This window comes from Orbicella franksi, chromosome 2 (assembly GCF_964199315.1).
Source record: "Orbicella franksi chromosome 2, jaOrbFran1.1, whole genome shotgun sequence".
NCBI classification, from domain to species: Eukaryota; Metazoa; Cnidaria; class Anthozoa; order Scleractinia; family Merulinidae; genus Orbicella; species Orbicella franksi.
In genome coordinates, this window is record NC_138146.1 from 18,596,144 (window position 1) to 18,839,936 (window position 243,793).

At 38.5% G+C, this 243,793-nt stretch overlaps 13 protein-coding genes, 5 long non-coding RNA genes, 1 other non-coding gene and 2 pseudogenes across 27 annotated transcripts; 11 read left to right on the top strand and 10 right to left on the bottom strand.

Annotated features, from left to right (window-relative positions):
- The first annotated feature begins 2,478 nt into the window (after window positions 1-2,478).
- LOC145471401 (fibroblast growth factor receptor-like 1) lies at window positions 2,479-9,728 on the top strand (annotated as a pseudogene).
- Window positions 9,729-12,241: 2,513 nt separating this feature from the next.
- LOC145478414 (melatonin receptor type 1B-B-like) lies at window positions 12,242-15,162 on the top strand. Its single transcript, XM_081456441.1, has one exon. The coding sequence runs from the start codon at window positions 12,242-12,244 to the stop codon at window positions 13,244-13,246; it is 1,005 nt and encodes a 334-aa protein (XP_081312567.1). The 3' UTR covers window positions 13,247-15,162.
- Window positions 15,163-15,458: 296 nt separating this feature from the next.
- On the bottom strand, window positions 15,459-32,519 carry LOC145478392 (uncharacterized). The gene is made up of 7 exons (XM_081456408.1): window positions 31,612-32,519; window positions 29,919-30,609; window positions 23,907-24,658; window positions 22,716-22,861; window positions 21,392-22,073; window positions 18,280-20,693; window positions 15,459-16,248 (listed from the first exon to the last, which is right to left on the bottom strand). Exons 1-7 carry the CDS (start codon window positions 32,498-32,500, stop codon window positions 15,973-15,975), a joined length of 5,850 nt encoding a protein of 1,949 aa, XP_081312534.1. The 5' UTR covers window positions 32,501-32,519; the 3' UTR covers window positions 15,459-15,972.
- On the top strand, window positions 32,520-39,092 carry LOC145478415 (succinate--CoA ligase [ADP/GDP-forming] subunit alpha, mitochondrial-like). Its single transcript, XM_081456442.1, has 11 exons — window positions 32,520-32,595; window positions 35,485-35,594; window positions 36,032-36,148; window positions 36,225-36,437; window positions 36,562-36,619; window positions 36,797-36,880; window positions 37,052-37,129; window positions 37,541-37,681; window positions 37,871-37,920; window positions 38,032-38,103; window positions 38,509-39,092. Exons 1-11 carry the CDS (start codon window positions 32,565-32,567, stop codon window positions 38,542-38,544), a joined length of 990 nt encoding a protein of 329 aa, XP_081312568.1. The 5' UTR covers window positions 32,520-32,564; the 3' UTR covers window positions 38,545-39,092.
- Window positions 39,093-43,299: 4,207 nt separating this feature from the next.
- LOC145478401 (vacuolar protein sorting-associated protein 51 homolog) lies at window positions 43,300-60,106 on the bottom strand. 2 transcript variants are annotated; one of them, XR_014048251.1, is made up of 24 exons: window positions 60,045-60,106; window positions 56,353-56,568; window positions 55,595-55,680; window positions 55,288-55,443; window positions 55,054-55,127; window positions 54,795-54,927; window positions 54,178-54,266; window positions 53,383-53,471; window positions 53,006-53,061; window positions 52,231-52,334; window positions 51,636-51,750; window positions 51,205-51,305; window positions 50,854-50,933; window positions 50,347-50,480; window positions 49,530-49,652; window positions 48,869-48,961; window positions 47,989-48,093; window positions 47,434-47,481; window positions 46,764-46,920; window positions 46,410-46,476; window positions 45,713-45,839; window positions 45,293-45,405; window positions 44,640-44,964; window positions 43,300-44,322 (listed from the first exon to the last, which is right to left on the bottom strand). XR_014048251.1 is itself a non-coding variant. In XM_081456420.1 (24 exons), the coding sequence occupies exons 1-24, from the start codon at window positions 60,067-60,069 to the stop codon at window positions 44,111-44,113; spliced, it is 2,400 nt and encodes a 799-aa protein (XP_081312546.1). In that variant the 5' UTR covers window positions 60,070-60,106; the 3' UTR covers window positions 43,300-44,110. The 2 variants fall into 2 exon arrangements, 1 of the variants encoding a protein (XP_081312546.1); XM_081456420.1 differs by having other exon boundaries at window positions 43,300-44,140; window positions 44,886-44,964.
- Window positions 60,107-60,186: 80 nt separating this feature from the next.
- On the top strand, window positions 60,187-65,209 carry LOC145478434 (uncharacterized). Its single transcript, XR_014048260.1, has 3 exons — window positions 60,187-60,340; window positions 63,570-63,683; window positions 65,128-65,209. It is a non-coding gene; the product is annotated as an uncharacterized LOC145478434 (long non-coding RNA).
- Window positions 63,682-69,854, bottom strand: LOC145478426 (uncharacterized). Its single transcript, XM_081456454.1, has 5 exons — window positions 67,066-69,854; window positions 66,636-66,791; window positions 65,568-65,669; window positions 65,223-65,442; window positions 63,682-64,795 (listed from the first exon to the last, which is right to left on the bottom strand). The coding sequence occupies exons 1-5, from the start codon at window positions 67,147-67,149 to the stop codon at window positions 64,662-64,664; spliced, it is 696 nt and encodes a 231-aa protein (XP_081312580.1). The 5' UTR covers window positions 67,150-69,854; the 3' UTR covers window positions 63,682-64,661.
- A 1,034-nt stretch (window positions 69,855-70,888) lies between these two features.
- On the top strand, window positions 70,889-105,646 carry LOC145478395 (dynactin subunit 1-like). The gene is made up of 36 exons (XM_081456411.1): window positions 70,889-71,205; window positions 75,062-75,243; window positions 76,965-77,192; window positions 84,180-84,302; window positions 85,471-85,542; window positions 86,250-86,357; window positions 86,898-86,994; window positions 87,583-87,661; window positions 88,357-88,480; window positions 88,596-88,631; window positions 88,939-89,043; window positions 89,562-89,663; window positions 90,197-90,286; window positions 90,704-90,826; window positions 91,297-91,396; window positions 91,984-92,069; window positions 92,502-92,629; window positions 92,782-92,896; window positions 93,795-93,848; window positions 94,984-95,115; window positions 95,349-95,432; window positions 95,799-95,852; window positions 96,098-96,200; window positions 97,488-97,587; window positions 97,832-97,925; window positions 98,193-98,321; window positions 98,874-98,945; window positions 99,579-99,649; window positions 100,378-100,541; window positions 100,889-100,998; window positions 101,772-101,843; window positions 102,217-102,381; window positions 102,585-102,642; window positions 103,452-103,543; window positions 103,977-104,072; window positions 104,395-105,646. Exons 1-36 carry the CDS (start codon window positions 71,052-71,054, stop codon window positions 104,530-104,532), a joined length of 3,840 nt encoding a protein of 1,279 aa, XP_081312537.1. The 5' UTR covers window positions 70,889-71,051; the 3' UTR covers window positions 104,533-105,646.
- A 13,672-nt stretch (window positions 105,647-119,318) lies between these two features.
- Window positions 119,319-124,057, top strand: LOC145478435 (uncharacterized). 2 transcript variants are annotated; one of them, XR_014048261.1, is made up of 5 exons: window positions 119,319-119,600; window positions 120,951-121,012; window positions 121,262-121,349; window positions 121,451-121,529; window positions 122,676-124,057. It is a non-coding gene; the product is annotated as an uncharacterized LOC145478435 (long non-coding RNA). The 2 variants fall into 2 exon arrangements; XR_014048262.1 differs by lacking the exon at window positions 119,319-119,600 and adding an exon at window positions 120,162-120,253.
- On the bottom strand, window positions 120,783-120,855 carry Trnai-gau (transfer RNA isoleucine (anticodon GAU)). Its single transcript has one exon. It is a non-coding gene; the product is annotated as a tRNA-Ile (tRNA).
- A 57-nt stretch (window positions 124,058-124,114) lies between the features above and the next one.
- On the bottom strand, window positions 124,115-131,889 carry LOC145478436 (uncharacterized). The gene is made up of 5 exons (XR_014048263.1): window positions 130,463-131,889; window positions 129,778-129,854; window positions 129,532-129,650; window positions 128,347-128,408; window positions 124,115-124,707 (listed from the first exon to the last, which is right to left on the bottom strand). It is a non-coding gene; the product is annotated as an uncharacterized LOC145478436 (long non-coding RNA).
- Window positions 131,890-132,875: 986 nt separating this feature from the next.
- LOC145471408 (putative alpha-ketoglutarate-dependent hypophosphite dioxygenase) lies at window positions 132,876-145,449 on the top strand (annotated as a pseudogene). Its single transcript, XR_014042944.1, has 4 exons — window positions 132,876-133,587; window positions 142,215-142,374; window positions 142,675-142,840; window positions 145,007-145,449. The product of XR_014042944.1 is annotated as a putative alpha-ketoglutarate-dependent hypophosphite dioxygenase (transcript).
- On the top strand, window positions 138,339-139,165 carry LOC145468543 (uncharacterized). The gene has a single exon (XM_081452283.1). The coding sequence runs from the start codon at window positions 138,392-138,394 to the stop codon at window positions 139,163-139,165; it is 774 nt and encodes a 257-aa protein (XP_081308409.1). The 5' UTR covers window positions 138,339-138,391.
- LOC145478437 (protein FRA10AC1-like) lies at window positions 143,353-161,794 on the bottom strand. 2 transcript variants are annotated; one of them, XM_081456461.1, is made up of 15 exons: window positions 161,680-161,762; window positions 161,529-161,584; window positions 160,801-160,902; window positions 160,663-160,708; window positions 158,463-158,539; window positions 157,424-157,468; window positions 156,456-156,494; window positions 156,038-156,122; window positions 154,889-154,934; window positions 154,495-154,553; window positions 153,614-153,668; window positions 153,352-153,394; window positions 150,643-150,806; window positions 149,968-150,073; window positions 143,353-145,624 (listed from the first exon to the last, which is right to left on the bottom strand). In XM_081456461.1, exons 1-15 carry the CDS (start codon window positions 161,707-161,709, stop codon window positions 145,582-145,584), a joined length of 996 nt encoding a protein of 331 aa, XP_081312587.1. In that variant the 5' UTR covers window positions 161,710-161,762; the 3' UTR covers window positions 143,353-145,581. The 2 variants fall into 2 exon arrangements, with proteins under 2 accessions (XP_081312587.1, XP_081312588.1); XM_081456462.1 differs by lacking the exons at window positions 143,353-145,624; window positions 149,968-150,073 and adding an exon at window positions 150,128-150,285 and having other exon boundaries at window positions 161,680-161,794.
- A 10-nt stretch (window positions 161,795-161,804) lies between these two features.
- On the top strand, window positions 161,805-164,587 carry LOC145478438 (uncharacterized). The gene is made up of 2 exons (XM_081456463.1): window positions 161,805-162,278; window positions 164,150-164,587. The coding sequence occupies exons 1-2, from the start codon at window positions 161,936-161,938 to the stop codon at window positions 164,494-164,496; spliced, it is 690 nt and encodes a 229-aa protein (XP_081312589.1). The 5' UTR covers window positions 161,805-161,935; the 3' UTR covers window positions 164,497-164,587.
- Window positions 164,588-165,556: 969 nt separating this feature from the next.
- On the bottom strand, window positions 165,557-195,325 carry LOC145478439 (cytosolic purine 5'-nucleotidase-like). 2 transcript variants are annotated; one of them, XM_081456465.1, is made up of 27 exons: window positions 194,693-195,323; window positions 193,006-193,074; window positions 192,040-192,167; window positions 190,737-190,810; window positions 187,845-187,921; window positions 187,305-187,345; window positions 187,152-187,191; window positions 186,599-186,654; window positions 186,009-186,048; window positions 185,621-185,669; window positions 184,422-184,479; window positions 184,122-184,218; window positions 182,960-183,013; window positions 182,457-182,482; window positions 182,252-182,312; window positions 182,097-182,132; window positions 181,795-181,876; window positions 177,142-177,167; window positions 176,609-176,675; window positions 176,137-176,180; window positions 175,395-175,462; window positions 175,107-175,165; window positions 174,433-174,484; window positions 173,968-174,028; window positions 173,606-173,663; window positions 167,923-168,041; window positions 165,557-167,441 (listed from the first exon to the last, which is right to left on the bottom strand). In XM_081456465.1, exons 3-27 carry the CDS (start codon window positions 192,126-192,128, stop codon window positions 167,154-167,156), a joined length of 1,722 nt encoding a protein of 573 aa, XP_081312591.1. In that variant the 5' UTR covers window positions 192,129-192,167; window positions 193,006-193,074; window positions 194,693-195,323; the 3' UTR covers window positions 165,557-167,153. The 2 variants fall into 2 exon arrangements, with proteins under 2 accessions (XP_081312591.1, XP_081312590.1); XM_081456464.1 differs by lacking the exon at window positions 193,006-193,074 and having other exon boundaries at window positions 194,693-195,325.
- LOC145478440 (uncharacterized) lies at window positions 168,049-173,599 on the bottom strand. Its single transcript, XM_081456466.1, has one exon. It carries the CDS (start codon window positions 171,539-171,541, stop codon window positions 170,654-170,656), a length of 888 nt encoding a protein of 295 aa, XP_081312592.1. The 5' UTR covers window positions 171,542-173,599; the 3' UTR covers window positions 168,049-170,653.
- A 1,413-nt stretch (window positions 195,326-196,738) lies between the features above and the next one.
- LOC145478470 (uncharacterized) lies at window positions 196,739-210,696 on the top strand. Its single transcript, XR_014048266.1, has 3 exons — window positions 196,739-198,922; window positions 199,045-199,126; window positions 210,489-210,696. It is a non-coding gene; the product is annotated as an uncharacterized LOC145478470 (long non-coding RNA).
- LOC145478457 (fibroblast growth factor receptor 1-like) lies at window positions 202,443-218,732 on the bottom strand. The gene is made up of 14 exons (XM_081456496.1): window positions 216,206-218,732; window positions 215,918-215,998; window positions 212,701-213,087; window positions 211,518-211,880; window positions 210,706-210,873; window positions 210,131-210,241; window positions 208,842-209,023; window positions 208,048-208,170; window positions 207,439-207,509; window positions 206,886-206,926; window positions 205,683-205,779; window positions 205,297-205,402; window positions 204,626-204,785; window positions 202,443-204,582 (listed from the first exon to the last, which is right to left on the bottom strand). Exons 1-13 carry the CDS (start codon window positions 216,273-216,275, stop codon window positions 204,660-204,662), a joined length of 1,926 nt encoding a protein of 641 aa, XP_081312622.1. The 5' UTR covers window positions 216,276-218,732; the 3' UTR covers window positions 202,443-204,582; window positions 204,626-204,659.
- A 3,777-nt stretch (window positions 218,733-222,509) lies between these two features.
- On the bottom strand, window positions 222,510-239,057 carry LOC145478452 (fibroblast growth factor receptor 2-like). Of its 4 annotated transcripts, XM_081456482.1 has the most exons (16): window positions 236,500-239,057; window positions 235,315-235,469; window positions 231,947-232,294; window positions 231,406-231,480; window positions 230,997-231,029; window positions 230,466-230,753; window positions 229,892-230,269; window positions 228,879-229,346; window positions 228,408-228,578; window positions 227,848-227,958; window positions 227,311-227,495; window positions 225,907-226,029; window positions 225,670-225,781; window positions 225,030-225,126; window positions 224,002-224,107; window positions 222,510-223,167 (listed from the first exon to the last, which is right to left on the bottom strand). In XM_081456482.1, the coding sequence occupies exons 2-16, from the start codon at window positions 235,382-235,384 to the stop codon at window positions 223,054-223,056; spliced, it is 2,679 nt and encodes an 892-aa protein (XP_081312608.1). In that variant the 5' UTR covers window positions 235,385-235,469; window positions 236,500-239,057; the 3' UTR covers window positions 222,510-223,053. The 4 variants fall into 4 exon arrangements, with proteins under 4 accessions (XP_081312608.1, XP_081312607.1, XP_081312610.1 ...); XM_081456481.1 differs by lacking the exon at window positions 236,500-239,057 and having other exon boundaries at window positions 235,315-236,487; XM_081456484.1 differs by lacking the exon at window positions 236,500-239,057 and having other exon boundaries at window positions 232,010-232,294; window positions 235,315-236,486.
- On the top strand, window positions 226,377-226,748 carry LOC145478473 (uncharacterized). The gene is made up of 2 exons (XR_014048269.1): window positions 226,377-226,633; window positions 226,672-226,748. It is a non-coding gene; the product is annotated as an uncharacterized LOC145478473 (long non-coding RNA).
- Window positions 239,058-243,793: the final 4,736 nt, after the last annotated feature.

Here is a 243,793-nt window from a genome sequence, read left to right on the forward strand (position 1 = left end):
TTTTTTTTTTTTTCATTTCTTTGTTTTTTTTTTCTGCTTTAGCTATGACAGCAGCTTGTAAATCTTACCTAGCATGAAATGTAGGAACTCCTTGCCGCATGTTTCATTTATTTAGGTATTTTTTTCATTATTTATCGACCCCCCCCCCCCCCTTTTTCAATTTGCGTTAAGTTTAGCCCAGGCTACACTCGTCTGAATTCAGTTCGCGCGGTGACTCTGACAAGGAGCGACCGACTAGCGTTCTGTATTTGCTGTCTAAAGGAAGTCTGCCCGAGGACATCATTAAGTCCAATGAAGGCCCAAGTCTAACGCTTTGCTAGTAAGCGTCGTCCATTATCGTACCTGAGGCGGGCCTGAGGACATGTGTAAACTGTACGGGTCACATTTAGTCCCGTAACAGAAGGCCGTTTGCCCTGTGGCGATAATGTTGTGCTTGCTTTAGACAGCAAAAATCTTTCGCCACATCAATTTAGGGCTTAGACGTGCAATGGACTAGACATTTCTAGCTGCTGTTGGCGTCATTTGCTTTGAACTTTGATGTAGCTAAAGACTTAGAAAAAAAATCTGTTGAAATCTGGATGTGCCATTCCGCGCTCGACAAAATTGAAGGACATCCGGGACATTGCTATTTGCGAGCAAAACATGGCCACGAGGAGAGAGAAGAACATGAGTTCAAGCGCTGATCGTGAGTAGAATTTCCTTGTTTTATCAATTTTAGGCGTTCTCGGCTTAGCTAAGTATCAGAACTGTCTGTGATTCGCTAGCGCGGAAGAAATTTATTTGCGTGGCTTCCGGGCGATAATTGACGTAACGACAACATGTTGAGTGTTCGCTTACTGCTAACTATGGCCTAGTTTGTCTGAAGTTCAATCGATTCTCGATGTAGGAAGCTCTTGTTCAGTCCATTTAGGACGATGCAGGCCTTTAGAAAGCGATAGATTAGCTCTCCGCCGCGGTTTTGATATCTGTACGTTCGTGTTGATTTAGACTCCAATTTCATGTTAAAAGCACTCTTAATTAAATTGTACAATTCATGATTCAACGAAAAGACGGTGAATTTAGTCTTCCTGGCCTCAAAAGGCATACAGGAGAGTTATTTGCTGCTATTTGAGCTACGATAAGCCTCGTGGAAAGCTAGCTCTAGGACAGAATTGTAGCAAGTTAGATTATCAGTGACAAGTCAAATTCTATGGCTATGTTTTTGCGAATCCGGTCAGATATTGAAATGAAATGTCACGTAACGGCTACTTTTTGGCTGAAATATAGAGGTAAATAACCGATTCCACTGCTTACCATGCTCTTGTTAGCGTGACTGGCTAATTTAACCCACAGTAAAGACCTAGTGAGGTCATTTAGGTGAAATCGCAGAGGTTAAGCCTGTCTAAATTAGTGCCGCGGCGAACCAAATGATCAATTTAAGCTCTAATTTAGTTTTGTTTGGCTCGTTCGACTCATTTGCAGCGACTTTAAAGGCTTGTATAGGCATGGTATGGACTCTATTAAGAGTACACGAGGTAGATAGCACTCTCGGTGCGACATGGCCATATTTATGTACATTTTCTAACCGTTTGTTCAAAAACATGCCCGCTATTTTGGTGCAAAGTCTTTAACACGGTTTTCATAAATTCAGACATACATAGATATATATATATATTGCAATATATATATTGCAGTTTACTTTTATTAAAAAATATATATATATACATATATATATATAACTAACTGCAGACAGTACTGTTTCGGCCTTCTGGGCCTCATCAGTGCAGTGCTGAAAACTGGGATGGAGGCTAAGCTTAAAAAGCCGCCCCAAAAACTACACATGTGGTAGTATCTAAGCCATATATATATATATATATATATATATATATATATATATATATATATATATATATATATATATATATATATTTAATAAAAGTAAACTGCAAGTTCAATCTCGAAAATAATTTTGACATTTATTTTTTATTTCTTCTTTTTTGCCAATTACCGGAAATAGACAAGGGTCATAGACACGTTTTAGCGGCAAAATTTTACATTACAACATGGACATTGACTTTGACGAAATGATTCGCAGATTTGCAAGGCTTCATCCAAGGAGAATGGAACTGGCAAATGTATTGTCTAACTGACCCAAAAAGCCAGGAAAGGGTACTTTAGGTAGTTAAAATTAAAAAAAAAATTTCCCGGAGGACCATGCCCCCAGACCCCCCCCCTAGGACCTTGCGCCTTCGGCGCTCGTTTTGCAGTAAATCGGTCAACATTTTTCCTAGATCCGCGCCCGGGTTTGAAAAAAGTTATGATTTGTGGTTGTCCCTTCGTGAGTTGTCCCTTTCCGGGGTTACCATGCCATTCGTAGATCCCTGACTCGTCCCCAGTCGATAAAGAGGTAAGAAGACAACTGGGAACGAGTCAACGAATCACATGCCGCAAATGGAATCGGTAGTTTTAAATAAACGGCACGTAATGCGTGCGAAAAAGATGACGTTTGGCAATGCCTTGGCTATCCTGGACATTACTAAACGAACGGGTGTATTAGGAAAACAAAAGTAAGTAAAATCAGAGTAGAATATGTGTGGACTGAGAAGAACTGGAAAGATTTTTGATTGAAATCAAACCTTTTTTTCTCTCTCTCTCTCTCTCCTGTTTCTCAGCTACCCGGATGAAAAATAAAGGTAAGTGCGCTGACTTTAACTTTTAGAAAATCCCTCTCTACAGAAAATTTTCGTATAACATGTTTCCTTGAAGTTTATAGTCCATTAACCTCTTTGGTTTTGCATGTCATTGCACAGTGTAGAAATAAAAAACCAAAGCAATATCGGTTTTCTTCCGATGTTCAGTTCAAATCGAGTATACTCTCCGTAATCCATTGACAACTTTCGCAATTCCTGATTGCTAAGGAAACTAGACGTCTAACGCTTCTAATTTGAATATCTGTACAATCAATCAAAACTTTCTCATATTTCTTCTTTTCCCACAAGGTTATTACATTTCATTTTCAAAACAGGCAATATCACATGAAGAGTGGTCATAACCCGCATTAATCAATGACTTTTCCTTAATAAATAAGGTAAATACTTGCAAACTATTAACCACCAGTTTTCCTTTGGCATTCCAATGAATTTGAATTATAACGAAAATTAAGCTTTTGCGCCACCTGTGCAACTGGCCATGTCTACAAGATTGTAGAAGTAGAGTCAAGCTACAAATCATACTTATTGGTCTTAATTATTTTGTTTCTGTGTCCTTTGTTTAGGAGCACCAACCTTTTCTGATCCAAATATATTAAAAAGAGCATTTCGAGCATGGCCAGCATCACACTCGATCAGATTGAAGTGTAAAGCGACTGGTGCGCCACCTCTCAAATACACATGGTTAAAGGACGGAACGAAAATGCCCAGGCGAAGGATGGACCCACACCTTAACACTTCCATTTGGTACCTAAAACTGACAAATCTAGTACCCTACGACTCGGGGAAATACACTTGCATAGTGTCCAATCCATATGGCAGTATAAATCACACTTACACGCTTCAGGTTGTTGGTGAGTTTAGCAAAACAAAAATGTAGTCATGCACGTCTACTTCTAAAAAAAAACTGCAATGGAAAAGTAAGGCGATTTTGTTTATAAAGTAAAACATGACTTAATTTGCCGAGTTTCCGCACCATGCACCACAGACACTTTTGGTATTGTAACTGCTTGAAATTAAAAATACATTTCCATCATCTTCTCAACAGCTAAGCCACGATCGCGGCCCATCTTACAGACAAGCCTTCCAAGGAACACAACCGTGCAGATTGGAGATAATGCAACGATGACATGCATTGTGCTCGTTAGTGGAACACTTCCAGTTTTCAGATGGCTGAAATGGGACAAATCCGTCTTATCAATAAAGAAAATTGGTGACGACTTTGAGAACGGATCATACCGCCTTATAGATCCACATTATTACAAGACTATCCTAGTCAAGGACCATTACGGCGTTGAGTTGAGAATAACTAATGTTACCGAGGATGATTTTGGACTCTACACGTGCTTTGTAAGCAATCATATCGGCAACGATTACAACAGTGCTTTCCTTAGTAAATATGCGAAACCCACCGCCTACGTTAAAGGTCAGTTATTCTCATTATTATGCAAATAAATCTTATATAGCAAAAAATGTGTCTGCAATATGCCCAGCTATAAGGTAAAGACGGTAAAGAGCATAGATCACCAATATTGTGTGTATAATCGAGAAATGTTATACTCGTCGGAAATCTATAAATGCCTGTCTCCATCAAACTTGGAAAAGATCAGAAAATGATGGCAAATGTTCGAATTACCTTCAAAACACTGCGCTGTCAATGCTGTAGTGCTAGGCAAAGAATGGGGAAAGTGAGAGGGGAATCACAGGTGCAACCCTCACGTGGCATAGATTTTTGACCAATCAGAACGCGTGCATCGCGGCGTATCGCGATTGCGCAGCTTCGGCGAGGGTAAATGAAAGCGAAGCTTTCGCTTGTAATGTGCGTTGTACTTGTTTGTTACAGCTATTATATAATCGTAAAGCAGAGTGCACAATGTCTATAATGAAACATTTTCCTGTGGAGTTTGATTAGATCTGAGTTTGGATGTGTTACGTGATACTGCTGTAGCTCCCATAAATAAACTCATAATCAATGATAATGTTAATAATTGCGCTCAACCTGAGCTCATGGAAATCATTTTCACTTTCATGCTTTCGATGTCTGCCATTTGAAAGCCATCCAACGATTTGAAAGTTTCACCATATACGTTTGAAGTACCGGACGTGTTGGAATGTTGAATTCTTGAATATTCATTATGATTAAAACGCGTGTAAAGGTCAGCACTCATGATCAAATCGCTACCACAAGTCCTTGCAACAGGGTTACGGGACTACACTACCCCTGTGTTCAAACAAGGCTAGAGGCAGAGACCAAGTCTTGTACCATCAATTCAAACAGGTTTCAGGATCTATGGATTTATGAAAACGGTGTTAAAGACTGAATCAGGTGTTTTTTGATTTTTTTTTTTTTCATTTCTTTGTTTTTTTTTTCTGCTTTAGCTATGACAGCAGCTTGTAAATCTTACCTAGCATGAAATGTAGGAACTCCTTGCCGCATGTTTCATTTATTTAGGTATTTTTTTCATTATTTATCGACCCCCCCCCCCCCTTTTTCAATTTGCGTTAAGTTTAGCCCAGGCTACACTCGTCTGAATTCAGTTCGCGCGGTGACTCTGACAAGGAGCGACCGACTAGCGTTCTGTATTTGCTGTCTAAAGGAAGTCTGCCCGAGGACATCATTAAGTCCAATGAAGGCCCAAGTCTAACGCTTTGCTAGTAAGCGTCGTCCATTATCGTACCTGAGGCGGGCCTGAGGACATGTGTAAACTGTACGGGTCACATTTAGTCCCGTAACAGAAGGCCGTTTGCCCTGTGGCGATAATGTTGTGCTTGCTTTAGACAGCAAAAATCTTTCGCCACATCAATTTAGGGCTTAGACGTGCAATGGACTAGACATTTCTAGCTGCTGTTGGCGTCATTTGCTTTGAACTTTGATGTAGCTAAAGACTTAGAAAAAAAATCTGTTGAAATCTGGATGTGCCATTCCGCGCTCGACAAAATTGAAGGACATCCGGGACATTGCTATTTGCGAGCAAAACATGGCCACGAGGAGAGAGAAGAACATGAGTTCAAGCGCTGATCGTGAGTAGAATTTCCTTGTTTTATCAATTTTAGGCGTTCTCGGCTTAGCTAAGTATCAGAACTGTCTGTGATTCGCTAGCGCGGAAGAAATTTATTTGCGTGGCTTCCGGGCGATAATTGACGTAACGACAACATGTTGAGTGTTCGCTTACTGCTAACTATGGCCTAGTTTGTCTGAAGTTCAATCGATTCTCGATGTAGGAAGCTCTTGTTCAGTCCATTTAGGACGATGCAGGCCTTTAGAAAGCGATAGATTAGCTCTCCGCCGCGGTTTTGATATCTGTACGTTCGTGTTGATTTAGACTCCAATTTCATGTTAAAAGCACTCTTAATTAAATTGTACAATTCATGATTCAACGAAAAGACGGTGAATTTAGTCTTCCTGGCCTCAAAAGGCATACAGGAGAGTTATTTGCTGCTATTTGAGCTACGATAAGCCTCGTGGAAAGCTAGCTCTAGGACAGAATTGTAGCAAGTTAGATTATCAGTGACAAGTCAAATTCTATGGCTATGTTTTTGCGAATCCGGTCAGATATTGAAATGAAATGTCACGTAACGGCTACTTTTTGGCTGAAATATAGAGGTAAATAACCGATTCCACTGCTTACCATGCTCTTGTTAGCGTGACTGGCTAATTTAACCCACAGTAAAGACCTAGTGAGGTCATTTAGGTGAAATCGCAGAGGTTAAGCCTGTCTAAATTAGTGCCGCGGCGAACCAAATGATCAATTTAAGCTCTAATTTAGTTTTGTTTGGCTCGTTCGACTCATTTGCAGCGACTTTAAAGGCTTGTATAGGCATGGTATGGACTCTATTAAGAGTACACGAGGTAGATAGCACTCTCGGTGCGACATGGCCATATTTATGTACATTTTCTAACCGTTTGTTCAAAAACATGCCCGCTATTTTGGTGCAAAGTCTTTAACACGGTTTTCATAAATTCAGACATACATAGATATATATATATATTGCAATATATATATTGCAGTTTACTTTTATTAAAAAATATATATATATACATATATATATATAACTAACTGCAGACAGTACTGTTTCGGCCTTCTGGGCCTCATCAGTGCAGTGCTGAAAACTGGGATGGAGGCTAAGCTTAAAAAGCCGCCCCAAAAACTACACATGTGGTAGTATCTAAGCCATATATATATATATATATATATATATATATATATATATATATATATATATATATATATATATATATTTTAATAAAAGTAAACTGCAAGTTCAATCTCGAAAATAATTTTGACATTTATTTTTTATTTCTTCTTTTTTGCCAATTACCGGAAATAGACAAGGGTCATAGACACGTTTTAGCGGCAAAATTTTACATTACAACATGGACATTGACTTTGACGAAATGATTCGCAGATTTGCAAGGCTTCATCCAAGGAGAATGGAACTGGCAAATGTATTGTCTAACTGACCCAAAAAGCCAGGAAAGGGTACTTTAGGTAGTTAAAATTAAAAAAAAAATTTCCCGGAGGACCATGCCCCCAGACCCCCCCCCTAGGACCTTGCGCCTTCGGCGCTCGTTTTGCAGTAAATCGGTCAACATTTTTCCTAGATCCGCGCCCGGGTTTGAAAAAAGTTATGATTTGTGGTTGTCCCTTCGTGAGTTGTCCCTTTCCGGGGTTACCATGCCATTCGTAGATCCCTGACTCGTCCCCAGTCGATAAAGAGGTAAGAAGACAACTGGGAACGAGTCAACGAATCACATGCCGCAAATGGAATCGGTAGTTTTAAATAAACGGCACGTAATGCGTGCGAAAAAGATGACGTTTGGCAATGCCTTGGCTATCCTGGACATTACTAAACGAACGGGTGTATTAGGAAAACAAAAGTAAGTAAAATCAGAGTAGAATATGTGTGGACTGAGAAGAACTGGAAAGATTTTTGATTGAAATCAAACCTTTTTTTCTCTCTCTCTCTCTCTCTCCTGTTTCTCAGCTACCCGGATGAAAAATAAAGGTAAGTGCGCTGACTTTAACTTTTAGAAAATCCCTCTCTACAGAAAATTTTCGTATAACATGTTTCCTTGAAGTTTATAGTCCATTAACCTCTTTGGTTTTGCATGTCATTGCACAGTGTAGAAATAAAAAACCAAAGCAATATCGGTTTTCTTCCGATGTTCAGTTCAAAACGAGTATACTCTCCGTAATCCATTGACAACTTTCGCAATTCCTGATTGCTAAGGAAACTAGACGTCTAACGCTTCTAATTTGAATATCTGTACAATCAATCAAAACTTTCTCATATTTCTTCTTTTCCCACAAGGTTATTACATTTCATTTTCAAAACAGGCAATATCACATGAAGAGTGGTCATAACCCGCATTAATCAATGACTATTCCTTAATAAATAAGGTAAATACTTGCAAACTATTAACCACCGGTTTTGCTTTGGCATTCCAATGAATTTGAATTATAACGAAAATTAAGCTTTTGCGCCACCTGTGCAACTGGCCATGTCTACAAGATTGTAGAAGTAGAGTCAAGCTACAAATCATACTTATTGGTCTTAATTATTTTGTTTCTGTGTCCTTTGTTTAGGAGCACCAACCTTTTCTGATCCAAATATGTTAAAAAGAGCATTTCGAGCATGGCCAGCATCACACTCGATCAGATTGAAGTGTAAAGCGACTGGAGCGCCACCTCTCGAATACACATGGTTAAAGGACGGAACGAAAATGCCCAGGCGAAGGATGGACCCACATCTTAACACTTCCATTTGGTACCTAAAACTGACAAATCTAGTACCCTACGACTCGGGGAAATACACTTGCATAGTGTCCAATCCATATGGCAGTATAAATCACACTTACACGCTTCAGGTTGTTGGTGAGTTTAGCAAAACAAAAATGTAGTCATGCACGTCTACTTCTAAAAAAAAACTGCAATGGAAAAGTAAGGCGATTTTGTTTATAAAGTAAAACATGACTTAATTTGCCGAGTTTCCGCACCATGCACCACAGACACTTTTGGTATTGTAACTGCTTGAAATTAAAAATACATTTCCATCATCTTCTCAACAGCTAAGCCACGATCGCGGCCCATCTTACAGACAAGCCTTCCAAGGAACACAACCGTGCAGATTGGAGATAATGCAACGATGACATGCATTGTGCTCGTTAGTGGAACACTTCCAGTTTTCAGATGGCTGAAATGGGACAAATCCGTCTTATCAATAAAGAAAATTGGTGACGACTTTGAGAACGGATCATACCGCCTTATAGATCCACATTATTACAAGACTATCCTAGTCAAGGACCATTACGGCGCTGAGTTGAGAATAACTAATGTTACCGAGGATGATTTTGGACTCTACACGTGCTTTGTAAGCAATCATATCGGCAACGATTACAACAGTGCTTTCCTTAGTAAATATGCGAAACCCACCGCCTACGTTAAAGGTCAGTTATTCTCATTATTATGCAAATAAATCTTATATAGCAAAAAATGTGTCTGCAATATGCCCAGCTATAAGGTAAAGACGGTAAAGAGCATAGATCACCAATATTGTGTGTATAATCGAGAAATGTTATGCTCGTCGGAAATCTATAAATGCCTGTCTCCATCAAACTTGGAAAAGATCAGAAAATGATGGCAAATGTTCGAATTACCTTCAAAACACTGCGCTGTCAATGCTGTAGTGCTAGGCAAAGAATGGGGAAAGTGAGAGGGGAATCACAGGTGCAACCCTCACGTGGCATAGATTTTTGACCAATCAGAACGCGTGCATCGCGGCGTATCGTTAATGATGGCGTTTCACGATTATTCTTAAACTGGAAACATTTAAAATATATTTACAGTGACGATACCAAGAATTGTAAAGAAAACTGGGGACGGCATTGCAGGAACGGCTTCAACTGAAGGTGAGCGGTTAAAATGCAGTCAGTGCGCACAAGATCAGTTATTTCATCAAGTGGAGATCTATCGCCACTTTTCTTGCACGACGGGTAAAAGAAAGGGTAGCAGAATGAGTGGTTATCGTTTCCTGTAATAAATATCTTGAAAATTGCAAATACTGTAAGCTAGAGTTGGTAAAACGAGTTTATGTCTGACTGTCTCAGTGTCTGTACGTTTGTCTGTCTGTCTGTCCGTCTGTCCTGTCTCTCTGTTTGTGTGTCTGTGTGTCGTTCTGTCTGTGTATGTGTCTGTCTGTCTGTGTGTCTGTCTTCTGTTTTTCCTTCCCTTTCAATTATCTCTGTATTTCTCTCTGGCCAGGATTTCAAGCAAGAAAAGAGCCTTAGTCAAATTCTGTTCGCCCCTATGTTTTGATTTCTGTGGCAATACTGTTATGTGGAGCTCTTGTTATTTCAGTGGTCATCGCGTGGTATTTTTGGCAAAAACGAAAACTCAAGAAGAGTACGCCACCAAGAGCCCTAATAATGGACTCGATTGAACGATCAGGATCCTCAACAAAACCACGTAACGAGTACGTCTTTCTCCCCCAGTTCTGAGAGGTCTGCTTGGTTACTGACCATGCTTGAGCCGTCTCGCGGTTTACATCTTATAATGCAAAGGACCTATATTAAACAATTAAGAGTGTTATTTGTAGGACGGGTTGACGTAAAGATACCCAACAGCAGAATTAAGTCAGATATAAGACATCGTATGTACCCCTATAGAGAATACAGCCAATCAGAGGACTAGAAAGTGGTTGCCTCTTCCAATATTCATCTCGGTGTGGCAAACTTGGCGTGAACTGTAAGTTTAAATGAATGTTTATTGTCATTTGTCTTCTTAAAGAAAGCTTATAAAAGCCACAAAAACTAATGCAGCGTCCATACTACACCGGAGAAATTTGAGAAGACCGGCTTTTCGTTTTCGTGTGAACGGAAAACATTTTGAAAACGGAGCTTTTTGAAAACGATGACCTCACCGAGTTTTCCTTTAACACAAATCCAAAATGACCGTTGATTGTAGCGTTTTTAAATTCCTTCGGCGTAGTGTGGACGGAAAACGTTTGAAGCGTTTTAGAGTGAAAACTTCCATTTTCAAAGGAGACCAACAGAGAGAAAAATACTTAAACATAATATAAACACCTTTCACCTACCTCAATAAGAATTAAATGAATACAGGAATGAAAAATTTTAGACTGTACTGAAATTGTAACTTTCAGTGTATTTCTCTCCTGAAAAGGAGGCTTACGGAAGTTGCTCAGCGATGCAATGTGAACCTGACGACAAGAAAGCACACCTTTATTGTTATTGATCACTGAGCTTTAGAAACAACTTCATTTCCAGTCCACATTTTCAAGAATCTTTCAGTGACGACACAATTCCCGCTAGAGGCGATGCCTTTCGCAAATTATTTAGTCAGTTTTTTCATATCAACATTTTGGTATTCAACAACGGTCAACAACTAATCAGACGTTAACGATTTATTAAATAGAACTATTACACACTCCTGATAAAGACGTTAAACTAAGTGAATTCTACTAGAACTCTCGACACTAAAATTTCATCTTCTTTATTTTGACATTTTCTATCAATCTGATGTTTTTTCGTCGACCCATTAACTAAAAGCAGGAGCTAAAAGCCATTGGCATTTGTTACAGCATACGTGCTCTCCGCCGTCTCTTTGTTGTGAGGTCTTGTGAATTAATCTACGACTAATTTATTGCCGGTCGGAGACAAAGTAGCGAACTAGGCGGCTTGGCACATAAGAATTCATTGCCCTTTCATCGTTTGCGTTTCTGTTTGTTCCCTGCAAGTTGCAAACATACCAGTTTACAGCGCTAAGTTATTTATCATTAGTTTCCAATAAACTGTGATGAGATCGAAGACCAATGTTTAGCATTCTTCAGACCTCCCCCAATAAAGATATTCCATCAGCTCGCGCGCGTTAGAATGATTTTTGATCATGACGGCATGTGATTGGCGGGAAATTATCCACCAGATCTCGAAGATCATAGATGTTATTGAACTTTGAACTACTACTTATCAGTGAAGTGCATCTCAATCGGTCGAGTTCACGAAATTAATAGCGCCTTGGCAGTGGCAGTTTCTTTGTTCTGACGAACGAGCATTCTATTTGCCATGGTTACCCACAAAATCATCGACAGTAGTTGATAGTTCTCTAGGGCCTGAGTATCACCACTTTCCACGATACTGGGGAAATTTTGATTTGCTACTCCTTCATCAGTGCAAATGACAATTTTCTTTTACATCAGAAGAACTTTTTTACAGGACTTTTCTAAAAGTGAAATCGGATACAGCTGTTAGTATTTTTCAATTTCCCTCATGATCAGTTCTTGTGATTTCCGTGATATTTTTCCAGAAAGTCAGTCAGAAAGACTGCTGTTCGTGTTGATCTATACGACCTGTTTACTAAGCTTTTGAAATTTTTAATAGTTGGTGGGTTTTGCCTCGTGACAGACAGCTACCCAATGATTGCACAGAGCAATGCGGGCGGAGACTGATCGGAAGGAAAGTTATGAATTGAGCCGTAAACGGGTCTTCATTTACTTACTTAGCTAAACGGATTGCGTCAAGACAGCCTCTCATCTCTAAGATGTCCAACGTAACGTCTTTGTCTTCTACCAGGCTCGCAAATGCCCTTTCTTCCCGCAGTACCACTTTACAAGTGATAGAATCTACAGCTGTACTTCTTATAAACGTGTTTGCACTCGCCGGTAATGCCCTCCTTTACTTAGCTATCAGAAGGAACCCCCGCCTTCGACGGAACACCACCAATCTATTCATATTGTCCCTGGCCTTTTCCGACATCCTCATGGCCTTGCTGTGCATGCCGTTCTCGGCTGGAGTCTTCATTCAAGGACGGTGGGTTTACGGTCAGTTCGTCTGCCAGATTCAGGGGGTCGCTTTTTTCGTGTTGGCCTTCGTTTCCCTAGAAACTATGGCAGTAGTTGCAGTTAACCGCTTCGTCAATGTCACAAGACCAGCCGTTTATCGCCGGATTTTCACACGCAGAAGATCGCTCAAAATGATTATCTTCTTATGGCTTCTTTGTGTAGTTTACGTCGCCCTATTTGCTGGTTTAAAATGGCCAGCTTTTGTCTTCGACCCAGGGAAAACAATTTGTCATATCAAGATATCGGACCGCGCTTACAGAACAGCCTGGAATGTTATAACCATAGTTATTTTCGCGCTCCTACCAATGGCTACCCTGTTTCTTTGTTATTGGAGAGTTCTGAGGTCCGTTCGCCGGCATAACGCGGACACCCTCCGCTCGCTTCGCGCGTGCAGTCTACATGGTAACGCCCGTGTACTGGAAGACATTAAGATAAGTAAACTTATCTTAGGCTTAATAGCTGGCTTTGCCTGCTGTTGGATTCCGTCATACGGAATCGCCTACACTAAACTGGCGTACCCTCCTATCGCTGAGCAGCGCCTACCTCAAACTCTGTGGGTGTTTTTGGTATTCAGCTCTAGCGCGATAAATTCCGTCATTTACGGAATTCTAAACCGAACTTTCCGTGCTGAGATTCTCAAGATGATTACTTGTCGCAGACGAGGAGACATCGCTACTGAAGACAAAGAAATGATTCATTTGTGAAGAAACGAAACAGTACCGTAGTTATTGTTGTTAGTTGTGAGCTGTATGCAGCTGTTCAGCTCGTTAGGTTAGTTTCCCTTAATGTAAATGCGAGACTTCGCGAGAAGGCGAGACTAGCGCTCTTCTTTGCGAGCCCGAGATATTTTGACTTCTTCAATTGCCAGACCGAGACCTCTAAGTGTTTTAACTTTCAGGTTCTAAGACGTTTAGACGTCATAAAAAAAGAAACAAATTAAAATCGGTACTTCGAGACTTTCTCAGCCTTGCAAAAAATAAAATCGAGACTTCGAGTTAGCCTTGTGAAAAAATCGAGACCTCGAGACATACACTGAACTGCTAAAAAACCGAGACTGCGAGACCCGTCAAATTAGACGAAAATTTTGCGAGAGCGATGGTTTTGAAAGGATCATTCGCCACCCCTCTCAATGAATAACAACATAATCCCACAAAGTACAAGATGTTTTCATTCTGTCCTGTTCTACTGAGAGAGAATAAAAGCCATACCAACTAAAATATCGCACACGAAATAGTGAATTTCCGATCGACCGATCGAGGAAAGCAGACAAACTAACATACCAGATTTTTATCTATACGTCAAGTTGGGTTGTTAGCTGCAATATTGTTTCTTTCAAGAACGTTCAACAATTCTGTTCAATTTACCAATGTAGGTCTTAGGTAACTTTCGCTTATTACAGATTCACGAGTTTACATGGATGTTATTTTGGCATCGCCCAGTCCGTTGGCAATGTATATGGCAAGCCTATTTTAACCCGGTTATCGGTAACAGACGGGGAAAAAGCTACAATTTTCTGATGACGCAAGGAGTGAAATAATAATAATAATAATAGTAATAATAATAAAATGTTCCAAGCCATTCAGCTGTCTTAAAGATTGATGCTATCCCCAACCTGTCTGCGAAATACAAACATGAAGCAATCTTATCTTGAAAAGGAAATGAAAATACTATTTCTATTTCCGTTAATTAGAACTTTTCAATTATATCAAAGTCAACATGGCGTCAATTTGTGCGTCACCCCTGATGCCATGTTGTGTCCGTTATTGCGCCTCGAAGTCTTAATTAGGTTAAGGAACTCTATTCATTTTAATTGCTTTGGATTCAAAGAGATGTTTTAGCGTTGTTGTCGTTCCCGTTTGAACAATCTATAGAAAAACGCTAGCAAAAACTTAATTTGCAATAAGCATGTTAACTAACGTTAGGACACCTCAGAGTTACCTTCGAAAGAAATCGGTAATGTTCGGTTTTGTTCGGGAATTCTCCGGCGGTGAAATTCAGAAATTGTCGGATATCTTCGGAACGTTTTCAGTGTCTTCGATCGGAAGAGGCTGATAAACTTATGAGTCTTTTTTCAGTTCTCGCTGACCGTTAGCTAACCGGGCGAGGCCAGAGGTAGGGGAAGAAACTTAGTATACGGGTGTTCTTGTAGTCAGTCGCTATGTGTTCTTGGGCCATTTTGGGAGTGAAGATTGGATACGAGAGCGGTCACAGCGCAGGGAGTCATTGGTTGGAACACGACCAGATAAGGGACGCCAAAGTTATCTTGTGCCTCTGTTTCAAAACGAGTCCTTCTACAAAACCTTTCATATGAAAATGAGTTTGATTTGCATGAAAATGAACCTGTTGGAGGAACACATTTTCATGTGAACGGAATCGCAAAAAGAGGCAATAGGCAACTCGGAAATGGCCGCATTTTGCATTCTTTCCCAGAACGCCCCTCTTGCCATCCATACCACTCTCGAATCCAATCCTCTCTCACAGAAATAATAAAAATACTGCGGTTATAAATATGACAAAACAACGTGTGGACTATTCAATTAAAATATATTTTATGATTTCTTCTTCTAATGTATTTACAACATCTTATTTTGTTTCATCACGCGACCCGTGAGGTCCTTTAAATTACATTACAATTCCATAAAAACATCAAGAACAGCCGATATGATAAAGCACTTACTGACTGAGTATGGAGAGTATGACTAAATTATAAAGACTCATGGCTGTAACAGTATCCAGTCCATGCATCACACGGTTGCGCGCCAAAAATATTCCCGTTAAGACCTCCCTCTCAGTCAATACGTACCCGATATATATTTCAGTGTTGAAAAACTTCCAATCTGTGCTAATCAAAATAAATAATGTGATAAAAATTCAATAAAACTATTAGTAACTTGTTTTCATAAAACAACAGGCAAATTAAAACTACTAAATATACACTATTTCTAAAATTATTACATATCAAATCATAATCAATATTTTTAAAAATAATTTGGTCATAGTTTATTACAAATCCAGCCATGTGATTGACGCTTACATGGTGATTTCATCTCTGATCACGTGGGTTGACAAAAAAAGTAAAATTACAGTGAACTAGTTTTGGAGAACTTAACTTTTGTAAGACATGACCACGGCGTATTTCTAAAATTAAAACAATGCTGTCAAAGAAACTGGATAAAATTTAAGATTTAATTTTGTGTTTCTGTGATCACTTAAAACTATTATCAATAAAGATTTTTCACACGACAGGTCTGCTACTTGTCGTACATTCCTAATTCTTCGATATGGTCACGCATTCTGAGTTCTTACGACATGACCGCGTAGTCTCTTGGATATTGTCACGCATTCCCAGGTGACATGGCTTTATCTTTTAAATGCTGTAACATTTCCCAGTTTCTAAGACTCAGTCACGCACTGCCAGTTCTTTTCATGGTCACGCACTCTTGTAACGGTAATCATATTTTGCATGGCCATCGAATGGAACCTGGCGACCGTTAATAAGTGACTGTAAAAGCCACTCCAGTGAGACGATAGGAATCCCCAGACTCACAGCGTGTTTGACGCTTTCAGGAAGCTTGTTATCCTCGCAGATAACAACATCGCAATGATAATCAACGCGGCTTGGAATTTTGGTGACCATCTTACATCCCGCAGCAAGCAAAACGCTGGACCAAGTGTCTTTAAACTGCTGACTCCCGTGAAGATGAACCTTATTGATAGCAAAACAAAAAGTAAAATAAATATATGGCAAATTATTCTCCACACTGCATTTTCCTGTGGACTCAAAACTCTCATAAGCGTAGATTTAGTTATGGTCCCGGCTACGTATGAACAGCACAGTTTTCCTCCTTTAGTGGGCACCTTTTCTGGTGGCTGTTTACTCATGGCAGGTACCGAAAGAAGAGGAAAATTTGACAGTTCGTGCCTCGTTCCCAGAGCCAGATGACTTCCAGCTACCGCTACAGGGGAATCCTTGTTTACAATATTTGCTTCATTAGCATAAGCAATTCAGTTTCTGATGGAACTACAAATAACTCAGTTCTGAATATTGAAAGGTCATAGTACGATTAACTCTGCCAATGAATATGAGCCTGATGTATTGAATACTTTTTGTGCAACACGCGTTTAAAAACTCAAAATTTTACAAAGAATGTATGAGCTCATTAGCGCTTTTGCCACCCAGAAATTTTGTAGTTTTTGAAAGACAATATCTCCTTGAATATTACACCCAAAGAGCTAAAATTTCACCATGTATTAAGTTTCACTAGCTCTTTAGCTGCCTGGAGTCAATTCATATCTAACATGTTTCCTTCTGTAAGCAAAGTCGTATGCAAATGAGCAAAAATGTAAACAATGACATCAGCATGTATTCCCCTATGCGTGTTGGAGAAACAAGTGCAAATCCTGGCGAGTGGGAGTACCAGAGTGCACTCTAGAAAGTTGGCGCCACTGATGATCGTAGGAAGGGCTCAGCTTTCAGCGGTAGGACGTCTACTTCTTTGTTCCCAAGGTCTCCCTTATTTTCTTTCCCCTTTCCGCTCTCAAGAGTGGCGGGGAGAAATGCAACCATGGGAACGAGGTTGAAAAAACAAAAGCGCGCAACGCAACAACAAAACCATTTTCACACAAAACTATGTACGTGTGAGCTGAACTGTTTACTCAAGTAGCTTAAGGCCCGTCCACACTACACCGGAGAAATTTGAAAACGGAGGTTTCACTCTGAAAACGCATCAAATGCTTTCCCACCACACTGCGCCGGAGAAATTTGAAAACGCAACAATTACCGGACACTTTGGATTTGTCTTTCAGGAAAACTCGGGCAGAGAAATCTCACGATTATCGTGACGTCATCGTTTTCGAAAAACTCCTTTTTCAAAATGTTTTCCTTCAGCACTAAAACGCAAAGCCGGCGTATTCAAATTCCGCCGGTTTGAAGCACGTTTCCGAGAAGTTCTGTTTTCCTGAGATGACCCATGGGAGGTTGCCATGGTTACCCCCTTTATTTGCAGTTTTCCCACACTCGCTTGCCCATTGCCTGCTTTGCTGTCAATTGGCACCTACACTTTATTTGAATATTGCTTATCGACAAGTTAACTGACTGGTTAGTGTGGACGGTGGGCCTAACCATAGAAATAAAGCTGCGTTTTCAAATTCTTGCGACGTAGTGTGGACAAGGCCTTAGATATCGCATTGGTTAGTGCTATGCTATGCTTTAGGTCCGAACACACGGTGAAACAACGCGGTTGCTCGCCATCATTGCTGCCTGTAACGTCACGTGAAAACAACAGGCCCTTTGCACGATCCGGTCACATGGTGCAAAATCACATATGCTGGGACGAAAGTTGCACAGTGGGACTTCCAAAACAAAGCAACTCGTACCAGTCCACCTTGACTCGCCTTTGTTTTGGAAGTCCCACGGTGCAACTTGCGTCCCAGCATGTGTGATTTTGTACCATGTGACCGGATCTTTCAAAGGGCTTATTACCTGAAAGAGTTGGTGTAACTTAGAAATAGACCCTTTGCACGATCCGGTCACATGGTGCAAAGAACGCAAGTTGCACAGTGGGACTTCCAAAACAAAGGCGGGTCAAGGTGGACTGGTACGAGTTGTAGTCCCACTATGCAACTTGCGTCCCGGCATGTGTGATTTTGTACGATGTGACCGGATCGTGCAAAGGGCCTATTATTCGCAATGTTGCCGCGTGTCCGCGAGTTTAATTATTAACGGAAATCCACTCACCCGCATATCGCGTAAGATGTTTCTGCGTGGCCGACACTCCACTATTCCGCCTTCCTCTAAGCTTTCCCCTGCAGGAAGTAGATATCTCTTGTAGTCCAGACGACGATCACACGTGCAAGAGTCATTAATCCACATGTGCGACACACAAGGAATTCCAGAGGCCAGGGACTGGAAATACTTTTGAGTCCGCTGGTGTGTGTGCGAGATGAGGAAGCACTCCGTGCTAGAGATCTGGGATTGAGAAAATGACGACAGCACGACGCCGCCTCCGGCCTCGATCTGGCGTTTGAGATGGTCGCGATTGAACTCGATTCTCTCTGATTCGCTATCCGATTCCTCGGGTTCGTTTTTGTCCCTACCTACACCAGTCACTAGAAAAGCTAACCCCGCAAATATGTTTCTGTTGCCAGGCAGACAAGGTGATTCAACGGTGTCTTCTTTTCCGCTCATCTGTTTACGAGGCGAACGTCGCGTCGGAGCGGCGAACGGTTCATTGACTGTCGGCTTTGCAGGTGATTTTGCGCTGTACGACGACGACAGCCCTCTTTTAACTGGTCGTGTTTTGCTCGCAGCGGCAGCGCGTTGCTCATCAGAACTCGATTCACTTTCAGCAATCCTATGTCCCGCTCGTCTCGCTTGTGCTTTGACCTTATGCGATGACTTGTGTGTAGACTTGGGCGTTATGTCAGTGCTCGCAGTCGCAGCTTTTGTTAGTCTAGGACTCTCGTGCGTTGAGGCACGAGCGGCATTCTTTCCCCGAGCCCTCTCCTCACTTGAAGTGTCACTTGTGTCTTTAGAGCTTGTACTACCCGACTTCGTGATGTTGTGCATACTTGCCCCACTACTTGCAGCGCTTCCCTCCTTCCTCCTCAAGCTATGAGCACCAATACTGATGCTTGAGCCACTCGTAACATTAACGGAACTCTCGCTCGACAGAATGACCGCAGCTTGCGGTTCTGATAAAATAACTCTACTTCGAGGATACCGACTAATTGCGCCACTCTGGGTTTGTATCTCGTAACCGCGTGAATTTCCTTCTCGATAATGGCCGACGATGACTCCTTCCTCGTAAAAGTCATCCTCATCATTCCCTTGAGCCATGACACTTTGCCCCGCAGGAAGTAAATCTTTGATGATGAGGTTTTCCCTCGGTATCCTTCGTTTATCACCGTCATCAAATCTGACCAAGTACCGGCCGTTCTTGTACTGCTTTGTAGTGATTACTCCTGGATAGAAGTAACTGTCCAGCCACTTGGCCAACACGCGGGTTCCAGGTGTCAGAGATAAATCACTTGATGAGCTGCGTTTGAGATCTGCTTCCTCTTCCACAACGGGCATGGTGGCCTGTCTAGTAACCGCAGGGGTTTCTTCAACTGTGGGCTCATCCCTTCTCTGATGATCTTCGCCTATTCCATTTCCTGAATCATCCGAGCCTCTATCAGAACCACTCTTCTCAGATGTTGTCATGGCTAGTTGCTTGGTTGATGTCCTTCCAACTGATTTAGACGCAGACCTGGTGGTAACTAGCGATTTACCATTCTTAATTCGAGGAGAGCTTCTGCTTTGCTGTTGGTGCTCTTGCTGTTTTGGTGACTTTGAAGACAGCGTCAGACGCGAGCCATCGACAAGATCATGTACCTGTTCCTCCTCTTCCTCCTTGTTTTCGATTTGTGGTGCCAAGTCTTCTTCCCAGGTTAAGACCTCGACCACTTCGCCGGACTCCTTACCGACGACGCTGACTGTAACCACTCGTTGGACTTGAGTCGTTACTGTGGTAATAGTACGCATGTGAGTGATTTGCTTGTATTGCTTCGGTTCTTCCTCCTCCTTTCGCGCCCGTTTTGACCGTTCTACTGGTAGGTCGCTCTCAGACGATTCACCGCTTTCTTGACGCCCACGTTTGCCGCCAACTCCTTCTTGCAAAGAAGTAGGTTTTGATGTTCCTTCTTCCTCTCTGCGATCCTCAACTGATTGGTCGTTGGACAAGCTTGGGCCCTCAACAATTCTGTAAGTTGATGCATCACGAGTTTTAGTATTGCTATCGTCCTCCTCTCTTGACCTAATCTCTTTTCCTCGCGTCCCTCGAGGAGATCCCCTTCTTGGCTTTTTTCTTACTGGTTCAGGCGCCTCATCTTCGGCGGTAAACGCAAACGGATCGTTGTCTTTTTCCACGTGTACTTCTCTTTTCTTACTTTTTGCGATGGCCTCTCGAGCGTGACTGAATATTGATCGCGAGGGCTCAGAGGCACTGGGCTGGAGAAGGCCTGATCTGCCCGGCGTCGTGGAAATCGGAAGGGCAGGCTCGAAGTGAAAGACTGGTTCTGAACTTTCTGAGTCACTAAATGGGGAACCGTGACGCGGCATAGACACTGTGAGGGACTGGGGCCTAATCTGATCCAAAGAACCTGATGGAGCTACAAAGAAAATAAATCTGCGTAAACGAGTGGTATAAAACTCAAAAAATTATAAAACCTGTGCGTTATGCCATTTTAGGCGATTATGTTACATACAAAAGTGGTCTAATGGGGTGTTGTCTTGAATTTAGCACGAAACAAGTTTAGATCTCAAATTTGTTTCACAAAAAAGTCGGGCAAACTTTTGTCAAATTCTGTTCTTCTCTTGAAAAAAATACGTTGATAATTCATTACAATTTGTCGCAAATTCCAATAGCACCTCTTAAAAATCAAATGAAACTTCTAAAATGGAAGTTGAAACTATAGAAGAACAAAAAATTGATTGAAAGCCAATGAGATTCACAGATGGTAAAGTCAAGTTGGAGAATTTGACCATCTGCCAATAACGTCTCTAAGAGGGTATAATTATCAACCATTGGAAGGCAAGCTCGAGGTTCCTATTAACGTAGAAACCTAGAGTGGACTGTCTAAAGACCGACCTATCTATAAACCCCCCAAAATATATTCTTTTAAGAAACTCCACAAAAACATGAAACCACTTTTAAACCTGACAAGCTCCCGGTGCCGTCTGTCGATAATAGATGGCCCGTTTGTCGCCAAATAAGATAGCAAATTCACCTGATACATAACGATTCTGTGGGTTACGCTAAATGAAGAAAGGGGAGCGCTTGGTCTAAAACTAAAAGTCCAAATTATACCTTGACTGGACATGCCCGGCGTCTCTGTTACCACAGGCAGAACTACATCCGGGATAGTACTGCGTCTACTGCTCCTCTCCTCTGAGTCCGGAGTGTCGTAACGAACGGGTCTTATGGGGGGTGGGGTGGCAGACATTAACGGTTTCAGCGGCTCTTTTGGTAAAGAAAAATGAAACCCAGTGGCAGATTCGCTCGAGGTTTCGGAAAATATTGCCACTGGAAGCCGCGGTTTTGTCGGTCTCCTTGCGGGAATGTCTTTTTCAGGTGTACTTAACTGTTCTTTTTCAAGTTCGACGCGCCCACTTTCCTCGCTGGGAGCACCTCCCCCAGAATTTTCAGCCAAGAGGAGATTTTCAGGAGTTGTTACGACAGGATCAGTGGAAGGGTGGGAATCTTCCCCTATGGGAACTTTGTTGAAGGACATACCATCTCTGTCTGCAAGATTTTCAGGTAAGTCGCCAGACATCTCCACATTCTGCTTTTCTGGATTTAGCTTTCTATTTCCATCCTCTGGAGCATGAAACACTTTAGACTGTGGCTGCACCAACGGAGCCAAGATCGACTGACTGCTTGAGTCTTGTTTCGTCAGTGACGCCACCTCTTCCTTTTGAATTAGTTCAGCAGGCTTGTCCTCTCTGGCGTCATCTGCCGGCTCAACAACAATCACCTCCTGGTGCAATTCCTGTGAAAGTAAGCCTACATGTCCACCAAAAGAGGTTGCACATTCGAGAGTTGAATGACAAGCTGTGCATACATTTTAGTACATCATGATGAAGAAGATCTACTGGGCAACTCTTTTTTAAACTTAAAACAATCTGTTGGTCAGTCCTTGGCGTTTCAGTAGCAAGGAGTGACTTACAGTGTTTTTAATTTCCACTGGATGGGATCCTAGCCCATCATAGGGTTACCACCAGCATTAAATTTCTCTTTGCAATTCTTACATTTTCAACATGCAGTTGACTCCCGATAACTCGAACCCTCGCCAACTCGAACCTCCCGCTAATCGAAGTAATTTTCATTTCCCTTCAGGCCATTTTCTATGTAAATTTACCCTCAATAACTCGAACTTCCGATAACTCGAACCTTTTACTGTTTCCCCTGAAGGTTCGAGTTGTCGGGAGTCGACTGTACTTTCATTTTCAGCATCCTGAAGAATTGCCGAGCCCAAAACGTCTTGTTTATGCTATTAAACTATTGGACATTTTTAAGAGCTTTTTCAGTCTTATTTGTAGTAAACTGTCCTTAGACCAGATACATATGGGTTAAGACTTCACTACATGAGTAAAGTGGACTCAGGATACAGTTTTAATTAGCTCAGGATTACCTCATCAATCACCTCCATTGCAGTTGGTACCTGGTTGTCCGTGTCTGTTTGTGACTGGGTCAGGTGTAGAGAGAATGGCACCACTATGTCCTGAGAATCTTCAGCCATGTTTTCTTCTTCTACCATTGGCTGATCAGCTGATTTATCTGTTACAACATTACAAAGCTATTACTACCGCTCACTCTTGCCAGACCCAGAACTGACAACTTTTGATTCTCCTCCATAAGTACAATAAGACACTATCCCTAGTTGACGATTTTCTTTTTACTTTGTAAACAGTATGCTGACTGCCACCCACCCACCCCTCTCCAAAGAGGAGGTACTTTGCTGCATTCAGTAGGAGAGCAGGAATGGTCATCTAGATCTCGGACCTACATGCATGATCACCTTCCTCCACTCAGATTTAAATCATCTTATTACATAGCATTTTTGAAACGACTAAATACAGTGAAACCCTGTTAATCCAGTCACCAACAGGCCACAAAAATATGGCAGTATTAACGGGGTACCCTATTTAAGGAGTTCTTTGAATGAGAAAATGACTGACTGAGCTTTTGATTGGGCTAAAATAAAGTGGCCGTAATAATGAGGTGGCCATATTAATGGCATGACTGCAAGACAGGGCTGCCCTGTTCTGGTGTTGGATGGGCGATATTTTGTGACACTTCTTTTTGAGAGCTTTCACAGGATTTGTAGAACCTAGGTCACATGATATTTGCAACTTCATGATACAGACCAAAGATTCCAGACAAAAAAGTTACAACAACCAAAAAAAAATGTGGCTAAATGTAATTTAGGCTAAGTTAAACATGAGACAATGCTGGCCAGCAGTATCTCCCAGGGTTTTGGTGTGGGGTGGCCGGGGGTTTCGTGCAGGGGCACCACATGGTTTACAGTTAAGCTTCAGATGTCAAGTCATTCCGTGTTTGTTATCGCTATCGGGTAGTTCTCACGGTGCTTTTATTCCCGGCTCATCCCTCCCTCTAGTCATGGTAATTATGTGGGAAGTATCTGTGTTTCCACTGTTTTTTAGTGTGACGGTGCCGGTTGGGTGGTTGCCGCTCACAGGGTTGTCATGGCTACCCTATGGGTTCGGTTCGGTGGCACTCATGGCTTCACCCTCCTTTTAGGCACCACTCCCCAAGCTCATCTATTGTGGATGAGTGTAATACATAAGAATACATAAAAAACCTGAAATATCCTGCTGTTCTTGTGTAACAACTGGACAGAACATATCTTCACTCAACACGGGTTGTGTGGGACCTGGGATTAACACAGGACTTTCCTCTGTTCCTTTACCATTTCCATCATCTGGTTTAAAGGGATCTATTGCAAGAGATGATGGAGAAAGTGACAACTGGTTCCCTTGTGGTGCTTCCTTGGGACATTCTGCCTTGGAGATAAGAGGCACAGCTTCACTATTCTCGAAAAAACTCACATCCACTACTTGTACAGATTGTTGTTTGTTGGAATTAGATGCCTGCATCACAGCTTCTGCCTTTGTGCCTTGGGAACCTGAACTGCTGGAAACAAGTGCACTAACAACTGACTGCCACTGCTGCACCTGAGGTTGTGGCTCACCCCTAAATTGATCATCCCCTGATGACCCTTGTGATGAACTGGTACTCGATGATGACTTCTTTTCGTCGGTACCACCGCCTTGCTGGTGAACTTCTTGCTGTTGTTTTTGTTGCCATTGAGGTAACACCACTACCTCATCATCTGATGTCTCCTTGAATTTGAGGGGTGCAGGCCTCTCAAAATGTTTCTCTTGGTTCTCTGACAAATCAAATGACTGTACTAATTCTGCTGCGGCTCTTGATATCTCTGATGGTTCCCGATCAGCACTCAGTCTCTTACCCCCTGATTGAGCTACCTCATGACCCTCTTCAGTCTGCCTTTGAGAAGAACCCTTCTCAGTGTTGTTCTCTTTCCCACAAGAACTAAATAAATTGAAAATAAAATTACTCATATTTGCAAACATTAAATGCAGTTCAACCCCTATATCTACAGCCAACCTTGGGAAAATGGATAGTGGTCACTTAAAGGGGGCTGACCACTTAATAGAGGCTAAAACAATAGGAAATCCCTCATTGGGACTTTGAATACTGGTCGCCTAGTAGGGGTGGCCATTTAATAGGTGGCCGCTAAATAGGGGTTTGACTGTATTTATTAAATGCATTAACTATTTAGTACAATTTACACATCACTTTCCTTTTATTTTCCTTTGTCTTGCACTCATTATCAAACAGGTTTGAAAAATCGCAAATTAAACAAAATTGTTATGTTAAATTTAACATTGTGTAGTTCCAGAAAATATCCATACCTCCTGCATGGAAGGGATTTTTCCTAACACCTCCCCACCCCTCTGGAAATTCCAGTTAAGCTTCATACATTTCTTTAAATTTCTTGGTCTCATAGAACCCCCCATCCCCCAGGAAATTCCAATCCCTTCTATGGGGGGGAGTATGGATATTTTCTGGAACCGCACAATACAGCCACCCTTTAGGAAATGGATAGTGGACACTTAAAGGGGGCAAACAATAGGAAATCCCTCATTGGAACTTTGAGTACTAGTTGCCTAATAGGGGAGGCCATTCAATAGGTGACTGCTTACCAGTAATAGGGGTTTGACTGTATTTATTAAATCCATTAACCATTTATTACAATTTACACATCACTTTCCTTTTATTTTCCTTTGTCTTGCACTCATTATCAAACAGGTTCGAAAATCATAAATTAAACAAACTTGTTATGTTAAATTTAACACAATAATGTTTAACGATAAAATTTATTTTTCTTGTATAAAAATGTTTTCCACTGCTTATGTTTTGTGTAGTCTGAGATTATTCCCACTCAAAACAGAAGGCCAAACAAAGTTACAAAACTCAAATCAAAATTCTTGCTTATCCTGGGTTAGCTTAATCAGGTTTGAACAACCTGGGCCAGGAGCTCCGCTTTGAGGCTTGGCTAAATCTATTTATTAGTGTGAAGTTTATAGTGAAGTCTGAATTAACTATTAAGATGTTAAAGAACTTTAATTGTAATGCATGCTTGAAAAAGACGGTTGAATTTCAGCCACCTCTTCTGTAAATGAAATGAGGCAGCTGAAATCTCTCAGTCCATTTCACTAACAAAATAGCCGATTAACCTTATAATTTTCATGTACTCCTTCATTACTTCAAAAGCACTGGCTATTACAGAACCACACCCAGTTTGCTATTAACAAGCATGGTTGAGAAGTTGAAATCAGGTCTATGGCAAATCAAGTCCAGGTAGCTTGTGGATACATGTAGAGCTTGACTTGAATCCATGACCTATGGATTTCATGTCCACTCTGCCACGCTGCCTCTTCCTCTTGCATACATGTAACTGTGTGTTTTTTGTCTTCTCCAGTAAATTGCCCAGTTTTGGTATAATTTATAACTAGCCATCTGAAAATAACCTTGGGCTCATGCATGTTTATTGAAATGAGGTGGCAGCCCCCATCACCCTGGTGGTTTTTCTAGAGGTCTCCTTGTCCTGTCTAAGTTAGAGCAGTTTTTAATGGACCTTTTCAGCAATACAGCAGCCAGTTAGAGTTCTATTGTCTCAAATAGCTATTATGGGATGCTTAAGGGGCAAATACATATTAATTTACCCCCTAAGCATCCCACAATAATTATTGGAAACAAAAAAATTCAAAATGGCCGTCTTACCCCCTGAAAAGGTCCATTCAGTGTCTTATAACCAAAACCAAACCAATTACTTACCAATTGAAGGGGTGAGTGCAAAACCATGCTAAGTGACGATTTGGGTGAAAAAAAAATTTTCGTGAAAGGGCTTGAATTTTTGCATGCAGTCTTCAATGTAATAGAAAAACGTGGTCCTGTATTTTTGTCACTGGTTTTTACTTCGTTTATAAAGATGCCGCTAGGAAAACTGAGTGGTTTTTCTGCATACACAATATCTCGAAAACGAAGCGAAGCTTAGCGGAAAAACTACGGGACATTGTTAAACATACCTACACAAAACTGTATGGGAAATTTGGAGCGTTTTCGAGAAAGTTCACTTTTGATTAAAATACCTAGCGCCCTTTTCCCGCCGAGGTCTTCAAATAAACGAAGCCGGGCCTTTGTTATGATAAACAGAGCCGACCCTTTGTTATAATAGCCAAGCCAAGCCTTTGTTATAAGTCGAAGTCTCGCCTCGGTTTATTATAACAAAGGATCGGCCCGCCACGACCGCGAGGACTTTGATTTTACTTAGAAACCAGCAAAATGTCAATTTCACGCAACTTATATAAGCTCAAATTTATTGATTTCAGGTCAAAAGTGGTTAAAACATTGACTCATGTTAACGCGCGACGGCAAGGATGTTGATTTCTCTTAGAGAGCAGCAAAATGTCAATTTCACGCAACGTAAAAGCTCAAAAATGTCGATTTCAGGTCAAAAAAGGTTTAAATATTGATTTCATGTTAACCCGTGACGGAAAGGTTGTTGATTTCACTTAGAAAACAGCAAAATGTTGATTTCACGCAACGTATAAGCTCAAAAATGTTGATTTCAGGTCTAAATAGGTAAAAATGCTGATTTCACGTTAACGCGTGATGGCAAGGATGTTGATTTCACTTAGAAAACAGCAAAATGTTAATTTCACGCAGCGTATAAGCTCAAAAATGTTGATTTCAGGTCTAAATAGGTAAAAATGCTGATTTCACGGTAGCGCTTGACGGCAAGGATGTTGATTTCACTTAGAAAACAGCAAAATGTTGATTTAACGCAGCGTATAAGCTCAAAAATATTGATTTCAGGTCTAAATAGGTAAAAATGCTGATTTCACGTTAACGCATGACGGCAAGGATGTTGATTTCACTTAGAAAACAGCAAAATGTTAATTTCACGCAGCGTATAAGCTCAAAAATGTTGATTTCAGGTCTAAATAGGTAAAAATGCTGATTTCACGGTAGCGCTTGATGGCAAGGATGTTGATTTCACTTAGAAAACAGCAAAAGTTGATTTAACGCAGCGTATAAGCTCAAAAATGTCGATTTCAGCTCTAAATAGGTCAAAATGCTGATTTCACGTTAACGCGTGACGGCAAGGATGTTGATTTCACTTACAAAACAGCACAATGTTAATTTCACGCAACGTATAAGCTCAAAAATGTTGATTTCAGGTTTAAATAGGTAAAATATGGCGGCCGGAAAATAGTGTTAACATCTGGAACTTACTTTGGTTATCTGGGACAACGACTATCTGCACTGAACAAATAAACATCAAATTAGCACTTTTCCAAATACAGCAACGTCTTAAATGGCTAAAAATCACGAGATAAATACATATTTTTCGACAAACGCGATCGTAGCTTTATGTCACGCACCGCCTAACAGTTTAACAAATTAACCCTTCTGCGCAACGTATGGGTCTCCATACATCTGCATGTCCGCTGATCCCAGAAGTTCAAAACACTACAAATCATGCCGATATGAAATAAAATCAAAGCAACCTGGATCACAGATCTATGTTACAATCGATCGCTACTTGTTGGCCATTATTATCTTTAAATGAAAAAAGCCGAAACAATCTAGTTACCAGTTCGAGAAACGTGAGCAGAACGTGATCGCAATGCATGCCGGGAAGGGTCTTTACACCTCGTGCGCGGGAAAACATGGCGGTCGATACAAGACAAATTTTATAAGTCAAAAACCAGTTCTGGCTTTCCAAACTTTGACACTAGCAACGCTTGGCAAATGGGCCACAACTCATGAGAGGGTATTTTTCTTGGGCAAGAACTGCTCTTGGACTTTGCTGCCTGGCTCGATCTGACTTCGAACGCCGATAACACCATTACGGTATATCAGCTACCTTCGAAGTTTCAGAACACATTTTGATTCTTTAAAACGTGCTGATGACTTACGGGTTTATCGAGGCTTTATGATGCCTCTCAACCACCAGGCAGGCACACAAGGTACTTTAACACAATGCTTAAGATATTAGTTGACAGAGGTCTAATGCGGCACATCTCTTTTTAGTTCGATGGTATTTCGTTTGCCACTCGATCGATTCACGTGTTGTGCTCACGTCACAATAGCCGATGTAAACAATCTGTTCCCAGATTTCCGCTCTATATATGCTGTGAGATTTGATTTTGACTTCATACACTATAAACAGTCTGCCTGTTTGCTGTTCAACAAATAAACTCCTAAAGACATGGCTAGGAAAAGCCAAGTATTTTTGCATACGTTATAACTCGAAAACGAAGCAAAAACCAGCGACAAAAATACAGGGCCACATTTTTCTATTACATTGAAGACCACATGCAAAAATTCAAGCCCTTTCGCGAAAATTTTTTTTTTCACCCAAATCGTCACTTAGCATGGTTTTGCACTCACCCCTTCAATTAGATTTGTCAGCCAATCTCAAACCATAATAACACCAAACCAAAGTAATTGCCTGATTTCTTTTGACACTCAATTGAAAATTGATATAATGGAATAATAAATACTCTTAATAGCGGAGCTCCGGCAGCCCGAAGGGCCGCCAAGCGGAGCCCCATACTCATATAGGAGAGAAAAGGAAACCCATGAGTTGATTTTCTCATGGTCATCATGGCTAGCGGTATTGCTCGTGGGCGCGTACGCACGACGGCGACGACGACGGAGTCGCGCAACATGGCCACCATACTCCAAATAATAGGTTGACAGAGACATGCAGCCTTGGTTTACCGTGTACTTCTTTGATATTGGACATCCATGTTATGATCAATTGACACCTGTCAAAACAAGGTATCCGCTGACCAGTATCACGTGACCATATCGCGGGCTCAAGTTTACAGCTTATCGAGGTCGCGTGTTTTTTTGAAGTTGACCGCTGACCAAGTGCTGGTTTTCGATTGGATTGTGGGCTCATCTCAGGTTAACTTGTTGAAAACAGGGCAGGATTGTTCAGAAGCCGGTTAACGCTACCAAGGATTAAAAGTTAACCAAATTATAACTTTTTTTTCTATACAAATGTTTTTTGGCTGCTTTGTTTTGTATATACAGTGATTATTAAAGCTCAAAACAGAAGGCCAAACAATATACAGAGAACCGCGCCGCAAAGCTACAAAACTGAAATCAAAATTCTACCTTTCTCCTGGGTTATTTGACTCTGAACAACGCGGCCCAGGAGCTACGCTTTTAGGCTGGCCTAAATCTATATATTAGCCCTTTCTTTCATTACCTGCTGGTTTTCTCTTCTGCTTGCTCCTCCTCACTAGCAGTGGGAGAAGATGGATCCAAAGCTGGAATTGAGTTGTACACTTCTGGTGAAGGTGACACCTTGTCAGATGATGAGGATGATGTCTCTCTGACACTTGGCTCTCCAGAGAACTGCAAGCTCTTAAATGCAATATTGTCAATTGGTGTCCCCTGGGAGGGAGGGGTATAAAGAAAGTGACCACCTTCCACGGGTGTTGACGTCCGCTGCTTAGTGGTAAGGACTTTCTTGTAGAGTGATTTCTCATGGGGATTTTCCTGAGATCTGCTTTGTCCATCCACTGGAGTCGATCGGAGTTGTGGAGAAAAGTTCAAGTGAGATAAATCTGATGTCTTGCCTCTTTCCTGGTGGCCTTGAGAAGAAGCGAACAAGTCTTCTTGTGAAGAACATACTTCAGATTCTTCCTTATCACTTTGTTCCTCCTGCACACTAACCAACTTGTAGCCAGTGACTTTGCTGTGTATTTTCTCCTGATCTTTACTGCCAGCACTGGTGCTGCTGCTATCGCTTGTTGACTGCGTCCGAAGCATTGGATGAAGTGGAAGGTGTTTACGTACTTCTGGGGATACAGGGAAGCTGCTTCCACTTGATAGACTTGATAGATCTCCATGGTAACTACTACTGCTGATAGTTGATCCTTGTTCAGATTTATGTCCTATGCATTAAAGACATCAGAGTTCAGAGGTAAATGATGTACCAAAACATACTAAATGTATAATGAACTACATGTCGTTTAGCTCAACTGACATGTGGATATGGTAGGCCCCGGGCTTATTCTTGTTCAAAAGCCTTTGTCGATCACTTATATTTGCGACTGAAAACTTTTTTTTCGCCAAGTTGCCAGCCAGGCAAGTATGTCATCAAGTAAGTCAGATGACATACTTGCCCTGGCAAATTTTTACGTGCCCTTTCAATAGGAAAGAACGGGGACTGAACAACATGTCAAATGGAAAGTTTACTTTTTTATCATTTTCATGTGACCAGTCTCCCAGAACATCATGTCCGTAGTTGTGGCTGTCAGTGGACACAGAAAATCAGTGGTTGACAAAATGAAAATTGAGCCTGCAATGATTTCATCCCTGGAGAATACCACATTATCCAATATGACTGGGACCAAAATCACGATGATTTTATCATGAAAGAAAGCTGCAAATCTTTCTCTGTTTTCTAAAAGTCCAAATGGAAGCAGAATGCAGGGAACTCATAAGAAACTTTAAGAAATGTTTTTTTTTTCTGGTAGAGTCAAACTAAACTCTATAGTTGTCATATTGTTTGGTCATCCTTATTATTTTTCAGTCATCTCAGACTACCAGATGACTGCAAACATGGATCCCTGATATAAGACTACTCTGTGTTAACACTCAGTACCCCTCAGTAGCACTGAGATGTAACTGAACCATCAAATGCGTAATGACATCAAAAACAAAGCAAGTTCAACAATCATAGCTAAATCATCGAATGAACAACAAAAGTTTTAAATTAACTGCAAAAAAAACAAAACAAAAAAAACAATTTGTCTACTTCTAAGAGGTGATAGTTGAATTAGCTTTCACAGCCTGATCACCTTTAAATAGGAAACGATGAGAGGAGAAATTTGAATTCTTGATTTCCAGTAGCTAAGTGCCTATGAAGGTTGGGTGATTAACACAAGTCTTACCTATACTAGAAGAGCTTGTTGACTTTCTCTCTTCTTCCATCAGGGCTGTGGATGCTTCACTTACATCAGCACCAACATCTCTCCCTTCCCCCACAATACCAGTTGATGCTTGGCTATAGTTATCACTAGATTCATGCATGCTACCTCCACTGCCATGACTGGTGTCTGCACCCGACAGTGGTGCATCTTGCACAACCTGCACCACAAACTTCTGTCCTTTCCACTGGTCATTATTAGTGACAACAGCTTCAGGGCGAATCAACCTTGGAATAGTATCACTTGATGATGATGAAGATGGTTCCTCTGAATGAGGCGATTCTTCTTCATTTGTACTGGGATCCTGGCCATTGTTCTCATTATCATCTTCATCATCACCACCACCCCCATCACCTCCACCACCACCACCACCCCCACCATTATCACCACCACCACCCCCACCATTATCCCCACCACCACCATCACCTCTGTCGTCATCACCGCCACTACCATGACCTCCCTCCCCCGGCTGGTCCCCATGCCCCTGTTCCCGACTTGGATCCCCTTCTTCCTTTCCATAACCCTCTCCGCCAGCCGTAGGACAACTTAGAGCAACAGGATGTCGAGGAACAGACGAATCATTCCTCGAATTACAAGCTGAAGAGTCAGTTCTGTTCGACAATCGAAAGATCGGCAGCTGCTTTATGATCGATAAATGCTGATCGCTGTCAGATCGGCCCAGTTGCTGCGATTCATCGGCCTGGGAATTCTCAACCAAAAAGCAAGGAGGGCTAACATCAAATTCTTCCGGACTGAAATCCATTCTACGTTCACGAACATAACAATAACAATGAAAACAATTTCTTCGTAGAATCAAACCGAACCGCGCTTCATTTGCCTGGGCTCGTAACATCCCATGGCTCCTTGCAAACTCAATCCTCAGCTCGCGAAGACTTTTGGGAAGGCCGCTTTCCAAGATGGCGTTTCGTGTGGCACTTAGGAGATTTGGTGAGCAATAATGTTATATTGCCGTTACTGCAATTGGTTATCCTTTAGATGTAATCATTTGCCACGTTATCAGCCATAGTAGGAAATTCATTTGTTGTTCAACTGGTTAGCTATTAGTGTAATTTTCTTGCAAAATACATGTACAGTATGGGGCCCAGTTCTCGGCCACAAAAAACGTAAACTTGTATTTGTTACCTTGGAATAGCCGTAAGGACTTAACATTCCACGCATAACTAGCTTCAGCATTCAGTTTACACATGTAGAGCTATCGAATGCTCAACGCTGTTTTCTCCCGAGTAATAACGAAAATGGAGGTTTCGTTCGTGGGCCCAGTTATCGCCCAGCGGGCCCAGCTCTCGGCCACAAAAGAGTGCACGCGATTCCTCAGAATGAACAACGCTTTATTACCATTTTTTGTTGTTAAATCACTTATAAGGCTTGTGTTTTGATATTTCGATCACAAATTATCCTTAAAGAGCTTTGTTTCATGTTAGAAAAGGAAGTTTTTTGCACACCTAGTTTTTCTCTTAAGTGCAGTCAAGCGACGCTAAAAAAGAGTTGGGTATTTAAAACGGGGTTAAGTCAGAGCTCATAGTTTTCAGCATGCCACCCCATTACAGCTTTACTTTTACAACTGACTTGACACGAATACTCCACACAAAACTATGAGCGCTTTTAGTGTTGAAGGCGAGCAGGGTGGCCCAGAATAGGCAAATACGCAAAAGTACTAAGGAAATATTGAGGAGTGAATTTAGGTCAAAGAATTAAACAGGCCAGGAAAAGTTTATATTTAACAGATAGCTTTATCACCCTACATCCTTTATGCAAAGAATTGGCTCATTTGGGCTTTCTAGACAGACAAAATATAAACTTGAATTAAACCATGTAATTTGAGTAGCTGTAAACAAACACGTTTTCGGGGAAACCAAATTCACCTACCTTCGCGTCACTTCAACGTGCTCACAGAAAAACTTGGCAGAATGGAAGACAAGGAATCAAGCTGCCTCTGGAAACAATTGCTTTTTATTCAGATTTGTGGCGCAAAAAATAAACGCTGAACAAAAAGTGGCTGAGAACTGGGCGTGGCCAAGAACTGGGCCCCACACTGTACATGTCTGCACTGACTGGATTCTGGACATAGGCCTATAAACCTCCAGTTTCCAGATCGATAGTATACTCAAAGAAGATATTTACCTTTGGAGACTGTACCTTATAGCTAGAAGTATATATACACTAGGGCTTTTGTCCATTATGTTTTGGTTGGCTAATTTAATGTATTACCTTTACTGGTAAATGAAAGCACTAGTTTCCAAAAGCCATTGAACAAAATGAATTATTTTGCTATTTCTGCCACAGTTACAGCAATAATGAAACAATGTTATAGCTTATGCAGTTGTAGTTTCCTGCACAGATGGTTCGAATTATAAACTCTTAATCACTCACATTCTACCAACACTCATAACTCGAGGATTTAATGGCAGACAGCATGTTCTCTCCAGATTCCCTTTCACATGCACTAATGGGTAAACGCTACAACTGTGTAACAGCGGGAGACCGGGTAGCCTGCAACAGCGCTTTCATTAGAAGCCGGCTACTGCTGGAGCTCTGGCAGTTGTGAGTCATTGAGTCACCAGCTACTTGGCTGTGTTTGTTGACAAAAACTTCAAAAATATAACTCTTGTAATATTTACTGCCTACCTATTTCTCAGTTCAAATAAACTGATAAAATATTTCTTACATTTGCCTTGAATGTTCATGTATATAAAAGCGTACACATCCATCAAATGCAAATGCAAATTGCAAAACAGTCAGCCATTTTTAGCAGTATCGTAATAAAACTTAACCTTGCTTTTAAACTATTACCATGTGGTTGGTCGAGAAAAGATGGCAGCAAAGTGCACACCCATATACAGTCTGGACAGACTGATTTGTTTACGTTCTTTTGAAAGCAAAACAGGTACTTTGAATAAATTTCTTTGACTTCTGAATTGTTCTTTTATAAACCTATTGTGTTCTTCTTTGCTTACGGATGAATATCAATTGCACAAAACGAAATGCTTCATTCCAATGATGAAATTTCGCCAGTCAACCCAACTGATTCCAAAACTATACGGTCTGAAGTCGCAGATAAGGCCTCGCCATCTTTGCAATTTTTGGAAAGTCGTGAGCCACACAAAGGGCCATCAATTGAAGTAATGAAAGACTTTATTTGTTCATCGTTTGGAAATTCATTCCACAAGCCTGTTCACAGTTTTTACACTTGCAGAAATTTGTGAAGGAAGCCGATGCACTTCGATAACCCAGACAGAGATAAATCATTTACGGGCAGTGAGCGAAAAAGATTGGTTCCAGCATATATTCATCATTGACTTTACTAACTTTGATGCCCAGAAAGCTGGAAATCTTAATTCCAAGAGTTTAAACTTCAAAATTTTCTGGGGAAACATGCCCCCAGACCCCCCCCCCCCCCCCCCCCAAGCAAAGGTTATATATCCTGAGCCTCCTACCTTTATACTGGCAGACATCTACTTCAAATGTTACTGAAAGCACTGTGCAAGCCAATCTACACTCCGCAACTTTGCCACTCAGCTTGTAATTGCCTAATGTAACTTTTAGTGTAACACCCCATGCACTGTTTTGTCCAGCTTGTCTCATAATGGTACAGCAAAACTGCAAAACAAGAAACACAGACATTGCTTGTTGTAACAGCACCTTATAGATCCAGTAAATGTTTTTGACCTTCTCATCTTCATGTTGATCGATCAGCAACTGGCTAACTTCAGCCCACCAATCACTCAGTGCTTCTCAGAAATGACCTGTTTGGTACATGTACATTTTAAAAGGCAGGGGCTAATGAATTGTCTGCTCACATTCTTATTATTCCTGAAGGACTCAGCTTAGAGCAAGTGGGAATTCGTCACAACTATACTGGTACCAGGAAAAATCTTTTGATTGACAAAAATACTAAGCTTATTTGTCAGGGATTTACTGGGAAACAGGTGAGAAGTAGTTTACATAGAGGACAAAATACCAGCTCTTCCATTTGTTACATAGCACAATTTACCTGAAGACAAGAATTGAATCTCATGTTCAGCAGTGTAGAACTGATGATCCACCTTAGTGTTCACAATATAGATTCCTGGATATTGTATCCAGAACATTTTTGTACACTGATTTGTATCAAATATTTTTACTAACAAAAATAATTTGGTTTAATATATTATACAAGGTTAAATTTAATCCAAGCAGTTAATGACTAAATCTTTTTAAAGTTACATGTACAATTTTTGTTCTGAATGAGGTTTCTTGTGCATTTCTTTCTGAGTTTTGAATAGTATTTTGCAAGGTTTTTATGTTGTAGTTTTCTTTGTGCAGACTGTTATTTAGCTGTGACATTGTTATGTTGATTTTCTAATGTGTGCTTTATTTTAACTAGGGGACTTTTCACAGTGAACAATCCATTGCTTATGGAACACAGATGGTTGGAGGTGTGTCACCAGGGAAAGGTGGCCAGACACACTTGGGGCTTCCAGTATTTGACAGTGTAAAAGAGGTAATAAAAATATTCATCATAGCTTAGCGCTTTACATGCAACGTGAATGATGAATGTTGAACACTTGTCTCTTCAGGCTAAGGATGCTACTGGTGCTGATGCTACAGTGGTGTATGTGCCACCCCCATATGCTGCCGCTGCTGTTTTAGAAGCAATTGACGCTGAAATTGGTTTAATTGTATGCATAACAGAGGGAATACCCCAACAAGATATGGTCAAAATCAAACACACATTAGAACGACAGGAAAAAAGCAGAATGGTTGGTCCCAATTGTCCTGGAATTATCAAGGTTGGTAGACAAACAATTCATAAGAATAAGTTTACTGTTTATTAAGTAATGTTTAAATTATTCAATATTGCAGGTAATTTCTTGCCATTTTTGGGTTCTAATTTGTAAATTTGTTGCCTTGCAGCCAGGACAGTGTAAAATTGGTATTATGCCTGGGCACATTCACAAACTGGGAAAAATAGGTTGGTATATAACCAATGAAACTGAATTAAATTGTGTTTCTATTTCTTCCAGCACTTACCTAATTAGGTCCTCCTTATTTTGCTACTCTGCCTGGCTTAGAATAATCAAGAAAGTACGAGTTACAGGTGTGTTTTTGTTGCTAAAGCAAGTGAGACTTTTTTGTTTGTCTGTTAAAGGTATTGTTTCAAGATCAGGAACTCTAACATACGAAGCTGTTCATCAAACGACAGAGGTTGGGCTTGGACAATCTCTTTGTATAGGTAAGAAGCAAAGTTCAAAATAGATCCTATTTTGCAATCTTCATTTTTCTTTACATTTTCATGGTGGAGTTTGAATTCTAAACAAAATGTAAACAACAATAATGTTGAGTATCAGTTTTGCAGCAATTGTCCAACACTTCCAACAGCACCATTTATACATCTTACCTGCAGGTATTGGTGGAGACCCGTTCAATGGTACAAACTTCATGGATTGTTTAGACGTTTTCTTACAAGATCCAGAGACGGAAGGTTTGATTTGTGTTACACAATCATTATGCTCTGTCTTCTCATTGACTGCCATGTTCCCTGTAAAATCTGGACCCACTTTACTCTTACTGGCAATTTAATTATTGTTTGTAAGTGATATTTCCAAAGAATGATCTGATTAACACTTTCATTTCTTGTTACATTATCAATACAGGGCTGTCATTATGTTTTGATTCACCTGCAGCCTTGATCTTCACACCCGTAACAAATTTGTAACTTAATGGTTGAATTGTATCAACTACAGGCAAGTTCACCCATAACATTTAGAGCCCAGTCAGCCGTCACAGATCTTATGGGTCATGGCCCTTATTAACAGCCCTGCAGCAAGTACAAATTATGAAAAAAACAGTCAGTACAGAGAGCTTGACTCTGATATGTTTTGTTTCACTGTAGGCATCATCCTGATTGGTGAGATTGGAGGTGGCGCTGAGGAAAGAGCAGCAGAGTATCTTCAACTGCATAACACAGGCGAGAATGCCAAGCCTGTGGTATCATTCATTGCTGGAGTCACGGCACCTCCTGGAAGGAGAATGGGTCAGGATTACAAGATATTTTGGTTGTTTATTTTTAGTCACTTTTTAAAATCATTTTTTATTTATAGGTATCCAATGTGTACAGACGGCTTGGCAGAGATAGTCTTGTGCACATATTGTGGTATTGTGCAATGTGTATTTAAAAATCAGTTCGTAATGAAATTAACAGTATTGTGTTATACCACTGTAGGTCATGCTGGTGCAATTATTGCTGCTGGTAGAGGAACTGCTGAACATAAGGTAGTCAAAGGAAAAATGGAACTCGTACATGTCCTGTGTGTTGCATGTTTTATGCCTCATGGGTGTAGGCTTATCTACATTACAACTATAATGATGAACTTTTTGTTTCAGATTAAAGCTTTAAGAGATGCAGGTGTCAGGGTGACTTCATCTCCAGCTCAAATGGGTTCCACACTGAAAAAGGTAATGTTGTAATGCTGACATGTACATTGTTAATAAAGTGGCAAACAGAAAAAGGAAAACTTGAAAAGATCAATGTGAAAAACATCTTTCTCAAGTAGAATTTACACGACTGTAAGTTGGTTTGGGGTAATTTAGAACCTGTGTCCATTTTACACATGTTCAGACCACCTGTGTTAAAAGGTTGTATGCACAGCTGACTGTATTTTTCAAAATGCTAACAAATTTGCATGCAGTTTTTCAGCAGAGCAGGACAATTTTAAAGAGCTCATTGCATGGTGAAATGTTTATTTTGCCGAGAGCTACGACAGGTTGAATCGCCTAAAATAGCCTGGATCATGAACCTTACGACAAAAAAATTGAAAATTGTTGTAAATGTCTTTGTAAAATAAATATTCTTCTTTTCAGGTTTTTGAAGAGCGACACAATGCTGAGAAGATGTAATAAGTGATTCATTCCTCTTTTTAATCATATCTTTGCTCAAAAGACTTGCTTTTATTGATTCGACGCGTTTGTGATTTCTTTGTGTGACACACTGCATAGACTTGTTTACAGGTGTCATGCATGGTGTTTAAGTCACATAACCGTCGAGGAATGTGTTACTATTGTATCATCAAGACGACAGACTGAAAACAAATTTTTTATGAGCTCTATTGCTTAACACTTGATATATTGAAGACGGGAGTGAAAATGAATTTAAAGGTGCTTTTTTATTGAGGAAGGACACCTTTTCTGTTATTACCTAATATCAAAGGAGTATCTGGTGTTATCTGTTCTGGTTTACAAAACTACCTTCTGTATCAAAAGTAATTGTCTGTCCGTCAATTCCGCTGGGCGAATCAATTATTTCTTTGTATGCATCCAATTCATTTAAAGAATTGGTTGCTCTAAGTGTACAGTTATGTCTTGTATTCAGGAACTGCTAATTCTTTAACAGTACAGACTCCAGTCAGTTAGAGAGGAAGCTGACCAATAAACCTATATGTACTGTTTTAGCTTTGTTTTGCCACGTACTGTACGGTTATCAATACATGCACATCCCTCCTCAATCCTTCTCGGCAGAATACACACATTTCACGAGTAACGCTACGGCACACTCTTACCTTACTTCTTACTCCCACTTTGTGGAGATTGCAGAATAGCATTTCTCAGTGAAACAAAAGAGCTCTAATTCAAGGGTATGCCGGCTGTGTTCTCACAAGAGCTTCAACAAAGCTTGCTATGGCTGGCAGGTAGGTATTTCCTTCACAGGTTTAAAGTTTCTTCTCTATAGCGGCTTATATTGAGCCATTTTGTGTTCTGTCGTAACGTAACTCGCGCGGAAAAGGGAAAAATTAGTGCTAGTTTGTATGGGATAAATCGAGTCGATAGATCAGGATAGATGACATCTTTCCCTGGCTGGCAGTGTTCTTCAACAGAACACGTGCTATATGAACGTTCAAGGGGAAGAAGAAAAAAAACGAATCAGTCGAAAACCTTAGCTACGTTTGTATAATTACTGCACAAAAAAAGGAGTCGAAACCTTAGCTACGTTTGTGTAAGTTCGAGACGGTCGGTGGACTTACATGCCCACTATAATATATACCTGGCGCTAGGAGTTCAACTTTTTTGTGTCTAAACAAATCTCAGTTCAGACAGTGCAGTATTTATACATGACCAGTCATTATGTAACGTCTTTTTGGGCCAGAGGATATTGAACTGAAACAAGGTTGCAACATTGGATCGCCATTGATGCAACCGCTCTGTTTTCATGGATCCCCGCGAGACACGAAGATTCTAAGTGGACTCCCTCCTCGCCCTCAGCTACTCGAATACAAGTCTCACATTAAACAAAATTAAACACATGTATGGAAAACTGAAAACAACTCTCAAGTTCAATAAATTTCTCGACGTGACGTTTTTATTTTAATAATCCGTAAATATTGTGCTATGGTTGCCCCTGAGCTGGTTGTCTAATGATAGATAACGCTTTTAACAGGACCAATCACTATCCAATAGATAGCGCTCTGTTAGTGCAAATCGTTATCCTCTCTTTCGACAACCAGGGTCTGGGGCCCATTTCTCGATCGTCCCGAAAAGTTTTCGCGCCCGGAAAGCCGTAGCAAAATCTCAAACCTTATAATTGTGGAGCTGTTCTATTCAAATATTCTTAATATGGAGAGAGGTTCCTTTCATACAAGAAGTTTCAGGAGTATACACCTCTCTCTTTTTAGTTACAGATTAACTAAAAATGGCTTTGTGGACCCGAAAAGTATTCGGGTCTTTCGAGAAACGGGCCCCGGGGCCTGATCCGAAGTTGCGGAAAAAGCGCGATATAGCAGAGGCCTGGTACCGTAACTAGGCCTTGGCAGATTGTGCTAGCATAATTTTTGGCATAATTGGAGCAAAAAAGCATAATTTTTTAAACGAGCACTGCCACGGCATAATTGACAAATTTTAGCCCTTTTTGGAGCATAAATTCATAAAATTTAGTAAATATGGTGTATTTTCTACAGAAATAAATTAAATTTAGGTAGCATGTTCTTGCAATGCGTGTTTTAGTAACGCTAATAGTAGTATTGACTTTGTTCTGACAGGCTTAGTTACTAGGCAGCTAATTTGGACAGCTGACGGCCGAGACAAACTGCTATAAAACACAAATAAATTTACAACAACAGTTTATTTGAAAAGCATAATTTGGTGTCGTTATTGCGCGCCTCTATGTACAGAATCTACGTCATTTTGTGAGCATAATTTAGGAATTCTGGCATAATTTTGGCATAATTTGGCAAAATTTCGAGCACTGCTAGTAGCATAATATGCCACTTTTAGGAGCACAATCCGTCAAGGCCTAACCGTAACGTTAATAAATACCGAAAGTAGCGACCCCCCGCTGAAAGCCCTCCGAAAGCAGCGAGCCCAACCCCCACCCTCCCTCCCTCCCACCGAAAATAGCGAGACCAAGGTTCAGTATTATATTTACTTTTCCAATCAATAGTCGGGTTTCACCAAGTAACAGGAATGTACTAACAAGAACGTCTTTTTAAATTAAAATGGACAACTATCATTTTCAACAGGAGCGTATTAAGGTCTATTAAAAGAAACGTTTCTTCGAGCTTAAATTGAAAACTCGACCAACACACTAATATAGCAGTGCATCATAAACGAGTAGAAACAGTTTACGATGTCGGACTAACTTTCCTGACAACACGGTCTTAATTTGAAGTTTCACCCATTGACACCTAGAGATTTTTGGACATTTTTAGCATGGATAGCGGTTACATTAGCTCCAATCTACCCAAAAAGGCATTTGCAACATGACAGCACGTCTCTCTTTCCACTAGCATCGCGTTTTATAACATTTTTGCTTTGGCATTCCTTTCCTTTCTCTCCTTTTCTTATCTTTTTGCTGCAGTTGTTGACCTTCTATTGGGCTTATTTCCAGTTGAAGAATTCCGAGAAAGCATCATCGAGACGGGAAATTCTTACCACGGAGCGGCACAGGTGTAAATGGGTTAAAGTGCCCATAATGTCAAAAAAAATTTTCCCTTATCTAATTCTACATTTCACGTAATGAACTTCTGCGAAAAAGTTTTTCGATTTGGATAAAACGCAATTTTTTTAATAAGTTTTTAAAGACGTTCAAATTTGCCGCCATTTTGGTTCACCATTCGCACCAGTCTTCCTCGGTTTGAAGTGAGTCGTGACATAGGTTCAGGAACACGTGATTAGGGTCGTGACTGATCTGACTTGAAAACAAGTTGAAATTTTGCTTCAGAGTTGTCTACATTTAGTTTAAAATGCCGGAAAGGTGCGTTGCCGCTCTTTGTAACAACGTTAATGATACAGAAAACAACAGCAGCAGTCTTCATCGTAGGTTCCTGAACCTACGTCACAGGCACCAGTCACGTAGCCATTTTGAGCACGTTATTCTTGTGATCAAGGGCAGGGGTCGACCGCAAGAAAAAGATTCGTAAAAAAATTGCGTTTTATTAAAGTCGAAATTTTTTTCGCAGGTCATTAGGTAAAATGTAGAATTAGATGAGCGAAAATTTTTTTTGACATTATGGGCACTTTAAAGAACTGTTTTTACGAATTTCCGTCTTTTATTTCGTAAAAAAGAGCTCACTTGTACTAACTTCATATAACGTTTTTGCTCCCCGAAAGTAACGACCCCTCGAAAGTAACGAGCCCCAAAGGCTGCTAATTCCGAAAGTAACGAGGTTCGTTACTTTTGGAAGTTTACGGTATGATCTTACACATGCTGTAGTAAACCGGAGACCGAAAAGGCATCAAAAACTGCATTTAAATAACTATGGTTATCGATATCCCACACGAAACTCTTCTTACTACGTAAAATAAATGAATTCAAATTGACGTGCCTTCCCGTCTGTCTGACGCGCCGTCCACACTCCGTCGGAGGAATTTGAGAACGCGGTTAGGCCTACCGTCCACACTAATCCTTGCCGAAAACGCTCTTTAGACCGGAGGTGTTTCAAAATGCTGGCTTTGCGTTTTAGTGTGGACGGAAAACATTTTGAAAACGGACCTTTTCGAAAACGATGGCATCACGATAATAATGTGACTTTCCTGCCCGAGTTTTCCTCAAACACAAATCCAAAGTGACCGATTAATGTTGCGTTTTCAAATTCCTCCAGCGTAATGTGGACGGAAAACATTTGGTGCTTTTCCAGAGTGAAAGCTCCGTTTTCAAATTTCTCTGGTTTAGTGTGGACGGGACCTTAGATGACCTGTGTGTTCCCCCCAGGGGAATCCCTGACGACAACTCTGACCGTTCCCATGCCAGACTTAGCACAAACTGGGCAATCATTCTCATTTTCAATGATTACACATCCCACAAGACATCTGAATTAAGAGAAAGGCAGTTGATATTGCTTATTATTATATATTGAACTCACTATCTCTTTTCCGATTGCGTACGTAGTGACTTTTCGAAATCAGCGCCTGTGACGTCATGCGGTGCAGATTATACAATAATCATGTCAAGGACACTCATGGTCACGGGTAATCATGTAATGTACGACCGCGGTGAATGATTTCTAAGGGTAATCATGTCAAGTTCGCGCGCTTTGTTGCTTTCCGTCAGTGAAAAAGCACAAAATGCATAATAAAACAATTATTAGATTCGGTTTTTGTGATAACCAGAATAATCAAGGTAGAGGTAGGGTTTATCAGCCGAAGCCGAAGGTTGAGACTGATAACCCTTACCGAGACCTTGATTATTCTGGATATCACAAAAACCTCACCCAATAATTGTTTCAAATTGCTCGATCAAGTTATGCAACTGTTAGGGAAATGTAGTAATCTGCACTTTTCTATTAATGGGCTGTTGGAAAGTGTGAGAGCGTACTTGAATGAAAGTTTCAAATCTTGCATCAAAAAACGACAGGTGACTTGACTGTCTTTAAAACTGTTTGCTTTATTTCACGTTGACATTTTTAGGGTAACTCTTCGTCGATACAAGCCACTTTTTTCAGTTCAGCATATATTTTTTTTATCACATTCAAATCTATTATTTCGTTATTCGACTGTGAAAAAACGCACTATTATTTATTTATTCAACGTAATGGTGACGCCTCCATTAGTAGAATCAGAAAACTAGAGGCTCTTAAACAATCTTTAATTTTGGTTTGTTGGTGCGTATGCCAATGTCTTTTCGCCTGTCAGTCCAGCAAAGAGAAATTGTACCCGTTTGTGAAAGTGGACGCTTGTCCAAACTTTGTATCTACCACTGTTACTTCAAAGGAAGCCCTGGGAACGAGGCTGCGTTTCTCCATGTAAAAATTGCCGCAGTGAAAATCTAGATGCCAAAGTGATCTGTTAGTGAAGTAGTAACTCCTCATAAATGACCGTTGCCTGAAACGTTCGGTTACTATTAAATAGTCTTGGCATCTTCATTTTAAACGTATGACGATCTATGACGGTATAATTCTGCTCATGCGCAGTCTCAATAAAGATAAATTGCTGTAGAGAACGCAAGCGATTTTCATTCATCCTCCCTTCTGACATCCTAGCCTCTTTCGCATATCACTTCAATCACCTGTGGAGTTAAATTTAACGTTTTCAGTTCACAATCCAAAGACAAAGAAGAGTCAAGCCAAGTGTAGTTTTGTTTTTCTGCACTGTTTTTTTTAAAGCTCATCAATAACTATTTATTCCAAACGGTCACAAATGCCTGATACATTCTTGCACCCAGAGCCTCTCCCTCTTAGCTGGCGGGGCCTAGGCACGAGGAAAATGTGGCTCTGGAGACTCATGATTTGATTGGCTAGATCCTTGGAGTTGTTTTCCTTCCCTTAAATATTCCTGGTTGATTTCTAACTAAAACCATTCGATCACCATCTACAAAAGATCTTAGGGAAGTTTAAAAGTGGCTTAAGGGGAGAATTTTCCATGAATTCTGTTTTCCCCTTGTTTGGTATTGGTTAGGGTCTGTAGGTACTGCGTCCAAAGGGTTTTAGTATATACTCTATCTACAGAGCCACATTTTCCTTGTGTCTAGTCCCCGCCAGCTAAGAGGGACAGGCGGCTCTGGGGACGTGCTCGTGCCAAATATAGAAAATGGACCAAAACCATATTGATGTTATAACTCACGGACCTATTCAACAAATCATATGGTCACGATTTTTACGGTTCCTAGTCGAGTCCTGTTTAAGAGAAAGAACCATAGCCTATCTCTCAGAACATTCTCCTATTTTCAAACAACTCAACGCTTCCGTCTATTGGAAAGTTATTCCTTGTCACACATGGAATAACACAAAAACAAGTGATTACTGTCTACTCACACTGGGTTCCATAAGTTCTGGCGAGAGGCATCTGTTGACAGTACTGTTAACAACTTCTTCCAACATAAAGTGAACCAAACTAGCACGAAAGATAGCGAACAAGTTAAAAAACAAACAGAAACAAACGACAGCATTTTGTAGGGGTCAGATGGGCACTGTAAGTGAGAGGTTGGCTAATAATTTAAGTGCTAGCTGAGTTGTTTTTGTTGTGTCCTTGGGCACGATAGAAGGGTAAAATGGTACCAATGTCCCAAAAAGCCTCCAATGGGTTACCATTCTATACTGGGTGAGCAGTAGGTTCCCAAAGGGCTTAAAGGGACTCTAAAAAGGTATGGACACAACACAAGGAATGGTCCGAGGAATAACGCTAAACCCTACTTAATGGTGGAAAGAAAATCTGTCCTTACTTCTCGTCAGAAACGAATCTCCATAAGTACATCTGTAGGTAGTGTGTGTCCACTTGGATCTGTTGCAAACCGTATTTTCCAAACGTCCTAAGTCGTACACACTCTAGAAGAGTCTAGAACGAAAAGAAAAAAGGAAACAAAAAGAAATTGTTACCCTCAAAAAATCGACCTAAAACATCAAATCAATCAAGATTAAGTTCTTGAATTAAGGCCGAATACAGGGTTTAAATTTAGGGGTTTTTTTCAGAAAAAAGGAGAAAAACCGAAAAATATTCCATACTTTTCTTTATTACGTTCGGCTAATTTGAAACTAATACTTAACGCTCCTTTCGGAACAAGAGGATTGATATGGGTTGTTGGGCCAACATTGATTTGTCTCAAGTTTGGCCTGCTCACGTATCCTTGAGATCTTCAACATACCTTTAATCCTATTTTGACAATCCCCGTTAACACGGACACCTTGGAGAATTCCACTGAGCTGAAGATTTCGATTCTTTCCGAGAACAACTTCTGAATGTTACTGAGTAGACTAGAGTCGAACGCCGTGCTGAGTGAAACAGAAAAGAGCAGATGAACTCCTCAAAGAGAGATCAACTCCTAGTTTCTCCTTACGATATACAATGTATTGTTAAATAGTCAGGTGAGGATAATAAAGAAAATCATCATCTACGATATATTGCCTTAATGCACAGGCACAGTAAGAGGAATGGATGGATTCAGTTAAAATGTGGTGTAAAGGTTGGTAGACTATTCGCCTTGAGGTCACTCAAAACTAGACATTAAAGCACATCTCAAATGAAAGATCTCGGTTCATATACAGCCCTGGACCAGGGTTAGGCAACTTTGGCGTTCCTTAGTAGCGGTTGCAGGTGTTATCTTCTATATAAACGATCATTAGGATTGTCACGCAATCTCATCTTGCTAAAGACAAAATACTGCGTGATGAGACGGTGTTATCTTCCTTAAACACTGCGTGATTCTTCCCTCGTCAGTCATAAGACTGGAAAGATTGCATGACAAGCCTGAGCAATGTCATCCTAATAACGAGTCACGCCAGAAGATCACAATTCAGGCAGGCCACGAGAAAAAGATAGTAACGTCAGTCTCTATTAGTTACCTTGCAGTGTAACTCCACTGGTTCCGGCTTGGTTTGGATGGATAAGTGTACGTGAATTTACTAGAGTCTGCAATACAAAAAAAGACAGTATTGTACCCTCAGCTGGGATATACTGGCATCTCAGTTAATGTTATGAACGTGACAAAAAAAAAAAAAAAAACGGATTTTGCGTGACAAATCATTTTTTCGCCATAAAAGCGTGGCCATTTGGGTGTTCCCGCTACTTTTTCATTGGCTAAAAACAATCGGAAACTCTTCGGGTGTTTCAGAGAAGATTTGCCTAGACGTGTACTCGTTCGTTGACTGAGTACATCTTCCTCATAAACACGGACAGTCGGTTTTTTGAGGACAAACCTGAACTGTGAGCTTTGCGCACTCCCTCCTCGTACAACCGACCAACTTCTGTATCAATGGCTGTCACGTCTTCCACGATGCGTTTCATAACAGCGCGGACATTCCTCGGTTCAATGGTGTTCAGCCAGTCTCGTGTTTCCACGCTCTTGCGGATCATCTGTGTCAAGAAAGAAGATAACAAACGAAGTAAGTGAGCCAAATGAGCCTCTATACAACGGATGCTTTCCATTTACCAAAAAGACTGGAAATTTTGGACGGAAGTCAAATGGAAACGCCCGTTTCGATTTGTTCCGACAGGAATATTTGGGACCACTCCTGAAGGTGGCCCACTTTGATCGGTCAGACCGGTCGGAACGAAATATGCCTCTCCATTATAACAAACCGGTTCGTTGCCCTACTTTTCTTCAGTATATTTTCACTCGTGTGTGGGACTGGAGAAAGGAATAGAAAATGGCAAGAGCAATTCCTCTCGGTTGGCCCGGTTTGATCGGAAAATGTCGTTCCATTTTTCCTTCGTTAGTTCCACTGGTCTCTGGTCGGTCGGTCTGGAAAGCACCCAACATTTCCGAGTGTTGTGCTGGAACGGATGAGATCTGGGCTAACGCTCGAAAACGTCAACTGATTAAATCTAATGCATAAAAGTTCCTAGAAAGGTAAATCTAATACATACCTGGGAAATGGTCAGTCCTTGCAACCGAACGTAATGATTCAATAAGCACTGTTGAAAAGGACAACGAAGAGACTTCAATATGACTTGATATCGACAATAATCAACCCTCTGTGTAGTCTGTCCATGGACCCTCTATGTTGTCTTGAGTTCGTCGAGATCGCAAGATTAGATATTAACCCGGCGCGTGGGATATGAACGAGCCAAAACGCAAGTGGGTGAGGCTGGGGAAAGACATCGCTCGCGGGCTCGAAGAAAAATAATTCGTAGCAAAAAAAAAAAAATAAACGTCTGTGGACAGACTATCCTATTTGTGGGAAGTATAGAATGATAAAGGCCTCTGGACTCTTCCAGTGAAAATGTGTTCTTGGGAGTAGCAGAAAGTGTGCCGCCACTTACTCCCTACAATGCTGCTTAATATTTTCATAAGGAGCCCTGTTTTGATACAATGATGAATAAATTCATCCAGAAACCAGAATTTTAAAACCATATTAATCAAGACTGAACTTTGGAGAGAAAGGTTTACAAAATATCTCACACATAAGTACACATAGTTACCTGCGATATTTGTCGGGCCTCAGTGGCGAGATCTGACACGGACGTTGTCAGGCTTCCTCGTCCCAGCTCCTCGTCGACCGGAAATTGTTCGTCAGTAAGACTTAACTGGGCGGAAAGGAAAGAGAAAAAAAAGCTGTGAGTGGCTACAGAATCACGAAACTAACAAGGGCACACTGCTACGCTACACACTAGCTATCACAGAATAGATAGTGAGTAGCGTAGCCAATCAGAGAACGACAGTCGTGATAGAACGCTAGCAGATTTATACTAAAACAGGATAGATAGTCAGTAGCGTAGCCAATCAGTGAACGTCGTTCGTGAGAGAACGCTAGTACACTTGAAGATAAATCCTGGTTCACGGTAAAAACATTTGCATTCCGTCAGTTATCACTACAGGAAATTGGCTGTGAAGTGAGGATAGGAGCTAATCCTGCTGGCTTGATGTATTTTGAGTATTTTAGGGTATGTTCAGCCATCAGTATCTTTTAAAGCTTGACCCAATTATCAATTCTGCAGTGCAGGATAGATGAAGGAGATTCCACTGAAGATAAAGATAGTAATTACGGAAGAAACGCAATAAGAATAGACCCAAAGCCCCGTTGACGCAAGAATCTTATTTCGCAGCCATGTTGTTTTTGGAGATCAACTAGACAGTGATGGCAGCCGATATTTTCTCTTAGGGTCACTTAGACGAGTGTATAGCGATCGGCGAACGCGAAAGGGCAGTATGGACGAGTAGAGGGGTCTCGTCTCGCCTCATTCCCCGCTGAATTTCGAGAGAAAAACAGATTGCCAGCAGTCAAGAGATCAACAAGACTCATGATTAATGTTCTTAATTTTGTGAGCCATAAGAAGATGTCAGTAGTAAGCCAGTACATACCACATAAGAGATGGTTGACTCTTGAAAATCAAGGCATAACCTCGATAACAAAAGAATGAGAGCGGGTGGAGCTGTTCCAGAATCACAAAACTCCTGAGAAAGAAAACAGAAAGTAAATCAGTCTTCTACTGAGCCACACGATACAATGTGTAGTAAAAAAAGAGACATTCTGAACAGTGTTCGAAGTGAACTCGTTAGATTATGAAGTCATACGGTATAGTAGGCCGTGGGTAATAAGAGAATTAGAATTATACGTAATGTTTATTTAACAAATAAAGAAGCCTAAGCCGTGTATTACACTGTGATAAAACACGGCGGGCATTTGAGAACACGAGAGAAATGTAGAAAACACTCGCCTGCGGCTCGTGTTTTCTACATTTATCGAGTGTTCTCAAATGTCCGGAGTGTTTTATCACAATGTAATACACGGCTTAGGCTTCTTCATTTCCTTTATGATATAGAGGTAGTGTGGCAAAAAACATTCAAACAGGCTTTTTCTATGTTTCATACTGTGATAAAACATGGGTTTTTGACCAATCAGAGCGCGCGCAGGGTCCTATCTATATTATAAATGGAGTTGCTAATAAAAGCGATACATGTACAGTGTTCTACACGTTCAGTCACATGACGCGATGAGTGCTCTCATTCGCTCGACACTGACCTTAGCCGATTGCAGTACGTGACGTATAAACTCCACGACCAGGCCCTCTCGGACATCATCGGAACAGAAAGGTCCTCGGAAGTATGGTTTGACAGCAAATGTGATGTCAGATCCAATGAAAGTCTGGAACAAAGTCGACATAGAGAATGGTGTGATTATGTAATGTGATTGGATTTCTGGCTAATCAGTTCCTGGATATTTTCAGCCTCAGTTTTCAAGCCTGCTGTTGAATGGTTACCTTACCTGTCTGATTTATGTTTCGGCTCGAATTTACATGTATATACCACTCGTCATCTTTACCAGCGCATCGAAGAGCACAGAGCCTCTGCTATTGGCAACTGAGCACTTAACACAAGACCCCGGTCTCAAGTCCCCTGACCTGTCTAACATGTTTTCCGTGTTTAAAAAAGTCCCAAGGAAAACTGGACCGGTGTTTAACTCACGAAATGCTTTTCATTCGTGAAAGAAAACCAACACTCAAACATTAGGCGGACTCAACTCGTGCGAAAGTATTCATCCAGTAAGTTTATTCGGCACGTTTAACTACTGACACCTAAGAACTCTTAATTGGACTGTGTTACACTTCAATATAATTCTTTCACCTTTACCGCTATAAAATGACATCTCGACCGTTATTTTCTTTTCTCTACTTGATAATGGAGTCAAGTAATAATGCAGTTATTAGTATACTTTTTGTAATCAATTGTATTTCGAAATGTTTTGTTATCGAATGGGATATCCTTGCCTATGCTTACACTCGCAGTTTTAGTTTGTATAAGTAAAGGGCTGCAGACACTAAATAACCAACTGCACTAACCTTCAGGCTGTTCAGAATCAACTTCAGCTGGTTAGTAAGAGAGTTGGTCATTGTAGACAACAGCTCAGACAGGGAAGGTGGCTTCTCATTTCCTGACGGGGTTGCGAGGGACTGTCTGATATCTGTTAAACAGACTAAATACACAGGAACGTCACTCAGCTGGTTTAAAAGCTGTTATTTATGCTATAATGGAAACCAAATTCTCAACCCATCTCAGTCGCATCTTTCCTGGAAATTGTACATCAGATTGGATTACACAAATATACCATAAATTGGACAAATTTGTTGTGAGACATCATGGTGTTGTCGCGAACTTTACAGTAGAACCGTTGCATCACTAGCTTGCCGGTGCAATGTTCCTGGCAGCTTATCCCAACTTCGAGTAGTAAGTTCCAACACAATGAAAATGTTCCAACACAGCCCAACTCAACTCCGCTCGCGTTCATTGCTAAGGGCTTCCAAGCCTTACCATAGACTGTAACAGAATACTGATTGGAGATTACTTACCAGCAAAGTGCTGTCGAAGATTCTTAGCGTAAACATTCACTCTGTTATGCGCGGACCGGGCCACAATGTTGGCTCCCGAACTAGCAAAAGATAAATTACGTTTAACTTTTTAAAAAATAAAAGAAATCAGAAACGCTGTTACGTTATTGATGTGATCGAGGGAACGAAGATTCTGACAATCTCAGGAAAAACGTCGTTGATCAGGAGTCAATTTTTCTAAAGGTAACTTAAGAAAAACGTGGCGTTTGAAAAATATATTACGTGGAACTTCAATGGAGAGCTGCGTATATGCGCTAGTGAAAACCAGTCTTCACTTACAAATATACTTGTACCAAAAAAGAGGCAACCTACCGTCCCACGCCAATCCCTGGCAAAAGTTTCTGAACTGCTTGAAGTCTGCGGTGAAAGCGGTCCAGTGCTCGTACCAAAAGAACGTTATCACCAGTATCAGACTAAAGAGGCAGAAGACCATTATTGTGAGTGCTAGCCTCGTTCCCGGTACCTTTCTAAGGCCCGCTCATTTACAATAAGTTTTTCCAAACTGTACAAGTTAACTTGACCAACATGGGTTGGTGCGAGGCCAAAAGAGCGGCTCAAGACCAACAGAAGTTGAAGGCAAAAGTGAACGCCCTATGGCGCCCCCCCCCCCCCCGCCCCAACCGTCACCTCATGGGACAAAGACGACTAGATGGTGATGACAGCTAACTTACAAGGGTCAGAGCCTGTTTACTTTCCGTATTTTGGAGTATTTCACAATGATTCTCGACTGGCAGACTACACACCTCTAGTTCAATCCTGGCTTCTATTAGTTTAAAATATTCATTCATCAAGGATAGAATAAAAGTGGACAGTTTCTCAGTCACAATCTTGTCCAGTTCTTGTTGATCTTGACCATGCCTTGCAGGAGATGAAGAGGGAAGTTACAAAAATATAGCTACACAATGAGTTATTAACATCAACTTACAGCAAGTCTTAGCTTACTCATGCTACCGGAGTTAAAAAAGAGAAATGAAAAGATATTAATAATAAATAAATAACCTTTATTTACCCTCGGCAGAGTTTATAGCACAAAGGCTAGTGGGGCTGAGCAAACAAGTGAAACAGATAATTCAAATTGAACATAACATTGTTAAGAATCCCAACTGGTCGGAGGCAAACCAGTTGGCTATTTACAAGCATGGCTGAGGATCTGAACTTGGGTCTACTGTGATACAAATCCACGTCGTGGTCAGAGCAGAACTCAAACCACTGGATTGCGAGTCCCACGTGCTGACCACATGGCCACTCTGCCTCCACAGTTCAAACTGTGACTATAGAAGCACTCAACCGCAGACTTTGCTGTATAGCTGAGAAAGTACATTCAAATTTCATTCTTACTCAGCCATCTGGCGTTGAATAAACTGCTCCTTGTAGGACGCAATCACCAGGCAGATTGTACTGAGGAAACCATTGCAGCCACAGTCAATGAACTCCAACAAGTCCTTTACATATCAAACAAAACGAAAACACCATTTCTAACTATTTTAATTTAATTTCATGTATAAATACACACACATACACTGTATTATGTCAACTCAGATATCAAATACAATTTATGCAGACAGCTGAAGATGCAGCAATACCCAACAAAAACTATTTTATTGATAGCCTGTGGCTCCAAACTACTGAACGATGTGTAAATGAGTTATCTCCTCAGAGCTTTATTATCTAGCTCTCTGCACGCACTGCAGGCCTATGATGCTCCCCCATCATAGGCCTGCAGTGCGTGCAGAGAGCTAGATAATAAAGCTCTGAGGAGATAATTATTGTCGTGTACAATTCTTCATTGTAATTCTACATGTAGCTGATACCATAATAATTTGAGAGGCATGTTTTTTTGGTATATATGAGTAAGGGACTAGACTGTGAGCAGTTTATCTTTTGCTCAAAATTCTGTGGGGAAGGACACAAGGAAGAACGCAACACAAATGAGCGGTCCTATGCTCGCACGCTCAGTCGTTGTGCATTCTTCCCCACAGATTTCCGAGCAGAAGAGAGACTATTCACAGTCTGGTGAGGCACTTGCATGATGGGTGCTGCTATTGTTTCTTTTCAAAATAGTGGGATCAAAATATCAACTGTACCATTATAACAAAAAATCATATCATCTCACCATTGGCCTCAATGGTTTTGCACTTTTATCTTGTTCTTGAACTTGATTGTCTTCCTCTATTTACAGAAAAGTTAACATTTAAACCATGTGCTATTCAGAGCACCGTTTAATAATTGTCATAGAAGTCCCACTATTTCTCAGACAGTTTAAACAACAATAGCCAAAGAAACTAAACTGAAAGGTTGTTTTCTCAAGTGATATTAGGAAAACAGATGGTCGAGACTTTTAATCAGAAGCTCTAGCCAAATGATTAGAACAGTTGTTTATAAAACACATTTAAAGTATTATAATTACTACAGGCAAATTCACAAAAAGCTGATGGGTGCTTAATGATCATAATATAATAATAATCCATGGAAGTAAAGTAACTTGATAACCTTCTAAAGTGACTGATGCATCTCCTGATAACTTCAATTCCACTTGCACCTTGAGTGTCTTCAGATTTTCATCCAGTCGCTCTTGAGCACTAGAAGTCAGGATAATGAATGAGAATTTGCAACAAGATTCAGTGGATAATTTTGTCACGTAAAAAAGTCCAATGCTTGCTTTTTATACCACTAATTAGTACAACATTGCATTACTGTACAGTGGAACCCTGCCTCACGGCCACCCCATTAATATGGCCACCCTGTTATTATGACCACCTTATACCGACCCAAACAAAAGCTCAGTCAGTAATTTTCTTCATGGCCCATTGGTGACCTGATTATTGGGGCTCCACTGTACTCTAAACAGCTTAAAAAAACTTGGTTACAGATCCCCTTTACAATCTACTGCAATACATGTACTACAGGAACAATCTTGGTTACCATACTTAAAACAACCCTAAAAAGTCCACATTGCACAAGCTACACCTTGGGTTTAACAAACACACTTGTAATCATGTAAGCCTCTAGCTACATGTATTTAGTGGCTGATACTTATGATTGCACAGATTTCCAGACCTGGATGAAATCTGAACTGTATTTTATCACTTTCTTCATGGCATGACCCCTGAATCACAAATATATTTGAGAAAGAACTTTTGGGACTTGCTGCTTTTTTTATCACTGGCTGTACTGCTGAAAACACCACAGCAACGTGGATGCAGCTATTTTATCAGAGAAAATGTAAGCCTGTGGGAAGCTTTGAATATCAGTACAAATTTACTGTAAAGGACTTGTAAATCTTACTGTGCTAAGAATTCATCACACAGCTCATCAGCAGGTTCCCTTAGTTGAAGCAGTAGATCTACACATTCTGCCAACTGCTTGGGTGTTGACTATAGAAAGGAAATGAAAAAATTGAATTTTTGTAACAGCTTCCAAGGCAATACTATTGTTCAATCAGGAACTTCCTTTTAAAATTTTACACATGTTCATGTATTCGAGTTATACATACATAATGCTACGTAATCTTGTAAAAAGACACTACCTTGGATATAATAACTTGTACCATTTTCCAAGGAGGTGTGGTGTACTTATGTATGTAGGCTACCCCAGTTTCAAGTTTAGGCGAATTACGGTCACCTTGCTACCAATAAATACAAATACCATGGCTAATTCTCCTTGACTACTTTACTCTACTTTTATTATCTCCTTGTTGGTGGTTGGTGGTGAGTAGTCACTTTGCTTGGTGGTGAGTTCATTGGTGGTGAGGTTGTTTAAGCGTGGCAAGATCATTGGTGGCAACACTTCCTGGTGGTGAGGTGACCAGACACCGGTTTAGGAATATCTGACGACATTTTATGTATTTTATGCTTAGTTCAAAAAGGCATATATAGAGACTAAAACACTGAGTAATTTGTAACCTTTGGATTCCTGAGTTGTTCCCTCAGTTGAACTATCAGCTGTTTAACAATCTCATCACAGTCTTGATGAATGCCATGAAATGAAGGCATGTGGCTATAATGGTGAAGAACATCTCTTGCTTTTGTATAATACCTGCAATTATGAACAAATAACCACAAAAGGCAAATACAATATACATACACTACATATACAATGGCTTTTATCACTAATGAATTATTATCATTATTATATTATTTACTGTAAATTTCCAAAATTTACCTGACAGCCAGTCCATATTGCTTCATTTCAACACACTTGTTTAGTCTTGATGGCAACTCAAAGAGAAACTGAAGCTGTTACAAGGAAACAAAATTGTAAATATTGGAAATGTTTTGTCCCTTGCAAACTACCTGACTATGACACTGATTAAATGTAACTATAATGTTTTTTCAAATATTTTTTTAAACACACTAACTTGTAAATGTTTGAAAACCAAACAGAAAAACAAAGTACCTTTTTCAGGAGTGCATGAACGCCTGATAACTTAGTGATCTGCTGTCTTTTTCCTTGAAGGGTTCCGGTTATCTTCTCACTGAACTCTGTGATTGTCGACATGTTTGCCGCCAGCTTATCCATCTCTTCCTCCATTTTCTTGAAATCATGTTTCATCTTTTGTAAATAACAAATATGTGAAATTAACCAATTTAATGGTCAGTATCCAAATTCTCATTACTTTTCTTCATACTCTTTGAAAACGAATCTCCTGAGACAGCTGGGGATTCATTTTCACAAATTCACAACTATTTTGTGTATCAGTTACCTTCCTTATGGTGTCAGTAGCACTGATAAACTTGTTATAGTTTTCATACACCAAGGTCTGCATCTCACTGTCTAACGATCTGATTTCTACAAAAAAGGAGAATTTTTTTATAAAGTTATGGCACACACTTATATTTATATCCAGTTTATTTGGTGTGGGAGGCATGGTGGTTTAATGGTTAGCAAATAGGACAACAGATCGAGCAGTCTTGATTCAAACCCAGGCCAGGGTCGTCATGTTGTCTTCTTGGGTAAGACACTTCTATTAGCTATTCTCTCACAGAGACTCTGTCCACCCAGGTGTATAATAGGGTGCTAATTAATTGCTGAAGCAACCTGACAAAAGGCTGAGGACTAACCAAGACTTGAAAAACACTTAAATTCCAAATTGCCCTTGGGACAAGTAGCTCTAAAATTTTGCTTGCCCTGGGCAAGTCAGATTGCTCTTAATGATATACTTGGCAGACAACTTGCCTAATCCCTTGCCCATCGGGCAAGTAAGAGTGAAAAGTTACTTGCCCAGAAGGAGATTCTACTTGTCCCAGACGACCAGATGGCACTTTTTTCTAGCCCTGCCAACCTGTGATGGACTAGCACCCCATCCAGGGGAGGTAGGAATGTCAAGTTAAGTGCCAAGACCTTTGAGCCAGCAGGGCTTGAGAGACTTTACTTTTCCTTTTTCATTTCATTGGTGGCTACAATTAGGAAAAAAATCTGAATAATCAAATATTCAACAGTACATGTATTGAACATCCTTACGTTTGGAAATCTCTGTTTCTTTATCATGAAGCTCATTTAGTGATTTCTCTTTGAAAAGCTTCTCCAAAAATGCCTCAGGCTTGAAATGTGCACCATTAATGTCACAGGAATCAATAACAGCTGACTTTCCAGACTCTTCACCAACTCCATAATACATCTTGAGCATTCCACGACGCTGGCGATGCTTCATACGGGCCATGTCTCCCTCTTCCTCTGCTACTTAACAAATAAAAAAGCCTTGACTACTAAAAAAATTCTACTTAAAAATACATAATAGAGAATAAAAATTAATAAAAATACATTTAAAAAAGGGAATTTTTTCCTCGACCTATGACTTTAATACCAATATCCTATTCAAAACTGTGGTGGTTAAAAAATCCTAAACAGATTCCTTAATAGTGAAAAGTCTGTATATTAACTCTTAACTTTCCATCATCTGCTAAACTTTATTTTTCGTTGTTGTTGTTTTTTTTTCAACTTCATAGTCAGTTTATTCTTTCATTTGTAAATCCATTTTTTTTTCCATGCCCAAAGGTTACTTCATAACGGTTACCCTGTTACTAAGACAGACTGCTCAAATATCTGGTGGTATTTAGGGTGAATTTTATACTTTGCGATTGTGTTCAATCAAGTTCTATTGGGTTTAATTACTTCAGAAATCAAAGAAGATCGAACCCCCTCACTCAAATTTCTTAGCTTTCTCCGGTTCGACTGTGTTTAATTAATGAACTAATCACATCTATAACAAATTCTCCATCGTGATTAGTTCTCCGCCCACCTATTTTTCACGTAATCAGTGCACGACCACATGGGTGTCCAATTACAGGTATCCAATTTAAACTTTTTGTAATTGGATACCTGTAATGAATTGGATACCCAAGGCATGTGATTTGCACGTCAATAACTAAGCGTGCTTTAATGGTTTCCTATAGTTTGCAAAACTTATGAAAAGCGCTAGAGACATTTTCGCTCAAAAGAAGTTCTCAAAAGACCTTTCAAAATTTGTTATATAGATACGATTAATTAGTAATTCAATGGACCTCGTGTAGTACAATTCAGGGAGTAATTGTGCTTGTAATTTCAAGTCAACCTCACGCTTTGCATTCATCTGATTTTGAAATTACTCACCTGATTACTCCCTGAATTGTACTCTACTAGGTCCAATTACTATTACTAATGATACCCAATTGTTCGATTAAGTTTGATTAGGTTCGATTAAGTTCGATTACCGAACAGTTCAATTAGTAATGTAGAGTATGAGGGCTCTGGGTATTCCGCTTTGGAAGAGCTACATAACAGCTAAATGTCTATCACAGAAGCCTATAGATGAATATGAATATTATTTTCTTTCCCAATTTCTTATCAGCACAATAATGACAAAAGAATCAGAGAGAAGGACCGACTTGTGCTTTTGGGTTGGCTCTGAATTAGAAGAGCCATTTTGAATGGCTCCATGAAGAAATTTTTCTTTTATAAGTTTTTGATTTTACTAGATCAGGTAGGCTGTTGATCCAGTTCACAGAATATGCGAGGTTTCAAAACAACTATTTTTGGAACTATAACTTACAGTTTTATTAGACAAATTGGGAAAGTTTTTGTTTTAAGCTTAACGATAACTGAAATTATATTTGAGTGCATTCAATTTGTATCCCGATTTCAACACACAAGTATTCAGGCATTGGGTAATTCTTTTTCGGACAAGAATGTTACTGTCACACACCCACTAAGTCCTGTTTTCAGCCTGGGGTACTCACTCGATAAAATTGATAATCGATAATATTTGATAAAAATTGATAAAACTCAGTCAATGATATCGAAAATTGATTAAAATCGATACCAGGATTTGTTGTAAGTAATCGATAATAATCATATAATAATAATATTATAGATTACTTATCGTTGCAGGATTTGTCCGAGCTAAAAATCGATAAATTCAATATTAATCCATAAAATCAGAAGCGCTAAGTGAAAAATCAATAATTATTATCAATTTTTCACTTAGTGCTTTTGATTTTATTGATAAATATTGAATTTATCAATTTTAGCTTGGACAAATCCTGCAACGATAAGTGCGGCCAGGAAGAGCTCATAGCTCTTAAGCATGGTTAGTTATTTTATATTCTATGCTTTAATAATACACGCAAGAAGGATAAAACCAGGCAATCCAGACAAATATCTACAAATTGACCCAAAAGTGGGTAAAGAGCAGTTTATGTCCATTTCAGGTCATCAAAGCCTAAATGGGACTTATCTCATTGCTAGGAAAGTGAAAGTCAGACAATGATGCAGGACCAAGCAATAAAACATCGGCAAAGAAAAGAGTGCTGTTTAAAGAGTATCAGTTGACAGAGCTGAAGTAAGCGTATGAAGGAACAAATGACCATGCCAGCGCGGAGCTGATCATTAGATTAGCCGAAACTCTGGACCTAGAACCTCGACAAGTAAGAACAACAAGGTTTAGAAATTCCTGGTAACAACTTGATTCACAGTCCTCCTGAATTAATGTACGTAAAATGTTTTTACCTTATTCCCTATATTTTTATTTTTAGTTTAAAACTTGGTTTCAAAACCAACGATACAACTTGAAGAGGAATGACACAGTGTAGTTATCAAAAGTTTTTTACTGTTAGTACTGAAATCACAAATAAAATTGAATATTAAATACAATATGTGACCTCTCGTAAATTTACTTTCCCCCTGCAAGTGAACTCCCGCCAGATTCCCAGGCTTTGAATGTGTACAACTGTGACTTCGAAATCAGTACTGATCAATCTTAATTCCATTGTAGTGTAAATCTACAAAATCCACAATTACATGTAAAAAGTCACAATCAAACGCGGTATCAATGGATACAGGTTTTTTAAACCCAGGATATCTAATCGAATAGTTCGGTAATCGAACCCAATCGAACACCACTCGTTCAATTGCCGAACTCAATCAAACATGATTGAACTCACAATAAAATTTTGCCAATCGAACACAATCAAAAGTTTGATTAACAAACGATCGGTAATCGTGAAGGTTCGATTACCGAACTCTTGCTCGATAGGACATGAGTAACAGTCGTTGACTTTGTTTTGTTTCATTTTGTTTTGTTTGAACATTGACATTCAGTATGAAGTTATTTCTCTCTATTCCCATTCAAAAAAGGCTGACTATAACCTACGTGTTTTACTAGTTTCCAGCGTCAAGAGATACTGTCCAAACAAAATTGCATCGGATTGGTTCGATTTTGTTCGATTTTGTTTGATTGGTTCGAAAATCGAACTCGCAGCAAAATAGATGTTCGATTTGTTCGATTGCCGAACCCAATCGAACACCAATCGTTCGATTGAGTTCAATTGGATTTTTGTTCGATTTTGTTCGATTAGATACCCCGGATTTTAAAGCGTAAACTAACGAAGAAAGTCGATAAAATCGATAATTTTGAACCTAGCCAGCGTGTGAGTATCGAGTTTTATCGGGCGACCGATATCATCGAGTTATCGAGTGGTTTTCCGATATGGATTTTTATCGAGTGACTACCCCGGGTTTTCAGTCATTTCGACGAAAAATATATGACCTAAGCGACACCTGCCACACTCATTTTCCCTACACCGACTAGCACAGATATAATGGTTGATAATCTAGAGTCAGTGAACAAATCAGAGAGTTAGAAGTGCATTCTCCGGAGTTCAAAGTTGAATGCTTACCTTCAGCTTCAGCTCTTGCCTCCATCTTGAAATTTACTGTATTTTGAGGCCTGGCTGCAATGGAGAAATGACCTATGTCATGTAAGAACCAGCGTAAAGTACTACGATACGTGGTTTTCATAAAATGTAACACTTCGCGACAACTTACATGACGTAAATTTAATTTCATGTTAACCGCCATTATGGGTGCGAAGCTTCTATGTGCTTCGTTATTTCTGTTATTTATTGGATGAAACAACTTTGTGGCTGTATAAATCAGGGAAATTTTTGGACAAAAGAATTAAAAATACCACAAGGTAAGCTGTTTGTGAAGAAAGATATTGATTCTAGATTTTATCGATTCTAGATATTGATTCTAAAATATCGTATTTTAGCATTTTATTGTAAATAATATATTTTTAGCATTCTGATTATTTTAAGCTGAGGGCCCCAAGTTTATCAGTAACTTAAGTTACTGTCACGGGTCACCCTCATTAAATAAAGTCTTTCACTTCACTTCACAATTCGCCTTCCATCGCGTGAGGCTCTCAAACATTGGGATGCTGAGATTGCCTTGTGAAGACTTAATAAAAAGCCTCAAAATAGTTTCCAGTACTTTCCAAGACTTAGATTTTGATGGTTCATTATAACCACTCTTTATCAGTTGATGCTACAATCATGGTATCAAAAAACTGCCCAGTCATTGGTGAATTTCGTGACACAATAGATATAGGTTATGCACCTATCAATGTTAAGCCGCTGGTGAGGGGGTGGGGAGGGGGGGCGGGCAAAGGCGGGGGATTTGAACTCCGATCATCTTTTCAGTTCAAATGCCTGACCCCAGGGAAATTAACCTTGGTCAAAATAGTGCAAATTCCCTATCCCAGGGATATTAGTGTTGTTCAAAAGAATGCAAATTCTCCACCTCTATCTAGAAAAAGGTATAGGTCTGTCAAAAAAAAGACTTAAACATCAAAAAGTTGTAAATAAAAGGCTACAAAGCAACAACTTCAAAATGCAACATCTGTTTAATATAGAAATGTCACCTAATTTATATTAATTTAATTGTGATGACTGCCTAAACTTATACAACTAAACAAGACTGAAAACATGGAAATTCTTATCACGACTAGTGTCCAACACCATTGTAACATTTTAGTTACTTACATTTTAAACAGAAACGATGGAAATAAAATGTTAACCTCTATCTGTAGTACAGAAATATGAAAAAGCCCCATAAGAGGACTACAGATCTTAGATGTATTCGCTAATTCATAATAATACACTGCACATGGTAGGCTCATAAAGATTCAATGAATGTATGAAGGTGAATACAGAACACTATCCTGTAAAATGTTTCATAACTTCAATTCCTTTGAGCTTAAATTAAAAACAGTCTTACGTTATGTAGGATTTGGAAATTTGTTTCCATGCACAGCTTTCAAAATACAAATCAATGATGTGTAGCAATGGAGTTAACCTTTAACTAAGGAAAAGCTAATATCTGTAACAAAGGCCTTGTTTACAGAATGTCTACAACAATGTTCAGTTCAACACCAAACTTCTGAGCATCTCATGCACAGCCAGCAATCTGGAACATTGTTTTCTTCCAATTCTGTACAGTTTGTTTCCAGTCATTCTCTGTCATCCAAGATGGCGGATGTTGCGGATATCCAAGATGGCGTCGGTAGGGCTCAGTCTACTAACGGTTGAAGTCAAAAGTTCCAACCCCCCGGATTCGGCGAATGATCAAAAGTCCCAACCACAGGCAGACTTGTTACGTCAAAACCCCTGCCTATGCCCGGCCTCCCCCCCCCCCCCCCCCCCCAGCGGCTTAACATTGATAGGTGCATTACCATAGCGATAGAATGACCAGCTAAAAGCTCCGTTAATTTTAGCATTAACTACATTTATTTCAAAAACGGCATGATGAAACCCTTTCTTTATTATCAAATTTTGATTAGCAGGATAAGATCCAACTTGTGGCAAATATTTATGGCTCTGTCAATTCCAAGCCCGCCCAACCCCACCCCACCGCCACTTCGGGCTTTGGACAAGAATTTGACCTTTTCTTTCCATAAGGTGGCAAATGCCCCATTGTGGGGTAGCTGGTCCATACAAAATCCCCATGGTGGGCCAGTGAGAATAGTGCAAATGCCCTGTATTAAAAGCTAAAGCTCAATATTTGCCGTTCTTTCATTCTTCACTTCAGCTTATATAGCAGCATCGCTGTGTACTCATGACCGCTAATGCGAAAAAGTATCTTCTTTTAATTGGTATTAAAATCTTGTTATAGTTTGATTATGACTATTATTTATGTGTAATCAACTTTTTTTATCTAAAGTGTGTTGAAATTGATTGATTTCAAGCATGGTCAAAAGTAGTGCACACCAATCTCCGCAACTTAGACAAAGATAAACTTGCACAGACAATATACTTTTGCAGAGAAAACTCATTGAAAGAAGGCTCATCCCTGTTTGCTTTATATATTAATTAACAAATGATAAACGCCATAGCGTGAACTATTGAGTTATGGATGCACGCGGGAGGTTGCTAAGCACAAAAGAAGCGTAAGAGTCGCACGAGGCGATAGCCGAGTGCGACTCTAACTTCTTGAGTGCTTAGCAAACCTCCCAAGTGCATCCATAACTCAATAGTGCACGCTATGGCGTTTACCATTTGTTTTATAACATAACATTGAGACATTGGAACAACAGAAGTCCTTTTATTGCACTACATCACAAAAAAGTGTTCGTGTAGTCTTACATGACAAGAGAAAACAAGCACGCAAAAATTCATTCATGACAACCGACTGCACACCAGTAACTCGATAAAGTTTCATCTTCAGACAACTGTGAAGACAGTTTCGCATTTCTGGCAGAAGGACGTCGGCCATTACTTTGGAAACAATGTCTGTCAAAAGATTTGCTTTGTAAACATTAGCACACACGTCAGCAGCGTACACCCATGGGCAAATAGCAGACGCTAAATTAACCAATCAGAGTGCGCGCTTTGCTTTAGTTATGTTATAAGCTTATATATAAGGTTACATATGATTGCCATATGCATCCCTCATGTTCGCCATCACCTCTCAACTTGATTTTCTTGCACATGGAAGACCAACATGAATTTTTGGGGGTGGGAGTAGGGTACGAGCTAGTTTCCAGTGGGCTAAATGTCAGGTAAAGAATTTACAATTACGTTCTTGACATAGGGTTAATCGCTTTGATGTTTAATAAAGTAGGCTTATGTACTGATGTATAAATCTTTGGCTTTGTCTTAATTGTTGAATGCCCCACCCCCGGGCAACCTTTTGCAAGTAAATGCCCCTTGGTGGGGACTGGCAACCTGTCAAATGCCTATCCAATGTCGGAGGGGGACGGGCAGAAGAGCCCTTTTGGAATTGACAGAGCCATTAAAAAATTTATATACTTGGGGTCCAGGGCCTTAAATTTTCAAAATGAGAGGTGATCATTACGTAGCAGTGAGGTATGATCTGTGGTAAGTGCTTATCCCACAAATATTCTCATTTATCATATCTGCTAGGATCTCAATTCTGAAAATGGTTAAATACTGCAACAGTGGACAGCCTTGTGTGACTCCTCTAAACAAGGAGAAAAACTCCATAGTGAAGCTGTTATCTGCCATTTAGTGTAGAAGGTAATGACCCATTGTTGAATACTTTCCCCAAAATGAATAGCTTCAGCATCTGGTTAATGAAAGACCACTCAATCGTATTGAAAGCATTTTTAAAACATAGTAAATTATACAAAATCCCAAGAGCATCTCTATTTATTCTGATCAAGAATATCAGATAGTGAGTGAATGTTCTGACTGAGCTAACAGTCAGATTAAATAAATTTACTTTGGTCTCGGTGAATTAACTTTGGAAACACATTTTCAATTCTCTTTCCAATGACCTTCAAGGCATTTTTCTAGTCAACGTTCAATTATATAATCGGGTGCCATTTGATAGAGTGGTTTTCAATTGAGTGTCGTAAACCAAAACCAAAGTTATCACTCTAACCAATCACAGAGAACACAGACAATATAATGAACCAATCAAAACTGGAAGCAATTACATGTAGCTGACGTAAAGAACGGGAAAACACCTGCGAGGTAGTCACGATTGGTTTTGATTTTACTTCTGGTTGGATGAAAAAGAGGCACAAGTTTTTTAAGCCAATCATTCGGCGTAGTAAATGCAAAACCAATTACTTTTTGACACTCAACTGAAAACCACTTTAACAGCAATAAATTGAAACCAATCCTCTCCAGGTATTAAGGAGATACACGAAGGTCATGAGATTTGTTCAGGCATGCTTGTACCAGATTTGATGTCATGGCTTTTGTTAGCTACTGGCTTAGCAAGTGAAACTGAGTATTGAATCAAAAAACAACACATAGGCATCAAGTTGTGCTGTTGACCAAGTGGCTTTATTTCCTTTTGCTTAGCTTGTGGCGTACTTTAAAATGTTTACAGCTAAATCCCCAGTTAACCAGCCAGTAAAATTCCTGTCATTTACAAGACAATAGAAAAACTGACTTGAACCCCAAACTTAAAAAATAGTAAACTAAAATTACAAAGCTTTGTGTTAATAGTGCCACATTGGTGGGTAAATGCAGGAACATTCTGCTTTACCCAAAAATCCAAGAGCACACTTTACGGCACACAGGCTTACACACTGGATAGCAAACCCAGCCACTGCACTTCGTCCAGCATATCAAGGAACAGATAGTTTTACACACGTGTTTCCAAATACGTTTTGCATCTGAAAAAAATGAAGTAGTTCAGAGTGATAACATAACAGAAGTCAAATATATTTTAAGGTGTCTTTTTAGATAGTCTACATGGGACTGACTAAGGTTTTGTTTGTGATTTTTTTTGTAAAATTACAGGCCATAATGTCTCTAGTCTTGAAGATTTATTTGTTTAAAAAGAAAGATAGAAATAAAATAGTTGTAGAAAATCACTAATTTTTTTTATATTTTCTTCTTATCAATTATTTGATATATGTTCTTGACTTTGATTTTTGTAAGGTTTCAAGTTATGGTATTTGCTGTAAAAAAAAAAAAATCCTGATATGTTACATTTTTGCCTCAGAATTCTTGCAGCCAAATCTTCAAGCTTGGTGGCTTCACAAAAAGAATACAGCTTACAGTCAGGTAATTCACAAATATTAGATTCTGATTACTTACGTTTTGCAGGCAACTGGGCCTCATCAGCATTTTCCACTGCATCATTTGTTTGATTCATGTTCTGTGGGTTTGAATTATCCTCGGTGACTTGGTAGATTGTAAGCTTTGCGCAAAGATTCACCATCTCCCTGCTCAGTTGAGAACGGTCTGTAAGTGTACCATGAACCTTCAACTTCACTTCAGTTTGAGGAGTTATTTTCAAATCACCTTTGCCATTCAGCTGATGAAAAAAATAACAAAAAAAGCTATGACCCAAAACTTTAACAGATCCACAAAGTTATTTACACACAGAGTTAAGAAAGACACATGCTTGGTCCTTTGTGACCCATAAAATATTACACTTACCAGTTTGAGAAGTTGCAGCAAGTTAGCTGGACTGGGAATATTTTTGGTTGATTCACTCAGAAAGCAGGCCCTTGCTTCTGGGACTCGGATCATTGTCAAATTCTGCAGATTTAAAAGACAATTTGCTTGATTACAGAGCTAGACTCTTTGCCAGTTACATGTACAAGACATTTGGAGTAAAAAGAACAGCTGTGAAATAATTGTGACAGGATAACGCCACGTGGCCAGTCAAGGGAATTGATTTCATTAAAAATGTTTCACTCCAATTAGCCATGTAAACACAATCAACACTTGCTGCAGCACTACCAACTAGTTGAGAGAATTTTCGTAAAGATCAATCGAACAAGTTTTCTAAGTGACTCAAGAATAGTATACCCAAGGAAGGGGATTATTCAAGTGTGCTGATTAGTCATAGGGAAGTGTGAATGAAGCCATTGTTATTGCAAAAAAAGCTTAATGGCTCAGAACTACTCAAGAAAGTCTCAATTCTTTGACTCAAAAGAAGAATAGTGAGGCACGGTCTTTTTTGACAATAGTGACCCCCAAGGAACCTTTGCCAAAGTCTATGTTCCACAAATGAATGCACAAAATTTCTAATCCCAAAAAATTCAAGCCCCACAAAGTGCTTTACCCATCTTTCTCGCTATTGTATCTGAGCACCCGTACCTGGGACGGTTTGTCTTATTTAACATATAGTATTAATCGTATTAACAAGGGTCTGATTATCCTACATCCCGTTAATTTTTGGCCCAAATATCCCGTATCCCGAAAACTCCTAAGAGGGCCTCGTTAATGAATCGCACAGAAAAAAAACAGAAAAACTGAATTCAAACATATATTAAATTATGTTGATATTATTCAGGTAATTAGACCCTCAGATCCAACTTGAATGACAGTTGATTTGAAAAAAAAAAGTTGATTCGAATTGCAATAACGCACAGGAACATTATTAACTCTTGTTTTCATTTGATCGCAGCTTAATTTTTGATGACTGGCGTGATTGTGCTCATTCAAATCTCAGGTTCTACCAGCACAGAAGGTGACGCAGAAAGTTAACATAATAATTACCCTTTTTAAGTCGTAGATGATATCTCCAGCATCTTTGCCAGATGAGGCTTCACGAAGGTGAAAAGTCTCGGTTCCATCCCTTATGTTGGCCGAAACGTCTTCATCATAATCTTTCCCATCCTTGGAGACTTTCAGTGCGTAGCTGGGCGATGAACTCTTCAGAAGTAAAGAGAGTTTTAGAAATGTTTACGACTAGTATTAACAGAATTATTGTTTTGTATCCATTTTTAAGGACTGATTGACCGGGTTGGCATTTTCTACCGATTTTTGGAACAGCTCGGAAATAATTGGTACCCCGTGTTCACTTAACCATGCTTGGACCATGCAGACAGGTGAATTGTTACGGTGTTCTCGTTCCCAGCGTACCAAATCACACTCTGGTTCCAAACAATTCTCAAAGCACCAGTTTGAACCAAAAATTGTTACTTACTTTTTGAGAAGTTCCTGCCCTGGAAGCAAAAGTCATCGAGGCGACTACAAAAAGAAGCAACATCTGCAACATCAAGCGAGCCATAGTTGTCCGGCCGTCTTCTGTTTAATACACCAACACCAAGTTTAGAGAATCACAACTAAGTCACTCTTCGACACACTGACAAAGTGTAGAAGGAAGCAACCAGCTTTAAACAAGTCTGCCTATTCACTGCCTATTGTTCAGAAAAAACCTGAAATGTCCCGCACGAGTTATTTATAACTCTGTTTCCGTTGTCTTGAACGTTCAAGCTACATGAAGTTTTGCGCATTGGCCACCAACGTGGTCTATTCGTGTAAATATAGATTTTCCAACTAACCTCTGTTCTTGCTAAATTTGAAATAAAAAAAGATTGAACAGTTTTAAAAAGATCGATGAAATCAGCTGAGATCGCCACAAACTCTAGAAAATCCAAAAAAAGAAACACGAAATTTAAATTCACGCCAACATTCCGGCACCGAAAAAAGAAATCGCGAAAGCTGGAATCCGCTCACATGTGAAGACATATGATAATCTTTAGGGCACACACTAAAGACTGGTCCGGAAGTCTGTGTTAGTTGAAAGAGCTGTCAGTATAAGTGGTTATCATACGTAAAAAGTCTAAGGATACTCTTGAAAAATTCCTGTTTAGGAACCTGATATCCTGCCCCTAACAGTTCTAGCAACTCGTTCTTTTTTACATCCGAAGGAATAAATCGAAATGCGATGAAGGTACTCAGTTGTTTCCATTGAGTTCTGACCCATTCCTTTCATAACTGTTAGTCAATAAAACTGCTCCATTGTCAGGGGACTTGTCACGGCAAATAAACACGGTTATGGTAATATAGTAACGCTGAATTGCGTAAATAAAGAAAGAAAAACTTTTCTATATTTATCGATCTTGTTAGCCTTACATTACCTAGTAGTAACTATACGCAGTGACCATGCGCCGGACAGCCGGTAACGGGACTGATAAATGCCCAGCCGTCAGAAATTTTTTCAGATTTGGATGGAAAGTCTTATTCAACCCTTCGACAGGGATGGAAATAACCGCCGGTCATCGGACAATGGGACGGGCCTAATTGTGGATTTTTGACTGGTAAAAGCCTTCGTCTCACCTGTCTTGATAGCTTATGATGACCGGTCACATTCAATCATATTGAAATAAACTAAAGTTTCCGTGCTGACGTTTTATTGTTAGCATATTTGAGGAACTTTGATCTAAAATGCACAAAATGATATACTGTAAACAAGAACTCCAGGAACTCGTTCGTTGACAATTCGCGTCTTGAAATGTTCCGGTCTCAAGTTAAAAATATGTCCCCTTAACTTTGCCTGGGTGCAAATATGTTCCAGAATTTTAGCATATTTAGATCTGCTTCATCTGGCAATGTTTACGACGGAAAGAGTTTTTTAAATTTTTAAACCTCCTAAAAGAGTATCCTACGTTTATTTAGGAATGCGAAGAGATTCAAAAACTATTTTGGTCTTGTGTTCGTAGTGGACGAATCTTGCTCGCTTGGGCATAATAAGTCATTAAAAATCGCATGCCTTCTTTCGGTTCTATAATAGACTCACGGGTGCAAAATGGAGTTTATATATTCTCGGCAGTCAGTGAACTGACCAAAAGTCCTACTCAAACCGTCCTAGTTGGAATCGCTAAACATGCATTTCAGAACAAAAATGGAAAATTTTGAAGGGATTTTTAAAATGGCGTTTCTAAATAAACATTGAGTTCTCTGAGGAAGTTTGATTTGAATAAGTCTTCCCGTCGATATTTTGTTATATTTTTTGAGTGTTGAGAACATGGAGATGGTACATGACGCTCAAGCTCGAGAAATTCGTCAACCAGTACTGTAGATACTTCGCAGGGGCACCTAACGTATCGTTTCCCTTGTTCTTTTCAGATTGATAAATATGTATGTCGTTTTGGGTACCGAAAAAGAGATCAGCGATGATTTTCAGAAAGGCAATAAGACCTAAGGTTTTTGAGAAACGGACAAAAGAATCCGTAATAAATTCGCATTTGAGAGAAAACTGTTGTTGGTGCCCCTGTAAACTGGTACGGTCTCAAATCAGCACGGTTCGACAGAACCACTTGTTTGCCCTTGAAAGCTTTCCATGTTTCTTTAGAAACGCGTAGCGAATCTAAAAACCGTTTTGGTTTCGCAGTGTACGAATTGCCCGAGTTTAAGCGTAACAGAAAATTGTTGGCCTTTCAATCGATTTCATTGTTGAAACTCCCGGCCGGCAGGTAGCGTCAGAGAATTGTGAGAAAAAGGTCAGACTGAAGGTTCGTCTATTTTTCTATCGAGAATGGCTCTTCAAAATTAATATAGAATGCTCTCTTGTAGAAACTTTTCTGCTGAAATTCTTACACAATTTCTTAAAAAATTATCCCGAGGTAAGCGCGGTGAAAATCTAGTTCATGTACACGTGTCAATCTACGACCAGTTGGTCAACTGATCCTCGAAACCCTTCACTTTTCCCGTCTTTTATCTAGCGTGTTTCCCGCACAAACAAAAACTGCGAAATTAATGGTTCGCGAAAAAAAAAACGTAGCGAAATTTACCAACGCGAAATTTAATATTCACCATAATAAATTTTAAAAATCAAACAATTGCATGAATAAGTGTTATTTCGTTTCCACAGTTTGCTAGCCATCTCAGTTTCTTCATCGAGTACTTTCATAACGTCTGCTTAATTTAAAAAAAAAATCACATTTTCTTGTGTGGGTCAAATCTGATTTCAGCATATCGCTATTGTGGAAAAAGAACAGAGAAAGTTTGTCAGTTGAGAAATTCCTTCGAACAGTATGATTTATTACCTTGTAAAGTTTATGGAAACAACCTGCTTTCGCGACATTTAATGCTCCTTTTTCATTTTGTCTCCTTGAAATCGCGAAATTAAAATCTCCCGAAATATTGCATGGCAAAAATCGCGAAATTAAGTTCGAATAAACTACATTGCTCGTAAATTATTCAACGACAACGTATCAATGCAAGTTTGCATAATTAAACCAAACATGAGGAGTGAAGAGATTTGTGAAAGACTGAATACGAGAACATTCGATTGGAGGATGCCTTGATTTTTAATAGTAGATTTTTCCTGTTTTTAGTTCATATTAGGTTTCCCAATTTCTCAGGGTTGGTCTCGGAAGACAGGCCGGTCTCCCTCGCTCGTTCCTTTTCCTGTCTCCAGCAAGGTTGCCACTTGTTTCCTTGGCAAACTGACTTTTCTTAACAGAGTCTTGTTCTATTTGTTTATTTTAAAACATTATTTTCGTATAACACTTATTTTAAAACAAAAAGAAAAAGAACAGCAGTTTTTGCACACCGCGTGAGTCATCCTGCGCCGGCTGATGTAAGCTCACTAATCACAACACAAGCCGGCATGGGTGCTAGGAGGTACCAGCTGCCAGAACTCAAATTTATACAATATAGTGTCGTCCTCAAAACTGACACATGAAAGCTATTAAACCACAGAAAATCGGAGTGGAACTAACCCCAAGCAAACTGGAACGTCTCACTCCTCTTAGGCCAGCCGTACTGCTATAAATTAACGATAAGAATTACTTATGAGCTCGACATTTCTATGTGGTGATAGTAACTATCTCTTCATAGAAATCGAGAGCAAATAATTTAATTGTTTAAGAAGCATTCTGACTGAGATTTCTTTCAAATAACGATTTCTAATCATGTTGAAGCGATATGATCTCCGCAGAAGATTTCTCTTCGGGTACCTTCGGGGGTCCTCTTCGCTCTAAAGCTTTAGAAACTCTATTGTGTAAACATCACTGAAGTGTCAAAGTGGCAACTGGGTACACTTCAGCCGCCATTTTGAAAAGGAGTGCTCAAAGCGAGAAATGTAACACATTTCTTCCCTAAATAGTTCACTCTGATGATAGGAAAGTTTCTTCTTTTTATGGGAAAGAAATATTTGCTGCTATATCTATAATTGAGAACAAAATGTCGGGGCCAAACGCGAAAACTGGAATGCGAGTGGAGGTTGTTGGTAAAGGACTGGTGGGAACTGTGGCCTATGTTGGGGCGACCATGTTTGCATCTGGCAAGTGGATCGGAGTTATTTTGGATGAACCGAAGGGAAAAAATGACGGAACAGGTATGTGATATAACGAAATTGTTTTACATAATTTCAATAAGCAGGAAATCGAACATGCCTCAGTTAAAAATTGACTTAAATCTAGTCAATAAATTTATGACCTTTATACAATCAGATCTTGCTACGATAGCCAACGATCAAAATTCAGTCAATTTAAGGGTAAGTGATTTATGAAAATTACCAGTTGATCGGCTCATTATGGTCAATGTCTTTAGAGATACATTTAAGAAAGTTGAAGTGAAGGCAATGAAAGTCGGGAATGAAGAAGTTTTTAAGCGAGGAATGAATGTTTGATTTAATTTTTTTTTTTTTTCGATTGTTGTTACATGATTATTTATGTAGATTAGCTACATGGTGATCTGTCTTGCATGGAGTGTTCCACTCTTTCACAGATTATCCTTATGGCTTTGCCTGTTTGTGTATGCCTTTAGACTTAGATTTAATTGCCATTAAAGTGTAATAAATAAATAAATAAATAAATAAACAAATAAATAGATAAATAAATAAAGAAAGAAAGTACTGTAGACCTATGCATGGCTGTGTGGATGGGAAATTTGAAGGTTTTTTGAACGTAGCTGCGAGATTCGTGTGATTCACTTAAAATGTTGGGTATTTTGTAACATATTATCGGACAAAACCTATGACAACTGAGAAAAAGATTCTGAAGTGAACGTGTTGGGGTGGGGATAACTTTTATACCAATGTGAGTTCATCCTGATTGCCTCTGTATAATTTGTTTACATGATACCTCCCCAAACCACTCCTCCCCCCTGAAAAAATAAACTTGTCAAGCCAACTCTACTCAGGGGGTGGCAAAGGATTTTTGTGTGACATGTAATTACCCCAAATTGGCAACGTGACATGTGATTGAGACCATATCAGCTGCATGACGTGGGACAGGACATAATAACAGATGAAGAAGCTAGTCATAAAAGGGGATAAGTGACGATTTTGGTTGCTTTTCTTTTTTTTTGCTCCAAATTAGCTGAATTTTTGCATGTGGTCTTCAATGTAATAGAAAAACGTGGTTCTGTATTTTTGTCGCTGGTTTTTGCTTTGTTTTCGAGTTAAAACGTAGGCAAAAAACTTGGCTTTTCATAGCCATGTCTTTAGGAGTTTATTTGTTGAACAGGAAACAGGCAGACTGTTTATAGTGTATGAAGTCAAAACCAAATCCCACAGCATATAGAGCGGAAATCTGGGAACAGATTGTTTACATCGGCTATTGTAACGTGAACACAACACGTGAATCGATCGAGTGTCAAACGAAATGCCATCAAGCAAAAAAGAGATGTGCCACATTAGAGCTCTGTCAACTAATATCTTAAGCATTGTTTTAAAGTACTTTGTATGCCTGCCTGGTGGTTGAGAGGCATCATAAAGCCTCGATAAACCCGTAAGTCATCAGCACGTTTTAAAGAATCAAAACGTGTTTTGAAACTTCGAAGGCAGCTGATATACTGTAATTGTGTTATCGGCGTTCGAAGTCAGATCGAGCCAGGTAGCAAAGTCCAAGAGCAGTTCTTGCCCAAGAAAAATACCCTCTGGTGAGTTGTGGCCCATTTGCCAAGCGTTGCTAGCGTCAAAGTTTGGAAAGCGAGAACTGGTTTTAGACTTATAAAATTTGTCTTGTATCGACCGCCATGTTTATTTCAAATCGACATGATTTGTAGTGTTTTGAGCTTCTGGGATCAGCGGACATGCAGATGTATGGAGACCCATACATTGCGCAGAAGGGTTAATCTGTTAATCTGTCAGCCCTATTTATAGAGCGTTTTCACGTGGAGTCATCAAATTCTTAAATCCAAAACTAAACAGCCACCAAAGTTGTTATCCTCATCAGGCATAAGAGGTACCAGCGCATTTTGAACTTGCAAGTTTAATGACGGTGCGTGACATAAAGCTACGATTGCGTTTGTCGAAAACTATGTTTTATCTCGTGATTTTTTTAGCCATTTAAGACGTTGCTGTATTTGGAAAAGTGCTCATTGAAATGTTTATTTGTTTTATTTTATTTTTATTTACACATTTTTTGACCTGAAATCAACATTTTTGAGCTTACACGTTGCGTGAAATTACCATTTTCAGGAGCCCATCATAGGCTCCTACCATTTTGCTGTTTTCTAAGTGAAACCAACATCCTTGCCGTAACGCGTTAGCGTCAAATCAACATTTTAACCTATTTAGACTTGAAATCAACATCATCGAGCTTATGCGCTGCGTGAAATTACCATTTTGCTGTTTTCTAAGTGAAATTAACATCCTCGCCGTCAAGCGTTAACGTGAAATCAACATTTTAACCTATTTAGACCTAGAATCAACATCATTGAGCTTATGCACTGCGTGAAATTGACATTTTGCTGGTTTCTAAGTGAAACCAACATCCTTGCCGTCACGCGTTAACGTGAAATCAACATTTTGACCTATTTAGACCTGAAATCAACATCATTGAGCTTATGCGCTGCGTGAAATTACCATTTTGCTGTTTTCTAAGTGAAATTGACATCCTTGCCGTCAAGCGTTAATGTGAAATCAACATTTTAACCTATTTAGACCTGAAATCAACATCATTGAGCTTATGCGCTGCTTGAAATTACCATTTTGCTGGTTTGTAAGTGAAACCAACATCCTTGCCGTCACCTGTTAACATGAAATCAACATTTTAACCTATTTAGACCTGAAATCAACATCATTGAGCTTATGCGCTGCGTGAAATTACCATTTTGCTGGTTTCTAAGTGAAACCAACATCCTTGCCGTCACGCTTTAACGTGAAATCAACATTTTAACTTATTTAGACCTGAAGTCAACATCATTGAGCTTATGCGCTGCATGAAATTGACATTTTGCTGGTTTGTAAGTGAAACCAACATCCTTGCCGTGACCTGTGAACGTGAAATCAACATTTTAACCTATTTAGACCTGAAATCAACATCATTGAGCTTATGCGTTGCGTGAAATTGACATTTTGCTGGTTTCTAAGTGAAATCAACCTCCTTGCCATCACATGTTAACATAAAATCAACATTTAAACCTTGTTTGACCTAAAATCAACATTTTTGAGCTTATACGTTGCATGAAATTGACATTTTGCTGCTTTCTAAGTGAAATCAAAGTCCTTGCAGACGCGGCAGGCCGATCCTTTGTTATGATAAACCGAGGCGAGACTTCGACTTATAACAAAGGCTTGGCTTGGCTATTATAACAAAGGATCGGCTCTGTTTATCATAACAAAGGCCAGGCTTCATTTATTTGAAGACCTCGGCGGGAAAAAGGCGCTAGGTATTTTAATTAAAAGTGAACTTTGTCGAAAACGCTCCAAATTTCGCATGCAGTTTTGTTTAGGTATGTTTAACAATGTCCCGTAGTTTTTCCACTAAGCTTCGCTTCGTTTTCGAGATATTGCGTACGCAGAAAAACCACTTGGTTTTCCTAGCGGCGTCTTTATAAACGAAGCAAAAACCAGCAACAAAAATACAGGACCACGTTTTTCTATTACATTGAAGACCACATGCAAGAATTCAAGCCCTTTCGCGAAATCGTCACTTAGCATGGTTTTGCACTCACCCCTTCAATTAATACATGCTTTGGACCCTTCAGAGGGTTGTGACTTTTTACATAGTAGACAATGCAGAAAAGATGATATACAGAGCAAGTGCTGTAATTCTTGGTGCACAAAATATCATAATTATCTGAAAGATTTTGAAAAAAATATGTTTTCTGTTTAATAGTTGCTCCCAGGCTGTTGAAAAAAATTCCTGTGAACTGAACATTTGCACAATCCTCCAAACATTTTTTAGTCTCCAGACCTTTACAGGTGCAATTATTGTTGTATAATGCTATTTAAATCATTTTAGTTCAGGGTAAAGAATATTTCAAGTGTGCCGAGAACCATGGAATCTTTGTGCGTCAGTCTCAAATAACAGTGCTTGAAGAAGCACCAACATCACCTTTACCATCCAGGGGTTCAGTAACACGCAGTAGTCTTGGTGGAGGCACCTCCATTCCACTCCCAGCATCAATAAAAAAAAGAGAAAAGGTACGAGTTCCTGTTCATATATTATTCCTTCTGTACTTTTGTAGTTTTCCTGGTCCTCTTCCTTTCCTGTTTCCATGGATACATCAAGGAAGATGATTATTGCCTTGACTGAAACTGTTGTTTATAGAGGAGGGTCAAGTTTTTCTTATACATGTAGTTATATAGCTATAGATTTATTGAATTTGTGTCTGGCTCAATTCGTCGTATTCTGCACGGTGTATTAGTCTCTTGCTAAACACATCTCCTGTCAAGAGAGGTACAGCAAGGATGTCCCAAGTGATATAAGGATCATGTTCCCTTAAGGCTACGTCCCACCTTCGCAGACCTGTATCCTTTGGAAAAAATTTGTACATGTGCCAGTCTCAATAAAACCACAACAAACTATATATCTATGTAGTTTACAATAAAAGTACAATTTAAGCGAGTTTTTCTTTTAGGATTATTGGCTGCTGACACTTCCACTTGGGCAAAATGGCTGCACAGTCTTATCCACAAGGAATCAATCAACAAAATTTTGTTGGGCTTTTTCAATATTCTGATTGGTTGTCTAGATGTCTGCATCTAAAGTCGGAGTAGCTAAAAATATGCAAGACATGTTGTGTAAATGGATGCCACAGAAAAAATAAGTTCAAGATCCAAATTTCCCGATACACTTTCATTTGTCATTATCCCTGAAATGTTCTGGTAAAATTTCACGAAAATCCATCAAATCCTCATACCCTATAAATTCACTCAAAGTGGATTCTATTCCTCCCAAAATCAAATGCGAGATTTTAGCTTGTAAAGGTTCGTAAACAACTCACGCCAACCCAGGAGATTATCTCGCCTATGGAACTGCAACCCAATGGAACAACAGGACCTCCCAGCGTCAATGACAATGGATCAGGATTTCCAGGGAAAAGCATCGCATTGCAACACATTTTCTTTCTTGCTGTTGCATTGAAGAGAAAGACACTAACACGGGCAAAGCAGTCAAAGGCAAAAGAACAAATGCACGATATAAACAATACCAGATAACATGAAATACGAGCTCCAAGATGATCGTGAACCACGAAAATTCCCCTGGCAGTTTTGTCCATTTAAGCGATTATGACACCTTCCCAGTTTATTACCTTTATTTGAAAATATGTTTTTTTTAAATAACTTTGCCGCTTTTTGAGATTTTTGATGTTTTTCTTATGTAAACTGAAGATAAAATGACTGATTTAAATTTTGTCAAATAAAAGAAGCAACAATTTTTTGTGCCCGGAAGGTGGGAAGTAACCTTAAATCCAAGGCTAGGTTGGGCTGGTTTTGGAGTCAGTGGATAAGTTTGTATTTCTCTCCAGGAAGGTGAGAAATGTATGAAGTACAGATACATGATTGTTGGTACCAACACATAGTAATTATAGTAATAATTTAATTAACGTTGTGACACAGGGAGTGGTTACCCATATTTCTTTTGAGTCGGGAGCTCACAATAAAAGTGCTCAACAAAAAAAATACTAAAAGTACAATTTAAAATGATATGAATAATTATATTTTACAATAATAACGAACAACTTTAATATCACTTTGCATAACTATAAAAAAAAATAAAAAATATGTAAATAAAAGAGTATACTTTTGTCTAATGTTGCTGACCACAACTATTCAATTTCCTTGTAAAATAATACACTGTAATAAAGACGTGCATATATTTAGTAATACATGTATTTATCATATTACATCGCAATTTTCAGTCTTTTGGGTCTAGAGGTTCTCTGGAGAATGTTGGCAATAGATCTTCCCCTCCTTCCTCCAAGTCTACAACGCCGAAATCCAGCACAGCTACCTTACCAGAACTTGCATCAGATAGTCCCCCAAGCAAGTCTCCTGCTGCAGCTGCCTCTCCCTTGCTATCGGGCCAAAGGAAGATGTCTTCAGGACCATCTATATCTGCTGATGAATACATGGCACTTCAAAAGAAGGTATATTTATATGGAATGTTGAATTTTGATTGTTTTTCACAAAATATGCTGTGGTAAAGGTGTAGGTATGAAGATTTCAAATACATGTACATGTATGGTACATGCAATGTGTTTGAGGGACTTCTCTGGCACTTTTAAAGGGAAATGTCACAAAGAACAACCTTGCCAAATTTGATACATGTAAAATCTGAATTACAGTATTTACAGCCTGAAAACCTGAGGTATAAGTAAATTTAATTTGAGTATACATGTAGCTGAAATCATTTTAATTTACACCTGGGTGCATGTTGTTAATAAGAGTAGTAATGTGAGAGTATAGTTTTCCCAAGAATACGTATGGCTTTATGTCCAACATATTAATCATTAGGCCACAGTCCATACTTTATTTAAAAGTAGGTCTGCAATGTGAATTTGTGTGTGATTTCAGTCAAATAAGAGTTGATGCGCTATGGATAAATCAGAGAAATTGCAGCAGTGAATATTTATACATTTTGTTGTTTTGTAGTGATGAACGTCGAGTAAAGATACTGTAGAGTCCTGGTTATAAGATCCCAGGCTGCAGACGAAAAAACAGTTACATGAGAAACATGTTTGGACTTAAGTTTCCAGGAAATTCGCTCCCTTAGGGTTCGGTTACACGGAACTCTTTACTGTGGTAAATGACCCTTTTACCACGCGAAACTGCATTTAGTGAGTATGACCAATATTTCCGGAGGTAAATTTTTCCCGTGAATACATCAAAAAGATCACATGCAGCACCCTTGACATTTAATGTAGTAAGCTGCATTGGTGTTTTGATGTCTAAGGTATTACGAGCAAATCACATTTCTCCATTTGTCATTAATATGTAACCGAAAAGGAAAAATGGTTTTCCTCCATGTGCCATTTTTGTTACCTTGGCAAAATCCCATGTAACCGTTGTTTCACAACGTATACTAAAACCCAGCAAAAAAACAAACAAACAAACAAACAAAAACAAAAACAAAAACAAAAACAAAAACAAAAAAAACAAAAACAAAAGTCAGCAGACATATATATAACCCCAAGTTATTAGGGAGGGGGGTCATTGAAAGAGTCATTAAAGTAAACACATTTTGCAGGTTAGGCTTGTTTTTTGCAGCAGGGGCGAAAACAAATGACATCATCGAAAAGCAAGTGCACACAAGAAGGTTTAGTTTTTGGTTGTGATTCTGGACCATGCAATCAACAATAATGTGGCCTGTTTTGTCGGGATGCCAGATGATGTGCTACATAACTGGGACAATTAATGTTCATGAACACAACTTTTGAATCGCGTTGGCTTGGGGATGTTAACTGTGGGAACAGCTTTATTTCATGGGCTACAATTGTCCTGGGATGTGTTGATTAGTTCCAGTGGAGCCAAATAGTTCAGTTAGCCTCAGCTCTTACACAGACACTCCCACCCCCCCCCCCCCCTGCCCCCCTCAATGTACATGGAATGGCATCAGAAATGTTGTTTACTTTTATTTGTCAATGGAAATATTAGACTCGGTTGCTGGTTGCATGGAGTTTGTTTATGATAAATCAGCTCCAATTACAAATGTCAGCTAATATTCGTGCTTCCAGCTGAGAAAAGTGTAGTCTACGTAAATTATACTTTTAGGAATTAGCTTTTGTGCTTAAACATGACCAGAAAAATGTTTAGCATGAAGTTTGAAGGCAAATGCAAATATTTAGTCCTTTAAAACTTGTGAGTCTAAGGAAACTGCACCATCACGCAACGTATCAAGAAATCATGGTTTATCAGTCGAGAGGACCTCAACTTGTTAACTATAAATGACCATGCGCATGGTGTTGGTGTACAGTCGCTAATCATTGACAAATGTCCAACTTCTACTCGAATATTTTTCGTTATGGACTGAATGTGAACAAAAATAATCGTAGTCATAGATTCTCTGTTATATCAGCTTGTGGTGTTGTTGTTTGAATCTCCTCTCTTTTGCCGGGTTAGCGAGTAACAAGCAGAAAACTTCACACGACTCACTGAAATTCTCTGCCACGGCGTTACATTTCCAATCCCAAACGGTGCAGAGTTTGCAGCATTTACAGTGTTTGCAGCATTTACAACGTGTCTAATGTTCGTTTGGTTTCCGGTGTTAAATGGTGTCAAATGTTCCGTTTCTATCGTTTCTATCATTCGTTTCGCTTCGAGCATTTAGTTGCACACCTCAAGTTTATTTATTCGAAGACCTACTTGATCAGTTGACATTGTGAGGGATTTCCAGGGACCCTTCATGCGAAAAACTGGGTTGGTAAACAAAACGATCATCTGTTTGTTGCAACCAATTTTGTAGTGTTTTGAAATGTTGAATAACCTTCTAACGGGTTGTTTCGTGCAGACAAGAAAATGCATGTCAAAATGGAAAGATCTTATCTTCCGCTGAAGTTAAGATCAATTGCTCGATTACCTAAAAATAATGTCACAAAAATCAAGATATATCAACTGATAAAGGTGCTAAATAATAAAAAAAAGGATAAATCAGTGGTAAACCTTTCTGCTTCATTCAACCTGGAATTTTACTAGCCGTGGGAACCAACGATTCAGATTGGCCAGCCTGTAATATTGTATTTTATGAAAAGTCAACAGAAAGAGTCAACACAATCGTGTTGTCTGGGATCCGTCTAGGTTTTTTACGAAGGTACAGGAGCTTTCGTTTGTAGTTTAAAACAAGTTGTCATGTTAAACATGCCTTAATGTTACAGAAATTGGCATGACAAAGTCATGAGTAATTTAATGCTGCCACTGAAAGCCACAAAACTTTCAGCTGATCCCAAGTTCACTGAGTTCAAACCTCTCATAACATTGGCTCGTCACACAACAATGTTGATGAACATTTTAAATGATCTGCGCATTATAAGATTTATGAACTATGTAAAATTGCATTTGTTGTGCCTAAACTGTGCCTGCCTGTGCCTGAACTGTGCATCAATTGAAGCTGAAGTCGAGATTCATGTGCCAGTGGCAAGTCACCAAGTAACAGACGCAAGAACAACGACGCCAAAGATAGTTCAAAACCTGGGTTCTAAACGATACTCAAGAGAGAAATCAAACGAATGATAGAAACGATACGAATGTACAATAAAAACATAACGCACTATAGAAACATTGCAAACGATAGAAACGATCCAAATGATGGAAACGAAATGAACCAAACGAATGATGCAAACATTTTCACAAGCTGGACAAAATGCTTATGTTTAACGTTGAAATTCAAACCAAAGCTTTGGTTCAAAAATATGAATGTAACGCTAGAAAATCACTTTATCTTTGATTGTGTTGACTTTCTGTGAAAAATACCTATTCGACTTGAATCTGCAACTCATTTGCACCTCGATTTTCAAGACTTTTGTCTCAAAATTTTAATGACAATGAAAAGGACGTCAAAAATTTCAAACTTGTTCACTCCTGTTTTTATTGTCAATTTCCTGTATGGTGTTTTCATTTTGTTTTCAAGTGAAAGTAAGTAGATATTCTGGGATTTTCTCATTAGGAGATAAATGCACATGTAATTTACTTTCATTTGATGTCGTCAGATTATTATAGCTGTCCTTAAATTTTATACTCCACCATGTTTTTTAGTGTTACATATTTTGTAACGGCTCTGTACACCAACACCGTGCGCATGGCCAAATACACAGGAAAACACTGGGCTTTGTCATTATGTTATATCTGTCAGTAAAACTTTGGTTGTTGATATAAAAATGCTGATTTTAGCAGTAGATGGGAGTTGAAAGTAATGAAATCAATCAAGTGTAAATTTTCTTCCGACAGTTGCAGACTGCGCGGTGCGACATGCACAATGTTTACTAGCCGACATATGACTAGAATTTCATTTCCGCAGAAATTGTCGGGATTTTCATCTGATCGAAGGAATTTTAATGTGACATAATTTAAATATGTAATTGCAGAAAGTTCTGTCCGAGAACTGGAACTTCGTATGATTGTTGTATGATTGACTGATTGTTCCTTATTCATCCAAGAATTTCACGCATATACAGAAAGCGAATGTTTACCCACCTTATAATAAATGGCGCGTATCAACAATAAATACGGCAGCGAGTGTCTGAAAAACACTAAGACCTAAGGCCTAAGACTCCCTCCGAATCTCAAAAACAAGTCAATATTTGCCAAAAAACAACACCCGCTAAGAGTAATCACACTAATGGCCGCCGCACAAAAACACCTTTTGCCAGTGGAACCCAGTCTACATGCCAGGTAGAAACCACGTGACAAATGCTTTGCTCTCATGGACAAATAAATAAATAAATATCGCTGGCGTTGACAAAGTGTGGGAAATCCCACCCAAAAATAAAATGGCAGTTAACTGCTGATATTATTACATGTAGATCTTTAAGTATAGGAGGCACTGCCTTGTTAATGCTGTAGGTTTGAGCTCTGGCCTGGATATTTTCACATGTGATCAAGCATTCTTTTCTTTTCATAGCAGTTGAAGAGAATAAAAAAGAAATGCCTGATACATTTTATTTCATGAGTCATCTTTGAAAAGTCCAGAATGTGGGCTTTTTTGATCGGTTATAAGTGAAACAAATATATAAAATGTAAATATCGTTTGGTGAGTTAATAGTTTAGTTGCTTTGTATTCGCCTATGTTCGATGTGGCGATGGGCAGTTACGATGGCGCAGAGGTGTGTGAGTTGGTAGGTCTGTACATTCTGCACAAGCTTACATCTGCTTACCCCAGTGGAAACATCGGCCTGTACAGGGATGATGGCCTAGCAGTGTTTAAGAATCTGAGCGCAAGATCTCTTGACAGGATGAGGAAAGTTTTTTCAAAAATACTTGGAGAACTAGGCCTTCAAATAACAGCCCAATCGAATTTGAAAATTGTCAACTACCTGGACGTGACATTGGATCTCTCCCCCGGGAAGTTTTGCTAATGCAAAGTGCAACCACCCACCTTCCATAATCACCATCTACCAGCAACGATTAGTACCAGAATCTCAGGCTTATCTTGCGACCCTGACGAATTCAACAAGGCCTTGCATGTTTACAATGTTGCTCTCAAAACCAGTGGCTATCGTGAGAGTCTGCAAAATGTGAGGGATGATAACCAGACGGATCACAGATGCAGGAACAGACCAAGAAACATCATTTGGTTCAACCCGCCGTACAGTGAGAATGTCCAGACAAATATTGCAAGATCGTTCCTCCACTTAGTTGATAAACATTTCCCTAGGTCACACATATTGCACAAGGTATTTAATAGGAATAATGTGAAGATCAGCTACAGCTGCACTAACAACATGGCAAACATCATCAAGAGCCACAACTCAAAACCTCTCGCTAAGGACGGCACTCACGTCGAGTCCAATAAGTCGTGCAACTGCAGAAATGAAGACCTTTGCCCTCTTGATGGTGGATGCCTTGCCAACAATGTCGTCTACAAAGCAACTGTCGCTACAACACCTGGCGAAACGAAGGTTTACATTGGCATGACTGAGCATAATTTCAAATCTAGGTACAATAACCATAAGCTTTCTTTCAAACATCACAAGCATTCACACGACACTGTACTATCAAAGTACATCTGGGACGTGAAAGGCAATAACACTGACTTTTCGATCAAGTGGTCCATTATCACGCGAGCAAGCTCTTACAGGGGAAACCCGTCATCCTGCAATTTTTGTCTGACGGAAAAGCTCTGCATACTATCAGCTGACAGATCTACTCTCTTGAACAAAAGATCTGAACTTGTTACCAAGTGCAGACACGAAAACAAGTTTTATGCGGCCAATCAAAAACAGGATCACTCCAACCGTCCTCCATGAGCTTAGTTTAAATTGTATTCCACCCACCTCTAACGGCACAGTCTGATGATCGCTTCGTGTGTGAAACTCGAGAATCTGTCAGTATGGTCTCTATCTTTAATTATAGTATAATAGAATTATAGATGCGTGCATGATGTTTGGAGAGCACAAGAGAAGTGTAAGAGTTGCTTGAGGTGCAGCTGAGAGCAACTCTTGACTTTTTGTGCTCTCCAAACTTCCCAAGTGCATCCATAACTTGGTAAATGCACAGCTAAAACACACAGCGAAGAAACCAAATGGCTTTATTCTACTCTTCCAAATAATACAGCATATAGGGCAAAATGAAAGCCAAAGGAAGCAAATAATATTGAAGAGAACAGCTAGCAAGTGTACAAATATTTTGAACCATAGGAGATGCGTAGCCTTGTCAACCCCATCCCTTGCACTATTGCATTTATTTCAAGCGGGTCCATTTTTCTTTCTGCCAGATACATGAATGCCATCGTTGAAGGCATGCAATAAGGAGTGGAAAGCAATAATTGGCACTCATCTTATGGCATCAACCCTTCTTTGAAAAGGGGTTTGCAAGAGGACTTTTTCACAAATTGTTGATATTTGGGCAGGGGTTTCAATCCTCCAGATGGTCAAAGCAGCCAGGCAGAATTATCCTCATAGCCTGTCAATCTGCCTGGTGCCTGGCCCTTGGTGAAACCCATGCTAGTGTTGACAGACTTAAATCTGGAGTTTGTAGATGACTCATCATGATCAGATAAATGAATCAGGCATTCTCTCTCATTTTCTTTTGCCACTGTGAAAAATAAATTTTAAAAAATCTTATCGTAACTAACACGACTTGTAAGATGTTTGGGTTGGGTTTACGCAAGGTGCTTTACTCTCACATTGCTTCTCTATTGGACCATGATCCAGGAGTATACATGTAGATGTTGGAAAAACTGTGAGGGGCATACTGACAAAATACTCAAGGGTAATCCGTGATGGATAAGAATCTTATTCAGGGGGAATGGCAATACTCTGAGGCTCATCTCATTACAGAAACTGGAGCACAACACAATCAAGTTTAAGTGATAATTACTTTTCTGTATTGTCTGTGGGAATTGAATTTCAATAAGATCTCATGTGTACATGTAATAGTAACTCACATAAGTGGTTTTGTCCGCATATGTTTCTTGTTTATAGGTGATTGAAAAGGAAAAAGCTGTTGTGGATTTAGAGGAGAAACTAGAGACCCTGAAGAGCAAACGACAAGAAGACAAAGCTAAAATGAAGGAATTGGAGAAATCAAGGATGCAGCTAGAGCAGGTTTGTTTAATTGCTGGATCAATACAGATCAATAGTTTAATTCTATGTTCATCCACCCCTCCCCCCCAATTACTCTTTACATGCTGACTTCGTGTTTATATTTTGGTGTTAATTTGTTTTCAGCTCCAAATGATTAAACCAGTGTGATTTTCATTTTCCTTTGGTCAAGATTATGATAAATGAATATGAGACAAAATAAATTTGAACTACAGCATGTACAATTTATTGCAGTTGTCTAGTATGTGTAATATGTGGGCCCCTGTAACTAGGCAGCATCATCAGCAGTAGTAAATTTATAATCTGGAAGAGACACACTGACAAGTTTGACTCAGGATGCCTCAATTCTTGAAACCTCTGGATTAGATATCTCAGTAAGAAATTCAACATGTGTTCCTTTGTGCAACATTTCTTATCACAACCTGAAACAAAGGAAAATAGAATCGAACTGGTTTTAACCATTTTTGACCAAAAACAAATTTAACCCACAACAAATTGGTGTAAAGTGTTCAAGAATTGATTCAATTTGCCACTGTCAATCCAGCGTGGATCCATTTGTTTGTTTTATATGTATCTTAGTTGATAAATTATGCATGCATCAAATTTGTCTTTATCCAAAGAGTTACCTAGTAACTGTTATGTTTACCCAATCATTTGGCTTAAGATATCATTGCTTTCTTTTTTATATCAATAACTTTCTTGTGGTCTTTGAGACATTGTCATTTAAATCTAGCAACAAGCAAGTTTCTGGTCTAAAAAAAGCATCTGCTTAACAAGCTTATGTGTCATTTAAGTTAACAAATGGCATCTGCTTAACAAGCTTATGTGTCATTTAAGTCAACAAGTGGTGATGTGTTATTGGATTTAATGTCAGTGCCAGCTGTTCTTCTGCCAACAAACTATAGGTCAAGTCATTTTAATATCTGTGACAATGACACATTGCAGTTTTAGTCAACAAAAACTCCAGTTTCACCAAGTCTTAAGCAGGAAATATTCTGGCTGTCTTACTGAGTTCCTTTTTTGAAACCTTTCGAATGTCTAAGATAAACTTTATTTTACTAATTAATGCAGCCCTCATGAATATCATTTTATTAGTTGCCCTTTGCTGCCACTGGGTGCTATAACAACTGATTTGAATGTGTTGTGTTGTGGTCATGTTTTGTTGGTGTAGATGCAAGAATATAAGGCTAGATGGCAAGAGGCACAGAGAGATTTACAAGCTCAGCTTAATGCAACAAAAAAGGTTAGTCTTTTTGAATTATTTTAGTATTTGAATTTTTTTTGTAGGTCTCACGACATGGATAATTTCTGTGTTAACTGTTAGTGGCATTTTAGGTACTATATGTGCAATTCAAGTACTTTTTAGCCACAATTTTGATTAAAAATTCAGGTTCTCTTTTAAAACCACAGAGCCATGTCACATTTTCTATTGGGACCACTTTAAAAGAACTAATTGGAAATATTTCTAAAATTTAGCTTGTACTACTTGTGAAGAGTAACTTCTTATTCGGTAATTGAGGCTGTAAGCTGCACAGGTGAAATATAATTTCTAACTAGTGACGCTAGTGTTACATGTACATGTAACTATGAGCTCTGGAATTACAATAACCCAGAACAATCTCCACTAATAAATAACATACCAGTGGTATTACCGTGAAATTCTCTTTTAGTTAATTTTTGTTTTGCAGCTTGATGGTTCCAGGACTGGTAATAATAACAAATAATTGAAGCACATGTAGACCAACTGCATAAATGGCTGCCAGTTAGAATAAAAAATAAGTTATTAAACAAATAATCATAGCCTTATGCTTGTGTACCAATTGAAAGATTTCTCACACAAACATGAAGGCTAAGGTTTTCTAGCAAATTGATGTTCAAATTCAGGACAATTTATGCAGTCAAAATTCATGTAATGAAATAAATGTTTTAATCTTATAATCCTTTTAATAGGAGCTAAAAGAGATTACTGAAAATCGTCAAGAACACAGTGAAGAGTTGACAGAGCTACAAGAAGCTGTGGAAATGGCAACACTGGATAAGGAAATGGCTGAAGAAAGGGTATTCACTTTAATTAATTTACCCCACTGCATGTTTGTTACTCTATACAGTTGTCCCAAACAGCATACCTATCCTTTTGTCTTACTCAAACCTAACAGTACAAGTCAATGTTTACAGTAATAATTTATTGTTGCATTCATGTTGTGTGTGTGTGTTTGTAAATTGCCTTGAAATTAAATGGCCCTTCTGTGTAAACATGTCACATGCAGTAGTCATTATGGAATTTCAACTATACTGTCTGAATCAGCTCTTGTGGTGCAGTGTACATCTTTTGTTCACTGTTTGACCAAAGATGACAAAAAGCCTCAGTAAGTAGCTGTCAAGTGGCTTAAAAATAATGTTGTAAAGATTAGACGACAGTCTCTGAATTTGTGTGCCAATTCCCTTTTGGCTTTAGCACTGTTGTATTTTATAATTCACTGAAAAATTGAAATCCGGGACATTTTTTTTTCAGTTTTCCTGCAATGTTCTTGGGAGTGAAAGTACATGCTCTATAAAAATATTGTCACTTACATGTATTTGAATTTTTGGTGTTTGTAGCTGGAGTCCATTCAGCTGGAAAATGAACAACTGAAAGACAAGCTGGAAGAAGTTACTCTTGACTTGGAAATTCTTAAGAATGAAGTCAGTGAAGGAGGTGCGACATATGCCCATGGAATATTTATATATCAAACATAAATTACAGCAGCTTTAATGTACAGAATACCTGCTGCAAACACAGCAATTTTCAGATAAAAGCTGTCTGTAGTCTGTTGGCCAACTGTTAACCTGCTATTAAAGAAATGTGAAATATGACAGCTTATCAACAATTAAACAAGGCACATGTATTAGGAAAAAGTGTAGGTTCTTAATATTTACATTTTAATATTTACAGTACATTGTAGGAGCTATTGTTGGTGCATGTAATGCCAGGCATGGCTTAGAGGACTACATGTAAAACTCTGCAACATTCAGTTTACAAGTGGGAACTGGGTTTGCCAAGTACTTTTATAATTTCTCCAAACTCCCTTGAATTTCTGCATCAAGATTTGCAAACAAAAGATGGTAGTCTTCTTGTTCATTTATGACAAAAATTAACAGAAATGATATTATGTCATGATTGTCATGGAAATAAATAACTGTGATTGACAACTTGATTCAGTGATTACTACATGTAGTAACTTGCCTGGTTAATGGCTTCTTATCAATCTAACTGATGAAAATTTTTGACATCATCTCTGTAAAGGGATTGAAGGTGCTGCAGCAAATGCCCAAGTCAAACAACTTGAGCAGCAAAACAGCAGACTTAAGGAAGCAATAATGAGGTGAGAAACGTCACGAAAACAACTCAAATGTCACTTCTGTAACATGTTGTGTTTCAATTTTTGTCTCTGCTGTAAATTTTCAAACCAGTTTTAATTTGTATTTTTTTCTCTTTCTGGGGCTTATTAAATAAAATCACATGCAGTTCTTGATTTTTTTCCTTTTAATTTCAGATTCTCCTTCAAATCACCCACACTCTCAGTCCCTTACTCTACCCTACCCCCACTAGAATGCCATATCAAATTCCCACCCACCCCCAACATTTACCATACTACTACAGGTGTCTTTTTTTTTGTCATTTTGTACTCAACTAGATTCAAAAACTGAACCTCTGACTTTGTAGTCCACCTTCATCTCCCCTAGGTCATGCAAGCAATTGTTACAAATTTTCCCATATATGTTGGTCTAACAAGTTATTGGTCCCAGACTCCCCTTCCCCTTCCCATTCTTCTTTGATGTAAATCAAACTAGTCTGAAAGAAAAATGTTAGAAACTGGTTTCAAACAATTTAAACCAGGGCTAAAACTGAACCATTTTAATAGGACCTGGTGCATGTTGCAAATAATATTGACATTGACTAGTAAATAAGATCCAGTAGGGCAACATTGTCAAAAGTGATGTAAGCCAAATGTATTGATATAGTATTTTGATATGAACAAGTGATTATGGTAACTCTGCTATTATTTTATAATTTCAGGCTTAAAGAGGTCCAAGCAAGTGACAAATCAGAGATGCAGGCATTGCAGAAACAGGTCAAAGACCTGCAGAGTGGAAACACATTGCTACAAAATGAAAGAGACAGGCTCTCTGAAGCTCTACAGGTTATTACTAGTTAAAATGTGCTCAAAAAGATTTTGAAAACTCAACCAGTACAGGTCTAAATTATAGAGTTCATTACTTAGAGGTTTACTAATATTTCAAGTAATTCCTTTTCAGGAAGCTGAAAGTTCTTTGGCTGAACTCAAAGAACAGGTGTGTCCATTCACATTGCGATTTTCTTTTCTCATTCACATGTTGTGCCAGAAAAACCAAAATTTGCTGTTTGGTATGTCACTCTGTATCACCATGGCTATAGCCGTACAAAATTATGACTGAGGCAGTGTCCATGGTTAAAATTTAATTCTCTTCCTAGGTATTTAGGGTGTTTATGACAACTATAAACAACAAAAACAAAAAAAAAAAACGACTGAGGCAAGTGTCTCAGTTATTCTGTTATTAGATACAGCCCTGATCACAGACAGAGGAATGTCTTTCTCATATTAGTTGTTACTAATGCTAGGTTGACACTGCATTGGGAGCTGAGGAGATGGTGGAAACTCTCACTGATAGTAATTTAACATTGGAGGAGGAAATCAGGACTCTTAGAGAGAATGTTGCTGACTTGGTGAGTTTTGCCACTGATGTCATAAACTACCTACATAGTAGCAATGTTTGTAACAAGTAAGTAGATGCCACTCTTCACAGGCTTGTGCTCAATTTCTTCTCCACTTGAGAGAAGTCGAGGTTATCTTCAACAGAAAGAATTCTGTGCTGATGGCATATCCATATTAATTTTATTTACTAACTCTAGGAGAGAGTGTTGCATGCAATTCCAGTTTTTCCTGAAATATCGCTTGTGCACAAAAGTTATTCCAAATTGAAGTTCATTACAACCAATCAAAGTCATTGACAGGGATCTCTGTAAAGCTGTCATAAGAATGGAATTTCTTACATTGATCAAATCCTACACTTGAATCCTTTGAATATGAGAATAGTTTAATAAGTGGATGAAAGGAGGTACTCACACTATTATATTTCATTGAACGTGTTTTAAAATTTTGTTGCACATGCCACAAGTGGCAGGAAACAGCTACAAACATGATTAATGTCATGAAAAACAATTCAATTCCTTCTACTCAATAGGAAGCTCTTAGAGATCTGAATGAGGAACTAGAAGAGAATCATATTCAAACAGAACATGACTTGAGGGAAGAACTGGAGATGAATAACAATAAACTTCGTGAGGTAATCCTCTTTGTTCGTGGTCAGCTCTCTACAGACAAACCACAATCATCAATTTGAATTTTAACCACTTGGTGTGGTCAAAAGCTATGTGGTTAATTAGCTAAAAAATTTGTTTGGAAGACTTAATAACTCTTATGGAAACTATATTATTCTTATTATCTATTTTTTTTTTTTCTTTTATGTTTTTTGAGTGAACAATGGGTTGCTTTTGTGTTAAACACAAAACTCGACCTTTGGAAAAATTTGGATTGCAATGTAGTTTTGTACATGCATCAGATGTTGGAAGAAATAAGGTACATATTTTTGAACAAAATTGTTGACATTGTAATCAAAATTTGCTACAGCTATCGGGTTACAAAAATCAAACGGGTGAAATTTGCAAGGATTTCACCCCAGTCAGTGGGGTTTCAGTTTGAATTTGCCTACAATAGAATGAGTCACAATTTACATAGAGTTAACATCATTCCTCTTTGGGCTTACAGTCTTGACTGTAGGTTTGGTTTGTGCATTGTATTTTTTTTATTCTTTTTTAGATGGAACGTAAACTGGAGGCAGCACAGGAAAGTATAGGAGATCACCAGCAAACAATTGTTAAATTCAGGGACTTGGTGGCAAAATTGCAGGTGAGGGCCATTTAAATTATGGGTGCAAAGTTAAATCTTAAGGCAGTTTCAATCTAGCATGTCACGTGTTGCCAGTAACTGATAAATTCATGAAGTGGTAGGGAGTATTTCTATTCCCCTGGCTGAAATGCTAGTTCATCACAGGGTTACCCTCCACTCCTTCCCAGCTTGTATTATCTTTGTCAGGTTCACACTTAACAGTTTACCAGTCTATTTGAAACAAACTGACTTTTTGTGAAATACAGATACAGTATTAAAGTAGTGCAAAATGTTACTGATAGAATACGATATTCATTCTATCAAACTGCTTGATCATAATCATGTAACATGTCAGAGAGGCAAAATTTAGATGTAGCATTCTAAGTAAAACATTGATATGTTTGTTTGTTTGTTTGTTTGTTTGTTTGTTTTCTGTAGGAAAACAACAGAGTTATGCAGGTACAGCAAGAAGACACAGAGAAACAAAAGATCATTGACATCCCTTCACCTGAAATGATTGACTTCAAGGTCAAGGCTGCTGAATTGAAAACTTTTACAAAGGTAATTAACTGTCAAAAACATTACTACACTTTATGGTAATGACATAGGTACAACCTTACTGTTGTATTTTGATCTCATGCTAGGTTTTTTTTTGCTTCTTTTTTCGAACTAGTTAATTGTTTAAACTGGTCATTTCTTTTCCTATTTATTAGTTTTTTATAATTAAGACATAATATTATCTGTTTATTTGGGTTGGGACAAGAATACACCTCTGGGCACCTGTTTCAGTCTTGCCATGATGTTTTTCTTAAAACAACTACAAAACATAAATACATGAATGCTGCTTAGTACTGATGCACAACATGAGACCCAAATTTTTCTCAAAATTAGGATGTAAGAATAGGTTTCCCAGTATTTAACATTTTGAGGATTGTTGTTTGGATATCTGTGTTTTACTGGTGTTGGTCTTGCCATAAATTTGAAACTCTCTCCATGTTAGATTTAAATTCTTATTCACCTTTTTATTACAGACAATAGAGAATGAGTTAAGAAAGTTTGAAATTCGGCAGGCAAATGAACAGGTTAAAATGCTTCACTCATTTATGCCTGAGTCATTCTTAAGGAGAGGAGGTGAGGGAAAATGAACAAGTATTCTGTGTTAAAAATAAATGTTTGGTTTATGGAATCCATTCAGTTTGTGTCACAATGATAATAACCATAATAATTAGGGGATATTACACAGCCACGCAGAGATATGAAATTTCTCTTCTCATGTTGAAGAATATTTCATGAGCGAGTACAGCAAACAAGCGAAATACTTTTCAACATGAGAACAGTAATTTTGTATCTCCAAACAGCCATGTAATGTTCTATTTATTATATCAACACCAATGAAATAACGAACCATTTAATGTTCACTACAAAAGGTGCAATTGATTATATTACCATGGTAACAGCAATCTTTTCACATGTGAAGATATCATGTTTTTATGCGAAAGCTCACGTGATATTTCATTTGTGTTTATATAATAAAACACATTTTTATAGCACCAAATTTCAATGCCTGACTTTATAAATAATATGGTCTTGATGTCAAAGTACTTATAGCTAACAAAGACATAAAAAGAAAGGACACTCTGATTTCTTGATTATTTATTTATCTGAAAATGCTAATGTGCATTTTGAAATTTGATGAAAGCTATGTTGCTGTTATTCAGGTGACAATGAAAGTGTCTTGCTGCTGTTACTTATTCCGCGGCTGAGTTTTAAGACTGACTTGCTTCAATCACAACTTAAACAAAAGGTAAAAAAACCTATCCTTGTGGTAATAAAAGTAACCATGGATCAATAAGGTTAACTTTATGTAATGTTATGTATGTACTCTGTATGATTTCAAGTGATTTGCCATCATGAATACTTAAATTTTTGTGTCTATTATGGATAAAGCTTTTGGTACTAGTGAACAATGGCTACCATTTTCGGCTGTCAGTAACCTGTTAGCCAACTGTCAGCGGACATGTCACGGACACATTACTAACAGTCAGCCAACAGTGTTAAGTAGGCCAACAACTGACCCAAAAAAATAGACATCTGTTGATCTTACTGTTGGTACTTATTTACTTGATCCTGTTTAACCCATCTCCAGACACTACTTTCTTCACTTTCCCCAAGTTTTTTTTACAGGATTTGTGTTCACAACTCAGTCATTCATTGAATGTCCTCATTTTTTATACAGTATGAGATAGCAGAATGCCTTGAAGAGACTGTTAAGATTCATGGTGAAGCTGGGGAAGGACTTAGTTTTGCTGCAGGACTCATTTATCAACTTGCTACTCTACAGGCAGTTGTCAGAAATATTGAAAGGTAAAAAAAATCACGGGGTTGTTTTGCACTTTGTAAATTTGCTATGGCACTTAGTCTACTTTTATCATCTTCAAGTTGGAAGCTGGATCATACTGAATGCAGTGAAGCCCGAGTTATTGATTTGTATGTCATGTTAATTTGTTCATTTGCAGGGCTCTTGATAGCTGTGATTCTGGTCTCTTCAATAAACTGGTTGGAATATACCCAGAACTAGCAGCTCATGAAAGAGCTGTGGATGTACTGATTGACTTGTTCAAGAAAGACCAGGTAAATGACAAACCTAAAATCAATGACTGCATTCCCTCCTTCCTCTTTCTGGCGAAAGAAATTTGTCACCAGCCAAATATTAATTACAGACTTTATTTGTGGCTGTATATTTTAATCTCCAAATAAATTTGGCATAAATTTGTTTTTAAATGAATTCTGCCAAACCTGTAAATACATGACTGTATGAAAAAAATGCAATATCTTGTTAGGTCGAGTTCACACCAGTGACATAATGACATTATGACAAAACAACATAATCGCTTATATCGGTTAAGTGAACATCGGCATAAAAACATGCTCAGTCATGCTGTTATGTTGCCATTACATGTTAATATGTCGGGATGTTCACACTATAAACATAACAGCATCCTCCTTATGTTGTTATGGCGTTGCGTTGCTGTTCTGAACTAGGCCTTACAGATATTAAATTACTGTATGGCAAGATTTGTCACACACCTACATGCACAGCTGTAAAAGCAGCAGTGAATACATCATCTGAAGAAGCATTTAAACTGTTTATTTTCAAACTTGATACCATAACGAAATTCTGCTCACTCTTCCTGTTTTAATTGGGTTAATTTCTAAATGGGAGATGTAAAAAGTACATGTACTGTCACATCAGCAAAGATTGCTCCGTAACTGTTAAACATGGCTCCAACTTTAAGCTGTTGGTAAGCTGTCAACTGACTGTCAGTAGACACATAATACCAACGTGTTACCAACTGTCGGCTGACAGTAAACCAACTTTTACCAATTGCTCTATAGTGATGGTGTTTGACTGTTCAGGACTGATGTTACAAGCTTAGTATCACCTCTTTTTATCAGTTGTTTTAAATACAGGATAGTAAGTATATCATTGCAGTAGTTTCAGTGAAATTGTTCTTGTTTGTTATGATAGTTGGATGATACAGTTGCCATGGAACCTTTGGAGAAGGCAATTCATTATTACACCGTAAGTATCCAAATTCAATGCTCAATCAAAACTATAACAAAATTCTCGAACGTGATTGGCTATCAGCAGCCCGATTTGAGCATTAATTGGACAGTATATACGCGTCATGCTTGTAATTGGACAGTACGCGTCATTTTGCGCGCGCTGTTGCGGTGCACTTTGTTGAGTAAACTGCTGTGTTTTTCAGCATTCATAACGACGTTTAATCGTTCAGCGCTCAATCGATGGTTTGTTCGTTTCTCGAATTTTGTCATAGTTTTGATTAATTGGTAGCAGGACGTCGTGTTGTCCAATTCGGTCTGTAATCATACTCGTGATTAACAAATCAGACTCCCGCTTTGCGGTCGTCCGATTTTGTTAATCACTCGTATGATTACAGACCGGACTCCACTCAGTCCTCGTACCATTATTAATCGTATGTGACTTTTGAGCTGCTCTTACATGAAAAAGGAAATAGATGGCCTCAATATAATGGTTTGACACAATGGGAAAATATTAGAAAACTGCCACAAAGCTGCCACAAAGTATGGATGGTCAACAATGTTTAGGATCTAAACAGGTTGCAGTGACTTATACTTTATCCGTGAGGGCAATCAATCCAGTTTAGGTTAATTGCCTTTGCAGTGTGGTGCATCATTATCAAATCAATTTTTTAAAACAATTTTTGTACAATGTTCACACTACTTGTGACATGCACCGCATTGTTTTAATTCACCCCAATTAACCTATGGAGCACTTTTTCTGTGTTTGCATAGCCCCATCCAAACTCAAGGAGGGTTTGGGGAATTCGAGACAGTTATGCAAACCTGAGATGTATTTAAGGTTTTGCATAACTTTTAAGGATTCTCCCAACCCCCCAAGTGTTTAGATGAGGCTAACACGGAAAAAGTACTCTACTGCTTTTATGAAATATTTCTCAAAAAACACGCGAATCTAAAACGTCACAACCGTGTTTACATAATCTCATCTCAACACACCTATTAACCAATGAGAGCGCGCGTAGTATCTCATATTTTATAATGAAACTATCTATACCAGAGCTACCAGAATGGTACTTTTCATTGCACTGGTCTTCAATCCTTTACAGCTTTCCTATGCCCACCCCTTGATGTGTGTCAACCGATTTGTTTTTCAGACTATGGTTCGCTTCCACCTGGCTGGTAACCCTGTGTCACATTCTGAGTTCTTAGCAGATGAACTGAGGATCTTTACAGCTGGCACAGAAGGTGCAACCATAGAGATCGAGAGACTGAAACAGTTTACTAAGGTGTGTTTCTTAGGATTAATCCGAGTTACCAAACTTTCAAAGAAGAACGAGACGTGTAGTAATTAATTTGTGTGTTTAATAGGACTACATGCTGTCCAATTTGAATATAATTGGACGAAAAAGAATTGCAAATTTTATGAATTGAACTGTTTCCAAATTTGACTAGGATGTTGTCTAAGATGTTGAGTAGGATATTGCCAAGATCTTAGTTACTTTATGAGTTATTCTTTTAGAATTGTGATGAAGGAAGTGCTTTTGGCGAACTTGTCCAAGATATGGAACTGAGAAATGTTGAAATCCAGCAGTTATGTAGAAAGGTAGGTTGAAAATTTGAAAAACTTGTAAAATAATTTATTACAAGCTGGTATCAAATTGAAACGCATTAACTTTGCACTCACAGTTCTTCTCTTCACCAACGAGTATGAATGGGTACTCCCCTGGGGCACTCCCACTGAACCACGCTAACAATGGTTTCCCTTAGGGGCTTAATTCAAATTTTCAGACAAGCACGCCCACCCCTTTGACATGTGAATCCCCTAGAGGGTACTAACGCATTGTTTTGCCAACCTGACAAAATGCTGGAGGCTTCTTACTATAGACTAGCATCCCGTTTTTATGAACTATAGCTTAAGTGCGCTCATGGCCTATGACTTCTTAAATCTAATCTTAACTTTGTCTTACAGATCAAAATTAGAATGCCAGAGGATCAGAGCAGTACCCTGTCGTTTTCTGATAAGGTTTGTATCAATGCGTACTTTGGTGTGCATGATTACCTGGCTGTACCCTTGATTTATTTTGTTACTCTGGAATTACTCTGACTCCTGTTAGTTTCAGATAAAGTTTATATATACTAAAGCATGGCTTTCAACCAGTCAATACGCACGCTTTCCAAAGTGTCTTCTCCTGTTATTGTTTATCAGTAATTTCAAGCAGCTATTGTGTTGTATTGTGTTTGAGACGTGCGTGTTTTTGTATTTTCCAGGTCCAAGAGTCACTGATTGATTGCGCCAAGCAACAAAACCTGGAACTGAGGTTTTGCCAGGAGCTAGCTGCGGCCGTGGCACAGAAGGCTTCTAGTTTAGCTGGTAAGAAAGTTCTGCTGACTTGCTAGGCATCTATTTCATCAGATATACTTCAGATATACAAAAGTTAATCAAAATATTAATTTTTCTTTTACAAAAATGTTTTTCACAGTTTATGTTTTGTGTAGTTTGAGGTTACTCTAGCTCAAAACCGGAGGACAAACAATATAAACGGAAAACCTCACCGAAAAATTTAAAACTGAAATTCTAATTTGGCAAATCCTGGGTTAGCTTAATCGGGTTTTGAACAAGCCTGGCTAGGGATCAATATTGCAATATTGTAAAATAAAAATAAAGTATGCAATTGGTCATGTTTGAGTTACCAAATAGAACATCGTGTTCCATGTTCTCTAAGAAAATAATGCACGCTTGAGGTCTAAAACAACTGCTAAGGTAAGGTAAGGTAACTTTATTTTAAGTCGTAAACGTAGGGAGTGGTTGCCCGATCTCCCGAGCCAGGGGCTCATGACAAATTCGCACGACTATCTACAACAACATTGCTACTTACAACTACTATATTCGCTAAGATAAATCCGGAATTAAAACATAAAATATTCCTACAAGCAACTTGTCCTAATATTAAAAATTTGAGTTAGAAAATACAGTTCATGCACTGGCACCCTGCAAACTCCACACCATTCAAACGAGAACGAAATTGTGCCAAAGTGGTCGAGGATTTGGTGATAGCTGGTAACTGGTTCCACATGTGGGCAATCTTATACTGCTGGTGGATACACAAGTGAAACGTGATTGCGTTCAGCAGTTTTTTGGACCTCAAAAGTGCATTAGTTTCTTGGAAAACATAGGAACTATTTTATTGTGCTATAAATATAAGCATGAAAAAGCAAAATATTTACATCTGACAAGGGGCGGTGGTTGCTCTGCAACACGACATCTGAGACATATATCCGTGCTCTATAATTCCCAGCCGTGCAACTATAGAAAAAATAATGCACGCTCAGCTCCAAAAGCGGGTATACAGGAGCTGTATGTTTAACTTACATAATGCACCTACAACTGCACCATTAGAGAGGAACGCCATCAGCCACATCTGCTATTCATATAGGCCCCATAGGTTACAATCGAGTTAGGGTAGTTGTGGAGGGAAGAACACTGGACAAGCAAACAGCAAACCCAACTCACATACCAAGACAACCGGAAATCAAACCCAAGCCGCACTGATCAGAGGGGAGTATTAGCTAACTGCACCCAACCTTTCTTCCTATGGTACGGTTTAGTAGCTTAGTATGTCGGGTAAATTAGATGTTGATCAGTTACTGGCTTCTACAGACAATGAAAACCTGCTCAGTGGTCAGCTTGATGAGATGGCCAGTGATGTTGCAGTGTTGGTGTTTGAGACAGATGAAGTTCCATGTAGGGATATTGTTAGGTCAGTTGAATTCTGCTGTTATTAATTGACGACTTTAAGTGCTTAGTAAAATGTTAGCGACTTCAAAAGCTTTTATCGTTGTTAAGAGAAGAGTGAACTGACGCTTACAAGGTGAACCAAGTAAAATTGATACAAAGCGGTTAACAATAACACTGCAATATGAAGTTTGGTGTGAACTCAAGCACTGTACTCTATGAAGAAGTTCATTGTGACGGATATCAATTTTCCTTTCTTCTTCCTCCAGTCAAACTTTCCATGAAGTCATCTCTTTCCTGTACTCGTTTGTGACCAAAATGCAAGAAGGTGATTATGATGCTGAACCTAAGGAGGAATCAAAGGTATGATACGTACACGATACGACTGTTAATCGCTGTTGTGTAACATGAATCTCTTGCAGTCATGTCACACTACATTAGACTATTGATAACCGGAAGTAACTAGTCTTCCTCGCAGCCGGTAGTTAGGTCTTGGCGTCCTGTGACCACACACACAGTGGATAACAAACACGCCTTTGGTTGAAACTAACTCTTGATTGCGTTGCCCATTGTAGCGTGCGAGCATGCTAAACCTGTTGTAACTAACCAGATGACATGTCTGTGATTTAGATGGACCCGCCTTATCTTCAGCGAGCAAAGGCCTTCAAGTCAGAACTGTTTGACTCAGCCGGTGTGGAGGAGAAGCTTCTTCAGAAAGAAAACGAGTTCATGGATCTCAAGAAAAATATGAAGCTTAAGGTATGACAGTGAAAGGAGTAATTGGGAAAGTGTCCTTAGTGCTCGGGCCCCAGTTGTAATAAATCGAGTGGATAAATCGCTATTCACTCGATAAGTGTCAACAAAACAAACTACGCTATCCACTGGATAGTGATTTATCCGGTGGATAGCGTCATCCACCTTTCGAACAACCCAGGCCTGAAGATTTGTTTGTTTGTTGTTTTTTGCAAAATGACGTGATCTTGTAGTTTCCGCCGGTGATGGGCCTCTTTACTTGAGAGGACACAAGTAGTCTTCAAGCAAACACTGGAGAGAATTAAAAAAAATGTCAACTGGGCAGTTTGGGATATCGTCTTGATGTATCGACTAATTCTCAGACTAAGAAATACATAGCAATCAGTGCTGACAAGGCTTATGATTTGTTATAGTACACGCATCCACAAGCTACAAGCTTTTAATTTTAATCTATTATGATAAACTTTATCAAATCGACGTGTCAAGCTTGCAACTGAGGTGGATGACGTGATGCGAGTGCTTGTCTAAGTATTGCTCTTTTTTCCTTTCTGTTGTCAGAATGAAGAACTGAGTCAGGCGAATATTAGAATTGGACTGCTGGAGAAGCGTCTTGAGAATATCAACAAAGAGGTTAGAATGAAAACCTGCTTTATAATTACTCTGTGATTCTAGTGATAACCTACGACCCAGCTCTTATGAGGGAAACAATTATTTTAAGTGTTTGTAAAGTTCTTTTATAGGTAACTGAGGCAACTGAGAGGTCAGTAGGGCACAGTAAAATTACAACCTGTTTTGATTTTGACACATTTAACGAACTTTCAGTCTTCATAATGATGTTGGATACATCGAAATCTGAATGTTGATTAACATCACTTTTAATATTTCTTGTTAAATGCCTTCACAAGCAACTGATCGGGCGATCGGTTTTGATTTTGTTTCAGTAATTGGCAGTTCTTCTGTTATTGGCTTTTTTTAACCAGACGTCCGTAAATATTATATTACCTAGCATTGTAAACATTGGCTATGTAGCCGTGGCCATTTGCACGCATTGCAGATCTATAATGGTAGTTGATTTTCTGACTAGAGGAAGTTGGGTCAATTTTTCCCAACCAATTAGAGAACTCGAAAAACGCCACCTCAAAGCAACGAGCGACTACAGCGACTACAGCGACTACAGCGACTTTGTACAGTGTGTATGGGCTGAAAAAGAAAGATGTATGAAGACGAACATGAGCTGACAGGCAGTATATATTATCTCTACAGGCTGACGCACGAGTGGAATCAGCAAATCGTAAAATGGAACAAGCTACTGAGGACCTACAAAGAAAGGAAAAGTAAGTGTGGACTGTAATATAGCTTCGTGTCTTTTGAACCTTATCGGAGCCAACCTAGAATATATATTCTCCACACTGTGATTGCCGCACAGTTGGGTTAATGCGAGTTCTGTGAGGATAGGAAGAATGGCAGGGATTAAGGCGGGGGTACACATGAATTTAAGTGAAATTTTAGAAAGGTTAAAGAGGGATTAAAAGGGAAAAAAGGGGTTTGGAACACCACCAGACAGTTGATTGCCCCCAAAAGTGCTCCCCGGGTTGGTGGGCAACTGTTTGGTGTACGTCTACCAATTTCTAACTTCAAATTCTAATTTTAAAACACCATCAAATCTTCAAAATTTCATATTTCCGTAAATTTTACTAATCCTTTGAGAAAAACTATTTATCCCCTATATACCCAAAAATCACCAAAAAATTTACAAAGCAGCCCAAAACGTAGCTACGTGAAATGAGCAGAGAGATTTTTCACTGCTGGAAACGTGAACGAGATATTTGCATTCAAAGCATAATACCCAGCAAAACTACGGACTTTATTTTAACTCCCGCCTTAAGAGAAAATAATGTCCGAGTTCAAGATCAATCTTCATATGAAAGGGAGTGGGGTGTTGGTTACTCGAACATGGTGAGTGCATTGGGCATCAAGCGATGTTATTGCACACCTAGCTAATATCTTTTTGTCAGTAAATCTTTCAATTGTAATACATCTCGGGGGCTCGCTCTCTTTTCAGAGAATTTGAAGAAACGATGGATGCACTTCAAAACGACATCGACAACCTGGAGCGAGAGAAAGTTGACATGAAAAAACGTTTAGACGCGTATTCAAAGAAGTCCCTCTTGGCTGACCTCGCCCGCCATGCTTCTTCGTCGTCCAGTATCGCGGCTGTTGTAGCAGGTACAGAGATTCATTCAGATTTACTCAGTTGAGAGAGCTGCTGACCTTTGCGCGGAAGGTCATGCCTCCGACTCCTGTTTTGAGAACTAGGAATTTTTTCAAATGACTTGTCTCACTAACTGTATCCTCTTTGTGCAACTACTTTGGAAAGTTTTTTAATTTACCACAGGGTAGTAAAATTGTTTTATGAGATTTTCTGAATTGGACCACTGTGTACTTTTGAAATGCTGGGTTGTTGTTCGCGGTATAGATTTTTCAGAACTATATAGTTGACTTATCCTTAAGAAATTGCCAGCTCCCTTTTCCTTGCTATGCGTAACTGTTGTGCTCCTCTCTTTCCCTATCAGGCGCAGCTGCTGTTAAGAGCGGTGGAAGTTCTCCCCTGCGAGGTGGCCCAGGGACGGGTCAACAGCCTGTACAAGTGGTGATCAAGGACTCACCAATAATACTCGCTCAGGTAATTTAATTCACTTAGTATCGCATCTCCTGTAGCCTGCGAACGCAGACGTATTTCCGGCTTTCGCTTGTCTCCGCCGAAAATAACTTCTGCGAACCCGAGCCAGGAAACGATTTCTGTGACGTAATGACTTTTGTTTTCTCTTTGGCCAATCAGATTCCATGATAGAATTAAACACGAGTGCTCCTCGCAGCGAATACCTCGCGCGGTAGTTCTGGAGCTATTTGAGCTAAGCTCTGATTGGCTTAGAATTCCTACGTCACGGAAATCGTTTCCTGGCTCGGGTTCGCAGACGTTATTTTTCGGCGGAGACTAGCGACAGCCGAAATACGTCTGCGTTCGCAGGATACATCTCCTGTTATTCACATGTGGCTCTTGCGTCGGCGGAACCAGCCCCCCTTATTGCCGCAATCACTCGTAACTTCCTTTTTATGAAGATAAGAAGCGTTAAAAAGAAGAGCTCAGCTAGGTATGGGTCAGTGAGAAGAAATGAAAGGCAAATCAACGTTGATGATGGAACAAGTGAAACTGCAAATTGAGTTCTTTATGGACTTAAGTACGGTTTGGACCGAGAACAGAGCTACTTCTTGCGTTTCTAGACATAATTTTGTGTTTTGTTTTGGATTTTCGTTTGCAGCGCTAGTAATAAACTCAGACAGGTAAACATTTCTCATACAAAACAGAGGTAAGGCCAATCAGGTTGACAACAAAACTCATCGTAATTGAGCTTGCTGTATTTTTTCAGCGCTATTTGTTTGATGACTGTTTTGCAGGTGGATTCACTGAAGATCGCTTTGAAACATCTGAGGAACGAAAATATACGCCTTAAGAGTCAGCAGTTGAAGGTACGATGTCAAATGAAAAAAAAAATTTTCTGGCTCGCCATCCGTCAAACGGCACAATGCGATAATAATTCTTCGTGACATTCTACGTGTGCGAAATTTTGAGAGAAGTTACGTAAAATACGCTTTATCTAAACAGCGAAGGACTAAACTTTTTTTGCGTCGTCGCGATCATCTCCCTTGTCATTGGCGTGTCTCGTTCTTTGTCCCTTGAGCAAGATAACTGGCAACACTCACAGCATTACCTTTCTTTAATGGGTACTGGCAAATTGTTAGGGACCGGAGGTAGTCACTTCGCCCCGATTCAAAGGCTTGGTTTAGCTTTAACGTTGCTTTTCCTTTGGTCTCACTCGTATTCTATTTCTTGTGATCATAGGAACAGCTGGATGATTTACCAAAAATATACGTACCACCCAGGATTCAGCCACGCTCTGAAACGTCCGAGGGGCAGCAAATCGACCAATCAGCTAGCGAGGAGAAGATGAAAGACTCGGTACCAAGCCTCAACTCGGTCACAAGAGAAACCAACAAATTGCTTGAGGTGAGAGCTGTCGGAAATGTCACTGTCGTTTGTGATGACATGTTGGTATTTTTTTTATTTTCAACTTTCTTAGTAATGAATGACACGAACTAAGAACCTTAATAATAACAAGAGCTACAAACTCCCAGAAGTGAACTGAAAACAGTATAAGTTCTATTTCAAAGTATTAACTTTAATGTCACTTGTTTGTTCTCCGTTACCAGAACCTGCAAAAGATGAGTGCCTTTCCAAAAGTGGTTGACATTTCTAACAGAAAACCTGGTGAGTACATTAACTAGCGATTGCAAATAACTGTACATTTCTTTTGTCAGTATAGAGCGGTTTTCACCCGAGTGTCGAATAGTACTTTGTTTTGCATTAAAACGTTACACGATTGGCTTAATGAACTCGCACCACTTTTTCATCCAATCTGAAGTCAAACCAAAACCAATCGTGACTCGCTCACGAACGTTTTCTCAGGCTTTACATCAGCTACATGTAATTACTTCGAGTTTTGATTGGTTCACTGGATTGTCTGTGTCCTTTACGATTGACCAGAGTGATTACTTTGGTTGTAGGTTTACGATACTTCATTGAGAGCGGTTTTCAATTGATTGTCGAAAGTAATCAGGCAATTACTTTGGTTTTGGTTTTGGTTTTGGTTTTGGTTTTTCTAAGATTGAGATTGGCTGAGTTATCTAATTGGTAAGTAACTTGTTTGGTTTTGGTTTTACGACGCTCAATTGAAAATCGCTTGAAAACCGCTCTATGCGCTTTTCCAATCCAGTTATAGTGAATTGAATCCTGTTCAGAGTTATCTTTGTATTGACAAGGTGATAATATAAAGTCGCTAACAAATAAGGGAGTTAAAGATTTGAGCCGGCCGACTAAAAACCGTCCTCACACAGATGCGCCAATCGTGGCCTGTATTTCGAGAACCAGCTGCAAGCCGTTTTAAGGGTGGAGAGGTAAACGCAATGTCCAGAAGTAATTAACATCATCGTGGTTATGGATACTACCTGTTTGCAAGTTTCTGTAGTCTCACAGTAGTTCTAAACGTTTGTAACTTTTCATGGTTTCCTTTCAAACAGGGTCAGTTCCTGCGCTCAGTAAATTGACACCAGCTAATCATCTGGTGGAGCGAGCGGCTATTTTACGCGATCTTAAACGACAGAAAGAAGAGGTGAGCCTCGCGTGAACTCCATGTTGGTTATAAATCACGTGTGTTGTGAAACCGAAGAAAACGAGATAGTTTTTCAGCGCTTATTTTATTCGTTTGTGGATGGTTGGTAGGTTGGTAAGGGTGAACAATAAATGTATTTTTAAAAACGTTCCAGGTACTGCTCAAAGAAAGTCCGTGTCCTTGGGGAAAAAAAATTTAAGAGACCAAATTTTGTTGTTGTAACTGTTGCTATTTACCCTATTAGTAAAGGGCTTTTGTTCGTCTATTTCATATCTGACACGTTGATGAAGGTGATGTTATCTGCGCATGAAAGTTCATCAACTGGTCAGACAAGGGATGTCCTAGATTACGAATGAAATTAAGCGAATTAGTTAAAAATTAAAGTCTGCCGTCTTACTGATTTTAAAACTGACCTCTTTATTGTTCCTTCCAGCTCCAAGGCAAAATACAAAAGTTGATAGCAGCGGAGTATCCAGGAGGAACGTCCCACAGTTCCTTTTCGTCATTCCTATCGCCAACCTTTTCTAAGGTAATCATTTTGGTGTTGCTATTAGCCTTAACTTTCCTTTAATTATCGTTCTTTGTTTGACGAGGTTATCATATAGTCTGTCGTTTGAACGTTACTTCCTTTGATCACTAATTCATTGTCTGTCATTCGTTCGTTCGTTTGCTCATTCGTTTTTTCATTTGATCACCAACTCATTCTGCCATTCATTCGTTCGTTTGAACAGTTGGTCGGTCTTTCTCTTAAAAATTCTGATTGTCACTGCTGCGATTTTTTTCTAGTTTAATGAACGAACTTTGCTTTAAAATTGTATTTTATTTATAATATTGTTTTTTCTTTAATACAGGTTCTGCAAGAGAAGGCTCAGGCTCCTCAGCTGGGACGAGTCACAATTCCTATGCCATCTCAAACCAAATCCAACAAATACTGTGTCACCTTGAAACCGCAAGAATTCAGAACACTTCACACTGTATTTGTCAGCTAGACACTGAGGATGTATAGATAAATTATTCATTTAGGAAAATAATGTTATGTAACAGCGGGAGTTAAAAAAACAAGCATTCTATCGGGTGTCCACAGCATTGTTTGTATAAGATCTTACAATTCACTGGAAAAATAGGTACAACAAGTGTACTGGTACTGTGCGTTGCAGAATGTGTAAAGTTGAACGAATTTCGTCTATTTTAATGGCTTCCTTTGGGAAAATTGAGATCCCGTCAAAACGTTGTCTTTGTAATGTAGTGGAATCTGGTGACTATGACTTCTTTGCTTTCTGGCCTGAAAAAAAGGGGTGCTTTCTGAAGGAAAATAAGCCAAAAGGAGGAGGGAAGGTGGTAATTCCAATAAGACACACTTGATGTTTGTTGTTACTCTGCAGACTAAATTTCAAGCTTTACAGTAGGCCATTGTCAGTTAAACTAAGTTTTCAGTTCGAGCTGTAACATATCACATTTAAAAATTAGGAGAGCTGAGGATTTGGAGAATAAAGTATAGAAAGAACTATTGAGGGAAAGAGTATTGTGTATTTTATAATTTGAACTATTTCTTCCATCTCCGAGAATTCTAGTATTCCTCATTTCTGATGCCGTGCTTTAGAAAGCGATTTTAGCACGCTGTGCCCTTTTTCTGTTGTTTGATCACTACTTGCAAAGATAAGCTGCGATAAGGCATTCTTTTTCCCCGGTGGGGCAAGAAAGGAAACATTTCGCAAAAAAAAAAAAAAAAACGCACAGTCGCAGTGGTAGACTATGTTCACATGATTCAGCGCGCAAAGATCCCGAAATAGCACTTCCTAGGTTTCGTGCAACTACTGGGTAGACCCTATTCGAGGATGCCTTCAGTTCCAGTCGCACTAATTAACCCGCGAACTCGAAAGAACAAGAGACCCTGACAGAAACAATGAGAGACTGTCACGCTGTTGCCCTCTCCCTAATCCCCTCTCCTTTATCCTGCTGCGCGCATGTCCACAAATTTACATCGCCCTGTGGCCTCACCCTGTTGCTCTCATCGAAGAGCCTGCGCTTTTTCGGTCAGCAGTGAACAAACGCGCTAGCATACAGACTACTATCCTACTATCGCTCAAACAGACATTCAATTTTCTTTTGCAACATTGGACGAGTTGCCCATACAGTCGCTTTATTGATGTTTGTGTTTATTGCTTTCTAGATCACTTATTCTCCATTGATTTGTGGAACATTTTGCCAAACGCTGATCAGCAGTTCTAATCTTCTGATGTCATGTTTGTTTATTTTATGACTTGAGGAGACGTGGACGTGGTCATATATCATGCTGCAACATTTTTTTGGTCATTAGGGACCGTTCATTTTTTATAAGGTAGGGGGGGCTGGTGGGATTTGGGGGGGGCCATGCGAAAAAAAATGGCTTTCGAGGGGGGGCCATCCCAAAAAAATAAGGAAAAAAGGGGGGGTCACGTGAAATATTTTAGTAAAACTTTAAAATGGCATAATGTTTGAATATCAAAAAAATTGCTATAGAATAAACATAGAAGGTAGGATACAAATTTATTACAAACTTTCCATCCGCTTTAAAAAAACGTTTGGCGACAAAAAGCATTTGTAGCTACTGAAAAGAAGTATTTAACACTGTTATTTTCGAATGCAACTTTCACTGGCACTCATCTTCATCTTCGCTGTCGTCGAGTTCTTCGTCGCCGCTTGTGCTGCTATGGGAGTCTCTTTCACCGATGCTGCAAGAAGAACCAATGCTTTCCGTCAGAGTGTACTCTTCAGGGTACATGAAGGTGTAAACATAATCTCTGACTTCCTGCTCAAGGTTGGTGGTGATGCTGTTTCTTGCAGCATTGGTGAAATAATTCCCTTCCAAGAGCTGTGCGATGTATGGCCCATCTCTTCTAAATAACGACGTGGCAACATCCTCAACTTTAATACACTCTTCCGGGACGGCCGTTCTAGGAGGGTACACAAGGCATTGTGGAAGATCATTTCCTAGCGGGTTTCCAACACAGATTCCATAAACTCGTTGGACGTTGTTTTCAGTCCGCTTCCTCTTTCTTTCATTTGACTTTCTGCGGTTTTCTTTTTTCCTTCTCATTTTGTTGATGTGCTGTTTGAGTATGCCCTTGAATATGCTGTTATAATTGCTCTTATTTTCTAGTGCTTCCATGTCCTGCGTGACCTTCGTCAACTTAGCTTCTATACATTTGATCTGTTTTACATTAAAACTGTGGGCGTTCATCAATTCAGATGAGGAGGATGCCAATGAGAGGCCAAATGCCACACGCTCAGGGCGAGCCATAACTAGGAGATCCGAAATTGACTTCTCTTTCTTTTGATTTGTTTTTCAAACAACAGCTCTCTGTAGTATAGGGATTGTAAATATTGTCTTCACAGTGAGCACAAAACGTGAAGTAGGGGGATAATAGAGAAATATTAAAAAAGTTGAAATCTAAATATTGTTTGTTCAATTTTTTTTTTTTTGGGGGGGGGTCATCCCAAAAAATGACCGCTATAAGGGGGGGCATGTGAAAAAAATTGGTAAGCTGAGGGGGGGTCATGCGATTTTTAAATGGTGCTTCCCAAATCCCACCAGCCCCCCCTCCCTCATAAAAAATGAACGGTCCCTTACACGAGTTGTTTTCGTTCTTCATAGATTTTTCCATGTTTCACTGTATTATAGAGTCGTTGCATTCTTTTCTGTAATACATCAAACACGAGAGTGTTTCATCATGATACCCAAACATCGAGGAGAGAGTTGAAAATACGACGCGCAGCTAAGTATTTTTGACGACATTCGAGGTGTTTGGTAATTAACACGTATTTTGGTGGGAAACTGTTATAAAAAACGCTGCAAATTTTAACATATAATTAGTCATAACATATAACAGAGCAAATAAAGATTATCGGATGGATTCAGATGGTGCGTTTTACTGAAAATGAATGACTACTATTTTATGATCAATGAAAATCAATATTAATCAATGATAATCAACATGAGATCGAAAAAAAAATCCCGTATTGTTTTACTTTTCTTCACCGCCCTTTAGTCCTTTAGACATCTGAAAACGTGAAATTTCACTTCCGATCGAGTTAGCAAAATCGCGGACGGCGGGGCAGTGAGCAAGGTGTACTGGAACTACTCAAAAAGGAACTTAGTTCCATAAGTGTTGACCTCGAATTGAAACTACGCGAGACTGTCTAATTCTTCGTATATTTCTCTTTCATTTTTCTTTTCCATTTCTTTGGTTCAAGAGATATGTTGGCCAACAAAAATTTATTCTGATACTTTTAACCCTTTGAATACCAAACTTTCGCCAAAAAATACCGCTTTTAACCGTTTAGTCAGGTTTTTTAGCCGCCATTACGTTAAATCAGCCTAAGTTTTGCAAAGAAAGCTATTTTTGTACTAAAAGGATAGATTTTTCGAGGATGAAGTACAAAATTGAGCAAAATTTCAATTCCGGGCATGCGCATAAGCCAAATTTTTTTTCCCATTAACCGTTCTCAATTTTGTTTCTTGCCCCATTCTTTTCCGCTTTTCTCGGCCCTTTAACACTAGCTACCTTTTGCGTTGTATGTTCTTTCTGGCTGCCGTAAAAAGTTCGATGTTAATTACGGGCAAAGCCTGGAAATGGACCTTGATCAATCATAGCACATTTTCCAAGGATAGATTAGGCTGTCAATACAACTACATTGCATGTGCATATAGGTACCGTTAAATTTCCCAAGCACGTCATGGTTTCCCCCTGTAGCCCTGTGGTTACATTTCCGAGCTTCGGTTCGGAAGGGCCGGCGTTCAGCGCCCGCAGGGGGACCCTTTTGTTTCTTTTCGTATTTGGCTAGGACCGAATAGTGTTCTTTTTCGTACAATTTTCTGTTTTTTCCCCTTTGAACTAAGTTAGCGTTAAAAATTATTTTAAAAGAAAGACACCCTGAACCTGGCTAATCGTAAAATACCCATCTAGCCATGCCTTTATTTGCTTTAAGCCCTCTTTCTTAGCCTCTTGCCAATAGGTGAAGACCTTAAAAAGCAGGCGTCACATTCGGAACTTCAATTTTTTTCGGTTTGGAAAAGATGTAATAATGGATTTCAAAATACTCTATAAACTGATGCAAAGCTATTTAAAAAGCTTAAGGGTTTAGTTTGAATGCTTTTGGGCTCCGCCCAGGAATAAACCTTATAAGCTATTGAAGCTTTCCTCGGGTAACTTATGGCCTGAATTGTTAAATAAAGGCCAACTACTATTGTTAGAAGGAAGACAATGGTTAGAGAGGCTGCAAATTACATAGAGGTTAGTCTCCATTAGGTCTGTCATTTCTTTTATAGCACATTTTCCACAGATAGATTAGGCTGTCAATACAACTACATTGCATGTGCATATAGGTACCGTTAAATTTCCCAAGCACGTCATGGTTTCCCCCTGTAGCCCAGTGGTTACATTTCCGAGCTTCGGTTCGGAAGGGCCGGCGTTCAGCGCCCGCAGGGGGACCCTTTTGTTTCTTTTCGTATTTGGCTAGGGCTGAATAGTGTTCTTTTTCGTACAATTTTCTGTTTTTTCCCCTTTGAACTAAGTTAGCGTTAAAAATTATTTTAAAAGAAAGACATCCTGAACCTGGCTAATCGTAAAATACCCATCTAGCCATGCCTTTATTTGCTTTAAGCCCTCTTTCTTAGCCCTTTGCCAATAGGTGAAGACCTTAAAAAGCAGGCATCTCATTTGGAACTTCATTTTTTTTCGGTTTGGAAAAGATGTAATAATGGATTTCAAAATACCCTATAAACTGATGCAAAGCTATTTAAAAAGCTCAAGGGTTTAGTTTGAATGCCTTTGAGCTCAGCCCAGAAATAAACCTTATAAGCTATTGAAGCTTTCCTCGGGTAACTTATGGCCTGAATTGTTAAATAAAGGCCAACTACTATCGTTAGAAGGAAGACAATGGTTAGAGATGCTGCAAATTACATAGAGGTTAGTCTCCATTAGGTCTGTCATTTCTTTTATAGCACATTTTCCACAGATAGATTAGGCTGTCAATACAACTACATTGCATGTGCATATAGGTACCGTTAAATTTCCCAAGCACGTCATGGTTTCCCCCTGTAGCCCAGTGGTTACATTTCCGAGCTTCGGTTCGGAAGGGCCGGCGTTCAGCGCCCGCAGGGGGACCCTTTTGTTTCTTTTCGTATTTGGCTAGGGCTGAATAGTGTTCTTTTTCGTACAATTTTCTGTTTTTTTCCCTTTGAACTAAGTTAGCGTTAAAAATTATTTTAAAAGAAAGACACCCTGAACCTGGCTAATCGTAAAATACCCATCTAGCCATGCCTTTATTTGCTTTAAGCCCTCTTTCTTAGCCCTTTGCCAATAGGTGAAGACCTTAAAAAGCAGGCATCTCATTTGGAACTTCATTTTTTTTTCGGTTTGGAAAAGATGTAATAATGGATTTCAAAATACTCTATAAACTGATGCAAAGCTATTTAAAAAGCTCAAGGGTTTAGTTTGAATGCCTTTGAGCTCAGCCCAGAAATAAACCTTATAAGCTATTGAAGCTTTCCTCGGGTAACTTATGGCCTGAATTGTTAAATAAAGGCCAACTACTATCGTTAGAAGGAAGACAATGGTTAGAGATGCTGCAAATTACATAGAGGTTAGTCTCCATTAGGTCTGTCATTTCTTTTATAGCACATTTTCCACAGATAGATTAGGCTGTCAATACAACTACATTGCATGTGCATATAGGTACCGTTAAATTTCCCAAGCACGTCATGGTTTCCCCCTGTAGCCCAGTGGTTACATTTCCGAGCTTCGGTTCGGAAGGGCCGGCGTTCAGCGCCCGCAGGGGGACCCTTTTGTTTCTTTTCGTATTTGGCTAGGACCGAATAGTGTTCTTTTTCGTACAATTCTCTGTTTTTTTCCCTTTGAACTAAGTTAGCGTTAAAAATTATTTTAAAAGAAAGACACCCTGAACCTGGCTAATCGTAAAATACCCATCTAGCCATGCCTTTATTTGCTTTAAGCCCTCTTTCTTATCCTCCTGCCAATAGCGGGTGAAGACCTTAAAAAGCAGGCGTCACATTCGGAACTTCAATTTTTTTCGGTTTGGAAAAGATGTAGTAATGGATTTCAAAATACTCTATAAACTGATGCAAAGCTATTTAAAAAGCTTAAGGGTTTAGTTTGAATGCTTTTGGGCTCAGCGCAGGAATAAACCTTATAAGCTATTGAAGCTTTCCTCGGGTAACTTATGGCCTGAATTGTTAAATAAAGACCAACTACTATTGTTAGAAGGAAGACAATGGTTAGAGAGGCTGCAAATTACATAGAGGTTAGTCTCCATTAGGTCTGTCATTTCTTTTATAGCACGTTTTCCAAAGATAGATTGGGCTGTCAATACAACTACATTGCATGTGCATATAGGTACCGTTAAATTTCCCAAGCACGTCATGGTTTCCCCCTGTAGCCCAGTGGTTACATTTCCGAGCTTCGGTTCGGAAGGGCCGGCGTTCAGCGCCCGCAGGGGGACCCTTTTGTTTCTTTTCGTATTTGGCTAGGACCGAATAGTGTTCTTTTTCGTACAATTTTCTGTTTTTTTCCCTTTGAACTAAGTTAGCGTTAAAAATTATTTTAAAAGAAAGACATCCTGAACCTGGCTAATCGTAAAATACCCATCTAGCCATGCCTTTATTTGCTTTAAGCCCTCCTTCTTAGCCCTTTGCCAATAGGTGAAGACCTTAAAAAGCATGCAGGCATCTCATTTGGAACTTCAATTTTTTTTCGGTTTGGAAAACATGTAATGGATTTCAAAATACTCTATAAACTGATGCAAAGCTATTTAAAAAGCTTAAGGGTTTAGTTTGAATGCCTTTGGGCTCCGCCCAGGAATAAACCTTATAAGCTATTGAAGCTTTCCTCGGGTAACTTATGGCCTGAATTGTTAAATAAAGGCCAACTACTATTGTTAGAAGGAAGACAATGGTTAGAGAGGCTGCAAATTACATAGAGGTTAGTCTCCATTAGGTCTGTCATTTCTTTTATAGCACGTTTTCCAAAGATAGATTGGGCTGTCAATACAACTACATTGCATGTGCATATAGGTACCGTTAAATTTCCCAAGCACGTCATGGTTTCCCCCTGTAGCCCAGTGGTTACATTTCCGAGCTTCGGTTCGGAAGGGCCGGCGTTCAGCGCCCGCAGGGGGACCCTTTTGTTTCTTTTCGTATTTGGCTAGGACCGAATAGTGTTCTTTTTCGTACAATTTTCTGTTTTTTTCCCTTTGAACTAAGTTAGCGTTAAAAATTATTTTAAAAGAAAGACATCCTGAACCTGGCTAATCGTAAAATACCCATCTAGCCATGCCTTTATTTGCTTTAAGCCCTCTTTCTTAGCCCTTTGCCAATAGGTGAAGACCTTAAAAAGCATGCAGGCATCTCATTTGGAACTTCAATTTTTTTTCGGTTTGGAAAACATGTAATGGATTTCAAAGTACTCTATAAACTGATGCAAAGCTATTTAAAAAGCTTAAGGGTTTAGTTTGAATGCTTTTGGTTTCCGCCCAGAGATAAACCTTATAAGCTATTGAAGCTTTCCTCGGGTAACTTATGGCCTGAATTGTTAAATAAAGGCCAACTACTATCGTTAGAAGGAAGACAATGGTTAGAGATGCTGCAAATTACATAGAGGTTAGTCTCCATTAGGTCTGTCATTTCTTTTATAGCACGTTTTCCAAAGATAGATTGGGCTGTCAATACAACTACATTGCATGTGCATATAGGTACCGTTAAATTTCCCAAGCACGTCATGGTTTCCCCCTGTAGCCCAGTGGTTACATTTCCGAGCTTCGGTTCGGAAGGGCCGGCGTTCAGCGCCCGCAGGGGGACCCTTTTGTTTCTTTTCGTATTTGGCTAGGACCGAATAGTGTTCTTTTTCGTACAATTCTCTGTTTTTTTCCCTTTGAACTAAGTTAGCGTTAAAAATTATTTTAAAAGAAAGACACCCTGAACCTGGCTAATCGTAAAATACCCATCTAGCCATGCCTTTATTTGCTTTAAGCCCTCTTTCTTAGCCCTTTGCCAATAGGTGAAGACCTTAAAAAGCAGGCATCTCATTTGGAATTTCAATTTTTTTTCGGTTTGGAAAAGATGTAATAATGGATTTCAAAATACTCTATAAACTGATGCAAAGCTATTTAAAAAGCTCAAGGGTTTAGTTTGAATGCCTTTGAGCTCAGCCCAGAAATAAACCTTATAAGCTATTGAAGCTTTCCTCGGGCAACTTATGGCCTGAATTGTTAAATAAAGGCCAACTACTATTGTTAGAAGGAAGACAATGGTTAGAGAGGCTGCAAATTACATAGAGGTTAGTCTCCATTAGGTCTGTCATTTCTTTTATAGCACGTTTTCCAAAGATAGATTAGGCTGTCAATACAACTACATTGCATGTGCATATAGGTACCGTTAAATTTCCCAAGCACGTCATGGTTTCCCCCTGTAGCCCAGTGGTTACATTTCCGAAAGACACCCTGAACCTGGCTAATCGTAAAATACCCATCTAGCCATGCCTTTATTTGCTTTAAGCCCTCTTTCTCATCCTCCTGCCAATAGCGGGTGAAGACCTTAAAAAGCAGGCGTCACATTCGGAACTTCAATTTTTTTCGGTTTGGAAAAGATGTAATAATGGATTTCAAAATACTCTATAAACTGATGCAAAGCTATTTAAAAAGCTTAAGGGTTTAGTTTGAATGCTTTTGGGCTCCGCCCAGGAATAAACCTTATAAGCTATTGAAGCTTTCCTCGGGTAACTTATGGCCTGAATTGTTAAATAAAGGCCAACTACTATTGTTAGAAGGAAGACAATGGTTAGAGAGGCTGCAAATTACATAGAGGTTAGTCTCCATTAGGTCTGTCATTTCTTTTATAGCACGTTTTCCAAAGATAGATTGGGCTGTCAATACAACTACATTGCATGTGCATATAGGTACCGTTAAATTTCCCAAGCACGTCATGGTTTCCCCCTGTAGCCCAGTGGTTACATTTCCGAGCTTCGGTTCGGAAGGGCCGGCGTTCAGCGCCCACAGGGGGACCCTTTTGTTTCTTTTCGTATTTGGCTAGGACCGAATAGTGTTCTTTTTCGTACAATTTTCTGTTTTTTTCCCTTTGAACTAAGTTAGCGTTAAAAATTATTTTAAAAGAAAGACATCCTGAACCTGGCTAATCGTAAAATACCCATCTAGCCATGCCTTTATTTGCTTTAAGCCCTCTTTCTTAGCCCTTTGCCAATAGGTGAAGACCTTAAAAAGCATGCAGGCATCTCATTTGGAACTTCAATTTTTTTTCGGTTTGGAAAACATGTAATGGATTTCAAAGTACTCTATAAACTGATGCAAAGCTATTTAAAAAGCTTAAGGGTTTAGTTTGAATGCTTTTGGTTTCCGCCCAGAGATAAACCTTATAAGCTATTGAAGCTTTCCTCGGGTAACTTATGGCCTGAATTGTTAAATAAAGGCCAACTACTATCGTTAGAAGGAAGACAATGGTTAGAGAGGCTGCAAATTACATAGAGGTTAGTCTCCATTAGGTCTGTCATTTCTTTTATAGCACGTTTTCCAAAGATAGATTAGGCTGTCAATACAACTACATTGCATGTGCATATAGGTACCGTTAAATTTCCCAAGCACGTCATGGTTTCCCCCTGTAGCCCAGTGGTTACATTTCCGAGCTTCGGTTCGGAAGGGCCGGCGTTCAGCGCCCGCAGGGGGACCCTTTTGTTTCTTTTCGTATTTGGCTAGGGCTGAATAGTGTTCTTTTTCGTACAATTTTCTGTTTTTTCCCCTTTGAACTAAGTTAGCGTTAAAAATTATTTTAAAAGAAAGACACCCTGAACCTGGCTAATCGTAAAATACCCATCTAGCCATGCCTTTATTTGCTTTAAGCCCTCTTTCTTAGCCCTTTGCCAATAGGTGAAGACCTTAAAAAGCAGGCATCTCATTTGGAACTTCATTTTTTTTTCGGTTTGGAAAAGATGTAATAATGGATTTCAAAATACTCTATAAACTGATGCAAAGCTATTTAAAAAGCTCAAGGGTTTAGTTTGAATGCCTTTGAGCTCAGCCCAGAAATAAACCTTATAAGCTATTGAAGCTTTCCTCGGGTAACTTATGGCCTGAATTGTTAAATAAAGGCCAACTACTATCGTTAGAAGGAAGACAATGGTTAGAGAGGCTGCAAATTACATAGAGGTTAGTCTCCATTAGGTCTGTCATTTCTTTTATAGCACATTTTCCACAGATAGATTAGGCTGTCAATACAACTACATTGCATGTGCATATAGGTACCGTTAAATTTCCCAAGCACGTCATGGTTTCCCCCTGTAGCCCAGTGGTTACATTTCCGAGCTTCGGTTCGGAAGGGCCGGCGTTCAGCGCCCGCAGGGGGACCCTTTTGTTTCTTTTCGTATTTGGCTAGGACCGAATAGTGTTCTTTTTCGTACAATTCTCTGTTTTTTTCCCTTTGAACTAAGTTAGCGTTAAAAATTATTTTAAAAGAAAGACACCCTGAACCTGGCTAATCGTAAAATACCCATCTAGCCATGCCTTTATTTGCTTTAAGCCCTCTTTCTTATCCTCCTGCCAATAGCGGGTGAAGACCTTAAAAAGCAGGCGTCACATTCGGAACTTCAATTTTTTTCGGTTTGGAAAAGATGTAGTAATGGATTTCAAAATACTCTATAAACTGATGCAAAGCTATTTAAAAAGCTTAAGGGTTTAGTTTGAATGATTTTGGGCTCAGCGCAGGAATAAACCTTATAAGCTATTGAAGCTTTCCTCGGGTAACTTATGGCCTGAATTGTTAAATAAAGGCCAACTACTATTGTTAGAAGGAAGACAATGGTTAGAGAGGCTGCAAATTACATAGAGGTTAGTCTCCATTAGGTCTGTCATTTCTTTTATAGCACGTTTTCCAAAGATAGATTGGGCTGTCAATACAACTACATTGCATGTGCATATAGGTACCGTTAAATTTCCCAAGCACGTCATGGTTTCCCCCTGTAGCCCAGTGGTTACATTTCCGAGCTTCGGTTCGGAAGGGCCGGCGTTCAGCGCCCGCAGGGGGACCCTTTTGTTTCTTTTCGTATTTGGCTAGGACCGAATAGTGTTCTTTTTCGTACAATTTTCTGTTTTTTTCCCTTTGAACTAAGTTAGCGTTAAAAATTATTTTAAAAGAAAGACATCCTGAACCTGGCTAATCGTAAAATACCCATCTAGCCATGCCTTTATTTGCTTTAAGCCCTCTTTCTTAGCCCTTTGCCAATAGGTGAAGACCTTAAAAAGCATGCAGGCATCTCATTTGGAACTTCAATTTTTTTTCGGTTTGGAAAACATGTAATGGATTTCAAAGTACTCTATAAACTGATGCAAAGCTATTTAAAAAGCTTAAGGGTTTAGTTTGAATGCTTTTGGTTTCCGCCCAGAGATAAACCTTATAAGCTATTGAAGCTTTCCTCGGGTAACTTATGGCCTGAATTGTTAAATAAAGGCCAACTACTATCGTTAGAAGGAAGACAATGGTTAGAGAGGCTGCAAATTACATAGAGGTTAGTCTCCATTAGGTCTGTCATTTCTTTTATAGCACGTTTTCCAAAGATAGATTGGGCTGTCAATACAACTACATTGCATGTGCATATAGGTACCGTTAAATTTCCCAAGCACGTCATGGTTTCCCCCTGTAGCCCAGTGGTTACATTTCCGAGCTTCGGTTCGGAAGGGCCGACGTTCAGCGCCCGCAGGGGGACCCTTTTGTTTCTTTTCGTATTTGGCTAGGACCGAATAGTGTTCTTTTTCGTACAATTCTCTGTTTTTTTCCCTTTGAACTAAGTTAGCGTTAAAAATTATTTTAAAAGAAAGACATCCTGAACCTGGCTAATCGTAAAATACCCATCTAGCCATGCCTTTATTTGCTTTAAGCCCTCTTTCTTAGCCCTTTGCCAATAGGTGAAGACCTTAAAAAGCAGGCATCTCATTTGGAACTTCATTTTTTTTTCGGTTTGGAAAAGATGTAATAATGGATTTCAAAATACTCTATAAACTGATGCAAAGCTATTTAAAAAGCTCAAGGGTTTAGTTTGAATGCCTTTGAGCTCAGCCCAGAAATAAACCTTATAAGCTATTGAAGCTTTCCTCGGGTAACTTATGGCCTGAATTGTTAAATAAAGGCCAACTACTATCGTTAGAAGGAAGACAATGGTTAGAGAGGCTGCAAATTACATAGAGGTTAGTCTCCATTAGGTCTGTCATTTCTTTTATAGCACGTTTTCCAAAGATAGATTAGGCTGTCAATACAACTACATTGCATGTGCATATAGGTACCGTTAAATTTCCCAAGCACGTCATGGTTTCCCCCTGTAGCCCAGTGGTTACATTTCCGAAAGACACCCTGAACCTGGCTAATCGTAAAATACCCATCTAGCCATGCCTTTATTTGCTTTAAGCCCTCTTTCTTATCCTCCTGCCAATAGCGGGTGAAGACCTTAAAAAGCAGGCGTCACATTCGGAACTTCAATTTTTTTCGGTTTGGAAAAGATGTAATAATGGATTTCAAAATACTCTATAAACTGATGCAAAGCTATTTAAAAAGCTTAAGGGTTTAGTTTGAATGCTTTTGGGCTCCGCCCAGGAATAAACCTTATAAGCTATTGAAGCTTTCCTCGGGTAACTTATGGCCTGAATTGTTAAATAAAGGCCAACTACTATTGTTAGAAGGAAGACAATGGTTAGAGAGGCTGCAAATTACATAGAGGTTAGTCTCCATTAGGTCTGTCATTTCTTTTATAGCACGTTTTCCAAAGATAGATTGGGCTGTCAATACAACTACATTGCATGTGCATATAGGTACCGTTAAATTTCCCAAGCACGTCATGGTTTCCCCCTGTAGCCCAGTGGTTACATTTCCGAGCTTCGGTTCGGAAGGGCCGGCGTTCAGCGCCCGCAGGGGGACCCTTTTGTTTCTTTTCGTATTTGGCTAGGACCGAATAGTGTTCTTTTTCGTACAATTTTCTGTTTTTTTCCCTTTGAACTAAGTTAGCGTTAAAAATTATTTTAAAAGAAAGACATCCTGAACCTGGCTAATCGTAAAATACCCATCTAGCCATGCCTTTATTTGCTTTAAGCCCTCTTTCTTAGCCCTTTGCCAATAGGTGAAGACCTTAAAAAGCATGCAGGCATCTCATTTGGAACTTCAATTTTTTTTCGGTTTGGAAAACATGTAATGGATTTCAAAGTACTCTATAAACTGATGCAAAGCTATTTAAAAAGCTTAAGGGTTTAGTTTGAATGCTTTTGGTTTCCGCCCAGAGATAAACCTTATAAGCTATTGAAGCTTTCCTCGGGTAACTTATGGCCTGAATTGTTAAATAAAGGCCAACTACTATCGTTAGAAGGAAGACAATGGTTAGAGAGGCTGCAAATTACATAGAGGTTAGTCTCCATTAGGTCTGTCATTTCTTTTATAGCACGTTTTCCAAAGATAGATTAGGCTGTCAATACAACTACATTGCATGTGCATATAGGTACCGTTAAATTTCCCAAGCACGTCATGGTTTCCCCCTGTAGCCCAGTGGTTACATTTCCGAGCTTCGGTTCGGAAGGGCCGGCGTTCAGCGCCCGCAGGGGGACCCTTTTGTTTCTTTTCGTATTTGGCTAGGACTGAATAGTGTTCTTTTTCGTACAATTTTCTGTTTTTTTCCCTTTGAACTAAGTTAGCGTTAAAAATTATTTTAAAAGAAAGACATCCTGAACCTGGCTAATCGTAAAATACCCATCTAGCCATGCCTTTATTTGCTTTAAGCCCTCTTTCTTAGCCCTTTGCCAATAGGTGAAGACCTTAAAAAGCAGGCATCTCATTTGGAACTTCAATTGTTTTTCGGTTTGGAAGACATGTAATGGATTTCAAAATACTCTATAAGCTGATGCAAAGCTATTTAAGAAGCTTAAGTGTTTAGTTTGAATGCCTTTGGGCTCAGCCCAGAAATAAACCTTATAAGCTATTGAAGGTTTTCTCGGGAAACATTTGGCCTGAAGTGGTTGCATTCGGAGCTTTGGTTTGGAAGGGCGGGCGTTCAGCTCTCTCAGCGCGAGTCCGTTTTTTACTTTTGTATTTTCTAGGAGTAAGTAGTTGCAGGTCAGTATGAGTCCTCCGTGGCCCAGTGGATTAAGGATCTTACTTTAGTTCGGGAGCTTTAGGGCCTGCGTTCGACTCTTAGCGGGGGACTCTATCGAGCTGAATATTTTTTATGGCGTATTATTTTTATTTTTTTGTTTAAACTGAGAAAGGAGTGGTTCAAATCTAGATTACCTTTAAATGCCGTTGAGCGTCTAATGTTTGAGCAATAGAACACTTTTTCCGTGTCGGAGAAATCCAGGCAGTTATACAGACCCGAACCGTAGTCGAGGGTTTGCATAACTTTCGAGAATTATTCTCCCAAATATGGAGTGCAACGCAATCCTTTGTGGGGAAAAAATATGGCGGCTCTACATTTTACCAAAATACCATGCGAACTTGACAGAGCTCAAAAACAACAACAACATTTCTTCTTACAAACTAATTAAAATTAATTAAAAGGTGTAATTATTAATAAGGGTACTGGCAAACTTAAATAAACAGTGGGTTAAAAATGCCAGATTGCCAGTTTGCTAACCGACTGTGCATACTATAGGTATAGATTGCAAGAAAAGCCTTTTTTTTAACAATATTTATCCCTGTGCTAACGGAATGGTGTATGCTAGGTTTAAAGTTGTTAGAACTTTTCTGAACGCTTTTATGAGGGTTGTTAAAGTTTTCGTACGCTGAGAATTATGGGTAAACGTATCAGTCGCCATTTTTTCCCACGGAGGATTTGAATTCGTAACGGACGCCGGATAAACCTGAAGAGGAACGCAAGCCCAATACCATGTAACGCAAGAGGAAACTGGCGGAAGGTGGAATTCAAAGTGGCGAACTCACTAGTCAAAGGACCAGGGGAGGCATGACTAAAGCCACATGAAGGTTTACCCACTCACAATGCAATAAGAAATGCAAGAGATACACGGTGTAAGTCCCAAGAACACGAGCAGAAACAGCAGTATGAAATACGGGTTAGAGAGAAGAGGAAATGTAGTGTGCCGAATTAACGGGTTAACAAACTAGGGAAAGCCCACCCATAATTCAGAAGGCAACGGAACGTGACTGGAAGCGTGTTCGGGAACGGACAATAGAGAAATAGTATAACCTTCAAGAAAATGGGCGGGATGAAGTATACGAAATTTATTTCTATGCTGAATTATTTTCCAGAAATCAGTGAAAAGCCTGTTTTAATATTCAAATACCCCGCCTTAATTGCGACGAGAAAATCGTCCAATTGAATAATAGCAACGAACTATGCATTTGTTGTGTGCCGTTGCAAACGTTTGAAATTTAAATTGCAAATTACTCATACGATGAAACATTTGTCACGTAGTGTTCGTCGGTCGTACACTTGGCCATCCACGTTCAGAACTTCAGCAAACAAAATGTACTTTTCCTTCACTCGTTGCTGCAAAACCACCAGCATTGAGCTTAGGATATGGCTCTACATTTCGAACTTCCATGTAAAAACAAATACAACAAGAACGTTACTTCAAGCAAACTTTACAAGACGTAGTCCGTAAACCAATATGCAAAAGCCGCCTTCTCAGGACATTGCATGGTTGTGAATCCTTCTCAAGGTAACAAATTTACGTGAAAGTAATTCTGTGTTTTCCAAAGATAAATTAGCATTTTTTTTCTCTTGAAAAGAGCTGTAGAAAACCTTTCTGGCGGTTTTTAAAGTCAACAACTTTCACTTGCGAAGTAGTGTTGGTGATTCCTTGTCCACTCATAGTTATTCCTTTTCCTTGACATAATATTCATGCTTATCAGAGGTAGCTATAGATTTTCTGGTAGAAAAATGACACGGATCTGTTCTTGGCACCGACGGCTATAAACAGAGAATTTGGTCACGTCGTCACTTCAGCCAGTTTAATTCGCTGCCAATCTTTTTGCAACTGAACTCCACATTTCACACGACTCAATAAAACACTAATCTCGAGTCGCTTGCACCAAAGATCTTTTGAAGGATTTTTTATGGAAGAAATGTATTTTTTTAATCATAAGGAAATGGTTGTGAATATGGTAAGCCTAAATGAAAGTGAAGAATGATCATCGCAGTTAATTTTCCAATTTAAGCACTTGGAAAGAAGAAGCCTGAAAAAATCAGGGCTTCAACGGGATTCGAACCCGTGACCTCCGCGATATCGGTGCGATGCTCTACCAACTGAGCTATGAAGCCACATATTGGGAGCGAGGTCAATTAATTGAATCCATATCTTCGAAGCCTAAGTCGCTCAAATATTAATTATTTGCTGTTCTGGACTTTCCTTTCAGAAAAGAGGTAACTGCAACACTGACAACTCATGAGGGCACGGCCAATTACAAGATTAGTTCTGGTTAGTTGATCTTTTCAGTTGCAAGCGTGTTCATGAAATGTTAATTCACTTTACATTGCTTTAACCAGTTATGAAATTTTGGTGTTACATCAAAGCAATCGTGATAATGAACCAGAACTTGATGAGGGCCAACGTTTCGAAACGTTATTTCAGGAAAAGATAAAAATCAAATGATTTGTTCAAATAATGACTTTAGAGTATTAATGTTGCCTTTAAGAACTTTGACACTTATGTTGTTTTCTTAACCAGCTCATTTTAGGTTGGAATTTCTATACTGAGGCGCCTTGTGATCTAAACGCGACATTGGAAAATGTCCTGCTCAGCTTATTCAACTATGGTAAGTTCATGCATGATTGTCCAGAATGAAACTTTAGAGTGTGGTTGTTTTCTTCAGTTAAAACGTTAGAAACTTACGTAGTTTTCTAAACCTCATTTTAGATTGGAATTACTATACTGAGGCACCCGATGAACAAAACATGATCGTCGGACAAAGCCCTGCTCAGATATATCAGCTATGGTGGGTTCATTGTCATCTTATTATCTCGTTTATGTTCTATTAATCACACACAATGCACAGTGAGGGAATCAGATGTCGATTTGGCCAATTTTCGTTGAAACATTCGAAAAGTTTCGGAGGTTTTAATTTTTTATCCAATCAGTACAAAGCGCAACCATTCGAGAGAATTTTGTCGTTGCTTAGCTTGGAGGTCGAAATTTCGACCCTAGACTGTGCAGAACTCGATAGCTGAGAAACCACGTTCACACACGCAACCCATCATGCAGAGCCTCCGTGCGTGCTATAACTTAACTATTTTTAGAACTGTAATTAGCACAGGGGCCTCTTGGTTTCCCACGAAATATCTTGTTTCTGCAAAAAAGGAAGCAAAACATTGGCCAAAGGGAATCCCAGTCTTTGTGGTGACAAAAAATGGTCTTAGCTCCTCGGGTATCATTGGCTATTTAAAGGGGTCGTGTGAAAACTCCCACTAGAGCTTTTTCTAAAAATAGAAAGATACGGGAAAGTGTTGACTGGCAGGGTTAGTATACGAGATGGAGACTCCAGTTAATGGGTTCCTGGCGTGATTTAATTCAGTGATAAGAGAGGACATTATAGGGAATCCGAGAGTGAATTTGGCAATAGAATTTGTAAATACTTGTGTTTCAAAACCATCATAACGACAGGCTTTTGTGAAAACCTGATGCAGAAAACTCTCATTTGCAATTTCGTTGATTTGAACCATAGTTTTTATAAGCCCCACTTGATGTGGGTGACCTTGAATGACCTTTAGTGTCATGAATTCAAGTTAGCTGCTATTTTGGTTTATATTATGATGCAAATTAATCACGTGATTAGCAAGCAGCTTCCAATGAGATTTCGACCAAATTCATAATATTATTTCGTGCTTCCCGAATGAAATGTGCTTAATTTTACCACTTGCGAAGAGCTTGGACAAAAGAAAAATGTTTTAAGCTGCTGACTTTCAACTCTCCTAACCTACCAGTTATACTACTTCATCTATTTTCGCGAGGATAAAATGTAGATTGTTCCTGCTACTTTCAGCTTTCGACTAGTGTACGCGCTTGAACCTTTAGATGTATGTTTTTTTTTTGGTATAATTCTTGATAAACATAGTTGACCTAGACGCGTTGTATTTTTCCACAGTGTGACCCCATGCTCGGCATTGTCGCGGGAAACAGGCACTGATTATCATGGATACATTGGCTCTCGTGGATTCTTACAGAGGCCAGCTGCAGATGCCTAGGGACAAGAACAAGGGTCTGAATAACTTGATGTGGTTTCCGTTGTATGTGGCTCGTTAGGTAAAGAACAATGATTACACCGAAAATTGTTTCCAAGAACAATTAGGACATCGAATCAGCTGACGAGATTGAAGCAAGGAAATATTGTCTCGATGCATAATCAAATTCTCACAAGTAATAAAAGAATTGTGTGCTATTCAGTAAGGAGAGTTAAGAATTCGGACCCATGCTTTGAAATCAGACCTAAAGTTAGTGTTGGACATACAACTTCAGTTTAATTTTTTTTAAAGTCGTTTCGTCTTCTATTGTACGGTGCAATTGATTGTGAATGTTTCTAAAACCTCGCCGTACTTTTTTCTACAAGAAACCTAAATTTAGTTTCGGTCACGCAACTTAATTTAGAATTTTTGAAGAGATTTCGTCTTTATCGTACGGCACAATTGTTTGAAAATGTTCCTAAAAATCTAGCCGTACTTTTTTCTCTCTAGAGATCAAAATTTATTGTGAGAAATGCAAATTTGTTTAAATATTTTGAAGTCATTTCAAATCCTATTTCACGTTAGTAAAAAGGCTCACCGTGCTTTTTGAATTCTAGATTTTACAGCAAACTACACCAGTGAAGTAATTCACGAAATATTCTGGAGATAACTAAAATTTTGAACTCTTGCCATTTTACAAATAGGAAAATCGAATTATCTCTGAAGCGAACACTGAATTTCTGACCAAATGTATTCGACTTACTCTTTCATTTTCGTTTGGTCTCCTTGCATGGGTCCGCGTTTATTTATATTCAATGCATTGAAAACTTAAGAATATTGTCAGTTGGCAAAGAATATTTGAAAATCAGGTCTAATTTTTTTACAGAAATTCCTTTTGAGGGACAAAGAGTCTGTTGTTTAAAAATTTCCGGCAATTATATTTTCTACATATATATTATAAACACCGTTTGTACAATCAAGCCCGTTTTCATTGAATCTGTAATTTCAGTTTTGAATTAAATTCTTGTAGATATTTTTTTATTTCCCTTCATTGCTGTAATTACTAGTTAGAAATTGTTCAGACTTTGTTACAATTGTAAACTGTTTTGATTAATTACTTTGGTCGATAGATACAGAGAAATTTTACGACTCGTAAAATTACTCTGCATCTATTGACCTCAGTAGTTAGTTAAACAGTTTTTATACTTGTAAATATATACTCAGTGAAGATCACAACCTATAAATCAGTTCTCACTTTTAATACTTTATTGAATTGAAATAAAGAAACAATATTGTAATCAACAAATGAGTCTTGTGTCACTAAATAAAAAAATGCGCGCTTTTAAAGGGGCCTGGAAACTAGTCGAAATGTAGGCTATCTCTTTTACTATTTTTTGACTATGTAGGGTCGCCGATGCGGAAAAACGTTCTGCACTTTTAAACAGAGTCTAGTAACTAGTCAAAATAAAGGTAGACTTTCGATGGGCAAAATCTGATTATAAACTGCACAGATTTTTTCCCGCCAAAAGACTTAGTTTATTTTTGACAAATTTCAAGACTTCATTTAATAGCGCAGACTTTTTTCCCGCCAAAAGACTTAAATTATTTTTGAGAATTTTAGACACAGAGTTTTTTCCCGCCAAAAGACTTATTTTTTTTTCTGAAATAATTCCAGGCACCGTTTAAAAGCGCATACTACTTTCAGGCCAAAGGACGAAGAATTAACAAATAACCTATAAAAACGTAATTCTTTTCGTTCCAAAATATTATGTTTTCTTGCTTCGATGCATTTAAATCTGACTAAATTAAATGTTTAGCGAGTTTTCGCGTTCTTTATTAAATATATTTGTGCATATTCACCAAAGGAAAAAAAAAACACTACACGATGAGAGCTTGCGGCTATCTTATGTAGCATCGGTCTCCAATTGCAATTGGTGCGATTAACTTCTTTCAATTCTGCAAAATATGAGAGAGAAATGAGAAATTAGAAATATAGAAACACAAAAAGACAACGATAATTTCATTGTTTAATAGAACACATTAAAATTCTGTGCGAAGGCGCGCACATATTTCTCTAAACATTTAATTCCTTTAAAACAAAAAAACACTGAGCTCTCGTAAAAATATGTACGGGTGAGACTCCTATTAAAATTTTGTGTTACCCCATAATTTCTTGTGCCTTTCATGTTTGGGATTTTGTAAGCCAATTTCTCACCTCGTTATCTCCACTGTGTCGAAAATATCCTGCATTTTGGGTCCAGCAGAGTATGAAAATAATGCTCATTTTCTCTCCTTATTCTGTAGATATTTTTACATCCTAACAACTCGATCGATAAGCCAATGTAATGATTGTTGTTGCCAACGCAAAACAGCCTTAATTTAGCGTTCTGATTCACTAGAGGAGTAGCTGAAAGGTCCCTATCAACTAAATTATTTTTGTCTTTTATTCTTCGAGCGCGTTATGCTAATATTCCCTAACACGCTTACTACGACGTGCATAAAAATTACCGCGAGTGCAAGTCTCACTGGGCCTTGAAGGAGCGGACATTACAAATGACGTTTCCACAGAAACTAACATCGCGTGAAATCTTAAAAACTCCGTTTCTCAGACTTTCGTTGAAATTTAAATGACACCTGGCTAAGTATCACATGAAAGGCACAATGGTAATAACAGATAAACTTTCAAGTTTTGGAGTTGGTCTGAAAATGTAAATGCACTCTGGTATTGTAGAAAATTTTAATTAACTTACACAAGAGTGTATTAAAACTCAAATCCTTGTTTGTGTTGATTATTGTTTCCTCACTTCCAAAAATTCATTTATTATTTTATTAAGCGTCACTAAAATTCCACGTCTGGAGTTTATAATATTTTAACCCCCAAAACAAAGTGATTAAAATATTGCAAAAGCCGCTGATTTTGTTCATAGGAAATTAGGAATAAAAATTAAAACAAACATACCAAACGTCCTGTTAACTCAAAGAAGTTTCGAAGAATATTTGAACAACACATGAAAATATTAGCGTATTCCATAGTAATGGAATATTATGGTTGCATTCGCATCTATCAATATGTCTATATTGGCGTATGTCTAGTTATTGTGTCGAGTTATCCCGAAAGAAAGGCCTCACAAGCGCTAGCTAGTATTAAGATACTAAACAATTAAAATAAAAACAATGCCTCTGGATTAGAAAAGGAAAAATAGGTGAACGAGAGTTCAGATAAAAAAAAAAAGATTAGAATCATTGCAAAGCAGATTTTTTGACTTCTATCTCCGAGAAGACCGGAGCAGAATTGTGTAAGAATTATGAATCAATATAATCAAAAGGAAAAAGCTGAATATTTTTCTAAATATTTCACTTATTCACAACCAACTTAGGTTGAATCTAATATTTTTTGACACAAACTTTGACGAGTTAATTGATGTAATACAGCTTTTGATTTGTTAGACTTTTGTTGTTGCCATGAAGACATGGACATTAGTTGAGCGTTTCAGTAACATAACCGTAAGGTGTGATGTGATGCAAAAGCAATCATTCTTAAGAAAATCTTTGCATCTATACTTTTTACAATGATTTCTAAATCAATTGGCCTTATTCAGTCATGATGGCCATCGTGATCTTTGCATTTCATATAACATGCAAATTGGCTATGTGGTTTTCCAGGGACCAGTCACCATTCTTACCGCAATTTTTGACTGTCAGATAGACAACTACAGCATGACGGAAGAGTTATTGGTTTGGAATAATTTCTTGGTATTCTGACAACACAAGTCGGTTATCTTTAAGAAAAGCTCAAAAATAGCCTCAAGTGCATTAGTTACTACAAAGCCATAGACATGCAATACATGTGAACACAAGATTAATTTGCATTATGGTAGAAAAAAATTGCTACTGAAGTTATTTAGTGTTAAATTCTTTCTTAAAGAAGAAAACAGAATATACTAATGAATCAGTAATACGCAAAGAAAACACGCATCAGGAAACAATGGACTTTTCAGTTAAAACAAAAATAGCCATGTGCACCCTGGTAGCCATACAGGGGGTCAATTGAGATATCTCTCGTGACGTAAATTTGACACCAATCAAAGTGAAATGATGAAGAACCTGGCTAAAAACTTTGAAAAACACACAATCATTTCCTCCTGTAATCATGTTTTCTCATTTGTTACAACAGCATTTCGTATAAATTCACTTCTTCCCCTCCCATGCTCCTTTGTTGATAACTAATGAAGTTACAGTCCCTTAATGTTGAGGTTCAGAATGAAAATGGAAAAATTTGCAACTGCATGAACTAGCTTGGAAAGTTTTATTTTCTATTAAATTTTCTGTAGCGGTATTGTTTAGATGCTTCTACATTGTTGGTACATTCTCAAAATAGATGGACATACTCTGTCCTCAAATACGGTTTTCATTGGCCAATTTTCTTCCATCGAGTCATCTGATTCAATTAGCTGTACTAGAACTATTTGCAGATACTTTTCCACCTTTTTGTCTTTAATTTTTATCAAACACTTCATTTCACACATGTTTCTACCAAAGTCAAAGTGCCAGAAAAACTTGAACTGGTTGGTGTATTGTCGCAAAACCAACCTAATGGAGGTTTTCAGTAGTTCATTTTGGAAATTGTATCCCTTTAAATTTGTCAAATTTATCATGTTAATCATTCCTTAAAAGAAATAAACAATTCCAGGAAAAAACAAAATAAGAGAGATTGGAAAATGGTGTAACACTAAGACCCTAAATTGACATAAAATCGTAAATAAATGTTCACTAAATGCACATGTTCTCAATAACACGCAAGACAGTTTACAAAAGAGTGTAATCAACAAAGAAACAACAACAACAAAAATCATTGCATTTTGAAAAGCTAAGGGAAAAAATGTCTGTATTAAATAATCTGTCTATATTGTTGTTTTCATGAAAAAAAATCCTTTACACATTTAAGGTAGCGAATATAAAAACTAAGGACTGATTTTACTATTACTTTATTATTTTGATGAGGCGATTTTTAAAGCCATCAAATTCCTGCTCCAGAAGATAAATTCTCAGGACAAAGTGTATTGAGGATTGTAAACACGATGATGATTACACGTATTTGTTTAAAAAACATGTACATTACTGTGCAAAAAAAAAAAAAAAAAAAAGAATGAAGGCGAATTTGCCAAAATTTGGCTATTGTTCACACGAAACATGGCAAAATTTTTGAGCGAAAAAAATGTGATTTTTTAGCAGAGATTTCAAAGAAATTTCCTTGAGCCACACGGAAGTTTGAACACATGCACGAAATGTAGGTGGTAAAAATGATCAATAAATTGTGCAAGTGAAGTAGTCTCAAACTGAACATTGCAAATGCAAAAACAGACCAAATACAACATTGTAAATCACAAAAGCCCAAGGAGACCCTTATAGCAAATAGAATTAATGTAGGGGAACACATGCATGCCTACATTGCCATTCTATCGTTTCTCATTTTGTATCTGATTGGTTTCTTTCAATCTAAAATCGAATGCAATGTCGAATTACTTTTCACACTCAATTCAAAAATGGTTCTAATCTAATAAGTGAATAAGAAAATTCATAGGTTTGTCAACTTACCAACATGAAATCTCCTCGTTATTTAATGTAGCATAGTAAAGGATCAGAGTTACAGCATTGAACTGTAAAAAGAAAAAAAAAAACAGTCAAAAAGATAAAGTACATGTACCAATACATTCAGTATTGATACGTCTATTACTGTTTGATAAGTAGGCAACACTGAGTTGACGGGCACATCATTAAATTTTTAATTATTTCAGAACAGTTTGTTTACCTACAACTGGCCTGGGACTTGTGAACAATGTGCTAGATAGCCTAGACCTTTTTTTGAGCAGTTATATGTACTCAAATTAAGTTAATTTTTGTGTAGCATAATGTATGTATTAGATTCGACACGGCAGAAATCCGACGTTTGATATCGGTGTCGCATTTCTGTCGGACAATGCGACAAGAACAGTCGGACGTGCGGCAGAAATGCGGCAGCAGATTCAGACGTCGAATTACTGTGGAATTTAATTTGTTGAATTGAATTCGACGCGGCAGAAATGCGACGTATGAACCGGGCCTTAGTCAGTCAGTGACGCGATCAGCCAGTCGTGCGATCAGTCAGCAAGTCACATTTAATACACATTAAATCTGATCCTTGAACTGTTTAAACGTTTTGTCTCCTATCATCTCAGTCAGTGAGTGAGTGAGTCAGTGAGTGAGTCAGTGAGTCAGTGAGTCAGTCAGTCGTCAGTCAGTCAGTCAGTCAGTCAGTCAGTCAGTCAAGTCAGTCAGTCAGTCAGTCAGTCAGTCAGTCAGTAAGTCAGCCTATATTTTCGCAATTTATGAAAAAGGCCAGTCAAACTCACCGAAACGTCGTCGATTAGATAAATTTTAACCTGGGAAATGAGGAATCCCGGAAAACAGAGAGCAACTTTTAGTTCTAATTTCTGTTGCATAAAGTAAATGTTTTTTTGTAAATGTTTTGTGGAGTTTAAGATTAGTCGAAGTCAAAACTGATGGATGATAGATAATTCTTGCTTATCCTGGATTATCTCATATCGTGTTTTGAACAAACGGACCCAGGTTTTCTTTTGTTATATACATACATACATACATACATACAACATTTGATCGACGTAGATCCTTTATTTTGAGAAGGTTAAATTAAAGGCAGCACTAGACTGTTACGTTGACGAAAAACAGATAGAAGTTCGGGAAGTAAACATGTATCGTTAAATGCCATATAACAGCTCGTACATGATACGTATCCTCTAAATGACGTGTTGAAGTCAGCCCCGGTGAGACGTAAAGTAATTTTCGTTCATCGGCAAGTCTTTGCAGCGTTTGTCTTGCCTTGTTTTTCCTAAACCCTAACCCTAAAGGAACAAAACCAGAAGATGATTGAGTCAGATGACTTACAGACATTTACTAGAGTTCTATTTTGATTGCAATCAACAGACGAAGTCAAAAACAGTAATTGACGGTCTACAAATTGATTCTTACCTCTGGTTTGGATCTGCAGGGCGAATCAACGATACATGACTGAGTTACGGCATGTAAGCCCGTCTTGATTCTTGTCCCTTCACCAAAAGTAAACCTAAAATGAAGAAAAGATTTGAGACTTCAACCCTCAAGGCAACTGTGAACCCTCAAAAGTAACGAAAGTTTGCTGTGAACTTACCATTAAAGTGAAAATCATTGAAATCACAAGCTGGCTTCGATTCATTGTTTGAACTCTAACAACAAGAAAGAAAAAACAAACTGAAAAAAAAAATCAGACAAGAACACCCTGAATATCAACAATAAACAAAGTAGAAGAATGACAATACAAAATAAAACAATGTAAACCAGAAATACTGAAATACGCATTTACAGGCCTGATTATAAGATTTTTTAAATCACTTCATGTTTAATCACGAGATTTTAAAGCTAAGATAACAGAGATTGTGCATCATTTGCAGGCGATGCCCACTGGAAATCAACCTATGTTTTCATATTACCCAAAGAAGTAAATAGGTGTGTCTCTCAACGGTATTTCATTCAGTTAGCGAGTAAGATAGTATTCACTACTAAAACCTTACATATTTTACCTCATGAGTGGAAACTGTGCACACACTGTTGGAGATGGCAAAAGTTTCAAAAACTATATAGCAACTGATTCAATAGAGGTTTGCATAGTTCTACCAACCTGATAAATATCATCCAAAGACGTAGCAGCTACATTCAAGCTCGACTGAACCTCCAGGATTAAGCACGCGTACCTGTCTTCACGTCAAATAGATCGTTGTTTTGGTCCAATAATCGTTATCTGGCTATGGAGCAACTCTCTCTTTTTGTAGTAACATCATGACCATCAGATTAACAAGCTTAAATTCTCTTTTTTTCGTAGAAATGAGGACAGAACAAGAACCAACGACGGAGTTGGCGAATAACTGAACACGAGATGAATAATTATCAGCATCAGCACGTGCACTTTGAATAATTTGCAATGGAAATCATTGACCGAGAGTAGTTTGGCGCAACACAGTACATTTCGAAAGTTTGTTATTTCTTTAACAGTCGTCAGAAACCGAAATACTTAAGGAAAAGTTTGGTTGCCGAGATGATGATAAAAAATATTTTTATACGGCCATAGCAAAGAAGATATATCATAGATTGAAATCAAAGACTTGATAAAATTGGCCAATAGTTTCAACTTTTTATAATTTGTAATCGGCAACTCCCTCTCTTGATGGAAACTAAATTACACGGGGAGCTAAGAAGAAACCCACCGGTTAATTACCGTAAACGTCCGAAAGCAACGATCCCCGAAAGTAACGTCATAAAATTGTGGTCGCTAATAAATCCCGAGAGTAGCGACCTTCCCGAAAGTAACCAGTCTACTCAGTCCCCACCCCACCGAAAACAGTCAGGTGAAAGTTACCGTACGGTCGCTTGATTTAAGGCACTCTAGCTTTACAACAAGAGAAGGTATCGCTTATGCCACGAAGCGTTGTAAATGTCAAGTCATGCTTCGTGAGTTCATGTTGCGCTGTGTTAAAACAAAACCAGTAGAATCTTCATCAAGTAGCAGGAACGTACTAACATGAACTCTTTTTAAAATTAAAATTGAAAACTCGGTATCATTTTCAACAGGAGCGTATTGAGAGGAACGTTTCTTCAAATTTATATTGAAAACTCGGCCAACGCACTGAGATATTGTTAAAGCAGAGTAGCATAGCAGTGCGTCACTAAGTAGAAACAATTTACGGTATCTTGCTAGCTTTCCTGATGACCACTGGGAAAACGTACATCTAGGCAGGAAGAGCCAACCCATGTGGCAGCAACATAGATTTAAACTGGAACGAGGAATTTAATCTGATGTTTAAGGAACTCTTTTTACGAATTTCCGTCTTTTACATAACGTTTTTTGCTCCCCGAAAGTAACGACACCTCGATACTAACGACCCCCCCGAAAACAACGAGTCCCAAAAGCTGTTAATTCCGAATGTAACGAAGGTAGTTGTCCTTCGGAAGTTTACGGTAGGCTCTCCAGTTCGAGCTTTATTTTAATACAGATAGAAACACTTTTTGGGTTTGTGCCATTTCTAAATAACTAAATGTATAATTAATGATCAACTGAATAATATGAACGGGCTTAATCAGGAAACCTGAAAATAACAGTTTAATCAGATAGAAAAACACTAAAGAGATAATGATAAACGATGAAGGAACAAGGATGACTAAGGATGGAGAAGATTAACACAGATTACAAACGACGAATTTGAAAAATTTAGTCTAAACGTTTCAATATGCGCAAACCGTGACTGAGCTCCTTTACCATATCATAATAATAATAATAATAATAATAATAATAATAAATAAATATTTATATAGCGCCTATCCATGCCTGCTCTAGGCGCTGTACAATTCGCCAAAATGAGCTGTACTAATCTTAATAATTAAAAATGTGCATTTAAGAAAGTAATAGAAAGTAAAAATCGCTAAGAATAATAAGTTTTCTTAAAAAGATGAGTTTTGAGTTTAGATTTAAAAGAACTTAGATTGTCACATGAGCGGATAGAAACAGGTAGACTGTTCCAGAGTTCAGGAGCGGAAACAGCAAAAGCTCGAGAACCATACGTCTTCAGGTGAAAATTCGTGGGGTTAAGAAGTAATAATTTAATACATTATCAAATTTATCAAATTTAATACATTATCCTTCATAACCACCATAATACACCTTCACTTTCCGTCATACACCTCAATACGCAGAGCAAAAACTGCTAAGAAAACAATTCGTGTAAGGAGACTCATGGGAAAATATACAGCAAGTGCTCTCTACTATCATAAATCAAAACTGTACCAAAATTCTCGAACGTGATTGGCTATCAGCAGCTCGATTTGAGCATTAATTGGACAGTGTACGCGTCCGTGCTTGTAATTGGACCGTACGCGTCATTTTGCACCCGCTGTTGCGGTGCACTCTGTTGAGTAAACTGCTGTGTTTTTCAGCATTCACAACGACGTTTAATCGTTCAGCACTCAATCGATGGTTTGTTCCTTTCTCGAATTTTGTCATAGTTTTGATTAAAAAATATAATTAATATTGGTAACAGGGCTTCGCGTCGTCCAGTCTGTAATCATTCTCGTAATTAACAAATCGAACTCCCGCTTCGCCGTCGTCCGATTTTGTTGATCGTTCGTATGATTACAGACAGAATTGGACTCCACTCAGTCCTATTACCATTATTAATTAAATTTTTTTAATTCTTGCCCAACAAAAAAATTATGCACAACCTGGACCTTGGTGACTAGCCTGTCCCGTACTGAAAGACCGTCGCCCGTTAAATTGGAGAGCAAAAATTTGACGAAGCAGGGGGTGGTGGGGTGGTGATGTGGTTGGATGGTGTCACCCCACTAGCCCCTGCTCCGTCGAATGTTTGCTCTCGCTTAAATTTACGCGCGGTCAACATGACTTTAGCCCAGGGCGCTTATGGCCTTTTTCCGCCCTGCTTTAGCCTGTGTACAGCCGCCCCTCGACGACAAAAAAATTTCGCCTCCCCCCCAAATAAATTGCCCAACCCTACCAACCCCCTCGAAAAAATCTGGATCCTTCCCTAATTATAATAGAGCGCTTGGTATCGTATGCCGGAAGCGAGAATGTTGCAATTGCGTTGTACTTGGAAGCCTATCTGTAGCAGAAGCCTTTTGGGGGTGAAAAACATATCACCTTTGGTTTTAAAACGAACCTTTCTCACCAGTCCAGTTACTTCTAGTGATGATGAAGCTAAAAGCAGCCTGCAAGTGCTCACCGAAGAGCAGAAACAACAGGTGAGTGACATTCGTTACCCCAATGCACTGAGATTTTTGTGAAACTTTGCCTATTGATTGTTTATATTATAGGAACTTAAATTTTGAAATAAAAATGACGGGTCCCCATGTTCGTTTAGGAGCAACAGCACCTTGTTTATACCCAATAAATCCTTATGACAGCACCATGATTGTAGTCACGATTGCTTGCTAAATTCACGTTTCCGACGATTGCTTTTTGTTCTACACTGAGAATTGGTCCATATTTATTTTACCCAGAGAAATTTATTACTCAATTCAAAAAATGATAGGTCACCACACTCGTTTGCGAGAAAATGACGATTTACCTCTATGGTGAGGTCCAGACGTAAAGAAAGAGCCGCCATTTGTTAATGCGCGCGCGCTAATCTCGCGTTAAATTATGCGTAGTAGGGATGCGCAATACAATACTGGGGAATGACCTTTTAAAATAATGGCTGGTTTGCACTGTCACGCCATCAAAAATAAAAATCATAACCATTCAATAAATTAAGTCAAGAAGCTGGGATATGAAAGATGATTGATATATAAACAACCTCGCCGAGATTTAGGTCTGTGCAGTTTTTCATTCTCCCGTTATTCGGAGAAGTGTTTCACTCAAATTTATAGAGCTTTGTATGAAGTCGCCATGTTTGTGACCCTTGAGCCGTAAAGTAACAGAAATATCTGTCATCGAGTTTTGCCATTGAAAGGAAAGTTATTACTCTAGAGCTCCGACATATTGAAATTAACTCGGAGTAACTGCAGAATACCCTGCCATTTCAAAGCTGCTTCCTTGAAGACTGCGGATACGTGGATACGTGGTGGCGAACACCACCCCTCCCCTAAATATAATCCAAGTGTATATGGAAGTGGATACGCGGATACGTGTATACGTGGTGGCGAAGACCACCCCTCCCCTAGAAATGATCCAAGTGTATATTGAAGTGGATACGCGGATACGTGGATACGTGGTTGGGAAGAGCACCCCTCCCCTAGAAATAATCCAAGTGTATATTGAAGTGGATACGCGGATACGTGGATACGTGGTGGCGAACACCAGCCCTCCCTTAGAAATAATCCAAGATTCGAAGTATTAATGGACGAAGATACTTTGATCCATGAAGTGTAAAATGTTTTAATATTTAAAACCATTTTGACTGTAGCACGCCAATCTGAAATGTAATAATCACATTAACTAATGAAAACTTTTTCGAAAACTATATGTGAAAATATTTTACATAGTTTATATTGATTGGAAAATGTTCTTAACCGATGGAACCAGAATATCATTTACGACAAAAATTAGTTCAAAAAGATATGGGAATGTGTTGTACATAGTTCGTATGATCGTCGTTAATCACTGAAAAAGCCTGAGGGTACATGGCCTCTTGATTCTAACCCTCTCTTGATGGCAGGAGTGACACTGCGATGCGTTGGTAACTGGTATCTTTGCCGAAACTCTGTTTGTGAGCACAGATCACTCGGCCATGTTATTGAATCTGGGTTATTCTTCACAAAAACTGTGACAGGGTTTGTGGTTCGCGGGATCCTGAAGGAAAATATTTTTCCCATTCCAGAGTTTTCCAAACTGACTATGGCATCTCGAAATTCTGCTTCCGCAATCCCACGCAACTTTCGAGTGGCGCTCTGCTTGAATGCCCTGAAGGTGAAGACAGGTCCGGAGAATAGGATGCAGGCGGTCTTCACTGCTAATGCTGTCGGCTGCGGTTTTTCGTCGTCCAGTGTTGGTGTTATCAACTCGCCCAGGAACTAAAAATATCACATAAAAAAGGGGGACATGTTTGTTTTTGTGGTCAAAAAAATACAGATGTGCGCTATTATACTCGTATGAATTGGAAAGCGTGGTTGTTGTTTTAAAGAACGAATGATTTGTATTCACATTTTTTATTGCTAGGCGCGCTCTTAGGTTCTTCGCTGTGTGATCTTAGGGTAATTTTTTTCGAAGCACAAAATCGGTTGGAAATTCTTTGTGAAATGTGCTATTTTAGCTTATTTTACGTAAACTATCATTTTTAAAACGGAAAACATACATTCTGTTTAGCTCTGTTGGGCTCTGACTCTTAAAAGAACGTAGAATGTACTCTCCATGTTACGGGTTATTATTTTCCCTTGGTAAAGTAGTCGTTAAAAGACAACACTGCGTACGGTGTAGCAAGCACAATGCATAGGTACGCCATTGTGACATTATTTAAAATTACGTGCATTTCAAATTAGTTACCGACTGGGTACGGCGTAAGCGGTCTCGCGGAAATTCGTGTGTATGGCAGGGTATGTACGTGGGGGAGAAATTGCAGAATACCCGGCCACTCGAACTATAAACAAATCTTTAAGCCTTGCTACGCGACTACACAGTTTGTGTATTACTTTCTTTTTTCACGTTTTTAGAACGAGAAATTGACACTTCGCTACTTACGTGACTATGGCTATTAGGCTGCGCGTTTTTGGATGTTATCACGTTGTATTATAAAGGAAGACCTGTGTTTTGTTTACATGTTTTGTATCTCAGAGAGATAGGATGAGGGGAAGTGAAATACTATGTACAATGCTTACCTCAACAAATATTTCTTTCTGTGATTCGGCCCAAGTAACGTAATCAATGGCACTGAGGAGTGTTGATCTTTCAATCTTGTCTGCTGGCGGTGTGGGTTGTGTATGCTCGAGAAGTTGCGAAGCGACATGGTTGAAGATATGGAGTGCGGCAGCTACGCGCAGAATTACGTCGATCTTTTTTGTCTTTGGCGGGGTCCTGCCTTCTGTAATGGCTTCATTGACTTCTGCAATGAACTCTTCATTGAGACCGTTGACAGTGTCATTTGCCTCTTGCGTCAGTGTGTAGCTTGAGCGCGATGTATGCAATCTAGCGATTTCTATGAATATATCTTCACAATTTGAAAGGGCACTTTCCTTTAATGCTTCCACTGCTTGGTTCGTTTCTTGTGGGGATGGCCTGAGGCATTTTGGAAATGTTATTAAAAATCGGTCAATAAGACCGTGTCCCTGGTCTAATAGCGTGACAAGGCGCGCGGCAAACGGAACTTGTGTAGCACCAAGTATGGAAAAAGGCGTGTTTGATGCAATCTCGCGCGTTCTTTCTGTGGCGTACCTGTATGAAGCTTCCTCTCCAGAAAATAGCTGACACAGAACTTGCACGTCTCCAGTGGCGTTCTCTTCGTCGGACTTCAGTAATTTAAATTTAAAGACATCGTAAATCTCACCGGACAAGAGGAATCCCTTTTTGTTGTCAGCGATTGTCTTTATAAGTCCTGAGGATGTGCACTTTTGAATTACTGGAGATGAGGAATCTGTTTTCCTGACCACTGCAACCATCGGAGAAACAGCACATTCTTTAATGGCTTGTGATTTCCCTGTCGTCGGTGGACCAACGAAGATTGAATAGATGTTTAGAGGCATCTCTTGTGTGCCAGTGACAAGTGTACTTGCTGATCCAGCAATGAAAGTTGTCGTGGTGATAAGACTTGTGGATACGTATCCTGGATTAGTGCTCAAGGAATGAGACTTGTTGACGATGAAGTTCCAAACATTAGGCAGAAAAAGTTTTTCGAACGGATCCGGGAGCGCGATTAAACGTTTTTGAAGTAGTGCCCAGGTGCTGTCTGGTTGTTTTCGCAACTTCGCAAGACGAGAAGAAGACATCTTTACAAGATCAAGTAGTTGTTAGTATTGCCAGTGCAGCTTGACTATGGGCGAGAGAACGTTGTGTAGGATTTATTTGTCGGCGTGTTAGCGTATCATTTGCTTTGTTGTTTCTATTGTTGAAACGCTATAGGGGCTTATTGTGTCATAAATGTGCGAAACATGTCATTTTTTTTTTTTGACACCAAAAATGAAAAATTGTTGATAATTACAGATAATGAATTTGAAAACATAAAGAGGAATTAGAGTAAAAAGGTATGGAAACAAGGTCATATCTATATGTTTTATTTGTTGGAGGTTTCCGTGCTATTGAATTACCGAGGTGCGATAAAGTTAAAGAGAAAGTTGAATTGTATAAGAACGTACGTTTAATAATATTACCGTGAGTTCGTGTGGGGGTAAATGAATATAACAAAGGAAAGCTATCTAAACCATAAAATATTGTCTTTGGTTGTTTGACTGGGCTGATTTCAATTATTGTTACAGCGCAAAGTTATTGTTTGGGTTTTGCCTGTGCCCAGTGGGATTGGTGGTATTGTTTGTTGATGAAGAATAATAGAAGCTGTAACAAATGTCTTCTCTTATGACAAAGCGTGCGAAGATATTGTAGGTGTAATAAACAGAAAGCGGAAGGAATATTATTGATCATTTGTTGTAAATTTTGCATATGAAAAATAGGATAAGGACATCTTTTAATGCGCTATACGTTTATCAGATGTCTTATAACAAAGCGTGTGAAGTTATTGTCGGTGTAAGAAACAGAAAGCGAATGGAAATATTAATGGTCATTTGTTGTCAATTTGCATTCGGAAAACAGGATAAGGACATTTTGTAATGCGTTGCACGTTTATCAGAAGCGTAAAGAGAAAATTGGAAGAAAATGTACTCTGTGACTCATAAAAGAAAAATAGGAATACAAGTTGGGTGCGCGGCCGTTGAGCGTAAAGAAATAGGTGTACAATGTTCACATTCTATAGGAAGTTATGGAAGGCGTAATAACGAAACTGGTTTCTTGACGTATGATGAACTGCTTCGAAATCACCTTTGGACGAAAGACTACACCATGGAATGGTTAAAAAAAGAAAAGCTTCTTGCGACAAATCGTATATGTGACATTTGCTGTTCCGAAATGAAGCTTCGAGAGTGCAGTGACCGTTCTGATGGTTATGTTTGGGAATGCAGGAGGCAAATTGGACGAAAAAGGCACAGAACAGAAAAGAGCATCAGAGAAGGAAGCTGGTTTGAACAGTCCAACCTGTCCATAGAAGAGGTTATAAAATTTACGTACTGGTGGAGCCAAGGATTAGAGCAATGGCAAATTAAACAGCAACTTGGCCTTGGCTCCCACACTGCAGTGGACTGGGACATGTTTTGTCGCGAACTTTGTGAAGTGACACTGTTTGAAAACCGAGAGAAACTTGGAGGACCTGGAAAAGTTGTACAAATAGACGAATGGAAGATTGGAAAGAGAAAGTATCATCGCGGGCATGTAGTGGAGGGACAGTGGGTTTTCGGCGGAATCGAAGAGGAATCGAGAAAGTGCTTCATTGTATGCGTGGAAGACAGGACTGAAGGGACATTATTGAAGCATGTACAAGAATGGATTGAACCAGGCACCACCATAGTGAGCGACTGCTGGAAAGCGTATGTGAACCTAGATAAGTACGGATACATTCACAAAACTGTAAACCACTCTGTAGAGTTCGTTAGTCCTGAGGGTTATGACACAAATAAACAGGAAGGACACTGGAGGCAGATGAAAGTGAACCTTCCTACGCATGGAAGGAAGAAAGAACATTATTCGTCATATCTGGCCGAATTTATTTGGCGGTATGTTAACCGTGGAAAAGATTTGTTTATCGTATTTCTGAAGGATGTTGCACGTGTTTACAAATTAGAATAGTTGGACAGGAAAGTTTGCTTTGAACTAGTATTTCTGATAGTATTTCTGACTAAACGATAAGTGGAATGGTAAAATTGTATTTCTGACAGAACGATCAGAGTAATCCTTTGTTTTATAACCGTTGAACTAGAATTTGTGACTAAAGGATAAGTGTAATGGTAAAATAGTATTTCCGACAGAACTATTAGAGTAGTGTTCTGTTTTTTAATCCGCGAAGTTCATATCCGCGTATCCGCGTATCCGCGTATCCACTCCTATTGCTCATACCTTCGTCCCCAGGGTCTCTCTTCTTTCCATCCTCGTATCCGCGTATCCGCGTATCCGCGTATCCAGTCAATTTTGGGGGTTAGCTTTGAAGTGGCAGGGTATTCTGCAGTTAAGCCATTAACTCTTTTTATAGAGCAACAAATAGCTTAGTTAGCAAAAACTTGTCCAATAACTCACCTTTTGACCTACTCGAGAGCATAATCGGGCCGCCATTTTAATGTCACACAACGCATAAACTTGGAAATTCAAGCGTGCCCTATTTCAAAATGAGGAACCCTGTCGAGCTTAAACGCTGCAAAATGTCAAGTTTTTAGAGGGTCTTTCATCTGATGAAACTAAAACTTCAGAAGGATTGGTAATTTCTTATTTTAGAAAATGATGACGTCACATGAAAAGCAGCAATTAGAATCACCTGTTCTGACGCTTGTGTTCCCACAGCTTTAGTTTGTTCAGGCTTCATCAAGTTATCAGACCATTTTCTTAGGTCCCATTCTGGAATCCCTGATCACTGTTACGGAATACAAAATTAAATCAAAACCATCCAGTGGTCGAAGTCAAAAATTGCGATATCATGGAAGATAAATAAAGACGACACCACTTTAAGTCTTACATCTGTGCGCTATTCCAAACTTCAGATGTTCGTTGAAATGCTGTTGTACTTTGCTAAAGCCCAGTATGCAAATGGACACTACAGTACACCAATAAGGCAGCAGTAAACGTAGTGTAAACATCTGGATCTAGGTGACTGGCTATCTGTAATGATCAAACAGACATTTACTTTCCTAGTCTTCCTAATACTTTCTCTTCACAAAGGCTAAAAATCACAAGACAAATACTGTGTTTATTTTTTGACAAATATGATCGTACCCCGGGGCGGTGCTCCCTTATATGGGCTATATGGGTATGTGCGGTCCCAAAAGGGTATGGTTTTTCAGCCGTTTTGGTCATAAATATGGTATCGATTTTGGCCATTTTCGTGAGAAATTGGGTATGGTTTTAGCACTCTAGTCTTGAATTGGGTATGTTTCTTAGAACAAGGTACGTTTTCATCATTATCAATAAGACCGTCAACAAAAGCCCTTCATAACTTATGTTTAGGGCAACTGTGTCAGCCACAACGGTCATAAACAGGCTATGGAGTTTTTGGTCAGGCCACAATAGGGTAGCAAAAAACACAGATTTTGGTCAAAAATAGGTAAGGGTTTTGGGATGTGGGCTGCACACCCCCACATAACTTTTCTAGAAGTACAAATTTTCCGTCACGGAATACCATAACTCTCCTTCCCCCTGCTGTTCAAAAAGAATGCCTCGTTGCAGGTTCCTGTGCTGTACAAACCCCTTTCTGACTTTGCCCCCCCCCCTCCCCCCCAACAGATCCTCCGATCCTTTGACCTGGGGTGGGTACTCCCGGAAAAATTGGGTGGGGTGTGCAACCCGCTCCCTGAAACCCTTACCCTATTTATGACCAAAATCTGCACTTTTTCCTTCTGGATATTTATGATCTGACCCTTAATACCCTGTTTCAGACCTGCCTAATAATTAGTTCACTGGTTTAGACTAATGTTAGGTTGCTGTAAACATAATTTGTGAAGGGCTTTTGTTGATAGTCTTATCAATGATGATGAAAAAGTAGCTTCTTCTTAAAAAGATACCCAATTCAAGACTAGAGTGCCAGCACCATACTCTATTCATGACCAAAACGGCTGAAAACTCAAACCCTTTGGGACCAGACATACCTATATAGCCCATCCCCGCCTCCCCCCCCCCCCCCCCCCCCGCAGGTGTATTGGGCACCACTGGATCTGCTTGCCACCAATACTACTACAGTTGCTACTGCTATTCCTCCTGCTTCCCGCAAAAGAAAAAGGAATGGGATACATCTTATTAACTAATGCTCACACAAAGTATTTCCCACATCTTCTTTCAAACTTCCTTCAAATGTAGTATGAAAGAGATGGATACGTTGTTGTCCCAGATGTCTACAGCAAGGACCATGTTGAAGAGATGAACAAAGTTCTGGATGAATACATTGAAGAGTGAGTAGAAAGAAGTCCTCCTCCATTTTGAAAATGGCTGGTTAAATTGAAAGGGCTATTTAAATGAGGAGGGGGGGGGGGGGGGAAGAGTAGTACGTTCCAGCGCCATACCTTCAGAGGTATAAAGGCATTCTTTTCCAGAACAAGACAAGCAAACTCTGGTAGGAGAAGTGGAGGGAGGTAGGGGGTAGTTACTCTCCCTAAATTATGTCTCACTAATAGGTTATATTGGACAAAGTAGGTGGGAAAACCATCAACTAGGTGTGATCTATTCAATTCAGTGTCATCCAGTTAGTGAAAATAGAATGCGATGGACTCAAAATTCTGGAATATTGCTTCTTCCAGCAAAAAAAAATTGGAAACTTTCCTTGTGGTGAGGGAATAGGCCTCTGGCATGTGGCTTGTGCCTTTGGCACTAAGGAAATCAGTACCCATCCAGGTCAGTAAAAAGAACAAACTTTAAGGTATTTGTTTCTAAAGAAACCGTTGAGCTGCATCGAAATGCAACATCTAAGCAGTTATTATCTTGGAGTTAACCTGAGTTAAATTACCTGTTATAACAAGCGTTGATTTGAGCATTAACCCTTTGTCAGAGCAAAGTGCTGATGATTAAGGCCAATCCTTAACGACATGTCAGCTTCACAATACAGTGGTTAATTTATTTTAATCAGGAACCTGCACTGGCAACTCTGTGAATGTCTTAATTATTAGACTTTTATATTTCTATTAATATTTTCTCTTCCTAGGTCTCGCAAAGTTAAACAGACAGATAACCTGTTTGTTCTGGACCCTCTTCACACTGCAGAGAAACCTATCTTACTGAGGCTGCGTTGCATATCAAACCACAGCAAACTATTCAAAGATACTATATGTGATCCTAAGCTGGTAGAAATTGTTTCTGATCTGGTAAGACTTAATTAAAAAGCCCCTTTAAACATATTTTTAACCTCTGTGTCCAGCTAGCTATTAACCCTTAACTATCCTTGTCAGGGGTTCATTACTGTTTTCTGGGGGACACGGGCCTCCAGTTCCAGCTGCTGTCTGTCCCATTATTGGTAATGTTATATATGTTGCTCATGGGGCTTGTAGTGAGTTGGATTTAACTGTTGCAATATTAATGGCACATCTTACTCTATAATTATTATTACTAATATTTAGCAGAAAAATTGTTAGTAGTAATAAGATGTCAGGGCCTTTCTCTATTAGATTGGCCCGTCGGTCCGTTACATAAACCAAGAGAAAGTCAACATGAAACCACCACAAAGCAGTAGTTCACTGATCAGATGGCATCAGGATTGGGCATTTTCGCCTTACACAAATGACAGTTTTGTCACAGTCTGCATTGCCATTGATGATTCCACAAAGGAGAATGGTAAGTTTGTTATTTTTATCCTCAGATAAAAGCATAGAGTGGTTTTCACAAAGGACTGGGGGATATCCCCTATAAGGCCTATTCAGGGAGGCTCTGCCCAAAACAGGTACCGTTTTCAGGCCTCAGGTATATTAAAGGATAGAGATTTCACAAGCTGAGGTATATGAAAGGGTAGGGAAATCTGTTGTCATTTACGGTAGTTATGTTAAAAGGATTGAATAAGTAAGGCTTGAGGGAATGTTTCTGACACAAAATTAGGGAAAAATTAATAAACCACTTTTCAACATTGTTGGATATCATTGTCAAGTAAATTTGTGGGTTACTTTTTTCATTATAAGCTTAAATAAATCTACAGTTATGTGTATAAGCAATTGAAATGATACATATCAAAGAAGTGAAATATATGAAATGTTATATATCAGAGAACTAAATACTCAGTCAAACTCAATAAGAGCAATATTGTTTGTTTCATTAACATAGTTTATTAAATAATAGACACTTTTTCTTGTTTTCTTGTCACTAACGTATTTTGCCACCTTATGCGCATAATTGTAGATCTATTTATAATGCAAAAACTAACCTACACATTTACTTGACAATGACATCTGACGATGTTGAAATGTCATTTATTAATTTCACTAATATTTGCGTTGAAAATACTTTAAAGGGGCTTTTAATTAAACTATTTTGAGCAGACGCACCTTATGGCTTTATCACATAATTTATTGGGCACTACATGAGCCAGTTACAAAAATATGTGAAAGGGTACCTTTTTAGTGCAAAGTCTGTAGGACAGAGGACTATTGGAGTTAGAATATTGGGAAAAGTACTCCAAGAAAGCGAAATGCTAGTTCCTGATCGAAAACATGCCCTTCAGATGTCCATAAATTTGTCAGCTGGACACAATATTACGACAAACTAACACACCGTAACAGAAATCTGTTATTAATAAACTTTTCAGTGTTAACTCCGTGACTTCATATAGGGGTAGCTGGGGGTGCATATACATGTAACCTCCCTTGCAGGTTCGGTGAGGCAAGTGGCTCTTTGAAAAAACTAAGAAATTGCCTCTTTCCCACTCCCCAGAGATTTCTTTGGAACCTACTGTGTTTTGGGGCTTTGCATATTCTAGGGGGTAGAGAAAAGTTTTTTCGCATCAAACATTGAGTCGTGTGTCATGGGTATCTTCTAGATGGCAAAATTCTGTACTTAGTACCAAAACATACCTTTTAAGAGTTTGAAAGGGTAAAGAATTAAGAATCGAGAAGACTTGACTAATGGTTAAGAGAGAGATAATGACTTAGAAGCAATGGTATTGTCCTTCGGGTTGCAAGAAGGTCTGAATCAAAGGTCCTCCTGAATACATGTAAACCAAAACTGTCCTACGGAACACTGTGGACAAGTTTAAAATGGACTTTCTTGTCTATGGTATGGAAATTTTGCTAAGTATAGGTAATTGTATGGTTTCAAGTTCAATTTGGAATAAATTTGCACGAGTGAGTTTTTCAAAAAGCTGAAATTACACAAGCCGTTTTGGCGAGTGCAATTTCAGCTTTTTGAAGAGAATGGTTTTCAGGCAGGTCCTCCATGAAATTAAAATACAAAAGCTAAAATAACATCAAAGTCCATAAATGAAATATTAAAAGTTCACAAGCAAAAAAATAAGAACTGCATTAAAAATGTATACATAAAGCTAATTAAGAAGAATTTTATAAGGAATTGTTTTGGTATAATTTATATAAACTTTTTGACTGACTTTTGCATTCTCAACAGATGGACAACAACAAGCATTTGGATAGCAAGATAGCACAAATATACTTCTGGAGAACGCCAATATCCAAGTCATCATTTTTCATTAACACGAGCTTTATGGTGTTCACCTATTTATAAAAAGTGAAGCTTGCTGACTTCGCACTTTCTGTTCGGAGCTGCTCGTTTCAATTTAAGTTATATGAAAGGGGTACCTTTTCTGTCAAAATGCTATACAAAAGGGTAAGGGGTTGGACCCTGGGGCTGAGCCACCAAATTCAAACCTTTGTAAAGTACCCCCCACCCTCTGTGGAGGGGGGGGGGACATATACTGTCAACAATTCTCTTCCAGTGATTTATAAAAACTTGAACAGTGCTTATAAATTGTTACCAATCCCTTTCTTTTCATGTAAATAGGATGCCTTCAAGTTATTCCTGGCTCCCACAAAGGTCCTCTGTACTCGCACTTCCAAGATGGAGCGTTTGTCTCAGCTATAACAGACCCAGCATTAGATCCCAGTTCTACAATCCATCTTGAGGTTCCTGCTGGAGGAGTGTCATTTCATCATGCCTTCCCAGTGCATGGTTCTTCAGCAAACCATTCAAGCCGTTCCCGTCGTTTGCTATGTCTTAGTTACAGTTCTGCAGATAATTGGCCCTTACTGGGTGTTGGAGGACACGAGTTTACAAATCATGGCCCAGTGGATTGGGAAAGATCCTGTTCAACTGTAGTTAAAGGAAAACCAAGTGTGTATCCTCGAATGTAGGCATGGCCTGTTAGTATTCCTATTCCATTTGAAGCAGGTTATGACATTTATGAACACAGTAAAGCCAGTGATGTAAGTGAGCCTACCGAATGATCTCTGTTGTTACTGTGATATGGTGCATCTTAATGCTTGTATCAGGCTCAAATTCAGTAGTAGAGATTGAATTTTTGTCAGTTTTTAGAGCTGTTTTCACTTGAGTGTGATAATTTATTTTTAAGTAACAAGTCAAAGAAACATGTCTTGGAAGTACTCTTCAAATTCCTCCTCCCTGTGGATAAAGAACAAATCCAAAATCACCAAGGGCTCAAATGCATATTTAACAGTATGACTTTTTCACATGACAGAACTGTTTGTATTTTATGTCATTAACAAAAGTAGGCCTAGAGACTTGTGATGTTCAGTTACTGTAGAAGTTGTTTAATTTGTGCCTCACGTCATTATGCATTTGGAAAGCTCTCCCAGAAGAAATGAAATGTGAAAAATCCATGAGAGCTTTGAAAACAAAATAGAATCTTTTAATCTCTCTAAATGATCATACTTTCTATTTTGTACATAGATATTTACAATAATACATGTATTTCATATTTACTACTAATAATTTTTGATCTAAGTTACTGTGCTTAAATTATGGTTTCCTTTTATATCAATCCAGCACTTTCCAGCAGTTAGACTATGATGGATCGATAAGCGATGCTACAATATTGATATCAAACAAATGCGAATCCCCAATTATAGTAAGTAAGTAAGTAAGGAAGTTAACACTTTATTTAGTGAGGGTGACACTAAATAGCCAAAAGCTAATAAACTTGTGGCCCTCAAATAATCAAACTAGTGAGACAATCTCAGATAGTGCAGAGCGCAACTGATAGCTCTGGTACAGAAGTCCCATAAGTACTCACCCCTGCCCGGTTCACTTCCGGTTTGTGTCTACCTTGGTAGTCTGCTACGGCTTTTTCCCTTTGCAGTGTGTATGTTTCAAGGTTATATTTTCATTCAAGGTCCAAAAATTACGCACAAATTAATTACTACTGGTGTTTTACGTTGATTTTCATTCATTTTAAATTCAATAATACGCTGAAGCAGCAAACGTGACAATTTAGCTCTTCATGCCAACTTTGTAACTTGATACTTTTGTTTTCCTCGCAAAGGCATGTAATATGAAACCCTTGTTTTCTCCAAAACATACGGAAGATGTCCTTGTTTTTTGGAGATAAATGAAAGAAAGTTAAATATCTGATGTAATGATGAAGAAACGGAACAGAAACGATGTTGTTTTACTAAAAATGCAAATTTTTACCGATGAACAAGAACTAATTCAATCATCAGATAGTCACGAAATACCACTTTCTTTTTCTGTTGCCACCTTTGTTGTTAACGATAATACAATTCAAAATTAACACACAACGATATTGTTGGCTGAGAAGCATTTCAACGAAAAGTATTGAAGATAAACAGCGCTACTTGGCCAATATGAATGAGTCTCCTCAAAAACTGATTAAATTAATTTGCGCTTTCATTAGGTGCCACGGTGTCTGCAGCAATATTTGAGCATTTTCCTGGTTTCTTTTGTTACAAATTTATAATTTGTGGAGTATTAAAGCCACAAACTTGGGAACTTTTTGGTCTCTCTTACAGACACAATTAAGGCAAGAAATAAACAAGCCGTTAAGGAGAAGCAATACATTTGAACCCTGACACGCACACTATTGTAGATTGAAAAAAGCAGATGATATTTGTTGAACCGACCTGTGTGTAATTCTGAAAGCTACGCAGCCACAGTAACGTTTCACTTTTGCAATAAAAAGGGACAATTGGCGCTACCTGAAAAATAACTGCCGTCCTTGGTCACATGACATGATATATAAAATACCGCATGGAAAGATAGTGTATAACACTAACGATGCTAGAACGCATGCCTCTTACATGTTGAGCTCTACCATAAGGAAAACCACTCAACATTTGTACGTGATTCCGTATGCAATGTATCCTTCGCCTAATATAGAAGCCACGAACGCTAACTAATCTACGTATGCATTTAGGGCAAATTAGTTTTGTTCTAAGGAGAATGGTACCACAAGGAGAGCAAGGGGTTACCTGAAACAAATATATAGCTTTGCGATGTTCAAAGCTAAGTGACGGCGATGAAATTTGTTTTACGTAGAGTACACATGCACCTTTCCCACCCTACCCCCACTACTTCGTTGCCTCCAGACTAATTAATTAATTGAAATTAATTAATTAAACAAACATTAAAGTTTACACCTTAGCGCCATAGTGTCTTAGTTCCTTAGCGGCAGGCAGCTCCCACAACCATCCCAATAGTGCACTCTGCACCAAAAACTATAGCCACATATAAAAATCTATAAATAACATATTAAAACACTTAAATCAAGCTTAATATAAACATAGGCATGCAAGGCGTATAGGAGTTATTTTTTGTGAATTAAAAGCCTGTGGGGGTAGCAGCACTCACTGGACTCTTAACAGTTATGATGAGGTTAATCCAACAAGTTTGTTTGGTTACGATGTGCAGTGCAAAAAAAGTTTAAATTTGTTTCACCGTAGGTGTAGCTTACAAACGTTCTTTAGTTCGTATTGTGTGATCATTGATTGTCTGGGTGAGGGTAGTTCTGAACAGAACTGTTGTTGGTGACTGACGTTTTGACAACCTGAGCAGAAGTCATCCTCAGAGTCAAGTGAATAGTGTTTGCCAGTCAATGGTGTTGCTGGTCCGTTGAAAGTGATTGGTCAGTTTAGCCATGATGGTACTGGCAGTAAGACTCATGTAAAGTGTGTCATCAGTCAAATCGGTCTGTTTGAGGCCCATCTATATTGTTAGTCAAACTAAGTTGGCCTGTTAGAGGTCCGTTTGTCCGTTTCGTTTACGTCGTGGATAAAGTCGTTTGTAAGGTGCTGGTAATTGTTGACATCTTTTAAGAGGCGTTTGTTCCAAGTGAGTGTACCAGCTTTCCGCAGTCAGTTGTTGAAAATAGTTTGTACTGCAGGTTCTCGTTAACACACTTCTCAGTTGTATTGATTGATATCATTCTGTATTAATTTGAAGTGGTTTTATTGTAAACGGCAAAGGTGGCAACAGAATAAGAACGCACTATTCCATGACTCGACATGTCAGACGTGACTATCCGATAGTTAGATTAGTTTTTGTTTATCCATGAAATGATAAATGATAGCATTTTGAGAAAAAGATTGTTCTTCTTCCATTTTTCACCAGATATTTAATTTTATGCCAGTTACCTTCAGCAATGAAGAAAAAGCACAATGCCCCTATGTTCTCGAGAAAACAAGGGTATCGTGTTGTATACCTGTACGAGGAAAACAAAAGAATCAATTTAGCATGGTCTTATTTTGTTGCCAGCAATGATCATAGGTTTTTTTGGTTTTGACATTCCACAAAACCACTTCAAATTAATACCGATATCAAAACCCATATAAACGAGGAGACATTATAGATGGCAAACAGCGTTACCTAACTTGAGACTTGAAACAACCAGACACATAAAAAACTGTATAAATTTTATAAGATACCATGAAATCTGCAGAGTTTGTGACGTTTCCTTGTCATTATTACCCTTCCCAATGCCTGAGAGTTTATAAAAGTCAGTTACAGAAAAAGTTCTTTGAACCACCCAAGAAATCTCTTTCAAAATGAAAGACCCACTGTGTTGCCTCAAAGTCTAATCTAATTAATTTGTGGTTTAACTTACTGCCATGGAGTCTTAGGAATATTTGAAGAGGTTCCATACCAGAAGCCTTAAAAGAAAATCTCTGCTAAAAATGCCTGTTTTTGAGTTATTTTTTTGTCATTACGCCACAGAGATCGTTTCCTGGTTCGGGTTCGCAGACGTTATTTTTCAGTGGAGACAAGTGACAACTGGAAATACGTCTGCATTCGCAGGCTATAGGCATAGATACAAATCAAGATACAACTTTTTGCAAAGTTAGAAAACAATCTCTCGGGAAGCTCAGAGGCCCTTTTAAATTTTCAAAATATTAAGTTGGCTCTGAATCCCCCCTCTCCCTAAGGACCACAAATGCATGTATGAAAAACTTTGTGCAGGTGCGATCAGCTTGTCCATATACATTGTATAAATTTATACCAAATCAATATGCAGAGCTTTAGATACTTTTGCAAATCAGTATTGTCTAGTGGGCCGTCTAGTGGCCCATACGACCAGTGGTTTACTCTGGTTTCCATAGCATGAATCAGCTACATCTGCATTATTGCCTGATTCCTCTAGAGGAATCCATGCCTGTTCAGCTTTCCTCAAGATTTTTGTTAAGTTTTCTGAACAATTTCCTTACACACCCAGGGAATTGAAAGAGAGACACTGACATAGGACTTGTAAGAGCCCCAGCCAAGGGTAACTCTACAATCTGATAGGGTGTCATGATTACCACAGCTTTGAGGTAAAGTCATCAGGAGCATACTGGCCCAAACCTTCCACTACAGGTTACCTCTGGGCAGTATATTAGCCAAGGCAAGTTTTCCCTGGCTAGTCACAAATGTAGTAAAAAGTAAATTGAAACACATGACATACAGTGTCAGACTTCCTTAACAAGAGGTGTTTTGTACTTGAGCAGTGCATGTACCTTGTTTTGTCAACAGTAACCTTTGCAGGGCCTTTCCAGATATCTTCTCCTGAGCGCGAAGACTTACTGTGGTCAACACCTTTGGATGATCCACTGGTTGCAGCATCTGCAATGTTTTTTGCTTAGCAATCACATACTACCTTCAATTACAGCTGTAGTTGTCATTTGGAGCAAAAATGAGTGTGACAGCTTTAAAAGGTGAAAAATTCCAAGTTTTTTTTCACATGGATGTGGGGGTCAGGATCAACCTCACCCAACTCAACAAGAGGCAAATATTCCATCTAGAGACTTGAAATAGCATTCGCCCAAGGTAGGAAACTGTGCAAAGAAAACAGGAGAGCTTGAAATCAAAAAATGCAGGTTTGAAGTTTTGGTCATTCCCAGTGGTGAGATCCATAGAACACCATTTTCTGAAATTTCTGGAAAAGAAGACGAACTTGCAAGGTATGTCCACATTTGCAAAAATTACTTGGATCTATTCAGCCCCATTTTGAGGGTTCCAGAATTTTGGGTCAAATGGAAATCTCTTCAGGACTCTGACACACAGGGTACCCAATCTCAAGAGCAGCATTCTGTTGACAAGCAGATCATCACAACTCTGACAAATTTTTGTTCAAACTAAGGTAACAAGAAATTAACCATCCATACTAGTGAGAACAAAAAAAAAATACATACTGCTCTCTTCAATGTTATGGTCATTATCTTCTGAATCTTCAGCAGAACTTGAGGAGTTCTTGTCATTATTTCTGTGATGCTTTTCCTTTTTCTGCTTCTTTTTTGATGAATTTGACTTTTTTGATGTTTTCTTTTCTTTTTTCTTCTGTTTTGCAAGTTTCTTCCTAAAAGTTGTATTCAAAGAACTTGGTAAGGGAGTTGACGTGGCTAGACACAACACAGGCGGCCCAGACGTTGTATGCGATTAATACGTGACATTATGCTGTTGGCGATTGCGTTACAATTTTAGCCGTTTATAAGACAATGTATGAGAATGCTTCGAAAATTACTCTAAATGCTACGTGTAGAAAATAATTTGAACAAAATGGCTTACCTTACGTTTGCATTGCGTTATTTTGATGTCTCTAGGTTCCTGGAGGTGGTTTAGAGCCATGTAGGCGAGGTTTACTTTCTGGCGGAATGCTTCCCCTAAAGAGAAACGAAAGGCGGGCGACCCACTGGCCCGACGGCCCGCACTCAAAGCTCCGTAAATTACACAAAAATTGTCTAATCTCGTCAAAATTGCTTCATGGCAGCCGTCGATAACTCTTCTTCCCATTCGCTTTCTCCCAAGGTTTCAAAGTTTATCTTAACCGCCCGAGAATCACTGGTTTTCCAGCTCTTGCTTTCCATTTCGGCTGCATTTTGATCCATAACCGATTATCTTGGCCACAGGATTTGAATTTCTAGCTTAACGACCTTGCCATCGTGACAAAGTCGCCTCCAGCCGTCGAGAGGCACGGGGCATTTTTTGATCATGCAAACTGCACCGTGCCGCGGTGTATAACTGAAATTAGCGCCTAAAAGCACTGTTAACTGCAAAAATACAAGGAGCAAACAATGTTCGGCTGAATTTAGCGCCTAAAAGCACTGTCAACTGCAGCGAGAGATGGCAACGAGTAACTGACCAATGCCCCGTGCCTCTCGACGGTTGGAGGCGATTTTGTCACGATGGCGAGGTCGTTAAGCTAGAAATTCAAATCCTGTGGCCAAGATAATCAGTTACGGATCGAAATGGAGCAGAAATGGAAAGCAAGAGCTGGAAAACCAGCGATTCTCGGGCGGTTAAGATAAACTTTGAAACCTTGGGAGAAAGCGAATGGGAGAAGAGTTATCGACGGCTGCCATGAGGCAATTTTGACGAGATTAGACAATTTTTGTGGAATTTACGGAGCTTTGAGTGCGGGCCGTCGGGCCAGTGGGTCGCCCGCCTTTCGTTTCTCTTTAGGGGAAGCAAACCGCCAGAAAGTAAACCTCGCCTAAATGGCTCTAAACCACCTCCAGGAACCCAGAGACATCAAAACAACGCAATGCAAACATAAGGTAAGCCATTTATTCAAATTATTTTCTACACGTAGCATTTAGAGTAATTTTCGAAGCATTCTCATACATTGTCTTATCAACGGCTAAAACTGTAACGCAATCGCCAACAGCATAATGTCACCTATTAATCGTATACAACGTCTGGGCCGCCTGTGGATACAATTGCCATACAGTATGTGACCTTGTTCACACAATCTTCCCTGCAAGTTGTTAGGTGAGAAACACAGTGATATGGTAGACTACCTTGACTAATTTTTGTACATATTTTAATGTATGAATGGAATATCCTGATGCCACTTAACCCATAGCACATCCATTAACATTCTCAGATATGACAACTTAACATCGTGTAGTTAACCTAGCTGTTACCTAGCATTACAGGTAGGCAATGCATGCAGATTGGACCAATTTCATGTGGTTGCATATTTAATGGCCTATGACACTACGAAAAAGAATACTTTCCTCATTTAGACTATTTATTTAAATTTCATCTCCGAGGCAATGATAAAATTATTTGTTGTTTCAAACTCCTACTAACAACAGTTTTTGTGTTGTACAAAACAATCAGCAGCAAGTTGTAGGTTTGTGTTATTTGTGTCGTATATAGACTGTCATAAGTGTGTGCAGACATGGCAAAGTTTTTCAAATAAAATAAGTTGCCTCTTAGTCACATTGTTAGCATACTCCATGCTTAATCTTGTCTTTCTCCCTCTTCTGCTGTTCAATTTCATTTGGAACTTTTTATAACACACAATGACCATGCAAAGACTTCATGCTGTAATTTGTTATCCAAATTGTACATGAGGAGGGAGGTGACTTCTAATGAACAATTAGATTATGAACTCCAGATTTCTATGAGGTGATAGTTGATGAGGCCAAAGGCTGAATCAACTATCGCCTCATTCGAGAGTGAATAATCTAATTGTTTTAGTAGAATTCTAACTTAAATTAACGCAAATAATGGTTTCCAAATATTGTTCGACGCATTATTGAACTTTACGCTTTAACAAAATCACACGTATTGAATTGTCCTTGGTAAATTTGCAGTTGTTCACGTGCACGCACCAGTTTTTCAGCAATTTCAAGTTTTTAAAGTCAAGAATCCGTTTCTGTACTTCTTTTAGTCTTATCAGGAATTTAACCATCCATTTACATTTAAACTTTATCCCAAAACTTTGGAAAAATGATAAAAATGTTGCATTTCGTGGACGACTGACAGCTACCGCATTCTAATGGCTGATAGTATATGAGTAGCTCAGCCAATCGGATCGCAGCATTTCCATTAGTAAACTAGTAGAATTCTCCTAATGATGAATTATAGCTCTAATACTAGTTCAGTTGACTTACTTGTGGTGATAGTTAAGTTTATAGGAACAGTCTGGACAGAGCCCTGTGTCAAGATGAATTTGGTAAAATATAGTTAATGGCAATGCCATGTAATCAACATTCATAAATTTAAAACACTTACAGTAATATAATGTTCTTGTTCTTGTTATAATGTTATAAATATAACATGCTATAAAAAATGTGACAATATGTGGTTATTATTATTCACCGTAATAAAAGTGCTAGACAAGTAAGAGTGGGAACAAATCCCTATCATACATACTTAGTTTTATGAGAGTATTTTTCTTTTCTCCATGTTCCACATAAGCAAAATTGACCTTGAAAACAAAATACAAAATAATTAACAAATGAATATTAATCAAAGATTGAAATGTTGCTTCTTAGTTGTAAGATTTCCAGTTTGGATACTGCCATTATTTTCCATTAGTTTAATCCAGAGATTAAGCACTTCTATCCTTTGTTACTGAAATATAAAGTACAGCCAGTATTAAGATGAAAAGAAATTTAAGAGTTTGAGAATCTGAAATCAGCTGCACTTTTATATGATGGGAATTTCTGGCATTATTACTTCTAGCATGTTTGTTAAGACTTAGAAATCAAAGGACTAGTAAATGGATATACAGTGAAACCTGCATTTAAGTGGACACCCTTGGGAAACTCACTAGTGTCTGCTTAATACAGGGTGTCTGCTCTAAACAGGTTCTAATTTATTGGGCAATAATAGTTAAATATTAACCCTTTTGTGACAGAGTATAACACAGTGTAACGCAGTGCAAGATCGAAGACTGCTCATAGCACAATGTCCAGTCAGTCAATGCATTAATCTGGAATAATCTACTTAGCTTTGAAACGACATCCGTGAACAATGTTAAAGAAGTCTGAGCTGATCTTTTAGAAGTAAAAAGCCCTTGAAGTATCCGCTTATTGGAGGTTTTGTGTCACAAAATGGCTTAATATCAGTGTCCACCTCTGCTTAACAGAGGTGTCTGCTGAATATAGGTTTATTTTACAGCAAACGTGGGAAGAAAATTCAGAGACTCAAACTGGTGTCCACTTAATAGAGGGTGTCTGCTGAATATGGGGTCTGCTTAATACAGGTTTCACTGTATTCTGAGTTATTAGCAAAATTATAATACTACTTGCCTCCCAGCTGCGAAGACCCTCAGATTCTGTACATCTTTTATCACCACACATGAACTGTCCTAAAAAGGATAGATTTTATTGATGTAAAAGTACAGTTGAATCTCTCTGCAATGGCTACCTTGGGGTAGAGGAAAGTAGCCCATTGTAGAGAGGCGGCTGCTGTAGAGAGGTGGCCATAATGGGGAGGTAGGGATGTAACATGACAATTGTTTTTTAGTCTGTATCCAAGAGACTTGCAAATAATCCAGGAGAGTTGGTGTGGATGGGGAGTACCATGGTTGATAATTTAACTCATTGATATGTCACTACTGTCCACTGATATCATCACATAACTATTGTATTACAAAGTAGGCTGATTGCAAAATTAAGATCCATCAACTAAAAATAATCATACCTTTTCCTTCAATTACTTCTTTTTCAATTCTCCACCTTAATGCCACCTGTCATTTGCAACAAGGTAATTATTAATAATAATTTATAACGATTATTATTGAAGACCACCGTCATAATTTGACTGACAAGATCATTTTCTCAAACATATTTGATAGACGTACAAGTGTATCCTAGTAAATAATTATTCTTCAAATGTTCTGATCGATCAGTTAAATCCTTAATTTTTTCAAGACATGCAATGTCAATCATTGTATAACAACAATTTGAAAAAAAGATTGATTGGCAGGAGTGGAGGGGTGAGGGGAGGTCATGACATTTCATTGCTGTTGTTGGATGATATTACACTAGGAGGGCCAGGAAAATTTTAAAAAGAACAATGTCAAGTAATCTCATTTCTGGATCTCTTGTGGCCAAAAGTAAGATCTGGTCATTTGACTCTAACTTGCATTCTGTGATTTCCTGTCAGAAAAGTGGCAGGTAATGAAAGAGTGCATGCCCAAAATGAATTTTCAAAATGGCAGCCATTCATGACTGATCAGCAATTCAAACATGCTTTGAAGCAAGCTTCCTTTAAGTCATCAGGGTACAGTTGACATAAAGGTAAAATGTATGTGAACAGTTGGAGGTCATGTAAACTGTGGTGCCACAGGACAGAAATTGTATATTATTTTCTAATGATGACTTTTTCTTAAAAACGTTGCAATGTTACCATCTCACTGTAATCAAAAATAAACCTTTATCTCCTGGTTAGAAGTGCTCTCTCAAATGACCATTATTTTGTCATCTGTGCACTATACCATCTGTAATTGGCAATTTGTGTCAGTGGCATCCTTTAGTGATTAGCGGTTGGCAGTACATGAATAGTGATATGTAAGTGAGTTTGGCTTTTTATCCAGTATTTCTGGTTTCAGTACATGTTCATTAGACTGCCTTTGGTTATATTGAAGAGACTTGGTCACAAGAAATCTGGGTAGGCAATTACATCAAGGGGGCTTCCAGAAAATGTAAGGGAAAAACTTTAAATCATTATCTTGATAGCATCTCCTCTGCTACTGACATAAATCATGAACCTAAAGACCCCTGCCAATGTTTGCTATGGCAAGTTATTAAACATTTGATTAATGTTTTAACACTCCTTTTATATGTTCACCTTGTTTTCCTTGTATCTACTAAGATCAGAAATGCAATATTCTTTAAACAACTTGTCATAATACTTCTTAGCCAAACGCTTTTCCCTGAAAAAATAAAAGTTGGAAGTGATTTTCAGTACTTGGCAGTGAACATCTATAGAACTGCACTGCACAGTTGCTATTAACATTAGCAGCTACTAAAATGCTTTGAATTCACTGTTTACCTGGAGAAACCATTCTTTCCCCAAAAGACTAGGTGGGGATGAACTGCTAGAATCTACTTGTAAACCCTTCCTTTATCAATTATACCACATTACCACTGGTATTTCATTTCAGGGTAAAGGGTTATAAGGAATTTACAATATGTACCATTTCCAAGTATCCCCAGTCTTTTCATATGGGAGTCCCTTGCCTGGGATGGGGGAGAGTCATACATACCAAGTACTCTCTGGATTATCATCTTCATTCCAAATAAATCTGCATGTAAACAAAGAGATTGATCAGTGAATACAAAATCTGTCACATACTTCACTATCCAACTGGTAATAATTATTAATAGCTGATTGGTTTCCATAGCATACAGTAAGAAGACACAAATGTACATAACTTTTGTGAAAAATTATCTTGAAGTTTTTGGTTCTTGAGTGGACAGAGGCACTGTGAGAGTTAAGTGACTCCTCCAAGAACACAATGCAGCAACCCCAAACAGTACTCTGACCCAGACTGTTCTTGAAACCCCAAGTTCTCACTTTCAAACTATTCTATTAGATCTCCAAATTTCATTGAAAACCACCCCATAAAATAAGCCTAATAACAAAATATTGAACATCGATTATAATTGGAATCATTTTTTTTGTCTTTGACCTTGTCATTACATTATTTTGTTATGTACTATTAAGTACGGTCAAGTTTAACAAAATAAAACTGTCGTGAAACTCTCAATTCCCTTGTCACACCCAACTTGTCAGTAGTAAACATTACAAAGTAGTCAAGACGATTTCTGCAGAACATTTGAGCAACAATGGCAAAAATTAAGATACCAAAAAAACCCCTGACATGGTAATATTTTGAATACAGTTAAGTAAGAACTTATAGAGACTTGAGCTCTAAAGCTGACCCTGCGAGAGAAAACTGAACTTGAAGTTATCCATATTTCAATTATAACAGATGTTTCGTGTTTGTTGAAAACACAATAACACACGCTTTAAGCATTCTTACAAGCTTTGACGTTAACTTTCTTGAGAATGCTTGAGAATTTAATTGCAGGGTCACTTAGAGGAATGACCTTAAGTGAGTTGTTTCAAACAGTATTCAAAAACTTACCACACTGTGAGTAGATTTTTAGTAAATAATTTTTGCACTTATTGCTCAAACTTTGAGCGGCATCCATCTTAATATTGACATACCTGTGCTCTTCTCTTATGACGTCCAAATCTCTTTTATCCCTCGAGCTTTTATTTTTTTATTTAATGAACAAAGCAAATCAAGAAGATTAGAACTGCAATACAAATAGTCTTTCATACATTCTCATTGAAGGGATGGTCTCACAGCTTTGTACAAGTCACATGGAAACTATCACTTTATTCGATTCTATAATTCATGAGACATTAGCCAAGGAAGCCTTTTCTAATGTTAAAGCTAATGACTTGCAAGAAAAATGGTGATAGAGGGAATATTTCTCATTAGAACTCCTTCTTTTGTTTGTTCTAACTTCATCCATCACTCAAGTTCATAGTCTAAGGAGCAATCAGATTCCTACAAAATGGAACATGTGTCCAGAAAAAGTCCTTTGGACCAAAGAATGCAGCGAAACCCTGTTAATATGGTCACGAACAGGCCCAAAAATCTGGCCGAATTAAAGGGGTGGCCTTTCGGCTGGGTATCACTGTAAAATGTTTAACACTAAATTTGGCATTTTCTGTGTAAGTCCATTGAAATCTGTAAACTTTGGATGTCACTCAATCAGCTTGCACAGATTAAAGTCTGTGACCACTAGAATACAAGGATGATAAAAAACGTTTAAGGCACTGTATACTTATGCTATAGCATAATATGTGACATTACACTGTAAAACTATCCCTTTACCAAATTGACATCAGTTATTCATGTGTCTGTCCTGTTATAATGAATTTAATCATAACATTGTCAAAGTAGCTGTGGATCCACAAGGCGATAGCCGAGTGGATCCGCAGACTATTTTGACAATGTTACAATGAAATTCATTGTCAATAACAAGACAGACTCATGAAAAACTGATGTCAATTTGTTTTTTTATGATAACAAATTTTTAAATTGTTTGCTCTCGCTTGTTGGTGCATCACATAAGTTATATATTCATGTGTCTGTCCGCTTATTGACAATGACAATTAGCCAATGAGTGCACGAGAATTTCTGCAGTTATTGTAAAATTAATGTTGGATAGTGTTTGATGAGTGATTCACTAACCTGTCTCTCTTGAACTGCTCTATTCCTTTTCCATAATACAAAATATAATCATTGATCATTTTCTTGTGCTTTGAGTACTGATTGTATTAAAGTTATGTCAAGGAACGTGAACAGTGCAGCAAATTCAATCTGAAGCATTTTGGCTAAAAAACCTCATTAATTATACCAACATCACATTCAACAGTCTTGTTTATTTCAATCTATAGACCACTTTCATAAATGGCGGCCAATTATAAATTCTTTTGCAAGTATTAAAATTAGCCTTACCAACCTCATTTTGAAGTTGGTAATTCAAAAGAATTTTTACTCTGAAACGAGGTTAGTAAGGGTAATTTAAACGCATACAAAAGAATTTTAAGTTGGCAGCCATTTATGAGAAGGGTTTATAAAATTCCTCTATGGCAATCTCTGCAGACATCACTGCAAAAGGGTTACTTCTGATTTAAAGAAAAACTAGAAAGCCTGAAACAATGCAATACATATAGATGACTTCATGGAATGTGCGTGCGTACAGTATTTATGTACAAGTTGTTGATGTATCAAAAAAGGAACGAGTGAGTTTTCTGAAACAAAAACGAGTGGGTTAATACCGAATGAAGCACTTTCCATGCTGATGTAATTTGTTTATTTTATACTTACTGAGATTTTCACCCTCAACCAGATTTTCATCCTTCATTTGGCAGAACAAATGTCAAGTAATGTTTTTACTCTGTCTGAGTGCAAGCACTTTGTTGCTTCTTCAAAAACTTATCATCATCAGTCAACGCTTCAGCTGCGTTTGAATTGTTTCCCTTGCCTTGCTTTTTTTAAGTTGTTTGCTTTGAGCTTCCAGACATTTCCTTGCCTGGCAAAAATCTTTGTCATCAATAATGCTCACAGCATATCTGTCTTCTTTAAAACTTTTCTTGCCTCTTAATTCTGTTTGAAGAATTCGCTAAGCAAGCTAACCTTAACGTCTTGTTGGGTTTTTGCTCGAGTCTTTTTGTTCTGCTGTTCCTGGATGTACTTTTTAATGGGTTTATCTAAAGCAATAAACCTGTTTGAACTTTCTGCCAGTGTCTGAGATTTATAGCTAATTTGAGAGAAAACTGGAGTAAACTTGTGGAAATGCTACAAACTTCTGTGTATGAAGATTGAACGTGTTACGAACTGACTGATTCATTTTGACAGCTGATTTCTGATTGGATGAAATGCTTTTCCCACGTGTGAGAAGGTCGTTTTGCGATTGTGATTGGATGAAGAAATTTGCGACTGAGTTTTTTGTGCGATCGATTCTATGTGAAATCTCAGTAAGTATGAAACAAAAAATTGTGTCATTTCATCATGACATTTGTATGGTCCGGTGGCAACCTTACTCCCATCTGAAAATTATTTTAATATAAATGCATTTCGACAGGATCATGTTCAGTATTAAAGATACTTCGACTTCATATATTTACTATGTGAGTCAAGCCTGTGTTTGAGCCTAGTAGCCCATCAGGCTGGTTTTTATCTACTTCCCCTAGCATTAAGCCTGCTACTACCCATTATTTACTCTTGCTTGAAAAGAGGCACTGTGAGTAAAGTGTCATCCCCAAGAACAAAACACAATGACCCTGACCAAGGCTTGAACCTGCACAATTTGATCTGGAGTTCAATGCTCTAACCAACAAACTACCCTTCCTCCTGTGTTAAATATTTCAAATATACAAACTGTATGTGGAGGAGCAGTGGCCTCAAGGTTAGTGTGCTCGACTCTGGATTGAGTGGTCTGGGTTCGAGCCCTGGCCGGGGACATTGTGTTGTGTTCTTGGGCAAGACACTTTACTCTCACAGTGCCTCCCTCCACCCAGGTGTTCAAATGAGTACTGGCGAATTTAATGCTGGGGGTAACCCTGCGATGGACTAGCATCCCATCCAGGGGGGAGTAGAAATATTCCTAGTTGCTTCATGTTACAGAAACCAGGATAAGCTCCGGCCTAGTGGGCGCCTTGGTTTATATGCAGACTTTACCTCCTTATAAACAGTATAATCATGGCACAGACACTATTACTGGATTTATCGGGACTATACATTTGCCAGACTAAGTTTAATTTTTGATAAGTATATGCTAATGAGGAGATAAAATAACACAGAAGTAAACAGAAATAATCCAATAAACTTTGCTTAAGTTATAGAGCCAAGAACATGACACAATCTGCCACATTCTTTACAAAGATACAGCATCCAAGGCAATGAATTCATATTTTTGGCTTTTTGCTTCCTCCCTGTAGTGTTAAAAATATGCAGTGATGATTTAATAAACCAAACAGATCTAAACATGTTAAAAAAGAAAGCTCTTTTGTGTTGTAAGACATACCTGCTATATTCATTAGAAACCATCCGCTTAGATGGTAAACCATCAGTTGTGTTAGACTTTCTTTTGACCCCGGAGAGTTCGTCATCTCTCCAACTCTTTTTTCTGTTTAACAATATAGAATAAATGTCACAAGATAGCTTTTTGACAATAAAATTTAGCTTGTAAAAAATAGTCTCCTTCCCAGCTGTTATTAGGGTTGTCACTGCTAAAAACAAGTTTGTTTCGAAACACTGTGGCTACATAACCGGCAGCTGGACAGGTGTTTTTAAAATACCCCTGTCTGGCACTGAGAATAAGACAACGTAAAAAAAAAAGTTATGACAGGCGACTCCAAGAGGAATCAAACCTGGGTTGCCGGCATGGCAAGCGATACCCATGACCACTGCGCCAAGGCAACCGGCCGGCAACTTTTGGAATTTTTTAAGTATTTATAGAGTTACCCTTAGCATTACTGAAAGCTAACCGGAGTGCTAGTCAGGCTAATCCGAGTGCTTTTTAGGCTAACCGAAGTGCTATTTAAACGTTTTGACTGCCGGTCATTTTATAATAGTCTACGTTATAAATCCCGGTATACCGTGGAAATAGTGAAGTTTTCAGCTATATAAACAAGAATTTGATATTATTAACTGAAATTTAAAAAAAAATAATTTTGACTACCGGAGACGGAGTATTTTGAAAAACCTGTCCGGCTGCCGGACTTAAAGACACAGCGGTTTCGAAAACCTCACCTCTCAGCTGCTTCCTGTTCATCAAACTCAGATCCATAACCTTCACCGAAGTCAATCTTAAAGAGAAAGATGTTCCAATTTTTTACATGGTTAGTGGCAGCAGACAACTATCCCTTGAATTCTCACAGAATAGTTCGCTTGAAATCCTTGCCTGTGCTAAATCTCCCCTCACGTCCGCCATGTTGTTTTTCTGCGAAACAGCGCTGACTTGAGACTTGAGGACTCAGGACTCTTGCTCATTCCCAGATTCCTAATTCTTAAGACGACGCGAGGGAAACAAAGGCCCCGGGAACTAAGCTTCTAAATAAATCTCTATAGGAAATCTAGACGCCAAAATCTGCCTACAAACAAGGTTCAGTCACCATCTCCAGAATCAAGGTTTCTAAGAGAACATCCGAGAAGAAGAAATGGGTCTCTCAAGTTGGTTTCGTGATCTGGGAGTTCCGTGGAAAATTTCAGTCGGAATTCTTGGTGGTGTTGCCGCAGTCACAAGTGCCTATGGACTGTACACATTTTACGCTCACCTCCAAGATCGCAAAGACGAATCTTTCAACGGCGAAACAGCTGGGGAAACATCAGACAAAAAGATTCTAGTTTTGGGATTAGAAGGCGCCGGGAAGAGCACTTTCCTTGCAGCCTTGGCACAGCACGATAGCCCGATTACTTCAGAGCGGGAAGCCACCAAGCCTACCGAAGGTTTTCATGTTGTTTGTGTGTCGACTGAAGGAATCAGCCTAAATATTTGGGAGAGTGAGTTTCATTCCTTCATCTTTAATATTTAAGCTTATATATATTTGTATGGTGGGTTTGAAGGCTGATTTCGTGCATCGGCCTGTATTTGCCTGACAAAAAAGGTGTTGGTCTTGCCTGGATCACGAGCGAGTATTTTCAATTATACACCATGTGAACTTTAACTGTATTGTCTCAGAGACAAGTGAAATTTTAAACATGCCTTTCTTCTTTTGCGCCATTACATTAAGCTTATTACTTATTTATATTGTATATGGCTTTAGTTATATGATATAAGCCATAGATGGTTCAAAATTCAAAGGTACACACCCTGGCCCTACACATGCGGGAGGTATTAGTAGCTGGAAAAATATCAAATTGTCAACAGTTAAATGTCCAGTAATCCAGTCTAGATTTCTGTCAGTTTGATATTATTTCAGTGAATCCTAAAGATCAAGGAGCGGTTAAAAAGCTCGAAATTCACAGGAGTTTAAGGGAGCCTCTTAGATAGTTTTAATAATTGTTAGTTGGGAATGAGGGGGCATTGGGACCTGCTGGGAACGGGAAGACCACTCAAAATGTATTTGAAAATAGATTAACTGCCATAAAATCACTGAAAACCGAAAACTGCAGACGACATAAATTTTTTTATGATTAGAACTGCAAATTCACAACCTTTACTCCACCAAGCTTGATGTGTACTTCTCCTTCTGTTAGGGATCAACTGAAGACTTTTTCATTTAAAACTCATTGCTGTACCTTTTTAGGTTATCATTAACTCCTCAACTGCTAGATTTTTCCCAGAAACACTGATTAATTGATTGAGTTTTGCACTCAATCAGGTTTGTCCACAGCATTCACTCTCGTGTTCATGCTTAAAGAACAAGCTCAAAAAATATCGTTGGTGTTGACTTCTCTGAGTGGGGATAACCAGCGTGGGTAGTTTAATGACAAAATGGACTGGAATTGAATGTGTATTAAAAGCACATGCACTTGAGTGTTGATCGATACCCTCAATTGACCTGCAATTGATCCTCAAACTACATCTCAATCAACACTTGATTGACACCCTAATCAATACTCAGTCAACACTCGCTCAGCACTTGATTCACATCTTTATTGACACTCAATCAACACTTGATCAACAGCTGGTCAATAGTCAGCCATGAGGAATGACTCACACCTCGATCAAAAATTAGTCAACTCTCGACCCACTGTCGACCGAGATGTTGATCCTGTATTGAGTGTCAATGGAGATGTCGATGGAGTGTCACGGGAGTATCGATCAAGGGTGTTGATCAAGGGTATCGTTTGACACTCAATTGTGGATGTCTTTAGATCTTGATCATGATTTACATCATGGTCAGGATTTAGATCACAATCCCCAAAATTTAGCTGCAATGCACGACTGGCTTGGAGCATCAACTTTTATCTATAAGACACACCATGACATGAACTTACACAGTTTGACCAAGGTGAAGTAACACAAATAGCCAATACTGAAAAACTGCGTTTTCATCACAAACACTGAAAATTGCAACAGCCATCAAAAAACTGAAAAAAGGAATATTTTAAGTGTAAAATTGGAAAACCAAAAACCCCATTTTCCCCTCAGAAATGGATTGGGACTAAATTTCAGAACAATCCAGCGACTTAGGGTTGGATTCAGTGCAGGTTATGTGAAAAATCTTTGGCATGGATATTTGCTTTTTTGTCTGCAACCCTACCTGTCCTGTAAAATTTTGACATTGGAGAATTTTCACCACCCCTGGTCAGTTCTCTCCTTATGCAAGATAGAGCAATCAATCCTCTTCCCATACATTTACATCTACCTTGGCCATTCTATAACTTGGCTGTTATGACTTAAAATATTTCTTTTTCTTGTTTACCAGTTGGAGGAAAGTTTCAATCCTACTGGCCCAACTTTCTCACAGATGTCAGTGTCATTGTGTATGCCATTGACAGTAGTGCTTCTGAAAGATTTGATGAGTCCAAGAATGCCCTGTTAGGAGTTCTCTCAGAAGACACCCTTAAGGGAGTCCCCCTGCTATTGCTTGCTTGCAAACAAGATGCAGAAGGTGCTAAACCGTCAGAGGATATAGCATCATTCTTTGGACTTCAGGAACTGTGTTCTACCCATAAAGTTCAAATTGCTGCTATTGAAATCTTAGGTAATGGGGAGGCTCGTGGAGTACAAGAGGCCAAGGAACTCATCTTAAACTTTTGTGCACAAAAATAGCTCTAAATATTCTTTCCCTTGAAGGTTCTTCATGGCACAGTCTTTTGTGTGTGTGTATATATATATATGTATGTGTATATATATATGTGTATATATATATATATATATATATATATATATATATATATATATATATATATATATGTGTGTGTGTATATATATATATATATATATATATATATATATATATATATATATATATATATATATATATATATATATAGTATGTACTACCGGTACCTTGCATAATTTTTTTCAAGTTAACATGTGCAGCTATATTAACTGTGATGTAAATACTTATTATAATAGTTACATTTCAATGAAAGTGGACTCTTATCCAGTAGGTCAGAGAAGTAGCTGCAGACTTCGATTATTTTGCTAACCAGACTGGTCTCTGGAAACGAGAGACCTATGATTAAGGATGGAGAGGGCTTACTGTCATTTAGCTTTAAGAGGAGCTGCACAAAGCACAATCTGGTTATCTGTGAAAGAACATCCCAGACAAAAATTTGCTTCAATCATTACATCTGATTCACTGTCTCATTTGCAGGGGTTTCATTAAGGGCTGGGCATCAGGAATATTGATGTTAAGTCAAAAGTGTTTCTCATAAAGAAGGTTAGCTCAAATAGTTTTGCCCACCTACAAAAACCAGCTGCCATCCTGCTGAAAACGTTAACGAAACCCCTGCACTCATAATAACTGCACTGCCAGTGGCTTTACTTTCAACGGGGTATTAGTCTTTTGCAGTTCTTTCAACTCTCATTTCCGTTTCTGCAGGTAGTGAAAACCATTTCATCCTTTCTGATAAATAAATGCCAAAATTGTATAAAATTAAAAGTTCCTCATTCTCTGTATTCCTGGTGATTTTGTGAAAAATGAATGCTTAAAGTTTTCTCTGAAAACTTGTGCAAACCCAGAGAGGATGTCTACTGTCTTCTCTCAGGTGCCACTCTGATTATTATGAGGTTATAAGTCCACTTTAGTCTTGACTAACAGGAGCTAGATCCAACAGAGATTAGTTAAGCACACTTTAAATGAATTCAACAACAACAGACAACATTTAAATGCTCTTTCCTTTTCATTTAATACTAATGATGTAAATAAAGTGTAACCCAAAGAATGACTAAATAACATTTTATGATTTAAGAATTGTAATACCATCATGCTATTGTGAACGCAAACTCTTGTTATAACAATAAACAAAAGTATGAACTGATAACCTTACAGTCTTAATGTAACAATTTTAAAAAGAGGAAGTGTCAACTAGATACCTGCTACTAGAAAATCTGCCTGCAGTCAGTCTAATTTGCTTTACTCTCTCTCGTATTATTCCCTTTATCTAGGATACTTAGCCACATAAAAACCTACAAATAAGGATTTGGAATAAAGCCTAATCCCAAATCGCTAAAAATACATGACTTTCTTTCATGCCACTTTCTGAAAGATTACTCTTGATAGCCTTGTTTGATGAATGATTATGACAAAATGCAAGAGGAAAACTATTATAGTTGTATTTCTTGTAGGGCAATACATAACAACTAGGTAAACCAAATGCTTAGCATTAGTAATTAGATCCACTAAGAATTCTTCTCGGTATTAAAAAGCAGTAATAGCTCCCTTGGAGGTTTGGTAACCTATTGTATCAACATTGTAGTACTTGAGACATACAGAAAGACAAGGGAATTATATTTTTCATCATTTTTAAGATTTATATAATTTATGGTCATACTTTTGTGCACAACTGTAAACCAGTGTTTTAAAACCTTCCTAAACCCAATAATATTTGAAAAAGCTCGAAGAAAATAAAATATTTTTTTTCACCAGTTCAACTTTAAATTTGCTGGCAAAAAAATAGAACTTTAACCCTCAATATGATATTCCATCAACTACTTCTAGATGGATTGAATGTCATTAAGAGTCAAAGTTAAAATATTAAAATCTAATATGTTTGATTCTTTTAAAATTATTGTGTTTTCTTCTAATCCCATTAACGCCTCTTCAACCACTCGCTGTATAAATGTGGGCTGCATTTAATAACTGCTGAGTAAATTATGCAAGAGATGCAGCACATGCATGTCCTTTAAATAACCACTAGGGGTATCCTCTTTAGACAATACTTTTGGCCTCCATAAATGCCTTGTGGTGCTCTTCCTTCAAACTGTTTTCTGTGTCAACATCAGTTTTTTGTTGTTGTGAAATAAACTATTGATAGAATCCCTGCCTTAACCCGTTCAGTCCCAATAGTGCCTGACCAAATCATTTAATATTTTATTTTGAAAAAGTTAAAAAGAAACAGTACCAATAAATAAATAAAATATTGGTGGGAAACATTCATATGAATGGTCAGTAACAGTGTTAAAATAACTAAAATTACTTTGACAAAAATCTTGAACTGGATTGAGCAGCACTGTGTCCTATTTTCCTTGTGTGTTTAGTGTAATGTCACTGAAGACAAAACAGGCATTTACCCTTGGGAAGTATAAATCATTATAATTAAATATTGATGTTCCCCTAAGCCAAGAATTAAAGATTTCAAGGCATGTCCAATGTATGCAGAGCAATTTCCCATTAATTTTTCTTGTTCCGTTCTTGGAGGCCACCTTACCTCTGTACCACGACAATTTTGGCTGGCACAATGACTTTCCTCTAGATGACTTTAAATGCTGGTCTTTTCTTCATGAACTGTCTCAAGGGGATCTTGAGTAGGTTCTTCAACATTTTCTTCTGGGGAATCATCATCATCATCAACGTCATCACTACACCTGAGTGGTGTTCTTGCAAGAGCTGAGCCAGAAGAGTTGCTTCCTGTGGAACTTATTGAAATTTCTCTGTGAAGGGTGCAGGGTGTGTCTTCACTAAAGGAGAAACCTCGTGGGGCAAAGGCACTACTCTCTGTGGGCTCAAATAGCTCACCTGTGTGTTCCACTGTGGACTCATGAGGCATCTGCAACACAAAATGTCTTTCAATACATGGATCTCTGTATCATTTACATATGTGATCTGGTCAGTGTGATGTCTGGATCTAAATTCAGCTACACCAACCAACAAGACAGTAAACTTTCAGTGACAGCGGGGGTCAGGTAAACTGTATACCATTTGCTTTTCCTACATTTCCACCACTTTAGTAATGAAAATGGACGGTTAGAAAGTTTGCCTTTAAGGACTGGGTTCAATACTAGAAAGGTGCAAGGTTTGTAATTCAAAAGGTTGTAGTAAGCTAAGCACTATGACAACTGAACACTTAAAGACTAAGTAAATTTCCCTCGGTTTTCTTTCACAACTTCAAAATTCAACTGATGTAGATATTAAGATCACTTTCTGGCTGTTCCGAGTTGCAATTTACTGCAGAAAAGATGAGAAAAATATATTCTGCTAGCTTACAGTGTCCCTAAATACAGACCCAGATTGAGTGAGATGTAACTTACCAGTTGAGGTGGAGCTCTGAAGAGATAGCTGAAGGGATAATGCAGCAAGTTTACACATGAAGCTGCATACAAATCGGCATAGCGGGTAGCTTGGCTGGCAAAGAAGGTCTGTCTATTACCTGAAAGATGAATGTATGGCTGTGTTTATCGCAATGGTTCATAGACTGACATTGAAACAAACATTTTCCCAAGTATTTTGTACTAGTTGACCAAGGATATCTACTGGTAACCATTTTTGTCCAGATAAGAGGTGTTACCATAATGATATGATGTAGTAGCCCTCAATAAGTGCCCTTTTTCTGACAAGCACACCCCACTAGAGTGGATTTTTAAGCTACCCTATTCCAATAAGCACCCACTTGGAATGATACATGCCCTCAAAATGAAAGTGACTTTTACTGACCGTGAATGCCAGAAATATTTATGGAATGGTTTTATTTACCAAAGGAAAAGCCAATCAAGGGTGAGAAAATTGAACCGCAAACAGTAACAGTAGTTTGGTTTGTGGTTTTGAGACTTGCTTGTGTGTCCTGAACTTTACAGTGATTGGTCAGTAGACAATTGACCTGCCAGAATCAAATCAAGGGGTTCACAGTTTTTGACTTGCACTGTAAGACAACTGGGGGTGCATTCCTTTGGGGTGATCTGGATCAGGATCAGTGATCCAAGATCACTCAGATCATGGTGCATCAAAGGTACTGATGAATCCACTCTGGTTATGGATTCATCGGTTCCTTTGATGAATTATGATCCAAGTGATCTTGGATCACTGATTCTGATCCAGATCACTCCAAAGGAATGCACCCTAAATTATCAAGTCTGCTTTTGCACCTGAAAGTATAATATATGGGTTATTGACCAAGCAAGAGGTCAAGATGGCTGGATGTTGGCCAAGTTACTTTTTTGTGTGTTTATGACACACACACAAAAAAGAATGAGTAGTAGTCCGGTAGCCAATCACAGTGTAGGATTTAGTTCATCTTGCCCCCTCATGGAGTGAGCTATACAATAATGAATATTATGACCCTGTTGTTACAGGTTGAATTATCTGATATCTTTCAATTCAGAAGTAAATTTTCAAAAAGAAATACCGTAAATCCTCGAATTAACGATCCCCCTTGAATAAAAGCCCCTCCTATCAGCCAAAATTTAAAATAAGCGCTCCCTCCCCTGCCCCCGTTTTGTGGAAAGGTACTGAGACAACGTGTAGTATTAGATTTGTACATTGTTTCAGTTTGTGAACATGTTAAGTAAACACGTTAAGTACTAACGGTGCCGCGATTTAAATTTTAGAATCAGCTTTTCATGTTGATAAACAACTTATGTTGTTGTTTACACGCAGATGATGTATTAAAAAAAATCATCATGTCAGGTTACCATTTGGGAAAAATTAAAGAAGCACCCCCCTGTTCTCCTAAATTTGAAGTATGTGCCCCAGGCACTAATTTGAGGATTTACGGTAAGTGCCCCATCCCTAATAAGAGTCCCACTCCAATTTATGTCCTTCGTTGAGGTGCCAACAGTTAATTAGAGCCCCAGGCACTAAATTGAATCATTACAGTATTCCAGTTTAATTTCATAAAATACAGCTATCGAGGATATCATTATTTAACCTAAAGTAGACCTATTTGTTGTGCATGAGAATGTTATGTCATCTCAGTTCAGATTTTCCCATGTGCATTAATCTTAACACCTTATCCACAACTAAAATTTGTGAGTTAATTTCTTTAAGTCAGCTTTGCTAACCAGTGAGTGATGTAACAATTGTCTCACATACAGTCAACTGCAGGTTTCTCTGTTTTGTAATAAATGAGGAAATATTGACTAAAACATCATATTTCAGTTAATAAAAGGCAAACAGTGTCAATGTTTGTCCATGAGCTTTACACCTTGGCACATTTTGTAGCTGTCGCTTAGAAATAAACATAAAAACTTGACTTTCCAAATTCACCATGATGGCTGATTTAATGTGTTTTTCTAAAATCTAAAAGTAATGTCTCCAGTCCAACAAAAATAAGCTTTCAGTGTAACTTTTTTCCGTATTCTTTAATCTTTAACTGCTTTACATACAAAGTACTGTTTGGATTCGGTGCAAAATCCCAAAGGCTACAAATCTGTTTTCTCAAATCATGAAGGAGTATGCTTTATAGGAAAGTGCATAAATAAAACAAAGACATCAAGTATATAAGGAAGCTTGGCATAATATACTGTCGTAAAGCATGGCTGGAACATGACAACACTACAAAACTGTAGAAAATATGAACCTATGGCTCTCAAATTTCTATCCTTTTTATGACAGACAGTTTGTTAATACACGGATTAGGCTTCATTTGTTAATTATGGACAAAGTTTGACAGAGTTGTACAATAGTTTTTCTACGTACAGAGACTCCCTATTGCAAAAATATTTGAGGCACAACACATGAAGGAGAAGACAATGCTAAGACAGTTGCACTTCTTGTTGTGGTTTCTACCAGCTTAGACATCAGCTGATTGAAACTTGATGATCAGCCAACTGAACCTGAAGGTCATAACATTCTCATTCAGTGAAATGATTGCTCCAATTTGTTGATACCAATTATTTAACTTTATTTTAACCTGTTCAAATTGCACACACATAATATTGCAAATGGGATAAGAGATTGAAAATCAGTATAAGTAAATTCTGCTAGAGAGAGTTTTCACCGTTTAATTCAACAATGCACATCACAGCTTGGAGAAATTTCTTCTTTTTAAATTACTCTGTTGTACTTTGGCCTTAGTTCTCTTCTTTCAGCACCAATAAGAAATTCAGTTAAGTCCTCTGGCTTCCCTCTTCCATGGTGGGTTGGATAAGAATAATCCAATAAATCTCCAAGAAAAAATTTTGGAAACTTTTTGGCCAGTTCCTCGTCAGATTCTCTTCTGAACAGTCTGGGATTTATTTCAAGACCAGCAGAAAGGATAGGAGGATAAATGCGAGCAGTATGATTATCTAAGTTGTAACCTGCAGGGAGATCATACTTGTGTAGGACAACAAACTTGTCTGCTGGCGAGGCTTCGGTGTTGTGAAGCAAGAAACAGGGCAATTCCAAAAGCATCTTTAAGGCTGATTCCTGAGCCATCCGAAGTTCCTCTGTAATAGTTTTTAAACGACTATCGAGTTCGCGTTTTGACATTGATATCATTCTGACACATGGATGAAACAAGTGGGCATTCTCCATTACACCGTCCTTCTGCGTGCGAATCAGTCCGCGTAGATAATTCACCGTCTTTTTATCGTAGTCCTCAGTAAAGACGACAACTGGTGGAGACCGCTCAATGAGCTTTCTCTTCTGTCTTGGCAATAATCCTGACGGCTTTAAGTATTCCAGCCGCTGAAGAATCAGTTCACTTCTCAGGAACAACACGTTGGGTTGTTTAAAACGAACTTGGAAGAGATCCAATTCGTGGTAAAACGTCTTAAGCGGTTCGAGACCAGACAATGGCTCTTTGCATCTGGCAAAACACCTGTATCTCCGCAATTTCATCGGCTCTAAGATTACTACATCAAACTCTGATCTTGAAGAATGACGCCTTGGTACAAGACTACCATTCGACCAACTAACTAAGCGGGGGAATTTCGTAAGGTTTCTCCACATTTTCCACGAATTTCCAATCTTGAGCACTTTTGAATATTAAACTGAGTGTTTGGGTATTCAAATAAAGAACGGAAACATTTCCATTCGAAAGTAAAGCACGTTTGCCACCAGATTCTCTTTCTTCACCACCAAAGATGGCCGCCAAACACGAAACTCTATCCCAGATCATCACGGTCAAGTGCACTTTTCACATATGTTAAAATCATGAAATGTCCCCAAGAAATTTTCATACTGACAGCATTTGCGTGACGAAAACCTCGCGATATTGCGAAAATTTCCTCCAAGAAATTTCTGTCCACTTTTGGATATAAATGGTTCGCATACAGTTTTGAGATTTTTTGGAAACTTCCCCTGAAAATTTTCTGATCCATTCAGTCCCTTTCCTAAATTTCCGGAAATCTTGAAGAATAGAGTGTCCAATGTTTCAGAGACAATATAACTTGAATGATGAATCAGAACAGTTACCGCGTTGGACCAAACCAATCCTTTAGGGCTGTTCATCTGCTACAAATGATTACTTGCTGAATTTTAACAGGGAGGTCATTAATACGATTCACACTTTCCCAGCATCGCATTTCTCAGTGTCCCTTGATAAAATGCAAGACAGCAGGAATTTTTCCCTTTGTGTACTTATCCTGTACCAGAATCTTATCAGTAAGCTGCCTGTACGTTTATTCAAGCTGTGAATATAAAAGAGAACCTTTCTATCTCGAGTGCCGCTGTTGCTCAAACCGCCCTGGACTCCCTTCCTGACTTTGGTGGCAAAGAGAGCTTCCACCTGGGCTCCATAAGTTTCGCTCATATTGTCATTGGACTAACACAACTCAATTCTTTATCTAATTGCCATGCCCCTTGAGCGAATTTAAAAACAAAGTCTTTGATAGGCGTAGCTTGTTGGCTCATCTTTCTTTTCCCCCAGCTTACAAGGCCAAAGTAGCACAAAACAGGCTTAAGCGGAGAAAGGGTTCATCACTGCTGGCCTCGCTTTACGCCGGTTCCAAGACCGTCAACGACTAGGAGTACATTGTATTGCAGTACTCCCTCTGCCCTTTGGGAAACCACCCCATAACAAAACATCCTACCAATTGTCAGGTTTCCAAGGCTATTCGAGTTATACGTCAGGTCCCAGTTGTTCGAAAGATGGAAAACGCTATCCACCGGATAAACCGCTATCCAGCGGATAAGTATTAACAAGACAACCCTTGCTATACTCCGCCACTCAAATAAAGTTTATGTATGTATGCATGTATGTATCCGCTGGATAGTGATTTATCCGGTGGATAGCGACGCGTTATCCACCTTTCGAACAACCCCGGCCTGAGTGCCAAGAGAAATCGTGGTAGTAATGAGTCTGGTTCAAGAACACAATATAAGTGATAGCCAAGAAGGAGTTTTTAAAACACAATTGTTGTAATAGACCAATTTCGATATATTAAAATTCAGCCTAAAACAATGGACCTCAGTACGAGGCTCTGGGGAATAACTACAGAGTTTGTGGAGTTTATTCCCCAGAGCCTCGTGCTGAGGTCTATTGTGTTAGGCTGAATTTTAATATATCGAAATTGGTCTATTTATCCCATTAGGGGGGAAATGCTTCAGTGAAAAATAAAATGCCCATCGCAATCTTTGGGTTGAAAGACAACGACCACATTTGAAGCCCCGCTCAATCTCCTCAATGAGGATGTCAACGGGTGTTTACTCGAACCTCTTCAGACACGAAAAATCTTCATCAGTACAGGATGAGGCAAAAGGTTAATAGTTTACTTTAAGTTCCTTAGCAAATATTTGGAAAGACGCTGGAAATGCGGTTTAATTCGCCAGGAGGAGGAGTAGTCTCGTAACAGACGAGAGAAACGAAACGAATGGAACAACGTAATAGTTTATTAATTTTGACTGAAAAATCCTCGGACAGCAATTCCACAATACAAAATAATAATCAGCGTCTACTTAGCCGCAAAGGAGAATCTACAATCAATGCAAGTAGCAACTTTCTCTGTTCTTCTCAAAAGAAGGTTAGCGAGACGTTTTCAGGATTGTGGTAGCCATAGAAACAATTGCACTTACCACTGCGAAAGAGACTTCCCATCTGTCCGTAACACGTCTCCATCATGCTCGTTACATCCTAATGGAGAGAGAGAATGAAAGAGAGCAAATAAAGTGACACCTGTTACACTCTTAAGTATTACTACTGGAGAACACCATCAATCTACTGTTTGTTCCTTGGTATGGTGATCACCTCGGTTCATTATACTATCAATTTGTAATAGCTAACACACACGGCCTGATCCTCTCCCTGAGCCTCTAAGGCTGGTGGCCTTTCGACTTATCACGCAATCTTTCCAGAGATATCAGCAAGGCTAGGAAGATTGCGTGACGAGCCAAAGGAGGCCTGCACTATCGCAAAAACAACCACTGAGCTTACTTACCCTAATTGAGTTTTTTATCTCAGTGATATCTGGTTTGTCTGTAGCGGCTGAGTCCAAGTTTCTAGGAATAGAAAGCAACGTTTAGGTCTATCACACTTTAACTGGTCGTACGACGTGGCTGCTATTTCAAGGGTACAATTATGAGTGCAATATTACTCCACACAGATATTAGAAGCTGGAAAGTAGACAATCAACAAAAACGTAATTTGGAGTGCTGGAAGCCAACCACTGCATTTCGTTCTGAGCATTAGTTTCAGAAAGAAAATAGGGAACCACACGAGGTAGAGAAAAATTCTTTGACTTCAGTGGGATTCGAGTTAATTCTCAATTTTCCAGCTGTTACTTCACCCTTTTCGCCTGGACAGGACAAGGGGCGTAAAGTGGGAACCAATATCTATATGCCATACCACGAGCAATCATCACCAGGGACTAAATCAAGACTAGACTATAAACCTCTACACTTACTTGTACGTGTCAGCTAAGGCGACATCAAGATCACGAAGCTTTTCAAAAACATCTAAAAAGGAATAACAAGTACACGTTATTCATCCTCAGCAACAGAGGAACCGTAACACGCAAAACCATATCATTTTTATTTTCTTCCAGTTTTAAGCGGACAAAGAAGGGAAGAGGCACAACCTTATATATTCAGTTAAATATGACTCAATGTTAGACTTGAAGTTGAAGGGCGGTCATCATCTTGAAAACTGAAAATCTAATATTGTTCAAGTGACAGTAGTCCACTGGATATGCAGCACATACTACTGTGATTGGAAAATAAACTTCGTCCAGGGCCGGGTTGTTTAAAGCCCGATTAAGCTAACCCAGGGTTAACGAGAATTTTGATTTGAGTTTTGTAACTTTTCGATGACGTTTTCTGTTTATACCGTTTGTCCTTCAGTTTTTAGCTTGACTAAGCTCAAACTACACAAAACGTAAGCAGTAAAAAACATTTTTACGCGAGAAAAATTAATACTTCGGTTAACTTTTAATCCTGGGTTAGCATTAACCGGCTTTCGAACAACCCGGCCCGGAGTATTTAGACAAATTTAGCCAAATTTGTCCCTGGCGGGGTGAGAGTGGTATTTCTTTTAGACCACTCAGTGGTGTTATCACATACATTAAGTATCAGCACTAACCCTGTCTTGATTGCCACACCTCCAGTTCTTGAGTCAGCTCAGGAATCACAAGATACGTTCTGGAAAATCACAAAGAAAAAGCAGTTTTAATAGCACAATATACCTGGCTGCTGTAATTCCGAAAGGCCACCACTTTATACAGCATCACTCTTCCCACTTCTGCTTCCAATCTTATCTCAGCGAGGTAAATGCTTTAATTAAAGTTTCTACCGCATTCAACATTCTTCACTCCCTCGGTATTTTATATCACAACAAAGAGGAAGGACAAAGAAATGTCCGTCATCTTACCTCCACCCTTGTTTTTTCTTGGATTTAAGAATATCGCCAAAGATGTGGTCTCCAATGTACAGGATGTCCTGCAAGAAAATAATAATAATAATGATAATGATAATGATAATGATAATGATAATGATAAGGATAAGGATAAGGATAATGATAATGATAATGATAATAATAATAGTAATAATAATAATAGTAATAATAATGATAATAATTAAATTTAGATAGCGCTAATTATATAAAATATTCATAAGCGCTTTACATTTTAAAATACAAAAATATAAAATATACATATTTATAAAAATTCAAAATATAAAAAGTAGCATTACAAATAAAAAATAGATAAAAGTAATAAAATTTATCACTGAATGTTATAGGCTTCTCTGAGCAAATATGTTTTTAGCTGTTTTCTAAAAGAGTAAATGTTTGGCGCCATCTGAATGGGCTTTGGAAGCTTGTTCCACATTGATGGCCCAGCATAGGCAAATGCCCGATCACTCAATGTCTTACATTTCGTTCGAGGCATAACTAACAACGTGAGATCGTTAGATCGCAGAGTGCTTCGAGGAGAGAAAAAGAAAAAAAAATACACACAAACAATATAGCCTCATCAGCAGCCATTACTTGGGTTGTCATGCAGTGCCTCTCGTGGATAAGAAGCGTTACGTCTAGTCCCAAACAAGGACACTAAAATACATAGAAAAGGCAGAATTTTGTTTTGTCGAAAATTCCGTTGTGTCTAACTATTTACCTTTCCTTCGGCTCCGAGCAAGTTGCAAAACACATCAGATGAACCTTAAGTGAAAAATAACAAAGAGTTAGGAGTGAATTGACCAAGTACCTTCAATCCTTCATAAAATGCTCTTAGAACATCAAGATGAAGATCAATATTAACTGAATTGTTTAAGGGAATGCAACTGTAATTAGCTGAAAAACTGTCAGGCTTTTTCAATTTAACATCATAACCGTGGGGTATACTTTTAAACACATTAAAACACTCCTGTTATTGCTTCAGTGCACAAAACTAAATCATCATATTAAGGTTTCCATCAAAATGTATTTGGTTTTGACTCTTGAAGGCATGCTTATATTTGGAGATAAAGGGATTATTTTTATAAGTGAATACTTTTTCATTCCTGCGTTTCACGAATTCTCAAGCCACCAGTGAGGGAGGTAATAAATAGTGATTCCTGTGTGATCCACTTTTACTGCCAGTATATTACCTCCAGAGAAGATTTGTCCCGCCTTAAGTTCACCAGAGTATCTTCCAATGCTAAGAGTTCCAGTCTCCTGTGAAATTAAATTAGTCTAATTAACATAGCCTAATTACTGTAAGTGAATAAAGATGGTGAATTTTTAAGCTCGGTAATGAAATGTGAAAAGTGAACTAATCAACATGACACGAGCCCAGTTAAATGATCTTGCTCTCCATGAGTTCTCTTAGCTCAGTGGATAGAGCGCCCGCCCGGTGTTCGGGAGGTCATGGGTTCGATTCCTGTCAGGGACTCAGATTTTTCCTTTGTCCCATCTTCATGTCATGTTGATTAGTTCACTTTTCACATACTCTAATTAACTGAACTTGAAGTTGGTGCTTATCCTGAGCCCTCCTTGAACAACTGGGCTGAACAAGTTACATTCACTCAGATGGTTCTTTGGCTGAATAACATGCCAGGGTTGCTCACAAAAATGCTAAATTGTTTAAAAACGTTAGCCCTTGGTTTGAAATGCAGACAAGAAAGGAAAAAAAATGTCTTACTGTGTCCACCCTCCTCAGTGCTGTACCTAAAGGAAGTATAAGTTGAGTATATGAAGTAAGTTTATAATAAAGTTTTCATATAACGCGCGCTTTGATTGGCTGAAACAGCGTGCTTTATCAGAGAACAGAGCACGGGTTGATGACAGTAAGCTGACTTTCAAATTTTTGCTTCGGAATTTTGACAAATTTGGCCCAAATTAAACATCCCCTGTGATTCAGACAAACGCAATGGAAACGAGCTCTATGTCTACAGTAAATATGGCTCACGGAGACCATTGCTAGCAACAGTAGTGTGAAAACTGTACTAAAATGACAAGTTTTGCTGGATTCCCGCCGACAAAACCCGTGGCGAAATAAACAAATTCTCAAACTAACCAGTACTTCGATAAAAGGCATTATATTTGTTACGAAGGCGGAAATTATACTTAAGAAGTAAAACAACGACAGAAAACAACAATTGAGCTGTCTCTGCTTATGATGAGAAGCTTTATTTTCGTAAAAATGCTCAATTGCTTAAAACAACACTTACATGCAGTGTAGTAATGCTCGCTCGTTCTCTGGTCTTCTCAGCGAAGTGAACCGACGTGCGGTCAGCTCAAAGCTTGCTCTAGATATTCTCCTCTGTGGTCGGAGTAGAACCACTGGGAGCAGTTTAGTCTGTCTAACTTTTACGCTAGTTCGGGCAATCTTGCTGCAAGTCGAATGCTTAAATAACTGTAGCTCCTTTCAAATTCAACTCAGCATTTCGCATTTTTATCTGCAAGCTTTGAGCTCCTGGTTCAGTAATTTCCATTGGAAAAGTGCACGGTTTCATGAGCCACAATACGGCCGGATTCCTATGGACTACAAACCTTTGCCTGCCTTTAGATTCTTATTTGAAAATTAACTAAAAAGCCAACTTTGAAGGCGTCGTTCTTCTCTCGAAAGCCGCTCGAAACCACTCGAAACTGAAAGCTTAGCTGAAGTCCAGTTTGTAATTGACAGCTGTCGCTTCGTTAGCCAATCAAATTATTTGAACAATTCTAACAAGGATTGTGATTGGCTTATTTTAGCGTGCTTTATCAGAGAACAGAGCACGGCTAACGCCACTTTTACTCGTTTGGAAAATAAAGTTTGGTTTGAAAATTCAGCCGAATGCGCGGGGAAATTATCGGATTCTTTATCATAAAACAAATAAAGAAGTCTCGACTGCGCTCTGTTCTGTTGTAAAGCACTAAGGAAGCGGTAGAGCACTCAAGAAGTGGGGGAAAACACTCGACTTCGTCTCGTGTTTTCCCCTACACTTCTTTCGTGCTCTACCGCTTCCTGCGTGCTTTACAACAGAACAGAGCACAGTCGAGACTTCTTTATTTGTTATTACATTCCTTTCTCAAACTCATTCAATAATTCATCAAGTTTAAACAAAGGAAATCATGACCATTACAGAGTTTGGATATATGATCTTAATTAGCAATAAGCAGAGATTTTAACAATTTTATTTCTCCGTAGTTTTAGTTCGTCAAGTTCGTCAAAAATACACCGCTACATGTCATATTTTCAACTCTCTTCTCAGTGTTTGGAAATGTGGTAAATCATGGTCTTTCGTGTTTGATTCTTTACTTTAATGATAGAAGATGGTTTTTTAAGCGAGTAAGTAACTTTATTTAAGTGTCAGACTAAAATAGCAGTACCAAAGCCACTAAATGGGGACACTAAAACATGCTGACACTATTGTTATAGTGTCTGAATACTGTTGGCAATGACACATTAGACTAATAAAGTTTAAGAAATACAATCATGATCAAGGTAACAGTGTTTTCTGCTAACACAGGGGTTTCATTAAGGGCCAGGCACCAGGCAAATTGACCAGTTGTGAGGTTGAGTTTGCTCACCTGGTTTGACCATCAAGAGGAAAGTTTTTCTTACATCAGAAGTTCAGTTCAAATAGTTTTGCCCACCTGCGAAAACCAGATGCCCTCCCGCTGAAAACATTAATGAAATTTCCAAAAGGTCTAGATAGCAGCAGACATGTAAAGATTTTAAGGAAAACGACCACTTTTTTAAGTTTAAAAAACATGTTTCGACAGAACTTCTGTCATCTTCAGTTGAATGAATGATTACAAAGCAAGTTGAATAATAAGTAGGCAAAAATGCTAATTAAGACAAATAGTAACAACAGAACGTGAAAAGGTGTAAATTAAAAGGATAATTTTAGATTTACATGGTGTAATTGCTGATTGAGGCAAGGTAGTTCTTTTTGAATATGGATAGCCTCCTTTATCTTGAGTTGAAAGCTGGTAGTGGCGTGATCTAAAATATGAAAGCAGTCTATTGAACACAATGAGCGACAACGTTCAGAATTCTGAAGATGTTTGAAGATGTGAGAGGCCCTATCAACGGCTAAGTGCTCACGTACGCGTGTGGAAAAATGTCGGGAGGTTTCGCCGACATAACAGGCATTACAGCCCGCACATGTAAACTTATAAACTACACGTGAACGAAGCCCGCCGGGGATAGGGTCTTTCACACCAAAAAGGTTACCTATCTTAAAGGAAGAAAAAACTAATTTGATGTCTAAATCATTACAATAGCGTTTGATTAAGTGCCGAATCTTCTTCTGAGTGATGACAGAAAAATGGCCTATGTACGGCAGCTTAAAGTAAAACGTGGGCGAGGTGGTAAGGGGGTAGCCCCGGAGACAATGATTGCTATGGGCCCCAGTGATGTAACGGTTAACCACTTTTTCAATTAAGTGGGCAGGGAAAAGGTTCTTTTTGAGAATTTCAGTAAGCTTGGTTATATCCTCGTGTAACCCCAACCAAGTGTTGTTGATCTTGTAGGCCCTGTCAACAAGAGTCCTAATGAAGATCCAACTTTACTGAGAGAAGGTAGACTGCAGCGACTTCTCCGAAAGTTGAAGAAAGATGGTCATCTTGCCAACGAAGTGTACGAAAACATCTATCCCAAAGGCTCTCAACCAGCAAGAATTTATGGCCTCCCCAAAATGCACAAGGATTTTGGACCCAACTCAACTCCGCCATTTCGCCCCATCGTGTCTTCTATTGGAACCTACAATTATAACCTGGCCAAACATCTATGCAATCTTTTGGCGCCGCACATCCCAACTGAACACTGTGCTACAGACACTTTTACTTTTGTACAGGACATTCAATCTTTATCTATGTTTGGTAAATTTATGGTTTCCTTCGATGTGGAAAGTCTCTTTACTAACATACCTCTTGAGGAATGTATTGACCTGGCGGTCAATTACATTTCCGAGGGCAATCCTGACCTTAAGTTAAGTAAACCGGAACTTAGAAGCCTTTTCACTGTAGCCACCGCCCAGACCCATTTCTTATTTAACGGTTCTTTCTATGACCAAAGTGACGGTGTGGCCATGGGGTCTCCCCTTGCTCCCGTATTAGCCAATCTTTTTATGGGACATAATGAAAAACTATGGTTGGAAAATTTTCAATGCTCTAAAATTTTATTTTATCGTAGGTATGTTGACGACACTTTTTGTTTATTTCACTTGGAGCACGATGCTGTTATATTTTTTGACTACATTAACTCTAGGCACCCCAACATAAGGTTTACTATGGAAAAAGAACTTAATCGCAAATTACCCTTTCTAGATGTTCTTATTGATAATAGTGACACTAATTCCTTCCTAACTAGGGTTTACCGTAAGAAGACCTTTACTGGGTTATTAACTAATTATTTTAGCTTCACCTCGTACTCATACAAAGTAGGTCTCATTAGGACTCTTGTTGACAGGGCCTACAAGATCAACAACACTTGGTTGGGGTTACACGAGGATATAACCAAGCTTACTGAAATTCTCAAAAAGAACCTTTTCCCTGCCCACTTAATTGAAAAAGTGGTTAACCGTTACATCACTGGGGCCCATAGCAATCATTGTCTCCGGGGCTACCCCCTTACCACCTCGCCCACGTTTTACTTTAAGCTGCCGTACATAGGCCATTTTTCTGTCATCACTCAGAAGAAGATTCGGCACTTAATCAAACGCTATTGTAATGATTTAGACATCAAATTAGTTTTTTCTTCCTTTAAGATAGGTAACCTTTTTGGTGTGAAAGACCCTATCCCCGGCGGGCTTCGTTCACGTGTAGTTTATAAGTTTACATGTGCGGGCTGTAATGCCTGTTATGTCGGCGAAACCTCCCGACATTTTTCCACACGCGTACGTGAGCACTTAGCCGTTGATAGGGCCTCTCACATCTTCAAACATCTTCAGAATTCTGAACGTTGTCGCTCATTGTGTTCAATAGACTGCTTTCATATTTTAGATCACGCCACTACCAGCTTTCAACTCAAGATAAAGGAGGCTATCCATATTCAAAAAGAACTACCTTGCCTCAATCAGCAATTACACCATGTAAATCTAAAATTATCCTTTTAATTTACACCTTTTCACGTTCTGTTGTTACTATTTGTCTTAATTAGCATTTTTGCCTACTTATTATTCAACTTGCTTTGTAATCATTCATTCAACTGAAGATGACAGAAGTTCTGTCGAAACATGTTTTTTAAACTTAAAAAAGTGGTCGTTTTCCTTAAAATTAATGAAATTCCTGCTAGCATATTTGTAAATTGGTTTTGACCTATATTTATTTCACGAATTTTCTTTCCTTTATGTCTTTCTTCATTTACCTTCTCCAAAGAAGATTGGTTTCATAGCATCTACACCAACGTAGTCAAAATACGACGTCCACTTCTTGATCGTCTTCCCAGACTAAAATAAAAGGAATATAAGAAAAACAAAATCATTAGATGACTCCATAATGTATGGACCATTATTTTACAATCAAAGCAGAATTAGTTGAAGTCAAAAGTTTCAAAACTATTGAGATGCCCACAAAACAGGTGTTGAATGGGGAGCAGTTTTACACTTGCTAAGAACATAACCATTTTGCTACTGTATAAAGCCAACCAAACACGTTCATGTGACGTACCTCATCTTTTTCATCCAACAAGAACGTCATGATTTTCTGGAAGAAAAGTATGAAAGAATGGTCTGTTTATTTAATCATATGTTGGCAAATTGAAAAGCGAAGAACACTACTGTGAAATAAATACATCCAAGTTACAAACACATTTATGTACTTACGTCTGTGTACGAATAGCCACTGTTTGTAAGTATAAATGTCTTGCGCCCATTTTTCCTCATTCTAGAATTATAACGAATTGAAAAATTACTTTTTTGAAAGGACAAGTTTGTGTACGGTAAAAACAAAACTTCAAATTGATGAAAAAGTAAGTTGACTTGGTAATAAAGTTATTCATTCATTAAATTCTAAAAACGTTAAACATACCTGCTCAATAACTTTGCAAGTTTAGGCTAAAACAAAATCATAATGAAAAAACATTTAACCACCTCTTTGAAATCATATTATTTTATCAGCTCAGTACAGTTTGCCATTACTATTGCAGATACTTCTTGAACTCTAGGACATGTCTCAAAATTCTTTCAATTTTGTTTAAGTTATACCACTGAAAGCATGAGCCTTAATATCTTTCATGATGTACTGATAGCGATTTCATTTTCTATGTTAACTGATACATTTAGTAATTAACACATGCACAGCGGTTCAAAATATTTCCACATAATTATTGTTTTGGCCATTTATCCTAACCTGAACCAAAACTCTATAATTCCAGTAACGTTTATAAATTTTGTGACTGATATTATGGTGGCTCATTTTATGGACAGCCAAGTAAACTTCAACAATGACCTCTACACTACTGATGGAATGAACAAACTCAAGTCATTGACATATATGTGAAAAATTGAACTAGTTTTCAAACTTGTACTGACCTCTTTAATAACATATGTGTCAAGGTTATCAACAGTGTTTTGTTTCAGTGTTCCCTGCAAAGAAGACACAAGTTTGTTTTGTTAAAACACATTTGTGTGCTGTTAGAACATTCATCACAAGGGTAGTTAGGTATAATGGCAACAGGGAGGTTCAAATGAGACCAAACTGTCAAACTCCCAAAAGGTTCTATCATGCAAAGGCCAGACCCACAAAAAATCCGTCATTATAGAATATGACACAAAAAAGTCCTTTTTTGACGGCATAAAAAAATACAGTGTCAAAAAAACAAAACATCATGGGAGTTCCAGGCAAGTTTTACATTCACCTTCCTTTATTCATCATAATACATCACGAATCTGTCTCAAACTTTAGGCAGACTGCACTCTTTGTTTGGAATTTAAGAGCAAAAACCAAAATAATAATAATAATAATAATAATAATAATAATTAATAATAATAATTAATAACAATAATAATTAATAATAATAATTAATAATAATTAAAAGTAATAATCATAATCATAATCATAATCATAGTCATGATAATCACAAAAGATACTGTTTGTGACAGAATTTAGGGAAACCCCACAGAAAAGTCTTTACCAAAATCTTTTGCCCCAAAAAAGTCATGGCAAATTTTCTAACCCAAAGTAAGTCCCTAGATCCCAAGTTTCAAACCCCCAAAAGGTCTTTGCATCTACTGATCACAGGGTATTTCAGTAAATGTTTGTGCACATGCTTAATGTACACTCAAATTATTTGCATGCAGTATCATGCATCGAGCATGCACTCTACAGTAAGTAATAAAATGGGGCCGTTGCAGCTATAAGTACATGTACATGAATTTGGCGATCTTGGAAGTTCAGTGACTCATTTTTGTTTTGATAAATCACTTTCTCTATTGTTTCTCTAGTTTAATTAATTTATCAAAAACAAGCTACGCTTCAAAAGTCTATTATCATTAAATCTGATATAGTTCAGTGGTGCACGTCATGTGCCTGATGTTCCCACTTAAAATGATACCTTTTGAGTGAGTTGTGACATTGGTGTGAGAGCTGTTTGAAACTTTAAGGCAGGGTCAGGATTGACCAATCTTAGATTTTGAAATTGAATTCAGAATCTATGGCAAATGTTGAATATCAACAGTATTGTCACAGACTTACCTTCAAATGAACCCAGTCTACTGCTGCCCTGACATCTTGATGAATGCTTTTGTAAGTCAAAAGCAACTCATCTGAGCTAATAACACCATTACTTGTTCTGTGGACAAGAATCCAATGGCATCTTGTATTTCAGTGGTATAACAAACTTTCAATCATAATTTCTAAACACAGCCTTATTACCATAAAGTCATTAATTTAGACCTTCAAGGTTTTAAAAGCTCACTAAAGGCAAAAACATATTATTCGTCATAAATTTCAGAAAATTAACTATTAGTAAGTAAAAGTATGAATTGTACTCACCGTTTAAAATCTGGACTGTTGTCAAAGTAATTCACTAAACAGGCCAGCAAATGTGTTTCTGTCAGAAAAAAGCAAGTCAGCGTTGACATTCCTTCAATAAAAATATTTGCAACCCAATATACTGTAAGGCAGTTAACAGAATCTTTCACCCCTCTACTACACAGGCATAAATGAAAATCTCACTATTAACAACAACAACATTATCACCCTTTTTAAGAAAAATGTTTACATATTAATGGCGAAGAACAGGAACTGATAAAAGTTACTCAGAGTAATTAAAGAGCTCTTTTAGCTGAGTCACAAAATTGAAAATGACTTAAAGCTTGTTGGCAATGTAGTGTTAAAATTTATAAGAAAGAAAACAAAAAACAAAAGAAAATAGTTCTGTGGTTATAAATAAATACAGTCGAACCTCCAGCTGCGACCACCTCTCCTCAGTGAACAGTTTTCCAAAATACCAAAAGTCAAATCACTATATTTGGAACCTCTTGTGAGTGACCACCTCTCATAAGGGACCATGGCCACTACTAGAGCTAAAAGTTTGAAATTTTCTTTGTTTTTAACCTCCTGTAAGCAACCACTTGACAGATAATAGAGTGGAAATTGGATAAGAAGGTGTTGTAACATTATCGTATTCCTGGGTAGTACAAGAGATGGAAATTTCTCAATGGGAAGTACCAGATTTCTTCTCGAAATTAACTTTTCACAAGTCAGAATAAAACACTTAAAACGTGCATGCGTAGTCAAGATATGCTAATGAGGCAAAATTTTGACCCAATATGGTCTAAGCTCTTGTAAGCGACCACCTTTTGTACGCAACCACCTAGGCTTGACATTTTGGCTGGTCACTTATGGGAGGTTTGACTGTATAACTAAAAGGTCAGAAAGATAATACATAGGTACCAGTTGAAAGTTATGGATATCAATATTTGATTACGGAATGAAGTACATGTTTTACTTATACATACACCATAGGTCCTTATCAGGTTAAGTTTCAGTATCTGTTTGAATGACTTTAGGAAATGTTGTTTCAAGTTTGGCTAAATCATTCCAAATAGTGGCTACAGCTAAGCAAGTGTTAAACTTGCCATTAACTAGTTCTAACAGTATGACCAAATTAGTTGGATTGACCAGCAAGTCTAGTATTGAAGTAATGCTTTAAAGATATAGTCTGGAAAAGATTACATTGCAAAGTATACCTGGCAAGTTGAATAATGTATTCAGTATGAAATATCTTGAATTGTCTGCCTGTAACGTAAAATTATTTGATATTTAAATTCAATAATTCTACAAAGTTATTTATTAAATCAATATTTCAGAATTCTGCATTCAGGTTTGTCTTAATGGCTGATATATTTGTTATACTAGTTTGGAAAATTTGGCGATCTAGAAAGAATGATGTCCCTTTGATGATCAGTCCGTCAATCCTTATCCATGGTGGGTAATAACATGCATGTAATAATCAATAAAATGTATGGAAAAGCACACATTTGTTGCTCTAGGACTCAGAAATTACTTTTTATTTGCTTCTAGAAAAAAGTTGGCATAAAAAATTTCTTACTTAGATAAACTAAATTTGAATCTTACTTGAACAAACTTGTTGGGGTACAATTTCCTCACTTCATAACTGTAAGAAGAAGGTACATGTATTATTAGAAAAGAGACATTTGCAATATTAATATCATGAAAATCAACCAGAAGTATATTAAGATACTGTAACCAAAAGAACACAAAAGAGTTAAAGAGCTGCCTTTGCGGGTGACAGGAGTCTGACGGTGCAACACTGTATACGTTTTTGATACTCATTGTTGGACACTGTTCCAAATGGTCACGAAGATTGTTTAAGAAGTGTAACACTAGTGAACTGAGTTCTTTTAATGAAAGTACACACATTTCAGAAATTTGTTATTATACAAACACTTCAACGATGGAAAGAAGCAGTCTTAATTTTGTTAACAATCACGCTGCTAGGCTTCTCACTATCTATGACAGAATCTAGATAGTGAGTAGCACAGCGAATAAGAGAACAGTATTCCTGATAGATAGTCGGTAGATTTGTACCAATAACTTGATAATTTTGTTTCTTGCTTTCCCTAAGATCAACTACCTCAGGTTTTTCACTACAAAAGATGCATGTATAAGCAAATGCCCATTACTTTCAGAGAAATTGCACCTACCCGTTCAAGAAATCAAAACCATGAACACAAACAAGAATGTTTCCATAAGTGTCAACCTACAAAACAAGTCATATGTTACTACCTGTAGTTACTTTAAATGATGCAAGACTGCAATTACATGGTTAGATCTTATCAACAGTTATCACTGAACAGTACTTGATAAGACCATAACTTGTAATCAAGTGATGCTCACTTGACAGACATCGAAAAATCAACCAACGAAAATTGCATGCTGACAATGTACGTAGCTCTACCGTGATCAATGCCAGCAGTTTCTCTGATCATGATTGGTTTTTGCTTGGTTTTGAATTTTCACAGGCAAGTAATAATGGTGATCATATTATCTGATGTAATTGTTGGATGAGGTACAGTATTTTGTGACATTCAGAATATTCAAGGGGAAGATAATGCTTACCAAGACCTTCATTATTCTGGATATTATTGAAAATCTCATCCAATAATAATTTTACTATTATTATTATACTGGACAGGTATAATTGCTATCTTGTTATTGATGTCTCAAGTACGAATTATTAATTTATAAAGCACACACCTTCAGCAGATTTCCTAGCTCACAGTCAAAGAAGAGACCCCTACCAAAAAACAAGCAAGCACTTATTAAACTCAAGGAAGCCACACAGTTAATAGTTAATACATGTTGTATTAAATGGTGATGAGCATATCTTGTAGCATTATCAAAACGTACCTGACAGGAAAGTCTTCATTGTATTCAAATTTGAGAATATCCTGCAAAAGAGAGGGAAAAAAATTAAAAGACAGTAATAAAAATGCTTTTCATCATTATGTAGAATTACGTCTATGAAAATGTACAGGGTTGTTTTCCACGAAATATATTTGGAATATTTTAAAGCATAAAAAATCCTTCAAAGTCTTTTGATTCAAAAAATATCTTCACAGTTTCCAAAGCATAAGTCCATCAGTTGAATCTTAAATGCCCCATGAGTGGGAAAGGAATCAAGTTTAAGAAGAGAGATGAGAGTTTATTCACACCAGTATATTTGAAGGATTTTTTAGTTAATTTTCATAACAAAATCATATATTAAATATTAACTTAAGTTATTCCTCAAGTCACAAAACCTTTATTTGAAAATAGAATGGCCATGTACATGAAAATCAATTAATTTAAAATAAAAATTAAATTGAGTATTTGGCCCTAATGTTCAGACTCTGTACATGTAAAAGAAAAGTAATTCTGAATCAAAGTTCATCCTTTAATTTAAATTACCTGTGGGTAACCAATAGAGGCTAACCTCTCACAGATTAAGTCAAAAGCTTTCTTTTCATAGACTGGGGATTTATAAACTAAAACAGAAACAAAGAGCATTATCTATTAATATATGTGTTGTTTCAGAAAATATCCAAACAGCTTTACACATTGTGCCAGAGGTTCACTGGAAATACACGAGTGTACATCAGGCAGGTACAAAAGTCGGATCAACTCGGACTGCCAGTCCGGGTCGGATCAACTTGGATCAACTCAGATCAACTTGGATCGTCTCGGATCATGAAAAAAACATAAAATTAAATGAAATTGAAACTTTTACCCATTTGAAGGTTAAAATTCCAGTCAAAAATGGGCCAAATTAAGAAAGACTTGTGACGTTTCTCCATGTTGTGCTGTGTAGTCAAACCTCCATTTTGTATTCTAAGTGCCAGTTCCTCTCGGACTCGTCTCGTGTTCCTCCATCCATCCATCCGTCGATCTCCACGATCATGGACCCAGATGAAGGTAAATCTTTCTCAATGAATTTGCATCTGTCCACCAAATTGATAGTTTCAGTCATAACCCATTTCTGTTACGCTGCTTGATATCGTAGAAATTCACTTTACTTCCGTTTGGCTCCTAATTTGGAGAACAGGAAGTTTGGCTCCTAATTTGGAGAACAGGAAGTTGATAGATTTAGCTAATCATTAAGCAAAACTTGGCTTGCTTGACGACAAGGGATTTCAGTCCAAAATGGTTGACGTTTTATAGGAGCGAACTTACAACGATTTTCAAAGATCCTGAAGATAGTTTTTGAGGAGGACGATGATCTGAAAGGTATTTCAAGTAATTAAGAAAGTAATTTTATAGTTTTATAGTTAGTGTGAAAAATTGAGCTGAACGGATTCACATGAGCTTCACAATATCTACATCTACATATCCTGAAAATGGAACAGAAAAAGACTGAATCTAGAATTAGCTACAATTTATTTGTACATGTAAACAGAAGGATTGCGTTTCCCTCCTCATGGCAACTGCCAGTAGCGTCCATGTCCGCGTCCTAATATCGCAACAAAACGAAGCCTTTATCCAAAGTTACAGAGCTCTACACTCCCAAAAACGACTCAGTCATTACACATTATTCAATAATTAGCGAGATTCTAAACATAAAAACGGTGATCCGAAGAGTATCTAGTTACATTTGAACATGTTTATGTTAAAGTTAGCGTGATAACTATTTAGTTTCTGCTGACTTAAAAAATGTAGATGTCGATGTAGATATTGCGAAGCTCACGTGAGTTCGTTCAACTCAATTTTGCGCGCTAACTATAAAATTACTTTCTTAATTACTTGAAATACCTTTCGGATCATTGTCCTCCTCAAAAACTATCTTCAGGATCTTTGAAAATCGTTTTAAATTCGCTCGTATAAAATGTCAACCATTTTGGACTAAAATCCCTTGTCGTCAAGCAGGCCAAGTTTTGCTTAATGATTAGCTAAATCTATCAACTTCCTGTTCTCCAAATTAGGAGCCAAACGGAAGTAAAGCGAATTTCTACAAAATCACGTAGTGTAACAGAAATGGGTTATGACTGAAACTATCAATTTGGTGGACAGATACAAATTCATTGAGAAAGATTTACCTTCATCTGGGTCCATGATCGCAGAGATCGATGGATGGATGGATGGATGAACACGAGATGAGTCCAAGAGGAACTGGCACTTAGAATACAAAACGGCAGCTTGGCTACACAGCAAGACACGGAGAAACGTCGGGAGTCTTTCTTAATTTGGCCTATTTTTGACCGCAATTTTAACCTTCAAATAAGTAAAAGTTTCAATTTCATTTAATCTTATGTTTTTTTCATGATCCAAGACGATCCGAGTCGATCTGAGTTGATCCGACCCGGACTGGTGGTCCGAGTTGATCCGGTCCGACTTTTGTACCTGCCTGTGTACATCCTAAGGAAATGACGGCTGCAAAGGACAAAACATCTAAAGGACTATTAGCCTGTACCAGGCATTTGGGTTGTAATTTGGGAGCCATGAAATGAGTTGGAAACTGAGAGCCTGGAACAGGCTAAAGGAATCAAACTTAAAGACAAACTGGAATTTTAAGAGGGATGGGGGATCAAACTAATCTACAGTGTCACCTTCTCTGGGGGAGTATGTGCTGTACTGTACCTACCCGATATGCAGAGACGGTCATTGAACATTCCAAAGGAAATGATACCTTCAAAGGTCAAAACTTTAAAGGAGTGTATACAGATAATATATAAAATTTCCCGAGGGTAGGGGATCAAACAAAATTTAAAGATGGATATTTTCTGAATAAGCAATGTATCATAATAGTTGATCCACAACATACGACCCAAAGGACAGTCAAATAGTGCAGAAAAGATCTAGTGTTTGATTTTGTAAGATGTATAAAAACCACTAAACATGCGCTAAAATGCTGTGTTCAAATGTACTGCAGCACACCAAGCTATGTGTACACTGTATATAACTTCTCATCTCAGTGTTACACGTGACTTAATTTTAGTCTTACTTTATTGCAAGACAAAGTTTATAAAAAATTTTTAAATGTGGCACTTGAAACCTGGAATTATTTATAATAATATTAAGTTTTGCCTAAGATTCAAGTTTTCTGTTTTGACTGAAAATAAAAACTATCAATTAACTCTAACTTGTGGTACTTATTGTTGGTAAATTTGTGTTTGATACATGACTCCGTTGCTCTGGGTTTCAATTGTCATATAAAATAATTTTTAGAACAGCTTTAATTTGATTGATATGCACCAAAACAGGACTATTTTATATGCATACATGTATGTGCATACATGTATACACATCCGTATAACTGTACAAAGGATCTAAATAAATGTAGAACTTGATCAATATTCTGCAAATTACCTGCTAAAGTATAGTCCATGTCAAAGCCAAAGAATTTAATTTTGTCCAGACTAAGACTTCTGTTGACGAACACTCTGGAAAAAATGGGAATAAAAAGTTAATTCAAACTATACCATACACTCTACCTACATGAAATTCAGAGTTAACAGATCCTAGCAAAATTTAAGCCTTGTTTGTAAAAGATAAAGCATCACATAATACATGGTATAAAAACAGAGTGACACAAGTTCAATTTCTTGACATTACACATGTACTTGCAAATTGACTCTTTTGAAGTCTGATAAAGGTTACCATAGTTACAGGCCTGACTGTCCAAAATACAGGTAATAAGTTTCACAAAAGGTTGATTATAGCAAGAAGACCAGAACTGGGGTGGGTGGACAATAGAATGGATATATGGACCCCTATTAATTATTTAGAGAAGTTGAGATATTAATCTGTCCCTGGGAACCATATACATGTAGTTTTTTTTTTTTCATCCCAAATGCTTCAGGAACTAGCATCATCTCAGAGAACCTTGATTCTCCGAGGGCCAAGCCGCTGCTTTCCTTTTTTAATCCAAATGCTATCGATCACTATTTCTGAATATCTGCTTATCTGGAGCTGACTCTGTAATGCCCATTTCTGTAGCATGGAGTGACCATGGACATCAGAGTAAATTGCTACCCTCCATGAAGGACATGATAATACTACATGTACAGTTATGTATGTATGTAGCTCACTGCAGATTTACTACAATACGACTACTTGAACTGGGCCACCTAGAAAAAACCTAATCAATCAAAACGTAAAATGAGAACAATAGACTGATAAGATTTTTGTGAACGCAAGTATTAAGTTTCTGTTTGACATGAAAACATAAACACCATCCACTCCTGTGTCGTATACACTCTTATACAGAACAACAACAACAACATTCAGTCCTTAGCAGCGAATTAAAACTTGTTTTGTGACAACTTAAAAAAAAAACGTGCACAATTTTTGATTGAAACTTATTCCAATCAACAAATGGTAAAGTTTCCTGAGAGGTCTGCCATACAAATACACTTTTGTCTGGTTTCCAATTTTGTTTATTTAACTATTCTTTGTATTCTTCAATGTTATTGGTTTATTTATTAAGAAAAAGATCACTATCCTTCCTCCTTAAGTAACATTCTAGTTGGTTAACTCTTTTCCAAGTGGTTTGAGTGGTCACACTGTAAGCATATTAATTTGATCAGCCCTAGCCATCAATAAGCTGCAGGAAAACATTTTATACACTCAGGTAGGTGGAGGTGTTCAGAAGACTTGCTTATGGACTTACCTATTAGCAGTGTCTCTCTTGAATGCCTTTGTCCCATCAAGAGTATCCACACTTGTGTTAAGGTCAAAAGGGTGGGATGGGTATGGCATCTTTAAATCTAACACTTCTTTAGCAGCAGTCCGCTTTTTCTACAACACAGAAGAAAAGAAAACAATGCAGTTATCACTTCAGGCTCATCTTACAATTTATTTAGAAGTTATTCATTACCAAAATAATCTTGATTTCACCCACAAGTTATGTTACAGTTTACACTGTACATGTATATCAAGACCTATTGCCTGACAGAAGATCATACATTGTACTTCATCAGCGAAGGTTCGTGTAGGTGGCAATCAAAGTGAATTTGCTTGACACAGACAGCAAATTTTGCAGGTTGCTGACTGTTATTGAAACCTCTGCATCTGGTAGTGAACCAATATTTAAAAAGCCTAAGTCTGGTCTAATCCAGCTGATCAGAGAAGTTACAGTGTAGGCAGCCCATCAGAGCCAAACTTCTAAAACTCTGACTAGTTCATGAGCAAAGAGCTATTAGAAGAAAGTATTATTTCTGTCTCTGGTTATGATAACAGTCTGATCTAGAATGCAAATCTCATCAGGCAGCCCCAACAAGTTGCCAGTGCTCACAAATTTACTGTTAGGAAAAGGGAGGCATTGTAAAAGTAAAGAGTCTTACCCACAAACAAAACACAGTGACTGGACTACTGACAATGAGTCCAATATGTTAAGCCCATTGTAAAATGAACAGAATATAAAATAGAGACTGAGATAACCTGAAGATCACATTCACTGAGTGTCTATGGGTTTGGCTGCTTATACATGTAAGTAAGAGATTCTTTGCTGCAATCATTTGAAAAAGCCTGACACTTCTTTGAAGCACAGACAAGTATTCAACCAATAAAGCTGTAGAGAGGGTAGATTGAGGTCCTTAAATATGTAACCATTAAATTGAGTATTAAAATAATGTACCTGTCCTCAAATCATGAGCAGGCTTTAAAATTCATGAAACATGAAATGAAAATGCATCTCTCTTGCTCTCTGAAAAGCAGTTGGAAGTTATGGAGTAAAGGAATGTAACAGCTTGTATTTACCACCAGGTGACTAAACAATATTAAGCTGTTTTATTATGATTAAAGTTGACTAAAAAGGAGAAACATTAAATTACAAAATTTGAAGCATCCTGGCATGACTGTATAGATTGACTAGACCTTCAAGGGTGCATTCTGGAAAATATTTTCTGTACACAAAGAAAAAGGTAGTAAACTATATATCACTACAAAGCTAATAAACTGTAGAATCCAAAAATAAAAATATACTTTGCCATTTTTGTTTTGATAAGTGTCAAACTGACCATATTTGCTAAACTATATTTCCCACCCTTGTGTTACTGTGTACATTCAAACTGACTGGACTATATTACTCAGGAGATGATGGTCTAACGAAGTGAGTGGGCTTTTCAATATGTCACTTGGTTGCTTGTGGATAACTTGGTTGCATTTCAATTTTTATTGATTTTTTTATTTTAAAAAAAAGAAAATCCAGGTTAAGTAGACATCTTTTGCATGAAAAAATATTTAGGACAAAATCAGCCCTGGAAGGTCTACAGGAACCTTAAAAGACAGCAGCAAAGGGTTTATGTAACATGCGCGATGAGGGCAAAAAATTAGTGTGTGGCAGATTAAAGGGATATGTAATATTTGAGTATTATTAAAATTTGTAGAGGTGCCAGTATCTCAACAACATGATCCAGAGCTTTGGGGATAAATGCTTGGATGGCTGCTAATGCATGCACAATATAGCATCCTTCATGAATATACAGTTTGGTCAGAAGGGGTTATATGCCTCTGGTTTGGTTTGTTATGTGTATCATGTTGACCACATCTACATATCACCAATTTCATTTTATTCTGTAAAATTTCATCATTGTACTCATTACAAGGAAACTAATTTAATTTTTGTTTTCCTCAAAGCTTTTCGCTTCTACATGTAACTGAAAATAATATTGAGAAAATAATTACATATCCTACAGCACTGCCCTTGGGTACATATATGCAGAGCAGTAAATTTCATGCAAATTGGAATGAAACCAAAACGTCACAAATTATTAACGTGCTGAGATTGCAACATAAAGTAAGACGGTGTGCACAAGAAAAGTTTAACTTTGGGTTACAATTTTCAAAAATTTCACATTTCTAACAATTTTCCTATCTAGAATTTCAAGTAAAATTTTCAAGCAAGTCAGCATTTCACACTTAACAAAGCAAAGCACCGTGGAAAGGTTAGCAATTACCGCCAACATTAAAAAGCATCGTTTACATAAGCTTAACTGAAAGACAATGCTCTTCATATTTTTCCGTTAAGAAGTCCTTATTATAAATACAAGTTTATGAAAGGAAGACGTGGAATTAACGAACGATGCTACCAATTTCATTCAGACCTAATTGCCGACCTAAGTTCAACTGCATCAATAAAGTTCAACATGATACCACAAATAACACTTGTTAAATCGTATGAAAACCAAATAAAGCAACTAAAATGATCAAGAAACTGATGTTTTGATAAATAAAAGACAATGATTTCATCATTTCATTCACCTGAACGGTGTGAGTCACGTCACCGCACAGAGGAAATAAAATAATCTTACTTTCAACCTTACCTTCAAATATTCATCAACCCCATTTGCACTGTTTTTTGTCTTTGAATTCATCGTGCGCTATGGCTTCACTGGCTTCGCTTTACACTCGAAATGAAGTCGGATTTGAAAGAAATTATGTGAGGCGAGTTTCACCGGAACAAAGATCTGAAAGAGTAGCTAGTCCGGGCAAACAAGTTGCTCACGAGTACAATAGCTAACCATAACAAGAATGTGATTGGTCGAAAATAACAATAGAGGTGAATGCATCGTTCTCACGCAAGGCAGCTTGGCCCGTCCTGACGAGTTCGGCAAACTTCTTGTTCAATATTGAGGTGTTCTCTTCGCCTTTCAAAGGTGCAAACGGGACGAGCAGAATCTTGTGACGGCGACGAGCTCAAGCGATCAGGCTATTGTAATCAGTAACGTGGACACAATATCTTAGCGTCAGACTTCAAAGAACGTGAGTAACTTAGTCAAGTTACATCAGGCGGGCGACAAGCACCCATTGACGCTACACAATAACGAATTGTCAGTAAATATTTACAGTCATGCAATCTTACCTTCTACTCTTTGTTAATGAAAGAAATTTTCTTAGATCAACCCACAAATTGCATTTTCTTCGACCTTTGGATTCCACTACATCGAACCACCTTGACGCACCATCAAAGGTGCAAGGATCTGCACAAACATGAACGTCATCATATGATTGGTCCAAGTTCGTATTTTGCCAGGATAAACCAATCACGAAGCTTCTTGTAGATTTATTGTTGAAAGAGAATGAAAGGTCCCTGCAGGTTTTAAAAATGCCCAGCAGATCCTTTTGTACACCATCCAAGTAGTTTTTATCAGTCAGGTGAAAAAGCTAGTGGAAGACAAATAAGCAACTGGAAATAAAATCCTCGGAATTAGATAAAGGGTCTAGTTACATTGTATAATTTTGAAACTTAAAGTTAACTACTATTTTTATAATGTTTATTCCTATTTCACAGAAAACTGTTTTGGAAATCACAGTTCACGGCTACTGACGATAGCCGGGATTCACGAGGGAGGAAATTGGCCGTTTCACCTATATCAGGGGAAAAACTTAGGCCATTCACGAATCCCGAAAGTACTCTTTACTGACCACCTTCAGATAAAGAGATAAGAATTGAAATGTGCAATATATATGAAGTACTAATTAAAATTCTTGGAAATTGAGTCAGAACCATAAAACCAACGTTTTGTCCGTTTCAGGCTTAGCCCTAAACCTCTAGTACGTATGGCGCGTCCGGTCCTCACTTGCGACGCAAGTATAAGCCGATCAATACATAAGAAGCTTATGCGCTAGTGGAACGGCTGCGACATAAACATGAGCATATATTAAGCTTTCTTCTTATGCTAATGCTTATGCTTCTGCTTCTGCTTGCGTCGCAAGTGACGATCGGGCTTTATGCCTATGCTTATCTCTGGCCGTCCCCACTAGCGCATAAGGTTCTTTTATACTTATGCTTGAGTCGCAAGTGAGAGGGGTATTTATGAGAAAAGGAGGATCAAGGAGGGTGGGGAGGGGGAGGGGGGGAGAGGGCAATCAAAAAATTTAATTGACCCCTGTCAAGGGGTACTTGAAATAAAAAGAAGCAACGGACAGCTTGCCAACAACTGAACTTGCTCAGTCATTTCGGGTGTAGTCCTCTCTCTGTATGTCAGAAACGTTTTCTTGACATAAACGCAACTCAGATTTGAAACTTTCAAGAGCTTTTTCAGCGTCCTTTTTGGCTTATGTGATAAATTATAATTACTATCAAAACACAGAGTGTCCAGGACCTGTGATGGATCATAGCATACTATTGCCTTTTCTAGATAAGAAGGGCAAGGCAATTGCCTTGATGTATTTAGTTGTCCAAACACAAATGAAAATAGCTCTCTCAAAAAGTAACCTGCACAGCTCCAACAAATTCAAACGGGAAGAATTTAGAGAAAAGTTGTGCGTATCTGCGAAGCTAAGTTACTGGAAGACTCATGCAGAGCACTGCCGAATAGCTGAAAGAGTTCAGTAAAGTTCTGTGAGTCCGTGAGTGAAATGAGAGGCCAAAAAATTGAGGAATCAGAAAAGTTGAAAGAACTGGACAAGTACATGCACTATCGCCGGTCAGTCGCAAAGTGAACATGTCAAAGCCGAGTGACGAAGTGCTGCTGTCTACAAAGTCGGCTATAAACTCGCTATTATTGCAGAGTAACAACAGAAACAGGAGTGGAAGAGAAACAAATTGAAGATTCAGAGGACTCGAGCAAAGTGATGACAAAGAAGGAAATTCGATGGATTCATTACATTTACTCCATACATTTACTCCAATGACGAGTGTTGAGGATCATTGCTCCGAATAAAATCAGCGTAGAAGAATCTGAAGTAGAAAAAAAGTTCCATTCACCAGATCCGGAAGAAGTACTGGTATCAAAAGAAGAGGGGACACCTCACTCGCAGCCCGTGCCCTCCAGGCGTTTTCAGCCGCGTGGTCAGACCCTTTCAGCCGGAGCCTGTCCACAGTCTATTGGCTATTTTTCAGACCCCACGGTTGTTAATTCAACGTTATCTCTATCCAGTGGATAGAGCGGTTTTTGTTTTCAACTGTTATCCACTGGATAGCGATTTTAAAAGGCGAGGTAAGCCCAATTACACAAGTTTGTCTTGTAGCTTTGATTGATTGACTTTAAATTTATTTGTAATCGATTGGGGGAAGAGGGGAGGGATAGTACCAAAACACCAGAGGTTAATGCAGAGTGATCTCGACTATTTTGCCATTGGACAAGAAGGGTCTTGAAAAACTTTTACTGCAGAGTAGTTTCTCATCAGTCCCCTCTCCAACATTTTTTTGTGAATTCTCCTTAATATAAGGGCACAACTGACAGAACAGCCGATACCTGATCCACCCTCACCCTGCACCAAACCCCACCCCTCGTGGCCCCTACTCCTGTAGGCGTATCCGGCGCGAAACTACTGACACGAAAGATACAAGAATGTTGTAGGGCATACTTTATATGTTTAAGCAATAGAGCACTTTTATTTTCCGTGTTTACATAGCCTCATCTAAGCAGTAGGAGGGTTGGGAGAATTCGAGACAGTTATGCAAACCCGAGAAGTAGTTGAGGGTTTGCAAAACTTTCGAGAATTCTCCCAGCCCCCCGAGTGTTTAGATGAGGCTATGTAAACATGGAAAAAGATGAAAGATGAAAAAGATGAAAACAGGAAAATACGCGCGAATAGCACTTCTCACGGTTAATTCTTCTCATTTGCATTACAATGTAATCCAACGTGGATGCGAGGCAATTTCGGGCTAAAACTACAAAATAGCCTGAAATTTCCTCACATACCTACTAGATTTTATTGTAATGCAAATTAGCCTGCGACCAGGCTCCCGGCGAGGACGGAAAAAAAATTCGGCGAGCGCGAAACAGAAGAATTCGGAGAGGGAAGAGATCGGGCGCTTCGTTAAATCGGGCACACCTGGAGCCTGTTCGCAGGCTAAATGCAAATGAGCGAAGGTGACAATGAAAAGGGTTTTTTTCGCGCGAATCTAAAACGTCACAACTGTGTTTACATACTCTCATCTAAACAAACCTATCGACCAATGAGAGCGCGCGTAGTAGCTCAGTTATTTTACAAAACCTCAACGATACTCTAGAAAGACTAGAAAGTGCTAACATGATACAAGATAAAAATACAAGATAAAGATAAAAACAAGACTAGGTTATTTTCTCCATGTGCCTTTTTCGATTTCACGTGACGTTGTGATGATTTTACAGCTAACCTCTTCAGTCCCCTCTCTCACAGTCAGCATATTAAACTCGCTATAAGACTCGCTATAAAACTCGCTTTTGTACCAAAGAATCCTACATGACACACACACAACTTGTTCCCATGTTCCCAGAACAACTCTATTTCCGTAGTCAATGAAGCCTGGGCATTAGATCGCAGAAAACGGCGGGAAGATGGCGGCTCGCCGCGGATCGATGATTGTTGTTTTGCAAATTTAAATGCTGTCAAATTCTGTTGATAGTCTTTTCTTCTGTCGGGGTATAACAGTGTTATCTGTTGGATTATTCTGTCGTTCATAATGCGATTTGACTGAAGCAACTATCTACTGATCCACTGGAGTGACGAATGACGACTCGGTTCGGTTGAAACTGTTCCAAGGTTGTCAAGGTTCTCAGCAATAAGCTTATATAAGCTCAAGCTTGGATAAGTTTATGCTTACGTTTACGTGGATTTGAGAGGTAGGAGAGGGACGATTTATTCACAGTATCATTCGTTACCATTGGTATTGTAATTGATGACACTTTGTCGCTATTTTTCTGTTAAGAAGCACATAAGCAGTTATTAAATTCCACATTTGCAGGTCTTGTCCAAGGTACATTCTGGCAAAGTTGTAACAGTTCTGACAGTCAAATGGATTTATACTGCATCAGGTGAAATCCCAGGTACATTTGTTCATGAGGGGGGAGCGGGGGGGGGGGGTGGGGAGGTGTGAAGGAAGACTACAGGGGTTTTCAAGGTTTGGCCTCCTGTATTCTCCTCTGCTTCTACCTGTATGCTTCTCTCCCGACTCCTACAATTATTGTAGGTCCTAGCTACAACATTAATTTATATTGAATCATTTGCTTTCCTCTCCCAATTTTCACCTTCTGGAAATCCTGCTTAGTGCTATCTTTAATTTACATCTCCTGGCTATGATATCCTTCCCAAGTGCTCCCTTTTTAACTTGTTGTAGTGGTGGAGCAATTTCACCCCTTCACTCCATTACTGGGTTGCTTCTTGTTAGACATTTGGAATCCCGGGAGGGAACCCCCATATGAAAAGGTCAGGGATGCTTGTTGGAAAATTGGAATTTAACCCCTAAAGGAGCCTAATGTGGTAGTTGCTTGAGCTTCATTAGACCCCTAAAAGATATCACTTAAAAAGGAATAGGTTTGATTACGAGACACTGTTCAAGAAAGGATCCAACGTGCACTAGCAGAACCGATTCGGGTACTTGCGAGCAGAAATCACGCCTAAAATTGAAACAGAAATTTAATGAGAGCATTTCTTTTATCTTTATTTCTTCGAGAGCACCCTAAAGGATACTTGGTGATGTTTTGTCATCAATGCCCTAAGTGGGACCAGAATCTTTGATTTGTACCTGAGATGTAGGAGTCCCCCCAGTTTTCGAACATCTGCCGTCTAAGGCTGTTTCACAGTTGCTTGTACTGTGTCAAGTTAGTTATTCTTTGAATTTCTGACACAAGTACTCATGTTACCGCACAAATGAACTACATCAAATAGATTTTCGCATGAATGCTTTTATGTGTAGAAGCCATACAAGTATGTAATTGTATAAATAGCTCATTTCCCTAAAGATATTGAAAGAAGATAGAAAGATAGAAAGAAGATAGAAAGAAGATATTGAACGTCACTAAATTGATGAGCTGGATGAATATTCGAATGATTCAAGCTGTGATTAAAAGTTTTAGACGATCCACAGACAAGAGAATTGAGGAGAATTTTAATGACATGTTTCGCTATTATTTATACGGTATGGTAAAAAATACACCTAAATATGGACATGGCAAAATGATATAAACAAATAGTTGATAAATAGAAGAAAGGAAATTACACAAGGTTGGGAGTCCTGCAGTCTTTAATATCGCCTTGGAAAGGGAAGAAAAAAAAAAAAAGAAATTAAAGAAGTTATTACAACAAGGGGTATTTGTATTTGGTCACCCAGCCAAGTAGGAACCCCACTGAACAGGGTTTAACTTTGTTGAGCAGATGAGATGCAGTGCTGTTCTTGTGGTATAGGGACTCTACATTGGATACAATTTGTTTAATTTCTAAGATATCTCAAAAGGTAACAAAAAAAGAAAAAAATTCACTGATACAGGCTTGGAAAATAAAGAATGAAAAGATTAAGAATGAAAATGAGAATTATTACTTGCTTTGGTGATCGGACAAGAAGCGGCAAGCACTTTCTTTATATGGTCTTGGTATGTCAGACAAGGATAACCTATAACTTCATGAATGTTTCCAACGGTGTCGCATCTCCTCCAGTATTCTCTTACCATTGCATTTTGCACTATTTCCTAACAATGCCAGTCCATAACTTAGCCCACAGATTAAAACCTCAAGTCAGTGGCATCAAAATTGCCCCTGTTTACAGACAGTTGAGTGTCTCATAGCCACTTTGATTTGTCCAAGTTGTGAACTCCTGCACGGCACCCTCTTCGTTAGGTTAAATCTTTGTTCGAACCTTTTGTCCCATTAGGCCAGCAATTGCCTCCAGCTTCCAAGGCATAAAGCAAAGAGGAGTATTTCTACACTTCCTCCTGGATGGGATGCTAGTCCATCACATGATTACCCCCCAGAATTTCGTTTGCTAGTACCCATACTCCTGGGTGGAGACAGGCGTTGTGAGAGTAATTAATTGTCTCGCCCAATCACACAACACAGTGACCCTGGCTAGGGCTTGAAACCAGACTGCTTGATCTGGAGGCCAGTGTACTAACCCTTAGGCCACCATGCTACCCACACTCCTTCACCTTTTTCAAACCCTAAAAGTTCTATGGTATAGCATTTGTTTCTTGCAAAGATTGTTTCATGTTAATGTACAGAACAAATGGTATTTATTTCTTAACATTCATGTCACAGTTGAGAAAAGAACAACTCAAGATTTTTATCATACATTTATCTTATTATAATTTGTTACCTAAACCTGTACATTTGTAGTGTATGTGTTAACAAAAGTAAACTGTAATAATAAGTTTATTTCTGTGTCAAGTAACTAGTAAAACGAATGATCGTTCTACTAGTAGGAGACACATAAAAGAGTAAAATAAAATAAATACTTTTTACAAGAATAAAACAAAATACATGATAATTATTAAGAAGAAAAACTATATACATACAAATTTCTATCACATGATAGTTGATGAGGGTGTAGCCTGAGTCAACTATTATGCATAGATATCAAGAGCAAATTATCTAATTGTTTTTACAGTATAAACCTACTCTAAAACATTCACAACTTGAACAACAATCCTCTTGGCAGAAATGTTAACTTTGAAAATGCTAAGAAACAGCCACCATTTTGTTAACAACCACACATTGCTAGGCTACTCACTTTCTCTGTACAACAATATATAGTGAGTAGCGTAGCCAAAAGCAGAACGGTATTTGTGATAGAACACTTAGTAGATTTATACCAAAAATAAAAAAATATACACATAAACCTCTCAAGAATGGAAAACTCTAGTCTAAAACTTCAATAGGTAACAGACAGACACTTTGAAACAGTCAGCAAACAGGTAAGATTTCCCTTTGATAAATAATACTTTGGCTCAGAATGAACATTATGGATGGTTAGTAATACTCTTGGAGAAACAATTTCTGCTTTAAGGCTGTGTTTAAAAACTGCATTGGAGCCTTGACATACAACAAACTTTCCTGGCTTCATCTTATTACCAGATAGTCAAACAAACTTGCCATTTCTTGGAAAAAAAGAATTAACTTCAACTTTGACTCATTCTTTCAAGATTTCCTGTTGTGTCAAGTTACGTTGATGCCCTCTAAGATGGATACTTAGCTCCTGAAAACAAACATTAGAAAAAAAACCTGAAAGGTCCTGCTTGGTTATTTCACTAATCACAATGTCGACATTGCCTGAACTTCTCCTTGACTAACAGGGCATTCTCTGAGCAAATTAAGCTTCAATGTTAAACTGGTGGTTCAGTGTATAATCAAGAGTGGGAAGCCTCTGGGGGGGGGGGGGGGGGGGTCAAGACACGAGGGAGGAATAACTTTCCAGCAGTACTGAACATTTAACCATTTAAGACTGAATAAGGATTTTTTTTTTTAGTTCCTAATTCTTTTCTGGAAATATCTTGCTTTTGCTATGTGCAGTCATAAAGACAAGACGGAACATTTTACTGTGATTAGTGATTATTTTGTTCTTTACTTTACATCTTTCACACCTTTCTTGTACTTTACTAAGTTGGAGCTGGATTTACTAAGTTGAGCTGGATAACACTAACAATATCAATTCATCTTTCATATAAATTTTTTAAAAAAATGTTGTTAACACCTTAATTAAATGGATTGACTCTCATTGAAACCTTCCTTTCTACAATGACCATTAATGCATGTACACAGGTTTAATTAATTTTTTTGACAGGTATTTTTTAAATGATCTGGATTATAAATAATTATTTATACCAGTAGCTAAATCTGATTTACCATTTTAAAAATGATAAGTGAAAAACTCTAAATAGCCATTTAAGCATTGTCAACTGTAGTGTCTTGTCTTTTGACTGTTTGAGGAAGATTGTTTGTGGTAGCCAGACTGATAGAATATAAGTTATCACTGCAGCCATGTCTTACAGGTCACGCTATAACAAAAAACAGCAGGATACTTACTGCACCATCTGGTCCTGTACATCAAGAGATCTTTTCTGGTAGCTAGGCATGTAAAATCTTTTTTAGCCGACAGATGCAATAAGACCAATAGGCCTCTGGGTTAGTAGGTAATGGCTATAGCTTGTACAAATACTGACCTGTAAAATATATTTTCTGAACACACACGTTTCCTCATGTTAAGGATTTTCAAACCAAAATAATGTTGAGAAGAGCAGTATCTAGAGCTAGAATTACTAAAAGTGGAAATTGGAACACTGCTCTGTCAACACCAGCTTAATTTGGACACCTACATCTGTACTTATTATGGATAGTTTTTTTTGACCTGATGGAAAGCTTAAGTTAAAGGTGTCTTATGTGTGCCCTCTTAGTACACAATAACACACTCAAAAAAAAAAAAAGAATTTAACTTCACTTTGCAGCAGCAGTGGTTATCTCACGCAATTGTTACTTTAGAGATTGTGCACTTATTGTACCCTGTAAGAAAATAATTTAGTTTTCTTTAAATTAATGTACTTTATATTAAAAGTCATTAAGATTTTGTTTGCACATTTGAAACAGACAATGGGAGAATGTTTGTTTACAATATTTGCCTCATTATCATAAGCAATACAGTTTCTGATGGAGCTACAAAGAGATTAATACTGAATATTGAAAGGGCGCAGCACGATTAACTGTCCCAAGGAATTTGAGTGCGATGTATGTATTGAATACTTTTTGTGCAACGGGGGTTTGAAAGCTCAAAATTTTACAAAGAATTTGTGAGCTCATTAGCGCTTTTGCCACACAGAAATTTTGATGTTTTTGAGCGCAATGTATGCATTGAATACTTTTTGTGCAACAGGGGTTTGAAAGCTCAAAATTTTACAAAGAATTTGTGAGCTCATTAGTGCTTTTGCCACACAGAAATTTTGATGTTTTTGAAAGCCAATTTGTCCTCAAATATTACACCCAAAGAGCCAAAAATTTCACCACTTACTAAGTTTCACAAGCTCTTTACGTTTTCCTAGTAAAATCATGTCTAGCATGATGCCTTCTATGTGCAAAGTCGTATGTTAATGAGGAAAAATGTAAACAATGATGTCAGCAAAGATTCGCCTATAGATGATTGATTTAAGAATGAGACATTGATAATTTGGGCGAGCTTTAGGTTCCTTTAGTTTAAACTGAAGTTAATTTAAGGCACTACACATTGCTTCAGTATGAGTTGGTGACATTTGTTAAGGGAGGCTTCTTAATATGGTTGCACACCTGGATAAATTGGTTCTTTTGTCCATCCCTTTGGTGGATAAATACATGTATGTTGACTTGAGTTGATATATGTAATTTGTGTTGTACAGGAAAATCAACCCAAAGAGTCTTCCAAACATACTCTCTGGACTGATGCTATATCAGTGCTGGTCTTTTGCTTGTGGGCTGGCCCAGAAGGGCAACTTCCTCCTCTGACTGATCTTAGTGTGTGATTAAACACTAGCTGGCTCATGTTTGGAAGTTCTGGGTCCTGGTTCCCATGACTGAGAGATAGAAGCTAGGATTTCCCAAGACAAACCCTATGCATTTGATTAGGACCTAGTTGATGGGCTGCAGATTTGATTTTGCTTGTTCTGGATTGCTTCCACTTTCAGTGGTTTTGTCAGACTCCATGTCAACATCTGCCAGACAGTCAACTGACTTTGATAAGATCTCAACGTATTCCTGTAGATAAAAATTTTGTATCTTCTCAGTGGTTTTTTTTCGATGTATATATCTTAGATTTAAAGATACCAAGTATATTGAGTAGCCAAGAAGAGGGAAAGGGGCTGGTTGGAAAGTGGATTTTTTTTAAGGACCTTCTATCAACAAACTTTTTATTTTTGTTTCCATGTGAGAACAAAGTGAACTTCCATGAAATTTGTTTGTAATACTTGGGCACATTGATCTCACCAATCATGTTCAAGTGGAGCAATTGTTAGCCGTGGATTTTTTAAAAATAATAAGCTTTTATTTGCAGACAATACAGCCAGTTACATACCTTACATTACAATAAATCTACTCACAAAACTTAGAATACAACACAGCTACTCTACATTACTACTCCAACATGATTGGTGAGATCACAAACAAACTCAGATTCTTATTGTCCAAACTTATATTGTGATTAGTTGAAAACTCTCCAGTTGCCCTGGCTGAAGTCTTTCCATATATTTGTTTTATTAAAAAATCATACCTGAGCTGCTTCTGTTGAAAGTATCTCATCTAGCTGTTCACAGAGCTCAGAAAATGAAGGACGGATTTTGGCGGTGTCACCCCAACATTTCAGCATTATTTCATAGCTGAAACCAGTAAAGTAGAAAATAATTTTTCAGCATATTACTGTCATTCTCTTTACATATTTAAGCTGGGACTTTTCTTTTGGACATAACTATAACACATCATTTCCCATATTTATTGCATCAAAACTTGTTATGAACTGATTTACATGTAAGCTGCGGTAAGGTGTAAGAAGCAGTTTCTCAACCATCACAAGTAGTAAGTTTTGCATGAAAAATGCTAATATTCAAGAATACTTGAGATTTTCCGGAATTAATTTAACTGTCTTAACATTCCACTCACATTTTAGGGGGACAGTTTATAGGGCATTCCATTCGGTATCCATTTTTAAGTATTGTAAATAATCTTTCCATGGGAATTCCAGGATAAGGTGTACCACCTGTAAGAGAGTAGAAAAGGGTTAAGAATCAATTAGGTATAGTAATAAATATATATATATTTTAAAAAAATAATCATTTTAAAAATGTTCAGCAAACTTTGCATGCTATGATTTGTTTGCTGAGTTTACTACAGTAGAACCCCATTGATATGGTCACCAATGGACCGTGGAAATTTGGCTGTATCAATGGGGCAACCATATTAATGGGGCAGGGTCAAATTTTATGTCTGGCCTGATATATATCATGATTGCACTTCTAAACAACTGTTTTATGAGCAGCCGGAATGCAGACGTAATTTAAATAAAATGAAACTTCAATCACTACATGTGCATACAGTATTAACAATGGAAATACGAACACAACTGGTTTGAATGGCTATATAATCAGGGTAAAATTATAAAGGATTATAGAGGTTGGGATTTCAGAATGTGGCCTTAACAGGGTAGCCGAATTGACAGGGTTTTCCCATAAGAAAATCTATAAGTGTTTCATGGGACAAAGAAAGTGGCTGTAATAATGAAGGGAATGTATTAACGAGGTGACCGCTGGGGTTCCACTGTATACAGCTGTAGCTCCAGCTCCATTTGGGCGGGGGGGGGGGGGGGGGAAGGGGGCACTTGGTACATCTATATGCATGAATGTTTTTACCCTTTCATCCACTAGGAATTTTCCTCGGGATGTGTGTACGCAAGATATCTTTTCTCTGTGTGACATTCTTTTTTTCAGCTCACTGAACTTGCATGAATTTTTTTTGGCAGTGGTTGTGTGCATTTTGTTTTTTTTTGGTATAAGTATGCATGCAGAGTATTTGCTTTTCAAAATCATCCACCCCCTCTTCAATAGTCAAATGGTCCACCCCTAACCTGGATCCTTGTGGATTTTTGAGTAACATAAGTGCGTGTCTAAGGATACTTGAAAAATGCATAAAGCACTTGGATGCGGATAATTGGTACCTTTCTGTACACTTCTCCATTCTAATGACTGGACAATGAATTTAGGCTTGTTATTAACCATTGTCTTAATATTGAATTACAAAGAAAATATAAAAAAACATCAAATAAGCATTGGAGACAATCAGATGTGGATCAGGATCTATTCAACCTACCAAGTGTGAAAATCTCCCACAACAGAATTCCGAATGACCACCTAAAGTACAGATAGAGGCAGATTAGCCTTAATTACCATTTGCTAGTTTATCTTGTAAAAGGTAAATAAGTATGGGTAATCAAATGGTGACAAGTGAAAATGGTTTTGTCAAACTTCTTATAATTATTAGTATTTCCTAGCTTATTTCATGAGTATACCATTGATTACCTTTTACATGTAATATCATGGGAGACAAATTGAGCTTGCAATCATGTGTTTTTGCCTTGTTTATTTAATGTATTGAGAAAATTTTTTCATATAAAACATTGCCTTGGCAATTTTGTAATTTCATATGTGAAATTATAAATTAATGCTGAAATTTTGTGCCAAAATTAAGGAATAGTTTGTCACCCATGATATTAATTTAATAATTCAGAATAAGAGCTGGTTTACATATACAAGTGTATATGCAGGCAAATGTTTTTGGACTAAGACAGCAGCACACTTGTAATAAAACTTAATATTCTCTAGACCAAAGCATAGATTATAGTAAAGCTATGATGGTGACTTACACATCAGTCTTTACTGTGTACTGCTGGTCAAACAAGGCCTCTATTGCAAGCCACTTTACTGGAAGACGTCCCTAAAGTAAAGAGCATGTTAGGAAGATATTTCCCATGTATTACTAGAAATCATGCACAGTTCCAATAGCCTCCTGAGTATATTGATAAGGATGTTTGTGTGTTTTAGGGAGAGAAAGATCTTATGACAATTATTTATTCCTTTTCTAATAGTGTGATCTCCATGTCTATACTTATTCACACTATGTTCACATGAAAGAAATCTTTGTCAGTTATACTAGAAGCAAGAAGCTCATAGAATCGTCAAGCAAACTATCTTATACTGTAGCACACGTCTGTAAAAACAGTCACACAAGTCACATGAAAGTCACAGTTTGCATTTGTTATGGCTAACTGCAGTAGAGCACCAGAAATTCTCCACTGACATCATTATTTTGCTGCTTCAATGTGCATGCATATGCCTGGGCAGATTGTATTTGTCTTTCTTTGGGAATATTTAATTTTTGATGTAATAATAAATTATAAAATGTGCTTGAATGGGAACAGATGAAGAGAAATTATTAAATAATTAACTTTTTTATATCTGTTAATAACACTTACATGAGTTGTTCTTCTGTAATAGTCTGTATTGCCAAGATTTCTTGCTAATCCAAAATCTGCTATTTTTATTACAAAGTCCTCGGCAATTAAAACATTCCTGGCTGCCAGGTCTCTATGAATACACTAGCAAGTTGTGAGGGAAACAAATTGAATTGAAGTCAGAAAAATTATTTTCAACTTCCAATATCAAAATATAACACTCCCTGCTAACTTTTAGTGAGAGCTTGGAGAATATTATGGCTTATATAGATGTTAATTTGGCATAATGACAATGTACTGATATAATTACAGGGGCAACTGAGAGGTAATTATGAATTCATTCATGAAGTCATTATATTGGCTAAAGCCTTTTATGGAATATTAAAAAAGATATCACTTGTTATGTGATCACTCAAGCCTGTGTAGCAGGTGTTGTGGTAATATAGAGTGCCAATCCACATTAGACCATCTTCCGTTACTCCTGTCAAGTACCTGCTACCCAGGCTATTCAAACTATCCATGAATACTAAGTTTGGATAAATAGTAGCGTGTGTTGCCGGTGAGTCGTTGAGTAATAATAATAAGGCATGCATTGAAGAGGTGCAACACACATGCATGCCTTCACACACTACTGAAACATGATCCCTATTAGTATTAACTGAGCACCTGCTATGTACTGTAGGTTACTTAATCATCCAAACATAATGGTTTATGTGAAGTTTTTATAAAGTTTTTGAAAGTTTTCATGGGTTTCATAAGATGGTTACATTAGTAAAATGTAGTTATTTGTCTTAGCAGCTGGAAATGAAATTTACCTTTTTTGAGGATAAGTAACTCATTCCTCTAGTAATTTGGTATGCCATTGATAAAAGATCCCTAAAAGTTAATTGACTCGCTGCCTTCTCATCCGCAAGATCCAACGAAGAAGGTCGACTGTCACGTAGAAAGTCCCTTAAGTTTCCATGTGGACAGTACTCAACAATCAGAAATAATGGACCTGAAGGTGCAAAATTTGCAAGTTGCTTCAATTTATATTTAATCTGTTTGATTTAAAATTACAGTACATATTATGCTTTAAACAGGTGATTGACTGAACTGTAAATAGTTTATTTCCCTGCTCCTTTTTTTCCCCTATTTAATTAGATGAAGATGGGACTATTTGTTTCAAATTTACTTTTATGAAAAACACAGACATTTTGCAAAAAGTAGACTGAAACCAATTAACAAAAAATAGACATTCAAATAGATGTTGTAAGACCAAGCATGCTGCCATTGGGTTTGTGATCGAGTGCATGTTACTGGGCTAGTTTCACAGTCAGCGCATGTGTAAGATATGGTGTGATGTAGTTCACCCAATTCAATTGTTTACAAACCAATCAGATGCCAATAGATAACTCCTGTGTCCTGTCCAGAATAAAACAGTTGGGCCAAATAATGAATTTGATGTTCAACACTGAATTCAAAAATGTTCTGTATAAAACCATTGACATCTTCTGTGAATTTTGGACATCAGTAATTCTGCTAGCTTCAGTGTAACCGTGTGGCAATTACCATGACAGAGGTAATCATTCTGCTTTCACAAATTAAAAATTATAGTCTGTGATTACCAAGATACATGTACATGTTGATAAAAAACAAAAATGTACTTAGAGTCCAAACCTACAAAGGAATGTCAATGAGAAATCTTACCTATATTGCCATGTTTTCACTACTGACTGATAAATTTTTGAAGCCAAATTTCCCACAAGAGTCATCAGCATGGGGCATGCCCCTTGTCATCACTGTAGTTGTTAGTAGTGTACTGTAAGTCGTGTAGATATTGTAATTTAAATAGTGTAAATAATTAGAGCAATATCATGTAAATGGAGCTAGTGCTGTAAGTAGTCTAAATAGTGTACTGTTTGTAAGCATTGTAATCCCTTGTGTTATTGCAAATAAAAAAAAAAGAGTCATCAGCATGCTTGTGATTGTTTTATAAACTATGAAATGAAATGATTAACATTGTAGCTTGCAAATGTGCTGAGCCCCTAAACCCTCCTTTAAACTGATTTTATTTTTTGTTTTCATATGAATTACTGATAATAATCTAATATTAGCCTTATACCTTGCACTGTGCAGGCCCCAAGAAAGTTCACAATGTTTTTGTGTCTTCCTATTTCTTTCATGGTTTCCATTTCAGATATCAGATCAGATAATTCAGCATCAGTAGCAGTTTCTGTAAGAAATGCGAGCAAGAACTTGATATCAAACTATTACACATAGCTTACTTGTACTATTTGTTTTTAGAGGCTGGTTAAGTCCACTTAAAAACAATTAAATTTCCAATATAATAATATTATGTCCTAATATCTGAAATGTAATATATGCTTCACTTATATAATTTCTGCGATATTGCATCAGTATCGATTCTGTTTGTTTTGCTTTTAGCACATGTGAGAACAACTTTTTATCATTTTTGGTAGGTGTCAGAGGTTACTTACTAAGTGAGGTGAGAACTTTTGAATCACTGTCTGAGGGTAAGATTTTGACTTTAATGACAAAATGTAATATATTCAATATTGCAACTTAGTGGTGAGACAAAGAAGCCATTCTAGTTTTGCATGATAACTATCAGAGCTCTAACATTATATGAGCTTTATGATAAATAGATTAAATCACAGTGTTTGAAATGTCCACTACCTTTCAACATCTTAACAGCAACAGAGCAAGGTGTAGTAATGTTGCCTGGCAACTCAAAAGCTTCTGCTTTAGCAACATAACCAAATGCACCCTCTCCAGCAAAGTCTTTTATAAAAATTGACTCTCTAGGAACTTCCCATTTCTCATCTAGTGGATCTTCAAATATATCTGAAATGTACAGCCGTAAAATGTATGATTTAGAACATGTGAATGGTTTTAATGGTTAGTTTTGCAAACGTAAACACATGGTAGTGTCAGAGTGTGGAAAATGATTTTGCAAAAGTGTCTTGGAGTTTTTCCATGTTGTAAGGAGTTTTTACAATAGCAACTTTTTAGCCCTCAAAGTATCATTGATAATTTCCTTCCACATATCCCAGACGGGCATTGACCAAGCTAATCCTAGTTATAGTAGACAGATTGCTCTCCTAGTTGAGTGCCTTACATCTGATGAGACTTTTGTTTGTGCTGCGTTAAAGCATCTGACAAATTTTCCAGGTAGTCTGTGCCTTTACGTGATTGTGTTCTAGGATTTATCCATACCTACTCCAAGTGAGGTCACTAGAAATAGTAAGAAGGAGGGCTTCAAAAGCCAAATTTTTCAAAGAAAATTTGCATGAAGATTAATGGGAATTTCTGGTTGTTTCCCTGTTACTGATAATTAAGAAGTCTGCAAGGTCCATTTATGATTCAATGATTTTCAGAAATATCCAGAAGACTTTGTGAGCTCATGTTACTAGACAAGCTATGCCTGTTAGTGTTGACATGTACCCCTGTACCCTTTAAATCTGAATGATGATAACAACTAAGCATACCATCTGCAAATGTCAGGATTGTTCCACCAGATGCTGATGATGATAGCTGTGACCTGTAACTACTGTTTCTCTTGTGTATTAGGGGTATAAGTGAATCTCTTAGTGAGTGTCCATTTTGAAACTTCACTGGAAGAGGAGGTGCACTGTCACGCTCTTCAATTGGTGAGTTTGATTCCTGTAGAATTCTTGGCAATCCCTGATGCTTGAGTTCTTTTCTTTTCCAGATAAGGACGGAGATTATAATAGCTGCAACAACACCAATAAATGCTCCTATGCAGCCTATAATAACTTTGATTCGCTGTTGCCCCATGTTACTTGTTGTAGAATGTGTTGTTGAGGTACTTGTTGTTGTTGTTGGAATGACTGCAAAGAAGATAATTCATTGGTCTAGTTAAATTCTTAATGAGAAACCCAACAAAATTATCAAGCATATATTTACATTTTAAACAGGGCTTGGTTTCAGCTTTGGTTATAGCCCTGGGTGACTCCCACGTGAAAGAGGCACTAAGGAGTATGAATAATATAATATATTGCAGGTATCGGTATAAGTTAGGATGTCCAGGACAGAATGCCAATGTTTTTTTACACATTAAGTTATCTTTCAGGGCTGCAGTTCAAGAAATGACTCACAGTAATTTATGTTGTCATACTCTGTTGATGCTGCCTGTGCAGACATGAACAATGAGGACTGATGATACTGTGTTGATAGTTGAGCTTGATCTGGCTTTATAATTTCATCACGGTGGATCATTATTCTCATTAGCTCTTACTCATGTCATTTTCTGTTTTATGTTGGTACTTTTTTACACATGAAAAAAATCTTTAGTCATGCCCAAGTACATGCAACTATCCTTCAGGGCTTAAATTCAGATTTTCCAATGAGTATTTCTTTTGGATAACAAAACAACACAACACTTAATTACTGTCCCACAGGAAACACTACATAGCTTTTGTTTTTCCACAATTCCCAATGCCGCCTTGGCAAACATACATGTAAAGGAGGTGGCCAGGAAAGAAAACAGTTGACACTTTTTCTTGTGGAACAGTCATTTTGATTAGTTTTTATTGTTTCCAGGTTGCCAAAGATCACCTGTTGGCAATCCAGCTGCAGGCACCTTCTTTTTCAACAAGTGTTTCATGTATGATTCATGTGTAAAGGTAGAGTATGTAATGGTCAACCAACCTGAAACTTTAGTGGTGTTCAGACTAAGAAAGGCATTTCCATAATCTCTTCCATACTGATTGCATACAACACAAGAGTACAACCCTATGTCATCCTGTGTGACATTGTGAATCCAAAGGTAAGAAACATAATCTAATTCCTCTTCCTTGCCTGGCTCCATTGTGTATTTTGAGTTTGTGAGTATAACAGTGAAGTTTCCAAAATCAATGTCATGTTCTGACACTACAAAAGGCGTGTTGTCCCATTTTATCCAGTCAAATTGGAGTCCAGTTATACTTGCTACATATTTTGTCTGTGAACACTTAAATTTTGCGGTGTGATTGACCTTGACACTGATGTTAGCTAGGTCATCCCTTGAGATTGTTGGTGCAGAGGTGGGATCTGAACCTGCAAAAGGGAAATAATGACTTGATCAATGGGAGAACGTGTTGTGTTATTGGTACATTTGCTTTGGTTTTACAATTGATATCCTACTCTGTGATTGGTTAAACCCTCACTACTCCCCCAACCAATATTATAACAGTCAAACCTCTGTTAAGTTGCCAGATGTTAAGCAGGCCTACAGTAGTCAAAGTCCTTTTTAATGGACCACCTCTCTTAGGCAGCCATGGTCACCTTTTGGTTGTGCTGACGAGGGTTTTGTATTGTTGTTACCCCTATCACAAGGCCACCCAAATTGGCATTTTGGCATTTTAAAGAAAAATCAGGAAAAATTTTAAAAATTTAACATGGCTGATTTTTACCATTGAAGGCTGGAGGAAACATTTGGCATCACTGTGATCTCAACAATGTTTTTCCTTTAAGTGGTACTATGATGAAAATTGTATTTTTCCTATCGCAGCCATTTTAAAACGAAATTAAGTAGCCTGTGTGAGAAGAAAAATGCAGTTTACTATATTCAAATATCTCTTTTTGTTCCAGAGATATTCAAGTTTTTAAAATATGCAAATTAGCCCAGTGATGACATCATACACTCCACCAAATTTTGGTCAAATGTGATGAAAAACGATATCTCAGCCAATTTGTGTCAGAAATGTTTGATTCATTGCAGTAAGATTCTACTGAATGTGCTCCACGATATGAGCTCAACAGTTTGGTCACCATGGCGACATACTGGGTTCCACACCTCCCCTATATCAAAGGCATTTCTGGCCACCTTTGGCTTTCCATTTTGATATTTGCAAATGGTGCCTCATATGCTTGATCCAGGAAGCATATAAATATGTTACTGGTACACGTAGCTCGAGTTTGTGGCCTTGTTTAATGTTTTGCGAGCTGAAAATCACTAACATATTGAAATCAAGTGGGTGGGGACTGGAAAAGAGTGAGTTACCATGGAAACAATTTTTTATAGCCGTAGGTGTGTTTCCTGTAGAACTATTAGCCTACCAAGTTTCAATGGTCTGCGCTGCAAATTGACTAAGATAGCTCGATTTTTATACTTGATATTGGGTTGAGTGTATGACATCATCAATCATCTCATTTACATATTTTACTCATTTTTCAAACTTAAATATCTCTGGAACTAATGCAGATATTTGCAAACGGTAAACGGCGTTTTTATTCTTTCATGAAATTCTTTGTGATACACCTAAAAAATCAAAGGGGAAAAAATTTGATCATAGTATCACTTTAATGTAGAAGGAAAATTTGTTGAAACTTCCTAGTCTTAATAAATGGGTTAGTGGAAAGGAGGGCTGTAAGGGGAGGTCAGAAGCTGCTACTGTTTCTGACATTTCGTATACATTTGGTTTGGGGCATTTCATTCTTATCAGGAAAAAGTCAGAGAGTGTCTGTGGCAACCATGTTTGTGGGCAGGGTGTAGATTTTTTCTGGAACAGCATATGGGCCCTATGTTGTAATGTTCAGCAAAATGCAACAAACTTAATTGTGTTTGCTGTATTTATAGACAACGAGACATGTCCTCAGGGCCCTCTAAAAGTTAGATTTCTGTTGTACTCTTACTCTGTACAGAGGTTAGAAATATTTCTTTATTAATGCATTTCTCAGAAACCCTTTATTTCTCTTCAAGATTCGAGTTTCTAAAATCGCGAAAAGCGCGCTCAAGGCGAAGTATTGTTTATATACAATTGAGGATTAGTACAACATTCCAAATCCTTTTGGCGTTATTCCTAGTCCAATCCAAATTTTCCTGGTTGATATTTTCAGTAGAGGTTAGATAATAGGCCACAAATCACTGTTACTGTAAAAAAAAATCTTCCCTCGTTTTCAAATAAGAGGTTCGGGAATTGTGTGAGTGTTTTGTGCTGTATTTTTTCAATGTCAAGGAAGTAGACGACACGACATGAAATGAAATATTACGCAAACAGCAAGCATTAAAACAAACAGGAAATTTGAGGTAATAATAGCTTTCACTTTGACGATTGCATTTGCCTGCCTTAATAAATTAACTAATTTCCATTTTTGAATATTTAAAATCGTAAGCAAACCGCTAGAAAGCTACAAAGTTGATGAGCCATGGATTTAGTCGAATTAATAAGAAAAAATGGAATTAAAATTACATTGTTGCATGACGACATTTTTAGGATCAACTGCGTGGCTGTTGATTTATTTTATTAAAGAATAATCATGAGTACCATAGTATTCCAAATCCTTTTTCCCTCTATAAAAGAGTTTCCGATTGTGACCTTATATTGATGTAGATGCCGCTGATACGCTCCTATGCAAATTTAATCCATTCTCGTCAATTCGTATTTACTTTGATCTGTATAATCTATGGGGAGATGTCTAGAATGGCGATTTCTCCGTCGCAAGTTTGACATTAAACAAACTCGCAATGCTATAAAAGTGACGTTTTATACAAAGCATGTCGTGAGAAGGGCATTTTCTTCCAAAACATCGCTGTCATCACATGCAGCAATTAGCATACCCAACTGTAACTGTCAACAATGCCCCCACCACGCTGCCTTTACCCAGCTGCGTCAAGGTTTTCCATTTAATTGATCTAAGTCTACCTTAGAAAGACCACTTTCTTTTCCATTTATTTTGATAGTCAGTTTTAAAATACACCCATGTAAACCAATAATATCAAGTTGGGGAAGCCTTATCATCTATCCGTCCGGAAACCCTTCGAATCGTTTTTGATGTATACGTAATGATTTTACCCAGCTGTACTTCTCAAGCCAGCTAATTATCGCTGCAGTGTACGTTTTCCTCTCAGTTGTATTAAAAGCATCATCAAACATACGCAACTTACAATTTTGAAATTGGGCATCCCTGACGCACCTCCTATGCTCTTCGTTGCAGCTACTTGAATGGCCTGGTGCCGCCGCCGTTGCTGTTTAGAGATGTAAAGAACTGCTTTGTCACAATGATCAGTTTAGCGTCAAAATTACAATAAACTTACAACTGCTCTTTATAACAAAGTACTGTAGGTGTGATCAATAGAGGCGTACATAGTTAGAAAGGTTGTCCTGGGATATTTAAGAAAGAGCGTAGATGAACAAAGCTCGACTAAAAAATGACCACAAGGAGCAACTTGTACCTTGTAATCGGCATCCGACGAGCAAAGTCATGTGAAGCCAGACAAGATGTACGACACGTTTGATGGCCATTCCAGTTTTTCTTCCCGTGCCTTGTTAATTTCTATTTAACCAAGCCATTCCTTTGCCATTCTGAAAAGACCATGGCGACAAATCTGGCGACTGAGCTTCTAAAATTTAGCCAGATCCGTTCTCTCCTGTGTGAGCTCGGTGCCTTGTAAGTGAACTGAGTCACCGTGTCACGTAAGTACTTGTCAATATCGGCGGAGATCTAATGGTCGAAATGTCGTGTTAAGATCCCTACGCAGATAACAAACTGTAACTAACCCAAACCGCGATCCGGTGAAACTCGACTCGAAAAGTTGCATGAAATTCAGGTATACTAGAAAACCATTCTAATATTGCCAACACCTGACAAAGCCAAATTTTGCAAAGGGGCTTTGTTCCAAGTTTTATTGCATGTCCTTCATTGGACGTTTCTAGCCGCAGGCGAAAGCGTGAATGACGTTTAAGCTCTCATGAAAGGAACCGCTTAAGAGGGAATTCTTTCGCGGTGAGCCTAGCGGATTTTATAGTCCATAATGAACTAACTTTTTTCCGTGTATTTTTTGCACGCAGGCGTCTGAATTCTCACGGTTGGAAATAAAAGGCGAACGGAATGAAATTCAAAGTTAATTGTTGATAACAACGCTGTGTGCCGTTTAACTTCACGGGGCAAATATTGCTAATGGGCAATTAGCGAAGCTTGAATTTTGCCTCTTTTGACGTTGTTCTACGAAAGCTGTCAGTGTTTAAGCTACTGTAAAATTAAAGATTATGCCAACCAAAGAAACACAGAAAGAAAATTCGAGTCCATAGACAGGTGTAACACTGACGCACCATTTGGTCAATAGTCAATTACCGCGTCCAGGCGTGCGTAAATGGAACTCGTTATTGCTTAAAATCGATTGAAGTGCTTTGAGAAGTGCGCTTTTGATTTGTTTTAGCTCATTGTGCTCGATGAAGAAATTGTTTTGTAGTGCTCCAGCGCTAATACTTGTAGGGCACGACGATACGTTTCTTTCAAAGGTGCGAAAAAATACCACTGCCTTCTTTATTGTAGCTATTGGCACCGTACATATGGTTAAAATATTTATATAAAAAAACAAAATAATAAATATAATATCTGTTTTCAGTTTCATTTGTAGACTTTGAAGCGGGGGTTTCTTTCCTGCAATGTTGAATCTGCTGTTTGGTTAAGGAATTAAATTGTCTCTAGATTAGGATCTAGCAAGGTTAGGAAATATAGACAAACGGATAGACAAGATAAGTTTGTATTTAAATTTTGCTACCTTTGTCATCTTTGTTATGGCAACATAATCGCGGAAGAACTGAATACATATCGTTTATTTTGGTTTGTTTTGTCCGGCTTTAGAAAAACAGTTTTCCTCACATTTTTATATTTTAGAAGGCAACCCTATGTGTACTGCAATTGTAGTTTTAGCTAAACTCAGTCGAAGATAATAGCCCTAAACGTCCCGTGAAAATAACCACTGCTCAGAGGTTCAGTAGAACTTCTTTACGGCTACCATTTAGTTTTAAATTAGGGATCGTTTTTAATTGATGATGAAAAAATAAATCCTGGGCATGTTTAGTCTTCAGACACAGCTATTACATTTTATAGTTTTAATAGATATTTGTTTTCCTCGTCGTCTTATCCTTTTTTGGCATATTTTAAAGTGTTTATTCATTTCAGGTTTAGCTTTAGTTAATAATTTATCTCGTTGATTTGATGTAAAGCCCTTGTGAATACATGTATAATATTAGCACCATGTAAAAATTATATATATCCACTATTAATATTACAGCAGTGTTTTTCTTGAAAGCAATTCAACTAGTAACACTGAAACATCTACGTGGACCAAAGGTGGATTTAGCCCCGCTTTCGATCAAGTTACGTACGCACACGGCTATTGTTTTAACTGTTTTCTGACGTCTGTCCAAGGCGAATCATGTACAAGGAACGTGACTTGCTTTGTGATCGACTAATCGAGAAGCTTGGACCGTTTAATAAGATTAATATAACTTTTGATTTCCTGTCTGCGTTGTTGTGATCGTTTTCCTCACGAGTGCAAGAACACTTGTGTTTACTTCTACAAGATGGCTCAAAGTTTGTCTTAAATTATCTAAAAATAGCAGCTACAGTACCCTAATCATCTTCTTGAAAATCTACACCACAAAAGAAAAGAAGCTTCAAAGCCATTTAATGCGGCATAAACACTTGAGACAGGTCAGGGGCCACCAGTTGGCGAGGCTGAAAGCATGAAAAGAAGCTCACAATTATTAGTTCTGGGTCCTTTAAAGCATCCATCGTTCGCTTGTCTAGTCCCTTGATGTTTGGGAATCAAAGTTGACCATTTGCGCATCCCTTACACTTTGCATCAACCGGACTGACTCTCATTTGCTGGTCATGCTCTGTGACACGAAGCGTGGACTGTACACGTAGAGAAAGATGGCCTGAGGCAGCGTGGCCTCCTGTTGGGGGAGAGGTTGGGGGGGGGGGGGAGTTTGCGTGGCGAGCGTCTGCGTAGGAGGCTACAATCCCAGACGAAAAAATATTAGGACAACAAGCGCAAACAAGTTGTTCCCCTCCAATTTTCCCCTTTCATTTGAAAATAAAAAAGCCGCCACATTTGCCAACATTGATTGGGGGGGGGGGGGGGGGGGGCGAATGGGAGATACGTCATCCAGCTTACAGTAAGTGTTCCAACTACTTTTGTCTGGGACTGTAAGGGCTATTAAGGTGATTCCTCAGAATTGTATTTCGCATCCCTACTTCGCACGATTTTCGCGTCATTAGCGCGCGCTCACAAGCGCGTGCATACACACAGCATATACAAAATGGTGGCTTTTGCTAAGCGGCAGACAAATCATCGTTTTTTCTCGGAAACGAGTACCGGGACCCAACGATTTTTTTATTTCGAATTCAGCGATCACCTTCTTTCTATACAGTGAATATAGACCAAGTTCTATTGCAGAGTAAAAAACTATCACTAAAAATGAGAGCGTAGCTAGTGTTCGAAAACGGATAATATGTACTCTCAAGAACGCTGCGAGCCTGGAACTTACTGAACGCCTGTCGGCTAAATATGGGTGCCTTTATCATGAAACGTACATCAAAATGCTCCTTAACATTGATGCAGTATATCCATTGATATTTTTTGCAGTTAACGTTCTCCCTTTTTTTTCTGCTCTCACAAAGCGTAAAGTCAGCGATTCAAATATAAACGTCTCTGAAAGCAAATAATTTAAGGAATTATGGGGTTTATTGAAGGTCCTCCTGCTCCTAAACGATTACCGGGACCCCCTTTTCTCTTTCAAAGTTTAAGTTCTCTTTAAATAAGTAGCCAATAGGTAAAGTTTGAAAGAAAATCTATTGTCAGTTCTATTTCGATGGAATTACTTTAAAATGAGCAAGCATTTGAATAAAGGTATCGGGGTGGAGTTAGGGATCAAATAATTATGGCGCAACGGAACTGAACTAGAAGAAAACGACAGTGAACAACTGTATGGAGCCGGGTTTCTTCAAAGTATTTTAAATATCGCCGATTTTGTATTCCCTATTTATCTTCATTTTCCATTGTTAAAGAAATATTTCATAACAGGCCTACCCGTACCCACACTCAAGCTCGTCACCGCTAGACCATGGAATGTTTTTTTTGCGATAGCCTCAAACCCCTCGATTTTGTGTCTTCTCTTGATCAAAACCAATGACAACAATAACATAACTATGAACGTATATACAGGTTTTCAATAGGTACTTCACTCGAAGTTAGTTTTCAGTGAGACTGGAGACTAAATGATGAGCTAGTTTTTCGAGTTAGCATCCAAACTTTTCTTGTTTGTTTGCAGGACAGGAAAAAGAAATAAAAAAGAATTTGCAGTTTCAATTTGTTTTAGGAAAGCTATTTTTTAATTGTTTTTTTGGAAACGCAAATACGCTACGTTCTTTGAAATAGATTGGAAATTCTTTTCCAAGATCCGTTGCCATGAAAGAAATCGTCTGTTTTCCTACAGAGTGTTTTCATTTGACGTCACGGCCATGTTGGTCCTCAAACAATGAAATGGCGGTAATGTTGGTGTTTCAAATTTGAACTTTTCGTATGTAAACGCTTTCTTTGGTTCCAAAAAAATTGCATGGCTGCTGGCGACGTGAGTGAAAATGATCTATATTTGTCCTTGGGCGTGGTTTGTATAGATTTTGTGAAGCTGGCGGCATGTTGGAAAATGTTGTTTAATAGATCAGGCAATTGCCTTTTGTGGCATGGATGGAATACACCAAAGTAGGAATGTTATTGTTTCAAAACATCTGGCAGATGCTCTTGACCTTTGAGATATTCTAAAGAAACGTCCGTCTAAGGTGATACTGACACCACTTGATGTTTGAGCTCGGGCGCACCCAAAACTCATGGATACTTAAATTACTTTCAAATTTACACCTCTTCTTTGGTAACAGCTGTTTGGGGAAACAATCTCCGCTCCCAATCGTTATTGGGCTTATTCAGTGTATCAAAGAAAAAAGAAAATGTGCGGTTGTTTCCGCCTTGTACCCACGTTGTTGGTTCACAACGTTACTTGAAGAGCTTTCCTCCAGTTTTCTTCCATCTCCCAAAAAACCATCCCTGTATCTTTAAATTTTATTTTGTAATCTTGTATAACCGAATTTAATCTGCGAGACAGACAGAGATTCCCTTCTCTCTTTCTGCCCGCTGAGAGATGTCTCTTGAAGCAGGGAAAGTGAAGACTCTTTCTCGCTTGAGCTGACACAGTAACGGTTACTCCCCTTTTCAACCTCATCAATAATTCGTCAAGTTAAAACAGAGAAAATCACAACCGTGAAGGAGGTTTGGATACCTGGTCTTAGTTAGCAAAGACTTTGACGATTTTACTTACTCCTTAGCCGAGAAGATATATCAAACACTCGAGACAGCGTTTCATCGGCAAGCCAAACACCTCGAATTTGTGTTTGGATGTCCTGATGAAACACTGTCTCTGGTGTTTGATATATTACATCTTCAACGCCCCTAAAACATGACGCATCCCGTGTAGCAAAACATTTTTTATTTAAAAGCTTACATTAGTTAGTAATAAACCTGATCACTCTGTGAATATAGATACATCTGTATGTAAACATCCCCATTCAACTGAGAACCTTTTTTTTTTTTACTTTTATACACAACTATTGCATAGCCTTATTCTTGCACGGTTAAAATGCAAGAGTATTAGCTCTGCTTAGTTGAGACTAGAAATTCTGTACAAATATCCTCGGCAGTCTTTCTCGAGGACCTGAGTTTTCGTTTGTAAAAGATGTATAGCAATAATATCTTCTTTTGATGGGTTGCTGATGGACTTGCCGGCAGTCCCGCCTCTCTCTGTGGATCGTTAACCTGGTACCGACGTTTTCATTTTTAAAATAAAATTAAAAAAAGAAAGACCTTCACGACCAGGAAAAACAAAAGGGAAAGTGCACAGTGTGGGTTTCTCACAACATTTTGTTGTTTTCCCACATAAATCCTTCTGGTTCACAACGTTATCTTGTTTGGCACGTAAACATGCAAGAAAGAACCATGTTTGTGTATATGGTAATGCAATGACAAATCTTTCCTCTTAGTGTCATAACTTCTCGGTCTGCACATTTAGGCTTTTAGATCTCAAGATAGAGGTTTCCATTTTGATGTAGGAAAGGAGAATACATCAGTTTTCAGGCAACAGACTTCCACATAGTCTTGTTAGTAGTTCCGAAAGGAATTCCATGTAACGTAGCTAAATTAATCTCATCCTTGCTGGGATGAGATGATTTTTCTCTTTTTTCTGTTAAGGCAATTTACCTGGAAATTATGCACGAAGGAAATATTCGACATTGTATTTTCTGATGTCCGCACCAAACCTTAAATACGGTTAAAACTGTTTAACTGTCTGACATAAACGTGGCCTACTTAGGTTTACAAAATAAAATCTTCGTTGAGAAGATTTTACGAGTATTGAAATAAGTTGGAACAATCGTGGATTAACTAGGGAGAGATAAGATGGCGATAGTCGCCTAGGACATTTTTCCTGCTACACTTTCTAACACGTCAAGTCTACAAGTCGCATTGGACCAAGCCGCACCAATGTCTTTTTATGTTGTGTTATTGAATTTCTTTGTTCTTTTTTTTCCGCGTATTATCAACCTGCTGCGGATCACGAAGCATTTGCGAACAATGATAAAACAAATCTTCGCGTTTGGCAAAGCAACAACTTCGGTGTTAGAATGTAGCAGCTCTTAGATATCAGAAAGAACTGTTATTACAAAAGAATACGTTTGAGTTAGGCATATTGAAAAGAAAAGACTGAATATGATTACAGGCGTCTTTTGGTCTCCGCAGTAACAAGAGCCGGCTTTGTTGAAGATGGAGCGTGAGCTTGCGGCAGATCAGTACACTGTGTCGTGCGATAAACTTTTCCAAGGGCAAAGTTTCCATAACAGATTCGTTGATATTGCACGTCATGTTACTGTAAGCTGTCACTTGATGTTGACTGCTGTCAGCCTGTTTTTCCTTACGTGGGAATCACTGGTAAACAGCTCCCAATAAGAAACGCAATGATGATTTGTGTTTCTGTTGACTTGGTTTCTTAATCCTAGTCCAGTCTCAAAGTATGACTTGAGAATAAGTTCCTGACCATCCATGTACTGTGCTTGCATCCCGGTTCAATTTACATTTAACCAATGCTGTCACCTTCTCACGTCAATGAGTTTCACTTGTAGCTCAGTTGGCTTTAGAGAAGGAATTCGACCAAGCAAATGAGTTTTGTTTCTTACTCCAGGTTGCTGCTAACACGAAGACTCAGTTAGACCTTCATTATTTATGTCAGAATCGTCCGTTATGGGTGTTTCCATATCGCGTGCAAGGTCATCTATCGATTGGGCCAAGATTTCCAGATACTCCTGTTAGAGTGCGAAAATATACACATTAATATGACAGAAAAAAATTACGGATTTCACTTCTTGCTGTCAAACCCCCGAATGAGTGTCATAAGCGGGTTGGGTTTGTTGTTGGTTCTGGTCCTTTCACCGGAGTTTTCCCCCGGGTTTTCTCCCTCCACAAAAAGCAATACTTTCCAATTTCCAAGAGACCTTTTTAGCGTGGGCAGTTTTTTTGCCCCATTTCAGACCATGTGATGATACTCTTGAGAATTCCTGCTTTCAAATTTTCAAATAGTCACGTGTAGGTGATTGAATAATTTTTAGATGGACAAAGGAACAACTCTCTTGAGAATATCACGTGGTCTGTAATGGGAAAACAAACCAGCCAAGCTAAAAAGGTCTATTGCGGTTGTCCAACGAAAAGCGCCTAAAACTGAGCTGGCCATTTCCTAATTGCTATAAATGATCGAATTTAAAGTAATTTTCTCTTCGTTATATTAGTAGAGAACCAAGTCACCACGAATGGGAAGAAATTGTTTTTTTACAACTGTTTTTGAAATTGTTTTTTTTTAACTGATCAAAATTCTTTTTTCTAGTCTTACGCTACTACACAAACAATAAATGTCTAAGCCATTCCACTGAAAGACAGCAACTTCAACAGAATGAAAACTGGAACCACATGAAACATTAGGTTAAACCCTGGGGAGGAAAGAGTTAATAGCAGACGAGGACAATCACTGAAGCTTAGGTGCATTCTGGAAATGTTTTGTACCATAGGAAGGGAAATACATGTAACTTCTAATCCACCGAAGGATTTGTATTGCTTAGCCAATTAAGAAAATAACTGATACTTACTTTACTTGCCATAGATGACAACATGGCATCGAATCGTTTCCTAAGTTGTGTGAATGACGCTCTGTTGGTGGAGTTTTCATCCCAACAATTAAGCATGATGTCGTATCTAGTTTTTAAATATAAAGAACATGTCAGTCTTCTGCGTTAGAATCGATTATTCTTTATTAAGGTCTGTTGGTTTGTTCTTTTCGTAAGTCAGTAAACAAAGGGAAAGGGTCATTTATACTTGAAACTTCCAAGGTGGTATAGTGATAGTGCTCGAATAACAATCGCGTGTTTCCCAATATAATGCATTGTTTGTTTCATTTGACCTAATGTTATCCTGGGTGCTCGAACTATGTCGGGTACGCAACATTGCCCTCGTAAATCCTTCGTATGATTCGATTTGCTGTCTGTGTAGAATTAATAACTATTAGGGAATAGCATCTTGAAAGATAAGTCACTCGCTGACTATCCTCAGTGTAGTCCTCCGTGCCACAGCTGAATCAACCATTCACAAAGCGACAATCGCCCATACACACCAGTTTGAGCTTTCCTGACCGCTTGATCAACATTTTTTGCGTTATCAGTGATAGCGCACTTAACGCCAGTACAGGAACATACTTGAGTGTATTTCCTGAGAAACGTCCTGAGTGTACGATCGAGCAAAAGCTAAATTTAAATCAAGGCTAAGTATGTTGATCGCCACCCACAAACACGGTCCTTATGCGTAAGGAGGGGTCGGAGATCGCTGAATTTGAGAGCTAACTCAGTTCAGGATTTAAACCTGCAGGTCTGCAGATTGCGATACACTCCAGTTTTGTTGTTTAATGTTAGGCACTTGAAGATTAGCAAAGTTTGCAGCTGGAGATAGGGAAGGGCAATTGGCTTAAAATTAATCTGCTGTGGGGCATCATTTTACTGGGGCTCAGCGTCTTTGTTCTGGCATTCGTGTCTTTCTTGGGATTGTTTTTGCCATCACGCATTGTACTGTTTCCTTTTATCAATTTTGTGTAGCGATGGAAATGCAGAGAAAAGGTTGAACTTACATATCGCTTGGACAGTTTTGAGGCTTCTGCATCCTATAGCCAGACTTCAACAGGTCGAAGAGCTTTTCTACCGGTATCCCTGGATATGGAGAACCCCCTACAACAAAACGTTGCCATTTTAATTAATTGTAAGAAAGATATTATAGCATGCCCTTAAGATAACTTATTTAAGGTTTAGAGAATTAAATCGTCTTCGAGCGCTTGTTAACAATAAAGAGGAACTGGTTCTAGCGTTATTCTTGGTATGTTAGCAAACGAAATCAACTTCGCTTAAATTTCGTTTTAAAATTGCCTTCCCGTAAACAATTTGTATTAAAGATCACATATTTGAACTGCGGAGAGAGAGATGAATACATGACTGATCGTCGCAGTTATATTCACAGCTTACGCAGCTGTGAAATCGAAGTCCGACAAAGACATTCATGCCTGAACGAGATTCGAACCCATGACCTCTGCGATGTTGGTATCGCAGAGTTCATGGGTTCGAATCCCGTTCAAGCCTGAATTTTTTTCAGGCTGCTTACGTTGTGTACATAACTGCGATGAGCAATCATGTCTTCATACAATGTGTATTGTTATACTATTTTAGGGGTCACATACTCGTTACAAACAAAAGAGTATAACAGTTGATCAATCTTACCAAGAGTGAATATCTCCCAGAGCAGTATACCGAAGGCCCAAACGTCGCTTTGCGTTGTGTAGACTCGATCAAACAGAGCCTCGATGGCCAGCCATTTTATCGGTAGCCGACCCTGTGAATACAGTTCAAGAAATCGGATAATTAATGACTGGAAGGGAAAGCTTTCTCGATAGCATTTCTGTCTTCCTCCTGCGGTAAATGCTCATTCAGATCATGGGTTAGTCTTCATGTACTCACATCAGTGGTTTTTCTGTAGTATTCCAGATCTTTAACATTCCTTGCCAAGCCAAAGTCGGCGATTTTCATAACGTAATCATCCCCAACAAGGATGTTCCTGGCCGCAAGATCACGATGAACACACTGCATTTAGGAAACAAAAAATCAAGATCAGACAATTCGTCCATTTAAACTTAAAGTAGCCAGTGCTTTCATTCCGCGCCGTCATTGCGAGCGTTTCCGGCTCTCACTGAGCACCTGGAGTAGCATCGTCCTAGTGTCGGAATATTCTACGAGACTTGTTTTCTTTCAGTGGTAGGCTGTGTTTGTAATGTTCTTTTATCGATAACGTATTTGAATTTGCCTTAATATTAACCAATGGTTAAAATAACGGTGACTTTCGATTACATGGGATTTTTTCAGACTTTTCAGTCCGTTTGCCCGGGCTGAAAATCCTAGCCCGGTTTTTCAAACCGGGCTAGGATTTTCAGCCCGGGCTGAATCCCTCTTCATGTAATGGCCAATTTGATTTCATGAGAATTTGTTTCAGAAGCCGGGCTGAAATTTCAGCCCGGCTAACCAGGCTGAAATTTCAGCCCGGACTGAAATTCGCCATGTAATCAGGCCCTTAGCCGGGCTGAAATCTCAGCCCGGCTTCTGAAACAAATTCTCATGAAATCAAATTGGCGATTACATGGAGAAGGATTCAGCCCGGGCCGCAATTCAGCCCGGGCAAACGGGCTGAAAAGTCTGAAAAAATCCTATGTAATCGAAACGGAATTTCAGCCCGGGCTGAAAAGCAGGAAATAAGATGGCTGCCGCTACGAAGTAGAAGCGATCTCAGTGGAATAAAGGCGATAAAATAGAGAATCTCTCTAATTTCAAAGCTTAGATGGAAAATAAGAACATCGAGACAAGGTTACACAGCACGAGGCTGTCAGGGAGGCCATGAACTCGGCAAGCTTGAGGACATATTTTCTTTCTATGCAAGTACGTTTTTCTGGCTAAGAGACAGGTTTCGTTTCAGTTCCATCATCATTGTAGGGTGTTACTATCCCAAAAAGTTAAAAATTGAGCGCCAACAAAAGGTCAAACTACGAGAGAAGCAATGCGCCTATTTTCACGATTCGTGTTCTCGGCGCCATTTTGATTCTCTGGGGACTTTTCGCACACAATTTCATATTTGGCGCCGAGGCTAATATTTCAGCCCGGGCTGAAATTCATTATGTAATCGCAACAAAATTTCAGCCCCCCTAGCCGGACTGAAATTTCAGCCCGGGCTGAAATTCGCCATGTAATCAGGCCCTAAATGCGCTGAAGAAGTGGATAACCGAAGACTATCGCTAATGTACGCTTAATGATTGCTCAAGCAAAAATTCTGTGATACTTCGGTATGGTTAAGCGTTGGTTACTAAGATACTTTACCTTTCGTGTCCCAAGGTACTCCATTCCTCTTGCTATTTGAAAGGCAAAAGACACGAAATCCCTTACGGTAAGGGAGGGGCCAGAATAACTCTGTCTGCTGTGCTGGTATTCGGAAGGTCTCCTTTCTCTCAAAAATTGCCGAAGATTACCATGAGGTGCAAACTCGACAATGACAAACAAAGGACCTGAAATACCAGTTTCACGTCTGTAAGTAAAGTTTCCTGACCGTATTCTGCATAAAGCAGCATTATATTTGTACACTAATCAATAAACAAGCGATACTTATATCGTGTCTTATCAGGTTGGAAAAAAAAAAATGTTCAAATGTTGTTGTTCATAGTGGGTCAATGGGCTCAGCTACACTTCGTATAATTGGCTATTTACAAGCGCGGTTTGCTAGATACAGTGTATTACTGTAATGCGCGCATATATAGGTCAGGTAGTTCCTGAACAGGCTTTGTCTATGCTTTGTCTGTTTATAGTGTACTTCGAAACAAATAGTCTCATACTGCGGAAATGGAAAGCTGTGTCCCTCACCGTGTTGCGTGCATGCACCAATCAAGTTGATGATGTTCTTGTGCCTTCCAATATCCTTCATCGTGTCCATTTCAGACAAGAGGTCTCCCAACTCGTTCTCAGTAGCATCAGCTGGAAAATATGACAAATTATTGACTATTTAAACCTCTTGCTTTTACCCCCTGTTTTGAAGGGTAGCTGAGAAGTGAAAGTTTTGTCGATCCCCATATCGTTACGGCTTTCATGAAATTGCTTGTTTGGCTATTGTTCCACATCGTTGGTGAGACGTTTAATACATTATTTAGCCAGTTTGTGTGTCACAGAGTCATTTGGTTATCCGATACTCAATGGAGGAGGAAATAGTGAAGACAACTGAACCAAAGTTCGTTTTCTTCTCGAGAGGCGGGCTACATGGGGTAGTATCAACTGGTATTAAAAATGGAAGGATTAGCTTGTCTTTTGATGACAGTAGAACACAGGACATTCAATGCATGTAGAACAACTTTGGAAAATTCTACTTGGGGACAGTTGTAATGTTAACTGGTCAGATTATTTATGATTAAAATACTTATAATACTTACCCTTGAGCATTTTGACAGCAACTGAACATGTTGAAGGCATGTCAGGCAGCCCCACAGCGTCAGCTCGCATGACCAAACCAAATGCACCTTCACCAAGTTGTTCTCTTAGTGTTATTTGAGATCTGTCAATTTCCCATTCCTCGTCACAAGGTAGCTCAAAAAGCTCTAGCTCTGTGATGAATAGAAATTATATTTAGGTAAACATTGTTACTAAATCCTTTTAATCATTTGACACTCATAAAGTTAGTCACGTTATAAGATTAATTCTGATTTGGAAACTTGCAGTTCATAAATTCCTTTAATGCGGCTCAAGGCTTGTTTTACCAAAGGTACCATGTCAGTAACACAGACTGCACGTTCAGCGCAGTTTGGTTTGATGTGACACAGAGTAGCACGTCCGGCTGTTTGGTAGACTAGGGGCACTTGGAGAGTAAGATTTTCTTTCAAGAAGAGAGGTTCATAATCTTTTACCTTCAGCAATGTTCGAGTCAATTCTCGATGATACTCCTGAAGAGAATCGTGACCTATAGCTTCCAGTTCTGTATCTTAATAAAGGTGTCGTAGAATTTGTAGATCCAGTAGAACTTAATCTTCCCCTTGGAAAAGTGAAAGTTCTATTATTTCCATCAGTTTGATTGGGCGTTTCAGGTTCTGATGGTATAAGGTTTGATGATGGTGGAATATTCTCCAGTTCAAATTGTCTAAATTCCGTTTGAGACTTTGAATCGCCTGGAAACTTCTCCTTTAGTCTTTTGCGATAACAGAAAACAAACACAACTGCTATAATTGCAGAGAAAACAATTGACGCCAGAAGAATGATAGCAATTAGGCCAGCTTGACTTGATTTTATCTCTTCATTCTGGACTAACTTGTTCTCAATAGGTGAAGCTGTTGCACTCTGTAAAGAGTCGTCTTGTCTAGTTATGGTTCTCCAATCTACTAAGAGCAGAAAAGGAGAACAATTTTTAAATTCCACTCGACATGGGTAGCCATCAATAATAAGGTTAAAACGTGTGATTGTAGGGGCAACTCATTAACAACTTTTTTAACCTTTTTTTTTTACCAGGGATGGTCTTGCACATGGGTTTCAACTGACGTATCTAATGAATGGTATACACATGATGCTGCAGAAGCCTCGTGATCACTGTTTACTAAAAACCAAACAATTACTCAACTCTAACATTATTTTCATGTCATGCAAGGAAAACCCTGGACAATGCCTGGTCCGTGTTATTGAAATAACCAATCTGCAAGGGAAATCTAATATGGCAAATCACACTGATAGGGGTAAAAAAATTTTTCCTGCATTCAACACTTCAGAGAAGCTTACATTATTTGATAAGGGACATTAAAAGGGTTCAGGCATAAGAGATCCAGTGAAGGATTGGTGACCTATTCCATTCACTGCAAAGTTGGCAATATACCATAACTAAAATGTTGATTTCAGCTTATTAACTTGCAGAACAATCTACATAACTACTAACCTTTAACAGGAACCGTGGGTTTCACATATCTACTGAGGAAAGCACTGTTGTAATCGTTGCCTATATGATTGCTTACAAGGCACGTGTAGAGTCCAAAATCATCCTCGGTAACATTAGTTATTCTCAACTCAACGCCGTAATGGTCCTTGACTTGGATAGTCTTGTAATAATGTGGATCTATAAGGCGGTATGATCCGTTCTCAAAGTCGTCACCAATTTTCTTTATTGATAAGACGGATTTGTCCCATTTCAGCCATCTGAAATCTGGAAGTGTTCCACTAACGAGCACAATGCATTTCATCGTTGCATTATCTCCAATCTGCACCGTTGTGTTCCTTGGAAGGCTTGTCTGTAAGATGGGCCGCGATCGTGGCTTAGCTGTTGAGAAGATGATGGAAATGTATTTTTAATTTCAAGCAGTTACCATACCAAAAGTGTCTGTGGTGCATGGTGCGGAAACTCGGCAAATTAAGTCATGTTTTACTTTATAAACAAAATCGCCTTACTTTTCCATTGCATTTTTTTTTTTTAGAAGTAGACGTGCATGACTACATTTTTGTTTTGCTAAACTCACCAACAACCTGAAGCGTGTAAGTGTGATTTATACCGCCATATGGATTGGACACTATGCAAGTGTATTTCCCCGAGTCGTCGGGTACTAGATCTTTCAGTTTTAGGTACCAAATGGAAGTGTTAAGATATGGGTCCATCCTTCGGCTGGGCATTTTCATTCCGTCCTTTAACCATGTGTATTTGAGAGGTGGCGCTCCAGTCGCTTTACACTTTAGTCTGATTGAGTGTGATGCTGGCCATGCTCTAAATGCTCTTTTTAACATATTTGGATCAGAAAATCTTGGTGCTCCTAAACCATGAACAAAAGATATGCATCACCAATTAAGAACATGAGTGAACATCCAGTAGGCCTTGCAGAGAATGAACAGGGGTATTACACTGAGACAGAACCTGCATCTTGGCTGGCAATAACTTTACCAAATATTTTTCCACATATATATTTGCCATTTAAGGTGATATAACTAGTCCCCACACTGTAAAGAGCTAGTGACCTGCCCATTCAGATATTTTATAAAGAATTGCGGACACTCACTTGAGGTTTTAGTCCTGCCGGAGGTCGTGGCATCTGAAAAAAAGCATCACGTTACTATCTTGTAGCACTTTATGTGGTGTGAACTCTAATATTACAAAACATGGTGAACCTCCCAAGCAATCGATTATTTCAGGCATCAGATCAAAGCTATATTCGAGTTCTCTTACAGCTGCTAGCTTATTCCTACAAAAAAAATTGCAGATCGTGAGCTTAGAACTCAACGCCTCCCCAAGAGTCATGGCTTTTTCTTAGAGTGGAGCATTTTACGTTTGAGGATAAAATTCTATGGCGGTGAACAGTACTTTGCCATAGTGATATTTATTGTTCAAAGTTGTTACACAGTATAAATTTGACGAAGTAACTTTGTGTCAACTTTGAGTACAACGTCTTTCAGCTTCAGTCAACGTACCTTTAGTTTGCACCCGGGTGGTTACTACTTGACTCGTTGGTGTTAATTTGGAGGTCGAAAGACTTGGAGAGATTCCTGTTAAAGCAAATGAAATCACTGTTAGCGATGTTGATCACATTATGTTGAGTGGCTGCAGGAAGACGTGCTGAGCATTGAACTTGAGCTTGTCGCCGTTTTAAGTGTGGTACTGATCAAATTTCGTCTAATTTTATTGCGGAGTTACTGTTCATTTCCTTCAAAGAAAAATAGCATACATTAAACAGAAGACATTGACCATCTTCGCTTCTTCAATTGAGGGGTGGTCAAAACGGTTTCCAGTTAGTATAGGGAAATATATATTATTTATTATTATTAAATAGATAGAACGTGCAGGGTCTCTGATTCTATTTCCATTTACACTGTATGGTGTACAACACTTGGGAAATAGTCCAGTGCCAAAGCAAGTAAAATCGAATTTTAGTTTATTGCCAAAACAAAAACTAGAACAACTTGAGGTTTGTCAGAAGATTGCTGCATTCTGAATTTTGTGTTTGTTCCTCACCTTCTACTGTTTTAGTGATCTGTTTGTGGTTCAATTTTGTTTTCTGTACTTTATCACGCCTACCTTCACGCACTATAAGTTCCAGAGTCAAATTTAGTTTCCCGAGAGTATTTTCAGCGATGCAGGTGTAGTTTCCTTGGTCCCGAGGTCTGACTGTCTTGATCTTTATGGTTTTGTTGTTGTTCAAGTTCTTTACTCTTTCCGACAACTGCAGAGGCTTGTCATCCTTGAACCATGTAATAGTCGGTGGTGGCTGTCCAATCACTCCGCATCGTAACCGTTTGACCGCTCCTGCCTCGGCGTCATACTGAAGGTTTGGAGTACCTTGCCTGCGCGGTGGATATTTGTCTGCAACATGGAAAACAATCACAGCCCTCAAGCAAATTCGTTTTGTTATTGTCTGTTGCTGTGGACATTGTTACTAGTACATATACATGTACTGTCACTGTGAAACTGGACCTTTCTATATCAACGAAAACATAGGGTTTGCAAAGTTGACTCAGTATAGCATTATTCATAAAAGGCTAATGTACAATCTAGGCCGCGGATTTAAAAGAAGACCTGTTAACACCGCTTTAACTGAGAAATATCGAGAATTTTACCTTGAGGGCAGAAATAAGAGCAAGGCAAATGTATGACCTCAAATATATATATTCCACGTGCTATTTATGGAAGTGAATTCGCACAGTTTCGACAGCTAGAAGGCGTTTGTAACTCTTAAATGTGTTATACCGCTTTGTGTGAGGATGCCGAATTCGAGATAGGAGGTACATTAAAGAATACTGTACAGAGGGAAAGCTAATTCTCTTTAAAAAACAAATTTGCTTATTTCGCAGACTACCTTTTTCTACATTTATATTTACCCCTACAATACTTAATGTTTTAAACGTTATATTTGTCTTAAAAAACATTGTTTTTTGGAATTCTCAATGAGCAATGAAATATACTTTATTTCTTTTCTGAGTGTATTGCGCTTTCTTTAAAAATTACAACGCGCGATGTGTAAACAGTAGTTAGAAAACAAATATTCAGTTCACGGTGGCGATGGAGAATTAATTAAAATTAGAATCCGTGCGTGTTAATATGCTCCACAGCCACACTTATTTGTTGATTGCGCCGGAAATTCCCGTCATTTACTTTCACAGACAACACGCAACTGTACTCTTCAGTCTGCTTATACCCGACACAACCTGCATTTGTTTACTTTGCCTTTGTCGCTTTTTTTCCCCATGTAACAGTCCAGTTCATCCAGACTTTGACTAAATAAACGAGCTAAATGGTGTATCCAACAGACGCAAAATTAAAACAGGTCTTTCTAAATAAAAGAGATTTATCGCTTAAAAAGCTGGTTACCTGATAGGCTAACTCTTGACGCATTACTCTAAGTCCAATTCAAGTTGCGACGACAGATCAGAGCTTTCTCGCATTCGCTGAATTTCGATCTCCAAAAAGAAGCAATACATCTAGTAAGACCCGAAACATGTTCTTTCCTTTCTTGATGTAAATAGCAGCTGAATATAGTCGATACACGGCTGCGATAAGTCAGCATCGTCCATATTATACAAGTACGGGATTGTATTTCAAAGTGTTTTGGAGCTTTGTCCTTTTCAACTCGCTTTGTCAAATGATATGAAAAATATGGCTATTCTAGGACATCGTTTCCTCGACTATTTGCATTGCTCTTTAAATCGTAATTGTATTTATCTTCAAAATGTGAATAGTGTAAACATTAAGTACCAAAATGTTTCCTGTCTATTATTTTCAAGGAAGTGATGGCCGTTTCCACTGGGCAATGAACGAGCTGTTGACTGAACACACAACAGACATATTCCTTCAATTTTGGTAGCCAAAGACAAAAAAAAAAAAAAAGATAGATCAAATTCGCCAGGGGACAAAAAGGATTATGGAAAACGTTTTCTCGAGTAGATTTTGATTGACGAAAGGTGTCTCGTTTCGTGTATAAGTGAATTCCTCTTTCCCTTCATCTGGTATTATGATGTGAGGGAATTCTGCCAGGAGTTGTGAAAGATATTCATCTCACGTCTTCACGATTCTCTTGTTGGCAGGAAATTTAACATCAAGCTACATCATCACCTTTTTGCTTAAAAACCGCATCGCCTACCATTGACTAACAATTGTGCAAACTGCACTACAATCTGTTTTTCACAAACATCCGCCCTCTGCTCTTAATTTACGTCTAAGAATTTCTCAACTGAAAATAAATCAAAGAATGGCAAATTACTTCAACTCCTTACAGACTAGAGTGAAGTTTTTTTGACAAATGCAGAATGCGTGGTTGTAAACTTTGACTTCGCGGTTTTTAAGAAGTTTTAAGACAGTAATGAGCGGCATCACCAAATGTTAATTTATGTCAAAATCGGGCCGCTTGTCACGGATCTAGGTAGAACTTTTAATAAGTTCTTTTTCCCGGGTTGTAGACAAACTAAAAGTAATTTCATTGACAGTAGTTGAGACCCTACGCCTGTGAGTTTTGGACGTGCATGAAAAGGTTGATTAACGCACTGCTGCACCACTGGATTGCGATCGACCAAATTATTGTGGTTGCTTTAGCGTAATAAACGCGCCCTTTCCCCAAGCAAAACACGAAAGGACAGCTGAATCCATCAAAATGTGGGTCAAAGGTAGCTTTCGATGAATATTTGTATTAAAAATAAGGTTCCACAATGTTCCGATATCAGTACGATTTAGAATATTGGCACCCTCTCTCCGATGAAAACAAGGTGCCATGAAACGATCACGAACACGGAATAATCCACTACTAGTTACTGATTCTTCCTTCGACTACCGTTTTGTCTCACTGATGACTATTACCTTTGCTTACAAGCGTGTATAAAGCAAATTTGCACCTTGCTGTATGAATGATTGATAAACGTGAGCGCGCATGAAACAGCTGGACAGACCAGAAATATCACAAGGTACAATGGCGAACACAAAGGAAATGGTAAACAGCAGCTTAGAGTGACTCTAACGTCTTATTTGCTTTCTACTTCGCCGTGCTTAAGAGTTGAACAAACATTTGACGATATATGCCGAGCTATTCAGTAAGATTTCCTTTGTCGCTGCTTGCCAGTAACGAGTTTTTCTTGCATGAGTCGAATGAATAGAGCCATTCATCTTGACATATTACCGAAAATTGATTTTTGAAGCGTGACGAGATCTCGTACATGACTCTTAATACTGTCCCATAGAACGAGCGGAAACCGCTTTCGATGTGTGGTGAGCTTGAACAAAGATAAATCAGAGTTAAACAATTTGACGAAAGTTAAACAAGGAATAGTAAGGCTAGGAACGCGTAGTCTCTAGAATGTGAATGTTGCAAAACAACAAGTATGTAGATATCCACTTACCGGGCTGAGCAGTCTGCGTATTGATAATAAGGTTGATCAGCAATATCCACCAGCACCGTTTTGCCTGCATGCTCACATCGACAGAGGCCTTCCTTTACGAAGTAACATTCTGTTCACCATTCAAAACCGGCCATCGATCGAGCGGCTGTTGGTTACTACGAAAAGAAATGATTTTCCTCGGTGAGTTGACGCTTTGTATCCACACGGTCGTCTCAAGTTGCCTGGTTTGTCTTAGGGCTGCGCAGACAATTCATTTGCTTGTTGTCAATCTGATGGCACAATACTGACGTAGTGCCAAAGAGCAAAATACTTCACTTTGATGTGAACGTGACAGTTTCACCGATTTCATGAGACATAAATACCGATAGCGAACAAATCCTTACGGAAGATTCCGATCGCCAAATTCCCTTAGTAATAGAGCGCTAAGCATTATCAAACAACGGCATGAATTCCGCTCTGAAGGGAATTTTGATTGGCTTAGTGTTTCGCTGGTCTCGGTATGTTGGCTTTGGTTGAATTTTGTGTGAAATTTCAATGGTTTCAAGTGACAAATGGCCCCGCCTCTATCAATCATGTCAAAATACAAAGGACGTCAAGTACACACGCGTTTCCGGTTGGACGGGGTTTCTGTACCCTTGGGGTAAATTCATTATTCAAGTCCTAATTACTTCATCTTCTTTTTGGAAGCACATTAGCAGAGTCCTTACAAAATCACTTAACTTCTTGCCTTTTAGTGATGCAGACAGCCTCGGAAAGAAACCGCAGCGCAAATGAGAAGTTCGTTGTTGTAACAACAGCGAGAAGAATGTCTAGTGAAGGTACAACTGCTCAATGGCAGTCTTGGAGAATAGAAAAGCAAATAGTAACAAGCGATGGAAGACGCTAATCCTTATCACTTACGTTTTTTTCCTTCTTGACAAGCTTTGTGCTATTTGGTTAGTGACAAAACTTTCAAAACTAAACAGTATTTCAACAACATTCCTCCATTCTCTTGGGATTTCTCACTAAATAGCCAATACGTGTGATAACAAACTGTTTACTCGAGGTAAACAATCACGTCTGTATTTACATGAGTACAGCCACTTGAAGACAAAGGCTGTTGGCAATCATGGTGCGAATTATTTCAGTGAGTAAAGTAGCTAGGAAACAGTTATATCTACCACGGGAATAAACAAACCAGCTTACCTGACGAAACTTATAGCCTTGCGCTGATTCAAGGCTCGGTATTGTTCAGTGTCTGTACGTTGTCGGTACGGAGAAAAACTGTTCGATTTCAACTAGAAAATTACCTATCCGCGATTCTCCTTTGCACTGCAACGAGTTACAGGTGAACTAAGCCGACTAAGTGAGACTGGCGGCAAGTTCTTATTCCAGCTGCAAAAGTGCGGTACTAATGGATCGATTGTTTGTGTCCGCGTGTTTTAAATTAACGGCGTCTCCCTCGGAATGTTTGTTGAACCTGCTTATCTATTCCGATCCTCGCCCGGATTGTCCGGATATCTATTTCATCAGCAATTGTTTTCACTTTTTTTCGTTACCTCGTTGCCTGAAATGGTATATGTAGTTCCTGGTGTCTTGATATCTTAACCGGGAAGTTCTTGAAGTATTCGAAGATTGGTCTGGCCGTTTTGGTGTGTTTAACTTTGCAAGCAGGAGGGCCACTAGAGAGACAGAACTGACGAAAATAGTTTTACCTGGATTCCTATGAGAAACACGAGATGCAGCACCCTTTTTTTGTGGCTGCTTATCGCGCTCATCTTTCAGCAATTCAGCCTTGGATTGCTGTTTTTTCAACCCATGTTACCATATCTTTGATATCATCAAAAATTCATGTAGTTTCACCCTAAACGGAATTACAGAAATTTGTTTTCACCGTAACCGTCTCGCTGACTGTCGTTGGAAATTTGTCCAGGAGCTAAGTTTAAACATTTTCACGCTGTGAGATGTCCACTTAACCCTGTTAGGATGCTCTTGAGAGTTGCAACGATACCAAGATCGCCACTTGTTCTTTCGATGTACTAAATTAAATTGTCACTTGCGCAGAGATTTCCATTTTGTGTTTAAATATGTATATAACATTTGCTAAACGTATGTTTAGAATTGCAATATTCTGAAAATTAATTAAGCTATCGGCTATTTATACCCCTTGGAAACAATAGATTTGAGAGAGGACTAAAGGTGTTTTCTAGAGGGCTCTATCGTCGGGCAGATGGCCAGTGTTAATGTTTTTTTGCCATAAATAAACACCCCGAAATTTTCTCAACTTTGAGAGCTTTATCTTCCCAAGATCTGCATTTTTCGCGAGAAAATCTGCATAAGTTATTGTCGAGCCGTTGAAATCTGATAAATTTAAAATTGTTTTGTTTTTTAATCAAAAATAGACTCCTTGACGACTTCAAATTCAAAAGCTGGTCTCGTGATAAATTTTCGGTTCGTGCTTCAACAAGAAGCTATGCTATCCGTAAAACGATCGATAACAACATGTCGATAACTAAACATGTTGTATGCTCTGTGTATGATGTGTTGCTTATCGCGTGTTGACATTGCCGAAGGAAGTGTTTGAAGTAGTACATTCTTTGAAACGGAAATTACACAGTAAAGGAACACGTGTCTTAAGAGCTTCTTTTGAATTTTACACTCTCCGGCCCGTACTCAAGTTGTCCAGGTTTCGGACACTTTTTACTTCCGAAACGAACAAATTTTAAACCTGTGGCAGATCCCTCGACACATCGATATCTAAATAGACCTTTTAGGCTGGATCGGAATGCGTTTCAGAAAACTGGTGTTGATGGATGGCGTTTCAGAGTTCATAGCCGGTCAGTTAGTAATCACCTGGCTGGCGCCAGTCGAAAAATGGGTCACATTTATCGGGATTTATGATCTCGGGATGATCTCATTTGCAACTAAAGAATTTGTTTACTTTTCAACTTAACCGCTCGAAGTTCATAGTACATTATGTAAAAGATACTTTATATGCGCAAAAATTCTGAGTCGTTTCTAATTCAGTGCACTTATTTCATGCTAATCTCAGAGAACACAAGGGTGTATTAAAAAGAGAAGTGTTAATGTATTTGTGGGAGGAGTTTTTGAAGCTGGTGTTTCGAAGAAAAGAAAGTAATTAGTAAAATCAAGCCTTAATTTCCCGATCACGCTGTAAAATGCTTTTTGCAGGTGGTTAATTACGCACGCATAAGGAATATGTTAGAACGGAATGTTAGTAAGAATGTTGTTTTATCCTTTTTTGTCACAAAGAAGGCATGTGAGTAGATATGTGCAAAATGAATAGGTACGAATGTTAACTGTCAATCTTGTGACCGTCAACACGAGAGTATTGATACTCAACTACTTCCTTTGGCTCTTAAAGTTTGATTACAGTGATTGGTCTACGCTTGGACGAGTAATATTTGTAGCGAAAAGCTACAACGAAGGTTGAATATACGTAACAGATAGTCCGGTTAATGAAAGTGTGGTTATGCGCTGTGAAAAAGGTTCGTGCTGCATGAATGCAAATGTCGAGTACGGATTTCAACCAGGTCAGGTCTCAACGCATAAGACTCTTATCTTGCACGCGATCGTTGAAGAAGTAAGCGAAATCGTGTGCTGCATGCGACTAGAAGTCCGCTCGCAAACGTGGTTTCATACTCAGTCGTAACAAACTGTTGCAGTCCCTTTCCCTCGCAAAGTCCGATGTGGCGTGGTTGCACCCCTGGCGCCATACCAAACCAAACGTTCGGACAAAAACATTCATCATGTAATAATTTGGAAGTACAACTTAGCTTAATGTAGCAATTACTATCTTAAAGTTAGCTGGAAAAGTGCCTCATTTGTCTTTATCTCAGAGCGGGAGCTTTACAGTAGGATAACTATGTAAAGCCTTCCTTGGTGGATAACATCATTGGTTCAAAACTGATTGAGGGCGTTAACCAAAAAGAATGAGGTTTCAAAGATTTTTCAAAATCCTTATTAGGACTGTCAACGTGGCGGACTTTTATTAGCACTGCGTTCCGCCGCCTAAGCTAGACGGTTTCCAAACCAAAATGTAATGTTTTGAAGAGAAATGTTTCTGACATGCTAGACTGTTCCAATCAGCCATCGCACTAACTCTGACCAACTGAATGTCAAAGAGAAACTCGAGCGTGGAACTGGATGTTTTTATAACTGTTTCCACCAACCAGTCTTTTAGGTTCGCGAATTTTCGTAATCCGTTTAATTGATTCAGTAAGCTGCTAATCGGCTTCCTAAGTTCTGTTTTCCGGCCAGGTAATCTTAAAAAAGAGGCCGCTCACATTCGGTTTCGATCCTTGCCAACCGCCTGTGCTCTTCTGTGGTTTGTTAGCACCTACGTTTTCTACTTAAGTTTAACCTTTTTCATGACATTTCCTTAGTTTCGAAGAAAATATCATGACATCTTTAAACCAAGAGTTTAGATTACCGTTTTTCACCCTTTAATCTCCCAGCACGATGTACATGGACCAGTTTTATCTTTACCTATCAAAACATTGTCATCAAGTGCAATTAGGAAGATGACGAACAGCTGATGGCACATTGTCGTCCCCAACCCTTATTCCCAGGTCTCTCGATCACAAGAGATCTGGAAACAAACTTGCGTACTGTGTTGCTAAGTAACAAAAAGTCTTGTCCTAACTGCGCCATCGCGGCCTTGGAATGTTGTCGAGTGCCTCCGCTAGGTTTGTTATCGGAACCTCTTCAGTCAGGAAGGGGGTCGGAAGTGAGAGGGGGGGGGGGGGAGGAGATTTGTCCAAATTACACTTAACCATGTTGATGTACCACCAGAATTCTCCGAGCTTAATTAATTTGAGAGCAACCCCTACAGGATCATTTTCATGCCAATCAAACTCATGCATTTTCATATGAAAATTTTTGCACGAGGGCTCGGAAATGGCCTTTCGACACTGCAGGCTAGGAGCTAAAAGGGTTAGGTGCTTCGAGTCTTGTCGCTCACTTCTCGGCACTGTATTGTCTACACACTTTCTTTAACAAGAGGAGTTGTGCAATTTCCCGCCTTCTTCTCTTTCCTTCAGTTTAAAATGGTGGTTTACTTCAGGTTAATTCTGACTCTTAAGCTCTATTTTTCAAGACTTGCTGAAAGGCTCCCAAAAATGTGGGCAGCCGGTACGTTAGACCATTTTACAGTGGAACATCGATTTAACGAAGGGCTAAGGGACTGCAAAATATGTTCGCTATACAGTAACGAGGTTTCGTTGTATGGGGGGTTCTTTTCCATGTATTTTGTTATTACTGGGGCGGAAAATGTTGTCCGTTATGCCCAAGACTTCGTTTAATAGAGGTTCGTTAAATCAAGGTTCCACTTTACATAGAAAATCATTTGCCTCCAAGCAAAAATATCTGTTATCAAACTCTGTCACTTTTTTTTATCCAACCGCAACGATTATGATAGCTATGTGATATAAACTGCTTTAAATATGGCAAGGTCAGATGAAATATTGACTGAATGTAAACTTTGTGTCTTTATCGTCCTCATTTATATCTTTTTTCACTAAATAAGATAGAAAGAACTTTAATAAAGATAGAAAGAACTTTGATAAACTGATAATATATCCTTGACTCAAACTAATGAGATTTCTTCTTATTCTGTCATGTCCAGAATGAATCTCTAGTTCCGACGAACTGATACGTTTATCTTAACATGGAATAATACTGCGAATCGGTAAACCGTTCATTAAAAATTAAATTTAAATGATTTGGAGAAAATTAAAAGAGACCTGACTTGCTTCATATCACGAATGCATTATATTACAGGTGCCAACTGTTTCAGACTAAAAATTATAAGTTATAGAAGATATGAGTAATAACGAAGAGGCAAGATTTGCTGTTACTCCGAGTTTCGTGCTTACGCACTCATCAGACAGTATTTAATGATAAGCATTCCTATCAACTAGATATATATACACGGTATTAAACAATAGGCTAATTGCTGGACTAGTTGCATTACAATAAGTGATAGTTATACTGGAAAACAATAGGTGTGAAGACAGAAATTACGGGGACGAGTATAAACTGCGTGGGTGCAGTACAATATAAAGAAAGTGTCAAGCGTTCTTCAAGTAGAATTTGTTCTCGTGCCGGCATTTAGAAATAAGTTCTGATCTTTTGTTTAGTAGATTGTCGTTGCTATGTTTGATAATCATTAGTTTTTCTGTGAGGCAGAGGTCGCATCGTTTGGAAATGTTGTTGTAGGGTCTTGCACGGCTAATAATTGACCATTTGATGTTGAAGTCTTGTTTTTTGTCGTGTAGTTGCCAGATGTATTTAGAAAGCTCGGTGCTGTTGATGTGTTTTCTGTGCTTAAATGTGGATTTGTGCTGCGAGAATCTCTGTTTGAATGTTCCTTCTGTCAGTCCAATGTAGTTCTTGGTTGTGTTGTTAGTTGTAACTTGTGCGTTGTAGATTACACTGGAAGTCAGGCATTTGTTGTCTAGCGGGCATTGGTCTTTTTTGCGGCAGTTGCATTGCTCTCCGGTGATTGCGTTGGCGTTGTTGTCGGCGTTTGTTATTTTCATGTTGTGTTTGTTGATTACTGTTTTCATGTTGTCCATGCAACTGTAGCTGACTTTGACGTTGTTTTTGTTGAAGAGGCTGTGGTATTTATGTTGGTTCGGAAAGTGCTTAGATATGAGCTTCAGGAATGTTCTACCGATGTTTGTCTTTACGTTTTTACTAAATGGAGGGTTGTACCATATAATGTTTCTTTGTCTGTTGCGTCGGGGGCGTGTTGGTTGATTGTCTTCGTTGTCGTTGTTGTTTTCTTGTCGTCAAGAAAATGCCCTCCTCAGAACGAAGACCTAAACAACTTTGAAACTGACGTGTACGAAATGATCAAGAACATTGAATTCAGGCAAATACGAGATGACTTCCAAGACCATCTACAACAAGACATTAGGAAAATAAACAACTCCACAAAAACATTCATACCTGCTGACAAAACAACCAACTACTACGAAGTAGACAAAGCTTCGCACGACAAGCTTCTCAAGGACAATATCACATCGACGTACAAGAAAGCAAATTCTAATACGATTACTGCTATTAACAAAGAAGCTCAAGTCATTGCTACTAATCTGAACATCGACGACCGCGCGGAACGCATGGCTGAACGACAGGCTTTTATAACACTCAAAGACCATAAAGACAACTTCCAGAACAAACCTACATGTAGACTCATTAACCCTGCAAAAAGTGAGATTGGACGTATCAGTAAAGAAATCCTCGCGAACATTAACACGACTGTGAGACAGAAGACTGGCCTTAACCAATGGAAAAACTCATCATCCGTCATCAACTGGTTCTCCTCTATACAACACAAAGATCAACATACCTTCGCCGTATTTGACATTGAGAACTTCTACCCTTCCATTACTGAGAAACTTCTTACAGACGCAATCAACTTCGCCAAACAATTCACTTCCATTACGGACCGCGACATCGATATTATTATGCATTCAAGAAAATCCCTTCTCTTTGACAGTAACACCGCCTGGATCAAGAAAAACAACAGTTCTTTTGACGTTACTATGGGCAGCTTCGACGGAGCCGAAGTATGCGAGCTCGTAGGCTTATTCATTCTCGACGACCTGTGTAACATATACGGGATAGACAACATCGGGCTTTACAGAGACGACGGACTTGCCATCTTCAAAAACATCTCCGGACCCCAAGCAGACCGTACAAGGAAGGACATAACAAGACGCTTCAAGACATATGGACTTAACATTACCATACAGACTAACATGAAAATTGTTAACTACCTGGACGTCACCTTCGATCTTACAAAAGGTACCTACTGCCCCTACAGAAAGCCTAACGACGAGCCGCAGTACATCAACACAAAGTCTAACCACCCACCTAACATAATAAAGCAACTTCCAGCATCCATCAATCGCCGTATTTCCGCCAACTCATGCAACGAACACGAATTCAACAAGGCCAAACCAATCTACGAAACTGCTTTGAAAGCCAGCGGATACTCTGAAACACTAATTTACAACGAAGACAATCAACCAACACGCCCCCGACGCAACAGACAAAGAAACATTATATGGTACAACCCTCCATTTAGTAAAAACGTAAAGACAAACATCGGTAGAACATTCCTGAAGCTCATATCTAAGCACTTTCCGAACCAACATAAATACCACAGCCTCTTCAACAAAAACAACGTCAAAGTCAGCTACAGTTGCATGGACAACATGAAAACAGTAATCAACAAACACAACATGAAAATAACAAACGCCGACAACAACGCCAACGCAATCACCGGAGAGCAATGCAACTGCCGCAAAAAAGACCAATGCCCGCTAGACAACAAATGCCTGACTTCCAGTGTAATCTACAACGCACAAGTTACAACTAACAACACAACCAAGAACTACATTGGACTGACAGAAGGAACATTCAAACAGAGATTCTCGCAGCACAAATCCACATTTAAGCACAGAAA

Coding starts and splice junctions, on each gene's coding strand:
- LOC145478437 (XM_081456461.1), bottom strand. CDS start 161,709: ATGGCGGACGTGAGGGGAGATTTAGCACAG. Junction 161,585..161,679: donor TGAGGGGAGATTTAGCACAG/GCAAGGATTTCA, acceptor TTTCTCTTTAAG/ATTGACTTCGGTGAAGGTTA. Junction 157,469..158,462: donor GAGCAGTTCAAGAGAGACAG/GTTAGTGAATCA, acceptor AAAAAATAAAAG/CTCGAGGGATAAAAGAGATT.
- LOC145478395 (XM_081456411.1), top strand. CDS start 71,052: ATGTCGGGGCCAAACGCGAAAACTGGAATGCGAGTGGAGGTTGTTGGT. Junction 84,303..85,470: donor CAAGGATGCAGCTAGAGCAG/GTTTGTTTAATT, acceptor TTGTTGGTGTAG/ATGCAAGAATATAAGGCTAG. Junction 92,070..92,501: donor AATCACAACTTAAACAAAAG/GTAAAAAAACCT, acceptor TTTTTTATACAG/TATGAGATAGCAGAATGCCT.
- LOC145478438 (XM_081456463.1), top strand. CDS start 161,936: ATGGGTCTCTCAAGTTGGTTTCGTGATCTGGGAGTTCCGTGGAAAATT. Junction 162,279..164,149: donor CAGCCTAAATATTTGGGAGA/GTGAGTTTCATT, acceptor CTTGTTTACCAG/TTGGAGGAAAGTTTCAATCC.
- LOC145478414 (XM_081456441.1), top strand. CDS start 12,242: ATGTCCAACGTAACGTCTTTGTCTTCTACCAGGCTCGCAAATGCCCTT.
- LOC145478426 (XM_081456454.1), bottom strand. CDS start 67,149: ATGGCTCGCTTGATGTTGCAGATGTTGCTTCTTTTTGTAGTCGCCTCG. Junction 65,670..66,635: donor TCATCTACGACTTAAAAAGG/GTAATTATTATG, acceptor TTAAATCTGCAG/AATTTGACAATGATCCGAGT. Junction 64,796..65,222: donor GGCCCAGTTGCCTGCAAAAC/GTAAGTAATCAG, acceptor CATTTTTTTCAG/ATGCAAAACGTATTTGGAAA.
- LOC145478457 (XM_081456496.1), bottom strand. CDS start 216,275: ATGGCCATCAAACGTGTCGTACATCTTGTCTGGCTTCACATGACTTTG. Junction 207,510..208,047: donor ATTACAGAAGAACAACTCAT/GTAAGTGTTATT, acceptor TCTTTACTTTAG/GGACGTCTTCCAGTAAAGTG. Junction 204,786..205,296: donor TTTCAACAGAAGCAGCTCAG/GTATGATTTTTT, acceptor TTTTATCTACAG/GAATACGTTGAGATCTTATC.
- LOC145478401 (XM_081456420.1), bottom strand. CDS start 60,069: ATGGAGGCAAGAGCTGAAGCTGAAG. Junction 54,267..54,794: donor AACAACTCAGGAATCCAAAG/GTTACAAATTAC, acceptor TCCTTTCTATAG/TCAACACCCAAGCAGTTGGC. Junction 50,481..50,853: donor TCTTCGACAGCACTTTGCTG/GTAAGTAATCTC, acceptor CTGTGTATTTAG/TCTGTTTAACAGATATCAGA.
- LOC145478392 (XM_081456408.1), bottom strand. CDS start 32,500: ATGTTACGAGCCCAGGCAAATGAAGCGCGGTTCGGTTTGATTCTACGA. Junction 30,610..31,611: donor AACAAGCTCTTCTAGTATAG/GTAAGACTTGTG, acceptor TTTAATGCATAG/GACATAAATCTGAACAAGGA. Junction 22,074..22,715: donor CAATGGAGGTGATTGATGAG/GTAATCCTGAGC, acceptor TTACTTTCACAG/GAATTGCACCAGGAGGTGAT.
- LOC145478439 (XM_081456464.1), bottom strand. CDS start 194,743: ATGAATTCAAAGACAAAAAACAGTGCAAATGGGGTTGATGAATATTTG. Junction 186,655..187,151: donor AGCTAGGAAATCTGCTGAAG/GTGTGTGCTTTA, acceptor CTTGTTTTGTAG/GTTGACACTTATGGAAACAT. Junction 175,463..176,136: donor TGCTCGGAGCCGAAGGAAAG/GTAAATAGTTAG, acceptor ATTTTCTTGCAG/GACATCCTGTACATTGGAGA.
- LOC145478452 (XM_081456482.1), bottom strand. CDS start 235,384: ATGCAGGCAAAACGGTGCTGGTGGATATTGCTGATCAACCTTATTATC. Junction 231,481..231,946: donor GATCACTAAAACAGTAGAAG/GTGAGGAACAAA, acceptor TTGCTTTAACAG/GAATCTCTCCAAGTCTTTCG. Junction 230,270..230,465: donor TTACACGCTTCAGGTTGTTG/GTGAGTTTAGCA, acceptor TCTTCTCAACAG/CTAAGCCACGATCGCGGCCC.
- LOC145478415 (XM_081456442.1), top strand. CDS start 32,565: ATGGCGTTTCGTGTGGCACTTAGGAGATTTG. Junction 37,921..38,031: donor GAGGAACTGCTGAACATAAG/GTAGTCAAAGGA, acceptor TTTTTGTTTCAG/ATTAAAGCTTTAAGAGATGC. Junction 38,104..38,508: donor TGGGTTCCACACTGAAAAAG/GTAATGTTGTAA, acceptor TCTTCTTTTCAG/GTTTTTGAAGAGCGACACAA.
- LOC145468543 (XM_081452283.1), top strand. CDS start 138,392: ATGAAGCTTCGAGAGTGCAGTGACCGTTCTGATGGTTATGTTTGGGAA.
- LOC145478440 (XM_081456466.1), bottom strand. CDS start 171,541: ATGTGGAGAAACCTTACGAAATTCCCCCGCTTAGTTAGTTGGTCGAAT.